The sequence below is a fragment of the Calonectris borealis genome, chromosome 4 (assembly GCF_964195595.1).
Source record: "Calonectris borealis chromosome 4, bCalBor7.hap1.2, whole genome shotgun sequence".
NCBI lineage: Eukaryota > Metazoa > Chordata > Aves > Procellariiformes > Procellariidae > Calonectris > Calonectris borealis.
This window is the reverse complement of record NC_134315.1, coordinates 24,115,873-24,404,230: the sequence shown is the minus strand read 5'-3', so window position 1 is coordinate 24,404,230 and position 288,358 is coordinate 24,115,873.

Below are 288,358 nucleotides of genomic sequence, written 5' to 3'. Positions count from 1 at the left end.
CAGGCAAAGTCTGACTGTACGTCATGAACAAATATTCTCCCAGTTCAGTAGATGAAGAGGAAATGTAAAAAACAAATTAAAAAAATTGAATTGTAAATTATACATGGGTTTTGTTTATTCAGATTTTCAGGTTACAGTCTAAATTGCAAAATGAAAATAAACAGAAAACAATAACTAATGTTTTAAATAACACTGCACCATTTATCTGCTGATTGAACACTTCATACTGCGAGGCAGTCTGGTTTTATATCCTGGAAGGGAAAATCATGAAACAAATATTAAACAAATATTCCAAATACTTTAAATTGGTAAATTAATCCATGAGAATGGAAACATTAGAATAGCTCTCTTATACCCACAATTGTGAAGCACTTGGAAGGAGATGAGATTTAGGACTGTCTTGGTAAAAATTAGGAAGACAATTGCGATTCTCAAAAATATTCTGCTGTCTGTGGTGTGCAATCCAAAGAACCACAAGAACTGCAATATGTTTCTAGTGCCTTTTTAAGAAACTCCTAAGACTAAAAAAGAAAAATCAGAAAGCTCCTCCAAAACCAGGAATTGAATTGCAAGTCCAGGGTAAAGACTGAAGGAGCACTGCCATTCCCCAAACAGATAGCATTCATTCTAGTCATAACAATGATTAGTTATAAAGGACAACATTGTGTCTCAGATGAGTTCTAGTCATGTTGAGAGGTTGTACCTTTTGAAACTAGACTTCTAGCTCCTGAGTTGACATTGACAACACATGTCTAACCTTATGTTCTTTTTAATATCTGCTTAAATTAGAAATAAACTATCAGGGTGCTATTGTTTTGTTTGTTTTCTTGTTTATTTGTTTGTTTGTTTACTTTTTTTTTGGTTTTTTTTGTCTTTCTGCAGCACTGGAAAAAACAGAAAGGACTAAGGAGGTAAAACTACCCCCAAAAAAGCAGTGAGAGAGTTGAATGGAAAATAGTGAAGGTGAGAGATTAAGCTGCTGCTGCTATTCAGCCAGTACAAAAAATAGAAGGCACTGTTGCTAGCTGGGTATAAGGTACTCCTGGAGCATTTTTTAAATCTTCCAAGTCTTTGGATAACTCTACAAATGCATTAGAGGACTCTTAAAGTAACGGTCTTATCTCTTCTCTCATATCCTGCATTGGCTGTGATTTATACATGTTGAGACTTAAGGTGAGGGTTTAATGTTAAAGTGTAGGATCACTTCATCAACTGGAATTAGGAGTTACACTGATCCATGCTGGTACAGTGTAACCAAGCTAGTACAAAAAGAAGAGGAAGTAAGCCTTAATACTTTATTGCTATGCCTTTTTTAAATAATTAGCTGGATATGTGTCCCTGTTTCAGCTGGGATGAAGTTAATTTTCTTCCTAGTAGCTAGTATAGTGCTGTGTTTTGGATTTAGTATGAGAAGAATGTTGATAACACACTGATGTTTTAGTTGTTGCTAAGTACTGCTTACAGCAGTCAAGGACTTTTCAGCTTCCCATGCTCTGCCACGTGCACAAGAAGCTGGGTGGGAGTATAGCCAAGACAGCTAACCCAACTGACCAACGGGGTATTCCATACCATATGATGTCATGCTCAGTATATAAACTAGGAGGTGTAGTCCGGGAAGTGGCAATTGCTGCTTGGGAACTGGTTGGGCATTGGACGGCAGGTGGTGAGCAATTGCATTGTGCATCACTTTTTGTATATTCTATCATCATTATTACTATTTTTATTTTCCCTTTCTTTTCTGTTCTATTAAACTGTCTTTATCTCCATCCACAAATTTTACTTTTTTTTTTTTCATTCTCTCCCCCACCCCACTGGGTGGGGAGGGAGGAGTGAGCAAGCGGCTGTGTGGCTGCCTGCCGGGTTAAACCACAACAATATGCGATCTTTGTTTTAAAAAGACTTGGCTACCTTTCCTATGAAAATTTTCTTAATTTTATTACATCAGGATGGACTATATTTGTCCATGCTATTTATCTCCCTAGTAAGAACTGACAAATCTGAGAAAATTCAGTATGTGAAAGTAAAAATAACAATGCCTCATCTCACTTATTTTTATTCTTTTCTGTTTTTTCTTTTGCAACCAATAATTTTATTTTGCCTTTTATAATCTTGATCAACAAGGCCAAATGTAAAAATCACACTTCTCTACCATCCCTTGTCACCAGATGCTCACTTCAGATAGCTGGACATTAACTTGCCTCAGCATATGTCACAGCCTTTTCTCTCTGGGAGTTGTGCAAATTACTCTGACAGCAGCAACCAGAGAGGGGAATGTATGTATTGGAATATATGGCTCCAACACTGCAATGAAACACTTGTAGTGGCTAACAGAATTACTGAATTAACATGTGTTTGGCATCAAAATAGGGTGTGGGATTGTGGGTTTTTTTGTTTGGTTGGTTTTTTTTTTAGTTTTTAGTTTGATAGTCATACTGCATATATATGGTACTTCATATAGGCAGTCACATTTGAGAAAACTTACTCACACTTTATCTGAAGCATCGCTTTTTAACTTTCGTGCCCTGTAGAGCTGTAATAAGAGTAGCAGATGAGTATGGCATTCCATATTAATTCCATAACAGTGAACTTTATAATATACAATGATTTATGGGGAACCCTAACTCTTGTCTGTGCTGAAGACACTTGCATTTGGACTTTGACCATGACTTTTTAACTGTCATCCAAAGGGAGAAAGTCTTTTACCAAGGCTAAAATACTGATTACCGTAATCTCTCTGTCACAGCAGTAAGCTTCCAATTAGTTCATCCATAAAACTAAGTATTTAATGGGAAATCATTTAAATTACTCACAGATGTTGGAGCTTCCAGAGAAATAACAGAGAATTCATAAGAAGGCTCAAATTAAAACAAAAGATACTTAACAACTTGCTGCATAGAAGGAGAATTCCTCTAGCTGGAAGTCTTAAGGTTTGGAATGGCACTAAGTGGCATAAGTACGACGAGCTCTAAACACTTCTAGACATCTGAAACCCCTTTCCCTAACTTATCAGTGGCTTCAAAATGTGAAGTGGGTTCTTTTTAAAATAGATGAAACAAAGAATATTGTACTGGCCAACATGGTCAGAGTTTCCAGAAACAAGAACTTTGAAATCTATTCTTGCTTCTACTAATACATTTCTAGTTCATGGCCCTCTTATGGGTCATGAACAAGTGATGTTACCTTTTGTGGGTTTGTTTTCCTAAATTTCCTATATGCACTAACCTCCATGTATCTTGCTATTATTTTAATATCAGTTGATCATTTGATTTCTTATGAAATATTACACATTTCAAAAAATGGGATTGAAGAACATATATAGCAGGAACCAGTAGAGTTCAATCTGCCTTATAAATATTAAAATCACAGACAGAAAGTAGGCATTAGGCACTAAGAGATCACACTTCCACAGTAAGATTTTATTTTCCTCTTTCTTCTATGTAGACTTGTCAAAATATTATGGTGCATATCACTTGCTCTTTCAGCTTGATGGTGCATTTATTTATGTATACAAGATAAATATGATTATTATCATTTAAGTAAAAAAAGAACCAGTTTAGGATTTTTAATTTTTTTTTTAAGGTAAAGTAGGATCCTTACCACACTGATGTGCAGTGTTGCCAAGAAGTTAAAGTTGCAGTTGACAAACTTTTCCATGTTTAAATTGCTAAGTAAGGACTGAAGAGAAATCTGTAGGTGGAAGATTTGTATATAATTCTGATATGTTCTTATGCTATTTTCAGTATAAAAAAGATTACCATGCCTAGGAACATCTGAAATAGATTTTTCTATGACAAGTGTAGTGCTGGAGGGGAGGTCGGGGGAGAAGATATTTTTTTAAGGGATTTTTTTTTGTATTTTGACAGCAAGTATTCCACTGGAACATCTAACTAGTCAGAAACAATTTGTTTTGACAAAAATGTTAATAGAAAGCGGTAATTCTGCTTCCTTATATTATAATGGGAATATTTGATAAATATGGTTAACTTCCACTTAATTGGACTATTTTTTAATTCATGGTATGAATGACCTACTTTTATTTATTTAAAATTTTCATGTTACATTCTACTTTTTTAATACTTTATTTGTATATTTTCATTCTCAGAAAAATAACAATTTAAATATTTTCTTCATAATAAATTTATGAAAATTTAGAATTCTCCTCAGGATCAATTCTGATCAATTCTGTCTATTCTATGTGCAGAGGTCTGAGTGACAACAACTGCAGAGGGGGTCATGAGTCATAACGGCCATTAGGCCTGGGTGCCAGCAAATGGAGAGACCAGAGTGTGTATATGTTTCCCTAGAAAACTTCAGTTTTCTTCAAATTTCAGTGCTTGTGTGTAGATGTGAGTCACTACTGAACTTTTCTACCGAACTTAGAACCCCAGGACGTCCAGGTACCAGCAACTGTGGAGAGCAAGGATCTGAGGTCAGCTGTTGGAGGGACAGATTGGCTGTCTAAGGTCAGCTATGGGAAGGATCCATACTGCATGTATAATTCTATATCCCAGTAGTGAATTTCAGTCCTGGTCAGCTAGAGGGAAGGAATAGAACCGAGTCATCTATGCTATTCGTGTTTGCAAGAGTTCTGTGTGCTTCTGCCCATGTTAGTCTTTGTGGTCAGCCAGGTGTCTGCTTGTTTGTTTATTTTCTTATTGTGTGCCTGCTTGTGTGTGCACCCATTGGGAAACACAAGTCCAGTCTTGCCACTAGGAAGACCTGGGGACACAGCGCTGCAGCAGCTTTGCCTCCATCAGACTAGATTTAGTAGCCTTTAACAATGTTGAAATTCCGACTGGTGTGACATAAGGTACAGCAGTGCTGACTGTGTTTATCATATAGGTGATGTATATCTTTACAGTAACGTTTCTGTTACATACCTTATTTAAAGGACACTATGAGCTTTTAATGGATTTGTAACTTTTCAGCCATCCAATTTATTGCCAGGCAATCTCAGATGCCTGGACAAAAACTTCCATTCTCTCATTCCTGTGCATGAGCAAGTAATCTTTTTTCAGGTATATGTAAATCTAAAGGAGAAAAAGAGCAGAGAAGAATAAAAGATAACCATGCTGAGAACATCAACAGTATGACATAAGTGTATGGAATAAGATGACAATCTCAAGGGACCATGACCTTTTGTCAAGCCTGCTGGAGAATGTCAGATTTTTTTCCCCTCAAGGCATCATTTCCTTTCCACAATATTTGATTATGTGAATGGCAGCAATGGAATGACTCCATAATCTTTTAAGTTAAAGTTTGGCATACACACACACACACACATATATACATATACATACATATATATGTATGTATATGCAGCAATCATAACTTTTTTCTCTATTAACTCTTTGCTTACAGTCATCTAATGAACTTTAGGTAATATGCTTTTTCTTTTCTCCCTTTCATATCTTCTAATTACAAGGAAATATTGCTGTAATATGCAACAGATGTCATAGCTCATCATAATTTGTAATCAAATAAACAAATAAAAATAAGAAATTCACAGAGCAAAAGTACAGCATATATTATGACATTGATATACTTATGAAGTTCTAGAAATTTTAATGTTGAATTCTAAAATAAGTTCTGTAGTTCTGAATAATAGATACATGGTGACTAATATTCACTGGAAAAGAAAACAAAAAAGATATTATACAGGTTGCTTGTGAGAACTCCATGATTTCATTTAGCTTCATGAGTCTGACTCTTAGTCACATGGTTCTAAATCAGTTTGTAGGCTTTAGTTTGTTATTACTTGCTCAGAAATTACATGCTTGCAGATGCTTAAGTGGCAGCTAATACATCACATAGCTTGACATATATATACTGCATTGAGCAGTGACAATTAAGGAGCTATGGCTCCTTTAATCTCTTTTGAATTCTCACCCTTTAATGTTTGGTTAAGAAAACATTTCTTTCTAATACATTTCACAAGTTAATAGCTGGAGACATGTAATGGGTTTGCTCAAAATACAGTTTCCTTCTGCGAAGTGACTGTCTAAAATAGTACCTTTTTACTGTGTAGTCCAGCTTTCTGTGCGTAAGATGTTCATGTACTTGCATTAATGCCTTTTATTTGATTTATTCGTAATGATTTTGTTTGTCTTTTTCAAACACCTGTGGGCTTCCAGTACTGATGTGTATTGTGGTAGGCAAGTGGTAAAGAAAATCTGTGCTCCAAAGATTTTACAAGCTAAAATTACTAATTAACATTGGTATAAATTATGTTGTTCATGGATTTAGAGGAAATAGATTGTGCATTATCAGTGAAGATATTTAACTAAGATGCAACTGCATTTGCCTTTTGTCAGTATACGAGGGAATCTGGTAGATTTAGAGCTCAACTCTGTCTTTTCTCCTGCAGTTCAGGAGGGTGCTTGTGCTGGTTTTGGCAGGGAGAGAGTTAAATTTCTTTATAGTAGCTAGTATGAGGCTATGTTTTGGATTTGTGCTGAAAACAGTGTTGATAACACAGGGATGTTTTCCTTATTGCTGAGCAGTGCTTACACAGAGTCAAGGCCTTTTCTGCTTCTCACACCACCCCACCAGCGAGTAGGCTGGGGGTGCACAAGAAGTTGGGAGGGGACACAGCTGGGACAGCTGACCCAACTGACCAAAGCCAAAACCAGCACAGTGGTGAAGTACATACCTTAAGTAGCTTTTAATCAAATCCACGTTTAGTTTAGAAGCTACTCAGTATGAGGGGGATAGGGTTTTTCTCACTTTCCTATTTCCAGATTCTGCCAGTTCTGGTACTACAATTTTTCTCTCTTGCTGTCTTTTGCTTCTCTGTGTCCAAGCAATGCTCTTCTTCTCAGTGCCATTTGCTCTGTACAAAGGACGTGGAGAAGCAGAATTCTACAGACATACCTCAAAATTATTAGAAAAGATAATGTAAGCAACCATCTCAGTTATGCCATCGTTAAGCAGAATTACACTACTGAGTTTTCAGTGCTGGAGCTGGTAAAAAAGCTGGTATTATCTTTTGACGAGCAAGAATCTAGGATCAAGTCCTTAGCACATATATTATAGTGCATGCAAATGATGATGCATTTATTCGGAATTCTTCCTAAGAAACCTCAAAGCTGATCTCCAATCAGGAATTAGGCTCTTAAAAGTTCATTAGCTGCATATTTGTAAATTGTCTTTTCATATCTCATAAAGAAATGGCTGGAGACAAAAAGGACAAAATCTCAATTGAGAACCATATTTTTAGGTACTTAGCGAAGATAAAAGGAAAGTGAATAGTGGAGCTGTGCCCCAAGGATTATTATTGGGATTTTCTTTGGCAGAGAGCCTTGATTTTGTATCTCTTTGTGTAGCTATAAAATTCTCTTTCTCCAGGAAAAATGGTACTTGTGATTTTTTTCATTATTCAATTAGTTAATGATTTTCAGCCATAGGTTTGCTCTTTGGGAAGAAGGGTGGTAGATTAACTGCTAAGACTGGCATCATAATTGCAAATTGTTGTCTGTTTTTGGTATTTGGATGTAAAATTCCCCTTGAAAAGAAAGTACTTTGTTTATAGCAGACATGTACATGCCTGTTCTAGAATTGTCTTTAAAGTCCCACCTACCCATAACAAAGAAAAAAGTAAAAACCTTTGTGCATTTCCTTGTTTTGTTTGAGAAAGAACAAAAAGCCCTTAATTGCAGATCCTCTTGGAAACATCAAGATTAAGATATTGTGTGGGTTTATAGTGCTTCTCACTTGAAAATAAATTAATTCTCAGAGTGAAAAAAAAAGGAGAAGAAAAATATCAGAATTTAAAAGTGAATCTTGAACAGTAGATGGAAAAAAAAAGAAGTAACTGAAAATAGCTGACAGTACAAATACACGTATGTTTAAATTTATTAAAAAGAATACAAAAGTAATAAAAAAGAATATTTTCTTTACTAGCATTCACTCCAGAGATTTGTAAACTCATACATATTATATGATAATGCCGGTTTTATGCAAATGTTTTCTCTGCAATCTGAACAATAACGATAAATATTTTCTGGGTCAATGTGAAATACCTGATATTTGTGTAAGAACTTGCTCTATTCTGTTTTGTTTCTGACATATAAGATTTGATCTGGGTTCTATTATTGCTTAATTTACATAATACACATCAAATTCCTGATCACAAATGTTTCTGCAAACTACACAGTATGCATTGTGTGATATGAGTTTGTAATGAATCAAAATTAAGTCAATGTTTTCTTCCATGGTAAGATCACAACTAAAAGGACTTAATTTCCCAAAGGAACAAGTCATCAGGGAAATATTTGTGGTTTACAGTTTACCTAAACTACTTTATACCCCAGAGAATCCAGAGCAGTCTCCCTCCCTGCAAGTCTTCAAAATTTCAACATATAACACCTTGTAATTTCAGAAAGAACAGATCATTGGCAGTCATTAGTCATGAGTTTATGCATCATTCAGCATCATAGCTCATCCAAATTTATTTCCCAATTTTACATGGAGTTGAAACTAATTTGCAGTGTCTTATACTTTCATTCTTAAAAATTGTTCTTATCCCTTGTTTTTCATTAATATTATGAAGTGAGAAAATATGAACATCATTTTACACTATAAAATACTTAAGTAGACTAACTAGCTTTTTAAAATTTTTGCACACAAATAGCAATTTATTAGTCATATATTTAAGGGTTAAGAAGACTTGCATAAGAAGGAACAGGATTAGTTGTGGAAATGTGGTACGTAATTGTTTTCATTTTACTGAAAAATTAACTTTGAAAGGAAAGCAATACAACTGTGAAGTGAACAAAATTATAGTAAACCATAGTAGCATGTGCTTAATGTTTTAATTTATTTATTGTATTTATTAGGAATAGCTATGGACTTTTCATTTTTTCAGGTAATAACTTAGTTATATTTAGAACATAAAAGCTTCTTCCCAAAAGGCTTACTAAACCATACTAAACACAACACACTAAAAATAGGGAAAAAAAAAGGTAAATGTTAATGGATTACACAACTGATGTAACAGATATTTATTTTTCTATGAGTAACCCATTGATTTGAAACAGGTTAAAACTTCTGCTACAGCTTATTTAAAAAAAAAAAAAGTTTTTGAAACATACAAAATACCTCTCTTTTCTTGTTTTTAAGTTATTAGTAACTTCATTAATGCTCATTGTTTTACAGTCAACATTTTACAGTGACAAAAGAATAGTATCCAATCTACACTTTTTCTGTTGAAGAACTTGCTATACATGTAGTAATGTTTCTCTTTATCCTGTATTTAAATTCTCTCTGTTTAGCCTTATAATCTGAGGCAGAAGAAATAATTTCAATGGCAATTTCAGAAATATTTCAATAAAAGGTTTTGTTTTCATTTGCTTATAATTGTAACAATTTAAGCTCTATGTCACTGAGCATAAACTAATTTTTTCCAGACAAGTAAAACTACTGTTCCTCAGAAAAATTCATTGCTTTGACAGTATTAAAAATAACTAAACAAACTAATCTAATTGCAGATGTCTATATAGAAGTTCTATTAGCACCATTTATGGGAGCAGAGAAGTGAACTGTATTTGGCATTTGTACCCCTGAGTCTGATTGATGTTCACAAACACCCAAGTATTTGGTAACTCACTAAGTATGCAGCAGCCATTAAAAGGTCATTAAACACAGTCCAGCCCAGGTGGTAACTAATTTTTTCACAGTATCATTCCTCCTAGGAAGACAGCGTGTGTTCCTGGGCAGAAGACAGAGTCTTCTGTGGTTTGGATGTTGATGAAACAGCCTCTGAAATAGTTTCTGAAATGGAAGCAGTTTTAATATAAAGGTGAAGAAAAGACAGGTGGTAGAAGACTCATACAAGAAATAAAGCTAAGCTATTTAAGGAATAAGTTTAAGTGACAAGGAAAAAATAAAGATAAGACAAAAATAATCCAACGCCACAACAAAGATAAATAGATTTTGCCAGCAAGTGTTCTGTGCAGCATTTCAAAAGCTCTGGTGTCCTGATGGTCTAAATAAGAAACTTATCCAAAGCATGATGTGGTTTCTTTGGGGTTTCCTTCCTACAGAAACAAGGATGCAGGAAGAATGGTTTATGTCTATGAACTATCTTGACACAAAGCCAAGATAAAACTGGGGCGCACTTCGAAAGCCCACAGTGTAGTAGCGACAGATAAGCTAATATTTTCAGTCTGTTCAACATGAAAAGATCAGTAGTGACTGAAAAGAAAACAATTTTATAGAAAATATTCATCTAGGCCCACTCAGAATCTGTTCTTTTGCTGTCAACATATACTCATGAAGCCCTTTCAGAAGACATTAATGTAATCTCTCATCCATATTTTAGCCTAGTTTTTCTGAGTTATTTTTGTTATGTAAATAAATTACATAGTGTTTAAAACCTGTCAACACAATGAGCCCATTGTTTTCACTAGATTTTAATTTGCACATGTTGTCTAACAGAGCTGACTTATGCTTTCTTGGGATCTGAAAGAATCACTTTGTGGCTGATCTAACATGGAACAATTATTCTCGATTCTATCAGGTACAACGATAAATAAAGTACAAAAATAAACCTACACCAAAATAACTGTCATGTTTATTACTCAAATTATTTAAGTCAACTGACAATGGCTGAAGCCATCATTTACATCAATAACTACGAAATGCTACTGTAGCAAGTAGTTAGAAACCAGTGGTACTGTTAAACAGTACTAAGAATACATTAGCCAGCTATTATTAACATGTTAAAATAATTAACCAAAATGAACATTAATAATCTGTGGCTATCTAACCAACTATTTTAAGGGTTTTACAAAACTAATATGGGTATCTTAGTCACAGCATGTTATATAACTGTACATTGGATTTGGATTTAAATCCTAATTCATACCTTCACAATTTCTTTTGCTCACTGGCAAGTTTTTGGAGTGTTAGTAGGTTGCTTACCCACTTATTTTGACCAGGAAGAAACCAAGAAAGATGAAGTTTCAGCTTGTTTGCTCTGTGGCAGCAGCTCTTAAAATGTTTTGCTCTGTATCTGTAGCATAAGGAAAACAGGGCAACAACCTAATAGAAAGAATAGGAAGAGTTTAGAAATGAGGGATTTTGATAATGAAACTGCATTAAGGGTTTTTATTTGCTAAATCTTTCAGTGGAACTAATTTTTCGTAAAGAGAAAATGTCATTGATCTGTTCGATTAAGGCCTCAGATCACCATAACAATGTAATTTCAATCTGTGGCCTTCAGCTTGCCAAGAAAGGTCGTGATGCTGAGATCAAGCAGCAGAAAGAAAATAAAAGTATGGTAAATATCCTGTAAAATACAAAATAAGTCTGTAAGATATTGGATGAAAGGAAAATAAGTAAAGTAAGTGAAAGTGGTCATGTTCATATTTTAATAAAGTGAAAAATATTGAAATATAAACATTATTTCCTCTTTGAAATAATTTATTGTTAATGATTGCACTTGAGTGAATTTTATGTGTAAATTATCAATATCATATTTTTTAGAGTTTATTTTGTTATTCATTCCACATTATTGTTTTATTTTAAGCTAGCATGGTAAAACTTTAAGTTGAAAAGGACAGATATAAAGAACACTTTTATTGGATGCAGTGTTAAAGAGCGTATGCTTTCTCTTTTAATTTTTTTTATATATTAATTTTATAGATCATCCAGGATACTTTCCAAAGTAATCACATTATTCTTTATCTAATCCTTAGAGTTTGGCTTGGTTCCTGAGTGACCAAACATGTTTTTGTCATGATTAGGTCTATTTTATAAAGTAGTGGAAAAGGTCATAATAGAACTGCTTGCAGAAAGATAGGTCTACAGATATGTAATGCATATTTGCTATGCTAACACAACACCATGATTTAGGACTCTAAAAACAATTATCTAATTTGCTATTTTTTAAAAAAAAATCAGTAGAATTCTTTAAAGCAGCTCTGTAACTGACTTGAAAAGTATAAGAAATTACTGGAAGAAGTATTTTATTTCAGTTTGTAATCATAGAATCCCAAGGTTGAATTCAGTTTTGGAATTTATTATTCAGGTCCTTTCTGAGCTCTCAGAAGAATCTTGTCATGTTAGATTTACTCTAAAAGACATACTACAGCTAGAAGTACTTTTGGTCCTATAATGCTTGTGGAAACATTACCTTATACTAATATGGTTTCTTAGCAGTCAGGGTATAGATATATCCATTTTAAATTAGTTTTTCCTTTTTTCTATTTTTTTTTTTGAGGCCATAATTTTTGCTTTATAAATTGAACAAGAGAAACAGAGGCTGAAGTTCCTGCCTGTAAAAGACGATTCTATCAGAAGTTTAACAGATCTGACAATTCTTAATACTCCTCAAAGACACTGAATTAGAAGGAAAAAAAAATGACCAAAAGATAGATAAGAAGCCAAGCAGTCCAGGGAAGGTATGGAATAGGATTAAAAATAGGGATGGAGGGGATAACGTGATGTGGCTTTGAAAAATTTTTATTTAAATGAAAATAATATAATGATATACTGTTTATTATCAAAGAATATGCTTGCATTGACTGAAATACAGTTCTAAACTTAGTAAACTGAGTGTTTTATGGATTAGTGAACTGTCATAGAAGCACATTTCAACGATATATTTAAATACTACAGATGTCAGGTATTCCTATTAGCTGGGATTGCCTCCTAGCAGGCACGTGTCCTCTCCAGTAAACAATCCTTTAGAATTGATTCTTTGTGGCTCTTATCAAAGAAACCTGACAAAACTCTTCCTCCTTTATTTTCTTTAAACCGAAATAATGGAATATAAACTATCCTGTGTCAATCTCCAGTTTCACTTCATTCTCTGTGATGACAGAGGTTGTTTTAAGTGGATATTTCTTTCCAGTAGAAAGCAAACCAAAATACTACAAACAAAGAATGGCCATTTTCAAATTCAGAGTAACTCAAATGCATTTGCCTGCTGAATAGCTCCTTGTTTTGAAACTTGAACTGCCTTTTGAACAGAAATACTTTTTAGTATGACCCATTTTGTCACTGAAATGTCACTTAGCCTCTTTGAAATGACAGTTTTTATATGCCCTTTATACTACAGTGATTGCAAAGCCCTTTTATTTTATTCATAGGCTCCATCATTGTTTTGATTCATTTTTATCACTGCTGGCTATCCCTGTCAAAGCTTCCTAGGCCTAAAAGTAATCTTAAGAGGGCTGGCAGAAGTAAGATTAGAGTGTCATACAATTTTGTCCTTCACTTTAAAATATTTGGTGATTCACTTGATATGCACTATTACCTAAAATTCTTCATGTAAATATAGACTGAATTCATAGAGTAGTTGGCATTTTCAAATTCATTAGAGAGCCACTGACTCAGGGAACATACAGAAATGGTGGAAAAAGGGGAAAAATGAGTATTTTGTAGAATTTTAATTATGTAGAATTTTAATTGTGTTATTGAAGATATTTCTACTGTCGTGTAAGGAATGTAACATTCAATAAAGTATCAAATATATTGTATATGAGCGTGTATGCAAATATTTTCCTTTTACATACTTGAATATTTTTAACTCTCTGCCTTTGAATGTTATTGTACATAGTAGTGTATCAGGAATATCTTCATATTTTAAAACTTCCTAGCCTGAAGCAAAAATTTCAGAGAGCATCTGAATCCTGTATTCATCCAAGAAGCTCAAGTACATTTCCATGATGTGAGAAGCTATGATAGCAATCCTTAGGAGGAATAAAACAGGTGAAAATGCAGGATGTTCACAGTTTATGAGTAGATTTATGATGAAGTCATATGCTAGCAACACAAGTAAAAAAAAAAAAAACAGAAAAATGGACTCGAAAAATCATAGGTTTTAATCTTGCTAGTGATGCTGCTGCCACTCTCTTTATTCCTCACAGATACACACACATAAGAAACAAAGCACAACAAATGTCCCACTCAGAAAGTCATTAAGAACTTGATTAATTTCAAGTATATGTGTAATTCCCAGTTTGAATGCTTGCTCAAAGGTGTGAACAAACATAACCTGTTCATTAAAAGGAAATGCTTTTTAAATGTAAAGAAGTCAGGTCAATGAAACATGTCAGAGAATTTTAGTGCATCTAAGTACTTATTCTTAGCATTGCATTTACCAAGAAATAGCACAAAAAGTGGTTAATATTTTGTTAAAAAACATCACAAGTTTCCAGTAAAATTTTATGAAGTAGTTAGATACTGTGTATAACTTTTAATGAGACAACAGGTCTTTCATTATACTGCCAGTAAAAGATATAAAGTTGTAAGTAGCATTTTTCATTTTTAACTTTTTTTTCCTAACAATTACTTTTAGATTTCTTACCTTTTGTTCTCATCCTTTCAGAACACTGATGTAAAAAAAAAAAAATATATATATATTGAATGTGACATCTCTTCATCTGTTTGGAACTAATAATGCCTTCACAACAAACAGTTGTTTTGGTACATGCTGGATACTGATGTAAAATAACAGTGGATGAAAACATATGGAATAGTTACCTAAGGTATGTGTTTATTTCCTGACATAATTGGGTTATTCTTCCAAGGTTTCCAGAATAAATTAATTGAGGGAAGCTCTAAAATTCATTTTAAATAAGAATAGTTGCTCTATAAACCTGGAAATAAGTATAGAATATTTAGTTGCTTTGAATAAAATGGTCACAGTCCACACCTGTTGAACTATACATTGGTCTCTTTATTACTATCAAAAAACCCAAATAACCCTATCCAGCTCCTGAGTATGAAATGATGTTATAGACTAGGGCTGTAAGTCTTCACCTAGGTGGGAAGAGCCCACGCATCACCTCCATTGCTATGCTGTCTCACATAGTTTTTGTGGCCTCTCCACACAAACTGCCCCTGTAATGCCTAAAGTCTGCTTGCTGTGCTCCTGCTCACCAGCTCTACAGAGGCGTCCTCAGCAGATGTGTAAGGGCCCAATGTTCCCTAATCAGCAGTCCAAGAATGAAACTACTTGCCTGTTGAAGAGGGACTGATGGCTCTTCCTTCTTAAGGCACACCTTATAAAGACCTCTATCTGTAAGGTGGGCACAAATGCACAAACATTGCCATGCTGATGACACTATTCAGCACATGTGAGCATGTGAATCCAGACAAGGCTTATGCACAAGTTCAGAGTTTCTTAATACTGTCAGGATTCAGGCAACTGTATATAACAGTAAGGTCTCTTACTTTAAGAGACCGTAGTAACTTAGTTTTGCATTAAGAAGTATAATACTCTGCTCTGAAGCCAAGGAGTGTAACAGTAACCTTATTTTAGAATCATAGAATCATAGAATAGTTTGGGTTGGAAGGGATCTTTAAAGGTCATCTAGTCCAACCCCCCTGCTGTGGGCAGGGACATCTTCAACTAGATCAGGTTGCTCAGAGCCCTGTTCAACCTGACCTTGAACGTTTCCAGGGATGGGGCATCTATCACCTCTCTGGGCAACCTGTTCCAGTGTTTCACCACCCTCACTGTAAAAAATTTCTTCCTTATATCTAGTCTAAATCTACCCTCTTTTCATTTAAAACCATTCCCCCTTGTCCTGTCGCAACAGGCCCTGCTAAAAAGTCTGTCCCCATCTTTCTTATAAGCCCCCTTTAAGTACTGAAAGGCTGCAATAAGGTCTCCCCGAAACCCTGTCTTCTCCAGGTTGAATAACCCCAGCTCTCTCAGCCTTTCTTCATAGGAGAGGTGTTCCATCCCCGTGATCATTTTTGTGGCCCTCCTCTGGACCCACTCCAACAGGGAGGTCACAAATTCTTCAAGGAACATAGGCATATATTAAGTATATTCTTAAGGGTGAAAAAAATATTTTAGCAAATGAAAAATTAATCCAGAATCCAGGTTTATGTAGATTAAGACATTTGTAAAATGTAAAGACAAATACCATAGGTTTCTTAATTGCTAATCTTATGAAGTTAATTTACAGCTCTAACAAAAAAAAAAACGTAAAAAGCTGAATCTTTTCTGTGCTAAATTTTTTTTTAATTTTATTTGTCAAATTGCATAAAGGGTGCAATAAATATATTATAAATAGGGTAAGGGTATTATTATTAACTACCACAGAGCCAAAAGAAGTAGAGTGGTCTAAAAAGTCAAGCTCTATATCTAAAGGAAAAAAAATAAAATAACATTGATAACCTTGAAATTTCAATATGAAGTTAAAGGAATTTTGATTACTATCTTTTTTATTTATGACCAAATAATTGTGTTAGGAAATGCATAAAGACACATTATTCTCTGATGTTATCAGTGTTTTAAGCCTTCCACATTTTTTTCTGAAGTGAGCAAGTAATTTATCTGTTCCTAGTTTGGGATTTCATAACCATGTTGTTATAAAACAATAGCAGATAATGATCATTATCTGCAAAGAAAAAGAATTGTCATTCTACTCTTTGCAAATGAATATGTGTATGTATATGTGTATATAAATATGCATATATCAGGGAATTCTAAACCTGTAATGGGAGTGTTTAGAAGGCTGATAAATAAGGCCAGTTTTGAACTTGAAAAATTAACTTCAGTAAATTCATTCATTATTAATACTTTTCATGCTAATGGTTAATTTTTACACATTTTTAATTATTGTCACTCTGTAGTCAAAACTATTAATCCTTAACAATCATATCTTAAATCAGCTAAATTAACACTGTTATTATAATGGATATCTCAGCCCACTATACTCTGGGGAAACTGAAACAAACCCTTGGGTCACAGGTAACTCATCCAGACTAATAGTAATTTTGTAAAAAAGTGCTGCTTTCAAATGTTTGAATCAATTTTCCTCTGTATTTAGAAATAATTCCCTGAAATGTTTGAGAACCTTGAGATGCTTTGCTTTAATTTCTGATGTATAGAACATTGTCCTGGTTTCGGCTGGGACAGGGTTAAATTTCTTCCTAGTGCTGTGTTTTGGATTTAGTATGAGGAGAATGTTGATAACACACTGATGTTTTCAGTTGTTGCTAAGTGCCCTCCTAGTCCAAGGACAGCTCCCGTGCCTACTGACTGAGCTAGGTACACAAGATGGGAGGGAACATAATCAGGACAGCCAGCCCAGCTGGCTAATGGGGTATTCCATACCATGTGACGTCATGCTGAGTATATGAATGGTAGACGTGATCCAGGAAGTACCGATCACTACTTGGTTATCAGTCAGCGCGGGTGGTGAGCAATTGCATTGTGCATCACTCATTTTGTATATTCTATCATTATTATTATTATTTTCCCTTTTCTGTTCTATTAAACTATCTTTATCTCAACCCACGAGTTTTTTCTCACTCTTACCCTTCCGATTCTCTCCCCGTCCCACTGGGAGGGCGGGGGGGAGTGAGTGAGCGGCTGCGTGGTATTTGGCTGCCTGCCAGGTTAAACCAGAACAAACATACAGACAAAACACAAGTTCCATGAGTTACACTTGCATGTGCTGTGAACTTCTGTAAATCAGGCTACAAGATTACAGATACTTGAAACTTTTCAAAGGCAGAGACCTATAGAAAAAATACAATGACTTGGATTCAAAAAAAGGTTTGACATCTTAAAGTATATTTGAGCATGCATTCAAAACTATAATCCTACAAATAAAATTTTGCAGAGGACTTGAGATGCTTAATTACATAAATGTTACTTTTTATGTCTTATTTTTAAATTTCTAAGACTTCTAAATGTTATCTAAATTTTTCCAGAAACAGTATTCCAGAATGTCCAGTTAAGAATCAATTCGTGCTTAAGTCCAGTCAGTGTTTAATAGTAGGTATGCTGCCTTCTGTGTTTTTGAGTTTCACCTACTTGAATATTTTTTCTTGTAGTGGTGTTGTAGTGGTGTTCCTCAGTGCTGTTGACAACAATGACAGTCTTTTACATGATATGGTAGAAAATTGAAATTTGTGTTGGTAAGAAATGCAGTATTTAGCTTCTAGCTCAAGAATATCATAATTGCTTGGTTGTATATCGGTGTTTGTCATTAATTATCATAGTAGCAGGTATGATTCATGTCCAATCATGTAGTAAGACATACTGTCTGTTCAAATGAATGCGAAAGTTACAGAATAGTAAGAACAACTTCTATCCTATGAATATATCAAAGAACACATCATTCAATATAGAATGATAAAAGTATTTAACTTCATTGCTCTATCTCAAAGATGATCAGGATAGAAGGATAACAGAAAGTTCATACCTGCCTATTTTTAATACAGTATGCACAGACTAAAGCTGGTGATACTATGTTTGATTACTTCAGAATTTAATGGAAGTGTGCTTCTCTGGGTTCAAAGCATTTCACAGTTCACTGATGTTTTCATCTATAGATTTTTTGAAGGTCTAGTGCTTTCTGGTCACTTCTGATGTGTGTGGGTGTATGAAGAAAGAAATAGATATATATGAAGAGCTGTCTTACCATGACTACACTTCATCTAAATACTTAGAAGTTTTATTTCTACTTTGCTGAATAAAAATAATTATAAAACTTCCAAAGTTGTCATGAATTGAAATTATACTCTAAAATTACATATACAGCTTCCTTGTGACTCAAGAGGAGAGGTACAGAAGTGAAACAGAAAGGACATTGGACATTTTGTAAGTATATTCAAGGAATTAGTGTCTCTAGGGTTGGAAGATACTGGTAGGCTGTAGAAGTGAAGTATTTCAGCGGTTATTTAAACCTTTTATTGCATGTATGAAAGAAAGAGTGTTATGATATATTAAAAGTGCTGAATTTAGAAGGAAAGTTAAAAGTAGGCCTAGGGTATGCCTAGAGCCTGTAATACCACAGACACACCTGTGGAGCAACCACAACGTTTCTAGACCTCAGAATTCTGAAGAAAGTTTTCCAAATGTTGAATGACTGCAAAGCAACGTTGTATTGGGTCAGCTGCAGACTGAGAGCCTGAGGCTTGGTTTATATTATAAAGTTTTGCTGCCACAGCTATATCAGTCTGTCCTACAACAACGACAAAAGAAGCAGCAGAAACCATCTGCGACACCTGTATACCGGTAAGCCCCTCCACAAAGACTTAACTATGACCACAGAGAGCATTTACTGCTGTCCATACTAATGCTTACTAATGAGGCGTGTAAGAAGGTAGATGTGATGTAGTTTAGTGATAGGAATGTACCAATGGTTGTTTCAATGTAAACATATAGAAAAAGTCTAGGTAAAAGAACTAGAATCCAGCCCCTCTTACCATTAGACTATGGACTCACACTTCTGCACGTGTTCCTTTTCTAGTCCTTGTTTACTCCATTTCATACAATAACAAAAACATCAGAGGAAGGCATCCTTCCACATGGATTGAAGAAACTTTGTCAGAATAATAAAGTTGACAAGGCAAATGTGGGTACTGAATATCGTCTGTTGCTTACCAAGTAAACACTTTAAATTATATGTTCTTAAATATTAAATAATATATATATTTAAATTAACAGGGAAAGTATATAGTAGCACCACAGTTAAGTCCAGCTTTACATTTCTGTTTTAAGCAAAGAATAATCACTGATTAGATTTTGGAAGACAGACACATACATCTGTATATATGGGAATAATGGACCTGAATCCAGACCTGTATACTGGACCTGGATAACGGACCTGAATCAAGGAAGTGCTCAGTGTTTTCCATTGACTGTTTCAAGAAAACTTTCTGATTTGCCTGTCAGTGAATTAATTACTCTGCATCCTTTCTGAAGCATCTATCTCATTTCATTTACTGTATACAGAACCTAGTCTTCTATTTCATGGCTCTGAAATTCATTGCAATGCTAATTTCTGGAAATACTGAGGTTGCCATGGATTTTACTGAATCTTCACCCTACAATTTTTAGAATCCTTTTTCCTTTCCTCTGAAATCTTGTTTGCCCCTTCAGTAACTGTCCTGGTTTCGGCTAGGATAGAGTTAAATTTCTTCCTAGTGCTGTGTTTTGGATTTAGTATGAGAAGAACGTTGATAACGCACTGATGTTTTCAGTTCTTGCTAAGTGCCCTGTCAAGGACAGCTTCCATGTTCTACCAAATGCAGAGGCTGGGAGGAGGGAGCACAGCCAGGACAGCTGGCCCAGCTGGCCAACGGGGTATTCCATACCATGTGACCTCATGCTCAGTATATGAATGGTACACGTGATCCAGGAAGCACCAATCGCTATTTGGTTATAGGTCTGCACGGGTGGCGAGCAATTGCATTGTGCATCACTCATTTTGTATCTTTATTATTATTATTATTATTATTATTATTATTATTATTATTATTATTATTATTATTATTATTATTATTATTTTCCCTCTTCTGTCCTATTAAACTGTCTTTATCTCAACCCATGAGTTTTTCTCACTCTTACCCTTCCAATTCTCTCCCTGTCCCACCGGGGAGTGGGGAGTGAGTAAGCAGCTGCGTGGGGTTTGGCTGCGTGCCAGGTTAAACCACAACAGTAACACATCTAATGTTTCTAAAACAAATTGTGCCAAGCCCATCTCACAGTTACTGATTCGAGCTATTATCCAAATGAAAACTCTGGAACTTGTATTTCAGAATCTTTGACAGATCTGGAGATGATTATAGGCAAAAACCATGGGTTTATTTTTTATGAATTTTTCAATACACCCTTAGCTTAATTACACACATCATTTTAGCTGTTTTAGAGTAATTGTGCTACAAGCTAAGTAAAGAGTCCCTGATACTGTGATTACTTCCATGTAGCAAATATTAAAATACATCTATGACAACTTAAAGTTTAACAATATTAGAAGTAAACACCAGAAAAGAAAAAAAAAAGATAAAAATCTTCAATTACCTTTATATCTTTCTTTGATTGCTAAGAAGTCAAACTGACATTTGCTATTATCATGTGAACCACATACGAAATTAAGTCCATAGGTATAAAGAAAGAAATTAAGAAATGAATGTGACTAATACATCATACAGAACTAAAGACAGTATAGAAGAGAGACACTTTTTGAAAAACCATTGTATTTTCAAGGGCTGGGGATTTTGGGGGGGAAATTCTGTGGAGAAATCATAAGTTTCATTAGATCTTTTCAAATGTTTCTTTCCCTATACAGTTGTAATGATCCTAATCAGAAGAAAATTGTACATGAGTTGTTAGCGATCCACATAGCGGTGAACATGAATAGGCACAGGCCTGTGCTGTGCATATGTAGAACTGGGCCATCAGACCTGTAGCTCTTGGTTGCAAGGCAAGCTCAGCCAGCAAATCCTGATGGAGGACTCTGTAGCTGTTCCCACTGCCAGCTGTTCCCAATCCCACTAGTGATTATGCCACCTGTATATCTATCTTTATCTCAAAGCAAAGCAGCATTTACTTATGTGAACATTCTTTTGCTTGACAGTAGAAATGATTAACAGAATTGTTTTCTACTAAGAAAATCCTATAAAAGCTCTAAGGACTAAAATGCTGGCGAACCTCTCCATGAGAGGATCTGGGCAGCATGCTTTGCCCTGATCAGAGATGTCTTGCCACCTGATGCTGCCCAGCTCAGCGTTCCCAGCATTTGAAGCAACATAGGATTATCTATGCTATTTCTCTTTTTCCTTCTAGTGTTAACTCCAATAAATAGCATCTTAATACCTTTCAGCATCTGGATGTCATTTTTACCGGGATCATAATAAACACTACCCACAGTGCATTACAATAATCATAGAGAATTAATTCATAGATAACATATTTCTGTGCAGCCAAAAGAAATGAGAAAATGTGGTTAGTACCTTTTACTGCACAAATAAGCATATAGTATAAAAATTATAGCCTTAACATTGCAGTTTAAACTTTTAAGTTTTGATTCATGTATCTTATGATATGTGATTTAAAGTACATTGATAGTGAACAGTTCATCATCATTCTTACTTTCCCAATAACTGGAGTATGGGGGGAGATATAACATAATTCTTGGTTTAGCAGCTATGGGAAAATATCCTACTCCTCAAAGATACGTTTTCTGGTCATATTCACTTTCCTAAGAACTCAATTTCAGTATCACTTCAAGGCATTTAAAATGTTATTTTTCATACTGTCTTCTAGTCTCCAGGCAGAAGATATTTTTCAGCCATATTTTTCATGATATAATAAACATGAAAAGTTGTCTCAAACACAGCTTAGTTTTCAAGCGGCTATTCATGTGAGCTTTCTGGTGAGGTGAGCATTTTATTTTAGCTTTCATCTTCACATAGCAACATTAATAACATCAATTTAAACCTATAGTCGGGCAACCCCCCACCCAAAAAACCCTAACTCAAATACAAATTAACAAAAATTTCTCAGTGGGACAGACGATTATTAATTACCATCAGTTGCACTTTGAAAGTTGTGCCTTGCATAAAAACAAGTATAAGTTCAATATCCTGAGATATCTAGAGAAGCCTAAAATGCAAATGAAGCATGACACCTTTCTTCCCCGTTAGTCAGCACGGATATTTTCTACTCTATTTATATTTAGTAAATTGGCAAAAATATAAACTGTAATAAACTTTATGATGCTTGCCTAGGAAGCTCAAAATAAACACACTGTACTAATGCATTTCGGTTGTCAAATCATCACTACTTTTATTTGGAAAATGAATGAGAAACTCAGCAAATCTCATGCCCTGTTTGAGGAGAAGCGTTATTTCATTTTAGCTTCCTTATCTGCAACAGTATAAAGAGAGCTATCTCAAGCCCTGAGTATCTGTGATGCAACAATAAGACCCCTCCAAATCTGAACAAAATAAAAGACAGAAGTCAATCTAAGATCTCATGAAAAATCTAGAAGAGAATATACCCAGAATATTTCACAATTTGCTAATATTACTTCCTAATAATTTTCCTAAATATCACTAATGTACAGTACACAAACGACAATGGAAGAGTTGTGCTTCTATTTTGCATTTCCAAGTTGGCCAGATTGTTTGGTCCAGGAGCCTCATAGATTATTGGCATAGTACTCTCCTGATGCTACTTTTTATCTTGACTCTTTGTTCATTGAGGTATAATAGAGAAAAATCAATATAAAAACCTGTCTGTCTGCAAAACTAACAAGAATCTTCTGCCTGGAAGACATGCCAAAATATATTCTGGATCAGGTTGAGTGAACATGTCTGCCTTCTGCCTGCACATCATGTAATTATATTAGTAATTGTCACAGATGACAGTATAAATGTTAATACTATAATATGAATTTCTCACCAAAGAATATAAGAAAGGAAGAGAAATTAAAAAAAAAATTAAAGATCTTTGATATGTAAAACCACACAAGGATTAAGTGAAAAAATAGGATGTAACTCTTAAAGTTTTGTAATGTCCTATCAAGGTAACGAAATGTCTACTAAGACTTAGCCTATCTGCTTTCTGTATGTTTGAAAATGAGATATGAGATATAAGACAACAACATGGAGAACAGCTCTGATTTACAGAGATGTCAGACAAAAACTTTCTGACAGAGAGGATTAAAATGAAGTTGATGCCCACAGGGGAAACTAGATAGGGGGAAAAATAATACTACTAATAATTTCAAAAAATTTAAAAGTAAAATTGAAATTTCTGTCTGGATTAAAATAAAGAATGAAGATTTCAGAACTAGGTTCAGAAGTTACAGCTCAGAGTACAACAGTAAAGCATTAAAAATTCTGAACCTATTGTTTGAGTTCTTTGAGAAAATATTGCCTGAATCTACGTTTGGTAGGAGTCATAGATATGATGACTGTTCAGAGAATGAAGGAGATCTAGAAAACAGGACCTGCTTGGTACTGAATTTTGTTGAATTATCCACCAACTTAAGAATGTGAGAGATGCAGATTGTCCGGTAAATTGTCAAGCACATTTATATGAATATATATATATGAATATATACTTCTGCTTACTCATATCCATTATATATTTTCTCAATAAATTAGGTGGCCAGCTTCAGTCTACATGTCTAACACCAGTCTAATGTCAAAGCTTATGGATAAAGGAACAATGATCTTGAGGAAATGTATAATAACTTTTCTAACTACTTTAATAATTACTTTGTGAGCATGCTCTCTTTTTTTTTCTTTTCTGTTTCTTTTTTCCTAATGACTACTCTAATATATTGAGAGTAATCACTGGAAAACATCATGTACATATCAGAACAGATCATACAACTTATTTTACAGCTGGCAAGAACAGCATCCCTGAGAAAAGTTGACATTTATTAAGATATTCTGTAAAATTTATTTAAGTAGAGAAATAAGGATAGAGACACATCTATCTAAACTGTTCTGTTTGTGAAAACAGCTTTCCTGTGCATCTAGATCCAGATTTTGATGCATTTCTTTTTAATGAAATTCTGTGTAAAGATATCAGGGATATGCTATGAAATTATTTACATTTTAAAATAAATATTTAATATCCATAAATTTTAACATAAAATTAACAGAAACAAACCAAGTTGAGCCAAATTCTTTCTGATACAATGAAAGACATACTAGGTAAGGAGGAAACAATAAATATGTGGGTTTTTTTACTTTAAGAAGGCTTTTAACATTATCTCCAAATGTGGCCCAGATGAAATTACTCCAAAATTTTGATCATTTTCAATTAAAATTAAAAAGCAGAACAAGACATATGAAATATAGGGGATCATAAACTGAGATGTTTTTGTAGAAAGGCAAATCACACTTTATGATGTGTCAATAAAAACATCAGATATGAGATATAGGAGGTAAATACACTCTTATGTTCTGTACTGTTGAGGTTGTTCTCCAATATAAAACTTTTTCAAAACATGAAGAAATTAGAGAGTAAAATGACTGGGAAAAAAGTTAGAAAATGTGATGCATGATGAAAAGGTAAAGAAGGAGAGGTTGACGGGGAAAGAAAGAGCAGGGTGACAGATTTTGAAAATGTAAACCGTTATTACTGGAAGACAAGGACGACGAGCAGGATAAACCCCCCATAATTCAAGAGGATGAAGTTAATGACCTGCTATACCACCTGGACGCTCACAAGTCTATGGGGCCGGATGGGATCCACCCGAGGGTACTGAGGGAGCTGGCGGAGGAGCTTGCCGAGCCGCTCTCCATCATTTACCAGCAGTCCTGGTTAACTGGAGAAGTCCCGGACGACTGGAGGCTCGCCAATGTGACGCCAATCTATAAGAAGGGCCGGAAGGAGGATCTGGGGAACTACAGGCTGGTCAGCCTGACCTTGGTGCCAGGGAAGATCATGGAGCGGTTCGTTTTGAGGGTGCTCACGAGCCATGTGCGGGACAACCAGGGGATCGGGCCCAGCCAGCACGGGTTCATGGAAGGCAGGTCCTGCTTGACCAACCTGATCTCCTTCTACGACCAGGTGACCCACCTAGTGGATGAGGGAAAGGCTGTGGATGTGGTCTACCTGGACTTCAGTAAAGCCTTTGACACTGTCTCCCACAGCATTCTCCTAGAGAAGCTGGCGGCTCATGGCCTAGACAGGTACACTCTTCGGTGGACGGCCGAGCCCAGAGAGTTGTGGTCAATGGAGTTAAATCGAGTTGGCGGCCGGTCACGAGCGGTGTTCCCCAGGGCTCAGTACTGAGGCCGGTCTTGTTCAATATCTTTATCAACGATCTGGACGAGGGCATCGAGTGCTCCCTCAGTAAGTTTGCAGACGACACCAAGCTGGGTGGGAGTGTTGATCTGCTCAAGGGTAGGAAGGCTCTGCAGAGGGACCTGGACAGGCTGGATCGATGGGCTGAGGCAACTGTATGAGGTTCAACAAGGCCAAGTGCCGGGTCCTGCACTTCGGCCACAACAACCCCAGGCAACGCTCCAGGCTTGGGGAAGAGTGGCTGGAAAGCTGCCCAGAGGAAAAGGACCTGGGGGTGCTGGTTGACAGCCGGCTGAACATGAGCCGGCAGTGTGCTCAGGTGGCCAAGAAGGCCAATGGCATCCTGGCCTGTTTCAGAAATAGTGTGGCCAGCAGGAGTTGGAAGGTGATCGTGCCCCTGTACTCGGCACTGGTGAGGCTGCACCTCGACTATTGTGTTCAGTTTTGGGCCCCTCACTACAAGAAGGACATGGAGGTGCTGGAGCGTGTCCAGAGGAGGGCAACGAAGCTGGTGAAGGGCCTGGAGCACAAGTCTTATGAGGAGCGGCTGAGGGAACTGAGGTTGTTTAGCCTGAAGAAGAGGAGGCTGAGGGGAGACCTCATCGCGCTCTACAACTACCTGAAAGGAGGTTGTAGAGAGGTGGATGTTGGTCTCTTCTCCCAAGTAACTAGCGATAGGACGAGAGGAAATGGCCTCAAGTTGCGCCAAGGCAGGTTTAGGCTGGACGTTAGGAGAAATTTCTTTACTGAAAGAGTGATCAGGCCTTGGAACAGGCTGCCCAGGGAAGAGGTGGAGTCCCCAACCCTGGAAGTATTTAAAAGACGTGTAGATGAGGCCCTTAAGGACATGGTTTAGTGGGCATGGTGTGTTGGGTTGACGGTTGGACACGATGATCTTAGAGGTCTTTTCCAACCTGTATGATTCTATGATTCTGTGGTTCTATGATTATAAAGGAGATGGTAATCAATCGTTCTTCATGTCCACTGTGCAGGTAGCACATAAGGAAATTGTTTAATTTGCAGAAAAAAAGAAAGTTCATGTTAGCAATTCCAGTTATAAGGAATGTTTAGCTATCTAGGCAGGCTGGGGAATTCCTCTACTGAGATATTTTTTAAAAATGCCGCACAAACATCTGCCATTGATTTTTAATGTAAAGTACTGAAATAGTCCCCACAGAGACTAGGACACTTCTCCTCAGAAAAGATATAACCACTAAGGTCACGCTCTTTACTTTCTTGTAGTTTTACTTTGTTCCACATCAAGGAAGATAGGTATTCATCACTTCCCTGTAAGCTATAGTTTGGCAGTGAGAGGGACTTCTTGGAAATGTGTTATGAAAATGTATTGGCTTCATGCTGATCTCTTGATTCCAGTGAAAGTGGCCTACCCAATTCATTATTGCATAAAGTATGTTCCTCCCCAATGAGTGTGCTTGAAAAGAACATGATCACACACTGATAAAGCACAGAAAAGAAATTCCGGGAAGCTAAAAAAAAACAAACCCAAAAGTTAAAAAAGGCAAAGCATGTGACGTTTGGGCATCTCCAAGCTGAAATTTCAAATGAGTTAAAAATAGATCATGAATTTGTGTTTGATACCTAGAATTGTAAATCTCTTACACTACACATCTTTTATAAAATCAAGACCTCACTTTTTTTGTTGTTGAGAACATAACAGATTATATTTTTCTTGAAAATTTAATGGTAGCAGTCAACTAAGTCAAAATTTAAAAAAAAAAATTTGAACTAGGCAGCTGCTTAACTTCTTACTAAATTGCATTTCTAGGTGTTTTTTCTGGTTGAGAGACTCCCTTTTCTGCATGCTTGTGTGTGTATAGCTGTCTGAGTGCCAGCAGCTGGATTGGGACTGTGGGGTGTAGGACCCATGTGCCTGCATGCCAGCAGCTCGGGGGACTGGAGTAAGTGAAATTCAAGTGCCAGCAACTGTGACCTCAGATCATAGGAGTCCACGTATCTGTGGTGCCAGCAACTGGAGCGAGTATGGGTGTACAAGTGAATGTGTGTTTGCTAGTGAAGGTCAAGCATGATTAGGTGCTTAGTAGACAAAGTGTCCTGGGAGCTGGGTGGGGTGGTGGTGTCTCTAAGCGACAAGCTGGCTATGGAGGGACCAATGGAGTCCCAGCAAACTGGTGGAGAGACCATTGGGTCTGGGGTCTCTAGGCACGAGACACTTGTGTATCCAGAAGCCGGCTGGCTACTGGGGATCAGGGGAGACCTGGCCAACTGTCAGTCACCTCTGTGTGTAGGTGTGTGTGTGGGGGGGTGAGTGAGTAAGGGAGTCTCGATACCAGCAACCGGCGTGGGGCTGCAGCCTTGGGAGCTTGTATATACAGGTGCCACCTCCTGGGCAGCCTGGGATCCAAGGGCAGCTACTGCGCAGATTGGGTGTCTGGGCCCAGCTACTGGAGGTATCCACATTGTACATATATACGTATATTTCCACTAACAGACCTCCATCCTGCTCAGCCAGAGCGGTGAACAGGATGAGACTGTTGCTGCTGTTTGTGTTCATGTGAGTGCTTTGTGTAGCCGCTGGCTATATCTGTATATAAGTGTTGTATAAATGTATGTGTGTGCCTGTAGGGACTACATATAGTCAGACTTGCTATTGATTGAACCTAGGGTCATAGACCTGCAGCAGCCTTGTGTCTGTCAGGCTGCTGGATTTGTCATCCCCTAGCAGTATAAATAAAATCTTAAGAGTCTAATCAAAGAATTAGTAATAATTCCATATTTAATTATTGCAGGAAAATAAAGAAAAAGAAAATATGAAGAAATATTTTTTTTCCATAATATTAATAATGGTTTAGCTTGGCTACTGTGCCCTGTTTTGGGCACTATGGTCCAAGAAAGATGGGACACTAAGAGTTCAGATTGGAGGCCTAGAAGTTGTCATGTTTTCTAGGAGAAAAGTTTGAATGACCTACAGTGGTTTAATTCAAAACCCAGAAAATTTTAGAAAGATAGTAAAAGAAAATTTTATCCATTAAAGACATGAGAAGACATGAAAATTATAAACTTCAGCCAAGGCAATAGCAGAAACATTGCTGAAGGTCGAAACAGTCCAATGGTGAAACAAATTGTCTATAAAAAGGTTTTTGTATGCATTATTAAAATATCTGCTAAGAATAATATAGACATAACTAATTTTATCTGGGGTGCAAAGATAAGACATAATTTTGCACTCTTTCTTATGATTTTTCAATGATTGCATAGGAAATCAATTTCAGGCTTAGGATCAGAATGGTGCAGAAATTGCCCAACAGGCATCCTGCAGGACTCTTATAGAAACTGGAGTCCAAAATTAATTCAAGAAATGTTTTTCTGCACTTTGGACAGTTTCTGGCTGGAGTAGTAGAATCCTCACAAGGGTCTGAAGTTGCACTGACCATTCCACGTTTGCTTTGCATTTCACTTTTCTGCATAGTTAGTCACTTAGTAAAGTGTAGAAAAAGGGGACTGTCAGTTGTGAAAGGAAAATGGTTATAGAAATAATAGAACTGAACCTTTTTCAGGGGGATGGGGCTGAGCAGATACTGAGTAGCTGCCAAAAATTATAGCCTTAAGATATCGTGATAATTCTAAAGAGCACAAGGCATCTAGGGGAAAAACCAAACCAACAACCCTCCGCCAAATCCCAGCAGCAACAACAACAACAAAAAAAACCAACCAAACCCCTGTACTGGTTTTGACTGGGATGGAGTTAATTTTCTTCATAGCAGCTTCTATGGTGCTATGTTTGGGTTTGTGATGAAAACAGTGTTGATAACACACCAATGGTTTAGCTATTTCTGAACAGTGCTTACACAGTGTCAAGGGATTCTCAGTTTCTCACACTGCCCTTGCCAGTGAGTAGGCTTGGGGTGCACAAGAAGTTGGGAGGGGACACAGCTGGGACAGCTGACCCCAACTGACCAAAGGAATATTCCACAGCATATGACGTCATGCTCAGCATATAGAGCTGGGGGAAAGAAGAAGGAAGAGTGGAGGGATGTTCAGAGTGATAGCGTTTGTCTTCCCAAGTAACCGTTAAGTGTGATGGAGCCCTGCTTTCCTGGAGATGGCTGAATACCTGCCTGCCGATGGGAAGTGGTGAATGAATTCCTTGTTTTGCTTTGATTGTGTGCACAGCTTCTGCTTTACCTATTAAACTGTCTTTATCTCAACTTGTGAGTTTTCTCACTTTTACCCTTTTGATTCTCTTCCCCATCCCACTGGGGTGTGTGTCAGAGAGCAGCTGTGTGGGGTTAACCCACAATACCTCCAAACCAAAACCCACTGCTACTTACACAGTCTTGTGTCGCTGAAAAGAATCTTCCTTTCCCTTTCTTTCCAGTGTTATATTGGCATTAAGAAGGATGCTGCATGATCAGTACTATAACTGGCAACAAATTTCATGGGCCCTGTAGACATGGAAGAAGGTTTAGTATTTTACATCAACAGTAGTTTGCCAGACTTTCTTTTTTTTTTTTTTAATCCAAAGTGCTCTCCAAAGGAAAAAAGGAAAATTTCTGTCCTCTCCAATCCAAGAAAGGTAACAGTTAGAGACTTGTTATGCCCCAGTAGCATCTCAAAGATTAAATGAAGCATTTAAGTTCTTACATTGTTTTAAAGTTCGTTCCTTTCCTTTTGACAAAGATGTACGAGAAACCTAAAAGCAGATTCCATATGAGTCATCTGTTTCAGCCTTATCTAAACAAGAGGAAACTGTCTTAAAACAGGAAAGTTACAGTTTCTTCCTGACTTTTAGGAACTCTTTTATTGCTTCTGGTTTTAATAAATTAGCTTTAGCTTTACTATCAGACACAGTAGTAGAGACCTCCAGGCTCATGTAATAATAAAAAGAGATTGATAAAAGCTTAATTTATGCAAGAGACCGCCTTAGCAGCATCCAATGCAGAATCACAGTCTACATGCCTGCAAATTTTAAAAGCCACAGAATAACAAAGAAGCATTTTCCCATCATCCTGCTGAATACAGCAATTCATCTTTTGAATTATTGCAACACTTTTTGTATTCTAATTATATGTAACATCATCTAAACATAAAGCAGAGATTCACAAACTCCTTAGACATGTTAGATAAAACAACAGAACTGAAAAACATTCTATACCATAAAATGATCTAAACTTGAAAATTCATAAAATCAAATTCTGTATATCATTGTAGAGAAAGAACTTCATTTCTCTACTAGTTAGTATGCCATATTTTTTTTTTAAATTGAAAGACTATGGTGTTTATCAACATGCAATAGTGTTTGTTCATTACGTTGATTTTTATTATGGTTTCCCACAATTTGAAATAATTACGAAAGAAACAACAGAAACAGATTTTTGATTGTTCATTGTTTGTGGCATCTGTAGGAAATATGTTGGCTTGACATCAACCATTAACAGGCTTTATTTAAAATTAACAGAAAAACAGTTGCGAATTATAAACATTGTCTATAATGGAGCTTTGTAGTTTACATAATTATATTTTGTGAAAGAAAGGAGGCAAGCTTGGTCTGACTTCATTTTTCCAATAGAAAAGATTTAACTGTCTTCATCCCATGGTACCAGCTGCACTGTGCTTTGTATGAGATCACTGTGCTTAATTTCAATAGCCTGCAGAGAGAGTTTATTTTTTAAGCGCTGTCTTTTGCAGATGTGCCAAGGGAAAGATAATTTTGGTCTCTCTAATCATATGCAGAAAGCTAGTCCTGTTCTGAAGCTTTATTTCACATGGTGCTTCCAGAATAGCCCTGTATAGAAATCATAGTTTCAAATTAAAGTACCTTTTAAGTCAGTCTGTTTCCCATAAGGATTCTCTCAAAAGTACTTAGTATTTATACTAAATAGGAATATTTTGTTACTCAAGGGTATACTAAATGCTATTTGAAAAGAACATGTGTATAAAGACTTTGCAAATATAAGACCAATATTTTAAAATATTAAAGGGTGACAACAGGAACATAAAATTTATCTCAGTAAAACTTTTAGATACAAACCCCCTTGTACCTTCATCAAGAACTTTGGGCACTAAGCCCAGCTCTTCAGTGAATAGGACAGAAAAAATTTTCCTTTTCCAAGGTAAGTTCTCATCCTGCTATTTTAATTTAGGCTAAGTGTTTACGGAATAGAGTCTATGAATTTGTAAACCTTAAACCCCCCCCCGCTTATCTGAAGGAATAGTGCATATATTTCCCTCATAACAGATGCTCAAGAATAAGCCCAAAGTTTTATTTCTTGTTTCTATTAGAACAAGGTATAGTCTTTGAAGTAATGTCTCTTGGAACTACCATTCTATCCCGTGAATTTTAGATGGAGGTTTTAAACTTCTGCCTTGGCAATAGAGATGCTCAATTAAATAATATTACTCCCAAACTTTACTCATTTTTAAACTTAAAATCTCCTTATTAAACTGAAAATCAATTTTAGATGATTTATTTCCTGAAGTTTTTGGGAAATAATTGGCAAAGCATTAATTAATTAATTAAATTGCCCAATTGGCAAAGCATTTAAGATATTCAAGATATAAAACTATCACATTTGATTTGAATAAAATAATTATTGCTAACAAAATGTTAAATGTACTAAGATTAAAATAATCTTTGTGTGAATTTTTTCTTATTTCAAATAAATATTTCTGATAGTGTCCTTTTTCTGAAGGCAAATTTGTTACTGTTTTTATTAATGACAATAAAATTTCTGTGGAGTGCATATGAATGTGTATGGAAAGGATTTGAAATGATCTGGTTAAAATAATGAAAACAGATTAGACTAAAGAAGGGGATGGCAGTGGAAGATTCAATCAATTTTATTGTATGGATCAGACAGCAAGACAGACCTACACCTAATGGCAAAAAACCAAACCCAGAAGAATTCACAATATAAGTACAAACAGCAGCAGTAAATATGACTATATATAAAATGCACTATAATCATAAAATTATTATGTGAAAAGGCTACATTAGATTGTGCAACATCAATGGCAGAAGACAAAGTAAACTTTCTAATCTTCAAATATTATTTGCGCCTTGAAATGAAGCAGAGAAATAACGAGACTATTTTTTATTGTTAATCCTTTCTTAGAGGATTAGAAAGTAAAACTAGCAGAGCAGATCCTGACTATTTCTTAGAGCAAGCCTTTAATCACATTATAATGCAGCTGAACGTAGCTTGGTCTGGTGCTTATTTAATTATAATTAAATGCTTGCAACACATGTGTCAGTGACAATATCTCTATTGCTAGGCATCAACACTAGGATATATGTCTAATGATGTTTCCAAACTGAAGCATTTGGGAAGTGTCCTGAACATAGTCTCTGATGGGTAATATTTGAGAAAACAGATTGCAGAGAAAAAAAAAAAAGCTAATATTATATTACCTATAATTGGGAAAAGTGATGGAATGACAGAGCTGAGACATCTATGGACTTTAATGATACATAAATTTATCATTGAGAAATTTTCTGTAAATTGAAGTGTCCTCTGCATCTTAGGTTATTAGTTTTCAAAAGGAAGTGATGTATGAAAATTACATATTTCAGTAACACTAAAATAGAGTTCATATGCAAAGTTTACCTCTCAAACAGTATAATGTGGTAAAAATATGTAACATTATTTATTAACTAGTGATTGTGAATCGTTTCTCCAAATTCTTGTTTTCCTTGTGAAATATGCATTCAGTGAAACGTACACCTTTTTAATTAAACCACAGCTGGGAAACAAAGTTTTTCAGTTTAGGAATCTCTTGTTATAATGTAGTAACCACATAACAATAGGTAAGTGATCAGGTCAGTCATGACAGTTGAGAAGATTTGAATTCAAAGCCGTGGTCTAGTTTAGGCAGAACAGGTATTTCAGTCTGAATCTTATAGGGATGCCACCATTACTGTCAGGTTATCCACCATCCTGTGGTATAACTCCCTTCATTATTATTCAGAAAAAAGGTTGAAATATCTTGGTTTTATCCAAGTGTTAAACATGAATATTCGAAGTCTGGCAACTAATTCTCTTCCAGCTTCAGTAATAACCTGGAGATGTTCTTAAAAAATTAATTCATTTCTCCCTGAGTACTAAACTGTTACTGTGTCACAAGAAGACCATTGCTTTCAATGGGTTTGATAGTGATATAAATAAAGGTTTACTGACACAGCTAAGAGATGCCACAGAACCTGGCAGATCAGACAATGTATGTGTAAGTAGACTGTATATATCACCTGTAGTCAATATACAAAGGTATTTGGATCAACTGTCTATACACCATTGTCACTTAATACAGCTAAGACATGCTCTATGCCAAATTGCCTAATACTGTAGATAGTTCTTTCAGAAGAGTCTATGCAGAACTTCATGCAGGCTAGAAGATGTGCTAAAGTCTTACTCTGAAGGGTGACATCTGGCACATACTGATCTAGAACAGTTAAACGCCTGCTGTTGAATGCTGGATGTCCACTAATAACCTCGTGACTGATACTGTAAATCCCATGTGTGCCTTCTTCAGATAAACAAGACATTCTGAGGGACATAGTGCCTCTTGATATTTCTGAGTCGCCTAATTGCAGCATCATTTGACCCTACTTGGAATAGTAGGAATGGGTGATAATCTGCAGGCTTTACCAGGCTCAGCAGCCTCTCTGTTTCATCACGTACACGAGGTCTCAGCAGGCAGCAAACTTCTCTAGAGATATTGTCTGGGCGACAAATGGGAGCTTCGGTGCCTCTCAGCAAGGAGTCTCCAATTACTAACACCCTATGTACTTTTCTGGTAGCACTGGTTCTAATGTGGGAGGGTGGTTGGACCAACTTTGCACGGTTGGCCTTTCCTGGGTCTTGCCTGTTACTCACTCTCTCTCCATTCTCCAGCCCTAGGGTATCGTACCTGTTACGTAGGGGCACTTCAAGGGGAAGGGGAAGATTCCTCCTCCCGTCCCAAGCAGAGACAAGAGTCCAGTCTCCTTTGTTTTGTGAGTTGGTTGAGTCTGTCACCTCAGGGTTGGAAGCAAGGTTACCTTCCCTTTGCAAAGTCTGAAGGCAGGGCTGTGCCTCAGCTTGTGATATTTGTGGATTTGATGGGTAGACCACTCTGTGGATAAGGAATTGGCTGGATGATCACACTCAAAGAGTTGTGGTCAACGGCCTGATGTCCGGGTGGAGACCAGTGACGAGTGGGGTCCCTCAGGGGTCCAGACTGGGACCAGTATTGTTTAACATCTTTGTTGGGGACATGGACAGTGGGATTGAGTGCACCTTCAGAAAGTTTGTGTATGACACCAAGCTGAGTGGTGTGGTTGATACTCTAGAGGGAAGGGGGGAAGGGATGCCATACAGAGATACCTTGACAGGCTAGAGAGGTGGGCCCATGAGAACATCATGAAGTTCAACAAGGCCCAATGTAAGGCCCTGCACCTGGGTTAGGGCAATCCCAAGCATGGATACAGGCTGGGCAATGAGTGGGTTGAGAGTGGCCCTGTGGAGAAGGACTTGCGGTATCAGTGGATGAAAAACTGAATATGAGCTGGCAATGTGCACTAGCAGCCCAGAAAGCCAATCGTATTCTGGGCTGCTTCAAAAGAAGCCTGGCCAGCAGGTAGAGGGAGTGATTCTGCTCCTCTATTCTACTCTCATGAGACTCCACCTGGAGTACTGCACCCAGCTCTGGGGTCCCTAGCATAAGAAAGACATGGACCTCTTGGAGCGGGTCCAGAGGAGAGCCATGAAGATGATCAGAGGGCTGGAACACCTCCTGTATGACAGGCTGAGAGAGTAGGGATTGTGCAGCCTGGAGAAGAGAAGGCTCCAGGGAGACCTTATAGCAGCCTTCCAGTACTTAAAGGAAGCCTACAGGAAAGATGGGAAGGGACCCTTTATCAGGTAGTGTAGTGATAGGACGAGGGGTGATAGTTTTAAACTGAAAGAGGGTGGATGTAGATTAGATATTAGGAAGAAATTCTTTACTGTTAGAGAGTGTGGTGAGACACCAGAATAGGTTGCTGTGCTGGTTTTGGCTGGGATAGAGTTAACTTTCCTCATAAAAGCTAGTATGGGGCTATATTTTGGATTTGTGCTGAAAACAGTGTTGATAATACAGGGATGTTTTAGTTATTGCTGAGCAGTGCTTACACAGAGTCAAGGTCTTTTCTGCTTCTCACACCACCCCACCAGCAAGTAGGCTCGGGATGCACAAGAAGTTGGGAGGGGACACAGCTGGGACAGCTAACCTCACTGACCAAAGAAATATTCCATACCATATGACATCATGCTCAGCATATAAAGCTGGGGGAAGAAGAAGGAAGAGGGGGATGTTTGGAGTGATGGTGTTTTGTCTTCCCAAGTAACCGTTATGCGTGATGGAGCCCTGCTTTCCTGGAGATGGTTGAACACCTGCCTGCCGATGGGAAGCAGTGAATGAATTCCTTGTTTTGCTTTGATTGTGTGCACAGGTTTTGCTTTACTTATTGAATGGTCTTTTCCTCAACCCACGAGTTTTCTCACTTTTACTCTTCCAATTCTCTCCCCCATCCCACCAGGAGGGAGCGAGTGAGCAGCTATGTGGTGCGTAGTTGCTGGCTGGAGTTAAACCACAACAGTTGCCCAGAGAAGTTGTGGATGTCCCCTCCCTGGAAGTGTTCAAGGCCAGGTTGGATGAGGCTTTGAGCAACGTGATCTAATGGAAGGTATGCCTGTCCCTGGCAGGGAGGTTGGAACTAGATGATCTTTAAGGTCCCTTCTAACACAAACCATCCTATTATTCTATGATTCATTCTACGATTCCTTGATAGATAAACAAAAACCATGTGAAAATGTGCAAAATGTTCATGTTCAACATGATGGAGTGCCTCTTGAAGTGTCCCATAGTGCCCCAGACTGCACGCAGTATGGGGAATGAACATGATGAGTTAGAGATATGTGTGCAGTTGCAGAGCTATGATCTTATTGGGGTCACGGAGACAAGGTGTGATGATTTCCATGATTGGGGTGTTGCATTGGAGGAATATAGGCTCTTGAGGAAGAACAGGATGGGAAGACAAGGAGGGGGAGTTGCCCTTTATGTGAGAAAGCAGCTGGAGTGTGTGGAGCTCTGCCTGGGGGTGGATAAGGAGTCAACTGAGAGTTTATGGGTTAGCATTAAAGAGGACAGTTAAAGGTGACATTATAGTGGTGTCTGCTACAGGCCACCTGACCAGGAAGAACAAGTGGATCAGACTCTCTACAGATATATAGGAGCAACCTCAAGTTTGCAGGCCCTCGTTCTCATAGGGGATTTCAACCACCCTGATATCTTCTGGAGGGACAACACAGAAGAACATGAGCAAGCCAGGAGGTTCTTGGAGTGTGCTGATGATAGATTCCTCCTCCAGCCACTCATCCCACTTTTGCATTCTTTGCAAACTTGCTGAGGGCGCCCTCTGTCACAATGTCCAGGTCACTAGTGAAGAGATGAATAGTATTGGACCCAGTATTGACCCTCGGGGTACACCACTAGTGACTTGCCTCCAGCTGGACTTTGTGCCACTGTTCACAACTCTCTAGGCCCCTCCAGTCAGTCAATTTTCAGTCCACCTCATTGTCCACTTATCTGAATTGTACTTTCTCAGCTTGCCTATTGATGACATTATGGGAGACACTTACTAAAGTCAAACAACACGCACTGCTATGCTTTCATCCACTTGTCACCTCATTGTAGAAGGCAATCAGATTGGTTAAACAGGATTGTCCCTTTGTAAATCCATGCTGACTACTCCCAATCACCTTCTTGTTCTTCATATATTTAGAAATGTTTTACAGGACTACTTACTCCATTACTTTTCCAGGGATTGAGGTGAGGCTGACTAGTCTGTAGTTCTCTGATTCTTCCTCCTTGCTGTTAGGAGTAACTTTTGGTCTCTTCCAGGCTCAAGAAACCTCTTCCAGTCACCATGACCTTTCAAAGATAAAGAAGAGAGACCTCACAATGGTCTTCACAATGGTTCCACCAAGGTCTTCCTTGCTCCAGATTTTCACTCTGGCCTCAGGGGCCTGGGATTCCTGAAGGCAGATCTTACCAAGGAAGACCAAGGCCAAGAAAGCATTGAGTACCTTGGCTTTTTCTGTGCTGTTTGTCAGCCATTTCCCTGCCCCGTTCATCAGCAGGCCCATGTTTTCCCTCATTTCCCTTTTACTTTTTATGTGTTTGTAAAATCTTTTCTTGTTGCCTTTCTCATTCCTCACCAAATTCAACTCCAGGTCAGCCTTGGCCTTCCTAACCCCATCCCTGCACAATTGGACAGCATCTCTGTACTCCTCCTGAGTCACCTGCCCCTGCGTCCACCTCTTGTACACTTACTTTGTATGTCTGAATTCAGTCAGGAACTCCTTGCTCATCCATGCACACCTCCTCCCATCTTTGCTTGATATCCTACTTTTTGGTAAGGACCTTTCTTAAGCTTGGAGGAGGTCATCCTTGAATGTCAACCAGTGAGTACTTTATAATTAGTTTCATTTCCACAAATGAAAATGAATATTTTAAATAGTTTTTCCATTTTGTTTAAGTATAGATAAATCTGACTTTATTAAGATCTATCAGATTTCTACCCTGATGACCTGTTGCCTTTAGCAGAGAAGAAGTTAAGTTGCATAAAAAAGAAAATTTACTGTTAAAAATTTAGGAGAAAGACACACTTAGATTTAGACAGCCTCTCATAGTAGGGTAAATGTAATGAAAAAACACACATAAACAACTGCGGTTCATTCAACACTTCTTCCTCAGTCTTTTTGTGGCTTTGAGTAAAAGCTTTGAAGATAGAATATGCTCTTATTTTATTGGATTACTACCAAAGCTCCTCAATGAGGCAAGAAACCTATTTTTACTATGATAATATGTATGTTTATGCATGAATAAAAAATCCCTCATATTCTGCAGTTTTGTCACTGAAATTGTCCTCTCACATGAATACTGTAGAGTTAAATTAATTTTAAACAAATAACATTTTCTTGTGGAAGAAGTCATAGTTTTAATAGTCACAGTTTAATTTGGAAGAAGTCATACAATTCTTCTAAGATACTAATTAGCTATTTTGCTGACACTAAAACTGTGTGGTGTAAATACTTTCAAGTATTTAACTAACAACTACAGTAGGGTTTCCCCAAAACATGATCCTTTGTAACTATTTGAATACCAGAATATTATATAACTTTCAAAGATCATGGAAAGAAGCCTTGCAATGATGTTAGCCCGCTCCATTGGCTTTCTTGGATAAATGCTGTCTAGTCATCCCTAACTTTGTCATGGGTAACACTTTTCTCCCCACACACTACTAGACACAGAGATATGGAAAGCTTGAGAGCAAACCTTGCCAGGAAAGACCACAGGAGAGAAAGGATTACATTAAAAAAAAAAAAGTATAATATACACATTATACATAATATTATATACATTTTATATACATAATTTTTGGCTGTATCTGACTGAATTTGAATGATCAAGACAAAAGGGAAAAATCATTGGTAACTTATATAAACTATGTTATTTGACTTGGAAATTCCTAAAGGAAGAGAGGGACTTAATTTTCTCTAAGGGAACAGAGATAAAATACAATATTGGGGTTAGATTGTGAAATTGTGTAATATCTTGTGATTTCAAGATAATTAAGAAATGGAATTGGGAAATACTCAGTTTTATATTGTATGCTTTTGTTTTTCATTTGGATGATTACCTTCATTCCTTTTCTTTTGAAGCAGAAGATTAGATTCCATATTTAAGAAGTTACAGAATTTAGATTACAATTACAGATTTTAGATTACATATTTAGGAGTGCCTTCTTTTCTTTTTTCTTGACTAAAGATTTCTCTGTTTTCTTTCAGTTAATTCTAGTTTTGGAATCAATCTAGAAAGAATTGCCAACAATTTGATTTGACAATCACTTACACAAAAAAAAAAGCGAAAAAGAAATAGGATCCAGTGTCTTCTACATAAGTCTAAAAATAATAATCTGAGATATTTCTTTTCTTTACTTTTAAGTATCAAAAGCTACAGCATAATCTTGGAGGCAACATGAATGATGCTTTAATCTTTGTATCCTACAGCATTCTCTTAGAGAAGCTGGCAGCTCATGGCCTAGACAGGTACACTGTTCGCTGGGTAAAAAACTGGCTGGACGGCCGAGCCCAGAGAGTTGTGGTGAACAGAGTTAAATCCAGTTGGCGGCCGGTCACAAGTGGTGTTCCCCAGGGCTCAGTACTGGGGCCGGTCTTGTTCAATATCTTTATCAACGATCTGGATGAGGGGATCAAGTGCCCCCTCAGTAAGTTTGCAGATGACACCAAGCTGGGCGGGAGTGTTGATCTGCTGGAGGGTAGGAAGGCTCTGCAGAGGGACCTGGACAGGCTGGATCAATGGGCTGAAGCCAACTGTATGAGATTCAACAAGGCCAAGTGCCGGGTCCTGCACTTCGGCCACAACAACCCCAGGCAACGCTCCAGGCTTGGGCAAGAGTAGCTGGAAAGCTGCCCGGAGGAAAAGGACCTGGGGGTGCTGGTTGACAGCCGGCTGAACATGAGCCGGCAGTGTGCCCAGGTGGCCAAGAAGGCCAACGGCATCCTGGCCTGTTTCAGAAGTAGTGTGGCCAGCAGGAGTAGGGAGGTGATTGTGCCCCTGTGCTCGGCACTGGTGAGGCCGCACCTCGAATCCTGTGTTCAGTTTTGGGCCCCTCACTACAAGAAGGACATGGAGCTGCTGGAGCGTGTCCAGAGGAGGGCAACGAAGCTGGTGAAGGACCTGGAGCACAAGTCTTATGAGGAGCGGCTGAGGGAACTGGGACTGTTTAGTATGGAGAAGAGGAGGCTGAGGGGAGACCTCATCGTGCTCTACAACTACCTGAAAGGAGGTTGTAGTGAGGTGAGTGTTGGTCTCTTCTCCCAAGTATCTAGCGATAGGACGAGAGGAAATGGCCTCAAGTTGCGCCAAGGCAGGTTTAGGCTGGCCATTAGGAGAAATTTCTTTACTGAAAGAGTGGTCAGGCCTTGGAACAGGCTGTCCAGGGAAGTGGTTGAGTCACCATCCCTGGAAGTATTTAAAAGACGTGTAGATGTGGCGCTTAGGGACATGGTGTAGTGGGCATGGTGGTGTTGGGTTGACGGTTGGACTCAATGGTCTTAGAGGTCTTTTCCAACCTTAATGATTTTGTGATTCTATGATTCTATAGAATTGCAATCTTTTGTCCCTTGGTTTTGTTGTTTATTTAAAGGGCAAAGCCAAGTAACCAAAGCTATAAAAGTATGGCACATTAATTTCATATTAAAAAAAGAAAAAACCTTCTAAAAATCTGTAACATTTCTGGGTGCATATTTACAAAAAAAATATACTTTTTTGTTTCTTCTTTGCTGCTCTTCATCTAGTTACACTTTCATACATTTCAGGACTTGTAACTTGTTTACATTTTCAATTTTTATTCAAATGAATGTTAGATAAATGACTGACCTCTCTGAAAAAAAGGTTTACTTGGGGTAAATTCTAGTGTAGACCATTTTCAAAACAGATCTATTATGACAGACTGATGTCAGTACCTCACGTTTGGCTCAGAGGTACATGTAAGCAAAAAAAGCAGACCAGTCTGGCTTAGACTGAGTGTTTTAATCACCACCTGGCTAAGACTGTTAAACTATACATTTCCCAAGGAAAGATTATAGAGTAAAAACCCTAATCCCCATACCACCTCCAGATTCTCATGAATTAACGCATTAGTTCATAAATAAATTAGATACTCAAACCTCTACCTAAACCAATGTTCAGTCATTTGCTTGCATCCCTACGGGTATCTGAGCGTTCACTCAAATTTCTTAAATTAGTAGTCATCAACATCAGAAGGAACATTGAACTCTCTTTCCTTTCCCCCCATATATACACAACAGACTGATACATTTTTAGTAAAATGAATGGATGGTTGGCAAAGAATAGACTACATTTTTGCTATTTGCTGAAATAACACTTATTAATTATTGAGAAGTAAATGTTAAAGGTTATATTCTAATGATAAGAAGATAACGATACTTAGGGTATTACAATTTTTAATGGTATTTTTCACGTTTTCTATAACTTTTTAGGAGTCAGTGGTATAATATTCTCTACTAGTTTTCACATTCCATGCTATCTGATAATTAAGGACAAATCTGTCAGTATTCAATTATTCAGTTCTCTGGAAGATGTAATACAGTAGGCAGCCTATGATACTGGGAGGCACTGTTTCATTGGATGTCTTTGGAAAGACTAACAAGACCAATTATTTGTACCCATTTGCATTGTCAAAGGCTGGAAAAGATTTGGTGATCTTATAATCAGCTTTATTGTCTCTCTCAAGCTGAGGAGGAAATTTCAAGTCCTGGGGAGAAGTAGAATTTCAGGTGTTTTCCTTTTTTTAACATCTACTGCATGACTTGGGCATTTCTACACAGTCAGTGCTATTTCCAGGCGTCAAATTCTTACACATTTACCAGGTAGGCTGAACAAGAAAACTAACTAAATAAAGGTTCTCTCCTCTTTCCATGATATATCAAGAAATGTTTTTGGTTTTGTTTTTATTTTTAAGTAGAATAAATTAGTATACACGTACTTCTAAGAACTTAATAAAATATCTGAGCTTGTTCAGCCAAATTAATTTCAAGCCACAGAGATTCTATCCGGTGAGGCTGAGGAAAGAAGTCAGTGGATACTTAAAGAGATGGGAGTGTTTTTCAGAAGGAAAAAGAAAACAGTTGACATTAACACCTACATTCAGGCTTCTAATCCACAAAACACTGGCCAACTAGGAAATGTGCTCTTCTGACATGACTGCTACTATAACCGTCACACTGAAACTGTTGCCTTCTGAAGATATCTCTCCAGAACACAGTGAATGCTGTTTAAAACATAAAGATGATTATTAATATATTAATACATTTACAATCTGCAATTAACAAGTTGTTTCTTCCAGTCCTATGTTACTCAGCATGACACTGCTTGTAAAACAGGAAAAAAAGTAAGGTCAGATGTTTGCTGAAAGACAGCAGATAATTTTGCATTTAGCAAATGTGCAATAAACATAAAATTCATACTTACGAAATCAGTTTTTTTTTCTTTATTTTCTTCTGTTGACATTACTATTGCACATTTTCATCTTCCTTAGATTGTTGCAGTAAACACCCATAGGTACCTCTTTGTTCTTACTTTGCCAGTAATGCTTTGCTTTAGGCAGTCCAATGTCTGCAAAAAAAGATGTATAAAAGTAATTTTTCTATTGTCTTCAAGCTCAGAGCTAATATTATGTTCAAGTGTAGGAAGGTGATTAGAATGAAATAAAGAGCTTGTTCATATCCTGTTTTGGAAGACAAAAGGTTTACATTTATAATACAATATGATTGCTGAACACTTAGCTGACAGTAACAGTAAAGAACCCTGGATATTGCCAATTTAAATATTAACTACATTTTGCTAAAAATTTCAAATCAGAAATTTGGTTTCAAAATACAAATCACTCACCTCATAAAATAAAGGAAGTTTTATGTGGAGATTTGATTAAAAAAAAAACATTTAAGGTTTTAGAGAAACAAAAATGTTGGAAATGATAAATGTTTATTTCGGCCAGTGACTTCCTGAAAAAATTACAATATTTTTATTTTTATGTATTTTTTGCTATCACTTAAGAGAAAAGGGAAAAAACTAAATTAAAAAAATGTGAACAAGTCCTCAGCTGTTATAAATCATTTCTCAGTTAATGATTGGATTTTACACCCAAAAATGAAAAGACTGAGCTGTACAAGGTGAACAATCCTGAGAAGCAGGAGGATACCTGAAGTTTTTCAGTCTTAATACAAAAAAGTATTTAGCATTAAGTCAGTGTATTTTGAAATTTAAACTGTTATTATTATAAGCCTAAAATCAGTAATGTGAGGTGCTGAAATCTTTCATACACTTAAACCTTGTTTTGATGTATAAATACAGGTTTTCCTGTTAGTGGTATTATATAAATCAGAAGTGACTACTGGTATCAGTGGAATTACTCTGGCATAAAGTTAGTAGAGATCAGAATGATCAATTTACAAGGAAAAAAATTACTATATAAAAATATATATATAAAAATATATACATGTCTCTGTGTGTGTGTACCATACAAATATAGATTGTATATAGGTACTGTCATGTATATAAAGTATGTATATAAAGTATCTATCAAGATTGTATAATTTTTTTGAAATTATGAGTAAAAAAGGAAAGAGTTGTGTGTGAGTAGGCTGGTAATATATAACATTTTCCTCTATTAAATCTGCATTCCTTGGGTCTCTTTACTGCTATACCCCCAGACTGGAGTCCCTCAATGACACTTGTCATAATCTATGTCTGCTAGTTTAGGCAAAAGAAAATTTCCCAGTATATTCCAGACAGCAGGGCATTAACAGCGTGGGTAGATCAGTAGACAGCACTTCAAAGATAGCTCATATGCTCCATGGATATTTCATTACCTCTTTTTGCTGAACTCAACTTAAAAATACTGTGAATTAACCATTTCAGGTATTTAGAAATGCTGTATATTAAATATATACTAGCCCATCTTTTTTTTTTCTTTTTTTTTTCCCCATCAGCCTCTTTCTCAACACACTAACCTAATCTCAGGATATTCACCTCTCCATCCCACAGGTTTAACCTTCTGTCTCAAAAAGGATAAAAAGGAGCTGTATATTACTTTTGAAATGGAGGTTTTAAAAGTTAATTGAATTTATTTTCTCAGATTTCACAGATCTACATTTATCTATCAGAATAGATATAATGCAGAGTCTGTAACAAACGTAGGGAATGCTTATAGGTAGAAACCTTAATATCTGTATCTAAGAAACAGGCATGACAGTAAATCAGAGGCACAGCAAAAGAATGCAATTGGTTTCGGCCATCTTTCAGAGGAGCTTAAACTTACCTATATGATTACTGTGTTGGAAGAAAATATCCTGGAGAGAGAAGAGTATATGATTTTCAAAGTCCTGGTAAATTCTTGTTCCATTTAGCAATCAACCTAGTTCTCAGAAATAAAACTAAAATCTGGATATTCATTACTATTGTTTATTAGTTTCTAGTAGTACTCAAAGTGAATAAACACCAAAAAAAAGATGTTACTTTCAGCAGGAATCTTACATTCTAAATCCTATGTAGCTAATGTAACATCTAAGAGCAATTAGCCTCAATCAACTGTTGTTTGTATTAAGCTCAATAGTGCAAACTCACCCAAGGTAAGTATTACTCTCACAGAACTGAGCAGCATACACACACTAGAATAGAATCATAGAATCATAGAATCATTAAGGTTGGAAAAGACCTCTAAAATCATCGAGTCCATCACTAGCTCAGTTATTTTTATATCAGTTATTTTTATATTTCTGTGAATTGAAAAAGAAAATGTGAAATCAGGCATATGTAGTTACATATTTGTAGCTCAGATAAGCACAATTTATAGAATCATATAATCATAGGATCATTAAGATTGGAAAAGACCTCTAAGACCATGGAGTCCAACCGTCAACCCAACACCACCATGCCCACTACACCATGTCCCTAAGCGCCTCATCTACACGTCTTTTAAATACTTCCAGGGATGGTGACTCAACCACTTCCCTGGACAGCCTGTTCCAAGGCCTGACCACTCTTTCAGTAAAGAAATTTCTCCTAATGTCCAGCCTAAACCTGCCTTGGCGCAACTTGAGGCCATTTCCTCTCGTCCTATCGCTAGATACTTGGGAGAAGAGACCAACACTCACCTCATTACAACCTCCTTTCAGGTAGTTGTAGAGCGCGATGAGGTCTCCCCTCAGCCTCCTCTTCTCCAGGCTAAACAGTCCCAGTTCCCTCAGCCGCTCCTCATAAGACTTGTGCTCCAGACCCTTCACCAGCTTTGTTGCCCTCCTCTGGACACACTCCAGCACCTCCATGTCCTTCTTGTAGTGAGGGGCCCAAAACTGAACACAGGATTCGAGGTGCGGCCTCACCAGTGCCGAGCACAGGGGCACAATCACCTCCCTACTCCTGCTGGCCACACTACTTCTGAAACAGGCCAGGATGCCGTTGGCCTTCTTGGCCACCTGGGCACACTGCCGGCTCATGTTCAGCCGGCTGTCAACCAGCACCCCCAGGTCCTTTTCCTCCAGGCAGCTTTCCAGCCACTCTTGCCCAAGCCTGGAGCGTTGCCTGGGGTTGTTGTGGCCGAAGTGCAGGACCCGGCACTTGGCCTTGTTGAACCTCATACAGTTGGCCTCGGCCCATCGATCCAGCCTGTCCAGGTCCCTCTGCAGAGCCTTCCTACCCTCCAGCAGATCAACACTCCCACCCAGCTTGGTGTCATCTGCAAACTTACTGAGGGAGCACTCGATCCCCTCATCCAGATCGTTGATAAAGATATTGAACAAGACCGGCCCCAGTACTGAGCCCTGGGGAACATCGCTCATGACCGGCCGACAACTGGATTTAACTCCGTTCACCACAACCCTCTGGGCTCGGCCATCCAGCCAGTTTTTTACCCAGCGAAGAGTGTACCTGTCTAAGCCGTGAGCCACCAGCTTCTCTAGGAGAATGCTGTGGGAGACAGTGTCAAAGGCTTTACTGAAGTCCAGGTAGACCACATCACAGCCCTTCCCTCATCCACTAGGCGGGTCACCTGCTCATAGAAGGAGATCAGGTTGGTCAAGCAGGACCTGCCTTCCATGAACCCGTGCTGGCTGGGCCTGATCCCCTGGTTGTCCCACACATGGCTTGTGAGTGCCCTCAAAATGAACCACTCCATAATCTTCCCCGGCACTGGGGGAAGGTAGCTTCACATTGAAAGAAAGCTTTTTCAGCAAAAGAACTAGAACTTCCAAGACCCGTTTAAAAGGAGGAAATACTCCTAACATTAACTAACAAACAATGCTTTGTAATTGCTTGGTCAAACCTTGTCACGTCAATTTGTGGCTCAGGGTACATGGCACATAAACATCCAGATAACTCACAATCATTAATATCTTTCAAATTATAAATTACATAAATAGTTAAAGAACAGCACCAAGCTATATATACTGTTATTAAAAAAAAAAAAAAGGAATTACTTTATTGCATTGCCGAGGTACAATGTTTTAGGAGTTTTGTTGAGTCAGACTACTGAATGAACATGCTTGCCTCTGATGGTCTACTGCTAGCAAAAGTACTTATCTTTCTTCTTACATAGATCTGATTCAAAGGTCTTTGGAGTCATTAACAGAGACTATCTGCTGTCAAATCAGATTTTGATTTTCTAGAAAAGGGATTATGATATAATGAGAAATATTGTCAGTGTTTATTTAAGCATTTAGAATGATTGTGCTTGAACTTCAGTAAGAAATTTTATGATAAACTTTCATTCATAAATATTTCTTAAAACTTTAGCTTTCATTTTCAGTCAGGATGAGGTAAAAACATTAATAGTCTCACTGTCTTTCCTAGTGCCAGAACCACTGTACTGTTACACAGCTAATTGAGACAAAACCACAGCCATTAAGATAACAAAATACATCATGAGAAGCTGCTGGGAATTGTCACGCTCAAGGAGTATATGTGAGCGTCATATATATTGGGGTATTTTAGAAGCAGAGAGGCATCTAAATAACGGAGCTTTCTAAAGCCATGTCTAGTGGGATTGCAAAAGTAGAAATATTCTAAACGCTGTATGCATAAAGTGAAATTCAGTGTATCTATTTTCTACTTTGGGATGCAAAGTAAAATTGAGTGAAATGGCAAAATACCTTGAAACTTTGTGTTTCTCCATCTCAAAAGGCCAGAAAATTGTTTTCCAGAAGGAATGAAACATACCTGAGAAACTACACTTCCGAGTTGTTTAGACACTGTAATACCATTGATATATTGATTAACTTCTTTTTTTCAAATGTAAACTCCTTGTTAGACTAGGGTGATTGTAAATATTCTCTCCTTTTAGATTAAGATTAGACAATCAGAGTCCTCTTGTATAAAACAAAATCAAGAAGCTCCAAGAAAATGAGGTAAATCTCATTATTAGACCATTTGCATCATTATTTTATAGAGAAGTTAAGGAAAGGATGATGCATTAGAAGAAAGATAAACCTCCAGCTAATATTCCTCAGGTCTCTGTTGTCAAGTTTGCTGGTCACTCTCCAGCCTGTTCCTTTTGTTGGGAAAAAAAAAAAACAACCATGAACCACCACCATCATCCTTAATTCTTAAGGCATATATCATGCTTTATTAGTTCCTGCATTAAATGTTTTACAATGTGGTAGTTTACAAAATATTTACAAAGGAGATATTATAAAACTGTCACAAAATTCTGATTAGAATAAAGCAGATATCAGAAAACACCTACTAAAAATACCAGCTTTTGAGATGATTAGAAAACCGAGATAGAGAAAAAATTATTAAATGCATTTTATGGTAAATTTATGCTGAAGAACATATTTATGTAATTTCTGCTTATAATGCTGGGAACATATAAAACAAATGGATTTATCATTTCAGTGTGACTGCAAAATACGATTCACTGATATGTCTGGGGGATCGAAGATGTTTTCTTTAAATACAAATATTCCCAGGAGGCCATCGAGACTTCTTTAAATATTAGTACAAACTCTCTCTACATATCTTCATCTACTTCATCCTAGTAATAGAAATTAAAATTCTATTCTGTTCACAGCTTTTGTATATACCACTATTTCCTCAACAGTTTTTAGTCTGTCTAGGACTCCTATATAGTGGACTTTCTACATGTGCATGTTTCTATATAGTTTCTACATGTGCATGATAGATGAACTTAAACAGCTCTGACATTCATTGTTGGAAACCATGTTAGTGGTGAAATACTAACTGCTATGTGTTTTCCAGAAATTTCTTTATTAAAATTCTACAGTGACTATATAATTAATGAAATCCAACTTTTAGCTATAAATTAATAAATTCAATCTGATATTGCGTTAAACAGAGATCCCCATTTGTTATACATGATCTCTGATAGAGATACTGCAGAACAAATTTAAGCCCTAAGCTTATCCACCTTTTCCAGTTAGGGATATAGTAGATCTAGCAACACTAGTAGAAACACAAAAAAACCTTGGGCTTTTTGAAAGACTGTTTTTTCCCCACATAACTTGTCAGGCATGACTCAATATATACACATACACACAATTCTATGCTATGTAGTCTCTCATCAGAGCGCAACTAATACTGCAATATAGATAACATCTGTGCACTTTCTTGTGACTGCCAGATATTAACTGATTAACTAAAAAGGCTGCAAAATTAATTCTAATTTTATGCATGAAAATATTTTTAAAACATGTGTTTTAATAAATGAACATTAAAAAGAACACTAAAAGACATATTTTTAGTTATTCACAGTTTTGAATATAGTAATTATGTGCTGTTTTTATAATAATAATAATTAAATATGTCTTGCTAGAATCACTGAAATTTAAACCTCACATAAGTATTTAAAATTAATGTCTATGATAATGGACACTGAAAAGTAACTTTATTGATTTTCACTTTGTTATTCCAGCTTTACTGTCATGTAAATGGGATTACAGCCTGACCCACAATTTATGATGGTTTAATATATATTTGTATCATGGGAATTCTTATATTTCAAACAGAATATTAGAGTATTTCAAATCCTTTACCCACGGGGACTGCAATTTTATTTCCTTTAATTTTCCAGTTTTCTCCAGTCTCAACTTCAATCCTTCACTCCCAACTCCTCTACCTCCCAGCCCAAATGGCACAGGAGGTTGGGGAGTGAGGGGTTGTGGTCAGCCCATAACAGTACCTCTCTGCCATTCTTTTCCCTCACAATTGCTCTAACATGGGTCCTTCTGGATAAACTTGCTCCAGCGTGGGCTCTCCACAGGCAGCAGTTCTTTCAAGAATATCCGCCTGCTCTGGTGTCAGGTCCTCCACAGACTGCAGCATGGATATTTGCTCCACCATGGTCCTCTCCACAGTCTGCAGAGGAATATCTGCTCCAGCACCTGGAGCACCTCTTCCTTCTCCTTCTTCTCTGACCTTGATGTCTGCTGGATTGTTTCTCATACTTTTTTCCTCTCTCCTCACTGCCTGTGCAGTGTTTTGCCCTTCGTTAAACATGTTTTCCCAGAGGCACCATGCACTTGACTGATGGGCTCAGCTGTGTCCTGTGGTGGGTCCATTGCAGAGATGGCTGGAGTGGGCTGTGTCCAGCGCAGGACAGCCCCTGGCCTCTTCTCACAGAGGCCACTACTGCAGCCCCCACCAGCTGCCAGCACCTTGACATTTACACCCAGTACATAGCCTGTGTTTTTATTCATAGTAAGAGTAGGCTCTTCTGTTATATTGCAACTAAACTGCTACAAGTAGTTCAAGATGGAAGTTTTTTGCGACAAATACCTACATAGTTTTGAACACCTAATCTAATGGGATCCTGGTTATTTCATTCTCCAGAGAACCATTAATTTAATAAGACCTGTAAGCAATTTTCATAATAGTAACTTTACATAGGAAATAAGAAAGAGCTAGAGAAAGTTTAGGGAGTACTTGCAAAAATACAAATATCAGTGAAGCAAACCTGAAAATGTTACTGGTTTTTGCGTGAATTAATCCATATTCAGCTTCTAAGACTATATCATTATTTGTCTCGTTTTTAATAATTTAAAACACACTCACAAATTCAGAAAAATCATAACCGAAGGGAACAAAGAGTGAGTTCTATTCAAATAATAAAATGAGATTGTAGTCTACATTATTTTAGTGCATCCACTTAATTATTTAAAACTTCTCTGATTTTACAGCATCACATGAAGTAATAGGAAACAATCTTTATCAGTACTTTAATAAAATTACACGGTTAAGGTGTAAGCCTTAACTTTTGCTATGTAGAAGGTAGAAGTCTAGTCTAAGCTTACTAAGCCAGGCTACCTTTGTAGTCAGTGGTGTCTCCAAGAGTAACTTGTGATATGCTAGTCTAGATATAAGGATCAGATGGGAACGGTTTATGACAAATTAGTTTCTTTTAGCACAATGCCATCTCTTCACTGACCACAGAGAATTATAGAACATTAGTGGAGACAAATATATACCTGACTTACACACGTGGGTTGTATGTAGCTAAATTTAGGTAAAGTTAATAAAGAATTACATTAGAATAAACAACAAGATGTTCACTGCATTTTGTGGATTTGGATCACGTACTAACATGGACTGCACATTGTAAGTTTTCTTTGAAACTATTTATTAAGTCTCCTTGACTGAATGATTATAAAGGAAAGCTCATTTTATACTTTAGCAAACATTTGAAGGCAAAGTTTTGTTTTTTAGAAACTGTTAATAGTGCCTTTCTGAGATGCTATAATAGACAAAACTCCAAATATAAGCAACACGTGTAGGAAGTACATTCTGCACTACCTCTGCATAGGTAAAAAAGAAAGACTTTTGAATCATCAGTTTTAAGAAATGGAGTCAGTTTTCCAGTGGGAAAAAATGTGTCACTTACTAAACAAGAAATATCTCATAATGACAAAAACATACCTGTCTATAATAACAGAACAGATGAAGAATTGCATACAAATACAAAATTTAAAATTAACAACTGCAGATTTTGTATATCTGGCTAACGAATTTTTATGGTCATAATAGGAGAAAAGGATTCACTGTTCCAGAATGGAAAAGAAATGAAACTTGGGGTAAAAAAAAAGAATGTCAAAATCTAAATATGGTAGAAAAAACCATGAAATATTTTTCTGAAATTTCACTTAAAATATTTTTTTCAGTTGTGCGTCCCATAACTGCATTCCAATGCAATTTCAAGGTTTATCTTTTAAAGAAATACCTTATTTTTTCTATTTTAAAACATAAATGAATAGATATACAATTATTGTCCATATAAACTACAATGCTTGCAAATTCTGCAATGATCCTATGACCTGTATCAAAGAATGTTTATATTGCAAGCACCAAGGAAATGGAAAGAAGAAAAAAATGTGTTTTTTTTTTCAGAACTGAGTATTAATGACTTTCTCTCTCTTGCTCTGATACTCTTTGAAAGAGTGTTAAATTTTCCTATTTGATTTTCACCATCATAAAACCAGCCCATTCACCTAATTCACTAACCCATTCATTCATTTTGAAGCTAATTCAATTACTTCTGTATTCAGAAAAGAAAATGTGATTCTCCCCAGAGAATTTTAAATGTAAAATGTTTCATGAAAAGATTTCTCAAAATTTAGGCAGATTTTGAAATAATGTAAAGTTCTGTCCTGTTTTGATTACTGTGGTGGTTTAACCCCAGCCAGCAAATAAACCCCATGCAGCCGCTCGCTCACCCCCTCCTCCGGTGGGATGGGGGAGAGAATCGGGAGGGCACAAGTAGGAAAACTCCCGGGTTGAGATAAAAACAGTTTAATAATTGAAATAAAATGAAGTAGAACAGTAATAATAACAATGAGAACAACATCAATAACAGAATATACAAAGCAGACAATGCACAATGCAACTGCTCACCGACTGCCGACCACGTGTCATGAATGGGGGAAGAGCCCCTCCCCCCTGCCCTGGGTTTTTATACTGAGCATGATGTCACATGGTATAGAATACCCCATTGGCCAGCTGGATCAACCACCCCGGCTGTGCTCTGTCCCCCTCCCCCGAGCTTCCCCTGCATGTGGCAGGGCATGGGAGGCCGAAAAGAGAAACCAAAAGTCTCCCCGGTACAAGCACCACCCAGCAACAACCAAAGCATCAATGGGCCATCAACGGCTCCTCTCATACCAAACCCAAACCACAGCACACCCCCCAAGCTACTGGGAAGAAAATTAACTCTGTCCCAGCTGGAACCAGGACAATTACATGCTTTAGATCAAATATCAATCATATGAATGCTATTCAGAATAATGAACTTGTCATATGCTTGCTGAGAAAGTAAAACATGTAACTTAGGAATTTTTGTGATTTAATCTTGAATACTTCAAAAATATTTTGTATGCTGCTTTTTCTCTGTAATTAACAAAACTTCTTCCTTTCCTTTGTAATTATTCTACTAGTGCTTTTTCTTCCCTCATTGCCACAGTCACAACATTTGCTAATAAGAATAATGTACTTATTTCCCCTATAGGAATTTGTGTAATATCTGTCATTAAGGAAATTTCTTAAATATGAGGGGAAAAGGAGCAAATTATTATTTAAACAAGGTTCTTGATATTAATTCTTGTTTAGAAACCAGTATTCCCAGAACATGACAAATATTGAGGGACATATCTACAGACAGGGAGAACTACTATGTTGCTAAAGCCACAGAATTTGCTATGGTTTGTTAAATCATTATTTCTATTTCAGGGGCTCCTGTATATCCCCACTGAGACTGGATACCCTCTCTTTGTTTAAGGATATCAAGAATATATGGGGGAGGGGGGGAAATACAGAAAACAAACAAACAAACAAACAAACAAACAAAAAACAGGTACAGAGTGGTGGGGTCCTTCCTTTAATTGCATTTAAATGATAAAGCAAAACGTACCTGAAATTATAGTCTTGTATAGTGACAGAGGACCTCTCTTACCTCATGGAGATTAATAAAATCTCTCACATAGCTAGAGAAACTTAATGTTAATATACAGCACACCATAAAGAAAGTTTTTCAGGGGTCTTTTTAAGAATTTAAAACTTTGCCTTAGAATTAAACAAGAGTGCTCAGGGTTCTGCCTTTCTTCCCCCTTCAAAGCAATGAATCATCTATTAACAATTAATTTCACCCCTACCAAATAAAATGCTAGACTACTAATGAATGCAGTCTGAAATAGAAACAGAGAAAATATATAGAAATATTTTGGTGACAAATATATGAAATTAGCTTTTTGCTAACATATCCATAATTTTGAAATTTAGCATACCCCAGATCTGAAATCTATACCAAGCATACCCTTTCTAGAGAACACTCCTGCCAAAATGGGAACAGAAAGGATCTTCTTGAAACAAGTATGTCTCAAGTATTTCCCTAATTACATTTGCAAATCAAAATATTGCATTACTAACTTACCAAGGTAGAGACCAAAAGAGTAAGATGGCTTTAATTTATGAGGATAGCTAGTGTATCCATTACCATCATTTCAAAGCAACATAGTCCTCATGAATCCAAAATCCTCCGTTACTCTCAGTTCACAGTCCTCATGAATCCAAGATCACATGAATCTCATGGAAAAACTTGCCAACTGACATCTTTGACCACTATAGTCTTTTTCTCTAATTTTAAAGAAAGCTTGACCAAGCTATAGGTCTTCAAATTCTGTCCCACAGAGAAATAGATCCTTTTGCAGTGCATTGTTGTATGTCCAAAATGAAATGGCTAAATTTACTTTTTTAAAAAAAAAAAGTGAAATACCTCATACCTCATAACACAGATGAACCGCTACCAAATGTTTCTATCTTTCTAGCTCAGTTTTAACCTCAGAAATGGAAATCTAGCCATTTTTCAGTCAACAGTTCCAGGATGCAAAGCTCTGGATTAAACATGTTCTTTTGAAGGTCTTTTAATACTTTTTTTTTTTTTTTTAATTTTATTATGACAGGATTGATTTCAAGCTTCATACCCTAAACTTTATATAGAAAAAAGGAAATATACGAATATGTGTAAGCTATACAGACTGAAAATCACTTTTGATGAACTGAAAAACTCTACTGTAGTTTTCCTACTAATAAGCAAACAGTAATTTATGTCATAAAAGATTTTATAATCTATATATTTATTCAGAGCGTGAAAAGAGTCTAGGGAAAAATAAATAAAGCCAAACAATGCAATTTCAAAAGAATTACAGTAAGCTTTAAAATGTTTATTGGTACAATTTTTCCTATCCTCCCATCTACAAATGAATCTGCCATATGAAATGAGTCCTTTAATGTCCTAAAGTCCTTAAAGTCCTAAAAATCCTTACAGAAAACCTCAAAGAAAGTGAAAAATAACTAAATCAATTAACTGAAGTGGCTTTCTTTCCAAGCAATATTTCACCAGGTCCTGTTGTCTGGAAACATGTCACTAACAACATTCTTCTTTTAAAACAAAATCAAAAAGGAAAATTTGTTTTTCTACAGGAGAAAAAATTGTGCAACCATAACCTGTACTAACATTAATTGTTATAACTCCAGATATGTAATGGATAAAGGGAAGAAGATGAAGTCTGGAAGTTAACTGCATGAAGTCAGAGGAAATAAATTGTTAAGAGGTTCAAATCATGTGATGTAATAGTCTGATATAAAGTCTGATAATCACTATGCCTATCTTCAACCTCAGACTGGGAAAGAACTTATCCATACTTGAGAAGCAACACAAGAGAGAAAAAAAAGTCTTATTTACATTAGTCATATTGGTACCTGAGCAATCAAAAATACACAAAGAAACTATCTACTTCAAAAAGAAGTGCATGTTTTATGGCAGGAATATTTACATAATCTTTGACAAAAAAAAAAAAAAAAAAGTAGTAAGGAAAGACTCTTTAGGTTACCAGTTTGATAAGAAATAATTTTATCTTCATGGATCTTCCTGTGTTATTTTTGAATTCTGCCTGACTGGAACCGAGGTACAGAGTCCATAAAGTCAGGAACAGGGGGACAACCTGACATTCTTTTTAACTTCAGAAAATTTCTGTTTCAGTTTCACTCATATAAAGTCTTTGGAATGTGATTTTGCAGAAACTCTGTTACTGTGCTTAGGACTAAGAATTTTGTATTCTCTGCTGAAAGTTTACATGAAGATCACTTGCATATAACAAGGATTCAATAAATTATTTACTATCTTTACATACATGATTATTGCTGTTGAAATCAAGAAATGCATCCCTTTAAAGTTAAGTATACATTTTATTATCTTTCTGAATGAGACAATTTGAAGAAAGAAAATGAAGAAAATGAAGAAGAAAAAGTCTATTAATTGTAAAATAAATAGTTATTATAAATGAGTGGGAACACTTTGTTATGAGTGATGTAAACAGGCACAGCAAACTTTGTTTTTTCAAAATGCACCATGATTTCAGTTTACATGAGATGTTTTAATTAAAATGTATTTTTGTTTCTTTTCATAATTATTTATAAAATACATTTTTACAAACACATTTTGGGCTATTGGTTATTCATGACTGTTTCTTTTAGTAATTAACTATTCCATTACATTTTTTACCTGTCTTGTAAAGTGCAATTTCTTTCCCTGTAAACAGAAAAGTAAAAACCCACATAAACTTCAAGATAGCTGACAAAGGTTTCCAAAACAAACTCATAAAGGCATTATTTCCATGACTACATGTAATGTAACACATTGTCTATGAAGTCTACAAGCAAAATTAAGAAAACAAGCAAATTTAATAACATGGAAAATAATTTCTTATTTCAGGCAAGTGTTTCAAATTGTATAAATAAATTGTATTTGCTATATACATAGTGATATGTGTACGTGTGTTTGCAAATAAGTAAAGTTCCCTACCTCTTCTTGATGTTGGGTTGAACATATGTAATTTGGATAAACGTGGAATACTGATTACACTGGAATCCTTCCCACCTGCATTAAGGCTGCTACACGTGTGCTCCTGTTCATTTGAAGATGCCATTCAAAATACTGCCTTTGGCTCTATAAAGCCCTATTTGGTTTTACGCCTATCTCCTTCAGTTCTACTAAGATCCTTTCTCTAAATCTTTATTCTCTAAGACTATAAAATAAAAGGTATAATCAAAAGCTTTTTAGACTACATTCCAACAAACATAATGATTTTACATATACATTAATGTTGAAAATGTTGCTTTTAGACTTTGCCAGCTTTGAAAATATGTTTAAAACACTTTTTAAAACACTTTTTAAAACAGGTATAATGTAACAGATTATTGTGTATATAGTGTTAATAGATTTCATATAAATAGCCAATACTTTTTAGCTTATTACTCATAGTCCTTTTGCAATCTGCTTTTAAGCCTGATATATTGTCAATAAGCAATATTATGGACCAAAGATAAGCAAAAACCAGGTAAAGTAAAATGAGTATACCTTAGACAACTTCCTCATCATTACTTGCTCAATAAATGCTATATTATAATATGTAGTTTCAACAACAGTTAAATCTGGTTTGAGTAGCTTTTTATTTGGCCCTGTTAAGTGATTAATAATGTCATTTATCATTATTGCACTTATAACCCATTATGATTATCTTTTACTACATGGTCTGTACAGAATTCGTAGGAGTGTATCATAAATCCATAGTGTGTCATAATTCCAATAGAGTATGTTTTCTATATTGAACATAATACAAAATAAGTAGATAACTATACAAATATCATTAAATAAAATGCTTGCAGCTGTTTTTATTTCTTAAAAGTATAATGAATTAATTACCAGATAAGAAATCAAAATTCTAAGCTGAGAAATATATGAATCAATAAATTATTAAGATAATATGTATGTTCTGAAATTTATTTTCTAATAAAAAACAATTTAGTATGGGGATTACTATGTATATTGATTAGGAAAAGACTCATCCTCTTCTATTATTAATATAAATAGAAAAAAAAATCTTGGTGGAGTCAATGGCATTAGTGTTTGGTTGAGAGAAATTATTAGAAATAATTATTGTAGTGCATTACACATATACTTAACCTTAAAGATAACTTTCCTGTGGCAAGAATCTCTCTCCATTCCCATATGTTGTGCCATTTAACCACTGAGAAAATCTTATTCTTATAGCTGAAAGCATTTTTAAATGGACAGAAAATGAGTTGGCCAGAACTCCTTGGAGGAAGAATACAGCAATATCTTGAGCTTACAGTTGTTTGTGGCAAAGTGCCTATAAGCTACTGTGATAACACTAACTCACTACTCTGCAAAAAGCTGGAGCCATTGGCTCCATTCTGTTTACCTAGTTAGACAAATTTTATAAGGCAAAAATGTAATTTGCAATTTATTTTCTCCGTAATAGAATATTCTTGACTTTTTTAGCGATTGACTGATGAGTTTTCATATAAACATCTCTGTTGAAAAAATTTATTAGTAATGGCACATCCCCTCAACCATAGGTTGATAACCTTAGGACAGGCAGATGTTTGGGTGTTTCTGACTGGGACTCATGCTCTCAGCAAACACATATGGTGTTCATTCATGGTCTTTTGGTTTCTACACTCTCAACCATCTGTTAAAATGGCATCTTGCCTCTTAACAAGCTAGTTATATTGTTCTAAAGAGATATGGAAATCAAGTAAATATAGGGTAAGAATACCTGAATAAACATCAAATATGGCTGTTTCCACGAAAAGTCTATTTAAACCATATTGTGTCATATTCATCTTTAATTCTCTAAAACCCTTAAAAAATAGTAATTGAATAAAACAACTAGCTTTGTAGTCTTTATTTTATTGAAAAAAACCCCAAATATTTGTTATTTTATTTATATGCAGCATTTTTGAACAACATTTATCATTTATAATCTCTTCAGCCAGTGTCAATAGTTTTCTGATATAAATCACTGTCTTCAATGGAACTTGTGCATTTCACACCAGCTAAGTACTATATTTAAAATATTGTTTGTATTTCAACTTATGGAATCTTACTAAGCTTTACATTTCAAAATTCAAATCACATTGTTCTCTAGCTTTTTCAATATTAAAGAAAGTAAAAAAAAAATCAATAATAGCCTAAGACATTACAGCTTTTTTCAACCAATTGCTGACAAGACAGCACTTCCTCTTGTGAGATTCAGGTTTAACCATGTTAAAATGCAATCATGATGTACAGGCTGGATTACTGATATTCTTCAAAGCTAAATATGGAAATACAAACCTAACAAAACCTGCAGCTAGTTTAGAACATAGCAGTTTATATATTTGGTTACCCTGATAGTGTTATCTTATTATCTGGAGATTTTCCAACTCAACTGGACAAGCCCTCTGTGATATGACTTTCCTTGGAAGTTACTCCTAGAAGACATCCAGAGGTCCCTTTTTGACTTGAATTATTCTATGAAGAACAGTTGTGAGAAGATAATCTTACAATAACCTTGATAACTTTAAGCTTGATTTTCTATTATTATTTCTGCTGTTTTTATTGTGTTTGAATGTTTAATATTATCTGGTAGATACATCCTTTTATAATTACTTCAGACTATATATTAAAACTCGGCAGTTTGCCTAGGAAACTTATTAGCTCAGGGTAACATAATTGACTAATAATTACACGATGAATATATGTGTACTTCAGACACCTATAGCCAATAGCTTTCAAACAGCTCTAAATATTAAAGTGCAAGAAAGCAATAAACTATACAGAATTTCACTTTTTGCAGTATACTTAAGATTCCATGGACAGAAAATATAATGAAATTAATTTTGTAGAAGCTTGTTATGAGAAGAAACTTAATGAACATGAACATGTGAGGAAAGATAAACTATTTGATATTTTAAAGGAAAGGGACTGGCTAGATAAAAATAATTCAAGATTGTGTGGAAACAATAAAAGGAAGAAAGACTGAAAAAAATTTATGTAAAGGAATAAATGGGTTGAAGATAAGGAAAAGGTACACACACAATTCTGGAATGAATAACTGTGCTACACATCAATAGCTGAGATCCACTTTCAGATTTACACTTCATTCATTTAAAAGAAAAGGAGTCATTTAATATATCTCCTTCATTCTTGAAATCTACTCATTTTTGGTCTCAAATATATTTCTTCAAAAATATATTATTATGGAGAGAACTCATTTATCATGGTACCAACCTGAAAATTATGTGAGGTGATAATGATCGTAAAATTCTCTCAGAATTAACATCTACATTAGAAAGATATGAAACCAGGAGTTTAGAGAAGATGTTAAAAGGTTAAAGGACCAGAAAATTCCTTATTTAGCTAAGCATTTTATTTAACAGTTTGTCTTAACTACCATGTGTTTGTTGTAAGAATATTAATAAGCATGCAGATGATGAAAGTACATATAGATTATTAAAATTATAATTATAATTCTATACGTGTAGATGAGGCGCTTAGGGACATGGTGTAGTGGGCATGGTGTGTTGGGTTGACGGTTGGACACGATGATCTTAGAGGTCTTTTCCAACCTTAATGATTCTATGATTCTAAAATTACCAAAATGGTTATATCCATTAACATATATGAGTACCCTGAATATATTATTTTTATAGTATTTGATACATTTTCCTAGCAATTTTTATTCTTCCCAGCGCAAGAAAAGTGTATTTTTTTAACACTTGCTAAAGAAAACAGAAAAAAAAATTGTGCAGGTGGTAACTTGTATTTCTCAGATGTAAAAATTTCAGGGATCTTTGATGTCTTTCAGATGAACAAACCAAAGTATTTTGCATACTGAATATAATCTAATATACTTTACTACAAAATCTGTTACTGTAGGACTTCAAACTCATTTCTCATTCTGCAAACCTTTTGTCTTGCATTATTTTGCCAACAGTCTGGACATAGTAAACAGTTTATGGGAAAGGAGTAGAGTTGCCACAATGATTTGTTCTGCATTTTATTATTTCTGAGTCAGTAATAAACCATTCAAAATGCCTTTGAATATATTTGTCACTTGTATTTCAACTTAAAGGATGTTTTTAAGATATTCATTTTGATTTGTATTCATTTTATATAGCATCAGATTGATTTTCCAAGTCACGTGATACTGTTTCTTCTCCTAGACTTCTTAAGAACTTTTGTATTAACTGATTGATTCTTACTGAAGGAAATATTTTCCATTCCAAAGACTGGAAATTCTTGCAAATTTTTAGCAATAATATTTAGATATAGCTTTCAAAGTTGCCAATAGAGAACACTAGCTTCAACAGTAAAACACATTTTTTAAATATAACTTTTAAAATAGAAACCATAAAGTTACCTTGCAGAATAGATAATTTGATTTCTTTTATTAAGTCCTCACTTCTTTGACATCACAGCATGATTTTCTCTCAGGATTGGATTTGAAATGTATTTATTCTGAGAGAATAAATATAGGATGATCCTATAGGATGTAGTTTTCTTATAATTCCTTCTTTATTTCATGTTAAATCTTTATGATAAATATAGGATTATATTAAAAATATTGGATTATATTGAAAAGTGTTATTTCTAGAATTATAAAATCAACAACACAACTGAAGACAAACATATATCATATTTGCATTGATATTCATTATTGTGTCTTTTTTCTCTTACCTACTTTCTTCTATACTACACTTATAGCTTTTTATAGCAGAGATCACTCTCCCTATTTCAGTTTTATATGCAAAATAATGGAGTCTTCATCTATAACTGGACTTCATAGGCAATAGTTCAATTAAGATTAATTGCAATGCTAATATCACCTCACGATTATTATTATTAATTATTATTATTATTATATGAAACTTTTGGTAAATGTTGAACACTAAAGAAAGTAAATTAAATAGAAGCACTAAAACGAATGGGCATTCTAATGAAGTGCCATCAACAGTCATGTCTTGTTATTACTGGTATTAACCTACTGACAAGTAGCATCAGCAAAACTAGTATGGAAATAGTAAATATACTACTTTTGACTTTCTTTGTGTGAAATATTTGGGTTTGGCCCAAGTGATTTCTTATTTTGTGTAGTCCGAAGTTCCCATCGTTCAGAAATAATGACCAGTGGACAGTATTTCTGCCATGATTGAAACCTGGAAAAAGACAGATATTTGGTTTTAGGCAGTTGGTTATTTGCATGTTTAAATAAACACACATTCTGCCTGTGAATCCATGAGGCTCAAGTGGAGCAGGAAGCAGAAAGTTTTTCCCTGTGCAGGGAAAAAAGTAATTTGTTCCATTTAAGATGCTTAAAATAAACAAAAGAGAATCAATACAACACTTTTTAAGCCATATGAAAAATGTGAGCTGTTTTCTTTTTCTCAATGAGACAAAACAACATACAGTATTACATATAAATCATTAGCAAACTGAGACCTTAATTCAAACTAAAATAAACTCAATCCAATTACAGTAAAATAAACACAAGGTATTTCCTTTAAATTATTTTCAGATTACAGTGTGGTGGAAAGTTTCTAAGGAAAGAACTCACCTGACAATTGTAGTTGAAAGGTGAAACTACATTATTACTGTTGTTACACTTCTTCATTTTCATCTAGGGAAAAGGAACCTGATTGTGTCTTCTAATGGCTTCATAATATAAATGAAGGCAGAAAATTGCCAACAGAAACAAAACCAAGTTCAGCAGTAGAAACATCCTTGAAAATATGCATACTTGAATGCCAGAGAAAAAGTCAACATATAAATTAAACATTTAGAGGGACCATTCAGGAAAACAAAGCAATTTTACCAAAGCTATGTGATAGACCTCTACAGCTAAACAGTTTAACTTATTCAGTATTTGAATGTCATGACTGAAAAGACCATTAATTTCACCATTTTTAATTTTTTTTTATATATATATATGCAGACAACCCAGCTGATACATTCATTTATCCATTCCTGACAGGATTCCGTTTGCTGATTTCATTCTGTAAAAAGTGGATTCCTGAGAGTGATAAGAGTTAGGTATGCCTTTTGTCCTCGAGATCCACATTATTGCTCTTCCTTACATTTTCTTTCCTGTCTTATGCCTCTCCCTATTGCTTGCCAGGGAATTTATCCTACTAGATGTGTCTGGCTAATGTCAGTGAGAGAGTCAAAGTCCATTACTTTGTATTAAATTGAGATAATTGCCCTGTTGTCCTGTACTAAACTGTAATGAGTGCCTTGTCTCCTCTAATACCAGGCACCACAGCTTTACACTGATAATCCAAGAGAAAGCACATTGTGCCTTAGCTTTCCACATAGTCTTTCTGCATCTGTCTGTTTCCTTGTCTTGTGAGGCTTGATAGAACCTGAGAGAGTAGCTATATGGCGTCAGACTTTTTGCAAGATGGAGTTATGGCAGACAAAATAAATGTTGGAGATGCTGAGGAGAATGAGGAGATAGAAAGAGCAGAAGGAAAGACTCATAGGAATGTAAGGCTGAACAGATCAGGCCAAAAGTGCAATGAAGACCTATATGCCCAAAATATGGTTTATCTGGTATAAAAGTGTTTTGGTTTAACCTGGCAGGCAGCCAAACACCACACAGCTGCTTGCTAATGCTCCTGGCCACAGCAGGAGGGGAGAGAATCGAAAAAAAAAAAAGTAAAATTCGTGGATTGAGATAAAGACAGTTTAATAGAACAGAAAAGAAAGGGAAAATAATAATAATTAAAAAATATACAAAATGAATGATGCACAATGCAATTGCTCACCACCCACCAACCGATACCCAAGCAGCAATTGCTACTTCCTGGACCGTGACTCCTAGTTTATATACTGACCATGATGTCATTTGGTATGGAATACCCCATTGGCAGTTGGGTTAGCTGTCCTGGCTGTGCTCCCTCCCAGCTTCTTGTGCACCTGGCAGACCTTGGGAAGCTGAAAAGTCCTTGACTAGCAAGGTACTTAGCAACAACTAAAAATATCAGTGTGTTATCAACATTCTTCTCATACTAAATCCAAAACACAGCACTATACCAGCCACTAGGAAGAAAAGCACTATACCAGCCAAAACCAGGACAGGGGCTGTGTTGGAACTTAGTAGGTTATGGCTCAGATACCTATGGTTTTTTGTCATGCTTCACAAAATTACTCTTTGTTCCGTGTCTATGTTTAACTGCATCTTTTATGATGTCCCTTTGTTAGCCCAAGACTGACAAACTGTTGCCTGCTTATGACTGATTTCTATCTTTAGGAAGCACAGTCATTTATGAGGGGTATCGTGGCTTTTACCCATCACAGTAATAGAAGAAAACAACAGGAGTTGAACAAATCCTGTACAGTAGTTACTTGAGTGATGATAACAGTATTAGTATTATCTTAAGCTTTTTTAAGGAGAGTGTAAATCTCAAAAAAAATAACAGAAAAGAAGGATGCATGAACAGCTGTTTAGATACAAGTTTTGTTAGATCCAGGGAATGCTGTTACAATCTTAGGAAAATAACAGTTTGTTCATCTTACCATAAAGATAAGCAGTAACCTTGAACAGAACTCTTGTCATTCTCCCACAAAATTAATAATTTTTTTTTTCTGACTTTCCCATGACTGATAAGGATATCCATAGGTAGTTCTTCTCTAGGCTAGTTCCTTTGAAGATAGGTAAGCCTGCTCTCTAGATAACAAACATTTCATATAGGCCAACTGCTCTATAGCTGTGATTAAACTTTCCCATGTTATTTAACCAGTTTCCTTTTTGTCCTAGTTTCGGTTGGGATAGAGTTCCTAAAAACTGGATCTCCTGTGGAGGTCCTTAATTTTCTTCCTAGTGGCAGGTATAGTGCTGCGTTTTGGATTTAGTATGAGAATGTTGATAACACACTGACGTTTTTAGTTGTTGCTAAGTAGTGCTTACATAATCAAGGACTTTTCAGCTTCCCATGCTCTGCCAGGTAGAAGCTGGGAGGGAGCATAGCCAGGACAGCTAACCCAACCGATCAACGGGGTATTCCATACCATATGACATCATGCTCAGTATATAAACTAGGAGGCATGGTCTGGGAAATAGCGAATGCTGCTCGGGGACTGGCTGGGCATCGGTCAGCATGTAGTGAGCAATTGCATTGTGCATCACTCATTTTGTATATTCTATCATCATCATTATTATTATTATTTTCCCTTCCTTTTCTGTTCTGTTAAACTATCTCAATCCACAAATTTTACTTTTTTTTTTTCCTATGTTTTCCCCCATCCCACTGCGGGGGTGGGGGGTGGGGGGGAGTGAGTGAGAGGCTGTGTGGCGTTTGGCTGCCTGCTGGGTTAAACCACAACAGCCGCCTACTATGAGTATTGAATTAGTCATCCAGTATACTGGAAAGAAACATTCTGTGTAGCACTTCAGTAGCTATTTAACATTAATTTTTTCCTTGATTAGGGATTGATTTAAATGAATGGTTAATGTTTTCTTGAATTGTGTCCCTAGACCTACCTACAAACAAAACTGTGCAGGATATGTTAGGAAATCAAGAATCTTAGAATATATTAAAATATTGCATAATATTTTCTGGCACCTTTTCAGAAGAATATCTTTTGAATAGGGCTCTTGATATAAATCAGTGTCTCTGTTAATAAGGCATAAATACTTACCTTGTATTTAAAAGAAAAGATGGAGTGAAGGACTGACCTGATGGAGAGAAGAATTATCATAGTTATGTTTGAGTATGTGCTACCGATAAGAAAACCTAGAAAAATTAACGTACATGTTATATGCTACCTTAAAATCAATGGTTGACAACCTTTTATGTTGTTTGCTTTTTCAAGTTTCTGACAAAGTCATTACATTATTTTTTATATAAGGTACACACTTCTCCCATGCTCAGTGAAAACTTACTATGCACATACAGTGAATACACTGTATAAACACGTTTGTAAACCTTCTATTTTGCTTGTGTTTTAACAATATAAATTAGAAACAAAAAATACAAATAACATATGTAAATATCACTTAACAAACTACTTATTTTCTCAGTTTTTGTGGCTTTTTCAATCCTTTTCATATATTAAGAGAGGATTTACTATTGTTTTTTTCTTTCTGATTTCTTTTTTTAAGCAATGCATAACAAAGGTAATGATGTGACTGACTAATCCACTAGAAGAACTTCTGAAATCCTTGCTCCAGTCTATTTCAGTGGTCATCCTGACTGCAAAGGGTAAGCAAGATATGCTCTATCATGCATTTTGCACTCCATAAACCTCCTCAAATCACAGAACAACTAATCAGTGAAGACCTTCTAGGGGCTTTATGAGTTCCACTCTTGAGAAATTTAGATGTTCACCCACTTTTCTTATTTAAAAAAATGGGGTTTTTTTGAGAGGAGGGGATCAACTGCATTTTGAAAGTTGTTTGCATCATACTAACAGTTTCTCAACATAATCTCATATTCTCTTATTGCTTTCTAATTACTACTTAGCAAGCAGATTAAGCTCCATTGTCTTCCAAAGTAGCTTTAACTTGCTGTACTGCTTATCAATATAACCAGCTGTTCAGTGGTAGATTCAGTGATGACGGCATTTTTAATTGCTTTTTTCGTTTGGCTAAGTAAGTTCAGATGGTCACTAATTAGTTCTGTCATGCTGAGGTAGTTTTGTTATGAACAATGCAATCAGTGTTTCGTTGAAAAGACAACTTTCCCAAGATCAACACTGCTTAATTTTCCCTAGGAATCCATCCTCAGTTTCTTTATTTGTTATCGCTGTTATGAGTAAGGTGACATGAGTTAAACTGAACTGCCACTTAAAAGAAAGCTTCTGCTAGTGCACATAATGATTTCTCATTTTCCTCTGCTCAAAAGCAATCAATTGAAACAGTCATAAAGACTTATTCTTTATTATGGTCTATGCCTTGCTTTAGGGCAGCCCAAGTTATTTCAAAATTATAAGGCATTGAAGCAGTTCATGATATTCACACTTGTGTCTGTGTTTCTCTTACATAAAACATGATGAGATGACTAGCTTTTTCTTAGGTATTTTCATCTCATTCTGTGGAAGAAAATAGTCTTCCTGAAATACCAGAAAGAAGGAATAATAACACTTTCCTTCAAGATGGATAAAAATAAATAAAAAATGAGCAAATGCTATCAAAAAATCGTGAATATTAGTTATTTTTTCAGTGTTTACTTTTATTAAAAATCCATTGGTTTTTTTTGTTTGCTTTTTGTTTTCGTTTTTTAATAATATAATAATGAGTTTGGATCCTATAGTTCAAAAAACTCATTCATAGTTGGGGACAAAAACATCAATGGAACTCCTTACAGAAGTCTTCCTTAGGGTTTTTTAAATAACTGGTTTTTTCCTCTCTTCATTAGAGATCATCTTTGTCAGATGTTTTATAATGCCTGTTGATTATAAAAGCAAATGCATACTGACTGAATCGTTACTAAAAAGTCACTAGTGAAATATCATTTCTGTGGTAAAGATATGTAAAACTTTCTGGAAAACACCTCTGGAATACTAAGAAACTATCTAAAACTGACACTATAAAACTCAGCATTTGTATAGTAAGGAATTTTTTAGTACATTCCTTCATTCCTTAGCATTTTGTGTAACTTTTAGTGTGGAACAGTGTCTCTTGACATTCTCACAAACCTGTATTTGTTTCAGTTCTATGTTTTTAGCATAAATATGTGGGAATACCCAATGGTATTTTGATGAGACAATTTATGCTCTTGAGGTACCAATGACTGTTTCAGCTGGCTGTGGGATCAAATCTCTAGAGGATTTTTGATGGAAGATGTGAAAAAAAATCAAGCTAAAAATTACATCTTGCAGGAAAATAGGTTGTAAGGAAGGCTGGGAAAAATATGCTATCACGATTTGCCTGGGGAATATTCAGCTGCAGATATTCATTTGGTGTTCATCAAGTCATGGAAACTCCTCAGCAGTAATTTCCATTTGAAGAGCCAGATGTGAAAGTAGAACAGAAAACACAGTAATGATTATACAGCAGTAAAGAGTGACTCCTCAGGTAGCCCACAAAACCAGGTTTATAGCAACTCAGTGGGAAGAAAATAGAAAAAAAAAAACAGTTGTATAGGTAGTGACTCCATCAGGTCCAAAGCATTATTAGAATGTCAGTCACTGAATCAGAACTTCTCACTTTCCATCAACTTCAATTTATAGCCAAAAACTATTGAAACCCATTTTATAATTAAATATATAATACATTTTTGCTTGTGAAAGAGATCAAAAGCTCTTAACATTTGTTCCATATAAATATTTGATCACTCAACATTTTTATAATTATACAATAATTGTTCCCTGTGGACAAAAAATGATGGAAGTATAAATCAGGAGTATCAGTAAAAATAGAGATAGCAGGACTAGAACCATGGTAAAGGTATCTGAACTCAGTTCTTGTCAAAATATTATTTTACATATATGAAAAGAAATGGAGAAAGTGAGTTTCACATAAAGTATTTATAAATTCAGACCAGGAAATAAGTGGACATTAAATTACCCAGACACTTCAGAATCACTAAGGATTTACTTTGACCTAGAAGACGACTAAAACTCAGAACACATTTTTGAACACTACAAGACTGATGCTCTGTCTTTGTGAGGATGTTCAAATGGCAAAATGCACAATAATCCTATTCTTCTGAATAAGATTAAATTTTCAGTCTACGTTAATCTTAACCAATATGCAGCTTCTTTGTGATCCTGAATTTGTTATCGGATGAGTGAACTGTGATTTTCTAAAATAATAACCCAGACATTATTTTTACTTTAAAAAAAGAAAAAAGATATATAACCTAACAATAGAAATCTTACGTTCCTAAAAAACAGTTTAAGATCACAATACCAGCCTTTTAGCCAAAACCAGTGGTATAGGAAAGTTACTTAGAGAATTGGTTGTCTCAGAATGTATTTAACTTAACTGACACTTCCTTTCAATGTTTTACCTTGTGTCAACTGGCATTTTCCCAGAAAATCCTGGGCACAGTTCAGGGCATATACATGGCATGTACCACTCTTATTAGGTACTTTAAGTGTGGCAGTGTCTCTTGCAGTAAAAGAAAGTTTAGTTATGTGACTATGAACCAGGTAGTTCTGCTTGGACTCAGAACCACTGAATATTTCCTGCCAGTAATACAGGCCTTGCCTGAATTCTATACCAATTCTGTACTAAGGACTGTAGAGAAGCACATCGGTCACTTAGAATTTAAAGCATGAAGGCAATCATTTACAACTTTTAGAACAAAACGGGTTTTAAAAAAGACTCTACTATCTTCATAAGAAAAAAATTAGGGAATCTGGTCAGAATCATAGCACCAAGGATTTAGTTTTCTTCTTTGCCTAAGAATATAAAACCCCACATCTTGCACAACATAAGTGTCTTATTTTGTGTTATTATATTACTATGGTTATGGGCAAAAAAGAAAGCACACCCTTGCAAAGCCAAGAGTTTATTTTTAATATGATGGAAATCTTAACACTCTAATAAAAAAGAATTATCAGTCAACATCTAATTATTGGGGGGGGGGGGGAGGGGGGAAGAGGAAAACAGGAAAAAAAAAAAGAGAAAAGAGAAAAAGGCTAATATTAAATAGAAAAAAATTCTCAAAACCAATAATATAGTTCAAATTTTTATATGCATGCTTCTCACTACCTAATCCTTTTTCCTGGAATTATGCTCACCTTTTCACAGCTGCTTGGAGTTCTAACGTGGATAACTTCAATACAGGGTGGGGTGTGCGCGTTTGGGGGGGAGGGTGTTGGGAGGATGGTGGTAGCATGAATCCTCAGTATCCCAAATACCTCACCAGAAGGAGTATGATGGTGATGGATTCTTCTTCCTCACACTGGGATCTGCTTGGAGTCTTTTTTATGTTTGCTAACATGCTTTTACACTTTGTTATTTCTCCATTGATCTGCAAGTCCACATTACATTTGATTTTACCATATATGGTGTGTTTTACATACATTTGATCATATTACTTTCCTCTCTGTGTTAACTGTAAAACTTTTTTGTCTAGCTCCACATATCCATTTCTTCAACTGATTACTGGGGAGTTATTTTTAGCCATGGGGTCTCTGGTGTCTCCTTGAGCCCCATTTCTCACCATCTCATGCCTGTAGTCCTGCACACTGCATCCTCTGTCCCCACTTCCCAAGGTCTCTACTGTCATACCAGGGCTGCATCATTGTACTTGCATCATTACCATAGAGTAATGTACTTGTACTGTGTCATTACTGTACAGTCAAAACCATCTTATTCTACACATAACAACTACTTGTTGCTACTAACTATATAAAAATAGATGGTTTTACCACACTAAAGTAAGCAAAAGTAAAACAAATCAGCCATAACCACCTGGTCATTAGGAAAAATGTTGTTACAGATAAACCAAGTGAAAACAAAGCTCTAGGCAGGTCAAGACAAGTTCAGATTGAGCAAACCTGACACGTCTCCATCCTAAGACCTTGCAAACTCAGCACAAAGCCTGCGGCTTCTTACTAGCTAGGGCAGAAATGTATTACTGGGTTACAGGGCTATATTTATGGGATGTAAAGGCATGGGGTCAATGGCAGTCCTCTATAATCAGATTAATTTTTATCATTGTAGGGAAAATAATGCAAGATGCATTGTGACAGTAGGAATAGGATTCTTAGCTGCTTATAACAAGAAAAATATCTGCAGGATCATTAAATCTAGGTTCCTGTCCCCAGAGTTATTTTTCTTGGCTTGCTTTCTTCTAGGATGAGTAGTTATAGTATCTTCTCAAGAGGTAGGAGATATGGGATTGAAATCCTTGCCTATATTCAGAACTACCTTGATGTCCCTAGGATTTCTGATGATAATACCTTAACGCCTCCAGAATTCAAGCTTTCAAATGAACAGTTAGGTGGGAATCTTCAGTATCACAACTTTAAAATCTGCATCAGCCCTACTTTGAGCAGCTTTCTTTTGAGAAAAACATGAAAATAAGACACCACTTTCTATACATTTCACTACATAAATCCAACATTCTAGGCCAATTCCAGATGCCTAGAAGCACATCAACCAAAGCATGAAGGCAATCATTTACACCTTTTAGAACACAGTAGGTTTTAAGAAAGACTGTAGTGTTTTGTTTTTAGAGAATAAACTGTACCTGCATAATGGTAATTTACCTTTGACAGTGATTTGGTCACATGACAGTGACAGGATTGGTCAAATTATCATTATATTTCCTGCTATGATCCAGGTTGCTAGTTATTTATGAAAAGATACATCAGTAAGAATCCTATGTTGTGTGTCTGTTCATTGTGTCTGGATGTCAACACTTAAGTGATTTGTAAAATGTATTGATTTTTTAAAATTTTGTTTTCATATTATATTAAACAATCGTGTAAAATAGTTTAAAATGTTAAATGCTTTTTGCATCAATCTTCATGATGGTCAGGCCTACAACTTTTTCTGAGTTGTAACTGAATGTATAGTACAGTACAGGAGCTCAAAAGTGACACCATCCACTTGGGAAACATGCACATACTACAAGTAAGTTAGAGATGGAAATCAAACTGGCTACTCAATATCAAAATTTTCCAAATATATTTAATCAGCTTATATCACCTTCCCTAGCAAAAAGACTTGACATTTCAATAAGATTGTGACAGTGTAAGAAAATGGCTTTAAAGTATTGCATTGATGAAACGTGTTTTGAACTGTGTAAGAAAATATGCTACAATGATGAACCCCCAAGCCGTAGATGGAAAGATAAGTTAATCATTCTCTGCACTACCCATTGCAAGCTTGACAGTACTACTTTTTAATGCGTATTATTTTCTGGATACTTCAGAGCAAAAGCACATGACAAACCATGATAAATGAATATCTTTTAAAGTGCTTTCTTGAACCCCAAGAACAGATTGTTCCTATAACTGGAACTGGATTATTGCTGTTGTAGGAACTGAATGGTAATATTCACCCTAGAGGCTTATTCCATGTTTACCTCCATGAACAGTGAATCAGCAAATTTTGACACCTTAAACACATTTTCCATTCATTTGTTACACTTTCAGTTTTTATAATGATTACTTTCTGAACACAGAGCAAGGTGCTCTGGACAGACACTGCATTGTTTTTCACACTAGTATTTATTTCAGGCAGGCTGGGGGGCAGCTGGAGGCAGTCCCAAGATCAGGCCTGGTGAGGGGAACCAGGATCAGACATAGCTCCAAGATGGCTGGGTGGGGCCTTAGGGATGGGCTGAGGCTGGGCCAAGACTAGGCCCGCAAGTGGGGCCTGGCTTGGCAGGGCCCATGACCAGTCTGGGCAGGGATGTGGGGAGCTGGAGACCAGCCCTGCTGTGCTGTCGCTAGGGCAGGGACTGATGGCTGTGGGCAGTGAGCGGGGAGCTGAATTGGGGTCCTGGGCGCCATCATCTAGGGTGATGGTCAGGGACGGTCAGGCCTGGTGGTGCCCTCAGGGCCCTCTCAACAGTTTTACCTCACCTGCCTCACCTGCTTCAGCCAAAACTGTGTAAATCCCTCCTGTGGTAAAGGTCTGACCAGAGGAGGAGGTCACTGTGCAACAGAAGTCCTTTCTGTCAGCTGAAACTGGAAGAGGATCTTGTGTAACTTCTGAACTTTAGCTGCAAACCAGTGAGAAGGAAGCATTTTATACATTAGGAAATGTATTTAAAAAACCCCAAGCAAACCTCAAAACTGAAGAGAATGACATGAGGGATGCTGGTGATTTATCAGAAAGCCCTTTCTCCCTCCTTCAATGAAGACTGAAGGACCCAGGGGGACTTTGGAAGGCGAAGAAAAATGCCAGAAGAAAGAGATCGATACTAAAAAGTTTTCTATACTAGTTTTAACGGTATTATAAAAGGGCTTTTCCTTATTGATTGGGTAGTTTGGACAATAGTGTTAGTACTGTAACTTGACTAATAAAAGGGGTTTTTTTCTATTTTGATTTGACTGATAAAATATTAGCTGATCTAAGAATAAATTCTTGGCTCCTTATAAAACGTGCATTCCCTTTTTCTCATATCAAGATTTTTGAGTGTAAGACTGCCCAAGAATTTTACAAGCTCAAGATATTTCTTTCCAGGTAACGTTATGTCCAGATAATTATGAAATACTAAAGAATATCTAAAAAGCTAACAAAATGTATAATTTTTGCTAATAAAAGATCAAATAGGATGACCTAGCTAGTTTTAAGGGCTTAGTATAATTAAAGACAATCAATGAAAAAAGCTGGCATAAGTGATTCAGAATTCAATTATTTAACTTAGAAGTTAGTATTAATTTCCACTGGCATGGCTTTATGAAGAAAGAAAGAAAAAAAACCCAGGTTTTGGCAAGCAATCATATTTATTTGATTGTTAAGATTATTCTCCTAGATTTTGCTAGGCATTTGGCTTTGTTCTACATTTTCCACTTAAAAGTGGCACTTAATATGAGAAAATATTTGGTAATATGGCAGGTCTTCTGAACAGCAGATTCTAGAAATTAGAGAAAGGAAGTTATTATTGAATAAATATGTATTTAATGTATGTCCAATGGGATTAATGTTAAATTAATTGAAATAAATCCATACTAGCTGCTGTTAAAATCTACTGATGATACAAAGATAAATTGAAACCCCGTAAATAAGGGCAAGAACAGAAACAACATATGAAGCAGTCTGTGTATGTAAACTGGATCTACACAGGCTGCATGGCACATGGTTTGCGTTAAACTTTTACTGAAGCTGATAGGAAAGGTGTATGCGTACAAACAAGGAACATAGACCATATTTATAAAAACACAATCTTTATCCAGAAGAGCAAGTTTGAGGATGGTCTAAGGATCACAGCTGTGAAATTGTTACTAGGGCTTCCCTCCCCTCCAGACCCATCTAATGATCCAATTCATGTAATTATCAGTCTGAACCAATTTCATTTTGCAAGAAGAAACTTAACATTCATTGGGAAGAAAAAGACTGTGAGGAAGACTCTATAGTCTAATTCTTAAGAAATTCATCTGTTCTGGAGACTATTAATTTATTTCACACTAAACAATTACACAAAACTGTGAATTGGATGATGATTTGGAATAATTTAATTGTCTTGCTTATAAATCGTTGCCATTTCTGTATCCCAGAGCAAGTACTGCACACTGCATAACATACTCCTAACCAAGAGTCTCATAAATCTCTTCAAATTTCTCTTGTTCACAGAAGCTTTCATTGTATTTCTATTAGAAATGAATATAAAAGCAATTATTATAACAGAATTTTCTGCCAATATTCTGCTCATAAATTCTACATATATGAACATGCACCCTTTATACTTGAAAATTTGAACATTTTAATGATCTGGGCTGAAACTCACATTGCACATGTTTCCATTTCATTTTCTAGTAAAAAATAATCTTATCTGTGACTCATTTTAACACATTTCTATTTTTTTGTTAGTTTCTCTTGTAAACAATGCAAGATAGTCCCTTCACTGTGTCTATATTAGGAAAACCACAAGTTGATGTTAACATTCAAATGAACGTAAAAAAAGACTTAAGGGACTTAGTGATAAGATATAAAATAACAAATTATATTTAAAACAGTTTTATAAATCACTTGTTCCTAGAGCTATCCATCAAAATGTATTTCTTAGAGAACTAGTTAAACCGATTGTGTAAAATCCTGTTCCCAAAGGGAAATCTGATTTCAAAGCTACAACCATTCTACATTGAAATGTTTGCTTTGTGTCTTAATATAATCTAGGTCATTTTTTTGAGCATTTCTACTTGGAGAAAGAAAATAGTAATAGTGATTAGAAAAACGCTAAAACCCCTTTCCAAAGGATGACCTCCAAAAAGAAAACCTTTCAAATGGAATCTGTGTTCAGTAAAGTATTTTTGAAGAATGATTCTCATGATAAAACCCAGCTAAGTAAAATGCCTCTTAGTAAAATGTTTGAGAGCGACTTTTCAGACTATCCCCTGATAGTTCTGTTTCTTTAAGACATCAGGCAGAATCTAAAGAGCTAATGTACTCCCACATATTGTATCATCCAAACGAGGTCAAAGACATTTCCATATTAAATTGCACATGGTTGCTCCCTCATTTCCTTCACCTTATGAGTGGTTATTCTTCTATACTACAATGGGTAATTTCCCAGTGTAGGCAAATGTACCACCACAGCAAAGCATTGTTCTGAGGCCAGGTTGAAAATTGATGGTTTGTGTTCAATTTACCTATAGTAAATTGCTTCATATTTTCTGTGAAGTACTCTTATGCAGTGACATTATTAATTGTATCACACACTAAGATCTGTTGTTGAAGCCATCAGTAATTTCATGGTGTTAAAATCAAGCCTTTTATTCGGTGGAAGGAGAATACAGGAAGATCAAAGTCCTAGTGCCTTTCTTTTTCACATAGAACTGAAAGCTGCCACAAACCCAATATTGTTTGCCTAGCAGAAGGTTCTCATGGTGGAGCCTTAGTTACATTGCTCATTATTTAGCTTTGCAGGTGTATGTAATACACACTGTTCTGCAGAAGGAAATAAGAGATTTTCCTTTCCACAATATTTTATTAACAAGATTATTAATGACACACATAGAATGAACTTTGGCTAACGAAAGAACAAATTTAACAGTACAGTTTAAGTAGGGTTTTTTTTTTTCTTATGGTTCACCTTACTGGAGGACCTTTACATGCATGAATTTTTTTTAGGCTATATGCTAAGGAAGTGTTTGAAGAACTGTAATTATCATTATCAGCTGTGTATGGACATACATAGGAGGCTAGTCTAGTATCACAACAAGCAGAATATGTTAAATTAGGAAAAGGCACACAAGATATTCCTCTTGAGATGCAAAATAGGGCTTCCTTCACCACTGGTTATGCATATGTCATTAAGATAGGAAGCACAAAAGTATTATTGGGAACAATGACAATACCTTCATTGATTCTGTTAGGGCTAGCCAATTTCCCTGTTTTCTGAATAGACCATCTGATCTTATTGTTACAGTGGCTACTATTGTTACAGTTGTTATAATAGTTTCTTAAAAATTTTCATGGACTTGTGTCTATCTATTCCCTCTTAATTTATTCCCTCTTGACTGGCAGTATATAGTTGGCAGCAAATATCCTGACTTGGCAACCAAAGTAAAAATGCAATTGATATGGATTGGAATTATAAGAAATGGTCACACAACATTAAAATCTCAGCATCTTTGCCTTGAACAATATTCTTATATTCCATAAGTCAACAAAACTATTCATTAATATTTATGGTGAGCGTGCATATATTTTAATTTAAATATCATTTATATAGATTTCTTGTCAGAATATTGTCAAGGCAGAGAACAAGCTAGACTGTGTTATTTCAGAAAGGCAGTCTTCTATGAACAATTTTTTTGCATGAAAGATAAACAATTTATCTATTTAAGATATGGTGGTTTAGGTTGTTAAAAGGACAAATTCAGTCTAAGATAGTTTTAATCATTGACATGATTTTCAGAATACTGACAATAAAAAAGACAAAATATGTAGTCTTAATTTCAGCCTTCTTTTCCAAAAGCCTAAGCTCCATACTTTGTATTCTAAACCATTTAAAGCGCTAAATCCCTTGAAGACTTTTAAATAAAAGATAATGCCGGTAGCTTAAGAAATCCCTGAACTGCTAACCACTGGAGAGTGAAAGAGTTTTCTGAGGAAATTCTACAGTATGCTTATTGTCTTTTTATATTTTTACATAAGCTTTCCTTGATTATTTGGGAAATAATTATCAAAACATTGTGGAGCTATAGATTGATGCATGGATTCATTTTATTAAAAGTATATTTTTAATTTGAAGGTCATATAAAAGGAGGAAAGAAAATCCACTATACAAAAGAGAAATACTATATTTCACTTGTGATGGTTTGAATGACATGATGTCACGTTTGTATTAGCTGATTACAGACAGTGACTATGTTCTGTTTCTCAAAGCAGATGACAGATAGAAGCTATACCAAGTCATTGAATAGTCATGGCACATGGCATCAGAGCCATCCAAGTATGGGAGCTTACAGTTTCAGATATCTGACAATAGTGAGCTAGCATAACATGTTCATATGATGAAATCAAACTGTTAGAAATTAAATTCATGATCAAATCATTATTCAGCTTAAGCAATGGATCTTTTATGTTTAAATACACAGAAGAGAGGTTAGTTATGATTAAAATAGGGACCAGAAGCTGAGCTCTTGCTTACAAAGAATGTAAACCTCATGCTCCAGCAAGAGAAACTCTTGCTCCAATTGCTCTAATAGAACGCATTTATTTCTCCATTATACATTTCCTGTTTTCACTAACTTATTTCATGACTTACCTACTATGACTTCTGTGCTGAAATGGAGGAGGAGACAGAGTTGTAGAAAAGCAGCTATAATAAAATTAAGGCTATTTCACAGACATTGTATTAAAGTAACTTCCTGGATTAATTTCAACTTCTTTTTTGTAGGCCTCTCAGTCCTGGAAATGGTTTGTTTTCCATGTGTTCTTTTGTTGTTTATTTTTTCTTCTTTGGCTGTTCACTGATTTCTCATTTGTTCTCCTAGTTGTGTTTCAGCATATATGCTCATTAGTGAAAGTAAAGTCATCACCTATTGTTTTCGTAGCCTCTATTGTTTCCTCTAGGCCTTTTTAGAGTATTGTCTCTGTTATAGAGCTTTTATTTTGATTACTTTATAGAAACTCTCAGGTAAAAAAGGAATGGAAAATCAAATGCAATCCACATATTCTATTTCCCCAAAATAAAATATACTTTAACATTATTTGTTTATAGAAATAAAGTTTTAAAAAACAAACAAACAAAACTAAAACAGAAAGTTGAGACTTGATTAGATCTTACCAAAGGAGTTAATAAATCAGTTTAGATACAGCAGCTAAATTAATTTAGTATCCAGACATTTAACTATTTGCAGTAAGAAACAGCTATCCCATATCAATCTTTTTTCTTTCAGACACCTTATATAACTTTGACATGTATCCTTTTCTGCATTTTTATTGTTTTCAAAATCTATATGCAGCAAAATATCCCCTTACTCCTGAGTTTCATGATACCATCAACCTCCTTATATAATCTCTAATGAATTTTGATCAGCAAAATAGTTTCCCCTGCAGTTAAATAAATTCTAGATTATTTGAATAATTTAACACATTTTTTATGATTTAGTTGAACTCTGCTTTGACATTGTTTCAGAATTCAAATGTCTCTGCTACACTTTAGGCTGCATCAAACCTCAAGCATTAATATTAGCTTGATCAGGTGAGCCAAAGGTAAAGGCTTATGATTTCTGGACTTACATAGACTTATATTAATGTGAAAGTCTAAGAAAGACAAGGTATAGATAGCTTTGCCAAGTTATGGCAAAGGATATTAAATATTACATTCTTATTTTTCTGGATATAACCTGATAGCAAAAGCTGGATAAACTATGAATTTCTTTTCTTCACGAGTATTTTACCACAAGATAGCAAACATGACTTAGATGTCTGGCTATACAGTGAAGTCACAGTCAAAACAGCCCAGTCTATTCACAAGCTTTCGAATGAGCTTTACACGTTGTAACAGCACTTTTTAAAATCATAGTATTATTGTGTGTCCATTCCTTTGGGCATGCTGTTGAGTGATGTGTTATGAGTATTATTGTAGTGAAGAGTAGCCACAGGAGACAGAAACATCTTAACTTTGATTAGACTTTTTGAGTAGCAAGAATACCATCAACATAACACATAAATTATAAGCTCATTTGAATGAGTGTGTGTTTGGTGACCTGAACCATCACCCACTGGAGGCAGTGGAAATCCGGAAGTTGTTGGAATAGACCAAATGTTCTAATACAGGGATATAGGTACTGTGATACTGCAACCCCATGATATATTCAAGACTCTAAGTAATTTTGCATTACTTGATCAAAAATGTGATTCCCATAAAAACTACTGTTCCTCCAGACTGGGACTTGCAGCTTCTTGTTTTTATAGGCAGTGCTAGTGTGCTCTTATGTTTCCCTGTTCTGTAACACTTGTCATCCCAATTGGTCTGGCGCCTGGGACCACTTTGAAGGAGTAGTGAGTATGTAACCTGTTTGCCCATGTCTAATGGCCATCTGCCCCATAAGATGGCACACCAACAGTTAGGAGTAAGGGGCATCGGTCTTATCCTCATAAGACTAAAAATGTCTCAGAACACACAAAAAAACAATTCTGAAGTGACAAAAGATATATAACCTGCCAGACTGCGGTGCCACAGAGACAACTCTAGGCTGGTTCTGAATTTGCTTCTCAGATACCACCATAGGCATTACAGTCTTAGAAATGTGTTATTTGGCGCAATCTAACACACATTTCTTACAGCAGGTGCTTGCAGAGGAACAAAGAACTGATGAATTTGTGTGCAGAACCCGTCAGGATTCTACAGGAATGATAAATAATTCCTGGTAAGCTGACTTTGAGTATAGACTTCTCTTGCTTAGTAGTGTATTTCTCTATATGTTTTTTTCTTAAATAAACTGTTTGCATTTTCAGAAATTGTCACTTTCTCCAAGGAAAAGAAAATCTTCAGCTGCTGAGGAACACAGTCACTCACAAGTCAACAGGTTGGAATGAATTATCAAGGGACTTTTAGATAAAACTAATTCTGGTGAGTTTCCAACCAAGGAAGTAATGTATGCAAGTCATTCAGAGATTCTGATGGGAAGGCTGCTCTCTCTGGCCTGGGCAGAAGTCATGATACTAGCGCATAACTTTTGTCACTGACAAACCAAGTTTTGACTGCTGCCATTTGCACTCCAGGTTTTCTTCCCTATTACTAATTTTCATGCTTCTTTTATTCTTTTTTTCAAGCTGACTTCTTTGTTTCAAAGTCTCTTTGTAATTCCCAGTTACTGTTTTTGATCGGTTTTAAGCAAATGCTCCCCAAGCGGTTTTTATAGTTGATATGCATTCTCATAATTTACACTCACATTTTTATCTTCACAGGTATTGTTATCCAGGTTGTTCATGAAAGGTAGGCTGTGCAGGCATCCCCACATAGGCCAAAAGGTCCCCATTTCCTTTTACTTTTTAGAAGTTCTCTCTCTGGGTGACAGGAGCTGTTAATGACAGGAAGCTGATCATGAGTCTAGTTTTAAGCCTCCAATTCAAGAAAAAATGGATAAACTGGAACAAGTTCTTGAGGGCCACAAAGCTGGCCAGGGGCTAGAGCACTTGTTCTGTGAGGAGAAGCTGAGGGAGCTGGACTTGTTCAGCCTAGGCAAGTGACAGCTTTGAGGGTCGTACCAGGAGCCCACCAGCACCTGAGATGTGAGGTGCCATTAGGAAGACAGAACCAGGATCTTCCCAGTGATGCATGGTGGGAGGATGAAAGACAATGGACATAAGCTGAAACAAGAGAGGATCCAAAGAAAAACTTTTTCCCTGTGAGGTCAGTCAGGTGGTGGAACAGGCTGCACAGAGAAGTTATGCAGTGTATATCCTTGGGGGTTTTCAAGACCTGACTGAATCAAGTCTTGAGCAAACTGGTCTGACCTCATAGCTGATCCTGTTTTGAGCAGTATGATGGATAAGAAACATGTAAATAGTATGCTTGCAAGCATATGAAATGAAATAACAAACCTTATAAGTGCACACAAACCAGGATATCCTAGATTATTTGCAAAATACAGGTTTCCCATTCTTTTGCTTAAGTGTAACTTGAAAAATACTGTATTTGCTTTCATGTTTATGATACCTAAAATAGATTCTTGTTCAGACTTCCTACTTTCTATAACATCAGTGTTCCAACATTCCTGCAAAGCTCCAAACCAATAGTCATTCAAAAGACTGTGAGCCACAAAATCTGTCCAAGCAATAAGGAATATCACTTTAAATGAATGCAGTTATAATTGTATGCATGTATGTATACAATTATTATTGTCATGTGCAGCAGGAAGCAACACAGAAATGCTTGCTTCTTAGGAAAAAAAGACAAATTACTCATAAACATATAGTTGCTTTTCCAAGATAAGAGCAGATAAAAACAACTATTAACTGCATTTGCATTATAGGTGGTTCCTCTTTCTTCTGTTTGCAAATCAAAAGAATTTTCAAGCAAATAATTCTGTTCTTAGTAGTAGTTGCCAGTACACTGTGAAATTGAGTTGGAACTGGTCATGAGGTTAAAACATAGAAATTTTGCACTTTTGGTCTCATAGGAGACATGACTGACTTACAAGGCTCAGTATTGGGGCCGGTCCTGTTCAATATCTTTATCAACGATCTGGACGAGGGGATCGAGTGCCCTCTCAGTAAGTTTGCAGACGACACCAAGTTGGGTGGGAGTGTTGATCTGCTGGAGGGTAGGAAGGCTCTGCAGAGGGACCTGGACAGGCTGGGTCGATGGGCTGAGGCCAACTGTATGAGGTTCAACAAGGCCAAGTGCCGGGTCCTGCACTTCGGCCACAACAACCCCAGGCAATGCTACAGGCTTGGGCAAGAGTGGCTGGAAAACTGCCTGGAGGAAAAGGACCTGGGGGTGCTGATTGACAGCCGGCTGAACATGAACCAGCAGTGTGCCCAGGTGGCCAAGAAGGCCAATGGCATCCTGGCCTTATCAGAAATAGTGTGGCCAGCAGGAGTAGGGAGGTGATCGTGCCCCTGTACTCGGCACTGGTGAGGCTGCACCTCGAATACTGTGTTCAGTTTTGGGCCCCTCACTACAAGAAGGACATGGAGATGCTGGAGTGTGTCTAGAGAAAGGCAATGAAGCTGGTGAAGGGCCTGGAGCACAAGTCTTATGAGGAGCGGCTGAGGGAACTGGGGTTGTTTAGCCTGGAGAAGAGGAGGCTGAGGGGAGACCTCATCGCGCTCTACAACTACCTGGAAGGAGGTTGTAGCGAGGTGGGTGTTGGTCTCTTCTGCCAAGTAACTAGCAATAGGATGAGAGGAAATGGCCTCAGGTTGCGCCAAGGGAGGTTTAGGCTGGACATTAGGAGAAATTTCCTCACTGAAAGAGTGGTCAGGCCTTGGAACAGGCTGTCCAGGGAAGTGGTTGAGTCACCATCCCTGGAAGTATTTAAAAGACATGTAGATGAGCCGCTTAGGGACATGGTGTAGTGGGCATGGTGGTGTTGGGTTGACGGTTGGACTCGATGATCTTAGAGGTCTTTTCCAACCTTAATGATTCTATGATTCTATGACATTTAGAAATAGTCTTTTTTTTTTTTTTCCTTTGCTAGTACCTATCCTGCATAACTTTGTTTATGAGCCTGCTGTTATGTAATGCTCTGAAAGAAGGACTATTTAAGATTTAGGCATGACAACAACATTCGGTGCAATCATTCACTAAGTTTGAGCAAGTCAATAAGTATACGTAATACAGAACTGAGCTAGACACATCTTTTAGCCTTGGTAATAACATAGAACAAATGAGAACTAAGCTAATTAGCTCAGCTATCACACAAGTCTGATGCAGCCAAACTTCTTCACTTATCAGAGCTTGCTTGTCCAGTAACACAGATAAAGGGAACTAAATTCAATACCAGTATATTATCTCTTCCAGAAACACTGGAGATATTAATATATAAATATTCACATATACCCGTCACAAATGATATCTATATATGTACATGTACTCATATGCATATGTATCCATATATACCATATACATACACTTACACACACTCTTATACATGTCATGGTTTAATCCCAGTAGGCAGCTAAGCACAACACTGCCCTTTGTTTACTCTGTGCCCCCAGGGGGATGGGGGAGAGAATTGGAAGGCAAAACTTGTGGATTGAGGTAAAGACAGTTTAATAAGTTTTAAAAATAAACAAACAAATAAAAACCTCAAAAAAAGACAAAACGAAGAAAACAAGTGATGCAAATAACACACAATTGTTCACCACCAGCCACCGATGCCCAGCCAGTCCCCAAGCAACAGCAACCCCAGCAAAATCTATTCCCCACCCCTTTTTTTTAGTGCTGAGGTGATGTCATAGGGTATAGAATATCCCTTTGGTCAGTTGAGGTCAGCTGTCCCGGCTGTGTCCCCTCCCAAATTCTTGCCCACCTCCAGCTTACTTGCTGCAGAGCAGTATGAGAAACAGAAACGACCTTGACACTGTGCAAGCACTATTCAGCAATAGCTAAACCATTGGTGTGTTATCAACACTGTTTTCATCACAAATCCAAAATATAGCATCATACAAGCTACTGTGAAGAAAATTATCTCTATCCTAGCCAAAACCAGTACAATATACTTTAAAAAATATCTTTATACACAATTATATCAGTATTTGTCTGTTGAGTTACCTGAAGAGTAGACTTTGATGACTTTGCTACTGAAACAGCTGGTGCTCTTTATTCATTTCAACCAGTGAGCCTTTCACAGATGAAATTAATAAAGCAAAGGGAGTAATACCGACAAACTGAGTTACCTAAGGAATTTGGGGAAAAAGTGTTAAGTGGATCAGGCATAATAATTGATGTGTATGCTTTTCAGTATCCAGGAACTAGCATTTGCAATGTGATGGGGAAGGGAACACAACGATACAGGCTTTATATATAAGATAGGTATTAAAAATAAGAAATAAAAAAGAGGCTGACAGTGATTAAAGAGGTCTTATCCTTACCTTAATAATGCTAAATAATACTAGGGAGGTCTAATGCTGATAGGGTAATGAAAAAAAAGGACCTATTGTTTAAGGGAATCAAACTGGTCTTGTAGATAACCTTGTTTATATTCTCAAGTTCAACATGGCTTCCAAGCCACACTACTCCTAAGCAGAGCAAGAATGCATTTGTCAAACCTTCGATCAAGATACTACATAAGGGATTTCTGTAATTATGCAAATATAAATACAAAAGATAACATTGTAGCAAAGAATAAATATATAATACAAAGCCTTGGAGTGAATTCTGGATTTTTTTAAAAAAGGTAGAGTACAAAACTATAGATTTGATTTGCTTCATGTTTAAATCCCACATGCGTTTATCTGGTGGTCAACATTCCAGTGCTGTGCTGGTTTCTGCCTGCTACATTTTTTGAAAAAAGGAAATTTGAATGACAGTTCTATTATTGAGTTCATGAGTAGAGACTATAGGGTTTCTTGGCTGATAGAGATGCAACGTACGTTGTTAAGGCTAGATTTCCTTCAGCCAGTCCAAATCTGTTAAAATCTGCAGTATTTTTGGTGATAATTTGGGACAGTATTTTAATAACACTAAATTGTGTTCAGCCAGTCCAAATCTGCTAAAATCTGCAGTATTTTTGGTGATAATTTGGGACAGTATTTTAATAACACCATTCACAGAAGTGACTACAGCACCACTGCAGATATTTCGTTTAGATAATAAAGATATATTGGACATATCTATACAGAACAATTTTAGATCTTCCAAACTCAGTAACATGTATAATATTGTAAAAAATGTTATTCAGAGGCACCAGCTTGGATCCTAAAAGCATAATAGCATAGTTCTGAGTTTGGGATAATTAGCACTGCCTCCTAGCTAGGCTAATTAACTCAGGTTGAGCACCATACTAAAACATCTGTACTAGTCATTCTGGCACTAACCTGTTTACAACTAGCCTGGGATCTCTGTATGGTATTGTACTTTGAGGAATAAATACATCCTTATATTTCTTTGCCATCTGAAGAAGTCCTAGGAATTGAGGTCATACTCTTCTTTCTGTTTATTTTACAGATAAACACTTTTAAAACTCAATTTGTAGGATTTTGCCTCTGAAATTTGAACACCCCCCCTTTCCCTCCCAAGTAAGCCAAACTCAGCAAAGCAACATCATTATGAAGCAAAAAATGCATTCTTGTAGTGTCTCTGTTTGTTTAGCATTAAAAAAAAAAAATCTATTATTTTTGCTTTTTTGGGCAATAACCAAGACCAGGACAGCATTGTGATAAACAACAGGAAAAAATAATTAAGTGCAGAACTTGACTACCCACAATCTAAAGAGAATTGTTTTTGGTTTGAGATGAATATACAGAAGCAGAAGACTGGAAGGACCTCAGGCTCCACAGATGACAACCTTATAATGCAGTGGTCACTCATAAGAAAAATTCCCAGCATTCTATGACAAATGTATAACATTTGGTATAAAAAGCCCAGAGCTAGTTGTTACTTTTAGACTACTTTCTTCAGATCCTAGAGGTGGTTGGAGAAAAGAGAGTAGATATAGCCTTCGCTATGATACTTCCCTTCTGCTATGGCAAATAGAGAACTACTGAATTTAGTGCAGGTTCAAAAGAGCTATTTTTTGTGTCCACAGCTGATGGTGCTTTTTATCACAAATAGCAACTTTATTTCTTGAAAAGGACATTAGAGTAATTCCTATATATTAATTAGAAATGATGGTAAATCACCAAGTTTCTCTCTATATAAATGAAACCTGGCAGCTCCCAGAGAAAAAGATTTTTAATAAAAACCACAAGCAATATGGATTGTACTGGGCCACATTTATAGGCCCCATCATCATCTTATGGTCTAAAGAAGAGAAATTACGTTCCTGGCAATTTGCAGGATAATTATCTGTAGAGAACTCAAACTGGAATGTACTCAGCATTCCATAATTTCATTAGATAAATATGTAGCTGCATTTCTTAGCCAGGTTCCATACACTCCACTCCTACTTTTGAAGGTATTTCATGTCATGGTCAAAAAACTGAAGTCGCTTCACAGCATTACAAACTGTTTTGGCTCTTGGTACTTTATCCTTAATAAAGCTGGTATATTTTGATGATTTATCAAACTTACTAATGTGATAACATGTCACTCTGGGGAAAAAAAAAAAAGGTGTGTCATAAAAGTTTATATAGAGATTTCCACATTATTGTATTGGGTTTTCTTTGGGTTTTTTTCAATATTTGAGACCTGATTGTGCAACAATTACCCATAAATATTTAGTAAGATTTTGGAAACTGCCTAAGCAGATCAAGTATTTGATATTCATGGTTATATCCATATTGTTAGAAAGTTAGTGTTACTAAGTGGCAATGGATTAACCACTAAAATTAGAATTGGAAAGTTTATTTTCCACATGAAAAGGGAAAAAATCAATAAGTACTCAGATTCTATTTGTGAAGCAAAGTGCTTTGCCTGATAAATAAATCTTGTTTCAAGTCATGTATCAATATATAATCAACCTCTCAAGACAGCCCTAGGACTGAACTACATACTAAGATGCCAACAAGCATTGGCAAAATCAATGAAAAACAGAAAATAACAGTTCTCCATATGAAAAAAGAACCGTTAGTATTAAAATCAAAGATGATTAACATACACTTTGCTCACTCTTAATACGAGTAGTGTAATAAAGTAACAATACTTTTAATTAAAAAATAATACTCAAAATTTTCAAGTAAGAGTAGATTTACATTAAAATTAAATGAGAACAAAACTGTCAATCTCTGTAATTTTTCCCTAGTGCTTAACTGCACATTAAATTTTATTATCTGCCTCTAATTAGTTTCTGTTTTCATAAATGGATAATATCTATTTGTTTTCTTCTTCTTCTTTATTGGACAAATTCTGAAAACTTAAAGGTAATTAAGATGACATGGATATTTATGGTTTTGTTGGAGTGTAAACATCTTTACCTACTACTCAAGTAAGCACCAAAAAGATATTATACAGCCCAAATTAAATCTCATTAAAACTTACAAAATTTTTATATTTGGAAAAAAAGATGGGTAAGAAAATTACGAGTAAAGTTTACAGTTTTATAGGAACAATAAAGTGTATATCTTGTAGTTAAGTTTTTAATCAAATCCTACCTAATCAGCTGGGACTTCAGAATTCTTTAAAGGGGTAGTTTGCCTGACTGGCAAAACTGTTTTTCTTCCTGTTCCCAATCTGGAAATCTGTGCATAATCAGATGTATTCCTGGAATTTTGCTGAAGTTAACATGCTTAGGCTCTTTTTGGTAGCAAAAGTTACAGTATTTGAGCTACGGTATTTGCATTATCACAACAGTACTGGCAGTTTCTTTATGTAATGAAAAAAATGCCATTCTTTCTAGTGAAGAACATTGTTTCCTCACATTTTCTTAACAGTTTTTTTTTCCCCTCTTGACTGTTTATAAGCATTTTCTACATTCTATTCATATCTGGGGTATTCTGCTCATATGTGGGGAATGGGATATGCCAGGTAATTATATGTTCATCAGACTGATATTACCTCAGGGAAAAAAAAAAAAAAGATGATTGACATAAGAGTCGATTACTTTACATGCATAAAGTGATATAAAAAATTCAAAAATTAGCCTAAACCCAATAACTAGATGTGTGTTTGATTTTCTTAATTATAATTTTTGTTTTACATCGATTTTGCAAGTTAGTGGTGTCAGCAATATTTTGATCAACCCTATGATGATACCAAGTAAAGGTGAGGCCAGAAAATTCTTAATACCTAAGGAAGGTGCTCTGAGGGAGGGCTTAAGCAAATAAATTCAAGAGGAAAATCCAGAAAAATATCTAGCTTTTTTTAATTTGAGATGTTATGGTACCCAGAATTCCTTGCAAAAATCTCTCCATGACATAAACAGCCATACTGCAATACACAAATAGAAAAAAAATTATCTTTCTTAAGTTGAACCTCGATGAAGACAAGAATTAAATAGTACATCTAAAAAGAGAAACAGAGGAGGAAGAAGCCTTGCTCTTTAGGGTGTACATCATCACTCTCAGCTTAAACAAGCAAATCTTTGGGGTTGCAGTGCAGATACTTCCTTTATTAGGTCTCGTTTATGATACATATCCAGTGCTTTAAAAAATAATGAACAGGCTTCAAAATATAATTCTGAATAGGTGTGCACTACTAATAGTGGTGTTTCCTAGAAATTAGTTCATTCTGAACAGCTGAATGTCTTTTACCAATTACTCAGAATCCATATATATCATTACTAATAAGATATAAAGATGACAAAAATTTTAGGGGGATAACATACTGAGAAGACAAGATACAGGTGCAGATTCATCTGGTTGTTGATACATGCATGCAAGTACTAATATGCCTTGCAATAAGAGTAAAATCAGGACTTGGACACATAAACACGTTATTGCAAGATGATACCTTGCCACATTGTCAGGTTCTCAGTGGCAGTTGTATGCATGTTTTTCCTGTGTGGTAATCTCTGTGTAATTAAAAAGTAATTTGAAATAATATATTCTTCTGTCTTTGAAAATAAACTAGTTTGCATTTATAACTAGGTATCAATACAGTTCCATGGAAAGTTATCACTCAACAGACGAACACATGGTAACTTCTAATACATGGCAAATTTCTATCTTACATTCTTTAGGTACTAGTGAGTAAGAATACAGGCCATACTTCGAAGATAAGTGTGTATTTTGACAAACCAGGAGATTTTCTCCTATACAGTGGATAAATTACTGAACATGAAACTATAGATGTATTACTGTGAGTGAAGAGAAACCAATACACAAAAGTTGCAATAGAGGAATTGCATTATTTACACTGGTCTGTAAGGTATCATGGCAATTCCTCCTGTTATTCAGTCAATAGTTGAAGAGCAGAGAGTTGAGAACTATAACAAACTGAAGGAATTGAGGTCTTAGCTTTCATTAAGAAACATAATGAGCTCCATCTGTATAGTTCATTTAAGAAATTGTTACACAAAACGTAACTATCCACCTACATATCGATGTGGACAAACAGGAATTCAACAGTGCACAAGACAGGATCTCGCAGGCAACAATATGGCTTGGTAGTGCTTGGTGTTGGAGAAATTCTGACTTTATACAAGATATTTGTCTTGTGATGAGTAGGGAGCTGGACTTGTTGATCCTTATGGGTCCCTTCCAACTTGAGATATTCTATGATTCTATGATATACTTTTTAAAGTTAGTTAATAAGTGAAAGAAATTATTCAAAATGAGTAATTTTAATATAAAATCTGGAAGGTATGAGGATTTTCTTTTCTTTACAAAATCTCCTTGATTTAAGAGGAATTAAGAATAATAAATTCATTAACTTCTAAGAAATTTATGATTTTTGCAGGAGGTCAAGCTAGATCATCACAGTGATGCTTTCTGGCCCTGTAATTTACAAATATATAAGGAATAAATATTAATATGTGTAATATTAAAATCATGCTTCATGAGTTTTAATGCTTTTAGAAATCATAAAACATTTATGTCTAGCTATGAAAGTAACTGTCAATTCCAGAAGCTTGAGTAAACCCTAGATTTGTGCTCCTTAAAGCATGAGAAATTCTTGGTATTAGATTTGTGTTCCCTGTCCCAGATGAATGAGGAACAGGATTGTTTCAGATGTCTGTCTTTCACACTTTCCAATATTTAGCTGCTTTGACATTGCATTAGAATGACACGAAAAGATCACAGCAGTACATAATACAGACTTTGTATGTGAAATTCATTATAGATTGATTCTGGAGAGAGATATGCAGACAGATATGTTGGGCAGAGAGGTAATTTACTATTGTCCTAAACTCTAAATTTAAGAATCCTGTATTTGAAAGCCTTGTTCAGATTAGTGACCAGCAATGATATGCTATTCTGTCCCACATTTAATCTTGGTATGACACCAAAGATCAATGATGCTACTTCTAAATGTTTGTTGGCAGTGTACCACAATACCTGAAAAAAAAAATTCCAGGCCCCTGCCACTTTTCCTGACATACATCTTGGCACGTTTCTGCTAATCGGGCTGCACTGGCATTTTAACACAATCACTTCAAACGAAATTAAGTTATGGATAAGCATTTGCTTATTTTGCAAGGAAAGTGAATCAAGAGAGCATGGGAGGTATATTTATTTATTTTGCATGCTTTAGTTCTCAAAATCATACTCTTTTGAAAATTTAAAACTTAAAAACTACTAACTGTAAATGTGCTATGAACTGTTATTGTATATACTTAGCAACAGAAATGGAACTTTAATGTCCAGAAAACATGTAGTCGTATCTAATGCACTATTTGTCAGCAATAATTAAGAATTATTGCACAAAGAACTGTGAAATACTTTGTATGAGAAATGGCTGAAATGTAGGAGGTTAACTTTGTGGCATAAAATATTTCACAGCATACATAGTTATTGTAAGTTAGTAGTGTAGGATACATATGTTTTACAATTGTATATTCATTCTTACCCTGACATAACACCTGATGTTGCTGATAGAGTCTATTCATGTTTTCTTTCATATATAAATTTTCCTTTTTGTATTTAAAATGAATAAAATAAATACATTAGTAATAGGACTGTAGTGGGTTGACCTTGGCTGGCATCCAGGTGCCCACTAAGCTGCTCTCCCACTCCCTCTCCTCAACAGGACAGGGGGAGAAAATAAGATGAAAAACTTGTGGGCTCAGATAAAGTCAGTTTAATAAAGAAAAGCAAAGGCCATGCATGGAAGCAAAGGAGAACAAAGAGATTTATTCTCTACTTCCCATCGGCAGATGATGTCCAGCCACTTCCTGGGAAGTAAGTCCTCAGTACGCATAGTGGTTACTTCAGGAAACAAATGCCTTAATAACAAATGCCCCCCTCCTCCTCCTTTCTCTTAGCTTTTATTACTGAGCACGATGTTATATGGTATTGAATACCCCTTTGGTCAGCTTGGGTCAACTTTCCTGGCTATATGTCCTCTCCTAACGTCTCGCCCACCCTCAAACTACTGGCCTTTGGAGGACGATGGCGGGGGGGCATTGGAGAGATAGCCTTGATGCTGTGCGGACACTGCTCAGCAGTAGTCAAAACACTGGAGTGTTATCAACGTTGTCCTACTTACAAAGCACAGCAGTACGAGGGCTGCTTATACATATAAATATGGGACATCCTTTAGAAAAGCAAAAGAAACATATTCTTAAATTTTCAAACTTTTTAATCAATTCAATACTATAATCACTAGGTATCTAATATTAACTATTATAGAAGATGACCTTACTTGGGAGAATGAATATTCAATTTTATTTTTAATTTTCATTATTATTTTGAAATTGAAACGCTGTATTTTGCATAATTGTAAAGTCATAACTGCAAAGAAATCAGATATTTTGTTGTCTTCAGTGGTGCCATTTCTGTGATTCACTATAATTGTCCTCCAACATTCTTTTAATTATCTATCTATCTGCATCATCATTTATTTTGAGCTGTTCTCTTGGCAGGTAAACTCAGTCTGAAAAGTCATTGCTTGTGGAAATAAATCAGCAATGATGGCAAGATATAGACACCTTATTACCATGAGGTATTGATTTCAAATGAGCGTTTGTCTTGTCAGTGTTCTTTTAATTGGAATTAACATCACTAAAATCCTAAGCAATTACTGTATTGTGATTTCAAATTCTGTTCTCTCTAATCTGCCCAATTACAGTAAAAGGTTGTTTTGTTTTGTTTTTCTAATCTTAGAAGCTAAGTTGGAACAGATGCTTAGTTTCTAGAAAATAAGCCATTAGACAGAGAGGGCCAAATTTTGAATATGTGTTATTTCAAGTATCAAAATCAGTTCTATTGTATTGCAATCACATTTTGTCATGGCTTGATATTTAGTAGGAATAATTGAAAATAATTTTTAAATATGTGCAATTCCAAGATTTCTATGTAATTTATTATTTGTATTTAGTTGTTTTGCATTCTTGATGGTCACTGCAAGCACTACACAGGATTTGGGAACACTAAAAAAGATAATCAAGAAACAGAACAGGAGGTGTCCTGTAGAATCTCAGTTGGTGCTTTTACTATTTGAGGAACATTCAATACATCTCAAGGAAGCTGTTGATCCTTTAGAGTCACACTGCATCCAGTTGTGAGTTTCAGGATATTTTCCATACAATGAGAAATGTATATTGTTAAAGACTATACATTTCAATTTATAGGGTTACAGTAGGGTCATAACATCCTGATATATTTTCAAAATTTACTTTTCCATTTTTATTCTCCTTCTTTTTTACTTGTTTCATAAGTACATACTAACTGTTGATGCACATATTTGATGCATTCATTCAGATTAGGATTTTTTCCCCAAAAGGAAAAAGTTTTTTTTTTTTGAGTGTCTGAAAACCGTATCTTCCTTTTTTTAAACTCAGAGTGCACCCATTACAAAAAGGGCAAAGTAAGATGGAAGTCTTAACGCCTTCCAAAGAAAGCTCATAGTAACTATGGTGAGAGTTCATCAACAACAGAAACAGAGTAACACTGACTTGCAGCTCAAGAAGAAGAAAAAGCAGCATCCAATTGAGGAAACAGAGCTGACATCTTTCTCAGGATACCTGAATAATTCACTATGATTTTAGTCAAGCAAAACCACTTTGCAGAATTTTTAGTTATCTTTTGAGATACATTTTCCTTTGTAAAGCAAATGCTGTATTTAGTAAACAGATCAAAGAGGTCTTTTTGTGTACTTTCACAACTGTTAATGATTCCAAAGTCAGAATGTTGTTTTCTATAAACATTCAGTACATATCAAGACAAGGAGTTTTAAATAACCGTATAGACCTACAACGGAAACTGCATCTATCCTAGTAAAAGTTTCAGTGTCTTAATAAAAAACCTACAGACATGGCATCTGGGTGTATTTCTAGGGGGATGGGAGGAAAGTTGGTTATACTCACCTCTAGAATCTCTTTCCTCTAAAGTTCTGGTTTAGCTTTATGTGTTGCAGGCCCGCAAAACGTTCCAAGCCATTGCTTGAATGGTCTGCTAATCTGCTAAGAATGTTGAAAACATGTTTAAAATGAAGAAAGGATGTATATGAAAATGCACTCTATCAAGGATTAAAACATTAAATAGTTAATAATGTTGAATCTAAATACTCTAAAAATACCTGCATTTCCTATCCTCCACCAAGCTTATCTTAATTCCAGTCTGTATGCTGTCTATAAATAATTGCTAATACTGGATGAGAAACTGGAGGTTACTGACCAAACAATTTTTTAAATATACTGTTGCATTTTGTTGTATATTCTTCTTAAGTCATTACTTATTTTACTTTGTCTTTTAGTATTGTAATGTCTTTGGATAACAAACTATGCTTCACCTTGCTTTTTTGAAAATCCTAACCCTAATGGCAGCCACTTTTTATTTGGTGTTCAGGCTTTATCTGGCATTAATAACATTTACATAATTTTATATATTAATATTTTGTTGTGCAAAATTTAGGTAAAGTTTGATGAAACTAAGAATAAAATATATCTGGAAAAATATTATTTTATGTACTAAATAAATCACTTTCCCCTCAAAGTGTACAAAATGTGAAAAAAATTTACATTACAAAATATATATATACAGTATAATATATCTATCAAAAGCACAGCTGTTTTTCAGCTGATAGGATTATATTTAACATTATGCAGTTGGAAATGTCAGTCAACCAGTGTTTTTGCAAATGTGAAAATATAATAGTTGTCTATTACATTCTAGAAGCTGGAGATATTTTTTTAAGACTTTCAAAGAGCATTAATGTTTTCATTAGTCATTAAAGATATTATTGTGTTCAAGAATCACCAGTGAGGATTATTTGCAAGAAATAGTAAGATAAGTTTTAATCATTGAATTCAGTAATCACTGGATTTCTTTTTAAAAAATCTGTTCCTTCAGGAGATTTTTTTTAAACAAATTTTAACATATTTAAAATATGCTGTTCCTTCCATGGATTAAAAATTAATATATATGTTATTAATACATATATATTAATAATGTATATATTATATAATTAAATAGATCTAATGTAATTAAATTTAATAAATATATTTAGATAGAAGTCTAAAAACACAGTAAGAACTTATATGTGTATGAATATAAACTTAATTTTATGAATTTAAGGAGCTAAAGTTTCATCCAAATGAATAAATTGTTACTATGGAGACAATTCTGCATACAAGTGTTTGTTTTGAAAGCTACAGTTTTCAATGAACAATTTTATATTTTATCTATTCCATCACAGCTCCATGGCTTGTTATACAGGATTTACCAGAGTGGCTATTTTTCCAAGAATACCATAATTATCCACTGCAACAAAAGCAATCAGATATTTTTGGTTTTTTAACATAGCATACAGTTTGACTGGTAGTTCATAGAACAGACACATAAGGATCAGGGTGACCTGCTTAACACAAAATATCTTTTCTTTCTTTTCTGACATATTTCACCATATTTTAAGTTTAGAAGTTGGAGGGAAGACAGTCAGTGAAGGAATAAAACTAAATATTTTGGAATTCGCAGAACCACATTTGAAGCTGTATTTTTAAATTTGTATTGTCTTCTGGAAGAGATTCTGTAACCTGTTTTCATTTCATTCTATCAGCTAGACATCAGACCATTTGAACTGATGCTACAAAACAAATTCTAATCTATTTTTCTTCCCGCTTCACTTCTCCTCACAATCTGTCATTTGCATTTTGAGTCTACTTCAGATATCCTAGTTTTGGCAAATATACCCTCAGAACTAATGAAACTGACATTCACTTTTGTGAAAGTAAAGGTATTTTTCAAATATGGATCTTGAAGTGAAAATTGGTGATTTCAGGCAACTTTTTTAACATAGCAAAAATAATACATTTGAATCACATTCAACTTCAAGAAGGAATTCTTTATTAATATTCTCCTTGAATTTCCCTTGACACAAAGATCTGAAATGTTGAAGGCTAAATAAGTCTCAGTGGAGTTTGGGGCTTATGCATATTATTATTTCTCTTTTTTTACTAATGATTCTGTTCAAGAAGAATAAGAGCAGTGTGATAACACAAAAGAAAAAAAAAAATAGCTCAAACAACTTTAAGTTTTGCCAAAAAAAGACAGGTTGCCCAATATGGAAACTCATGTCTTTTGTATGTTGATTAGGTTGTATGTTGCGAAAATATGCAGGAAGCATATATACACCATTATGAAACAAATTCAAACAAGATATTTTCTTTTGACAATTACGCAGATCACAGAAAATAGATAAAATTATATATAACAGAGCACGTTTATCTTTCCTTTTTATTTCTCTATGTGTGTGTGTATGCAGATATCAAAAATGAGTGGTACCATTTGCCTTGGTGAAGCTGGGTTATTCATGTTTGCAACTCATATACATGGAAATATGTACTGTGTCTAAATGTGTCTTGGTATTATTTGCACAGTAATTCTAAGAGGCTCAAGAATCAAGTTTTGAACCTTAAGGTATCCTGTATTTGGCATTGCACGGACTTTGGACTGATCTGGAAAGGTTTTAACCCTTTACTTAAGTCTGGTTCAATATTATTTTTAGCATATAGCTACATCCTCTATAGCCAAGGAATGGCCACAAAGATTTAGGAGGGTTGGTTTGGGGGTACTAAAGTATTAACTGTACCAAATAAGCCATACAGTCTTCTCAAGAGGAAATAAATCACCCATTATGGAGGAGATGGGAGGAAACACTTATATTTGTTTCTTAGTTTGTTTCATTTCATCACTTAAAAATACACAGAACTTTAAAAAGCAACCAAAGCCATTCCCAGTTGAACTAGACACTTAATCAAACACTCAGATGTCCTGATAAGAAGTGAAGTGCTTTTCTGACGAGAAGTGTTAACAAGCTCTACTCCCAGTGCAGGGAAGAAGCACTCACAACTTTAATCCATTTCCACTAAGAAGCAAAAATCTTCTATGGTTTGCACCTGTGCTTTTTATATTGTTTCCATACAAGGCCAGTGGAATAACTTTTAGTCTCATATCTTGTTAAGATCTCCTTACTTCTTTCCCTATCTCCCTAATACACACAGTAAAATGTCATCACACTTTTCTTTATCATCCCTTGATTATTGCCAGAACAAATTTAATATCCTAGGGGAAAAAACCACAAAACTCTCAGATTTGCTTAGTCAATATACATAATTATTCTGGTTGTGGCTAAATGGCAGGGGACATTTGCGTTCTAGTAAACTCAATGATGGAAGAACACAGCCTGAGTGAGTATCGGTACTGGTGAATTTTTAAATTAACTCACAAAATGCTTTTTGCCTATGCCCTGTATTGAATGTTGAATACGTACTGTTCATCAGGTCTTAGGCGTAACTGGGCATGGCGAGAGGGAAGAGAGACAAGGCACAGTCCAGGGATTATTTCCAGTAAGCTGTATGGGCAAGGTCAAGCCATTTTGACATTTTGCTTCTGTCATCGTCCACTAGTACTATCTTTGAATACTCATGATCTGGCCTGGTAGTGCCTTGCGTCATACTATAAAAATTCTGTTCTAGAGGATGGATGGGGAAGGATTACTACAAGGTAATCATCTTATTACTACCCAGGAGCCACAATCTGATGGGTTGGGTTAACAGTGAGGAGTTAACTGAGTCACCTAGGAAGTTATATCACTCATTAAAGGCTGCGATGAGCTGTAGAAGCAAAAGGGTATTTTCTCCAGTCACATCTCTATTGTTACTATGGTCTCTTCTGGTCTCAGAGACCAGCTCTGGTGTAATTTAACTCCAAAGGGGCCCTCCACAAAGCACTTTATGGTCCTTTAGCTGGAACTAGGGATTTGCAGCCTACATGTTTGGGACCTTCATCCTTCAACCAACAAACTTATTTTTTGTCAAAAAAGAGCTAGGAATCTTCTTATGACTTTCCAAGAGATCTTTTTTCCTCTTAAAAAAAATAAAAAGAAAAGAAGAACCTTAAAATACGTTACTTCTTTCAAAGTTTAGGAACTGACTTTAATTTAGATTTTTGAAATTAAAAAAAAAAATTCTTTGGTTTATTTTTTTTTATATGAAAATTTCCTTTCTGCAATCATTTGATCTGTCCATCAAATAGTTGTGAAAACATGACTCAAAATTTCCAAAGATCGTTTGAAACTATGGAAATTAACTTAACATGGATTATATAATAATAGAAATTAACCTCAGAATGAGTTTCCACATTTTCCACAAAACTTTTCCAGTTTAAAGAGCTAGCGAAACTTTCATGACCTTTCTTTTTTCTTACTCTCTCTCATTCACTCAGACACTCGTCTGATAATAAGCACAGATGGTACACTTCCTCAGCCCTTGAGATTTCAGTAAATTTCTTCCTTGTGACAACACTTGTAAAAATAGACTAGAATCCCGTTTCAAGAAACTTAGAGAATACTCAGTTTAAGACTTTTTTTATTTAGCAAGCAAAAATTATTAAACCAGCATATGATGCTGCTATGCTATAAAAACATTTATAGGTATCTTTCTCAATGCTAATTTTGGGGACCCTCATAGTTATAATTGTGTACATTTCCCCTGTCACAATAAAACTAGCCTTTTTCCTTTTTCTGTTGAAATTGAACATGTAAATAATGGAGTGTGACAGGCATATAAGTAATTCATTCTGAGTCACGTTTGAAAGGTATTTGTTGAAGCACTGTACTGGTTATTCATTTAGACTTACTAGGCAGTAATATCACACTGACTGAGTTATTGTGACTGGTGAGAGAACAGGATGTCATGGGAAGATCTGAAGGTGAGTTTTAGTACTGCACTCATACAATTTTTTAAGGTACATTTTTAAATCCCTTCTAAAATTCTGTGGATTGCAGCAAATACTGTATTAGATTTTATATTTGTTAGTTTATTTGTTCTTTCTATATACTGTCTAAAGATACCACAAGTAGTTATGTTTGAGTAGATACTTATTTTGTCAGATTCTTCATCACCATGAGATTCTCTTTGGAATCTTTACATCATGTTTTTTCCTAATTTACAGAAATGTTCAAAGCTTGACTTCAGCTCTCAACCTTCCCATAAGCTTTACATTATTCTTCAGATTTATTTTTTTTAAAAATATTTTGCAGAAATGAAGGAATCAAGCTACCCCAGAGCCTTGAAAATGTTTAGATTTAAGTCAGATGTGCATGTCCATGAGACCCATCACTGGCACGGTGCTGATTGTCAGTGAAGCACTCAAGCCTGGTAAGATTTTAAACTTTAGACATTTTGTAAAATTTCTGGCCAAATGAGGTTCTGATTCTAATCAAGGCATCTCATTATTAACTTAGTAGAAATAATAAAGAACACTACTAGTCTTTAGAAAAAATGTATGAAATCTATCTCGGCCTTCGTCAATGCTTTAACTCTCATGCATATCTCAGAACTTCAAAAACAGCATATGGAGTTGTTCTCCCATTCAGAACAGTAGCAAGATGTCCATAGTTGGCACAGGCCTAGAGAAAACCAAGTTCTAGGAATCTGCTGTAGAGTCATGAACTATGCATTGCAATGATATCATCAGTACAAGTGCACAAAAATGGATGCTCAAGATCTTTATTTCTCTAGACAAAATTGGGGTCTTCTCATGCTTTGCTTGTTCCTTGACTCACAGCTAACATATCCTCAGTGTAAGTGGTGTGTCAGAAAACGTATGCAAAGTTTCTGAGTAATATAAGTTTTACTATCCATTCCTCACAATGTCAATTCATAAATGCTCCATATTTCAGTTATCAAGAAGGAATGATTGAAAAGTAATCAATGTGAAGATTTTTATAGGAAGCATTATAATGTATTAATTAAATTTATCCATTGAATTAACTCCATTTTAATATAAAAATAACTTGGAAAAATTAAATCAAAATCCTGAAAATTATTTGAATAAGTGAACGGATATTAGAGAATTAAATGTAGTAATCTTGTTTGCTTTTAAACATACTCACTTAAATATCAGATTTATTTTGGCTCTGTTGCTGATATATTAAATCGTTCTCCTATATTTTGCTGCTGTCAGCTTCATGCTTGTCTTACAGAAAAAAATAAGAATGTTTTAGTAACATATACACAAAATAGTTAAGAGGAAGAACTCTTGAAGAATGATACTTCAGATGAGTCTGCATCAGACCATTGACAAGATAGAGGTAGAAACCATAACATGCATACACAGTAGAATAGTTTTTAAGTGATAGAATACTGTCTTTAAATTATATGTGTTGAATATTATGAAAACGTAACATTCAACACATTATGAACACATAATATTCAGATTATTTAAGGAAAAAATAAGATTTTGGATATTCTAGGACATGCCTTAGATGATCTTTTACTTGTACTTGGAAAATAGCGCTGTCTACTGGTCATGAAAGGTCATAATGATTAGATTAGATGACTAATGGTGAACCACAGATACCACCTGGAGTAGGTGTACAGATAATTAATGTTGGCAATAGCTGACACAGTAAACATGAATATGCCTTGCACAGTGTAGAAAGGAAATGAATCACCCCTATCTAACCTCAGACATTTAACAAAGCTATCTAATTTAGGAGAACGGTTATCAAGACTTTACAGACAAGGGAAAAACCTAGGTGTCTCCAAGTGGTGAATCAGCTCACTTAAGGTCAGAATAGAGTTGATTATATGATTGCAGAAAGTAGGGATTCTGTAAGAAAGCAGCACTTTGTTGTATTATAGACAGGAGGAAATGATGATCGATGAAACACATCCGAAAATATTTTAATAATAGTTGACAAATATAAACAACACATCGGGTATGTTTTAATAAGCATCCCTTCTTATAGCAGAGCCTTGTTACAATTTGGTATTTCCCACAGTAAGTATTACTTAAAGCTAAGCAGTAAACATATGACTGCTCTGAACCTAAGGCAGAATATAAGCTTATTGCTTCTTGGAAAGTAGAGATTTCTTTAACTCTTTTGTCTGCAGCTCTTAACTTCAGGACCTACTATAAGTAATGGTGCATTCATGTTGATATTTGAGGTTGCATATGTTTTGGAAATGTGAAAAGCTCAAGGATATCTCAAGGCTAAGTGGGGAAAAAAAACCTCTCATCGTCAGACTGTGGAAATAACATAAAAATCCAAGTAAGAAGAAGGAGGAGTTTGGTTAGAATTGTCATAGAAAACCCTCATATGGAATTCTTTCTCTGTCAGATACAATATGTTTGCTCTTTGTTAAAGGATTTTCTTTATAGTTCTTGACTAATATAAAGATCTGAATTCTGATTCTGCTGTGTCTGTCCTGAATAAAACAAACAACTGCAATTACTGTGTTATGTATTGTGAAAGAAAAGCACTTGTACTGTATTTCTAATCCAGAAGCAATTAAAAAGATAGATAGGGAGAATTATCTTATTGCCTGACATGCTGGGGGAAAAAATAGTAACAATTCAGCATCACTGTTATGGATGAAGGACACAGAAAAATGTAATGTAAAAAGAAAATGTAAAAAGAAAATATAAAAAGAAAATGGCTATTACTATGAAAGAACTCATTAAGCAGATTTCATTAGTTTGCGTGAAAAAATCACAAGACAGTAACTCAGTCTCCCCATATAATTTTTCTCACAGAAGATAGCAATCATAATACAGTCAGATATTTGTGTTAAAAATATGAACTGGGCAACAAAGCTTCCTTCAAGCAGAGCTGAGGGATAAGATTACTGAAGCCAGTGACAACACAACAGTTGTATTTTTATTTAGTAGAAATAAAAATAGCACGTTATTTTTACACCTCTAATATTTTCAACCTAATACTAATGAACTGTTTTTGGCAACAAAGATTTTTCCCAAGAGCATGAGACCGTGTAAGTACAAAATGTTTTTATTATTTCTGCATAACAAGTATGCTCATTTTTCTGATTCAAACTCAAACCCAATATCCTACATACTGTTTAAAAAGTATCCTTTTTTTTTTAATTACATATTGGTTGGCATTAGTATTTATTCAAAATCAATTTAGGAATAAGCATAGTTTTGTGACTAAAAATACTTGGAGCAGAACATATTTAGTGCTTCACTAACAGTGTATGTAAGGATTTTTTTCTTTTCTGTTATAGTGCATTTAAAAGTTGCTAGACTATTTGAAAAGTATCCATGACTACAAGTGTTTAGTATCCCAACTACTGCAGAAATGTCTTTATAAAAGGCATTTAATCCACTTTTGTTATTTTCAAATATTACTTTTATTTCTAAGGAGATTACTATAAGCATAAAAATCAGGGCTTAAAAAACATCTATTGTATCCTCTTATCTGGCAGACATCAGGCTTAAGGATATATTTATTTATATAAATTTATTTATTTGTTTTACGAAAACAGAATTTTAGGATAGATCACGGTCATATATTATTTTAGTGCTGTAGCACTTTAAAAAAAATCTTTTATGAGAGAGTCAGATATCAGAAATTGTAAATAACCATGTACATTTCCTTGATTATGTTCTATGAGATTTAAACTATATCCAGTAAGGGGAATAACCCGTATATGTTCTTGTATCATACGGTATCTGAGAGATTACTTTGGAAGAAAAACATCCCAAAGCATTAGATTGATTTGAAAGTGTTGGAATGTTGTTAGATCTGGAAAAAAATGCATTTTGTGGTATTCTTAATGTATTGCAATGATGCATGATATTTGAAAGAGGACCAAAAATCTGAGTAGTGATCATTCTTTTATTCCTATTCATGGGACAGCAGCATTTGCTCTTGCCAACACCGCCAATAAATCATGAGCTACCTTTTCCTGAACATATTTTAAATAATACTTTAAAAAATGTTTTCCATTCTATTGTAGCATAACACTAATTTAAATACCACACATTAGTAAACATCATAAGTAGGAAACAAGATAATAAAAAATTTACAAATCTGCATTAGATTCTTAATGCTGCTTCAGTTCATATTTATAATTCCAAAGTTCTAATAAAATATGTTTTGTAAAATTATTGAAAAGCTAGTTACAAAAGGCTTCAAAAATATACCAGCTCTTAAGACTTCACTGAGTGGAGTACTTTGTGGATACAGTTTAATAGCATTCTGGTGTATGGTGCCATATTCAATCAAGTCAGAGGGAAATAAATTTAGTAGAAAAATGGGATTAGATACATAAACATTTGCTAATCTTACTTAAATCAATGAAGAGTTGTATGTCGGTGTCAATGACTATTGGATCACACCATTGACTCATGAAGGTGTTTTTCTTGTCACTCAATGTCTGCTAAAATAATTGTAAGTGTTTAAAATTAACGAGCTTCATAGGATTTTGAGTCAGCATATAATTTTCAGTAGTAATAATAAGATCTGGGTGTCTGGTGTTGATTTAAGCAAAACCAACACTACCAATATTTTTTGTAGGCACAATTTCTAATTATTAACTTAGATTATTTTATGTAACAACTTGTTCCAAATTGTCTTTTATGTTTCTAACAGTCTTGTTTTAAATTTAAAGAGAGAATATTGGAAAGGCAAAAGCCCAGCTAGAACGCAATCTGGCCACTGCCATAAGAGATAACAAAAAATGCTTTTACAAATATATTAACAACAAAAAGAGAGCCAAAGAGAATCTCCATCCTTTATTGGTTGTGGGGAGGGAACATTGCAACCAAGGATGAGGAAAAGGCTAAGGTACTTAATGCCTTCTTTGCCTCAGTCTTTAACAGTTAGACCAGTTATCCTCAGGGTATTCAGCCCCCTGAGCTGGAAGACAGGGACAGAGAGCTGGATAAACCCCCCATAATCCAAGAGGAAGCAGTTAACGACCTGCTACGCCACCTGAACGCTCACAAGTCTATGGGGCCAGATGCGATCCACCTGAGGGTACTGAGGGAGCTGGTGGAGGAGCTTGCCAAGGCACTCTCCATCATTTACCAGTTAACAGGGGAGATCCTAGATGACTGGAGACTTGCCAATGTGATGCCCATCTATGAGAAGGGCTGGAAGGATGATCGGGGGAACTACAGGCTGGTCAGCCTGACCTCGGTGCCGGGGAAGATTATGGAGCGGTTCGTTTTGAGGGCGCTCACAAGCCATGTCCGGGATAATCAGGGGATCACAGGTTCATGGAAGGCAGGTCCTGCTTGACCAACCTGATCTCCTTCTATGACCAGGTGACCCGCCTAGTGGATGAGGGAAAGGCTGTGGATGTGGTCTACCTGGACTTCAGTAAAGCCTTTGACACTGTCTCCCACAGCATTCTCCTAGAGAAGCTGGCGGCTCACGGCTTAGACAGGTACACTCATCGCTGGGTAAAAAACTGGCTGGACGGCCAAGCCCAGAGAATTGTGGTGAACGGAGTTAAATCCAGTTGGTGGCCGGTCACGAGCGGTGTTCCCCGGGGCTCAGTTTTGGGGCCGGTCTTGTTCAATATCTTTATCAATGATCTGGATGAGGGGATCGAGTGCTCCCTCAGTAAGTTTGCAGACGACACCAAGTTGGGCGGGAGTGTTGATCTTCTGGAGGGTAGGAAGGCTCTGCAGAGGGACCTGGACAGGCTGGATCGATGGGCCGAGGCCAATTGTATGAGGTTCAACAAGGCCAAGTGCCAGGTCCTGCACTTCGGCCACAACAACCCCAGGCAATGCTACAGGCTTGGGGAAGAGTGGCTGGAAAGCTGCCCAGAGGAAAAGGACCTGGGGGTGCTGATTGACAGCCGGCTGAACATGAACCAGCAGTGTGCCCAGGTGGCCAAGAAGGCCAACGGCATCCTGGCCTGTATCAGAAATAGTGTGGCCAGCAGGAGTAGGGAAGTGATTGTGCCCCTGTGCTTGGCACTGGTGAGGCCGCACCTCAAATACTGTGTTCAGTTTTGGGCCCCTCACTACAAGAAGGACATGGAGGTGCTGGAGTGTGTCCAAAGAAGGGCAACAAAGCTGGTGAAGGGTCTGGAGCACAAGTCTTATGAGGAGCGGCTGAGGGAACTGGGGTTGTTTAGCCTGAAGAAGAGGAGGCTGAGGGGAGACCTCATCGTGTTACCTGAAAGGAGGTTGTAATGAGGTGGGTGTTGGTCTCTTCTCCCAAGTATCTAGCGATAGGACGAGAGGAAATGGCCTCAAGTTGCGCCAAGGGAGGTTTACATTGGACATTAGGAAAATTTTCTTTACTGAAAGAGTGGTCAGGCCTTGGAACAGGCTGCCCAGGGAAGTGGTTGAGTCACCATCCCTGGAAGTATTTAAAAGACGTGTAGATGAGGCGCTTAGGGACATGGTGTAGTGGGCATGCTAGTGTTGGGTTGACGGTTGGACTCAATGGTCTTAGAGGTCTTTTCCAATCTTAATGATCCTATGATTATATGATTCTATAAATTGTGCTTATCTGAGCTACAAATATGTAACTACATATGCCTGATTTCACATTTTCTTTTTCAATTCACAGAAATATAAAAATAACTGATATAAAAATAACTGAGCTAGTGCACTCAATCTTTGCTGTTGTTTTTTTCATAAAATACAGTTTTTTGAAAACTTGATAGAAAAAGATGAAGAAGGGAAAAGATATAAAACCCATTTATGATTTTTCAGTGTTTCCTCAGAGGAGTAAAGTTTTCTACTTTTGCTTGTCTAGTTTGTGATCTACTGACATTAAGTTTTATTACTTTTTTTTCTTTTCATAATTTGACATATTTCTGTGATTTTAGAGAAGGTTATAATGGTGAAGGTTAAGAAACTGGCATCATGTTTTCTGTTTAACATTTTTTCCCTGACATAATAACATGTTTCTCCACTTCTGCTACAGTCAGCACTGACCGGGATCTAATAAAGCAAGGTCTTTTAACAGCTTAAAATCGCCCCTGACATTATCTTGTCAGTTGTATCAGACCTTGAATGATACAGACTATGAAAATCTTTCAAGAACATTTTGATAGAGTGACAAAGTATTTATAAAACCAGCAAAAATATTAAATAATTTTCAGACATAAAGTAGCATAAGAAGTACTTGCCCAGAGCCAAACTGTTGGATCATATGTTCCACAATTTTTTTTTCCAAGGTTAAGGCTTGATGATTTTGCAGCATAATGTGCATTAACAGTATAGGTTCATTACCATACATTCAAAAGCTTAAATAATATCTCATAGCTTGGTTTAGATCAGCAGCTTTTTGTATGCTTTTTGTATGCTTTTTGAGTAATAAAGCATACGGGATATATTCTTATGCTCATGAGCATAGAATTTGTCAGCTAAGTTCTGTAAAACCTAAGGATGCGTACAAGTTTAAGAGCACTGAGACGAGAGGAGCTTTTTGAAAGTGCCACAGAAAGAGTATATAAAATATAGTTCTAGTCAGTGTTGGGGGGAGGAATTGTTTTTTCAAGAATACAATTAAAACTAAATATGCACAAAAATTTCAACAGAAAGTCCTATGCTGAAGACCACAGCAGAAAAGGCAGAATTTCTGGACATATTGTTCAAAGTAGTATCACTATATTACTCATGTTCCAAAGACATAATATCAGTTTGTGTAAATTAAACACTGAAATTAATAACATTATATCAATTTACATCAGTGGATATTTATGATTTTACTTTCTTACTTTATATAAATGTTGATTTGGACGTTTGTCAGAGAGAGAAATCCACTCTCAGATCTTATTCTGTAATCCTAATTTCTTTTTCTATTGGAAACAGAGCCTACAACAAAGGACAGAAGAGAAAATCCGTTGCACACAAAAAGATCTGCATATATAAATGTTTGCTAACTTAAATCTTCATTTTTACAAAAAAGAAAGCTGAAAAATATGTATCTCATCTTGTTTTGCATTTTTTGCAAGAATATTATCATACATGAAGAAGGGAAGAGATGGAGTTATCAATAATAAAACTGAAGGAATTTGTTTGCAGAAAACCAAGAGTGACAGTAGCCAATAATAATAATCATCACAATGAAAGCAGGGAAAGAAAAGATTCCTGATCCTTCATTCTAGAAGGTTGCTTAGATTTTTATGTAGGCAAATTATACCCTAAGTTAATTAAAATCATAGTTTCAAAGGAGCACATATTATTAGAAGTTTAAAGAAAGCAATACAATGTTTAGAATGTACCCAATGTATTCAGGTGCAGGTCTAAAGAAAATATTGGCACAGGCAATATTATGTTCAATTTAACAGGCTGCCCAGGGAAGTGGTCGAGTCACCATCCTTGGAATTATTTAAAAGACATGTAGATGAGGCGCTTAGGGACATGATGTAGTGGGCATGATGGTGTTGAGTTGATGGTTGGACTCGATGATCTTAGAGGTCTTTTCCAACCTTAATGGTTCTATGATTCTATGATTCTATGTCATTTCATTTCCAATAATATGATACTTTTAATAGAAGGAAAATAAGAGGAAAAAAATGTCTTATTTTATTATAATTGACCCCATTCCTTGTCACTAACTTCCAATTATACTTGAAAATATAATGGAACCCAGCATCACAACCAGACTCCTGTAGAACTATATGCTGGGGATTTTTACATTTTTTTGCAAGATTTATTTGTATTTGGAACATAAAAGAGCAGAATTTCTTATCCATTCACTAAAGGCCACCATTATTTCCATCAGTTCCATTTAAAATAGGAGTTCACTTGATGTAACAAAATTTATTTTGTTAAATTTTATTAAAAGTATCCCTTAAGTATCCCATTCCATTGCCTACAAATTAACTTTTCACTTATATAAAAGTGAATTAACTGTTTTGTTTTTTTTTTTTAAAGAAAGATTAAAATATTTCTTAAAAAATAAATAAAATAAAATACTTTTCTTCATCAGACAGGAGACATTTTATTCATTTTAGGAATTTTACCTAGCCAAAAGCGGGATTAAGAATGGTACATTCCCATAGCTGTATTCCTATAACCTCAGGATAGGCAACCATCTGCTACTTCCTGGCTAAACTTGTGCCCTTCACAAACACATTTTGTGATTATAGATGGTCTCTTAGATATTTGTACTCATGTCCATCTGTTCATATGGCATTATGCCTACATGCAAGTCAGGTCTTTTCACTAATTCACTGGTGCTGGACATCAGTGAAGTCAGCTTGGCCGTCTGGATAAAATTGCAGTTGCCATATTTTTTAGCTGCACATACAATTCTGCCTCAGTGACATCAGTTTTGTGCTGGACTGACATGCCACTTCACATATAATTGCAGAGTGATGAAATTACACCTTCAAATCAGTAGATGAATACTCATGAAATTCTTATAACAGACAATAACATCTCTCTAAAGTGGAGTAATCTGGTGACAAAAAAAAAAAATCACTTCCTCCTATAACCCACTCAACACCATCACATGTTATTTTTAGCTGTAATCAGACCTAGGCCCAATGAGAAATATTTTGAAAGAATGCTTCTACTGGGTCTGGGTGGGATGAAGTTATGAAGTTAAGTTTCTTCACAGCAGTCGGTATATTGCTGCACTTTGCATTTGATGCTAAAACAGTGTTGGTAACACACTGGTGTTTTGGCTACTGCTGAACAGTGCTTGCAGAGCATCAAGGCTTTCTGTCTCTTTCTCCCCGCCCTCCCTCAAAGTGTATATGCTGGGCCAGAAGTTGGAACGGGACACAGCTGGGACAGCTGTAGGAGACCAACTGGAAGCTTATACCAAGGCTAACTTGCAACCCCCTGGAATAAAGAATTGTTTTCTCAGAAGAGGATGGACAATGACAGGAGACGAAACTCGATAAGGGAGCAGGGGGTGGAGATCCCCTGAGCCTGTCCAAGGAATGTCTCAAACACTCACAAGACTGGGGGATGGTGAATCCCAGGAAGGCTCTGGTGAGATAAAGGAATGCAACAAAAGACATTATTCAACCTCTGTAGAGAGTTAACTGGGCATGGCCTTGGGGGAAGAAACATGCTAAGTAAGATAAGAACCAAGAGAACAGAGACTGACAGAAACTACTTGAACTACAGGTGAACTATCCTAATTAACATAGTAAAAAACCCACCCACCAGCAGGAAAAGCCCCCTACCCAACAAAGCCCCTTCCCCACAGAATATGCACAGTAAAAATAAAGGACAATGTGACTTTAAATGAAGATGAGGTATACGAGAACCAATAGAAGCAAAACTCTCTGACCTACGAAACTGCCACGGTAGCAGAGGAGCAGTTTGTAGTGAATGGCGGACATAAAACAGGAAGGCAAGTGCCATGGGGCAAGTGCCAAAGTATGAAAACTGCTAATGTAGAATTGTTGTATTTTTTAACTATCTGACTGAAGACTAAAGATATTTATGTCTTGATGTACAGGTGGCTGATATATAATCTTGGAGGTGTGATTGAATAGATATGCATCTAAATTTACTGTTTCTCCTATTATTCAGTGTATTTTTTTCTATTATCTTGTGATATGTTGTGAGATGAAGTATGTGCATTATCTAAAAGTGACTTCTTGAATGAGACAAATAAGTCAATAATTGCCAATAAAGACTCATAAAAATAGGAAAAATGAAACTTAGGAGTGAACTGGATAGTCAATGAGTGCTGGCACTTAAAAGAACAAAAAAAAAAAAAAAGAAAAAAGAAAAAAAAAGAAAAGAAAAAGAAAAAAAAAATCAAAGGAATGCTCCCTGTGATTGCAATGAAATCTCTGTAATCTAAATTATAATTTAATAAAATTAGACATCAGATCTACAAACAAGGCCCTTCTTTTCTCATGGATATCTCCGTTAATAAGAATAATTAATTCATCCTGTGTTCCTTAAGGTTTTGTATAAAGATTCAAGAAGACTGGATCAATACTTTTTTCTCTATATGTGATAATGATAATCAGTCAGATTTTGTCAGTGATGTTCTGGAAGAAGCACAGACTCCTAGATAAAACAGATTTGACTCTGTTAATTCTGCAAAAATAATATCTATTAAAGAATTGAAAGCAACAAATTAATGTTTTTCTTACATTTTTATAAGGATAATAAATGGATAAAAATTACATATGAGGTAGAAATTTACAGGCTGTAGTTTAGTTATAAATATATATGTGCTTTGATTTTGTTCAAATGCCAGATAAACAAGATGTAGGAAGGTAATCTAAATGGCATTTAATAAAATGAATTTGACATGTCTTATCTTGTATGGAAGAAGATCAGAAAATTATGAGCTATAAATTTTCTCTTTAAGGTTAGATCTAGGGATTTCTGCTGGACTTTTGCAGCTGAAGATTTTAGGTTAGTACTTCTAGTAATAGTATAAGTGAAACAATGGTGTGATCATCTCAAAATTTTAAGTTATCTCTCTAGGCTAAAACAGGATAATATTAAGAATCAAAAAACCATAAAAGTGTACAGCTAAGTCTCAAGCTTATTTATGCACAGTGAAATAACATAGCAACACATACATGAAAAAGACTGGAAAATAACCTTGCAGTATAAATGTCTTCAGAAATCTACATCCACCTATCAGTCATATATATATATATATAAAATATGTGGCCTCAATGCCCATTGGTGTTATTTTCTTGACTCCATTATGCTAACGCAGTCAGATCACCCTTCATAAATGGATGAACTTTCTTACGTCATCCTGCAGTATTACTCCATGTTTTCAACATCTACTACACAATTTATTTCCTCTTGCTCTTTTTAGAATCTTTAGTTTTAGGAACTATTTAAACATGTGTCATGAATGCTATACTAGTACCAATTTCTTTCACCCATTTGTAGTAAGTGAGAAACTTAATTTTTTTCATGCTGTTCTTGCCTCAAACACAAAAGTAGTGCTGGCATAATTAGTTGCAACTTTGCATATAATAGAAAATTCTGGATCTGAGAAAAAAAACCACAAAGCAAAAAAACAAAAAAAACATGTATATAATCACAAAATCTACAGATATATATTGAAATTCATTAACCACTGTGAAAAAGTCTTTATACTCTTTTTATGTGACTATTCAGTGGGATTAAGTTCAAGTTTTAGATAAATCCAGGCAATATAAATATATGCATGTGTAAGAATCACAAAGATTTGTCGAGAAGAGGTAACAAAATACATGCAAAAATACCTATGGATATAATAGTTATAGTCTGCAGCTGGACTTTAGACCTACATAGAACTGCTGAGAAATGCTGTATAGAATAACTTCTCAACTGGCAAAGAAAGAGCTGGAAATATTCATATGGCTAAATGTGTTATGGAAACATGGTAAATAAGTTATGTCAGTGATGGAATTGACATATGCAACTATAACTTTGTCGTTTGTGACTAAAGTGATACTGAGTTTTATAATGAGTCAGGGAAAAAAGAAAAAAGAAATAAAATCAATAGTTAAAAAAGTAGGCTGTCTAATATATTATCTAACAAAAGATCTTCATTATATACAATGTATGCAATATTAAAAGTAAAACAATGTATTGTTAACACTTCCATCTTAAAGATTTCTACGGATGACAGGAGAAGTAAAAAGAAAGAGCAAAAGTGTTTGACTTTGTAGTCAATGAACTGCAATTAATAATTCAGAAAAATGGAGCATTTCAGATACTAATTGAAACCATTTCAATATAGAAGAGTGTAATTTTGAAGGCTTTTTTTCATATTTATCATATTATGCAATGAATATGCACACTTTTTTTCTTTTTAGCATCCCAGGCAGCAAGAAATTAATTGCTGGTAGACTGTTTAATTATTGGAAGCACAGGCTGGGATCAAAATCAAGACAAAATAGCCATTTATTTTTGTGTGTATTATATCATGCTCTTTGCAGGAGAAATGCCATTTACATCCTCTTAAGATGCTTTTCTAATGCAGATCAGATGTCCCATACATAATGACTCAAGGAAATTTAACAACACCATTTTTAAGCTATTAAATAGCAATCTGAATTACTATGTAAAAGTCTCACTTTTAAAGGACTTATAAGGGAAACTTATTCTGAGAAAAGACTTTTTAGCTGTACATCACTGGACAGTTAGAGTATTCCAAGTCTTTACATTCTTTCTTAGTAGCATATATTTCAGTAATGAAACATCGCTTACCTTAGCAACAACATACAAAGTTGGCTAAAGCCAGCTTTAAGTCACTTCTGGGTTGTCTAGGACTGAAACCATTGAATAAACAAAGTATCCTTATCCCTTAACACCACTTCTAAGAAAAAGAAAGACTTACAATAACCCTATTTCGTGAATAGAAATAGAGTACTTGCAAAGCAGCTAATGGGACTGAGTGTAACTCTTCTAAAGGCAAGAATTCTAAGAATATAGTGTTAAAAATACCCATGAGAGACACTGAGTATAGTTCCTTAAACCTCAGTCCCTTATGTAGTAAGCAATGAGTTCATAGAAGAGTCCATAAAACATTTACTACATTTTGTCACTGCTCCACTAGAAGACACAACACAGAGATCATCTCCCAAGTCCTGTAATAAATGTATAGGTGTCTGTTCAAAAGCATGTTATTGGATATAACAATCAACCAAAAAGGAGAAAAATTTCTATAGTAATATGGTTCCCTCAGTGTGGAAAATACTTTTGTATCTGTGAAGACTCTGCCCCGCTGAATTTTGAAATAGGATTTCTTGGTTGCAAACCAGTATAAACAGAGTTAAAATATCTAACATTTTGCAGCAGCAGCACTACTCAGAAACCTATTATAATCCATTGCTTTCTGAACAAAACAGTATCAATTGACTAGGAATCCAGCAAGCCCCTTTCAACACTGCTTTGAACCAAGTTAGGCAGCAGCACTTCTGCAGTTCCATCAACTGGTGATGCAGCACTTCAGTAGCAGTTTGCTCACTTGATCACATTCCAGAAACATTCTTGGAAATCCTAGGAGTGCTTCAGAAGCACATCCTCACTGCCAATAAAAAATAAGTTAATAAGTTTCCAAACTTCAAGTAGTCTAGCTATAACATGGATACATTTGCAACTTTAGTAGGTTTTGGGTGTACCTCATCTGGAAACTGTTTAAGAAACATTCAGGAAAAGCAGTGAGGCAATAAAATACAAAACTGCAGTCAATTTTGAATCTCCTAAACCATGTAATATTTTCAATGGAGTTGGCTTTGTAATTTATTTATTCTTAGTGTACAAGGAAGAGATATTTGTTATGAACAGAACAAAACACACTTAAACACAAAAAAACCCAAACAGACAAACAAACAAAAAATGCTCCATAAAGTTGCTGGCCATTATTCATCTCTCCTTATATCCAACATAGAGCATGAACTGTGTAATATGAAAATTTCTGGATTTCTAGATTCTCTGATTCCTGACTCAGATCCTCATGAACACTCCTAGTTACACAGGTAGGAGTAGTCAAAACATATATAAAATTAGAAGAATTAAGAGTGGATTACATACATCCTGTTACCAAGCAATTAAAAATAAGATGTTGATTCAATAACTATCCTATGCAACCTGCGTAAGCAAAATTATCCAAGTAAGTTTTCAGGTTCAAGCTTTGACATGACTCAGAGGTTTGATTAATTCATTCAGTTTAACTTAATACAAATCAGCTTAAGTTTGGGCTGTAAAACTGGACCTAATAGGAACAAGTGTTCCCTATTAGTCTGACACAATGGCTCATCTTGCTGTACACCAGTCCTCTGAATGAGACTCGGAAGCTGAAAGTAATTGAAATGCAAAATGTCAATATATAAAACCACAGGTATATTTCAGAGAATACAGAGAAAAATTGAGTCCTTCTTTTTTATGCATGACAGGGAATTCTGATACTAAATACAAATATTTTAGTTAGCATCGTTTTTTTGCTTCAGTTCTGGAGATAATTTCAATAGAGTTGAAAAAGAAGTATAAACTTGAATCATTTATAGTCTCAGTAGTATTTTAGTGAATGAATTCCATGAGCTTTGCTGAATTCATTGAGCTTCCATGGAATTAACTCCTTGCAATTCTATTCTTTTAAACTCTATTACAAGGATAGAAGATTGTTCTTGTTTGAAAGTGTGAAAAATTCACCTAGAAAATAAATGAGTTGTAAGTAAGAGGGATTCTGAGGTGAATGATGGCAGATCTTTATTAAAAATAAATATTCAGTGCAAAAAATGTATTTGGAAAATGGATTGTTAGATTAAAGGTTAGTGGATATTAGCTTGCATTATAATGGCATAAGACAGAAAACATAAAATTTTTGTAATGTTCTGAATAAAGAGGTATATCCAGAAGGTTGAAGCATGGTTAATATTGTGAAGAGTAGAGTATGTTACAACAGTAATAAACCTCGACTAAGAACATGCATCATGCTGCAAAAAATATCTGTGTTTTCAAATATTCAGAGGATTCCATTAACCTTCAAAGTTGCAGATGCCTTCAGGTGTCTTTAAATTAATTTATTTTTCTGGCACAGATGAAAAATGCAAACATATTCAAGGTTTCCCTGTATGGAAATTGTGTAGTGTTGTCAAGTTATTACTTCAGCGATAGGTGATTTTTTTGGCAGAAAATACTGTTTCTACCCCAAGAATTCTGCAAGCATATAAATGATTTTCAAAAGTTGCTTGATGTCCAGGATGATGGGTCAGCAAATAGACTTTCTAGCTGCAGACTGGATTTCACATAGATTCATTAAGGAATGGGAGTGGAAGGCCAGAAGTAAGTGAAGAAACGGTGCCAAAGGAGAAAATACACGTAAGTGAAGGTTGCAAAGGCATTTGGACATGCCTACTTAGAAGGGTAGGCGTTTAAGGACTTACCTTGATTGTCCGTATACTAATGCACAGAACTTGGATGACAGACAAAAACTGAAAGTGCAGGGCTATGACATTGTCAGAAAAACAAAGACTTGGTGAGATAATGCACATGACTGAAGCATTGTCATAGGTGAATAAATGTCCTGTATCCTCTTGTCCTGTATGCTAAGGAGGTCTTTGGCTGCATGGGTTTTCAGCATGAAACCAGAACATGCCTGTCAAAATATGTGGGTCAAGACCAAAGGGAACATAACTTTGAGGATGCTGTCATGGGAGTCTTACCACATTACAGACTGCTTCACCAAGGAGATGGAAGTGCCTAAAGCTTTATAGCAAAAATCTGCATGTTACAGGCCCTGTTCTTCATAAGGGATTTCAACCATCCAAACACCTGCTGGGAGGGCAGCATAGCATTATACAAGTTTCTTGACTACATTTGGTAATTACCTAACTCAAAAGGTAGACTGGCAAATAAAGACAGTGCTCTACTTGACCTCTAGCTCATTAACAGACAAGAACTGGTGGCAAAAGTCCTCACTGATGGCAGCTTGGGCTGGAGGGATAACCACGAGATAACTGAGTCCAACATTTAGAGGAAGCCTGGGAAGGTGACCAGAAGAGAACTCTGGACTTCAGAACAGAGTAGATTAATAAGTGTGACGCAGAAGTGATGGAAAATGTCTGAATTATAAATAAGGACTATAAGTGCTTTCTGGTTAACAAAAGGGAGAAAATATCTGATCTGTAAGTCTCTCTGTCCCAGTAGGATGACCACTATTGAGGAACTGAAGATTATGGAGCAACAGCCTGTTGTTTGGGTGCACCATGGGGTTCAGTGATGTGCCTTGCCCAGGAGATGGAGGTGATCAAGTGTGGGAAAGTACAAAGAGCTGCTGTACCAGCACCCATTCTCATCTCCCAAGTGAAAAACAGCTTACAAAGCCTCTTCCACTCTCCCAGACACTCAGTGAGCGCCTGTGGCAGCCTCCTAGATTCTCTATCCTGATGTCATGAGACCCCACCTGGAGTACTGCACCCAGCTCTGGAACTCTCAGCACAAGAAAGACAGACCTATTAGAGCAGGTTCAGAGGAGGGCTATGAAAATGATCAGAGGGCTGGAACACCTCTCCTGTGAAGAAAGGCTGAGAGAGTTGGGGTTATTCAGCCTGCAGAAGAGAAGGCTCCAGCGAAACATTATTGTGGCCTTTCAATAATTAAAGGGGGGCTTATAAGAAAGATGGAGAAAGGCTTTTTACCAAGGCCTGTAGTGACAGGACAAGGGACAATGGTTTTAAACTGAAAGAGGATTGGTTTAGACTGGATATAATGAAGAAATTTTTTATGATGAGATGGTGAGACACTGGACCAGGTTACCCAGAGAAGTTGTGGATGTCCCATCATTGGAAGTGTTCAAGGTCACACTGGACAGGGCTTTGATCAACCTGATCTATTAGAAGATGGAGTTGGAACTAGATGATCTTTGAAGGTCCCTTCCAATCCAAACCATTCTATGATTCTATGATTTTTTTTGCTTCCCCCTTTTTTTTCAATTCCTTCAGTGCTCTGCTGAACAGGTGCAGTTTTGCTTTTGCTCTTGGAGGAGATTGAAGGCATTGCTGGACAGGCTTCTGTGGTAGATTTAGAGTGTTTCTGGCGCTTCACTGTCTTGCCTCTGCTTTTCAAAATACCTCTGTGAAAAGTGGAGAATACAATTCAAAAGAAGAATTAGATTAACATTTTCTATGTTACTGGTTCATACTATGCATTCAGAAGTGCTATCAGGGTTTCTGTGACTATTACATGTTGCCTGAATCAGTACAGTACTATCCACATTGTTTACAGCAATATGAAGAAATATGTCTTTATGCTAAATGTGAAGGTACCCGTGGATGGCTGTGAATGCCCCGTTTAAACAGAAGTCCAGCACCTTGGGAAGTATTGATGGACATCAATTCAATGTCTCTTCCACATCTCTCTGTCCCACAACCATATCTCTCTGTTCCCTTCTCTTGATCCTGAGACTCTCTTACTGAGGAACAGAATGATACCCACCTCACCCCCAAATACTAAATGAATATCCATGATCCTCAGCGTGTAAAATATACACAAGACTTCCTCAAACTGAGATTGGCTGGCTGTGAATGAGTGGCTCTTGGGGGACAGCCAGAATTAAGACAAAACTATCTCCATGGAAAGAGAACAAAATGCTAGCTGTTTTGGAGGTTGTTCTGGCATTAGCTCAAAAGTGTGTTTCAGAGCCATGTAGGCGGGGTGAGAGGTTTCTGGAATATCTGTTTCACCTGACAATTGCTTGTTGCTTCCAAAAGTAATCAAACTTTATTGTGCAGTGCTATGACGCACAGTAGTAGATTGGTGAAAGTGATACTCTATTCTCTGATGTTGGCAAGATGTCATCATCTTGTTCATATGCAATGACCATCTGTGGTTGCTTGCCAGGTCCAGTGTGTTCAGGAGCTGGGCCTCTATACTGTGCTGGCTGCAACAGTGTCACAAGGGATGGAACTAGGCCTTGCTGTTTATCTGCTGCACAGATGTATTCTTCATCTGTTGCCATTGCTTTGCCTACTGTAGTTGCCATTGACCATCACAGTTTAAAGGGAGAAGTTTTATTTGTGTTTGCACCAGTTAATATTGTCCTCAACGCCAGAATTTACTTGTGATAACCCTACAGAATTCTAAATACTATGAGTCTACTTTGATGACTATGACAATTCTGATAGTTGTTCTAACTAAACATTGAAAGTATGTTGATAAGATAGAACTGAACAGGGCGTTACTTCTGTAAAAAGACACAGGTAAATATGAATGAACCTGAACAAATTGAAATATCTGAAATTAAACATACCTTTGTGAGTAAATCTCTCTTACATTTTCAGTTGCAATATATTTACTGTAAAAAATTATTTCAGATTTTTCTGTTCATAGTGAAAATGATCTATGTTTTTGCAAGATGTAATTTAGTATTATGACTATATTTACATGTTTATATTCAAGAGAGATTTTCCCAAATAAAGATTATTCGAGGCATTTTATTTTCAGTGTTATAATCAAAAGCCTGTAATTCATAAGGAAGCATTTTCAGAAGCAATTCAAAACATTACTATATTGTAAAGGCTGGGCAGGAGAAACTGTAAATTATTTTTATCAGATCTCAGTAAAATGATGTAACGAATAATAAAAAAAATTCACAAAAAATGCAAGCATCACTATTTTGAGGAAAATATAGCTCCTATGAAGCTAAGAAATGTGAGATAAGACATATAGTTATTTTCCCATTCTTGATTAGAATTTCCAGGATTTTTTTTTTATATATTTAAAAGTGATATAAAATTATAGGTGAAATAATTTAATGACAAACTAAACAATGATACTTCCTCAGTTGAAGCACAGCTGAGTCCAATTATGTTTCATGATGTGTGAAATATATAGTCAAAATTAAAAATTCTAGGGCGATGTAAGATTTACGTAGGATGAAAGAGATTTACGAACAAAGATTAATCATGCCTGAAAAGGAAAGAGCTGAAGAAAACTGAATGAGATGTTTGAGACTATATATAATGAAAAATATCAACATCTTTCTTTTCTGCCTTATCCAGTTAAAAGGCTGGGGTATGGTAAATGTTTGTAACACAATGTCAGTAAAGCTAAAATTCAGATAATCAAAGGGTCTATAGAATATAAACTGATCTTTTGTGGGGGGTTTTGTAGGATGGGTTTGTTGTGTAGAGCATTCTTCATGGGATCAGAAGAAAGCTTATGGATACGTACTGATGAGCTGTATGAGGTTATCAGGTAGGTCCCAGACGCTTTTTGTAAATTTAGCTATTATGAGTAAACCAGATAATTTCAAACATAACAGCAAGTATTTTAACCTGAATATAAATTTAAAACACAAAATATACAATGTATATTGGAGGAGCTATTTGTTCATTGTTTTGAATTTTAGCAGAAGTTTTAAATAGTTAAGATATAAAGTGACTTTGATCATATTGCTCCTTGAATTATTTCAGAAATTTGCCTTTGCACATGTCACAAGCTTATGTCTGGCCTGAATTAAGAACACGACTTTTAAGAACAAAATTATTCCATTGACTCATTTCTAGGTGACAAAACTTTGCACAGTCTTTAAGAATAGGTTTTGACACTGAGAATAAGGAAAACCAGGATAATTCTAATGTATACTCTTTTCTATAGATGACAAAATAGGCTGGGGTTCTTGTCTGCACAGTCCTAGAATGTAGTGGAGGCCACTGTCGTTTATAATTGGTAATTGTCCCATTGAATGCTCACAGCAGATTTGAGAAGTATGGGTGGCACAGTGATGTGTTTAGTTTGTAGAAATCTGCTACATAAAACATTACTTTGAATCATTTCAGGCACTTTTTCATGCATCCACTTCTTAGACACGTCTCTCTTAGTACTGAGCTGCTAGAAAATGATGGTCTAAATTGTGCATATTGATATATAAAGACTCACAAACATTGCTCTAAGAGAGGACTGATGGAAAAATGTAAATATGATTACTAATAAAAAGCTGTGTTTCTTGAATGTTACTGATACCAATCATTTTACCTGAAAAGTTTTATTATTTACAAGCATAAAACAAATAGATATTAGCTTGCATTTTTACATTTCTATGAAAATATGCACCCTTTGCAAAATGATAGAAGTCCAGAAGATTGATGTCCCAGAAAGGAGGAAAAGTGTTGAATCCATAGAAGTAACACATAAGCAAATATATAGATATAAAAATACATTTTTCTTTATACCAAAGCAAGTCTATTGATTTCAACATATTTTATATCTGCATAACATAACAGAGAGAAGTTTTCCTACATTTTTCTTGAATTAATAAAAGGTAATTTAAGGATGATAATGAAAATTCTTCTTTTTCTTCTCTTCCTTTCCAAACTTCTGTTTGAAGTATAAACTCATCCATCATTTTGCAGAAAGTTAGCTTTTATTGATAAAAATCAATACTCTAAACAGAACTCCTATTAAAATAGTCATTTCCATAAGCATTCTCCCGTGGGGTTCTTCTATACATCTACTTTGCTGTAGCAGACAGCAAAAATAAAGTTGGAAATACTATACTTAGCTTAAACTAGAGAGACTTTTCTTATACATCTCTTTTGTGTGTATCAAATTTTCTCAGACTTGGTGGTATTAATACAGGTGTTGTCAGATCATGGTTTTTGCTTTCCTGTAACCCTCCTCTTTTCTCCTTTTCTCAACATATTTGAATGGTAACATCAAACTTGTGTGTATAGAGAAAACTCTTCCTAAGTACTATGAAGGTGCTATGCAGTTACTCCAAGTCAAGGATGAAATTTATATTTCCTAACTTAGTCATAGCCATTTCTAGAAAGCAATTTATTCAGGCTAATATTCTTTCTAATCATCAGTGGAATTTCAAGCTAAATCAGTTTAGTTTAGAATTCTAGATTAGCTGTCAAATACTCATACAGCTAAAACTGAGGGACATGAATCAAAGTCCAAGGAGCTGCAAAAGGCAGAAACAATACTTTTCTGCCCAGATACAGGCAAAAGGCCCAGATATCTACAAAGCAGATACTTACAAAAAGTTAGGGAGACTGCACAGTTAAATATTGTTCACTCTCTTCATCATTCTTTCAATCCATACTTCACCCAAGTGTTGCTTTTCCCAGGATAAAATCTTCCACACTGAAGTAAGTAGAAACTCTCTTGGTAGGGCAGAAATTAATTTATGATGTTTGATTTCCTTCAAGTATTTAAAACAGATTCATTGTTTGCCTGAAATGATTTCCTACTGAATGAAAAAATCCAAATCTGATATTTTCTTTTCCACAGTACTGCAGCAAAGTCAGTGGACAGCTTTCCACTGATGTCAATAGGTTTTGGAGGTAATACCAAGGACCTGATCGTCCAGACCGTTTCACACATGAATGCATATTGGTTTCAAGGAGAGTTCTGCACACAGAAATATTTGAGGATTGTGGTGAATGAGTGGTTTTCAGGCTGCTTAAAGAATCACCGGCAAAGGTATCAGCAAAAGTGATTTTAATAGAAATTTATAAAAGCACGACTTAACAGAATTCAATGGCAAGGTTCACTCTATTACTTATTACATGGATTAAGCATACACAGGGAAGATCGTGTCAGAATTGATTTAGAATGATTTATAGAAAGACCGAGGACAAAAAGGGTAAGGAAGACCCTCGCATTGAGTCACAAGTTTCAGAGAAGACCCGGTTGGATCCAATCTTAGTCTCAGGCTTGGACAATGGTTTGTGTCTAATACAAAAGGGATAAGGAGACCCTCCCGTTGAGTCATGAGGTTCAGAGAATACCTCCTTGCTTTCTAAACTCCTTCTCAGAGAGGAGTCTAGGTGCGGTTGGATCTACCCCTGGTCTTAGATCTGGTCAATGGTTTGTGCCTAAGGGATTATATATGTTTAGCAGCAATTTAAAGTTCATTCAGCACTTAATCATTGACTAATTTAGCAGTTACAAAGAAAGCTAATCAAGTTTACTATAATTACTAAAGCAACTTGATTACAAATTATGCTTACTACTGGTTATCTAAATCAATACACAGACACACACACACACACGAGAGATCTAGATCAATTTGCACATAAGGGCCCGAAGCTAGAGAAATTTATAAAGGTATACGTGTTAAAAATTCCCCTCGAGTCTCGTGAAATACTCACGTTAAATGTCTTGGCATTTCTCAACAGGCGAAAAGTTGAGCCCTGAGGAGTGTCTCAGCTGAGGAGTGTTTCAGCCCAGGTCCCGATGGTCCTCCAAATATCACAAACTTGAGAGTTTGCAAACTCTGAGAGGCATCCCACTCAGAGGGAGACTCAGTGCAGCCCGCTGCAGCCCAGGAGAGTTCAAAGGGTCTCATTTAGGATCACTGTTTATAGGTTTGTAAGATGATTGGCTTTAGTCATCTGCAAACTTCTATACTGGCCACAGTCCAAGGTGGTAGTTTCAGCAACAATGGTGCCATTCTACTTGGGTTACGACTCAGATAGGGGTGTCAGGGGATGACTAATTATCCCCAGTTTCGTCCCCCACCTGGGTTAGGTAACAGGAGTTCTGGTACGGTCAGTGCCATTCCCCCACTTCAGCCATGCAAGAGTTCTGGGTACAGTTAAGGGACGCTTCACCGCCCAGCTCACTACACAGAGGCTAAAAGTTTGTCGGGAGTTTCTGAGATCATAGAGTGGCCCAGGAGAAAGTGGAGGGGGGGAAAGCACCACCAAGACTTCCATATTCATATCAATTTTACTAAGATTTATGCATTTATTGAGAAGCAGTTACTTCAGTGAAACAAATAAGCTCAGTAAAAAGGTATAGCACAGATTAAAATAATTACTCTGACCAAAAATTGGCAATTTCTTTTTCAAAAAAAAGTATCAAAACAATATGTGATAAAACACTATTTGCTTTGTTCATGTAGTCTTCCATAAAAACTGAGAAGTAAGTGTATAAGAAAAGATTAACTGCAATTTGATTGTTTAAACTGTCATCAATTCTCTTATATTCTGAGTGGAAGGAGGAATTTGAGCAAAGAATTTACTTTTAGTCCAAAGAATATTTTAGCGGCCTAATAGTCCAAACTATTAATACAGAAAATTAATGCCATCACAGATTGGCAAATTGATACCAGATACAGAAAAGCATCATTAATAGTGCAGTTAAAATGGTTCTGTAAAATCTTCCTAGTATCCTTGTTTTATAGTCTTTCAGTGTTCCTCTAGGCAGATACCTGAGCATTCCTCAAGAAGAGTAGGGTGGGGGCAAGTTTCCAATTAACCATCATTGTTCTGGGATCTTTGATAGAAGAAGGATGATGCTCATGGTTGTGGTGGTGGTGGAAGGGTCCTTCCTGCACAGTCGTGGGTACACTTGGGAACAATTTTATGTCTTCTCATTCTGCTTCCTTCTCACTGTTTTCAACTTAAGTTAGAAAGTTACACAAGAACCAACTCCAACCTCAGTTGACATAAAGGACTGTTTGTTACTACCTCAGTTTTCCACAGGTGGCATTCGCAGAGCTTTGGCTAAAACAGGTGAAGCAGTGGTCACCCTTGTGGTGCAATTTATCTTCTGCTAATTAATTAGGGATAGGTCATGCTTAGGAGGGAAGAAGATGTGTGTATCACTTTTAATCAAACATTGTGAAGAATTGTAGTTTTTGAAATTACTGTAATATTGTGTCTACAAAAGACAAAGTTAAAGATGGGAGAATTTGGAATATTACATGCAAAGTATTCTGTGTTCTGTTTCTTATTTCAGCATAGAAATATCACAGAAAAAAGATGATCGCATCTCAACCAATACTACTATCCCAGCATTATCAACAAAACAAAAAAAAAAAGTAAGTGACTCTATTGACTTTGCTAAATAAGACTAACTGTCAGCAGGTCAGCTGACCTACACTGCTTGGACTGTGAATTTAGACATGATCTGTTCAAAAGGTAACTTGTTGTATTTGTATGTGATGCTTTTTCAGCCTATTACTTTAACTCAAAATTTTTGTAATCATATGTTCTTTACAGATATCTTGGAAGAATTTAATGGTCAAACACTTTCATCTTCTTGGTTTGGAATAATAAAAGACTTGGAGACAATATTCATACTTAAAGGTCTTTGTAGAAGAAATGCTTAACTGTTTAAAAGAGGCATTAGCTGTGTTTTAGAAGTAACAAAAATATGTTTTCTTGGGAGTGAGAAGGGGTAATATGTAAGCTGCCAACCCTAAAACGTTTCAGCCAAAATGGAAAATGTTTCATTTTCAGGGGAAGTAAAGCAGCAGTGTACTGATCACTGCATTTAGAAATTTCAACCTTCTTGTTATCTGCCCAGCAAACTTTTTTTTTTTAATTCTTCTTTGTTTTATTCATTCTTTACGTGTAACACCTTTTTCTATCATACCGTCTCAGCAGAATAAATATTTAAAGATATAATATTCAAAATTCTTTATTACTTTTTCACTTCATTTTTACATAAGATGACACCTCAGATACTGCAGATGATTTGCAAGACTTTCCATGTTAGGTCCTGCATAAAGTCATTGTAGGAGTTGCTTGCCCTTACAATATAAACAAAGAGAGAAAATAAAAACAGGAGCATGAGAAATCAAGTTTGATGTCCAAGGTCACTGAAGCACATACCAGGGTCAATAAAAGAAGCTAAGTTTCCTGTGGCTCAACTTAATGCTCTATCATTGAATCATGATGTTTTTATTTATTACAGTTTTGTTTTTAATAAATGCTTGCAATATGGTATAAATAATTTTGTTTACAAGAGCAGAATTCTCACCCTGTCACAACAACAACATGAAGACTCTTCAGACCCTCTGCACCCTGACATTTCTATGAAAAAAATAAGGGAAAATACATAAATCATTGGAAATAATTCCCTACTGCAGTTACGTAGCTGTCAAACCTTCCCCTTTTCCTAGAGAAAGAGCTCATGTCTTCAAACCTTGGATGTCTTCAGAGCACTTGAGAATGATGTCAGTGTCCCAGCAGAGTATATGACATCTTTTTCCAATGACTTAAAGCCAACTAGTCACTGAATCAAACATTCCGAGACACCTCATGGATGATGTCTTTGTAGGGCTCAGTCTTGCAAATCTGAGTAGACTGGACCCAGTACACCAAAACACTTATTCATTTAAGTGGCCCTATTGTCTTCTTAATTTTTTTTTTTTTGGAGCTTGAAGGCCGTTGCAAGCACAGCTGGCAGCATCCTAAAAACATTTTTTTTTTAAATGTTTTGTTCACATCATCACCCTGCTTTGCTATGCAAACCAAAGTGTCTAGGGGGCAGTCTGAACCTTTAAAGTGGATATCTTTGGAAAGCTCTTCAGGTTCCTCAGTTTTTATTTTTAATTTTCCTTCTGTTTTTTAGACCTATGTTCAGAAATTCATCCCCTATTAATAACTCAATTATCCTTTTTAATGGCATTAGAGAAATTATTATAGATTACAATTGTGTATTATTGACCTTTCTTCAGGCTTCAATTTTCAATGTGAATTATTAGAAAAGCAGTAAGTACTTTTGTGAGTGTGGACTGAAAAAACACTTTCAGTGTTTTCACTGTTTTCAGACTGGAAAACAGTGCCTGGACCCTGATTCTGTAGAAAAGAAAAAAGAAGAAGAAGAAGAAAAAGAAGAAGAAGAAGAAGAAGAAGAAGAAGAAGAAGAAGAAGAAGAAAAAACACCACCACCACCGCCCCCCAGTCATTTCAATGGTTTAAAAGCTGGAGTGATCATCAGAGTAACTGAGGCAGGAGCTCTAACATCTACTAAATGTGTTTGAATTTGATTTTGATTTTAGGTATTCATGAGCATATCCAGTTATTGATCCAGAGACACCAAAACAAACTACAAGAAAAAAAAGTTGTTTTTTATAAATACTAATGGCTAGATATTACTTTTAATGACAGGAAATGGTTTGCAGGTCTGAGTTATGAAGGTCTCTACTATTTTATTTATTCATAGATGCATGCTTGGGAAGAGTGGAAACTCATGAAATAATGTTAATGAAAATCAATAAAGAAAGAATAACAAACTGGAAAAGATGGCAAACAAGAAAATTTAGAAACATTGATGAAGTGTCAACACCAATCAACATCAACATCAAGTCTTCACAAAGTTACAGTGTCCTTATTGTAGTTGATTTAGGTTAAATCCATTTGGGATTAACCCAAAGACATTTTGACTCAATTGACTTAAATTGACTCTAAGGTGAACATTGAATGAAGTTTTAATCTGATATCTTTATCTCCATAAAGAGCTGCAGTATCGTTTGAGTAAAAAAGAAAGTTTTCAGAATCATCATGCATTCTTTTCAAAAGGATTTTAGAAATATGACTCTAATTCCTACTAGTTTTCAATAGTAGTAGTAAAGAACCTTCTCAAGTTCTTTAAACAATGTCTTTATTACCCTTCAATTAGCTTGCTTTTTAAAAAAAAATTATTTCAAATGTGTGTTTAGAATTCCCTCCAGTTTTTCACTGAGTTAAGTAAGTTTCACTAACCCTTTGGTAATAGATATATCCCTCATCAAATTTTTGGTCATTCTTTCCCGAATGAAAATAATTGCCTGCTAGAATACTAAATCATTTTCCCGGAAGACATCCCAATTAACCACTTGTCCCATTCCTATGTCAGCTATGTATAGCCAGTAATATTTCAAAATTGTTTGATCATTTTCTTTGTTCTATACATATGGCATCAATGCAGATACATATGGCAAAATGCACCACAACATGCAAGAATAATCTTGACTTTGCAGACCTTTTCAGAAAAAGAGTGTGTACATCAAGCTGCATGAAATTCAGTTAACTTACCTTGAAGATACAAAGATGAAGGATTCAGCTAAACCTGTCTAGATTTGATCCTGTGGGCTCATGGGAGACTAAAGATTTCAAGCTACTTGCTCACACTGCTAAGCTACCACCCTCCAGAAAAGGCTAAATACTCCACTGTTGTTGTATATGTCTATTCACTCAGTTCTTTTTAAATTCACTTTTATCCCTGAAGAAAAAGCATTCTGATAATCTTTACAAGTATCCCAGACTTTTAAAATCCTCCTCAGTTTGAGTAATTGAGAATCTCCCCTTACTTTACATTCTCTGTCAGAGACTAAAATGAGAAGGAAGAGAAAGGCATGTAACCCCTACCTCTGTTCTTCAAGATACTAAGTTTATGACATGAATTATGATTACATAGTACTATATATTTACAGACAATTATATACTTAACTGTATCTATTGATTAAAAGCTATGATAAACAGAAAGTTTTAAATCTGACGGAAAAGAAAATAAGATTGTGTACTGATTTCCTCAAAAAATATGTATGGTGAACTTATACAGTCAAGTAGCCTGAAAACTTTCTATGCTCATTTGCCAACGGTGACTATTCCAGAAGAAATATATTTGTATATATGTTAATTGCAGACTTTCTGACTGGAGTAATTTGAAGTCCTGTTGGCTAAAAGACAAATGTCCTTCTTTTCCCCTATATATATGTTGAATCCCACCCAGAAAAATAAATAAAATGTAAGAGTAACTGTTAATATTAATAAGGCCTTGTCATGTTCAGAAGGTATTTCCTTTATTATTTTAAAGAAAAAATGGGGTTAAAATTAAAGGGTAAAATAAAATTCCCAAGTAAATGTTTCCAAGATTAAACAACATTAATTAACATTAAATTATAAAAATTTCTGTGATTTATAAGAAAATAGATTAGATAGGTGACCATACAGCTAAAGTTAATTGATGACTGTATAATTGTAATAGTGAAATTATGATAGAGACTGAATTTTGTGGAAAGAATTCACCATACAATAGAACATGTAAAGTAAAAATTCTCAAAGAAGTAAGTGCTACCTGGTCTATTCTACTTATTCATGATGGTTTTTGCTGAATATATAATATATGAGTATTTTGGAATAAATGTAGGGAATAATGCAAAAGGAGGCACAAAAACATCAAGAACCCTGTAATGTCTGCAGCATTATGATCCTTGATACCATAAGCTTATTGTCTTAAATATACTGTGATTTTAAGCGATATTGCTACTGATTTTAAGCCACAGTTTGCTTATTTTGTCCCTCGAAATAAGTTAATAAAATAGTTCAAAGTGATAAGGACAGAAGAGAGAAAAAAATCCAACATTATTTTAATTTAATGAAATTTAACAGACTTAAGATTTTCAAAGGGATCATAAGAATTTTTTTTCCTAGCCACCGGGATATAGAATCACATACATACTCTATCTCTGTCTCAGTATCTAAATAAATATAAACCAGAAGATGACAGCAGGAAGGATTAAGAGAACATCAGCTCAGAAAAACTATAACCTGAAGGTTAGAAAACGGCTTTAAAAAATAGGAAGCCGAAGCTCAAATTTCTGTCCAAAAACAAGAAAGGTTTTTTGTGTCCTCCACATTCAGGCCAAAATTTCAGCCAAAAGGGTTAGAAGTGGGCTTACTTCTTTGTACTAAAACAGTTTGAAAAGAAAACAGAAAAGCAGAAATATTAATACAATAGTAGAAAAAGATGTTTAATATGCAGACCTACTCCAGAAGAGTACAATCTATGACGAATAAATAGTCTTAGCTCCTTTTGATCATACAATCTCACACGATATATGCAATACTTAATTTTGGGTAATTGCCTACCTACATAATGGTTTCCTATTAGTTTAAGAGGCACAAAGATATTTGCTTCCTTTCAGTAAGTGTTGAGTGTTGCTGGTTACTGTTAAACTAGTTAAGCTGTATTTGAGCAGCTTAAACTGTTGAGCAGTTCATCCAGGCTAATATCTGGATTAAAGAACAGTCAAAACTGCAAAATGAAAGTGTTTTCTACTAATTTTTCTCTATAGGTTGATGGAAACTGATGACTAATAAGGAATGAGGGTCTCCACATGACTTAATTTAAAAAAAAAAAATCTTTAGACATAAAGGTTCTGTCTTCTGAATTGTCATGCTTCAATGTATTTCAGGGAGACGAGGTGAAAAGTAAAGTCAGGACCCCGAATTTTAGGAGAGTCAACTCTCAGTTTAAGGAATTTGTGGATGGGACCCCCTGGAAAACTACTCTCGGGGTAAAGGAGTAGAAGAGAACTGACAGCTCTTTAAGGACATTTTTCTTAGAGTGCAAGAGCTCTTGATTCCCATGTGTAAGAAATCAAAATGAAGGCCGGCAGCCAGCATGTCAGAGTAACAACCACCTGGTCAAACTAAAGTGTAAGAAGGAAATGCACAGGCAGTGGAACCAGGGACAGATATCCTAGGAAGAATATAGGGATGCTGCCCGGATGTCTAGGGATGGAATCAGAAAACCTAAGGCACAGTTGGAGCTGAATTTGGCAAGGAATGTGAAGAGTAATAGGAAGGGATTCTACAGGTACTTTGCTCAGAAAAGGGAGATTAAAGAAAATAGAGCCCCCAATAAATAAGACAGGAGAAAAGGTGACAACAAACATGGAGAAAACTGAGGTACTCAACAGCTTTTTTTGCCTCAGTTTTCGTTGGTAATGACTCTTCCCACATCTCTCAAGTCCCTGAACTTCAATGAAGTCCCTCCCACTGTAAAAGAAGTTTAGGTTTGAGACCACCTCAGGAACCTGAACATGCACAAGTCCATGGGACCTGATGAGATGCATCCCAGGGTCCTGAGGGAATTGACAGATGTAGTTGCTAAGCCACTCTCCATCACATTTGAAAGATGGCAGTCAGGTGAAGTCCCCAGTGACTGGAGAAAAGGCAGCATTACACCCCTATATATGTACCTTAAATCCCACCCAGAAAAATAAATAAAATGTAACAGGAGGACCCTGGGAACTACCAACCAGTCAGCCTCACCTCTGTGCCTGGTAAGATCATGGAACAGAACTTCCTGGAAGACATGTCGAAACATATGGAGGACAGGGAGGTGGTTGGAGGCAGCCAGCATTGCTTCACCAGAGGCAAATTGTGCCTGACTAATCTGGTGGCCTTCTGTGACTGAGTCTGCCTCAGCAGACAAGGGAAGAGCTACAGATGTCATCTACTTGAACTTCTGTAAGGCCTTTGATATGGTCCCCTGCAACATTCTTGCTGCTAAATTGGAGAGATACGGTTTTGATGGATGGACTACTAGATGGATAAGGAATTGGCTGAATGGTCGCATCCAAAGAGTTACAGTCAATGGCTCAATGTCCAGGTGGAAACCAGTAACAACTGGTGTCCCTCAAGGATCCGTACTTGGACAATAGTGTTTAATATCTTCATCAATGGCAAAGACAGTGGGAATGAGTGCACCCTCAGCAAGCTTGCGGATGACACCAAGCTGAATGGTGCAGTTGATACTCTAGAGGGAAGGGATGCCATCCAGAGGGACCTTGACAGGCTGGAGAAGTGGGCCCATATGAACCTCACGAAGTTCAACAAGGCCAAGTGCAAGGTCCTGCACACGGATTGGTTCAAATCCCAGGATAGGTACAGACTGAGTGATTACTGGATTGAGAGCAGCCCTGTGGAGAAGGACTTGGGGGTACTGGTGGATAAAAAGCTGGACATGAGCCAACAATGAGCGCTTGCAGCCCAGAAAGCCAATTGTATCCTGGGCTGCATCAAAAGAGGCATTGCCAGCAGGTCAAGGGAGGTGATTCTGTCCCTCTACTCTGCTCCCATGAGACTCCACCTGGAGTACTGCATCCAGCTCTGGGGTCCCCAGAACAAGAAAGACATGGACCTGTTGGAGCGGGTCCAGAGGAGGGTCACAAAAATGATCAGGGGGGTGGAATGCCTCTCCTATGAAGAAAGGCTGAGAGAGTTGGGGTTATTCAGCCTGCAGAAGAGAAGGCTCCAGCGAAACGTTATTGTGGCCTTTCAATAATTAAAGGGGGCTTATAAGAAAGATGGAGAAAGGCTTTTTACCAAGGCCTGTAGTGACAGGACAAGGGACAATGGTTTTAAACTGAAAGAGGATTGGTTTAGACTGGATATAATGAAGAAATTTTTTTATGATGAGATGGTGAGACACTGGACCAGGTTGCCCAGAGAAGTTGTGGATGTCCCATCATTGGAAGTGTTCAAGGTCACACTGGACAGGGTTTTGAGCAACCTGATTTATTGGAAGATGGAACTAGATGATCTTTGAAGGTCCCTTCCAATCCAAACCATTCTATGGTTCTATGATTCTGTATTTACACGTTTTTAACAACGGGTATACTATTCCTTACACATCTGTCCTGGTTTTGTCTGGGATGGAGTTGATTTTCTTCCTATTAACTGGTATAGTGCTGTGTTTTGGATGTAGTGTGAGAATAATGTTGATGACACATTGATGTTTTGGTTGTTGCTAGGTATTGTTTACGCTAGTCAAGGACTTTTCATCTTCCCATGCCCTTCCAGATGTGCAGGGGGCTGGGAGGGAGCGTGGCCGGGACGGCTGGCCCAGCTGGCCAATAGGCTATTCCATACCATATGACGTCATGCTCAGCATATAAGGCTGGGTGAAGAAGAAGGAGGGGGGGCGTTCGGAGTGATGGCGTTTGTCTTCCCAAGTAACCGTTACACGTGACGGAGCCCTGCTTTCCTGGCGATGGCTGAACACCTGCCTGTCGATGGGAAGCAGTGAATGAATTCCTTGTTTTGCTTTGCTTGCGTGCGCGGCTTTTGCTTTCCCTATTAAACTGTCTTTATCTCAATCCACGATTTTTCTCACTTTTACCCTTCTGATTCTCTCCCCCATCCCACCCGGCGGGGGGGTGAGCCAGTGGCTGCGTGGTGCTCAGTGGCCGGCTGGGGTTAAACCACGACAACATCCTACAAAAAATGATTTGCAAGTAAATAACATTTCCAGTCAGTCTAATCACTGACCTTCCTGCTGTTGGACCCTTAGCTTCCTTGCACTATATTTATTTCTTTATATGGGCTATTGAAGCCAATCTACAGCTGTCTGAAGTCCTAAAAGTCTAGTGTTATTTAAAGTGACACAGAAAATAAGAACAATTTGCAGTCCTGGCCTTTAATCCCTAGAGGAACAGAGAGGATTTTTCCTCTTTCTTCTTGATCTGGTAATAGTTTTGCTAGTAAATAAGAACTGTTTATTTTTTTGGAAGCATATGGGATAATTGTTCCATGCAGTTAATTTATTGCAGCTGTTCTTTTCTTGGGGCTTCTTAAAGCAGATTTGTTTGAATCCTAACTTGTTCTTATTTTTTTTGTCTTGAAAGATTTCTTATCTATTTCTTGAAATCATGATGCTTGGATTTAAAAAAAAAGAAAAAAAAAGAGTAAGGGATAGGCATTACAAAATGACTGAGATTAACAGAGCCAACTTTCCTATTTATAAACTGAGTAATCAGCTTTGTACTTTATAATCATACTTCACAGGTAGATCAATTACTCCATTACTACTTCTAGAGACAAGAAAGTAAGCGTTTTAAAAAAAACATAAAACACCACAATAAATATCCCTTATAAATAACCTCATTTCTATTTGCTAAAATAGCATTAAAATGAACATGAAAAACAAACTAGATGAACTTCAAACAAACAAATTAAGGAAAATAATTTTTTGTATTCTTTTGAATAAGTTTATGTATCTAATTACTGCCAACCAAACTCACTCAATTCTTACAGAAGACAAAAACCATACACCTCAATCATAGAATCACTGAATCATAGAATAGTTTGGGTTGGAAGGGACCTTTAAAGGTCATCTAGTCCAACCTCCCTGCAGTAAGCAGGGACGTCTTCAACTAGATCAGGTTGCTCAGAGCCCTGTCCAACCTGATGTTGAATGTTGCCAGGGATGGGGCATCTACCACCTCTCCGGGCAACCAGTTCTAGTGTTTCATCGTGCTCATTGTAAAAAATTTCTTCCTCATATCTAGTCTAAATCTACCCTCTTTTAGTTTAAAACCATTCCCCCTTGTCCTGTCGCAACAGGCCCTGCTAAAATGTTTGTCCCCATCTTTCATATAAGGCACTTTTAAGTACTGATAGGCTGCAGTAAGGTCTCCCCAAAGCCTTCTCTTCTCCAGGCTGAATAACCCCAACTTTCTCAGCCTTTCTTCATAGGAGAGGCGTTCCACCCCCCTGATCATTTTTGTGGCCCTCCTCCGGACCCGCTCCAACAGGTCTATGTTTTTCTTGTGCTGAAGGCTCCAGAGCTGGACACAGTGCTGCAGGTGGGATCTCAGCAGAGCAGAGTAGAGGGGCAGAATCACCTCCCTTGACCTGCTGGTCATGCTTCTTTTGATGCAGCCCAGGATACGGTTGGCCTTCTGGGCTGTGAGCGCACATTGTCGGCTCATGCCCAGCTTTTCATCCACCAGTATCCCCAAGTCCTTCTCAGCAGGGCTGCTCTCAATCCCTTCATCCCCCAGCCGCTATTGATACTGGGGGTTGCCCTGACCCAGGTGCAGGACCTTGCACTTGGTCTTGTTGAACTTCGTGAGGTTCACATGGGCCCACTTCCAGAGCTTGTCCAAGACCCTCTGGATGGCATCCCATCCCTCAAGCATGTCAACCGCACCACTCAGCTTGGTGTCATCTGCAAACTTGATGAGTGTGCACTCAATCCCATTATGTCATTGATGAAGATATCAACCAGCACCGGTCCCAATATGGACCCCGGCGGGACATCACTTGTCACCGATCTCCATCTGGACATTGAGCTGTTGACCACTACCCTCTGGATGCATCCAACCAATTCCTCACCCACCGGACAGTCCACCTATCAAATCCATATCTCTCCAGTTTAGAGAGAATAACTGGGGGCCTGTGTCAAAGGCCTTACAGAGGTCCAGATAGATGACATCTGTAGCTCTTCCCATGTCCACTGATGCAGTCACTCCATCATAGAAGGCCACTAGGTTGGTCAGGCAGGACTTGCTCGTGGTGAAGCCATGCTGGCTGTCTCGAATCATCTTCCTGTCCTCCATGTGCCTTAGCATAGCTGCCAGGCACAGAGGTGAGGCTGACCGGCCTGTAGTTCCCTGGGTCTTCCTTTTTTCCCTTTTTAAAAATGGGGGTTATGTTTCCTTTTTCCAGTCAGTGGGAACTTCAGCGGACTGCCACAACTTCTCAAATATGATGGATAGTGGCTTAGCAAGATCATCTGCCAGTTCCCTCAGGACCCGTGGATGCATCTCATCACGTCCCAGGGACTTGTGCACCTTCAGGTTCCTTAGATGGTCTTGAACCTGATCTTCTCCTACAGTGGGTGGCTCTTCATTCTCTCAGTCCCTGCCTTGCTTTCTGTGGCTTGGGCAGTGAAGCTTGAGCACTTGCCAGTGAAGACCAAGGCAAAAAAGTCATTGAGTACCTCCGCCTTCTCCATATCCTGGGTAACCAGGTCTCCTGTTTCATTCCGGAGAGGGTGCACGTTTTCCCTACTCTTCCTTTTATCCCCAACGTACCTATAGAAGCTTTTCTTGTTGCCCTTGACGTCCCCGGCCAGATTTAATTCTATCAGGGCTTTAGCTTTCCTAACCTAATCCCCGGCTGCCTGGACAATTTCTCTGTATTCCTCCTCTATCTTCTTCTATTTCTGTTTAATGCTGCAGTTCTAGAGGAACCTAAAGCCCTGAAATGCAGACTATTACCAATGTTACTATTTAGCATGTCCAATTTTTATTAGGAATCTAAAAGCTCTTTACTCACTTGCAGTCAGGGGAAAAAATGGATAAAGAGTGGCATTCACACAAGTATAAATAGAATTCAGGCATCATGCATTAGCACATTTTCCCTTGTTAAAGCATAATTTTCTCCCAGTTTGACCAGACTGCCATTCTCAGCCTGCCATCTTAAGGGCAGCTGCTTTAATAATTACTCTTTGAATGTAAGTTAGTTCAGAATTGAAAACAAAGTACATGAACTAGATGCATAGGCCATGTTTAACATCTTTGAAAACAGTTTACACAGATATTTTTTCCTTCTCTGTTTATTTGAGACTCTGAAGTGCTGGTCTCTTGTTAAGGGTTAATTGAATAGACCATATGGGAAATGACTGAATTAGAGATCCATTAAAATTGTTAATTGTGCAGAAGTTAATTGTTCAAAGCTATGACTTTGTTTTGACATTAAGTTTTCAACATTTTACACTAGGTGAAATTACTATTACTTGTCTCATGGGACTTGCTATTTATGGTATTCTCCTGTGGTTGAAAAGAAACCTGGTGGCAGAAAGAAAACAACTTTGCATTTAGACTATGAGTTCAGATTCTTTTTTTGATGTGAATCAAGGATAAATTTTACACAACCTGGGAAAATACTCAGAGAACTTAAAAATATGTTGGTGGGATTTTTCCTGTCCTTGGGATATAGAAGGATAGGAGGGTATGACGAAATCCAGAAGATAACAAATGGCTGACAAAACAAAGCTACCCATTTTTTTCCCCCAAATATTTACCCTTAAGACATTAATTTTATCAGGTACTGAACTCCAAATGAGTAGCCAGGAGCAATACAGCAATATCCACAGGGATGAATCGAGTAGGGGGAAAAAAAAAAAAGAAAAAAAAAACCTTTAGGCTTTCAACAATTAAAAAAAAAAATAAGCTCTAAAGTGAGGAATGGCAGGAGTATCTCACAGAATTTTCAGATCTTATATAAATATGTAGCATGTAAATGACAACATAGCCATGGGGGAAGAATTGATAGAATTTTAAGGGAAAGAACTGAAATTGATCAACACAAATCAGGAAGATATTTCAAACAGTAAATTGGCAAGGTGAGATTAGAAACAACTACAATGTGTATATACTATTTTGTGAAGCCTTGGAAATAAAATGGAGAATTAACAATTGTGATTCAAGACATAAATTCAGACTTTATAGAAAATACTAATAACGGCAGTTCCACTTGGACCAGAGTTACTGAAGGCTCAACTGTTTAGGAAGAAGAGAAAAAGAGGAAAAAGTAGTTGAATAATACCATACATGAAAGAAGTGTCTCAGCGTTAAAGGAAAAAAAAAGTAACAAGAATAGAATAGAAACTGTGTGAAGTAACTACTATGTGATAGTAAAAATGTATCATTTCCAAGACAGGAAATCTGCTCTAGATTTCCAGTATTGGCTACAAATAATAGTATCTATGGGAGAAAGAAGCAAAAATAGAAAATATGTGACAGTAGGAAACTTTAATTTCCTAGTTATAAACTAAAAAAGCACCATCTAATTTATAGATAGTTCTGGGAAAAAACTATTAACAGCTTTTTCTGCAAAATAATGAACAGATTAAATGCAAGGTTTACTATTTTAATCTTAGCAGTGAGTATCCTATCAAAGCACTAGTCACACATACCAAAGTTGAAAAAAGTAGTGGTTGTGATCATATTGAACTTCTCATTTTAGTCCAAAATAAATCTGTAATTTATTGCTTCTATTAGTAATGTTGTAGAAAGGAAAACTTAGATTACTTGAGGAAACATGTAGTGAGGTTGATAGAAATGGAGACTGATTAATATGATCCCTTTTGGAAAGGGTAGAGCAGGGCAAATTAAGCTTCAAAAATTGTTGCTCCTTCTCAATTTAAAGGAGATCTGGTCCTTGAGTTTTCAGTACATTATACATTAATCATACTTTTTTTTTCTGTCAAATTCTTTCAATTCTTTTTTCTGTCTTAATCCTTTCAAAATGCATACCTACTTCCTCTGACATGTGTTGTGGTTTAACACCAGCCAGCAACTAAGCACCATACCGCAGCTTGCTCGCTCCCCCAGGTGGGATGGGGGAGAGAATCAGAAGAGTAAAAGTGAGGAAACTCGTGGGTTGAGACAAAGACAGTTTAATAGGGAAAGCAAAAACTACGCATGCAGCCAAAGCAAAACAAGGAATTCATTCACTACTTCCCATCAGCAGGCAGCTGTTCAGCCATCTCCAGGAAAGCAGGGTCCATCATGCATAATGGTTATTTGGGAAGACAAACGCCATCACTCTGAACATTGTCCCCTTTCCTTCTTCTTCCCCAGCTCTATATGCCGAGCATGATGTCATATGGTATGGCATATCCCTTTGGTCAGTTGGGGTCAGCTGTCCCAGCTGTGTCCCTCCCAACTTCTTGCACACCCCCAGCCTACTCGCTGGTGGGGTGGTGTGAGAAGCTGAAAAGGCCTTGACTTTGTATAAGCACTGCTCAGCAATAACTAAAACTTCCCTGTATTATCAATGCTGTTTCCAGCACAAATCCAAAACATAGCCCCGTACTAGCTACTACGAAGAAAATTAAGTCTATCCCAGCCAAACCCAGCACATGTATGATAGTATTTCAGCATAAAGGAAGAAGGACAAATTGTTTCTTTGTATCACTAAAAATGTTGTTCAGGAGTTTGGTGATAAATCTTCCTTTAGTTTTTATCAGTTCCAAACATCAGAAGGAACTATAACATTAGTCCTACCTTAGATTAGTTAAAATTTCTATAGATTAAAAATAAAAATAAAAGAGAAGTGTGAATTGAAAAAGGGTAAGCAAAGCAAATTTCCTACTTTCTATCATCCTCCAGATATAATTTTAGGAAATTTCCTATAAATTTAGAATATTATGACAGTAAGGAAAACATCACTAGTTTGTTTGGTTTTTTTTTAATCTTTTGTCTTTAAAGAGTCTCCTTGTGGCTTATAGTTCTGGACAGTCTGTGGTCTCTTACATTATGCAGGTTAAAAACTATTAGTTATTTGCTTGTGATTCCACAAAACTTGGTTTCATAACCCAGATGTCCTCTGTTAATCTCATGTTGTAAATTCAAAAAAATGTAATCTGTTGAAAAAACACAAAAACCACAGTTCTAAAAATAGTACCCTTTTTATGAAACAAAAGTTGCACTTAATTTTGGACAGTAATTTATTATTTACATTAAAAATTCCTGAGTTTAAGTCAGGGTTAGGCTTAGGGTTAGGGTTAGGGTTAGGGTTAGGGTTAGGGGTTAGGGTTAGGGTTAGTATTTGGGTTAGGGTTTGGGTTAGGGTTAGTAGATATCAGTAGATATAAAAGAAATTAATCTAAGAAAGAAGAGCTGATGTTTTAATTCAGGTGTGACTTTATGTTATTTTGAGATGTTATTATAAATTTATTTGACAGAAAGTCCAGGAAAGCTTCCTGTCTCATATGAAGCAGGAAGACCAAATGCTGCAAAGTAATTGTTCACCAATACCATCAAAATGTAGCTAACATTGAAAGGTGAATCTTATGAAAATGCAGATCAATTTTATTTTAGAATTTAAAAAGAGTGCCAGGCATGCATAAACCATGATTCTTATAAAGTATTTAAATATTTAAAAGTCAAAATCCTTCATTTGACAGTGTCTGACCTTTAAGCTTATCTGCTCCTAAAATACATCTTACCTATCAACCAAAACTTTAATCACTTTCTCATTTCATATATTGAAAGAAAGATTCCATTTAAATCAAGCAAAGGTCATCTTTCTTTGAAATATAGATTACTCACCTGCACTTTTTAAAGAAGTGAAGACTAGAGAACAAATTCAGGAGAAGCAGCTCTCTCTCCACATTGACAAAGTACTGAGTCAGCAGTGGAATGGATTAAACGTAATTATGCAAACTCCCAGAGACTGTAAGGTCCAGCTGAGAAATGAAATGCAATTCAGTTTCAAAATGTATGAACTTCATATAGTGAAAAAGAAAGGAAATGAAATGTTATATTCTTCAGTCTTTTTGAACTACTTCTTAAACTTCAGTTAGGTTAAAATGGCACCAGAAGCATCAAGATATAACAACAAATGGGTAATTCATCTGAGACCACTTGAGATTAAGATGAAGTTTTCCAACCTCTGTTTGATTACTTATATGCTAAGTAAATACTCAGCTTCGCTTAACTTTTATATACACATTTGTTTTACTAAAATATTGTATTACATTTTAACACTTGGCCTCAAATATCAGCAGATTTCCAACATTTAAGATATACTCACAATGAGTCTCTGAATGACTGAACATTTCCTAGAGAAAAACAGCTTCCACTATCTAGTATTCTAAAATAAAATGCAGCAGAAGAGCTACCTCTAGTATTTACCCACATCTGAGAATCTGAGTTTTTAGTTTATCTGAACTCATATATGTGAACATGAGGTTATTTTGAATAACACACAAAACTCTAATATTAACCTATTTAGAATTATAACATATTTGAAATAGTAATTTGCTTTTGCTTTAATTTTGCATTGTAAAAGCTATGGAACTTTGAGAAGGTGCTGTGGAGGTAACTGACTCCTCCAGCTTGAAAGAAGGCTCTCCATACTGCCTACGTTGCCTACAATGAACATTCTACAGTGATGGGTAGCAGTCAGTCATTCCCCACAGGTGCTTGACTAGCGCAATATGATTGGAACACCAATTTGAGAGTATATTAGACTTTTTAAAGTTGGGTACTGATGCACAAGACAGTGTGTTAGTCCAAAATTAGGAACACTAAATAAAATTGTTTTACACAACTCTCACAAAAGTGGTTTTTTTTTCGCACTGTACTGCCCCTGTCCTCACTCAGCACTGTCATAAAGACTTGGAATATCACCTCTTTCTACATGATTCTTACTTATTATTTGTTTCCAGCTTTCTAGAATGCACAATATGGAGTCACAGAAGCCCTTGCTTCTAACAACACAACGAAATGATAAGATATAGCAATGCAAGATCTGAGAAGTTTGCAAAATTTACTACTTAACTCATTTGGAATAACTATATCATCTTACTTCAATATTTGCAAAAATATATCCAACAAGGAGTTAGTAATTTCAAACACTTCATAAACTACTAGCTCAATGAGGAGAAACATGAATTAGACAGGATTTAAAAAATATTTTTATCTGTACAACAAATTCCAGTCTCTTAAATATGAATGCTAGGAAGTGTTTGTGGAAGTACATCTAATAAGAAATAACATTTTGTAGTTTTAAAGTATAATAATTTTTCTTAGAAAAAGACATGTTTTCTGACAGAGTTTACAACTCTGATAACATTCACTATTTTTTAGATAGAATAGATTAGATTCTTATAATGCTGGGGCACATAAAGAAACCACTGTATCTTCATATGTGTATGCTTTGGTATTACAGATGAAATATTATCTCTCTTCTGATCTCCAGGAGAAGACATGTATGTTGTTACTTTGCATGTTGAACAAAAGTTCTAGCTTTAAAGACTGTTGGTGGTAGCGTGATTACAACTTCTATAAATGATCATATACAAAGTAGAAATCAAAATAATAAAAAATGTTAAAAAAATGATTGAAAGACAGAAATCTTAGATGACTTTTTGGTATTTTTATGGTGTTTTTTCCTGTTCAGGGTGATAAAACCTCTGATGCTGTTGTCCTCATCTCTATCATTGTTACAGAAAGTATAAATTACATTTGAGGTTTTGAGTCAGGATAGGTAATTCATTAAAATCCATTAAATAAAATATACCTGTGTACTATTAAACTCTCCAGGTACCACAGGTAAGAAAAAATCAGTGCAGAAATCTCTTTAAAAGGAATAAAGCCATCAGCAATAGACTGATACAATACAAGAAAAGACATTTTTAACAACTATTTTTGCATTGGTATTAAAGTTCCCCAAACCTTGAGCAATACAAAACAATATTACCTTGGTCTAACTTTCATAGACTAGCTCAGTACCCTAAAAACTTTCTCAGTTTTCAAGACACAGTTTAACTGAAAAAATTCACCAAAATCTGTATTTCCAGAGAAAAGTTTTTCTTTTCTATTGTGATTAATAGTTAGTTGCTGCTACCATTGTCCTTCAGTAAGGTTGACTTGAAATTTATGCTACATATGAGTTAGAGTTAATCCTTTTCTATGTAAGCATATTGGCATTATTTTTCTATTGTTATCTAACATTTATCAGATCAAACATGAATTTAGACTCCACGACCATAAACTAATCTTATCACACTTCAGCACTGGGGATGATCGAAGTACTGAATATACATATCCCTAGTAAACCTGAACACTTTAAGGTTTTCCAGCCTCAGTCCAAATTATTTGATCACCATGTTAATACTGTAATTTGATCGAGTACGAGTCTGCTCTCAGGGATCTGATGCCGTGCATACGTGCACAGAGTTTTGGAAATAAGGATTGAATATTATATTCCATTATTTGAGTACCAATAGCTTGCCATTTAATTATGGACTAGTCATGAAGACAATGACTTAAAGTTTGTATATGCAACGTTAATTTTGCCATTTTATGTCTTCTGAATGTCAAGCTATACAAGCTTATACCTTTTTTAGCATATTGTTTTAATAACATATGTAAATAAGGAAAAATGTAAATGTTGGTTGCATGCATTATTTTCAGCTTGCAAATTGTCCCAATTTTTCATCATCCAAAATGCATAAGAAATATGCAAATATTTAGTAAACAGAACTATTAAATTAAAGGAAAACAAATCTTTATCACACCATGGAGCTCATGAAGTTCACAGTATGTAGAATTCCTCTGTTAATACTGATACATTTTGGAATATTAATACATCTGGCACAGGGGGATTTTAGTCAATCACAGCAGGTGAACCAAAAAGTATTTTGCAACTATATTGGTGAAGTTTCTTTCTTATGGTTTCACCAGTTTATTATCCTTTTCTTTCACTTTAAAGAATAGAATTATTTAAAAATAAGAAATGCTTTTGCCTCTCTCAGCAAAACATGAACTTCTAAAGAGTTTCCTGCAGTTAGAACTCATAAAGTATTCTGATTTTTAAAAAGTATATGAGCTACTCTAAGTAGCTACTCTAAGAAGTGTAACTCTATAATTATCCAGGTAAAGATAAAGTCTGGTCTAGATCTAGATGTCACTCATATAAAATGCTAAAGTAAAAGCACAGATACATAAAAATGAAAGTAGCCCACGCAGGGAAAATATAAACTGTGTGTCGCTGATGTAAGCGTAAGTGTGACAGCCTCTCCTTCAATGACTACACAGCTGTTGTTATGGTTAGCTAAAGGGTTGAAAATAAGCAGTGTGTATAAACTGCCTGTGGTGGGTTGACTCTAACCAACAGCCAAACACCCAGCCAGCTTCTCATTCTCTCCCCTGTCCTGCAGGCCGAGGAGAAAATATAAGGAAGGCAAGAAGACTCATGGATGGGGATAAAGTTTAACAACAAAAGCAAAAGCTGTGTACACAAGCAAAGCAAAAAGAGGAATTCCTTCACTACTTCCCATCAGCAGGCAGATGTGCCACTTCCTGGAAAGCAGTGCCACAGAATGCATAACAGTTGCTTGGGAAGACAAACACCACAACCATGAATGTCCTCCCTTCCTCCTTCTTTTCCGGAGCTTTTATTGCTAAGCATGGTGTCATGTAGTATGGAATATCCCTTTGGTCAGTTTGGGTCAGTTGTCCTGGCTATGCTCCCTCCCAACTTCTTGCTTGCCCCTAGCCTACTCGCTGAAAAGAGTGGTGGTGGTGGAAAGCCGACACTGTGCAAGCACTCTTCAGCAACAGTCAAATCACTATTGTCGTGGTTTAACCCCAGCCGGCCAGTGAGCACCACACAGCCACTCGTTCACCCCCCCCGCCGGGTGGGTTGGGGGAGAGAATCAAAAGGGTAAAAGTGAGAAAACTCATGGGTTGAGATAAAGACAGTTTAATAGGGAAAGCAAAAGCCGTGCACGCAAGCAAAGCAAAACAAGGAATTCATTCACTGCTTCCCATCGGCAGGCAGCTGTTCAGCCATCGCCAGGAAAGCAGGGTCCATCATGCATAACGGCTACTTGGGAAGACAAATGCCATCACTCCGAACGCCCCCCCTCCTTCTTCTTCCCCCAGCCTTATATGCTGAGCATGACATCATATGGTATGGAATACCCCATTGGCCAGCTGGGCCAGCCGTCCCGGCCACACTCCCTCCCAGCCCCCTGCACATCTGGCAGGGCATGGGAAGATGAAAAGTCCTTGACTAGTGTAAACAATACCTAGCAACAAACAAAATATCAGTGTGTCATCAACATTATTCTCACACTACATCCAAAACACAGCACTATACCAGTTAATAGGAAGAAAATCAACTCCATCCCAGCCGAAACCAGGACAATTATCAACACTATTTTAGCCACAGATCCAAACCACAACAGCATAAGGGCTGCTACAGACCCAGTAGACTAGTGAGTGAGGTAGGAATGGGCAAGAACATTTTTCCCTGTATGCTTCAAGTTAATGCTCTGTGTCAAGTTTCAAGGGATTTTAACTAAGAAGGATGGACATTCAGAACCATCTTTTTCTTTGCTTAATCTCAGCCTAAGCCCCAGCTAATAAACAAATTACTTACACAGGACTCTGGCTACTTCAATCTGTCAGTCAGCATCGGTTATCAAATGAGTAATACTGAGTATACCATGCTCCAGTCATGGCCTACCACCCCAAATGTAAAGAATGATGAAGTAGCCGGCTTCATAAGCTCTTTAGCAAGCAGAGGTACAGAATGTCAGCAAAATGTTTTATATAGGCATCTCAAATAGACTGATGAAAAGTAAACAATCTATTCACATGACAAATTAGAAACTGTTAGCAATATGTTTAAGAGTCAGGAACCTGAGATCTGATTATACTGATGTTAACTTTCTAAGATTAATTTTCTATATCATTGGCCAAGGCATTCAATTCTATCAGAATCTAAATTCCTGGAATACCTCATAAAATGTTTAATCTCATAGTAAGAAAATTGTAACTTACGGAATTCAAAATTACAATTATCCAAGGTAGCCATTTTTTATATTATACCAACATTTTTGGTATAATATTAAAATTTGGCTACGTTGGATAATTATTTTATATATTATACATATATATTATATGTAATTTATTATATAATACAATATAATATAATTTACTTATGTATATATAAATTACTTATAGTGCAATTCATTTGACTATCATGGATTTTATATATATATAAATCAAATATATATATGATCTGTGCTTGATAAGATTATCAGTGAATTCAGTCAGAGTTTTACGTTCTAAGGACTGTTATACTTAACCTAAGGTATCCTGTGAAGAAAATAAATAAACATCTCTGAATAGTTCTGAAATACACACCTACATTTCTCTTTTTCCATTTGCACATAGGAGCACATAAGCTTTGTTTTATCACAATTTTATATTTGTAATTCCTTTTATATTTTATTTGGTTGTATTCTGTTTTTTTCTTCCATATTGTTTTTTATACTAGTATTTAAATGTAAAATGAATATATTAATGTAATAAAATATAGAATCATAGAATCATAGAATCATTAAGGTTGGAAAAGACCTCTAAGATCATCGGGTCCAACTGTCAACCCAACACCACCATACCCACTACACCATGTCCCTACGCACCTCATCTACACGTCTTTTAAATACTTCCAGGGATGGTGACTCAACCACTTCCCTGGGCAGCCTGTTCCAAGGCCTGATCACTCTTTCAGTAAAGAAATTTCTCCTAATGTCCAATCTAAACCTGCCTTGGCGCAACTTGAGGCCATTTCCTCTCGTCCTATCACTAGTTACTTGGGAGAAGAGACCAACACCCACCTCACTACAACCTCCTCTCAGGTACTTGTAGAGCGCGATGAGGTCTCCCCTCAGCCTCCTCTTCTCCAGGCTAAACAGTCCCAGTTCCCTCAGCCGCTCCTTGTAAGACTTCTGCTCCAGGCCTTTCACCAGCTTCGTTGTCCTCCTCTGGACACGCTCCAGCACCTCAAAGTCCTTCTTGTAGTGAGGGGCCCAAAACTGAACACAGTGTTCGAGGTGCGGCCTCACCAGTGCCAAGTACAGGGGCACGATCACCTCCCTACTCCTGCTGGCCACACTACTTCTGAAACAGGCCAGGATGCCATTGGCCTTCTTGGCCTGCTGGGCACACTGCTGGTTCATGTTCAGCCGGCTGTCAATCAGCACCCCCAGGTCCTTTTCCTCTGGGCAGCTTTCCAGCCACTCTTCCCCAAGCTTGTTGTGTTGCCTGGGGTTGTTGTGGCCGAAGTGCAGGACCCAGCACTTGGCCTTGTTGAACCTCATACAGTTGGCCTCAGCCCATCGACCCAGCCTGTCCAAGTCCCTCTGCAGAGCCTTCCTACCCTCCAGAAGATCAACACTCCCGGCCAACTTGGTGTCGTCTGCAAACTTACTGAGGGAGCACTCAATCCCCTCATTCAGATCATTGATAAAGACATTGAACAGGACCGGCCCCAGTGCTGAGCCCTGGGGAACACTGCTCGTGACCGGCCGCCAACTCGATTTAACTCCGTTGACCACAACTCTCTGGGCCTGGCCGTCCAGCCAGTTTTTTACCCAGCGAAGAGTGCACCTGTCTAGCCCGTGAGCCGCCAGCTTCTCTAGGAGAATGCTGTGGGAGACAGTGTCAAAGGCTTTCCTGAAGTCCAGGTAGACCACATCCACAGCCTTTCCCTCATCCACTAGGCGGGTCACCTGGTCATAGAAGGAGATCAGGTTGGTCAAGCAGGACCTGCCTTCCATGAACCCGTGCTGGCTGGGCCTGATCCCCTGGTTGTCCCGGACATGGCTCGTGAGCGCCCTCAAAACGAACCACTCCATAATCTTCCCTGGCACCGAGGTCAGGGTGACAGGCCTGTAGTTCCCTGGATCCTCCTTCCAGTCCTTCTTATAGATGGGTGTCACATTGGCAAGCCTCCAGTCGTCCGGGACCTCCCCAGTTAACCAGGACTGCTGGTAAATGATGGAGAGTGGCTTAGCAAGCCCCTCCGCCAGCTCCCTCAGTACCCTCAGGTGGATCCCATCCGGTCCGATAGACTTGTGAACGTCCAGGTGACACCCAATTTAAAATGAGCCAGCAATGTACCCTTGCAGAAAAGAAGACTGACCAGATCCTGGGGTTTATTAGGAAAAGCACTACCAACAACTCAAGGGACGTGCTCCTTCCCCTTTATTCAGCACTGGTGAGGCCACATCTAGAGTACTGTGTCCAGCTCTGGGCTCCTCAGTACAGGAAAAATATAGACTTCCTGGAACAAGTCCAACACAAGGCCACAAAGATGATGAAGGGACTGGAGCACCTCACATATGAGGAAAGGCTGAGAGAGCTGGGATTGTTTAGCCTGGAGAAGAGAAGGCTCAGGGAGGATCTCATCAATGTATGCAAATATCTGAAGGGAGGATGCAAAGAAGATGGAACCAGGCTCTTTTCAGTGGTGCCCAATGACAGGGCAAGAGGCAATGGACACCAACTGAAAGACAGGGTGCTCCATCTGAACATCAGGAAATGCTTTTTTACTGCAAGAGTGACTGAGCACCGGCACAGGTTTCTGAGGGAGGTTGTGGAGTCTGCACCGTTGGAAGTATTGGAGCCATCTGGACATGGTCCTGGATAACCTACTATAGCTGACCTTGCTTGAGCAGGGACGTTGGACCAGATGACCTCCAAAGGTCACAGTGATTCTGTGAAATAATTCCGTTTAACATTGTTTGTAAGGCTATATGAACAATTTCAATAAAATGAAATTTTCACTACACAAAATACTCCTGTTCTCATTTTCTTTATTTCTTATTGAAATAACTATGCTAACAAAAGTTTGTTAATGGGAAGTAATTTAAAATGGAGTTTCAGTTAACAAAAAGGGTAAAAATATCTTATTCTTTTTATTCTATTTAAAGTCTGAGTCATTAAGAAAATTCATTAAAATATGCATTAAATCAGTTTAGACAAAAATGTATTTGCAATTGTGTAGTAAAATGTAACCTTTCCAAACCTACAATTTATAAATAAGACTATCTTCTTCAGGAATTATGCCTCATTCTAAGGGAATGTTTGTAAATTCAAAACCAGATGATCTTACTGTCCTGCTTTTCTGATTAATTTTTCTGAGATACAGAGCTTGTGAACTGGTAGTATATTTTTACAGCAAGTGACCTTGAGCCATGAGAAAAATGGGATATATTAAGTGACTGCTCATTACATTACCTTTATAAGAAGCTTGTAACAGAGCTTTTGAAGGAATTAATTACACCAATCCCAATAAAAACAACAGGAAAAAAGAATAATAGTATCACATATCAGTAGGCTAGCATTATTTTCAAAAGATACAGTATGTGAAGAATGCAAAAAGTGATAAAAATTATTTTCTTCAGGCAGCAGGTATCTCAGTTGTATTATTCCTTCTTGTTTGTACAAAATAGTCTATATTTTGCTGTAACATTTATGATTATAATGTAATTTCATAGTAGTTGGTTAGGACACACATGATTTTCCATATTATCAAGCAATAGTGTGAAACTAGCCTTGTAAAAATGCAAAAACATAAATGGGCACCAATGTCAGAGCTCTATTGAATTGAATGTGGAACTATGGCAATTTACATAAAGCAAAGAACTCTCCTAAGAGGCAAAGGTCCCTAATTCAGCAAAATCATTAAAAACAGCCAGGTGTGAAGTGAATGAAAAGTTCTATTAAATGTAAGAATTTACACTACATTACTGAATGCGTGTCTGAGAAAAGTATGAGCATTTACAAAATACTGTAAGAAAAAGCAGATAATTGTAACAGAACTATTACTGAATAAGATGGAAATGTTCACCAAATAGACGTATTCTCCAACAGATATTTCCATCAGAGTTGTTTTTTTTTTCTTCTTATCTTACAGATAACTGTAATCTAAAAATGCAGTATTCATAAATAGATCTTGAAGAATACTTCAAGATATAGAAAAAATGTACAGAAAATGACAAATAGAAAATTTAATATCACAACTGGGATAATTACTATGTACTGGGCTTAGGAGGAGTTCCTGTTTGTACAAAAAAAAAAAATAGTTGTTATATAATATATTCTATCTTATATTTTTAACAGTATTAAAATTATATATTGTAATATACAATCATATAGTTCTCAACATATTTAAAAAAAATCAAGAAATGGCATGCAATAGATAATTCTGTATTCAATCTTCCCAACAGTGTTCTAGTGATTTTATTAAGTACCAGCTATATTTTTCTTATTGTGAACCTTCCCATCAGATAAATAAGGTTGTATTTAAATTATAAAATGGATTTTATGTGTCAAAATATACACTGAAGGCTAATTCAAAATCACGATAGACTTTTCTTTCATGGCCAAATCCTTCAGGTATTTGAGCTAATATACTAAGGGTTTGTCCTTTGTCTTAGGTCATGTTTAGGGTTTTGTCTACTATCCAACCGAATGGAACCCATTTTAATGATAGAGCAAAATTATTCTAGCTCCCCAGTTCTCAACAATTGGAAGATGAAATTTCAATTTCTCATTTAGAAAATTCCATATTCTCATTTAGAATTGTATGTTTTATTTAAAGACATTTTTGCTGTCTACAATACTATTTTTAAGCCTTCTTATGGCACCTGCAATCTCTTTATAGGTGGTCTTTAGCTCCCTATCACAATAGCTTCTTAATAAGATCCTTAAAAAGATCAGAAACTAAGCAATTAGTTCTAACCTCATGTTTTCATTTGTCAGCAAGTATTGAAATATTATCTTTGCTGAACTTTTCAATGCTTTGTATAAGATATTTTTCCTTATTGGATCTTTGATAAAGGGTATAAAATAATCACTGTTTTCCTCCTACTCTGTCTGCCAAATAGCATGTTTACTTCAGCCGATACCTGAATATTAAAATCTATAGTCATGGAGATGAAAGTCTCATGTTAATAACCCAATCTCAGATATTCCAGATTTGAATATTTCCACAGCAGAAAATAATTTTAAAAGATCAACACATAACTAATACATTTTTTGTACACATAAAAATACATGCTAAGATCGACCTTCTTGGGGAATCCCATAGAGGTAGTAGGAAAAGAGCAATATATTTTCCATCAGATCCTCTTTTTCTTGCTCTTTCTCTTACAGATTCATGCAGCTAAACCTATAGTTTAGCTCATTTCTCTCTATCTAGCACACACATCAACTGATTCCCCCTCCCTTCTTCCACCCTGAGAAATAGTATACATAGTACAGTATATAGTATGTAGTATATATATCATATATACTGTATAGTATATAATACATACAATATATATAGTAGTATATACTACCCTCTTGAGAGTAGTGTGCTGACTGGTTGTTTTCTATATGAAATATGAGGTGAATTACTTTCCTTGCATGTTCTAAAGGTGGCAGTGTTGCTCCCATGTTGAGATGTAACACACACAAATGATATATATAGTGTATCTGCATGAGAAAGAAACACCCTGAAGGCAAACAGAGACTGTATTTGGTATCTGACTCACTTGGTGGCTTTAACAATGACAGATATTAAAATGTGCTGAAATCTTCAGCTGTGGAATGAAAAGATTCCCAACAGTATCATTACAGTGAGCTGTCTTGAATCTTTGTTATTAGTTTTATCTTATAAGTGAGAAAATTTAGTCAATGTATGTTATTCTAAAACTAGAAACTACAATATTTATTATTTGTTCTGAGTTTAGGTGACTATTGAGGTTGTAGTGAGGTAGGTGTTGGTCTCTTCTGCCAAGTAACTAGCGATAGGACGAGAGGAAATGGCCTCAAGTTGCGCCAAGGCAGGTTTAGATTGGACATTAGGAGAAATTTCTTTACTGAAAGAGTGGTCAGGCCTTGGAACAGGCTGCCCAGGGAAGTGGTTGAGTCACCATCCCTGGAAGTATTTAAAAGACGTGTAGATGAGGTGCGTAGGGACATGGTGTAGTGGGCATGGTGGTGTTGAGTTGACGGTTGGACTTGATGATCTTAGAGGTCTTTTCCAACCTTAATGATTCTATGATTCTATGATTCTATTTTAGATGTGACTATATATAGTCCTTTGTCCACCTTTGTAGATGGATATTGCCCTGTAGTCTTAAAGTAGCATGAAGTATGAACTGATTGGAATGGAGTCCTTCTATCCCCCACTTCCATCTGGGTTATTTATCTTTTTTCTTTTTTCTTTTTTTTTTTTTTTTTTAAGATTACTTTATGTTAGAATCATGGAATCATAGAATGGTTTGGGTTGGAAGGGCCCTTAAATATCATCTAGTTCCAACCCAAGTATTGAATAAAAACCTGAAAATAATAATAGCAGTGCAGTTAATATGAACATAAAAAGGAATCACCCATTGCTTTTTAATCCATTATTTCAAAAAGCAGTCCATCCAATATTATATTTGTCACAGCCATTGCAGAAGTCTGCTTTTTTTCCTGTCTTAGCAAGTGATGACTGCACAGATAGTCAACGAAAGTTTCAAAATACAAACTGAAGAATGGTCCTGCTACAAGTGAAATAAATTTACTCTGCTAGCAAATACAGAGGTCTTTATCAATGAGCATGTGCATATTGAAAATGTTTACCCTTCTAAACCAAATTTGTTGTCTAACATATGAAAAAATCCACAAACTAATTACAAGTTTAGTTACATAATCCTATTTTTCTTAGTTTAGAATCAAGATAAATAACAAATGAATGTAATTGGCAGCATTGCAGGGGAGGGCTCTTTCCTTTTATATTTGTTAATATTCCATCTAAACTCCTTTTGCTTTGAGTAACACATAACCTTGTTGCTGGACCTTTTCTGTTGCCTGTATCTTTACTCCTGTTTCCAAAATAGAAAGTTTCTCAATTTCTGTATTCAAAGTACTAGGGATACAAATCTCTCTGTTTCAAAAATCACGTACTTTAATATTTATTACAAAACCAGCTAAGGGACTCAGAAAAAAATAATTGGAAGCAAATTAACTTCTGCAGCCAAGTTTCTAGAGGACTACAAATTGAAGGGCAGACCAGTCAAAACGTTTTAGGACAAGGCTGCCATCCAGAGGGACCTAGGCAGGCTGGAGGAATGAGCCACGAGGACTGCAAGCAGATTACAAGCTGGGCATGAGCCAGCAGTGTGCCCTGGCAGTAAGGATGGCCAAGAGCAACCCGGGCTGCAGTAATAGGAATATAGGCAGTAGATTGAGAGAAGTGGTCATTCCTCTCTCCTCAGCACTTGTGAGACTACATTTAGATTCCTGCATCCAGTTTTGGGGGTCCCTGATAGAGAAAAGATCCTGATGAACATGGGTGAATTCAGTGGAGGGCCACCAAGCTGTTCAGGGACTGGAGTACTTGCCCTGTGAGGAGAGGTTAATGGAGCTGGGCTTGTTCAGCTTGGAGAAGAGAGTTTTCGGTGGATATTACAGCAGCCCTCCAGCTGGGGAGGACCTTATAAGGAAGACCTTATAAAGAAGACAGAGAGAGGCTCTCTACATTGGTGCATGGTGACAAGATGAGAAATAACAGTCATAAATTGAAACGAGAGAGATTGAGATGGGTACAAAGAGAAACTTTTTCTCTATGAGGACAGTCAGGCACTAGAACAGGCTTCCAAAACATTTGTGTATCTCCATCCTTGAAGGTTTTTGAGACCCAGCCAGATCAAATCCTGATCTGACCTCACAGATGACTGTGTTTTGGGATTCCTGAGGTCCCTTCCAACCTGAATTTTCCTATGAGCCTATGGTTTTTCCAGTATTTTGCCTCAGAATGCATTGAAAGAACAGAGCCCTCTAGTACTATTTTAGCAGGAAAAGGAAGTAGGATTGAGACTGGTTGTGTGCTTCCTCTGAGTGAGATGAACTGCAATATCATTGGAGAATAAACTGCAGCAGTTCATCATGTTCCTGAGGTCCTAGATTGTATGAGAGACCTCTCTTCTTTCTGACTCGTTGAACTAATCTAGAGATGACTCTGAACCAAAGAGCCTGAATAAAATTCCAGCACACTGAAAGGTAATGGTACCCCCACACACTGACTTCAATGGAATAATTTTTTACTTTCCACAGCTAAATTATCATAATTCAGGTAGAGTCCAACTGAGAAACCTAGATATGAAAACAATTCTAACCTGTATTTCACCACAGTTTATGTATGCATAATGTTAAAGTTCATTACAAATGACCTTATAAAAGGTTAAGAACATTGTATTCTTAATAGAAGAAGAACTGTAGAACAGCAAGTATTTAAATACAGGTTTGTTGAGTGTGTAAGCAGGTCACTTCCTTCACTCTTGTCTTCCCATAAAATTACAGAACTGTTCTCTCTTCTATTTTTATAAAAATACCACAATTAACACACACAGAGAAAATCTTCTAAGTCTCATTCTTGAAATCAAGTGGTTTGAGAAAGTCTGAGTAAGATTTTAGGCATTATATTTGTTGAAGGTAACTTAAAATTGTGGGTTTGTGAATTCCAAATCTCCCAATATTTCCAATGTATTTTAAAAGAAAATATTTAAGTACTTTTATGACTTTGAAGCTTATGCAATGATTTTAGGATATAAATCACATTTTGGATGACTGTCATGAGAAAGCTATCTATATCACAGTCAATGCTTACTTTCATCCTCTAAACATGGTTTGTAAGAGTCATATGGAACAAACAGCAAGCATAATTTACTTTCTTCTCAAAGCATCACTGTGATTATTCAATCACTGCAAAAAATATGTAATGTTTCCATTTACTTTTCATTTATATTGTTATGCAAATTTGAAAGTTTCCATATTAACATTCTTCTTATTATTAATAGTTGTATTATGCCTAATTACTCAATCCATTCATAACAGAATTAGCATGAACTAAAATAGTTTTTGACAAAGTGTTTATTTTCAGAAGCTTATCAGTGAGAACATGGATTGTCTGAACTGTCGAGCAAGAGTTCCAGATTTCCATTCACACCTTCAAGCTCTGACCTTTCTTTAAAAGAGATAGGATGATTTAAATTGCAGTTGTGTTTTTGACAAGGGCAGCACTGAATATTTAATAAAATATTTAAAAACCTATATGTCTGAATAAATTTAAAAGCTGATTTTTTTTCGTGTTTCTGCTTTGTTTTGATTGAGAATGATGATAGTAAGCATTTTCCAAAAAATACCTAAATGCCATAAAAAAATTAATTAGAAATAATAAACAAATAACTAGGTCACCAGTATCTCGAAAGATGAAACCAGTTAACAAGATTAAAAGGTGGTAGATTGCCAAGAACATTATCATCATTGCTGTTTAAAGATAAAAGTATGGTGCCATGGGATAGAATGAGTATTTCAGATGACTCTGGATATCAAGGAAGGTTGTTCCTCAAAGCTAAAAGGACATATTTTATCAAATATACATGAATATATAAATACTTTTAATGTAAAAAGACTCAGGGAATAAATTAGTTCTGTAAGTTACAACACGTAATTTCAAAGAATTTCAGAGAACATGCTATAATACTGTTCAAGACAAAAACACTGAAGTTTTCTCTGGACTTTTTCACCCCTTCCCCATTCACCCAGCTGTCTCTAATACCTTGCTGTCCATACTCATTCACTCATTCACAGAAGAAATCAAGGAAGGATTTACAGAAAAAGTAGGCAGAACAGATGGAAAGAGCAAGATTATGTGACAATTAACTTAAATGCTGAATCAAAGTCCAAGCCCCCCAAATCAGTTGGGGATGATGCAGTCTCCTGAAGAGACTGAACATGCCAAGTGTTGCTAGGTATAAGAAAATGAGGGTCCTCCTCTCACACTAGAGTTTTCTCAGATGACAATGAGATTTTAGACCAAAGCATACCTACAAATGTTAGTTCAACAGCATACTCTGGATTTTTGTTATTTTATACACTTTTTTTTTTTTTCTGAAGAAGGACTTCATACCAAAGATGGTTCCAGTACCCTCTATTATTTCTCAAGTGTATATCATATTAATAATCTGATTTTTGTCCAGCAAAACATTGTTACATAACTGAATATCCTGCTTTGAGCAGCAGATTAGACTACAATACCTCCCTGAAGTCTCTTCCAAACTGAATTATTTCTAAGAACTGATCAATTTTTAGTATTTTAAGGAGATATGGAGCCAGTGTTCCAGTGTGATAATAGGGCCAAATTTCCTGCACTGTATAACTAAGTTATGTTTCTCTAAGACTTTCTCATATATGTATACACACACACACACACACACACACACACAGAGTTATAAACAAGCATTGCTATGCATACATATGTGTATGTACAAATCTAAAACATATGAACAAGGGTAAATATTATATAAAATTATATCTCATAATACTCATCTCATAAAAATTAGTATTATATTGTAAAATTATTATTAATGTGGACTTGTTAAGAAAAATGCCTATCATGCTTTTAAGCTTTAGTTATGACAAAGTATATTTTTTTCATTTTTTAAAATTATATTTCCTCAGATTGTATACAACATAACCTGAAAATTCTGAATAAAGTCACAGTAAGACAATCCCCAAATTCTTTGTTAAATGGTTTTGGAAGAAAAAAAAAATTCCAACCTATCTCTCCCTTTATACTCTCTTTGCACATGTTTACATTTTTACTTGCTGTCTGATATCATTGTTGGGACCCAATGAGCTGATTCCTGATACCAGCAAAAAAAGATATAAAAAAGTGTAAGTCTCCTTTTGTGCCCATCAGTGCAGTGAATATTCTTACATTCAGGCTTTGCAGAGGGTCCTGGACAGGCAGGATAGATGGGCTGAGGCCAACTGTATGAGGTTCAACAAGGCCAAGTGCCGGGTCCTGCACTTCGGCCACAACAACCCCAGGCAACGCTACAGGCTTGGGGAAGAGTGGCTGGAAAGCTGCCCAGAGGAAAAGGACCTGGGGGTGCTGATTGACAGCCGGCTGAACATGAGCCGGCAGTGTGCTCAGATGGCCAAGAAGGCCAATGGCATCCTGGCCTGTATCAGAAATAGTGTGGCCAGCAGGAGTAGGGAGGTGATTGTGCCCCTGTACTCGGCACTGGTGAGGCCGCACCTCAAATACTGTGTTCAGTTTTGGGCCCCTCACTACAAGAAAAACATGGAGGTGCTGGAGTGTGTCCAGAGAAGGGCAATGAAGCTGGTGAAGGGTCTGGAGCACAAGTCTTATGAGAAGTGGCTGAGGGAACTGGGGTTGTTTAGTCTGGAGAAGAGGAGGCTGAGGGGAGACCTCATCGCGCTCTACAACTACCTGAAAGGAGGTTGTAGTGAGGTGGGTGTTGGTCTCTTCTGCCAAGTATCTAGCGATAGGACGAGAGGAAATGGCCTCAAGTTGCGCCAAGGCAGGTTTAGATTGGACATTAGGAGAAATTTCTTTACTGAAAGAGTGGTCAGGCCTTGGAACAGGCTGCCCAGGGAAGTGGTTGAGTCACCATCCCTGGAAGTATTTAAAAGACGTGTAGATGAGGCGCTTAGGGACATGGTTTAGTGGACATGGTGGTGTTGGGTTGATGGTTGGACTCGATGATCTTAGAGGTCTTTTCCAACCTTAATGATTCTATGATTCTATGATTCTATATTAAATGATGCATTTTCTAGGTATGTGACACCTTCATTCAGATCAAAGTTGCATCTATCCCTAGATGTAGTAGATGGAATTATTTTGGGTTTACATCATTTTGTGGCATAATAAAAATCTTTATTTTTGATAGCAGTTCTTCCAAACATTGTGATACACAAATACCCTGTAATCCAAATACACATCGTGACAATTCATTAAAATCACATCAAAGCTTTCTGTGAATTTAGAGTAGAAAGATACCATAAAAGAAAAAAAGATAAATAACCCCCCCACACCACCACCCCCTTCCTGGAAACACAAAGAAAAAAAGCACGTTGGTTGACTTTGGTAGTTCTTACCCTGAAAATCTGCAGGATAGTCTTCATCTCTTTCCTTTTTATGAATCTTTTGCCCAGCACCCTACCAGGTAATTATGAGCTCCAGAGGACTGATGTTATTTTAGGACTCAGTTCTTAAGAGAGTATTCTAAGGATTTATGGATCTTTAAACAGCTGTAGGGTACAGATAAGATATCTGATTCATAAAGAAGAAAAGCACAAACTTAACCAAATGTTTTCAATCTCCTGAAGGACCTTCAGAAATCAAATCTGAGAATAAGAAAACAAAACAATAAAAATATTTTTTATTAGTAGAACAGTTTTAGACCATTGTTATTAACTATTACATATATTTATGTTCATGTAAAGAATTAATTATAGAAAACATGCACAAATTTTATGCTTTTTAAAAAAATTCTGTACTGTTTACAAGCCCATAAGCCTTAAATTAATAGCGAAAAATGTGTGAACAAAAATAAAGAAAAGCATACACCAAGGTATGATCTACCTTACACCAAGGTATGATCCACTCTAGCAGTCTAACAGTTAGACATCCAGTTTAGCCAAGGCTGTGGGTGATCAGCTGTGACCATCCTGTGGTCTGGCTTTTGTCTGTATTTGGTGAAAAAAGGAGTGAGGAGGGAAGAATACGCTCTCAGAGAGCCATCTCAGCTTCCTGGGATGTATATCTTAGGATATGATAAATGATGTAAAAATTGTATTTTTTATCCTGATGCAATGCATATCCAACATACATATATATATACACTTAGAGTTCAGTGTTCCATTTCTAATTCTAGGAAAACTTCTATTTCATAGCTGGAGATTGACAGCATATGCAGAAATCATATTCTTTCAATTTCTCTTATATGTGTGGCATGCATACGCTTTTAGCTGTAAAAAGATATTTTCCATAGATGTCCCCTATGTTATCATCTCCAAATGCATCAGGTACAAAGACACACAGATCTCTCCATTGACACCCAGACCAATGGTCTGACTTGCACCTCCTGGCCACTCCAGCAGCCAACTCCCAGACTCTGTTCTCTCCTGTATCCAGCCAACTTCAATACAATGGCTCCTAATCCTCTTATGCTACTTGCCAGCTACCCCAGCTTGATTTTTGCTAGTGATTACACACTAACATCTACCTATACAGTATGTACGTACTCTGGTCTCTGGCATCACAGACACACAGGCCCTCTGACTTGTGGTCTGATTCCTGTCACTGGCACTCAGACATCCATACATGCATGGGCATACACAAAAGAGATCCCATCATCCAGGAAAACTGTTAATAATGGAGGACAGACTATGATGAAATGTTCAGGCACAGCCTGACAAGCATTCCGATCAGCTACATTTACATGGAACCCAGCCCCTTTTGTCTCTTTATCTATCCATTTGTTGTGGTTTAACCTGGCAGGCAGCCAAATACCAGGCAGCCGCTCACTCACTCCCCCCGCCCCCCCAGTGGGACGGGGAGAGAATCAGAAGAGTAAGAGTGAGAAAAACTCGTGGGTTGAGATAAAGACAGTTTAATAGAACAGAAAAGGGAAAATAATAATAATAGAATATACAAAATGAGTGATGCACAATGCAATTGCTCACCACCCGCGCTGACCGATAACCAAGTAGTGATCGCTACTTCCTGGAACATGCCTACCGTTCATATACTGAGCATGATGTCACATGGTATGGAATACCCTGTTGGCCAGCTGGGCTGGCTGTCCTGGCTGTGTTCCCTCCTCCCAGTCTAGCTTGGTAGGAGAGGATAGTTGTCCTTGACAAGGTACTTAGCAACAACTGAAAACATCAGTGTGTTATCAACATTCTTCTCATACTGAATCCAAAACACAGCACTAGGAAGAAATTTAACTCTATCCCAGCTGAAAGCAGGACACCGTTTCACCATGCATATTCCTCCCCAAACCACTTTGATCCCTTCTTTTCCCCACCTTTGGTTCATCCTCTAAACATCCCATAATAAGTCTTGTGCAATCCCAAGAGGTTCTTCCCTTGCATCTCATAAAAAGTCCCAGGGAGTGACCCCCCTCAGTTTGAAAGGAGATCCTGAGCGCTTCTCCGCTTGATCCATGCTGTGGTTCTCACTTCCAGCTCATGGGGCTCATGGCTCCAATGTGACATCCCAATTGCTCTGATTAGTTTTTTGGCTTTCTCCCACCTGCTATTGTTCTTTTGCATATTTGGGGTTTTTTTGTGGGTTGGAGTTTTGGGTTTTTTTGTTCATGTATATAAGTTGTTAATCACATAACCAAACAGAAACATTTTATTTTATAAACTTTTTTTTTAATAAGCATATTGAGGTAGTTTCCTTTGTAAGCTATTAAGTTTTGATCACAAGTATCATACATATATGATTTTCAATGTAAATAAGAGAATTTGAGTTAAAGACAAACACCTGTTTGGAGGTGTATTATGGTTTCTTTGCTCTTACTTTTTATTGTTAAAAGAAAAAAAAAAAAAAACAAACAACCAAACATTTTAGATGCTGAGCCATAGAATAATACTGTTACACACACAATTGCAACATGAAAATGCTAACAGTATACAATGGATTTAGGCATGTAAATAGCACATAGATTTCAGCAGTACTTACTAATGCATTTAAATTAAGTGCATGTATCTTCTAGTGCATTTTTCTAATGCATTACCAAATATTTCTCCAATGTGTCACATCACATGTAATTTCTTTACTGGTCATATAGATTCATAAATCTCTGAAATGTTAAACAGCAAGATTGACTCCCATATATTTTAGATCATTAATACACAAAAAATTGTACATTTCATATACTATATCTACAGAACATAATGTCCTTTAAAATCATATCTGTTGCCCACACAGAATCTGCAGAAAAACTTAATTATGAACAAAGAAGGCCACTGATGTCAAAGACCATTCAAAAGATATTTCTTTTTTTTTTTTTTTTTTTAAAGGCATGTATCTGACTTCTCCTTCCATCAACACAAGTCTCTTGAAAATTAAAGTTTCACAGATATGCTTTCCTCCTTTTTTTTCCTAGTCATCTTCAAGGAAACAAACAACAGCTCTAATAATGCAGAAAACAGAACAATATTGACAACACACAGGAACAACAGAGGTCACTGTACAAAATACAATATTAGCTAAACAAAATAGAAACTGAAAACTGACAGATCAATTTTAAGACAGTAAGGAGTAAACTGGTACATTTCATATTGATGATTTACCTTTTTATTCCATATTGAGTCATACTTATTTGAAACCCCTTTTCATTTGCACACTTTAGATCATGCTCTTTTTTTTGGTTCCTACCTGATCCTTTCCCCTAGAGTTAATGTGAAGCTACTGCTCTCTTCGGTGTAAGGCTGGTTCTGGTGTAGCCCAGGGAACATGATTTTTGCCACTACTAGTAAAAGCCACAGGCTTTGCAGTGACCTGACAGTGCCTGTAGAAAGACTGAAGGACCCAGAGAGACATTTGCAAGGAAGATTCCAACACAGATAGTAAGAAGCTTTAGTATAACCATTTTGATGGCAGTATTAATGGTGGTTTTCTGTGTTAATGAGATAGTCTACTACACTGTTAGGACATTATCTAGACTACCAGTATGTTCTTTGCTCTATTTACGTGGTGTGTTCTCTTTTGCTTGTAGAATGGTTTTGGATGTAACACCAGTTACAATGCAGTGAGCCTAAACAACATGAGAATTCTCAAGCCTAGGAGAAAAGAAAAGGTTGATGCAAGAAAGATGCTGTAAAAAAAGACCCCAATATTTTTTATGTGTACAGCAAGAAATTACAGGACAGTAAGTTTCAAGCAAAGCTGTGTGACTGCTGACAGCACTGAGAAGAATCCTTAGCCTAGCCAGCCACCTTTCAACAAATTTTACTCTTATCTGTGCTTTTTTACATTCTCATGTATGACAACACTAGATAATGGTACTTTCCATTAATTTAAATAAATTTAAATAATTTCAATGTAGGGGCACCTATATCTTTCAACAGCAGGTCTGGAATCCTGACAGCATTCAAGAGAAACTTCCATGAATGGACTATGAGAAAATACAGAGAAGGTTCCATGGCCATGGTCCAGTGTGCACTGTAAATACAAAGTAGCACTGAGTCAACAGTAAAGGAGAAAGCAGCTCAGCACCAAGATTTTCTGTTCATTTGTTTTGCATTAAGCGTTAGTGAATGAATCAATGTGTTCTACAGAAACACACTTAGAGAGAATAAGGCAAGCGCAAGACCAGTTTATAAATTTGAGCTCAATCTAGACGGTCGACTGCAAGACAAAACCACAATGCATCATTGGAACACAGGCATATCTGTCTAAGGCTTTGAGTGTAAAGCCACACAGTCTAAGAAACTATTCTATGACTGAAGATAGTCAGCCAATTTGGAGATCTAAGTGCTCAGGAGAAAGAAATAACTTTAAATATTTTTCCATTAGAAATTTTGGGTGCCATACAGAGAAATTATGAAACTCCAGAGCATCTACCAAGTAGATGTATCAAAAATCAAGTTGCAGAAGAAACTTCCCTCCTTACTGCTTTTACCTAGCAGCTCACTTTCCTTATGTTTCTTGTGGGCATGGCTGAGTATCGGTATCCATCTCAATCACCTTTTGTTTTCTCCTTTGGAATTACCACTGCTTCTTTCCCATTCTTTTAGTCACACAACTATAATCAAAACATTCCTCCACATAGCACCTGCACATTAGGGGAGGTTTTCAATCTGAAGACTCATATATGAGTTCATATTTGGGCCGTACTTTTCCATTTTATAGCTATCTAAAAAAAAAAACCAAAAAACCAAACCAACAAACCAACACCTTTTAAAAAATTTCTGTTCATTCATGTAATCTTGATGAAAAGCATAAACTATAGGCAGTACCTTTCTGTGAGATGATTCTGTTGTTCAACTTTCAGCACAGCAATAAAGTCTTTAATTGACAGGAGGAAAGTATATCAGCATAATTACTAGTGCTACTTAAAAATGTCAAGCTAGTCTGAGAAATGAACACAGCTCTAGAAAACAGTTTTTATATAGTTAAAAAAATGCAATTATTACAGTTATTTGTTTTTACCAGAAGATTGCTTTTCACTTAGAGCTCCAACACAATTATAGGATAGCATGTAAAGAGCAAAATAGTAAGATAACTTTGAAAGGCTGCATAAAGAAAAAAAGATATATGTTTAGTAAAATCTTTCTATTCCTTCCCAACTTGTTGTATTTGTTATTTATAACTTCAGGTAAAATTCATGATTTTTAAAACGGTGTTTTCTTGTTTGCTAGTTGCTGAGTTACAAATTTTCTACTAGCTTTTATCGGTTTTACTATCTTTTTGCAGCAAGGTACTATGTATTTTTTCCTTCAGCAGACCTACCAACAATGTTTGTGGCAGAGAATTACAAAAATTTACTTATGATCTCACTTTGTAGAAAAAGGCAGTAAGCAGTCAAATGACAGTTGTTGAGGAGGGAACAGCTTAGAAGGTACATTGAGACAGAATTTTCCTACAGCAGCATGTACTTCAAAATCTCTTTTATAGAAAACTACACAGAGCAGAAAATGATTTTCTTTGTCATTGTTCAGAATGCTACATGCAGCATTTCAAATGCAGTGGACCTCAATAGTTCAGGAAACTTCAAGCTGGTATTAAGTGGTTGGATCCAGTCCAAGCACTATTGACCTCGGTCATTGAACTATGCAAAACAGAAATATTTCAGCTATCCAGTGGGAACATGTGTGAGTGCTTTTCTATCCCGAAGGAACAAATGTAAAATGTAATTGACTCCAAAAGCAAATTGCAAAATAACTCGGCAAACAGTTTTAGAACATAAATGTGATATACAGTTCAAAGGGTGGCTTTATTTTTTTTCCTGTTGCGCTTTTGTTTTGTGGCTAGTAGAAAAATACAGATTTTCTTGGTTGCTTTTTTGTAAAACAATAAATGTAGCACAGTACTAATAGGTCCTAAAAACTGAAATGTGAGATAAAATGTATCATTAGCAAATGTTACTCACAGTCTTTATAAAAAACCAACAGCATATACTAGTTTATACCTTAAAAACTATTTGCATAGCAAGGCTCTCTGCCAGTAGCTATTATTTTATGTTCTGAATGATTGAGGTCTATAATAATAAAAGATGACATGTTAGTTTTGTCAGTACAGCTGTTATTTTGTTTCCATTTGCATAACTACTAGGTTTGTAAGGAAAGAAAAAACCTAACAGAGAAACAGCTAATTGTTTCTAACAGAAAGTTGCTTGTAGACATAGATAATATCAGAAACTGAAGCAGTCCTTGACCAGTGTCATGTAATGTTTTCGTACAAAAGGTGAGGTATACAGTGAAGACAGATGTGTTATGAAGGGAAAAGCAAAACAAAAACAAGCAAACAAACAAATCCCAAACAAACAAACAAACAAAGTAAAGGAAAAATAAAGATTTGAGTTCTACTCTGAGATGTAAACTGGTACACCAGGATCTGGAATTGCACATTATACTCTGCTAATCTTGGAGTACTGTGTTTATCATATCTATATACTATACTGAAAGGATAATTACCATTATCCTGTGTATTAATTGTCTATAAAAATACAGGAGAACATGACTACTGAAAATGCTTAATGATTACTAATCACTTTGATGTAGTTTTTACATATCTCAATACAGGTGGCTTGGAAGGACCTGCTTATCAGAAGAAATGTTTTTTGATGTTAAACTGATTAGCCAAAAACCAAGCCACTTTACAATATTGATCATTAGTAATACTTTAGAAGATATAATATCAGTTAGTTTTGGAAAAAAAAAAAAGAATTAGATTTTTATTTTTTATGTCCTAAATGTAATATAGACATAGCTACATTGTTCCAATCCCTAACTCTTTCCAGTATTTTTATATAGCCTCTCTTTAATTCTTGCTTGTGTCTTGTCCTAAATTAGAGGCCTTTTTTTCTCTTATTTTTAAGCACTCTGTTATGCTTATGATTTCTCTCCCAGTGTCCATCTTTCATTCAAAAGAAAATTTCTACACGTTAATGTTTTGTTTGTTTGTGGGTTTTTTAATTTGTGGGGTAAGTGGGTTACACAAAGATAAATTGTCAGATAGGTTTTCCAGTATCTGGATGGAAAATCTTTCAGATTGTTTTTATTATTACTCATTTGACTCGTGAATACCATCTGTCCCTTTTCAAAACTTTCTGCAGTTTGTCAGACCTATTGACCACGTGACTGGACACGAGACCCCTGCAAAACAGAAAACAAATTTGATTCCTGACTTTCAGAGATTTTCATTGCTTTCTTATTTATATATTCCATAGCTCCTTACTTGGAGAAAAGAAAAAAAAAATCTGAAAATAGCTAAGATGTTAGTGAAATTCACAAGAGCTTATTGTTTTCAGAGAGATGCATCAGAATAATTTAAGATGGATTTTAAGTTTAAGCCACTGATTTGAGGGATAATGTGGACCCCATATTTCAGTATAGGTTAAGTGATTATAAGTCTGAAACAATAAGAAAAAAAAAAACCTACTCAAATGAAAACTATCTACCTAGGGAGCTGAACTCGATGAACCAAACTGGTTTTAAGCAGATACAAATTAACATTATGCAATTTCTCAATACAAACAACATTGAAAGGAGAACTGGCATAACAGCATTAAGAAGTACTTAAGCTGAAAATGCACATTCAGAACTCCTACGACAAGCTGCAACTCAGGTAATTTAATTATATTGTTTTAATACATCCTCTCCAATTTTTACAGCTCCTGTGCATATTTCACATTATTTCATCATTTGCAGTCTTAATGGATAAATATTTAAACTGTTGTAACCCATGACTGGGCTTCTATGTTATAGAAAGTACTATACCAGGATTCACTCAAACCAAAGGAGGATAAGCCTTGCAAGACATCAGGCAAGTGCAGTGATGACCCAACCTGAGCTGTCTTTGGCATCCAACAGCTCAGCACAGTATGAGGCTTCTCCTGTCCTGAGTGACCACCACAACAGATGGAGCCCAAGTCATGGACTAAATGAACTCAATAGACTTTTATGAACATTCAACGGACATTCATTTGGTGGGGACAGCCCAGAGACAAAGGGAATGATACCTGTCGTGGTTTAACGTGGTTTAACCACATGTCAGGCAGCCAAATACCACACAGCTGCTCGCTCACTCCCCCCCACCTCGGCGGAGCGGGGAGAGAATTGGAAGGGTGAGAGTGAGAAAAAACTCGTGGGTTGAGATAGAGACAGTTTAATAGAACAGAAAAGAGAAAATAATAATGATAATAATAGAATATTCAAAATGAGTGTCCTGGTTCCGGCTGGGACAGGGTTAACTTTCTTCCCAGTAGCTTGGAGGTGTGCTGTGTTTTGGGTTTAGTGTGAAAGGAGCGTTGATGGCCCATTCATGCTTTGGCTGTTGCTGGGTGATGCTTGCACCGGGAGGGGGGAGCACAGCCGGGGTGGTGGACCCAGCTGGCCAATGAGGTATTCTATACCATGTGACATCATGCTCAGTATAAAAACCAGGTGTGTGGGGGGGCTCGCCCCCCGTTTGTGACATGCGGTTGGCGGTTGGTGAGCAGTTGCATTGCGCATTACCTGCTTTGTGTATTCTGTTATTGTTGTTGTTCTCGTTGTTATTATTACTGTTCTACTTAGTTTTATTTCAATTATTAAACTGTTTTTATCTCAACCCGGGAGCTTTCCTACCTGTGCCCTCTCGATTCTCTCCCCCATCCCACCAGAGGGGGGGGTGATCGAGCGGCTGCATGGGGTCTATTTTTGCTGGCTGGGGTTAAACCATGAAAATGAGAGATGCCCAATGCAATTGCTCACCACCCGCGCTGACCAATAACCAAGTAGCAATCAGTACTTCCTGGATCACGCCTACCATTCATATACTGAGCATGACGTCACATGGTATGGAATACTTCATTAGCCAGCTGGGCTGGCTGTCCTGATTATGTTCCCTCCCATCTTGTGTACCTAGCCCAATCAGTAGGGCATGGGAGCTGTCCTTTGATTAGGAGGGCACTTAGCAACAACTGAAAACATCAGTGTGTTATCAACATTCTCCTCATACTAAATCCAAAACACAGCACTAGGAAGAAATTTAACCCTATCCCAGCCGAAACCAGGACAGTATCCATCCCTTACTCTATACCATTTACATCGTGCTTAGGTCTCACATTTTTCGATACATTTCAATTGATCACCACTATCTTTCTCTTTATATATATACGCACACACAGATATCCTTCCCTTAGTCTCTGGACTATCCCTCCGAAAAGGCCATTGAGTTCATTTAGTCCACGACTTTGGGCTCCATCTGCCATACCAGTCTTTCAGGGCAGGAGAGATGGTGTATGGTGTTGGGCTGTTGCACCCTGAAGCCAGTTCTCATTTCAGTATTGCTGCGCTTGTCTGGTTCTATCATCGTTGCACTTGGCTCGGTTTCATGGGAGTTAGTTCATTCTTCATTAATCTGGGTGATTTTTACTGCTATACCATTGATAGCAACCATAGAAATAATGATATACAATGTCATATAACAATTGACATCATCATACAATTCAGTTCATTGGCTATTTTCACCCAAAATCAAATCCCCTTGAGGTACACACCGGACTTCCCCATCCTTTTGCATCACCCACCAAGTGCACCCAGGAGCGTGAGCAAAAGCAATCCCACGGATGGGTTTTCCCTTGCCAGAGGCAGAAGTAACCCAGACTGTCTTCCCCAGCATATTTCTTATGTGTACGACAGGGAATTTATCTCCATCTACAGTACGCAGAAGTTTTGGTTGGGCAGGGCCAGCTTGATTGAAAGATCCCCTAGTGTTGACTAACCAGGTGCCTTTTGCTAAATGTGTAGAGGGGGCCCTCCCTTTGAACATCCAGCCCAGCACCGGCAGTCGGGGTGCCAGGAGGAGCTGTGCTTCAGTACCAACCACTTCCGAAGCAGCTCGAATCCCTTCATATGCTGCCAATATCTCCTTCTCAGTTGGAGTGTAGTGGGCCTCGGATCCTCTGTATCCCAGACTCCAGAACCCTAACGGTCGACCTCGAGTCTCCCCTGGTGCTTTCTGCCAGAGGCTTCGGGTAGGGCCGTTCTCCCCGGCTGCAGTGGAGAGCACATTCTTTACATCTTGTCCTGCCCAGACTGGCCCAAGGGCTACTGCATGAACTATCTCCTGTTTAATTTGTTCAAAGGCTTGTTGTTGCTCAGGGCTCCATTTGAAATCGTTCTTCTTCTAGGTCACGTGATAGTGAGGGCTTACGATTTGACTGTAATTTGGAATATGCTTCTCCAAAAACCCACAACGCCTAAGAAAGCTTTTGTTTCCTTTTTGCTAGTTGGTGGGACATGGCTGTTATTTTGTTGATCACATCTGTTGGGATCTGACGATGTCCATCTTGCCATTTTATTCCTAAAAATTGGATCTCCTGTGCAGGTCCCTTGACCTTACTTCGTTTTATGGCAAAACCGGCCTTCAGAAGGATTTGAATTATTTTCTTCCCTTTCTCAAAAACTTCTTCTGCTGTGTTGCCCCATACAATGATGTCATCAATTGTCGTGGTTTAACCACAGCCAGCAAAAATAAACTCCACGCAGCCGCTCGATCACCCCCTCCCGGTGGGATGGGGGAGAGAATCGGGAGGGCACAAGTAGGAAAGCTCTCGGGTTGAGATAAAAACAGTTTAATAATTGAAATAAAACTAAGTAGAACAGTAATAATAACAACGAGAACAACAACAATAACAGAATACACAAAGCAGGCGATGCACAACGCAACCGCTCACCGACCGCCGACCGCGTGTCACGAACGGGGGGCCAGCCCCCCCACACACCTGGTTTTTATACTGAGCATGATGTCACATGGTATAGAATACCCCATTGGCCAGCTGGGTCCACCACCCCGGCTGTGCTCCCCCTCCTGGTGCAAGCATCACCCAGCAACAGCCAAAGCATGAATGGGCCATCAACGCTCCTTTCACACCGAACCCAAAACACAGCACACCTCCAAGCTACTGGGAAGAAAGTTAACCCTGTACCAGCTGGAACCAGGACATCAATGTATTGCAGGTGTTCTGGAGCCTCACCCTGTTCCAGTGCGGTGTGGATCAGTCCATGGCAAATGGCAGGGCTGTGTTTCCACCCCTGGGGCAGTCGGTTCCAGGTGTACTGGACGCCCCTCCAAATGAAAGCAAACTGTGGCCTGCACTCTGCTGCTAAAGAGATTGAGAAGAACGCATTAGCGATATCAATTGTGGCGTACCATTTGGCTGCCTTTGACTCCAGTTCATATTGAAGTTCTAGCATGTCCGGCATGGCAGCACTCAGTGGCGCCGTGACTTCGTTCAGGCCACGGTAGTCTACTGTTAGTCTCCACTCTCCATTGGACTTTGGCACTGGCCATATGGGACTGTTAAAGGATGAGCGAGTCTTGCTGATTACTCCTTGGCTCTTCAGTCGACAAATCAGCTTATGGATGGGAATCAGAGAGTCTCGGTTGGTGCGATATTGCCGCCAGTGCACTGTTGTGGTAGCGGTCGATACCTGTTGTTCTTCAACCCTCAGCAACCCCAAAACAGAAGGGTCCTCTGAGAGATGAGGCAAGGTGGACAGCTGTTTAATTTCCTCTGTCTCCAGGGCAGCTATACCAAAAGCCCACCGGTACCCTTTTAGGTCCTTGAAATACCCTCTCCTGAGGCAGTCTGTGCCAAGGATGCTCGGAGCCTCTGGGCCAGTCACAATGGGGTGCTTCTGCAACTCATTCCCTGTTAGGCTCACTTCAGCCTCCAATACAGTTAACTCTTGGGCTCCCCCCACTCACTCCAGAAATACAGATGGGTTCTGCCCCTTTATAGCTTGATGGCATCAGGGTACACTGTGCACCAGTGTCTACGAGAGCCTTATATTCCTGTGGGTCTGGTGTGCCAGGCCATCGAATCCACACAGTCCAGTAAACCCGGTTGTCCCTTTCCTCCACCTGGCTGGAGGCAGGGGCCCTCTAGTTCTGGTCATAATATCCATTTCTCACTTCTTGCAAACGCTAGTCAAGAATTCCTTCATTGCAATCCAAAGTAAGATCAGCCTTTCTACTCTGTCTGGGGAACTGTTCACTGGAAACTGGACCGTCGTGAGACAGGTTTTTCCTGACAACTGGAGCAGCATTTTTCCTGGGAGAACCCCCTTGTGTGATTGTTTTTCCTTGCAACTCACGTACTTGTGCCTCTAGGGTCAAGGTGGGTTTTCCATCCCACTGCCTCATATCCTCTTCGTGGTCACGCAGGTCAAACCACAGGGTGCCCTGTGGTGTGTACTTTCTATATCCTCTCTCTTGAGCAGAAGAATGCTGACTCCTAATGGCTGAGATACTGGTCCGTACAGGTGGAGAATAGGACATTTCCTCTTTGAGTTGCTGGACCTTCTGGGACAGTTTCACCACAGCCGAGACAGGGGAGGAAGAGACAGTTTCTTTGTATTCCCGGAGTCTGCCAACCACGTCATCCACCGTTGGTGCTTCTTCCTCTTTCCAGCACAATACTGCCAATGAACAGGCAGGCGACACTGGTGCGCTCCGACCAAATTTCCACATGGGTCTCGTGCACTGGACTTCATCTGGATCTTTGGGTGTTTGGTCATTGTCCAGGTCACTATAAGCCACCTCCAGCATGGCTAATTCTCTCAGGTACTGGATACCTCTCTCCATAGCGGTCCATTTGCCTGGGCGATATATAACATCTTCCTTGAAGATCACCTTTCCTTCACGCCTGACAGCAGTCGCCTCCAGAGGCTGAGCACCTGTGTCCTTTTTCCAATTGCTTTGTCAATGCCCCCTTCCCTAGCAAGGGATCCCAGCTGTTTGGCTTCCTTCCCCTCTAATTCCAGGCTACTGGCCCCATTATCCCAGCATCGGAGCAGCCAGGTAACAATATGCTCGCCTGGACGATGGCTGAAATCTTTCCACATATCTCACAACTCACCCAGGGATAGGGATCGGGTGGTTTCCATCTCGTTTATGAGTTCTTCCTCTTCCTCCTCCCCTCCTCGTGATGGCCGTGCTTTTCCATCATCCCTTTCTAAACGACCTGACTTCCACTCCCAAGATTTCCTCTTCTGTACAGGGGCAACGGATACCAGCAAGGGTTGGTCCTCTGGTTCAGCTGTAGTACCTGATGCTGGGGTTTGGGTAGCTGCAGTGCCTGTGGTGGGGGTTGGAGTAGCCACAGGGGTTGTCATGGAGGTTGAAGTAGCTGCAGTGCCTGTTGTGGGGGTTTGAGTAGCCACTGTGTCTGTTGCAGGAGTTGATCTCTGGACAGTAGTCCTAAATAGTTGCTTAACCCTAAACAAGACCTGAACCACATTCAGGAGACATAGCAATATGATCATGCTTATTTGAACATCCCAAGGATATTCAAAATTCTCAGGGAATATTGTGCATGTATTCATGAAGAGAATAGATGAAAAAGGACTTTCTAAAGATATGGAAGGGAAGATGAACAAGTGGGAGAAAGTGTCCCATTCTGTCTCCCCCTTAAATTCATTCTCCGAAGAGAAAAAAGTGTAATTACTAATAGTTTCTAAGACGTGGTTCCCGAGGTACAGAGGTGACGGCAGTGCTGAGTACAGATACCAGATTAGACTTACAATCAACGATTTTATCACCTCATAAAACAGCAGCAAAATGATAAACTTGGCCCAGTTCTGAATAGCGATAAACAGCACAAAAGGGAACATATACTGCAAGCAAGGTATTACATACTGCAAAACTGAGAGCCAGCCCCACAACTTTGAAAGCCAATAAATTAACATTGTGACCAATCAATATAATGAATGCTTACGAAAGTTTTGCCTTAACACGCTTTGGTCAGATCTATCGTTATCTCAACCCTTCGTGTCCCACGTTGGGCGCCAAAAAAGGACTGTCGTGGTTTAACCTGGCAGGCAGCCAAATACTATGCAGCCGCTCGCTCACTCCCCCCACCTCGGTGGAGCGGGGAGAGAATCGAAAGGGTGTGAGAAATAACTCATGGGTTGAGATAAAGACAGTTTAACAGAACAGAAAAGGGAAAATAATAATAATAGAATATACAAAATGAGGGATGCAAAATGCAATTGCTCACCACCCATGCTAACTGATAACCAAGTAGCGATCGCTACTTCCTGGATCACACCTACCATTCATATACTGAGCATGACGTCACATGGTATGGAATACCCCATTGGCCAGCTGGGCTCGTGTCCTGATTATGTTCCCTCCCATCTGCTCAGTCAGTAGGCACGGGAGCTGTCCTTGGACTAGGAGGGCACTTAGCAACAACTGAAAATTTCAGTGTGTTATCAACATTCTCCTCATACTAAATCCAAAACACAGCACTAGGAAGAAATTTAACCCTATCCCAGCCGAAACCAGGACAATACCACATCAAAGGACAGGGAAGGAGGTGGTGGTCCATGTACTGGGTAGTGCAGGACATGAGAAAGATACAAATGGTATGGAATAAAGGGTGGAGATTGTACTGGTACTGACTGGGATGGAGTTAGATTTCTTCTTAGCAGCCTGTATGGCTCTGTGTTTTGGATTTGTTAGTAAAAGTGTTGATAAGAAATCAATGTTTTGGTGATTGTTGAGCAGTGCTTTCACAATGTCAATGCTTTTTCTTTTTCCCACTTTGCTCCCTCAAGCCCCTCCTCCCCTTCAGTAAGTAGGCTGGAGGTGAGCAAGAACTGGGAGGACAAACAACCAGGGCTGCTGATCTGAACTGACCAAAGGGATATTTCATATCGTATTATATGTTATGCTCAGCAGTAAAAGCTTGATGAAGCAACGAGTAAGTGGGGACATTCACAGTTACCACGTTTGTCTTCCCAGGTAACTGTTACATGTACTGAGGCCATGCTTTCCAGGACGTGGCTAAGATCTGTCTGCTGATGGGAAGTGGTGAATAAATTCTTTCTTTGGTTTGCTTGCACATGCAGCTTTTGCTTCACCTTTTAAACTGCCTTTCTGTCTATCCATGAGTCTTCTTGCCTTCTTTCTATTTTGTTTTTAACCCATAGGAGAGGGGAGCGAGAGAGTCATTCTGTGGATGCTTGGCTGCTGGGTGAAGACAATCCACCACAGCAGTTTAGTAATAAAAGTAACAATTACTTTAAATATAGGAATATGGGATTTTATAAATTGCATTTTCTAGTATAGAGAGACCCGAACATGAGAATGTATAGGAGAAATGAGCCCTTTTTTGCATTTATTCATGCAAAAGTCCCATTTAAATATTACTGAACATTAGTCTTTGCAAGAAGTGAATGAACGCAGTTGACTCCTCTGAGCACCTTCACAGCAATTATGATGTCAAATCATTAAAATAGAGCTCTTCACTACAGTATCTGATATAGTTCCAGGACAAGGCAGGATAGCAAGTTACTGCAGGCAAATTTTTTAACAAGTCAGATTCTATAATTGTCTTCTGTCCTCAAGAAAACAGGACACTTTTTACATTATTACATTCTTTTTAAGATTGATTAGGTTTTCTATTAGAAAATGACAGTTAAAGACATTTTTTTTCCAGGTTTCTAATAGCCTGGATAAGACTGTACTGTACTATCCTAGTGAAGGAGTAACCTTGTAAAAGATCTACTATGGCCATACTGAAAAACTGTGTGACCCAGAAAACAGAAGAGACATCTTCCCTTCCTATCCTCAGAATTTTTTTCATGTATTAATCTATTTAAGCAATGTGTCATTGTTCTACCAGTAATATTATATGATCCGATCATGTTTTGGTCTTGAAGTACAAAGCTGAAAGAGATGTTGATGCACTTAGCAGAAAGCTAGTCTTCAATGAAACTTTGGTTATTATTATGTTTTGAGATTTGTGAATCCTTCTTATCTGACTGCAGCTGGTTTTGGAGCAGGCCTTGAAAGGTTTCTTTATGATCACTTTTCTTCCATATAATAAAGTCAGAGAAAATATAATCAAGTTTAAAATACTGAAATAATACCTAGATACTCAATGGTTTTTTTTATAGTGAACACTTAAAGCAACTAGACTAACATAAATCCGTGTTATTTTCTTCTATGAAAGCAGTGGGAGCAAATTGTAAAGGTCTGGATATTCAAATTCAAAATGCAGATAAAACATACAACTATCTAGATGCTCTTTTTTAGTTTACTGCTCATGGGTGTAGAGGAAAACTGAACAGTTTCTTAATGAAAAAAAAAAAGGAGGAAGGATATATGTTCTGTTTAGCAGCTCAACTAAATGAAAAAATATTAGCAAAACTCAGGTATACAAATTAAAAAAAAATCACATAAACCGAAGGTAACTAATTTGGTAGATTTTACATACAGTCTCTGTACTACAATATAAATTTATATGAAATTAATAGATAACATAAACACTGTTGCATAAAATTATTTCCTTTAAAATAATATTTCTTATAATTGTGAAGTTCCTTTAGAACACATTTTGAAATTACATAAATTGCTGTTGGTTGCTCATTGAAGTAATGCTCATTAATGCTCAGGCATTAGTGACCACTTTCCACAGTGGCAGAAAATTTTTAAGCTTGATCTGTCTAAGGTGAAGATGCCCACAAAGTGTTAGAATATCAAGAAATGAAAGGAATTATTTATAAGGACACAGAACACAAATTTTCTTCATGAGGTATGCTCAGATGAAGAAACAGAATGAGAAATAAATATTCCATGTCACTCCTGAGTAGGCAATGAGGTGTTAAAAGTACCCATGTAAAAACAAGAAATTCCTTATTTCCATTTTGCATTAGTTTAACAAGGTAAATTGCAAAGTTCTGTACCTGGAGCGAAATAACCACATGCATCAGTACAACTTGGGACAAACTGGTTGAATAATAGCCCTGATGAAATGGACTGAAGGGACCATGAGTCAGCGCTGCATTCTCACTGCAAATAAATCAAAATGCCCCAACTGCCCCAAACTGGATTACATTAGAAGATGTGTAGCCAGCAAATGAGAGAAGTGATTATCCCCTTCTGCACTGTAAGGTGAGGCCACACACCTGGAAAAGTTTTGAACCTCTACTTTAAGAGGAATTTCAAGACACTTGAGAGTGTCCAGTGGAGGGCTACCAAGGTGGTCAGGGGCCTTGATTCATTCATTCTAATTCAAAGTGTTAGAGTTCAAGAGCTGCTCTGAAACAGTGACCATAATGTATCTGGGATAAACATTTGTCAGGGTCAAAAAAGGCAAAAAAAAGAACAAAAAAAAGGTAAAGGTCATATCTGAATGATTAGGGACTTTCAGCACACCACTTAGAAGTAGAGATTGAGAGTGCTGGCCTTGCTTAATCAGGAGGAGATGAGATTAAGGGGTACACTGTTAGCAACCTACAGCTACGTGAGGAGGAATTACAAACACAGCACAGTTTTAGCAAGGGGCAATGGCCACAGGTTGCAGTTTGGGAGGCTCAGGTTACCTCTTAGGAAAAGATGTTTTTTTACTGGGATGGTAGTCCAGCCCCGGAACGGGTTGACGCAGGGGAGTGTAGAATCTGCATCCTTTGGGGTTTTTAAGACTCAGCTAGCCAAAGCCACAGTGACCAGATCTCATGTTGGCAACAATCTTATTTCAGGCTGGATGTTGGATCAGATGTGTGGAGAAGAATTGTGGAGTTGGGAGTTTCAGCCAAGATAAGACAGGAATTCGGCCTGTGCGCTGAGAACTAGCAGACGCGCACATAAGCCTGAGATAAGACCTGAACACCTGGCTTAGTTGTCTCCTCTGTAAGGAAACTGAAAAACATCAAGAGAATTATGTAACTGGTTAACCGTGAGAATAAGCGGATCTGAGAGCAGTCGTGTGGATCTTTGCCAAAAGGAAGAGAGACTGTTTTTCTTAGTTAATAAGGGATATGAATTGGGTGATGACTGGGGGAGACAGCGGGACCTCCCCGTTATGGTAAAGGATATATTCTCCTGTATTGTAACAATAAATGATTCTGTGCATGCTTATGAGAGAGTCTGTGCAACCATACACCACAAATGGCGCCCAACGTGGGGCACGATTGAGAAAAAAAAAAAAAAAGACGATGACCTGAAGAAAGAAGGTCTTTAAGAAAGGAAATAGAAATATCCGGTGGTGTACCCCTGTTGAGCTGGACGGAGGATAAACGGAGGATCAACATATCGAGCTCGATTCATCACCGGTCGCAGGACGATTCAGGTGAGCAGCCGCGGGGAAGTTATACGAACTTTATACATTGGTCATGGGGCAGTCGGCATCTCAGTCACAAAAGCTTCAACTTGAAATATTTCAACGTATTTTAAAGGAACAAGGTTTTAAGGTCGCTCCAATACAATTGGTGAGACTCCTTGCGTGGGTCCGGGATCACTGCCCTTGGTTCCCTTCTGTAGGAATGGCTGGGTGTTATGATTTAAAGCAATGGCAAAAAGTGGGTGAGGAATTACAGACTAAACAGATTTTGCAACTAGAAGTTCCAGAGCGAATATTGATTACCTGGCGAGTTGTGTATATGGCTCTGCAAAAGTTATGCCCTGCCGAACAGGTGTTGCAAAATGTGACTGATCCAGCAATACCGGGGGGAGAATCAAAAGATGGGGGAGATTCGTTTGAACTGTTGGCTCCTGATGAAACTGTAATGCCTCACGCGGAGCCCCCGCCTCTGAAGGATGATTCGGAGCCAGACGATCCCTTTGACACGGGCTCGATAGACCCCGAACGAGAGCCTGATTTATACCCTCCACTTTCGCCAGTTAAAGCAATGGCTGCATCTGCGCCAACGGCGGATGAAATCTTACATCGACAGAGACAAAAGACACTTTCTCGGTTGTCCGTCATGAAACCACCACCATTTGCCCCCTCCCCCCCACCTGAGGAGATCCGCTGCAGGGATCCGCGCACCACATATCAGCCTTTAGGTACGGTAGCGCCAAGGCTGTCCTTTGATGAGTGTCGTATGGAGGCATTAAAAAAGGGGGATGTAACGCTTCTCCAGGCAATGCCTGTAATTTATCAACCTGGCAGAGCGCCAGAGTATGCTCATTTACCATATGAGGTGATTAAGGAGGTGCGCAAATCGATAAAGGAGTACGGGTTACAGGCTTCATTTACTATAAACTTACTGCAAGCAATAGGGGAATCTTATACGATGACTCCTTTAGATTGGAAGTCTGTATTACGCCTTGTTTTGTCAGCGGTGCAGTATTCTGTGTGGTTTTTTGAGTATCGTGAACTTGTTATTGCAAAGGTAGTAGACAATTTGGACAATTTGCAACTACCCTATGGGCGAGATCAAATGTTAGGAGAAGGGAATTGGGCGTCACCTGCTGCACAAGCCACCTTACCCCGTGAACTGCTTACACAGGCGGCTGATTTGGCTATGAAAGCATTAAGGCGAGTGCCGGATTCTGGCAAGCCGGAATCATCATTTGCTATGATCCGGCAAGGGGCGCAAGAACCCTATGTGCAATTTTTAGATCGATTACAAACTGCTATACAACGTCAGATAGAGTCTCCTGAAGCCGCCGAGTTGTTGCTTTTTCAGCTTGCAATTGAGAATGCTAATTCTGATTGTTGAAAAGCTATAGATCCCATTCGGAATCGGGCAAAGACTTTAACTGATTTGATCAGAGCTTGTCAAAATGTGGGGTCAGAACAGTTTAAAGCAGAGATATTAGCAGCGGCGTTGACTCAACAACTAACGGTGGCTCGAGCGGCGACTAAGTGTTTTGTATGTGGCCAGGAAGGTCATATTAAAAAAGATTGCCCCAGAGCAAGACGAGGAACAAAGGGCCAAATTAAAGGTCCCGCTCAGCTGTGTCCTCGTTGTCAGAAGGGATATCACTGGGGTAACCAATGTCAATCCAAATTTGATAAGAATGGTAACCTGCTCCCAGGACTGATGCAGGGAAACGGGAGGAGAGGCGCGAGGTCCGGCGCCCCGAGAACCTTCAACAGGACCCCGATTTCAGGGCCGGTGGCTCAAGCCTCAACCTGGGCGGTGAATTCGCACGAAGCAAATGTCAACAATTGCCAACCGTCCATGCCCTTAAGCCAGCTACATTCGGAAGCGCCAGGTTGGATCTGGCCACCAGCCAATCAACAGTAATACAAGATCAATCTGTTAACATACTCCCCACTGGAGTGTACGGCCCTTTACCAGCAGGGTTTTGTGCCTTATTGATAGGACGTTCCTCAACCTCCAAGGCAGGACTTTTTGTCCTTCCTGGGGTGATTGATACTGATTATACTGGGGAAATTAAAATTATGGCTTGGACTCCTACTCCTCCGTGTACTATTCCCGCAGGGGAGCGCATTGCTCAGCTAATTTTGTTACCTAATGTTCAAAGGGAGACAGGAGATCCTATATCAGGCCAGCAGAGGGGGTCAGCAGGATTTGGAAGCACAGGTTTGCCTCGAATATTCTGGACTCAAAAGATAACTACGGGTCAGCCTATGTTGATGTGTAAAGTAAATGGCCGTGCTTTTACTGGACTGGTGGATACAGGGGCGGATGTCTCAATAATTCAGAGATCTGAATGGCCCTCTGGTTGGCCATTAGTACAAGTTTTTGCTGCCGTTACCGGAGTTGGTGGTACCCAAATACCATGGCAGAGCTCGCATTCTTTACTGGTGGAAGGTCTGGAAAACAAACAAGCCATGCTGAAACCCTATGTTTTAAATGTCCCATGTACCCTATGGGGACGTGATCTGTTGCAACAATGGAATGTAGCACTTACGACACATTTTTAATGAAGGCCACTGAAGTACAGCCGCGCCTGAAACTGACTTGGCTTACAGACAAGCCAGTGTGGGTTGATCAGTGGCCTTTGAAAGGTGAGCGGCTAGAAAAAGCTTGGGAATTAGTACAGGAGCAATTACAATTAGGACACATAGTGCCATCCACCAGTCCTTGGAACACGCTTATTTTTGTCATACCTAAAAAATCAGGAAAATGGAGATTGTTACAGGATTTGTGAGCTATTAATGCCGTTATGGTATCCATGGGGGCCTTGCAGCCTGGGACTCCAAATCCTACCATGATCCCTGATGAATGGCATTTAAAAGTTATTGATCTCAAAGATTGTTTTTTTACAATTTATCTACACCCAGAGGATTGTATTCGGTTTGCTTTTTCTGTTCCTACAATTAACAATGATCGACCTATGCAAGGGTTCCATTGGGTTGTTTTACCTCAAGGCATGAAGAATAGTCCTACCATTTGTCAAATAGTGGTGGGAGAGGCACTTTTGTCAATTCGTCAACGGTATAAAAATATTGTATTGTATCATTATATGGATGATATCTTGTTGGCAGCTGAGACAGAATCAGCTCTCTCTCAAATTTTTGAGTGTTTGTCCACAGAATTACATCGATATGGATTTCAGATAGCAGCAGAGAAGGTACAGTCAGTTTCTCCTTGGAAATACCTAGGCTGGAAACTCTTCGAGTCGCATGTGTGTCCACAAGCCTTGCGGCTTGCCACTACTGTAAGTACTCTGAACGATCTACAGAAGTTGTTGGGCACAATCAATTGGGTGCGACCTCTATTGGGAATTACCACTCATGAACTGTCACCCTTGTTCTCGTTGCTGAAAGGGGATCCTGATTTGGCATCCCCCAGATCTCTTTCGGAACCAGGCCAAGAAGCATTGCAACAGGTAATGGATAAAATTAATGATACCTTCGCACATCGAATCCGGCTATCGTTGCCAGTTCGATTGTTCCTTATTTACCACTCTTTTCAGCCGTTTGCCTTACTGGGACAATGGGATGCTAGGGTACAAACTGAAAAGGATGCCTTACGCATTCTGGAATGGCTGTTTTTACCTCACTCATTTAGTAAGACGTTGACCACTGCAATTGAAATGATCTCTCGTTGGATATCACAAGGCCGACTACGATGTCAACAATTGACAGGTCGAGATCCAGATGTTATGCATTTGCCTTTCACAGGAGATGAATTTTGGACATTATTACAAAACAGCCTGAGTTTTCAGATTGCAATGGCGGATTACGTTAACTCCATAGAACACAACTGACCACGCCATTGACTTTTGAATTCCTTACAGTCTCTACCACTACAGCCACGCATACTATTAAGTTCTGTGCCTATTCCACAGGCACAAACTGTTTTCATTGATGGATCTGGAAAAACAGGTAAAGCTGTAGTGGCGTGGAAGACGCCGGGAGGACGGAAAACGTCTGAACACCAAGTGGAGGAAGCAGATCAGGCCTCCTGGTCTTCGGATGTTACTTCTCTACCTGGATCTACGCAGGTAGTTGAATTAGCAGCTGCTGTTCGCGCTTTTGAATTGTTTTCTCAAATACCACTTAATATAGTGGCAGACTCAGCTTATGTCACAGGCATAGTACAGCACATAGAGACTGCATTTATTCGAGAAGTAGATAATAAGCAACTATTTTCTTTACTAATACAGTTAGCACAGCTGCTGCGTGTTAGACGATTTCCGTATTTTATTATGCATATCCGATCTCATACTAATTTACCAGGACCGCTCATTTCCGGTAATGCTGCTGCAGATGCACTCACTCTGATGGCAGTCCTACCTCGCCGTTTGGAACAAGCAAAATTATCCCATGAATTTTTTCATCAGAATGCTCGCTCCTTACGGAAGCAGTTTTCTCTTACAGCTGAACAGGCCCAGGACATCGTCCGTGCTTGCCCGGATTGTCAGCGGCTCACGCCAATGCCAGTAGTATCTGCTGTGAATCCCAGGGGACTGACTTCCAATGAACTATGGCAGATGGATGTTACTCATGTTTCCTCCTTTGGTCGTTTGCGCTTTGTTCATGTGTCTGTTGATACCTTTTCTGGGTTTTTGGTTGCAACGGCTCATACGGGTGAACATGTTCGTGATGTTATCAAACATCTTCTTCGATGCTTTGCAGTATTGGGGGTCCCCCGTAAACTCAAAACAGATAATGGACCTGCCTATGTCTCTAAACGGTTGTTATTATTCCTACAGGCATGGGGCGTGTATCATGTTACAGGTATTCCGCATTCCCCCACAGGTCAAGCAATTGTGGAACGTGCTCACTCTTCCTTAAAGCTGATTCTTGAAAAACAAAAAAGGGGGAATCCGCTGGGAACTACCCCTCAAGAGATGTTAGATAAAGCCACATATGTATTAAATTTTTTAAATTTGTCAGGGACAAAGCAGCAATATCATTCAGCTGCTGACCGGCATTTTCGAACAGGAGAGGTTACTGAAGTGTATCCGAAGGTATTTTATAAACACTTAGAATCTGGTCTATGGAAAGGTCTGGTTCCCTTGCTTACCTGGGGACTGGGATAGGCTTGTGTTTCTCTTCCTACAGGCCCATATTGGGTCCCTGCGAAGAATGTCAAGCCAGCGCAAGTGTTGGCAGATGGCCCAGAAAAAGGACCCGAGGAAAAACAATGAGAGGATGCTGCTCCTACGACGGTTCGGTAATGCAATCAGGTCAACATCAGTAATATGGTCTATAGTGCTGTTTTCTGTTCAGTCTTATCCCACGATAATGCTATGGGGAATTGGCACTACCATGATGTTTCAACCTGTGGAAGCTCACGTTTATTGGGCACATGTGGTGGACCCTCCTTTTTTCCGACCTTTGACATGGTGGGACGCGTCATTACCGATTAGCAATAGTGATACTTTATGGTCAGGTGGCATTTGGGTTCCCCCATCTCTAGATGGGAAAGATGATACATATTATGCTAATGACACAATGTTTGTTTCTGATTTTCCTCCATTATGTCCTACCGTAGATAATAAGTCAGAGTATTGTGTGATCGTTGAAACACAGCAACACTTAGTAGCAGTGTCACATGGAAAACGGGTGAACCTTACTATGGTCACCATTCCTGGGTTGGCATCAAAAAATACTATTAATAATGATATGTTAATTGGTGACTTTGTTCCTGATTTTCCGCAATGCATTTTGCACAAACTCTCATCGATCACACAATTTGGTTGGAAGCCATGCTTGGGAGAACGGCCTCGAGAGCAAAATTTAACCGTTGGTCATATTATAGATTGGGGCCCTTATGGGTCATTTTGGGATCCATCTTTGAATCAATCTGTTTTGCCTTTTCAGAAAGCCAATCATTCAATAGTCTGGCACAATGGTGGGTCCGCAGGACCCATCCTGCAGATGGAGTATAATGGTTCATTTTCTCCTCCACAACCGAATGTGTGGCGTTTAGCTTTGCCTTTTTTTACGAGGCAACTATCTCAAGTATGGATTGTCAACAAAACACAAGCTAATCTGAGTATAATACATGAAATTAATGTGACGGTATGTACTACTCATTCTTATCTTTTTGCTATGACTTCGCGTGTAAACATTACTCGATGTAATCACTCCTTTTGTATTCAGCTTTATTCTCCTTCTTTTAGAAGTTGTATATCTAAACATGATTTTAATGAAACTGCTTATATTTTTCCCCTTCAACGTCGGACAGAACTATGGATACCAGTTAATTTAACCAGACAGTGGGAAGGGGAGGATGGTTTGGGTAGATTTGTTAGAATTCTAGTAGAAGATATAGATAAGTCTAAGAAAAGAGCAAAACGATTCTTAGGTTGGTTAATTTTTGCAATTATTTCTGCTGTTATTATTTTAGCAAGTGCCACTGCAGCTATCGCTTCCTTGACACAATCTGTAAAAACTGCACATGAGGTAAGTGAGGCATTGACCAATGTTACTAAAGAATTCCAAATTCAAGAGAAAGTTGATGAGGAGGTATTATCTCGGCTACAAGCCCTAGAGGCTACTGTGATGTGGTTGGGGGATCGGCAGGAAGCGTTAAAAACGAGAATTAGTCTGCCGTGTGATTGGGAACACGTACACAAATCTTTATATGTAACCCCCTTACCATGGAATTCATCACAACATGATTGGACTTTTATTAAGCGACATTTGATGGGAGCATTCGATTTGTCATTGCAGCGAAATATTCAATCTTTACATGATCAGCTGCAGGATCAGATTCACAGATTACAGGAATTGACTAGCCAAAGTGTGTTTGACAGGTTACATCAAGACTTGTCTTGGATAAATCCAAAAAATTGGTTTAATGGCCTCAATCTACGCATGTGGGTGTTTATTGGCATAGGGGCAGGAATGTTTATTTTGTTCCTAGTGTTCCTGCAGGTCCTTTGGTCTGCGATCCACAACGTGCACAAAATAGAAGCTCACGTCATGGTGACCCTACTTACCAATGGGGTGGTGATAAACAAAAAAGGGGGAGATGTGGAGAAGAATTGTGGAGTTGGGAGTTTCGGCCAAGATAAGACAGGAATTCGGCCTGTGCGCTGAGAACTAGCAGACGCGCACATAAGCCTGAGATAAGACCTGAACACCTGGCTTAGTTGTCTCCTCTGTAAGGAAACTGAAAAACATCAAGAGAATTATGTAACTGGTTAACCGTGAGAATAAGCGGATCTGAGAGCAGTCGTGTGGATCTTTGTCAAAAGGAAGAGAGACTGTTTTTCTTAGTTAATAAGGGATATGAATTGGGTGATGATTGGGGGAGACAGCGGGACCTCCCCGTTATGGTAAAGGATATATTCTCCTGTATTGTAACAATAAATGATTCTGTGCATGCTTATGTGAGAGTCCGTGCAACCATACACCACACAGATGACTTCTGAGATTTCTTCCAAACAACATTGCTGTGAGTCTATGAAGTGAAGGAAACCAAAATCAAAACAAAACAAAGCTATGGATGGACAACTTAGATGTAAATCAAAACAAAGGAGGCCTCCCTCTTTGTACTGACCTGACAGTGCAAGGTCTCAGAGCTGGTCTGGGCTTGCCTTGGTCTGAGCTGTTTTTACATTGTTTAAACAGTTGGCTGGTGGCCAAGTGACCAGTGAGGCCTTACCTGTTTCAGCTTAAGCTCTATGAATGCCATCCATGGTAAAGAGTTGACCAACCTTTATGTCAGTCTAGCTGAGAGATGGTGAGAAAGAAGCAGATTGATGAGAAAACATCAGCTTCAGGTGGACCCCAGGAGTAAGGATGAAGAAACTTGTTCCATAAACACCATCCTCCTCTTCCAGTGAAGAATGCAGGAATGATGATGACAATTTGTTGTAACTGGAAGCAAGCAGCAAGGCCTGGCTGCTCCACATGGGAAGGTGAGCTGAGTGCCACAGCAAAACAGAACAGAGAAGTGGCCTCACCTGCAGTTATCCAGGATGAGGAGCCAGAAAATCAGAGTCAGGATCAGGTCCGGCAACAGTATTCATAAATTTCTGATTCTGCCCAAAGACAATGAAGTCTGCCATTATCTATATTTTCTTATAATTGTTTTTTTTTATTGTTTATTTTTTAAGTTTTTTTTAATTTAATTTTATTTTAATGTCATGATAATAATTACAATTACTAATTATAAGTCTATATTCTTATAAATTCTTAAAATTATAATTCAGACACAGAAGAAGTATTCCAGTCTCAAATTTTTATGACGGATTGACCCTGGCAGGACCCCAGGTGCCCACCAAAGCTGCTGTATCACTCCCTCTCCTCAGCTGGACAGGGGAGAGAAAATACAACGAAAGGCTCGTGGGTCGAGGTAAGGACAGGAAGATCGCGCAGCAATTACCATCACGAGCAAAACAGACTCGACTTGGGGAAAATTATTTTACTACCAATCAAATCAGAGTACGATAATGAGAAATAAAAACAAATCTTAAAACAACTTCTCTTCATCCCTCCCTTCTTTCCAGCCTCAACTTCATTCTTGATTTCTCTAGCTCCTCCCCCTTCAGTGGCACAGGGGGATGGGAAATGGGGGTTGCAGTTAGTTCATCACACGTTGTTTCTACTGATCCTTCCTCCTCACACTCTTCCCCTGCTCCAGCGTGGGGTCCCTCCCACGGGAGACAGTCCTCCATGAATTTCTCCATGAGTCCTTCCCACGGGCTACAGTTATTCACGAACTGCTCCAGTGCGGGTCTCTTCCACGGGGTGCAGTCCTTCAGGAACAGATTGCTCCAGCGTGGGTCCCCCATGAGGTCACAAGTCATGCCAGAAAACCTGCCCCAGCGTGGGCTCCTCTCCATAAGGTCACAAGTCCTGCCAGGAGCCTGCTCCAGCGTGGGCTTCCCACGGGGTCACAGCCTCCTTCAGGCACATCCACCTGCTCTGGCGTGGTGGTTCTCCATGGGCTGCAGGTGGATATCTGCTCCACCGTTAACCTACGTGGGCTGCAGGAGGACAGCCTGCCTCACCATGGTCTTCACTATGGGCTGCAGAGGAATCGCTGCCTGGAGCACCTCCTCCCCCTCCTTCTTCACTGACCTTGGTGTCCCCAGAGTTGTTTCTCTCACATATTCTCACTCCTCTGTCTGGCTGCAGTTGCTGTTGTGCAGGTTTTTTTCCCCCTTCTTAAATATGTTATCCCAGAGGCACTACCACCATCGCTGATTGGCTTGGCCTTAGCCAGTGGCGGGTCTGTGTTGGGGCTGGCTGGCATTGGCTCTATCGGACATAGGCGAAGCTTCTAGCAGTTTCTCACAGAAGCCACCCGTGTAACCCCTCCCACTACCAAAACCTTGCCACTCAAACCCAATACTATATTAAAAGATATTTAATATCTTTTAAATATTAAAAGATATTCTCTCTTCTGATCAATAAGTCATGCCAAATGATGGACAACCTAATTCAAAATTTCCCAGGTACAAATATCAAAGACCAAATTGTTTTGACTTCAAAAAGTACACTGCGTAATGGTTACCATGTTATCTAAAACTAAGAACACCTCATAGTCACAGAGTACTGCAATTCAAAACAATATCTAAATGATGTTTTCTTTTTATTTTTGAGGGATTTTAGCAAATATTTATTAATCATTAATCTAGTAGTATGCTGTGTGGCACTTTTGAGATGTCATGTTATTAAACTTTTGTGAACTGTTGCAGAGAGCAGTACAAAATCCTGAAGAGCTAAGTCTACAGACTAGTCTAGAGCTATCACATTTTCATTTGACATACGTATATCATATTGCAATGCAACAAGGGAATGAAATTAAATTTGCTGCAGAATGTTAGCTCTCATGATCAGCTATTCTCATAAGAATACCGGTTGATAAAAAATTAGGGACCTCATGACTGGGAATAGGAAAATTCTACAAAATGAAGCCAATATGTAAAGTTTTCTGGAACAGTGGGACTTCTTTACAATGTATCATATCTAGGAGATCCCTACTACTATTTATTGGTTGTCTGTAACTTTTAATATAGTTCTTGTGTGATTTGATATAGCTCCTAATTCTTTAAATGTAACTGTTTTTATGACTCTTTCTCCATCTTCTTTCATGATACTCATTTTGGTATGTTAGAGCTGCCATTAAAAAAAAATAATCTGCTATCACCTGTCTGTAAAGTCTTCTATATATATATGCTGGACAGTTTTACCAAAGGAGCAAAATCCTGCTGACATGACAGCTTTGCTCCTTTCTATTCTTAAAGAAGGAGCCTTTAGTTTTGTTTTTGTTTGTTTGTTTTTTGTTTTTAATCAAATAAAGGCAGAGAGAGAAGATTCTAGATCTATATTCTTGTGATACAGAACCTAACTGCAACCATTTGGATGGGTCACTTATAGTTCACTTACCTGTAGTACCAGTAGGTAAGGCAAAATTTCAAACACTAAAAAACAAGGGAAATGAAAACTTAACTAAACACCAACATCTGGACAACTATCAAAATGGTGTTTATTAGTAGTGTTTTGCATGTTTTGCACTGGAATTGTAAATCAGAAGAGAATAGCTACAGGAAGTCAGAGACCATTTCAATACCATGTATCCATAATTGTTCTGGACTATGTCCAAACTTTGGTAGTAAAACTGAATTTAGATGTTTTGGGGTAATGATGTTACAATAAAGATTCAACATTATATCTATAAAAGAGATGCTATCTAGTTATTTTTTATTGGATTGTAAAATATGATGATATTTCCTAACAATGCATAAAATTATTGCATAAATTTTAAGCTATTGGATATCATGACTTTATAATGATATCTTGCAGAAAAAAGTACATTTATTGTAAGCATTATGAGCTCATACAGGCAGAGGATAAAAATTATAAATAAGCTTTGTTGCTACAGCTGAAAAACACCTGCTAATTTCTTCAAGGAGAAAAGAAACATTCAATGGTTAAAGGTGTGTCCTGGTTTCGGCTGGAATAGAGTTAATTCTGGTATAGTGCTTTGGTTTGGAATAGTGTTGATGACACAGTAATGTTTTAGTTGTTGCTAAGTAGTGTTCACATAGCCAAGGACTTTTCAGCTTCCCATGCTCTGCCAGGTACACAAGAAGCTGGGAGGGAGCATAGACAGGACAGCTAACCCAACTGGCCAAGGGGGTATTCCATACCATGTGACATCATGCTCAGTGTATGAACAGGGGGAGGGTGCTGGGGAGGAGCGATTGCTGCTCAGGGACAGGCTGGGCATCGGTTGGCGGGTGGTGAGCAATTGCATTGTGCATGTCTTGCTTTGTATATTCTATTATTATTATTATTACTACTACTACTACTATTTTACTTTATTTTATTTCAATTATTAAACTGTGTTCCTCTCAACCCACAAGTTTTCTCACTTTTACCCTCCAGATTCTCTCCCCCATCCCATCGGAGCCGGGGGGGATTGAGTGAGTGGCTGTGTGGTGTTTAGTTGCTGGATAGGGTTAAACCACAACAAGGTGAGATATATCTGTGTTAGTTAATGAAAAATATAAATGTTTACACACCATTTTTCTACCATGCTGGTGATATCTAATTTAAACATACTTTAATATTAATAGAAATTATAAATATTTCTTCTAATACAAAGCCTTAGTTTCTAGATGAAATTTTCACTGTTTCTGCTGATTACAGGATTTGATCTCACTACCCTCTTAAGTCATGGGAAGAATCTCAACAAGATCAAAAAGATTTGAGATTAGTGTTCATTTCCAGAAACAGAGATATCCCACTCAGATATGAAGTTTTTTGACAACTGATGCACACAGATAGAATTTATGCTAATGAACTTGCTGAAAAAAAACTTTGAAAAAGTGGAATTTTTCTGGGTAAGAAAATCAACAGCAACAGAACAATGCAAAATATTCAGCTAAAAATGAAAACTGTATATCCAAAAATTTTTTTTCTCACAATTTAGCTTGATTTTATTTTACCTGGACCTATGAAAATAACAAAACAATATTTTGTTATAATTTGAATTTTATAATTAATATCTAGATTACTGTGTGGTGGAAATTAAACGGCTACAGAGAAATGGGTTCTTTAATGTGTAATCTCACCCCAAGTGCCTGTAAGCATCAGAATAGAAGCTTACAAATGCATTTACTTTATGAATTGTATTCAGTCCATGAACTTACTTAGAATCCTTTTGTCATTATACTGACTATTTACATAGTCCATTCATTATATTCAGCTCAGTGGTGGCCAAATTAGAACCTTCATGCTCTGTAAGCAAATAAGCGTGAGAGTTTTAAAGGCTATTTTTTGTCTGTAATCTAGTAATCTTTTCCTACATGTGTATTTTCATGACTGACATACCTGTAGGAGTTTAATTATAAAATATTAATTACAAGATTTTTTTCATTGTTATTGATTCGTTTACTGGGCTTCCTTTTCCATGCAAACTGAATTTTTATATGTGCAAAACCATTACTGAACACACTGAAAATGTATTTTACTTAACTATAAATTTTGAAGTGTGAGCAGCGGTAATGACGAAGTGATGTCTGCTGCTGAATATAGTATCTGAAGTCTTGACTGCCAGTGAACCACTTTAATGAATAAAAAACAGGAAGAAAACTTTGGTTTATTTCCACTAAAGGTAACCTTTATCACTGTAAACTATATCTGGTGAAGCATGAAAACTCCAGGCATCCATTCATTGTCTCATTTATTCTTCTAATTCAAGATTACTAAAATGACCTTTTGCCTTCATTAAAAATGGACTTTTGAAATAAGCTTTAGAATAGAATTTTAACCATTGAATATCAATTATTTCTAGATTAGGAATGAATTTATTTAGACCACCAGGGAAATTGATCCTGTATATCTGATGCAAACCAGTAAAATTTCAACATTTATCTCATTTAAAGTAGGTGCGGATTTAACTAGACAGGTTGCCTTTATTACTTTATCTCCAGAATGGCTAATTATGTATTATATATTCTATGTGGTGTTTGTTCTAATATATTCTTCATTGTGATTATTCCCCGCAGGCACCTAAAAAAAGATATCTTCATCATTCTTATTTCTTTCGAACTTTACACAGCATATTTCATTTATTTCTTTTTCACTTCTGCCACAAAATGTTTTGATCAGTTGAATGATAAGCAATTTCATGAATGCCAATCTCTTAGTCAGGAAAAGAACAGTACTTTCTAAAGTATTTGTATCATGTTAACACAGTTTTAGGACTCAGTAAATAATTTAGCCTTTAGGACTTTTTTACTACATCAAAAGATGATGACAGATTAATAAGAAATCTGCACCTGAAGAAATTCCTCAAGGTTATTTTATTTTGAAAGAAATTTGCGTTCCAGAGAGCTTTTACTTCAGTCTAGCTCCCTTATGACAACCCAAACCAAAATGGATAAAACAAGGGATGTGGAGTCGGAGCACTTATAGCAACTATAATTCAGACATTGATGAGGATCTATAAGGATCATGATATCACCGAAAATATAACACTTATATCCTTTGAGAATATCATTGATTGCAAGTCATTACAATATGTTCTAATTCAGCTCCTTTCATTTGAGACTTCACGACTTAAAAATCTCTTTTAGAAACTATTGGACTGGAGAAATTCAATAGAAGGATCTTGGGAAGAATAATTGCATGCATGGAGACTGCTGGGTGCTGACTGGCTGGAAAGCAACTTTGCTCAGAAGGACTTGTGGGTCCTGGTGGACACTAAGTTGAACAGGATCCAGCAACGTGTCTTCATGGCAAAGGTGGCCAACAGACTCCCAGATTGCATTAGGAGGAGTGTTGCCAGCAGGTGGAGGCGGGTGATCCTTCCCCTCTACTCAGCATTGGTGAGGCAACACCTGGAGTTGTATGTCCAGTTCTGGGCTCCCCAGTACAAGAGAGACATGGCCATACTGGAGACAGTCCAGCACAGGGCCAGTAAGATGGTGAAGGGACTGGAACGTCTCTCCTATGAGGAAAGGCTGAGAGAGCTGGGACTGTTTAGCCTAGAGGAGAGAAGGCTCAGGGGGGTCGTATAAATGTGTACAAATACCTGATGGGAGGAAGTAAGGAAGATGGAGCCAGACCTTTCTCACTGGTGTTCAGTGGCAGGTCAAGAGGCAACAGGCACAAACGGAAACAAATAAACTCCCTTTAAACATAAAAAAAACCCCAACTTTTCCACTTTAAGGGTGGTCAAACACTGGCACAGGTTTCCCAGAGAGAATGTGGAGTATCCGTCTGTGGAGATGTTAAAAACCTAACTGGACTCGGTCCTCACCAGCCTGTGCTAGCTGACCCTCCTTTGAGCTGGGAGTTTGTATTATATGATCTCCGGAGGTGCCTTCCTACCTCAACCATTCTCTGATATTGTAATTCTATGATCCAATAAAATGATCTAACATGATCATAATTAATTTTTTGATAGTTCCAAGTAATTTTCTACTAAATTTAATTTACCAAAAATAATTAAAAAATCTCATTTTTATTCTTGATGCCTATGATACTCATTTGAAGTTATAAAACTTTTGGGGGGAATTTTCAAGGATTTAAAAATATTTACTTCATAAGTTCTGTTAAACTTATGAAGTAAAAAAGCTTCTGTTAAGCCTTCTTTCTTGGGAAAACAAAATACAAAAATATTTTTTAAAATTCATTATGGTTTTAAACAATAATATGTTCTGATGGCATGTATTCTAGAACTGATGTACATTGAAATTGAGAAATCTTGGATCAAGCCTTTAAGTTTAATTTCCTGAACAGGCATCCCTCTTTTTTTTTCCCCCTGATCAACTTTGAACTTAAAGTAGGGCTCATATATCATCTTAGGAGCCCACAGGATACCTTTGTAACTCAGTGAAATGCCACTAACAACCCTTCTTTCTAGCTCTAAAATCTTTCTAATGTCATTGTCACATATAATTTCCTCCAAGACCATTTCATCCATCTAAGTGAATACCAAAGAAACCCATATTTGGGGAATTTGGACCCACCTCCATAGAGGACATAAGAGGAAATTTCCTATACACTGTATACACGTAGGAAGCTAAACTGATTCTCATGCTATCACAGTAGCTGATCTGTATAGTTCCTATATCTATATAGTACAATATAGTCACTTTGCTGTCTGTTGTTTACTAATGGTGTACGTCTTAAAGTGTAGGTAAGATTCAAGACCTGAATCCAAGTAAGCAAAGGATGCAAAACCCTAGTATTTTCTGCTACTTTGAACAACTGCAAACAAATGTCCTTAATTATCTCCTCCAAGTCATGAAAAGATACTATTCTGCTAGGAAAATATTCTTTAATATATCACTTCCACAGTCTTGTAAGATATCATTTAAAAGCATAGCAGGAAGAACATTCAGGAACATATCTACCTAATTTATACTTCTAATTGTGGCCAAACTTCTATTAGAAGTTCTTTTAAAAATTTTAATTCCTGACTACATAGATAAAAATCTGTTAAAATGAAGTTATTTTTGGCTTTGGAGATGAGTTGTTTTCAATACATTTTTACTTATATTTTTTACTCAACAATCTAGCATACTTATGCAAATAAATCTACTTCTTTTTGCAGCACTTGTATATATTAATTTCTCATTTACTTCAGGATTCTTCACAGTGCTAATAAATAGTACGTTATAACTTCCATGTTCAATAACACTGTCAATTGAGCTGTTAAGCTGATTCATACTTATCCTAGCAAAAGGAGTCAGTAAGCGGTTTTGAATCTTTGGTAATGCTGCAGGAAGATTTCTAGCCCAGCATTTGCCCCCTACCTCTTTCTCATCCCCTGTTATTTTGTGTCATAATGCATCATTACAGACTAATGTTTGCTTCTGTACAAGTCAGCAAAAAAGAAATTACATAGCCCACATTGGTCTCCTTTCTTTACATTAGCTCTGTCAGTTTTGATTTGTTATTTTTCAGAATGTTTCAAGCATTGCCAGCTTGAGGGATTTTATCTTTATAGAAAAAATATTTTCTTGGGGGGGGGGGGGTGGTGTATTAAATTTTTATTATTACTTCCACACAAGTGAAAAAACAGATTAATATTGCAATATTGATCTTTATCAAGAATGTTTTATGCAAGATACTGTGAGTTGACATGTCCTGTGTTTGGAATAAAGGTTTTTCATGAGTCTATATTCAGCTTTTCTTATTATTAACAGAATAGCTTAAGACCAGTGCTTCTCAGTTTGTTTTCAAATAAATATTGGAATTTACTTACATGGAATGTTAGCTGACTGAAATATATTTAGTAAAAAACCCTGAGATATATAGTACACACATATGAAATATTTGATTTCAGTCATATTAATAAATCGGTCCGTGATAGAGTTAAATTTCTTCATAGTATCTTGTATGGGGCTATTTTTTTGATTTGTGCTGAAAATAATGTTGAGAACACAATGATGTTTTAGTTATTGCTGAGCAGTGCTTACACACTGTTGAGGCCTTTTCTGCTTGTCACACTGCCCCGCCAGTGAGTAGTCTGAGCGTGCACAAGAAGTTGGGAGGGGACACAGCTGGGACAGCTGACTCCAACTGACTAAAGGGATATCCCATACCATGTGACACCATGGTCAGCAGTAAAAGCTGGGGGAAGAAGGAGAAAGGGGGTGGTGTTCAGTTGTAGAATCAGACTCATTTAGGCTGGAAAAGACCCTTAAGATCATCGAGTCCAGCCATTAACCTAACACTGCCAAGTCCACCACTAAACCATGTCCCTAAGCATCTTAAGGCATTTGTCTTCCCAAGTAACTGTACCTGTGATGAAGCCCTGCTTTCCTGGAGGCGGTTGAACATCTGCCTGGCAATGGGAAGTATTGAATTAATTCCTTATTTTGCTTTGCTTTTGCTTTACCTATTAAACTGTCTTTATCTTAACCCATGAATTTTCTCACTTTTACCTTTCCAACTTTCTCCCCCAACCCACTTAGAGGGAGTGAGCAAGCAGCTGTGTGGTGCTTGGTTGCCCATGGGGTTAAACCATGACCTCTGTTCATTATGGTGCCTAGGTATAAATATCTAACTAAGTAAGGTAGGATTGGTAGAGAAAATAACGGATTTTTTTTTCTTGGAAAAAACGATACTTCATAATTTTTTTCCTTTCTGATAATTTGTCATTTTTGGCTCTGTGTGTGTGGAATAGAGAATGAATTTTTATTACAATAATAAAATTAGATTTTTTTTATTTGACAGAGTATCTCAAGACACATATATAAAAAAGCTGAAGATTGTCAAAATACACCTTTCTCAATAAATTTAACAAAAAGTGGTTTTAGAGTCAGCTCCTCTTAGGCTACAAGGGACCCTTGGTGAGAATCAAAGGAAAGGCTTCTTAGGTGGGGAGAACAGGGGAAAAAATCCCTCTTATTCTGAATCTACCATGCTGAATCTACCATGATGGAGAATGGTTATTAGCGTTGCAGTGAATCCTGACGTGCCCCACACACTGAAACAGAATCAGTTGGACTTCTGATTGACACACATGAAACATTTGACATTCATACTCCAGAAAAACTGAAGCTTCCTAGAGACACTGAACTTTTAAAGACTAGCCAAACAAACCAACAAATTAATCACATGGACCACCAGACTGAGGAAATGGTGATGCGCCTAAAGGCAAAGATTGGGGACTGTGGAAGAACACCAAGTGTGGGTACTCCATGGCAGTCATGGGTGTTAGGTTTTTCACAACAGCCTGACCAAGTAAGATGACTATAGAAACAGGTGTCTTATAAGTTTTGATAAAATTCATGATGCTTTAAAGACATTGTCAATTGAGTACTCCCTAGAAGAACTATTTTCAATGTATTTAAATTTGCCAACCCCTGTTTTATTGTGGTACGGAGTCAATTTTTAATCTGACACTTAGAGATGGCTGTGAATTCTAACCGATAAGAAAAAGATTTTTTAATGTTTTGTTTATTTACAATTTTGTCATTTGCTTCTAATTGGATGGGCTACACTAGGGTTTTTTGAAGACTTTTCCTTCAGCACTGAGTTTCTACTTACATAATTATATTAATGACATTAATACTAAAGATTTCCTTGAAGAGCAATATTCATATAAGTTCACAGTTAGCTTACAGTTACTCAGACTGTGGAGGTCTTTTCTTTTCCAGTTCATGCTATGCTTTCTTTCCTTTTAATAGGATCAGACAAGATCCTGTCTAGAATTCATATTTCAGACAATCATTGCTGAATAATTTAGAAAACTTCTCTGCTTTCTTCATTGTTAGAATCAAAGTTATCATCTTCTGGCAATGAGATTTGAACATAGTGCTTCAAGGGCAACGAAGCTGGTGAAGGGCCTGGAGCACAAGTCTTATGAGGAGCGGCTGAGGGAACTGGGACTGTTTAGCCTGGAGAAGAGGAGGCTGAGGGGAGACCTCATCGTGCTCTACAACTACCTGAAAGGAGGTTGTAGCGAGGTGGGTGTTGGTCTCTTCTCCCAAGTATCTAGCGATAGGACGAGAGGAAATGGCCTCAAGTTGCGCCAAGGGAGGTTTAGATTGGACATTAGGAGAAATTTCTTTACTGAAAGAGTGGTCAGGCCTTGGAACAGGCTGCCCAGGGAAGTGGTTGAGTCACCATCCCTGGAGGTATTTAAAAGACGTGTAGATGAGGCGCTTAGGGACATGGTTTAGTGGGCATGGTGTGTTGGGTTGATGGTTGGACTCGATGATCTTAGAGGTCTTTTCCAACCTTAATGATCCTATGATTCTAATACTCACCTTTTCATAATGAGTAAGGAGAGAACTAAAAAGCACCTGTTTTCTTTTTTATGTCTCTGTTACATGTCAATCCAATTTTAGTCAAAATTATTTTCTCTTATAAAAGAGATTTGGAGTTAAAGCTTCTCAACAGAGGCTTTCTCCCCAGTCCTTTTTGTCCCCCCCTCGAAGTATATTGACCATTGTCCCCTATTTCTTTAAAGTTTTAAATTGTGGTTGTGATATCATGATAAATTATTTAAGTAAGAATGCAACAAAGACAGGTTGCAATTTAAGTGACACGCTTTCAAAGAGATACGAAAGATGCGGGGGGCAGGAATCCAACCTTATTGAACTAACCAGACAAGTCATTAATAGTACTTTGAAAGAGGGAATGAGTTCACAGAGAGAAGTGTCCAACATCTCAAGTTCATTGGCACTTTCTTAGCTGTCAGTACTTCCTAATGACTATTGCTTGAGATGTATGTTAATGGTTATTTTATGAGCATGTATAAAGCTTCTTGTCACTAAACATGTACTAGCTGAATGTACCTCAATACACTTTCTCAAGTTTTTATCCTTTCCCTGTTGAAAATCATCAAATATGCAGAGCATCTTTTCTATGTATTTTGGAGTTGCTAAATGGTGAGAAAAATTTTGGTGAGAGAAGCATCTTCCAACAGCAGATAAAAGTGATAGAAGCTCCTGATTAGATCTGTAAATTCATTTAGGAGTCTAGTCATTCTTTGATTTTGGTGCACCATGGCAGTATTTGAGTAAGGTGTTCAATAAACTTGCTCAGCTGCATTTTATTCAGCACTGCTGACAATCCTGTCTTTTGCTATAGATAGAAGTGATACCTCTATGACTGTGTGAAGCTTTTCAGTCTTGCAATTTGGTGGCTCACATCAAAAGATATTAAATCACTTTATTATTCACAGTGGGAGTTAAATGAAAAATTTTATTTCTCGATGTCAGTTCCCTCATTTCATGCTTGAAGTACTCTATACTTTTATCTTTGAAATGATGGTGCTATTCTTGGAGGAAAGAACATCGGCTAAGTGGTTTTAAACTCACTAGTTAAGACTTTTGTTTATGTATATATTTAAAATTGTTAGTTATTACCTAATGCGCTACAAGGGAAGTCCATCTGGATCTAAATCAGGTATAAATGCTGTTTCAAGGTTCACTTTTTGTTTCCAGCCAGATGGACAGGCTACATAGTCACTTTTTACTAACTGCTTGTGCTGAGCTCATTTTGAGATCCTGTCTGTTCATTCAAATGAACAATTTTGTCACATAATAAGTTTGAACTGAGACTTCGTGTTTCCTGTCTAAAGCCATTGACCCATGGGTGAAGAGAGAGCAAACAAGATCCTCAGTAAGTAGGAAAGGGAGTAGCAGATGTAATTATAACAATGCTTTTCTTACCTTTGTGAAGATTAACCTAATAAGCAACAATCAGTGCCGAAGGGACACAATGACTGGTGTCAAATTGCCAGGAAAAAGTGAAATTCATTAAAAACAAAAGATAATCCTGGTGGATTTTACAGAAGTTAATCATTTTAACAATAGTGCTACTCTGGTGTGCATTCTGTAACTGCCAGTATAGAAGAGACAGCCAGGGTCTGAAAATCAATGCCTATAACCCAGCACGGATACAGAATAGATACTGCTGTTTCTTGCTTTTCTCCATCACCTTTTTGGGATTTGAAAGAAACAGTCCAAGGACCTTAGAGGTTTATAGATTCAATGTTGAAAATGCTGGCCTCACTGGTCACTTGGCCACCAGCCAGCTGTTCAAACAATGTAAAAACAGCTCAGAACAAGGCAAGCCCAGACCAGCCCTGAGATCCTGCACTGTCAGGTCAGTACAAGGCCTGTAGGTTTTTACTAGTAATGGCAAAAATCATATTTACAGGGCTCCATTCTTATCACTGTTACTGACTTCTAGAATTTGTTCCTGAAATTCCTTTTGGGCCAGGAGCTGGGGGTTGGAAGAGGGCAATACAGGGAGTGTGGCGGTGCATTTTCTGCCCCCCTCTCCTGGGCTGCTTGTTGATCTCAGAAATTCCCATGAAACCTTGGCCTTGGTGTACTGGGTCAGGCAGCTGAGCACTCCTCGACTGTATCAGAAACTCTGCATAGCTGAGGCTGGGAATGTACTCCTACTGCCTATCCCAGGTGTCAAGCAGAACAACACTGAAACCTTGAGAATATTGTTTAGTAATTATCACCTGGGACTGTGCCCAGGATGGAAATTTATGGATTACTAAAGCCAATCATCTCGCGAACCTATAAAGGGTGGTCCTAAGTGAGACCCTTTGAGCTTTCCAGGACCGCAGCGGGTGGCACCCAGCATCTCCCTCTGAGTGGGACGTGTCTCATAACTTACAACGTCTTGAGCTAACAATATTCAGAGGACCTCCTAATGTCCAGTCTAAAACTCCCTTGGCACAACTTGAGGCCATTTCCTCTCCTCCTATCGCTAGTTACTTGGGAGAAGAGACCAACACCCACCTCGCTACAACCTCCTCTCAGGTACTTGTAGAGCGCGATGAGGTCTCCCCTCAGCCTCCTCTTCTCCAGACTAAACAGTCCCAGTTCCCTCAGCCGCTCCTCATAAGACTTCTGCTCCAGGTCCTTCACCAGCTTCGTTGCCCTTCTCTGGACACGCTCCAGCACCTCCATGTTTTTCTTGTAGTGAGGGGCCCAAATCTGAACACAGTATTCGAGGTGTGGCCTCACCAGTGCCGAGTACAGGGGCACGATCACCTCCCTACTCCTGCTGGCCACACTATTTCTGATACAGGCCAGGATGCCATTGGCCTTCTTGGCCATCTGAGCACACTGCCGGCTCATGTTCAGCCGGCTGTCAATCAGCACCCCCAGGTCCTTTTCCTCTGGGCAGCTTTCCAGCCACTCTTCCCCAAGCCTGTAGCATTGCCTGGGGTTGTTGTGGCCGAAGTGCAGGACCCGGCACTTGGCCTTGTTGAACCTCATACAGTTGGCCTTGGCCCATTGATCCAGCCTGTCCAGGTCCCTCTGCAGAGCTTTCCTACCCTCGAGCAGATCAACAGTCCCACCCAACTTGGTGTCATCTGCAAACTTACTGAGGGGGCACTCGATCCCCTCATCCAGATCGTTGATAAAGATATTGAACAAGACCAGCCCCAAAACTGAACCCTGGGGAACACCTCTCGTGACCGGCCGCCAACTCGATTTAACTCCGTTCACCACAACTCTCTGGGCCTGGCCGTCCAGCAAGTTTTTTACCCAGCGAAGAGTGTACCTGCCTAGGCCATGAGCCGCTAGCTTCTCTAGGAGAATGCTGTGGGAGACAGTGTCAAAGGCTTTCCTGAAGTCCAGGTAGACCACATCCACAGCCTTTCCCTCATCCACTAGGCGGGTCACCTGGTCATAGAAGGAGATCAGGTTGGTCAAGCAGGACCTGCCTTCCATGAACCCGTGCTGGCTGGGCCTGATCCCCTGGTTGTCCCGGACATGGCTCGTGTGGCATTTCCAGCAGATGTCCAGAAAGTTGAAGTCCCCCACGAGAACAAGGGCTAGTGACTGGGAGACTTCTGCCAGCCTCTGGTAGAATATTTTGTCTGCCTCCTCGTCCTGGCTAGGTGGTCTATAACAGACTCCCAGCAGGATATCTGCCTTGTTGGCCTTCCCCCTCATCCTTACCCACAAGCACTCGACCTCGTCATCACTACCATTGAGCTCTAGACAGTCAAAGCACTCCCTGACATACAGGGCTACCCCACTGCCCCTCCTTCCTCGCCTGTCCCTTCTGAAGAGCTTATAGCCATCCATTGCAGCACTCCAGTCATGAGACTCATCCCATCATGTTTCCGTGATGGTGACTAAGTCATAGCTACCCCGCTGCACAATGGCTTCCAGCTCCTCCTGTTTGCCGCCCATGCTGCGTGCATTGGTATAGATGCACTTGAGCTGGGCTGCCGATTTCTCCCCCGACAATGGCGTGCCGCCCCTAGGCTCTTCTCTAGTGAGCCTGGTTTTATCCCCTTCTCCCTTCGAACCTAGTTTAAAGCCCTCTCGATGAGCCCTGCCAACTCATACGCGAGAATCCTTTTCTGCCTGTGAGACAGCTGAACTCCGTCCGTCGCCAGCAGGCCCGGTGCCGTGTAAACCTCCCCGTGGTCAAAGAAGCCAAAATTCTGCCGATGGCACCAGCCCCTAAACCACGTGTTGATCCAATGAGTTTTCCTGTTCCCTTCAGTGTTCCTCCCTGCCACTAAAGGGATTGAGGTAAACACTACCTGTGCTCCCGATCCTTCCACCAGTCGCCCCAGTGCCCTGAAGTCCCTTTTGATCCCTTCGGGACTTCTCTCTGCAACCTCCTCACTGCCAGCCTGTATAACCAGTAACGGGTAGTAATCGGAGGCCTGCATGAGACTAGGGAGCTTCCTAGTAATGTCCTTCACCCGAGCCCCAGGAAGGCAGCAGACTTCCCTGTGGGATGGGTCTGGCCGGCAAATTGGGCCCTCTGTCCCCCTCAGTAGGGAATCACCAATGACAATTACCCTCCTTTTTTTCTTAGCAGAGGCAGTCGTAATGCATGGGGCTGACTGCCTCACCTCAGGCAACCCCCTGGATGGGCCTTCATCTGTGTCCTTGTTCATCTGGCCCTCAAGTTCCAGGGCCTCATATCTGTTCTGTAAGGGCAACTGGGAAGGTTGAGGTGAGGGAGGCTGGCCGGGGGTTCGCCTGGTGCCACGAGCAGCGACCTGTGTCCATTGCCCCCCGTCGCCTGGGTCCCCTCCTTCTGCCTGGTGGCAAGAGGGCAGGGGTTCCTCCGCTTCTTGTGGAGCCTCCATGTGCTGCCCTTGCCTCAGGGACGGTAGGGTGTGGCTCCACCAACCTATCTCCCTCTCACACTCCCTGATACTCCTGAACCTCTCCACTTCCTCCTTCAGCTCTGCCACGAGGCTGAGCAGATCATCCACCTGGTCACAGCGCACACAGGCGTCGTCTCTGCTGCCCTCCTCTACAGGGGACAGCCTCAGGCACTCCCTGCAGTCGGAGACCTGGACAGATGTATGTTTGCGTAGGGGCTCCGTCTTGGTCGCCACGTTTCTCCTGGTGATGGCTTTCGGCCGAGTGGATGCCATGGCCAGGTCCTCTTCTGGGAGGGCGACGACCACGAGTTGAGCCAGCCTCTGGAGCCTGGAGGGGGGCTGCGTCCTGCCCGCACGCCCTGCCGGCGCCAACTGCCGCGCCGCGCCGCGCCCTGTTTGCCCGCCCTGTTCGCCGCGCACCGGGTCGCTCGCGCTCCCTGGGGGCTGCTCTTGTATCTGAGGCGGGTTTGGCCGCCGTCCCTCCTGTCCCGCCCACGCTGAGTCAGAGCTGCCGCTCGTCAGGAGCTCGCTCCTCCGGCTCGGGGGAGGGGCGCTGGGGCACCCTCTCGCTCCCTGCGCTTTTGCCTTCGCGGTTTTTGCCGCGGTTTTGCCGCTTCAGGAAGGGTCCCCCGGCGCAATCCTCCGCTCCGGAGCCCTTCGCCTCGGTGGCTTCCCCCTCATAAAATGATCCAACGTCCAGCCTGAAATAGGGTTGTTGCCAACATGAGATCTGGTCACTGTGGCTTTGGCTAGCTGAGTCTTAAAAACCTCAAAGGATGCAGATTCTACACTCCCCTGCGTCAACCCGTTCCGGGGCTGGACTACCATCCCAGTAAAAAAACATCTTTTCCTAAGAGGTAACCTGAGCCTCCCAAACTGCAACCTGTGGTCATTGCCCCTTGCTAAAACTGTGCTGTGTTTGTAATTCCTCCTCACGTAGCTGTAGGTTGCTAACAGTGTACCCCTTAATCTCATCTCCTCCTGATTAAGCAAGGCCAGCACTCTCAATCTCTACTTCTAAGTGGTGTGCTGAAAGTCCCTAATCATTCAGATATGATCTTTACCTTTTTTTGTTCTTTTTTTTGCCTTTTTTGACCCTGACAAATGTTTATCCCAGATACATTATGGTCACCGTTTCAGAGCTCTTTAACACTTTGAACTAGGCCTGAGTGCTAGTGAAAAGTTGTTTCTTCCCTCGGGGGCTCTCCAATATCTCTCACTTGAAGTTACGATACCTAGAATTGTAGTCTCTGCATTTTTCTCCAGTATGATAGCTGCCCAGTCTGTCAAACTACCAGTCTATCAGTTTAGAGATTTTAAACAAAGCAACTAAAAAAAAAATATTTCAAAACCCCTTAATAATTAAAAAGACTCAAAATAGATCTCAGACTATAGATAGTCCTATTCCTGAATTCCCAAAAGGATTTTAGCACTAGAGCTTTGAATACTGGCACTTAATTCCAAATTTCAGTGTCGTGAATGGAGTGTAACCTCAGAACGGTTGTTCAGTTCATTAAAAATGGAATTATATGAGCTGTAGGAGATTTTACATTTTAAAAATTAAAGCCAGCTTGCTTCACAAACACCAATTTTGTGCCTCCTTTCAATAACCATTTCATATGTTTATTTCCTTTGAATATGCTACTTGCACTGCACATCAGTTTTGACCAAATTTAAGCAATTTTACAATTTGAAAAACATATAATTTAACTTTATCCCTCTTAAGCTTTTAAGACTGAAAAATTTTAACTGGATATTTAAAAATAATGTGAATTGAAAGATAATCCAGTGGAATTGAAAAATTTTAGAAAAATATATGCTCAAGTGTTATACTAATTGTTTTGATATATGATAGAACAAAATATTTTCAGATTTTTCCTTTTTGTTGTAATACAAATGGAAAAATAATAATTTGTGTGTAACTCCTGTTAAAATAGTTTTTCTTACCTTGCTGCTATAACAATAGAGTTGTCAAAATAAATTACATATCAGTCTTTCACTTCTCAGCATAGCTTTTTTTTTTTTTTCTCTGTACACAAAAACTAAAATGGAATAACGTACTTTAATGAACTCTATCTTAAATGACTGCCCTAGGCAAAATGCAATTTAAGTACAAAGAATAAAATGAAACCTTAATATGTGTCACTAATCAAGAATGTACAAATGAATCCTGATTTTTGACAAGAGCTTGTACAAACAGCCTGTTGCCTCAGGAAGATAGCACTCTAACCTAAATTATTATAGATAGTTCTAGTGTCATCAGCCTGACTATTTTATATCATACACATTTTCCTTCTGAACTCTAGAGGCTCAGTTCAGCAAAGGGTATTGCTGTCGCATTTTCTATGTTCCCCCCCTCCAGATTACCGGAGAAAAAAAGAAGTATGCTTGCACACATGGTTATTACCACTTTCGCCCTCTCAGTGTATTGCAGTTTATTGTCTCCTCTTTTACACAAGAACATTTCGGTTTGGTAGAAGAAAAGAAGAAAACCTGGGGAAGGAAAAAGGAGAAAGCCGCTCACTCCTCCTAATCCAATGATAAAGATAAAACCAGACTAGCCTTGCTTTTCTAATACAGCATTACCAAATTACCCACTCTCTGGGAAACCTGTTCCAGTGTTTGACCACCCCTACAGTGAAAAAGTTCTTTTATGTTTAAGTGGAATTTTCTGTGTTTCAGTTTGTGCCCATTGCCTCTTTTCCTGCCACTGAACACCATTGAGAAGAGTCTGGCTCCATCTTCCTTACTCCCTCCCATCAGGGAGTCGATAGTCTGAAATATTCTCATGTTGCTTAGCAGTATAACAGAAATAATATAAAATGCAAGTAGCAGAATCTAACCTTGAGAAAGCTATGTACTTATTTTATGCTTATTTTTGCTAATTTTTTATTCCTTCAGAAGTTAAATGCCTGTTCATACAGAATATTATAACATATTTTATGTAGTTTTCTTCTTTTCACTTTATTTTCTCAGTATTCTGTGTAGATAGAATAGCTCTTGACATTTCTTATTGTTGTTGAGGACTGCTGCACATTACTGGAGAGTATTACAGATCTAAATAGCTTAAGGTTGCTCAATCACAAACAGGCAACAGACTACTTCCATTTTGGATTATGTGGAGGTATGTTTGTATTTCAGTTACTAACTTTTATCTACTTTATATACATTATAGACCTGAAAACATTTTTTAAGACATTCTCTTATTCATAATTCTGTAACTTACTAATAATTCTGTAAGAGTACTTACATAGGTCAGCTGCTGGTAAGTCAATGGATGCTCTCATCTGACCTAAATGGCCAGGCCTAGTTATCATCACTTTTTGCAAAACTTGAACAAAGTTTCTTATATGCACTATAGCTGGTATTACAAGAGGAACTAACTTCACCATAAAGTTCAGATTGTTAATTTATCCTAAAAAAGACTGCTGTCTGTTTCCAATCCATGCATACAGCTGTGTTTGATGTCAATGGAAGTTCTACTACAGGCTGGAGATTGATAATATTGTATTTGGAATCATAATTGGAATATATGCTAAATGAGCTGTCAGTTTTCTTGAAAAGAATCAACAGAATTAAAACAAAAATATGCAGAAGCCAGTGTCCCTGATATAGTATTTATCTAAGATTTATCCAGACATCTGAGCATAAGTTTTTAAATAGACTGATTTAAAAACAGATTAAGACTAGAGGGAGATACCACAGGGCAGGATCAAAAAGCTTGGTGAGGGGAAAAAGATCACTGGATTTTGTGAAAAATTATTATGTTCCCTGAAAAAGAAATAGAAGTGAGGCTAGAGAGGCCTGAGAAGGTACTGGATTCTTGTTCAAGAGGCCTGTCTTTGCAGAAAAGACTTTAAAGAGCTGAAATCTTAACTAACACAAGGAAGCAAAAGCCCAGAACCCAGTAGGGTTTTTTTTCTGGATTTGGTCTAAAGAAATGCTATTTGAAGACACTGATGGATGGCATTTGAGAGCTAATCAGGACTTTGTTTTTGAGAAGCAAAGGAAATACTGTTAATCTCAAAAATTCAACGTTGCTAAAACAGTATTATGCAGCTGATAAAAGAATTTCGATATAATATCAAGAAAAACAGAGGAGGTTGAAAGAAAAAGAAAGGAAAAAAAAAAAGAAAGAAAGAAAAAAGAATATCCAGGAATAATTCTATCCCTATGAGCATAGCAGAAAGGAAGATGCATTAATGTAGTCAGACACTTTGAATGAAGAGAAATTACCACTATATTATATTAGCAAAAACAATACTGTTTTGTTATGTTTATAATCTTCATGATGCTCTTTAAATGGCTTCTTGACACTACAGAATAACTTTCATCTTGGATAAACACCCAAAAGGTCACACATAATATGAACATCTTATGCTTAATTAAAATATCCAAAGCCCAAGAAAATTGTGTTGACACAGATCAAATACATCATGTAATGTGTCAACAAGGTGTACCATTAATTTATTCTAAAAATATCTTTCTGCCAGTTCATCTAATGATCATTACTCTCGTCCTAGTTCACAGAGAAAAATCATTTGAAAGTAAGAATGGACATTATTCCATTTCTACAAGTAATATTTCTCAATCAGCATTTTTGGTTAATAAGATCATTATGGACAAATTGTTGTCATATACTTGACTTTGAAACAGGAATATCTTTCAGGAATACCACAACAAATTATTATTTGCAATGTTCTATGTTTAAAAGACTTGCTTCCACATTTCAGCTTCATTGTTTTAAAGAAACTTAAGATAAAATGTTAGGGGAAAAAAAAAACAAACAACACAAAATGTAGTTCAGAATTCAATTTCTAGGTAGAATATAGCATTCTATGTAAATAATATATAGAAGACATTTCCTGAGGCATATTCTGATAATGAATATACAGAATTCAACAGAGGTACATGTAAAGTGCCTTAATCTGAGACGGACAAACCCTTTGAAACAGTATAGCCTGGAGATGAATAACTAGAAAGCAGCTTTGCAGAAAAAGGTCTGAAGATTGTTGTGACCGTGTTGAATAACGAATCAGCAGCATGCCTCTGCAGCAATCACATAATGGTCTATTTTAGAAAGAGTGTATTCATCTCTGTTCATCACTTGTGAAACTGTATGCAGAGTGCTGTGTCCAGTTTTGGCCTCCCTAGTACAGGAAAGACACTAACATACTGGAGCAAGTTCAGTGGAGGACCATGAAGGTGGTGAGAGGGCTGCAGCACAGGACAAACAAGCCTAGAGACTAGGCTTGGAACATGAAAAAATCTGCATTGATAAAAGGAAAAAAAGATCTACTGTGATAGTGGCCACACATGGAAACAGGTTTCCTGGAGTGGCTGTGAATCTCTATCCTTGGAGATTTTCAGAACTGGACTGGACATTGCTCTTAGCAACCTGTTCTAACTGGATGCGCTTTGTGCTGGAGGTAAAACTAGATGACTGTTGGGTTTCCTTTCTGAATAGCATGATTCTGTGATTCAATATGGTAGGAATTAAACCTGGAAGGTCAGATTTATCCCTGGTGTCACTGCATTGACAAAATAATTGAAATGAATTTGAGAAGAGGTATTTAGATACTTTGCAGGCTTACACCAATTAAAAGTGCTAGCTAGATGCAAACTCCAAATGTGCTCTATCAGGTAAGGCCTCCCCGTGAGGACTTTAACGTCTGCTGTAATATAGTTTATTGGTTCTGTTGCTTTCTTTAAAAGTGACACAACGAGGGAAATGTGTTTCATAGGTATGGCTTTTACTAGTTTGCCTCCCTTTAAAGAAACCCTGTAGAAACTGGAAGAATTTAAAGGTTAATTTACACAATTTGGGGTAGAAGAAATGGATGAAAAAATCCTTATGCTAAAATGAACTAGTTCTCAGTATGCTGCAGATGACTTCCAAAAAAAAAAAAAATCTCTCAGCAGAATGATGTTTTCTTAGATCTAAAAGGAATAACATTCAAAGTTTCTATTGGCCTTAGGCACTGCAGAACTTAATCGACAATAAGATTTCAAATCCATTTTCCTTACTACTTCATGCAATGATTAATATCACTTTTTTTCCCATCTTTTCAGAAATATCGGCCTGGCTGCAGGTTAGATCTTGCAATGGCCCTATCAGAGGAGTGAAGAAATATTTTAAGTTCAGTCAGTGAGGTTATGCTGTGGACCAGTGCTCAAGTACAACAAACTTCGTTAAATAATTTGCACAAGCCCCCAGACATTAGGTCCTACTCCCCAGCAGCCAAAATGCATCTCATTCTAAGGTTTGTTCTGGGGCTTTCCCAGTTGCCATCAACCAGTATCCTCAACACTGACATTTGTAATGTTCCAGAGAAGGTAATTTACCTTGCGAAATAATGCATTTGTGATCTCCCTAGAATTACACACACACACACACAAAAAAAAAGGGAATTCACCTAAAATTTCAGTTTGCCTCAATTTATCAAATCTACTCAGAAGTAAAAGACACTGTGGGTGATACTGGCCAGAGAGTCTTGAAGTTATTGCCTTAAACCTACAAGGCTGCTGACCCAAGTGAATAGACTCAATGCATCTATTTAGGTGAAAACCAATTAAAAGCTTCTAATTAGAACCAGAGGGCTCTTATTTTCCTTGAGTACCAACCAGAAGAAAAATGAATGAGTCACTTTGCAGGGGCATCCAGTACATTTTTGTTTGGGTTTTTTTTTTCTTTCCTTTTGGAACTTAGACATTTCTTCATACTGGAATGCAAAGTAACTCTAAGTGTTATGATTACTACAATGCCTGTAGGTTTGAAAATAATTAAAATTCTTACATTTAAATATTATTTTCAGTCAATTGAAATTAAGCACAGGAAGAGAAAGTCCTATGTCACTTTATTTCAGGAAGATTGTAATTAGTTATTTATTAGAATAATATAGATAAAAGATACAGTTCTGACAACTTATATTGTAAAAAGGGATTTTACTACAATGTACCTAGTTTATCATTCTGAAAATAGTTTCACTGTCTAAATAATGTCTCTGATAGAACAGCTGAAAGTACCACAACTTACTTAAGCTCCAGTTATGGTTCTGGAAGTGAAAGAAGGATAGAGCAGATACATGTCGGGAAATACATGAGAAAAACAGGATGAAGAATAGAAGGAATGTAGGAGTGCTACGTAAAAATAGAAAAAGGTAAAATGTCACTAGTTTACTAATTTAAAGTAATACCACATATTTTCATTCTGAAAAAGCTATTAAGAGATACTAGGAAAATATATACATGTACATTGTAATAAAATCTCAAAAGGGTAAAGACAGGAGGAAAAGAAAAAAGGTTTTTCTCTTGCCACCTATGTGGGTCATTTCTTTCTAGGGAAACAGACTCACCTACTTCCTTCCATGAATAATAGGCATACAGAAATAGTTGTATTCTCATAGTATTTAAGGATATTATTCTGACCTAAATTTTATGAAAATATTAGTAGTTTACAGTGCCTTATATTTGGAGCTGTATTATGGAAGTACTCTAATTTGGTCCTAGACAGAGGTTAGCCAAAATCACCAATCACCTTCTGTACTCAATATGGAAAAGGTATAAGTCAGTGACAAATCTCAGCTTAAGACTCTAGTTTCTCAGCACAAGCAGCATTAATGTATTGTAATTCTGGAGACTGTCACATCTAGTTTTAGAGATGTTAGCCACCACTAGCGTAACTGAAACCATTAATATATATTATATGTAATTCCTCTGAATATTAATAGGCAATAAATTAAGTATTTTTCTCCAATGCAAGTTCGTTTTGCCCACCACAGTAACTGGTAAGCAATCTCCCCATCTTTATCTTGACCCACAAACTATCTCATCCCTGTTCTTCCTACTCTCTCTCCTTTCCAGCTGAGGTGAGGGGAATGAGCGAGCAGTGGGGTGAGTGCTTGGCTGAAAGACAGGATCAATCCACTATAGTACTGTTCTGCAAGTTCAGCTCCCTTCGAAGAGGGGATACTGTGGAAAGCTATGAAATTCACAATGACACTAGTAAGTAAAAAATGCTTACAGGAAAATTCACTAGATAATGAGAAGTGGTAGTCCATAAATGGAGAAATGCCAATCATAACTACTCCAGCAGCTGTTCATCTATGATTTCAATACTATGCATCTAGGAAGGTTTATCAGAAACCTCTGAAGGACAACAACTTAGGACTGTACTTATCCAACATGACTAGTAAAAACAAATTTAAAAAACAAAAATTATGTTTCATGGAGCTAATAGGTTTTTAGTACCACAGAAAGTAGTCAGTACTTAGGGCGGTACTTTTGAATTAATTTTGATGCCCAAGGACACAATTTAGCCATTAATTTGTTTTCATATAGGGCAAACTCACTGACTTCAATGAAATTACTCCCAGTTTACTCTCATGTGAAAATCAGACCCTTAATACTTTTTTTTTTAATTCACTTCCATCAGTAATATATAGAAGCGTATTTAGCACATCGACATTATTGATGTAAGTATAGTCAATGAAAATGGCAGAATGTGGGCTTGGCTGAACATGAGCCAGCAGTGTGCTCAGATGGCCAAGAAGGCCAATGGCATCCTGGCCTGTATCAGAAATAGTGTGGCCAGCAGGAGTAGGGAGGTGATTGTGCCCCTGTACTCGTCACCGGTGAGGCTGCACCTTGAATACTGTGTTCAGTTTTGGGCCCCTCACTACAAGAAGGACATGGAGGTACTGGAGCGTGTCCAAAGAAGGACAAAGAAGCTGGTGAAAGGTCTAGGGAACAAATCTTATGAGGAACAGCTGAGGGAACTGGGACTGTTTAGTCTGGATAAGAGGAGGCTGAGGGGAGACCTCATCGCGCTCTACAACTACATGAAAGGAGGTTGTAGCAATGTGGGTGTCAGCCTCCTCTCCCAAGTAACAAGCAATAGGACAAGAGGAAATGGCCTCAGGTTGCACCAGGGGAGGTTTAGATTGGATGCTAGGAAAAAATTCTTCACGGAAAGAGTTATCAAGCCGTGGAACAGGCTGCCTAGGGAAGTGGTTGAGTCACCATCCCTGGAGGTATTTAAAAAATGTGTAGATGTGGTGCTTAAGGACATGGCTTAGTGGTGGACTTGGCAGTGTTAGATTTACGGTTGGACTTGATGATCTTAAAGGTCTTTTCCAACCTAAAGGATTCTATGATTCTATGATTTATCCCTAGTAAGTGACTTTTTGAGACTGTAACTGTAAGTGTGGGGAAGAAAACTACATTTGATACAATTAATATCTGTTGATCTCTCTGCACTTTTATGATACATTTCTCTAGATGGTCAGAGAGTGAATTCATAGGCACATTCCTTTATTAGGAGGCAAGTTGTTAAAACTAGACAACATGTTTGGGTAGAAATATAGTGCATTCTTTGCTGTTGTTAAAAAGACAATATATTTATTGCAAAGAGAAATCCATCTTTTTCAATAGGCAATGCATCTAATCTCAGAGACAACATATATAGAATAGCCAATATGTCTATATCAAAAAAGTGAAGTACCTGTTTCAAAAAGCGACATTTCTAATTTGATAAGAAATTACTTTGGTTTGCTAGTTGATACACAGTATCTGTCTCAATATGAAATCTTTCTTATTTGCACGTTTGAGGAGATGATGCATGTAGTATATGTTCTGAAAGTCAGCACGTGTGTTTCAATAAGAAATATAACTGATTCAAGTACAACGTATCTGATTCAAGAGGAAGACCATCTCATATGATGGATAATTTATTAATGTCTTTCAAAAGATATAACTATCACCTACATCAAATTTACTGAACATTGCATTTTTTCAGTGTGTGGTGTGCAAGATTTTCTTGATCTCAGTAATTCATGTTTTATATTCCTTCTAGTATTCTAACATATCCATATCACTTGTACTTTTGCAAGTGAACAAAAAATAGATGTTATAAGAAACAAAACAACACATTACATCTGCAATAAATTTAATTTCAACTCCATTTCCAAATCAGCTGTGATATTCCAATCTCTCAGTTAACACCACAGCATTTTACTACCTGAGTAAAAGCAGTATTAGTATTTTTTCACCTTAAACACTTTGCAAACTTTTTACTAGATTTTTAAGGTAAAGTTTACATTAACAAATAATTTAGAAAAATAAGGGAAATAGTGTTTCTAAAAATATACATGCTCACATTAAATCTACCTAATCCAACATACTTTTGTTCAAATTTTCAAAGCAGCCTTAGGCAGTTAAAGGTCTTTCTTCTACATTAAATTTGAACTTTTACAAGGTTATAAACTATTTGATCATTTTTTTGAAGTTGCAAAATTCAAATTAATTAAGTTTGATCTTATTCCCGCTGTTGTACCTATCTACATATGCATTTTTTCTCCTCTTTTTTTCTGACATTTCCTGCATGTTTCTCAGGAAAGCTTATCTGAGTTTGCGGTACTTCATAACAGTAAATAAATCCTCGTTTTTATTTCAGTATTAACTGATGTATTTTAGCAAATTAAACAGTACTTTTTTGTAGAAAATTCAATTTTCTTTTTCTATGTGTAACAGTGATAGAAACACATTAATAAATCCCTTAAATTCTACTTCTGTAATATTCTAATTTTAATTTAAAAAGAAATACATAAAGTAACATTATGTAAAAGTGACAGATTTCCAACTGTAATTCAAGTAAGTATATGTGTTATTTCCTATTCATATTATGAGGAACATTTCACCTATTGCAGCGGAGTTAAATATTTTAAAGTATGGTTTCATGTTTATATAAGAAATCGCTTGTTGTTTAATGAGCCCTGAAACAATTTGGCCAATTTAGTCAACAGGCCAGCTCATTGATTGCGGTAGAGTCTGCATGATTATCATTTTTAGTCATGTGGAATGGGAAGAACCATGCAAAAAACTGGAAAAGATGCCATATTGTGTCAAATATATTGTATTTCTTGCCTGTTATTCTGCCTGCGATGGTGGCAGACGCTCCTCAGGAAGAACAATCCTGCCCACTCACTGAGCTCTGCTCCCCTCGTTACTTCTCCCTCTCCACTCCCTCCCCAGACAGTGCACAATAGCTGAATTAGGGCAAATTCCCTTTCTTATCTTCTTCTAGACCTTTTTCTCTGAGTTTGTTTAATTCCTTTTTGCACCTGCAGATGCTATCTGCTTCCATGGTCTCCTGCAGCAATGGATTCCAAAAATTCACTAACTGCTGTGTAAAAAAGTGCTATCTTAACTGTTTTAAATTGATCTTGTACTACTTTAATGACTGTCTCCTAGCTCCAGTATTGTGGGATTGTGTTCTAAGCTCAGCTTGTCTATCACTTGTTTGATTTTGTTAACCTCAATCATATACTCACCCTATCTTTCTCCTCCTTGCATTGATTAGTCACAAGCCTGTTAGAATCTCCTTATAAAGCAGCTGCTGCATTCACTTTTTCAATTGCCTTTCTCTGTACAATCTTGAATTCTACTACTTCTTTCTTCAGATGCAGAGACCAGCACTTTTTATAGTAATAGAGGATGTGAGTGTGCCAAGGTTTTCTACAGAAAAATGTGCTTTTCCTTGTTCTCAATTCCCTTCCCAATGATGCTCAATATTTTACTGGCTTTTTTTTTTTTTTTTGGTTCTTGCCAGGTACAGAACTGACATTTTTTGATACATGTCAACAATGACACAAAGATTTATTTCCTGATCTGTTCCCACAAGTTCCCTGTTCAGCATCGAACATAAGTGGTTTCTATTATTTTTTCTGGATGCATTAATTTACATTTATCTACTTTGACGCTCACTTGCCACCATTTTGCCCACTGATTCAACACTGTCAGGTCTTGTGAGAATTCCTTATCATTGGCATCATATTTGACCATCCAAAAAAACTTAGTTTCATCATAAACTTAGAAATTTCAGTGTACACTCCTTTCCCCAGGTAATAAAAAATAAAGTGTTCTCCAACCTCTGTACAAACATGTTTGTTTATCCAGAAAGATACGTAGGCCTGGTTTAACACCTTAGAGATTCAGGTAAAATGTTACATTGCAATTTAAAAGAGGGTTTCAGAGGAAACCAGATACTAGCCTGTTATCAAACTATTTGGAACCCTAACATCAAGTGAATTGTGAAATTAACTGAAGAAACCCCATTCCAAATTTGAAAATCCTTAAAAATCAGTTTCAGTCTTTTCAAAACTGTAATTAAAAAAAAAAAAAAAAAAAAATCATACCTACTCACTTTGAGGAGCAACGCAACTTGAATTATCTTGTATCTGAACAATATCTTAAAAGTGGTTCAGCACATTAGAGGAAATTTAAGATTAAACTTGTAGGAAAGACTTTTTTTTTTCCTTTTCCAGGGTGCCAGGAACCAGATAACTCAGAACAGGATGTGATCGCTACAATGTAACACAGCATACCATGAGATTTTTTGCAGCCTGCAATGGACCTTTCAAAGTTTAAGAGTACTTATCCCTCAGAGCCAAATCTGAAATTTAGGAGAAGCTAATGTTTCTGTGTATACCATCTAAAGCATATTTCTTTTAAGTTTTTCAGATAGTTTATTATATACATATACCTTGAAGAAAGCCATGGATCATTTCTATAAGCATACATTTTTTGTAGATATTCAGTAAAAAAAAAAAAAAATATATATGGTATATAATACTGATACTTCATGGTTCATGAAGATTATTCATTTCAGTTATACTGTTATTTTTTAAAAAAATTGTCAACAATATAAAAAAGAGTATAGACAGTAAAACTTTAAACTCTTAAAGATCATTCTATCTCTTTCAAGGAGCACCAATAATTTCTGATTTACTACTATTTAAGAGGCTTGAAATAAAATGCAGAACATTATCATTTTGAGTTGAAACTCAGCATTATCTTTCTAGAGAGAGATGAACCACGTTCTATTATCATTTCTTTTGCATAAATGCACACAGACTGAAAACAAGAGAGGATGGCAAATGGATCCCTACTCAAGCAAGTGAGCTATAGTGCCAGATTAAATTTCAATTCACAGCAAAGCTTTTTTAATAATTCAGGGAACAGCTTTTATGATCCCGCATATTAGAATAATGATATTAATCAGTAATTTTAAAATTTGTCTTGGAGAATATTAAGTAGGCATTTATAGGAATATTTTAATTCTAGTATTAAAGAAGATGAACTCCAGACCTTGGTGAGTGATTTTGACCTCACTTACATTGATCTGAAGTAACAGTTTTGCTCCCACTGAAGTTGAATGCAATGAGAGGAAGTTCTGGTTCTGAGTTTAAATGACAAATAATTTCTGGTGATGTTTGAAAAGATCCTCAGCATGTAGATTCAGTCTGTGCAAACACTGTGTTGTCAGATATTGTCAGGGCACTATTTACAGTCTTAGAGCAAAAGGCAGACACGGATTTTCACAGTCACAGTTTGCATAAAACAGCTCCAATTTTAAGGAAAACTGAGCAATCACAGAAGGGTACAGATACCATACGACATAAAAGGAAGTCAAAGGTGGAATCTTTTAAAGTAACACCTGAGTCTTCTTCGTCTTTTTATTTATTTTATTTGTTTTACTTGTTTCTCTTAGGAAGCAGAAATATCCAAATTTCAAAAGAAAGACTGAACTCACATGATATTAGTTATGGTCACTTGGCAGGCTGTTCTTTCTGAGTCTGTGTTCCAGATGCCTGACATATTTCAAGTGAGAAGTCTGGTCACTAATTCTGTTCATGATGGGACCTTATTGTTCAACCAACTATTCTAAACTGGGCATCTGGATTACCTGTGCAGTTTCTAGCAGTCTCAACAGGTTAAACAGATCTTGGAGTTTCCTTGAAGCATCTAAAGAAACAGGACACATGTGGCGGCATTAAGAAACAATGGATAAGCAGGTGAAAAGCAGGAAAAAAATCCAAGCCATTTGTTCTGAATAATAATAATCCTTTTAAATGGTAAGGAAAGAAAAAAGCTATCTGGACTTCAAGGAAAACAAATCTTAACCATTTGAGTTTGGAAGGAGTAATCATTCTTAGAGGTTTGCTGATGAAAAAGCCAAGAAGAGAGATAAATGTTTTAGAAAAAGACAGAAACCTGATTTTCTTGGAAATGCTGGCTTGCTCGAGAAATAAGATAAGTTATTGGGAAATATAAAACTAAAAAGTATTGATGATTATAGTAGAAATGTTACTGTAAAAGCATAGTTTTTCTTATCGGTTTCTTCTCTTTCCTACTTCCTACTATGATGATTATATTCCAGCTCCCCAGACAAGAGGCTGGTTTCAGGAATGGCAGAACTTCCTCTTGTTTAACACTAAGACCTATGAAATCTTCCATGAATTAACACTTATGTTGTTAATCTACTGCTGTTCCATCTTAGGCAGTGATTTGCCTTACTTCTGAATATCAAACATGGTTACTGCTCAATTTCTGGAAACCCTGGCTGACTAGATTCTGAAGTAAAGACTCCCTGTTGACAGGTTTCTGTTTATCAGTACATGCATAAAAGCTGAAGAAAGGAATACAAGTAACAAGCTGCCTATATATCTTATGTTTTATCTATACTTGAAATCCATTTTTTAGTGGTGGCACTTCTGGTTATTATACAGAGGGCTAACATGGGGCTAGTGAGGTTTTCTAAAGTGTCTAGAAAAGTTAAAACTGAACAGCACTAAAAGGTTATCTTTTTCACATTTTTAATTAATGGACTTACTTTCAAACATTAGCTGGCTTTACTAAGACGGGGGAATGCTTGGGAATAATTGTCCTTCAAAGGGTAGTTTAGTGTAAGAATGCTTATTATTAGGTATTTTTAATAGTACTTGAAAAGAAAGGTTGAAGAAAACATTCAAGCAGGCTCCATTTCTAAAGGTTTGTCATCCATTTCAGTCCCTAAAAGACATCAGTAAGACATAATATGACACATGATCTTAGCAAAGTACAATGAGAAAATGACAATGAATTTAAAAATATTTTAAAATCTAAAATTTAAAATAAAATATGCTGGTTTTGGCTGGGTGTCATGGTTTAACCCCAGTCAGCAACCAAGCACCACACAACCACTCACTCACCCTCCCCCATCCCAGTGGGGTGGGGGAGAGAATTGGAAGACGAAAAGTAAGAAAACTCATGGGTTGAGATAAGAACAGTTAAATGATTGAAAAATTTTATATTCTATAATAATTTATAATAATACTAATTTATTTTATAATAATAATAAAATTTATTTTTATAATAATAATTATAATTATTATTATTATAAATTGTAATGAAAATGAAAACAACGAGAGAGAGAGAGGAACAAAACCCAGGGAAAACAAGTGATGCAACCATTCACCACCTGACAACCAATGCCCAGCCAGTCCTTGAGCAGTGATCAGCTGCCCCCCAGCCAACTCCCCCCAGTTTATATACTGAGCATAATGTCATATGGCCAGTTTGGATCAGTTGTCTTGGCTGTGCCCTCTCCCAGCTACCTGTGCACCTGGCAGAGCATGGGAAGCTGAAAAGTCCTTGACTTAATGTAAGCACTACAACTACTTAGCAACAACTAAAACATCAATGTGTTATCAACATTATTCTCATACTAAATCTGAAACACAGCACTATACCAGCTGCCAGGAAGAAAATTAACTCTATTGCAGCCGAAACTAAGACACTGGGATAGAGTTAATTTTCTTCATAGTAGCTAGTATAGCGCTATGTTTTGGATTTGTGCTGAATACAGTGTTGATAATACAGGAATGTTTTCCTTATTGCTGAGCAGTGCTTACACAGAGTCAAGGCCTTTTCTGCTTCTCACACCACCCCACCAGCGAGTAGGCTGGGGGTGTGTAAGAAGTTGGGAGGGGACACAGCTGGGACAGCTGACCCCAACTGGCCAATGGGGCATTACATACCATATGACATCATGCTCAGCATGTAAAGCTGGGGGAAGAAGAAGGAAGGGATGACAATGTTCGGAGTGATGGCGTTTGTCTTCCCAAATAACCATTACGCATGATGGAGCCCTGCTTTCCTGGAGGTGGTTGAACACCTGCCAGCCGATGGGAAGTAGTGAATGAATTCCTTGTTTTGCTTTGCTTGCGTGCGTAGCTTTTGCTTTACCTATTAAATTGTCTTTGTCTCAACCCACAAGTTTTCTCACTTTTACTCTTCTGATTATCTCCCCCATCTCACCAGGGGGAGTGAGCGAGCGCGTGGTGCTTAGTTTCCGGCTGGGGTTAAACCACAACATAAATAGAAGATAATGAAGATAATTAGTTCTAAACCAGAATACACATGTTTAAGAATGTGTGTTAATCTGTCTCACTTAATGCAGGAGTCTCTCTGCCATTACAGTTTAACTATATGAATTTTATAATATTTAGCTCATGAAGGTTTCCTTAAAGGACTGTGTTCTACTTTTGTTTTCTGGATAATAGCCTGGATGATGAAAGATGAAAAGACTCCAAAAAGGAAAAGAAAAGTTGACTACCAGCAACTTTAAATAATCTCATATGCAGGAATAAAAATATAAAACAGTGCAATTCCTTATTAGCCCCAAAACTATAGTAAACTTTGTAGAAGGACAATTACCTAATGAAAAAAAAAAAAAAGTAATTCAGACTGTGAACCAAAGCCAGTATTAAACCAAGAATAAGTTATAACAACATCTTAAAGTATTTTAAATACGTTTTTTGTTTGCTTGCTTGTTAATTTCTGAAAAAAAAAAACCCAAGTAATAAGCAAATAATTCACCTCGTTTTTGACTCCTGTGTATAATTCAGACTTGAAATCCATTGTCTCAATATATAAAAAACCAAACAAAACCTGAAGTACAGAAGAAATCTCTTCAGTTTCTGTTAAATATGAGCTGAGTGACAAAATGTCAGGGGCCTGAATCATAGAATCATAGAATCATTAAGGTTGGAAAAGACCTCTAAGATCATCGTGTCCAACCGTCAACCCAACACCACCATGCCCACTACACCATGTCCCTAAGCGCCTCATCTACACGTCTTTTAAATACTTCCAGGGATGGTGACTCAACCACTTCCCTGGGCAGCCTGTTCCAAGGCCTGACCACTCTTTCAGTAACGAAAATTCTCCTAACGTCCAATCTAAACCTCCCTTGGCACAACTTGAGGCCATTTCCTCTCGTCCTATCGCTAGTTACTTGGCAGAAGAGACCAACACCCACCTCGCTACAACCTCCTCTCAGGTAGTTGTAGAGTGCGATGAGGTCTCCCCTCAGCCTCCTCTTCTGCAGACTAAACAGTCCCAGTTCCCTCAGCCGCTCCTCATAAGACTTCTGCTCCAGGTCCTTCACCAGCTTCGTTGCCCTTCTCTGGACACGCTCCAGCACCTCCATGTCCTTCTTGTAGTGAGGGGCCCGAAACTGAACACAGTATTCGAGGTGCGGCCTCACCGGTGACGAGTACAAGGGCACAATCACCTCCCTACTCCTGCTGGCCACACTGTTCCTAATACAGGCCAGGATGCCGTTGGCCTTCTTGGCCACCTGGGCACACTGCTGGCTCATGTTCAGCCAGCTGTCAATCAGCACCCCCAGGTCCTTTTCCTCTGGGCAGCTTTCCAGCCACTCTTTCCCAAGCCTGTAGCGTTGCCTGGGGTTGTTGTGGCTGAAGTGCAGGACCCGGCACTTGGCCTTGTTGAACCTCCTACAGTTGGCCTCGGCCCATCGATCCAGCCTGTCCAGGTCCCTCTGCAGAGCCTTCCTACCCTTGAGAAGATCAACACTCCCGCCCAGCTTGGTGTCATCTGCAAACTTACTGAGGGGGCACTCAATCCCCTCATCCAGATCGTTGATAAAGATATTGAACAGGACCAGCCCCAAAACTGAGCCCTGGGGAACACCTCTCGTGACCGGCCGTCAACTGGATTTAACTCTGTTCACCACAACTCTCTGGGCTCGGCCGTCCAGCCAGTTTTTACCCAGCGAAGAGTGCACCTGTCTAGGCCGTGAGCCGCCAGCTTCTCTAGGAGAATGCTGTGGGAGACAGTGTCAAAGGCTTTCCTGAAGTCCAGGTAGACCACATCCACAGCCTTTCCCTCATCCACTAGGCGGGTCACCTGCTCATAGAAGGAGATCAGGTTGGTCATGCAGGACCTGCCTTCCATGAACCCGTGCTGGCTGGGCCTGATCCCCTGATTGTCCCGGACATGGCTCATGAGCACCCTCAAAACGAACCACTCCATGATCTTCCCCAGCACCGAGGTCAGGGTGACCGGCCTGTAGTTCCCTGGATCCTCCTTCCGGCCCTTCTTATAGATGGGCGTCACATTGGCGAGCCTCCAGTCGTCCGAGACCTCCCCAGTTAACCAGGACTGCTGGTAAATGATGGAGAGTGGCTCGGCAAGCTCCTCCTGCAGCTCCCTCAGTACCCTCGGGTGGATCCCATCCGGCCCCATAGACTTGTGAACGTCTGAAGGCACTGCTAGCCCTGACTGTCCCTGCCCATCCCTCAGGGGCTCCCCACACCCTGCCCATGGCCCAGGACCCCATTTCATCCCCCCCCGGACTATCACTCCCTGCCCCAGTGATGCCACAGCAGGCTGGTCTCCAGGTCCCCACAGCCCTGACCTGCCCGTCCATGGGCCCCACTGAGCTGGGCCCACCCGCAAGCTGACATCCCAACCCATAGTGACCCCCACCTGCGGTCTGATGTCCCATCTGGCCTTGGCCCAGCCCCATTATGATCTTTGAGGATGCCACAATAAGGATTCTTCTATCTCAATACTTTCCCATTCAGTAGTAGCTTATTGTGAGGTCTGTCTGACCAGGTCCTTAAAGTTCCCCTGCTTGTCTCATCTTTATCATCACCTTTGGGTTTCCCCTGCATTTTATCAAGTGTTTATGAAGATTCTGAAACATAATTGACTATTTTCTAGAAAATCATTCACCACTTTTCTTGGGTATGGTCAAGCCTTGGCAAATGCCTACTATATTTTATCACTTTTTGTCCTTTTACTTATACAGATTGCACTGGGCAACCCATATTCTGTTATCTTGTAGCCCTTATATTGCCATTGCTAGTAACACTCCATAAGCTTTACACTGAGTTCACAAGACCTCAGGACTGAGGCTTGTTGAGCTTGCTCTGTCTGAGCTTTTCTTGACCTGCCTGCAGCTTGATTTTACTTGATGTAACTGTAGCAGCATTTTTTTTTTAATTGATCAAGTTTCTATGACTAATTTCACTACTTCAGGACTTGCTTAATTATGTCCTACTATGGGTCATAGAATCTTTTGGGATAAGCACTCAATATTCTTTTAAAGAAAAAAAAAAAAGAAAAAAAGTGTATATTTCATGTGGAAGGAATTCACATTATTTATCTCACTGGGGATTTAGTAATTAAAAGTCTTAAAAGACAATAATTTTAAAGGAATAAGGTATTTTTCTTCAAATTTCACAAAATCAATCTGTTTGCAAATTAAGTTTGAAACATAATGAAAATACCTTATCTGCTATTATTTTACAAGAAATTTATTAAGTGTTTTGAAGTTAAATGAAAAATCTCTTCTACCTTTCTTTCATCTTTAAGCTCTTCAAAGCCTTCCCTTTTTCATTTCCCTTTCCTCCCTCTGAAGATACACTGCCCATGTTCACCATAATTTTTTTAAGCTCTTTTTACATATCCACAAGGCTTCCATACAATCATCTTTTTTTTTTTTCTTCCTTAAAAATTGTTATGGGTGTGATGCCTTTTATGTTATGGGTGTGATGCAAATTTGGCAACACTTAGGCTGCTGGTACTCTGATACCTCATGGTGAGGTAGGTTGTTTTATTGTTGCACTGTACTTTTCTCTCTCTCTCTCTGAATCCATACTTCTCAGATTGCAAGCTTGTTGAAGAAGCTACTCTCTTTAGTAAGATACCCACTCCAGCAAATCCTGGACCATGTCATGAACTACAGCATTTTACTATTAATATTAAAAGTTTGAGCCAATTGAACAAAGCAAGATCCCAAAATTTGCTTCCTAAGATATATATGGGTACCATCACATTTTGTAAAGCAGAAGATGAAAAACTAATCTGGTTATATTCTAGGAAAAACAGAATTTATTTCTAAATTCTGCAGAAATATCTTCATCCATTATTATTATTGGAATAATATTGGAAGTGTGAGTCTCATATGCACAACTTTGGAAAGAGCTATAAAGACTATTTTTTAAATTGCTGTTTTGATTTAGTCAAGAACAAAATTGCAAAAAAAAGTTTCATACAATAATGAAGGCTGTATCTTTCATTAAACAGGAAATTAAGTCACTGTGTTTCAAATATGACAATTAGAAATCTATGACACCTGACTTTCATTTTGAAATGTGCTTGCTGTGCATTTTTTTGACTCCCTCATTTTCCTAAGCATAACATTATAAATAATTTCACTGAACTACAAATGATAGAATTACATATTCTAATCTAAACTCTCTTTGTATTTTTTGAAGCTTCTTTTAATATCAAACACAGATTTGTTGAAAATCCAACTCCCGTTTCAATCTTCATCAGCAGTTTAGAAGTCACAAGTCTACTCAAAGTTATGTGTGTATATAGTACTCTTAAATCTCACCTTTCATTTCTTCATTATTATTCATTTTGCAAGTCAATGTGCAAATGGCACAAAACTGCTGTGTTGCTATGTTTTAACTATTGTCGTGGTTTAACCCCAGCCAGCAACTAAGCACCACACAGCTGCTCAATCACTGCCCCCAGGAGGGATGGGGGACAGAACCAAAAGAGTAAAAGTGGGTTGAGATAAAGACAGTTTAATACGTAAAGCAAAAGCCATGCACATAAGCAAAGCAAAACAAGGAATTCATTCGCCACTTCCCATCGGCAGGCAGGTGTTCAGCCATCACCAGGAAAGCAGGGCTCCATCACGCGTAACGGTTACTTGGGAAGACAAACGCCATCACTCCGAACATTGTCACCCCTTCATCCTTCTTCCCCCAGCTTTATATGCTGAGCATGACATAATACGGTACAGAATACCCCGTTGGCCAGTTGGGTTAGCTGTCCTGTCTATGCTCCCTCCCAGCTTCTTGTGCACCTGGTAGAACATGGGAAGCTGAAAAGCCCTTGATTAGTGTAAACACTACTTAGCAGCAACTAAAACATCAGTGTGTTATTAACATTATTCTTATGCTAAATCCAAAACACAGCACTATACCAGCTACTAGGAAGAAAATTAACTCTATCGCAGCCGAAACCAGGACAACTATATAAGTAAGAGTTGAAGCCAAATTTATATCCATTTTGTGATGACTGAGTGTTGAAAAATGAATTGTTTAAAATGTAGTTTTTGATGGTTAATGAAATAAGTATTTAAAGAAAATTGTTTTGTAACTATAGCTAAAAGGAAATAATTTCTGACCAAGGTACAAATACAAAATTGCAAGAGCATATGAGTAAAAAGTACTTATTCAGAATGCACTTAAGCAAGCAATGAACAGTGTTTTCCTGGAAATGTAGGGAGAAAAAAAAAAAAAAACAACCTGCAAAACAAACCAACAATAAAAAATAGATTGCAATATGAGATGGGTGTTCTTATAATCTATTGTACAAGTTCTTATGTGTAAATGAATATCAAATCATTAGCAAGGAGGAAATAAATTACCTCCTCCCCAACCCTTCTTCAACAATAGCTGTTAACACCCTCTCTCAGCTATTTCAAAACAGTGCTAGAAATAGCATAATTGTAACATAAGATGTCAGTTACAACTGCTGGTATATACATAAAGCAATGTCACTACATCTGAATGTAATATATAATCAGTCTCATTGAGATATGATTTTTGATCAATTATAATCAAGAATGATCAGGTAATTTCTGTAGAGGTAAAAGCATTAACTGAGGTGACAGAAACTAGGTGAAAACTACTGAAAGAAGAAAGAAGACAATAATTTATTAGCTGAGGGTTCACTCCCTCTTCTACACATACATATACACATACACATACACATACACAACACACACAAACACACACACTTCTGCAGCAAGCAGATCTTGCTGGACATCATGGTAAATAAATGAAGAATCATCTCCAAATCACCAAATACTTGGTGTTCTTGGAAGTAATCTCTTTTCCTTTTGAAAATTATCAACTTTGTATGGAATCTTTAAATATTACTCGTCCACATCAAGAAACAGGATGAAGGAGAGAAAGAAAGAACATACACCTCTTCCTCTTAGTGGCTAAAGTATTTGTCAGAAGAGGACTTTGTGACTCTTTGTTCTTACTCCACTTTTTAGAAGAGCTTACTGAATTGTGCAGCACATCATGCTAGCATGGTTATAAAAAACATCGGTGATGTCTTCCTACTGCTAAACTCATATCTCTTTATGTTCATTTGTGTGGCAGTGTCCATTTTAATATTTTATTGCAAAAAAATTTACATGAAGGTGATACACGGAGAACTTTCTGTGGTATAATAAGGGGAGAAACATAAGAGGAGCTAAATTAGGTCAGACCATCTGCTTAGCTGAGTATGCTCATCCATTGTCTGGCAGTGGCCTTGGAAAAATGCCAAGGAAACTATAGAATAACGAAAAACCATGCTGGATTCTTTCCCAGAATGCTTTCACAGTCCCTAATAGGTTGCCTTTCAAATATTTTCCAAGTCAGAGGTTGTATGCTTGCATTTAATAGTCCCTAAGAGAGTTTTCTTCTGTTAATTTATCCAGTAGGTTTCTGAATATATGCAAACTTTTACGTTCACAGTATCCTATGGTATATTACAGGATCATAAGCCTATGGTAATACCTCAAGCTGTTTCACAGCCTCACACTTTATGTGATGGATCACCTTTCTTTGTTTTTTTCTGAACCTGCCTCCTTATAATTTCATTTTATGCTTCAAAATTCTGTATTAGAAGAGACAGTGAACAAAGACTTCTTCCTGTAAAAAAGGTTTCATTCTTGCAGTTATTCCTTCTAGCACCTCTGTAATGAGAAAGAGTAGTTTTATGTTGTTCCCCTTTTTGAGATTAAACATCACAATAGTGAAGAGAAACATATCTTTCCTAGTTTAGGTAAATAAGAACATCAAAAGAGTAATGATGGATCTCAACGGGTATGTCCACTTTGCAGCGTATACCGCACCAGGTGCCCTGAGGGTTGCCTCCTGTGTTTGCAATTTACAATTTTTATCTGCACATCTGGAAGGAGTTATAGATACACATCCTCTACTTCATGTAGTTGCATTTACTTTGGAAAGACATCCTAGATGTGCAGGCAGATAGGGAGTCAAATATTTCCAACAGGACAACTAGGGGATTGGGACAGTGTACACATTACAGATGGTACCTGCTCTGCAGTATATAAAAGTACTGGTGGTGGGTTGAACTTGTCCTGCTTCTAGATGCCCACCCATCTGCTCACTCACTCCTCCACCTCAACAGTACAGAGAAATAAAATATGACGGAAAAGCAAATGGGTCAGGGTAAAGACAGTGAGAAAACTTACCAACTACCATCATGGGCAAAACAGACTTAACATGGGGAAAATAAGTTTAATTTATTGCCAATTAAAAACAGACTAGAATGTGAGAAACAAAGGCAAAAACTCCAACACTTTCCCCCACACACCCTTCATCCCAGGCTCAACTTCACTTCCTCATTCCCAACTCTTCTGCTTCCTCTCCCTGCCCCAAGCAATGCAGAGGAAAGGAGAATGATGGGTTGCAGTCAATCCATACCAGTAGAAGCCAAATATTTCTCTCATGGTCTACTAATGCTGGAAAATGGGTGAGGCTGATAACAATGTGCCGTAGCTCTCTGAAGGTACACTGACATCTGACTCCTTTGTCATGGACTACAATAGCTACATATTGCCCTACATGACACTCTGTGCCCGAGATTGCTTGTAGATCATGAAACTCTAGATGCTTTGTAAGCAGCTACAGCGATGTAACCTGTGGCATATCAACAAAAAAAACCCCATACAGTATCTAGTATCAGGAAGTGTGTGTGTGGGAAGAAGCAGTCACAATTATAAAACAAAACAAAGAGGACACAAATGCTTCAGAACTGTCCATTTCTCTCTCTGGCTTTTCTGAATGTATGTTAAAGTGGGGAACACTATAAATAACAGTCTGGCCTAGCTTGAGGGGTGTTTTTGTTTATCTGAATTTACAAAATTCCCACATGGGCATTTACCAAGTAAAGGATGGCTATCTTGGAGGTAAACTGAAGATTAGATACAGACTCTGCCACAAAATACAAAAGGTAATTTTGATATAGGAAAAAAAAAAAAAAGAAGAGGAATCAAGTATTTTGTGTAAAATAGCCACTAGCTAAATAAAAATGCTGCTATTGCTATACCGACTGCATAAGAAATCCTCCTTATGGACAACCTGAGATGTTGAATCAGATTTCATAGTTATTCTTGTGTCGGCAAAGGCTTACCAGCCAAGGAGAAAAAAGGATGAATTCAAGATATGAGGACTCTCCTACAATGTCACCTTCATAAAACAAAACAGAAAAACAGATGAACATGCAGCCTTTGTTCATCTAAGCTACTTTTTCCTTTGTGATTGTTTTGTTTTGTTTTATTTTGTTTGAACAGGACTGTTGATTCTGAGATTTTGCCCATCTGTAGCTTAACTTGTTCCATGAACAAGTTTTGGGTTTTTAAGTCAAGTAGTTTTTCTCGTGTCCCCCAAATCACTTTTTATACAACCTCTCTACATTAACTGCACTTACATAAAATGTTTCTGCCAGCACTGCTACGTCAATGAAAGATGTAGGTATTTAAAATCATGATCACCAGAGCTATGCTGCAGGGTAGAGCTGGGTATATGTTCACTGTGTCACCTCTGAGGAATGAGAATAAATTGATAGATTGAATTAACTACTTGTTTATGCATACACACAAAAACCTGTCTTGCACTTTTTCTCATAAATTAAGCAGGATTATCATCTTGACTTTCCCTGTCTGACACACCCAACCTTTAATCTTTCTCCAATGTGTGGCATTGACTCACATTTCATAGATCTGAAATAAAAAGCTAACTCTATTTTGTGAAGAGGGCTGGTGGGGAATGTGAAGCTCAAGGGCAGCCTTGGCTGCAGTGACCGTGAAATGGTGGAGTTCAAGAGCCTTAGGGCACCGAGAAGGGCACACAGCAAGCTCACTACCCTGGACTTCAGGAAAGCAGACTTTGGCCTCTTCAGGGATCTGCTTGGTAGAGTACCATGGGACAAAGCCCTGGAGGGAAGAGGGTCCCAAGAAAGCTGATTAATATTCAAGGATCACCTCCTCCAAGCTCAGGAGAGATGCATCCCAACAAAGAGGAAATGGGGCAAAAACGCCAGGAGGCCTGCATGGATGAACAAGGATCTCCTGGACACACTCAAACACAAAAAGGAAGCCTGCAGAGGGTGGGAGAAAGGACAGGTAGCCTGGAAGGAATACGAAGATATTGTCTGAGCGGCCAGGGATCAGGTTAGGAAAGCTAAAGCCCCGATAGAATTAAATCTGGCCAGGAATGTCAAGGGCAACAAGAAAAGCTTCCATAAGTACGTCGGGGATAAAATGAAGACTAGGGAAAATGTGAACCTGTGGAGGGATTTTTATTAAATAATGGTCATCCTATGAACATTCCAAGCACTGAGGATTTGTTAGTAATATGTCGTGGTTTAACCTGGCAGGCAGCCAAATACCACGCAGCCGCTCACTCACTCCCCCCGCCCCCCCCAGTGGAACAGGGAGAGAATCGGAAGGGTAAGAGTGAGAAAAACTCGTGGGTTGAGATAAAGACAGTTTAATAGAACAGAAAAGGGAGAATAATGATAATAAATAATGATAGAATATACAAAATGAGTGATGCACAATGCAATTGCTCACCACCCGCGCTGATCGATAACCAAGTAGCGATCGGCACTTCCTGGATCACGCCTACCGTTCATATACTGAGCATGACGTCACATGGTATGGAATACCCCATTGGCCAGCTGGGCTGGCTGTCCTGATTATGTTCCCTCCCATCTTGTGTACCTAGCTCAGTCAGTAGGCACGGGAGCTGTCCTTGGACTAGGAGGGCACTTAGCAACAACTGAAAACATCAGTGTGTTATCAGCATTCTCCTCATACGAAATCCAAAACACAGCACTAGGAAGAAATTTAACCCTATCCCAGCCGAAACTAGGACATAATAGTATAAGGCTGCTAAAGAGCAATTGTAGTTTTAGAGTCTCTGAAGTGATAGTAGAGTAGGAAAAACAGGCTGAGGAATGTAAACATCAGTAGATTATGTAACGGAATGCAGGCGCAGGAAGCGTTCGCGTGGACACCTGCTTTTGACCAATCTGTGTATGTTAAGATTCGTGTGCTTGCTGACTGTAAACCAATAGAGGATTCGGAGGTGCGCGTGTTAGTGTGGCTAGCTTATAAAAGCAGCACAATATCTTGAAATAAAGGAGAATGACCATACCCACATTGGGACTCCTCATTACTCCGGGAACGCGCTCCTATTCCGACCCATGGTCACTCCAACATCTGGTAGCAGAGGATGCGGAAACATGCTGGGCTCATAACCCAGAGGTCTGGTAGCAGAGACTACAATTCTTCGAGACTGCGGTAAGCGCAGCGAGAGAAGGGGAGTGGGAAACCAGCGACTGGGAGTTGTACTATTCTATTGCTCAAACAGATAGAACAGATATCGGTGCAGAGTGGCCAACTGCCTCCCAGAGGGTGCGCTGCTATTATGGAGAATGAGGCAGCAGCTGCGTTGCTCGTAGGACTACTCTCTAAGAGAGGGATCGAGACAACAGTGAAACAGCTTATCAAGCTAATTAAGTTAGGACAACGTTTGGGACATTTTAAAGACACTCACACGTTGTTTTCTGTGCTTGAATGGCGGGAGCTGGGAGAACTAATGTGGCAGAAGCTTACTGGAGGTGATAAAAAATTTGAGAAGGACATTAAGTCTGTGTCAGACTTGTGGGGAGACGTACTAGACACTTTAAAAGCTATGAAAGCTGAACGGGAGGTGGCGTGTGCGGCTGTTCAGATGCTGGCTCCGGACCCCATGCCGGAACAGTCTAAGAGCATGGAATCCAAGGCGGGACCTTTCGCGCGATTTTTTGGGCTGCCTGCTGTGAAGGGTATGACGGGGTCCACCTGTAAGACTGTTGCCGAATTGCGCGATAGAGTTGAGCAGGACTTAAAAACGCCCGACAGTCTATGTTCGCCATCTTGCCCGACAATATCATCTGCGCCACAGCAGCCGGAAGTTGCCGGAGCTAAAGCGGAGCAGCAATGTGAGGCGAAAGCGGAAGAGCAACCGCTGGGCATGAAGGGGGAGGAGTGGCCAGCTCCACCCACCCCCCCGATTCAAGGCGGGGAAACGTGCCGCCCTCCTCCCACCGCCCCTCCTCTCTGCCCCCCCTTGCCACTCTCTAATGATTCCTCCGGCGCTGCCACACCGCCATCTAGCGGAAAAGAGAAAAATTCAACAGACAGTATTAATCAGCTGTTAAAAGAGGTTGTGCAACAACTAAAGGACTTGACTACACAGACTCAGCAAAAAGGAGAACCTTGGTCAACCGCCGGTTCGAGAGACAACTTGCCACCCTGTTTCTCCGGACCTACCGCGGCTACCCATCCTGGCCGATGGAGTGGAGTTGTTCGGGATGCTATTTTGGATGGACAGTGGGGAGTTGCATCCAACATTGGCCCCATGGCTTTTCCGGTGGTACAGCAAAACGGTCAAGGAAAATGGGAACCGCATGATTGGAAGATTCTACAACAAGCCAAAAATACTATATCGCAGTGTGGTGTTAAATCGGAAGCCTCGCGACAAATTGTTATTTGGATTTTTTCTGCTGATTTGATGTGTCCTCATGATTGTCAAAGTCTGATGAGACTTCTGTTGACACCTACGCAGTTTTTGTTATGGAGATCGTCATGGTCTCAGAGGGCAGTGAATGCTGCTGCCCAACATCAACAGCCAGGGGATCCATTATATGGGATCACAGCAGAAATGCTCATTGGTGGGGGACGTTATGCTGATATAAATGTCCAACTAACTTTTCCTGTAAATATGTTACAGTTATCTTCTAAGCTTGCTTTAGATGCGTTTCTTTCCTTACCAGGATCGGAAGGCCCTTCTTTCAGCTCGGTGACGCAAGGTGCAACTGAGAAGTATAGCAACTTTATTGATAGGCTTTGGGATGCAGTAATGAACCAGCCAGATTTGGGAGAGAACAATAAACAACAAATGTTTAGAATTTTGGCCTTTGATAACGCCAATAATACCACCAGGGCCATTCTAGCCAGTCTGCCCAAAGGGGCAGGAGTGGAAGAAATGCTTTCTCGGGTGGAAAGAGCAGGAGTTCAACAACAAAATGAGTTGATGGCAGCTGTGCTGCAAAGTGCTGTCAAAGAAGTAGTGCAACCATTGGCAGCTGTTGTTAGGCAAAAACACTCTCCAGGAATAGTTCAGCCCTTTAAAGGCATCTGCTATCGTTGCGGGGAACAGAGGCATAGCAGGCGAAATTGTCGTGCTCCCGTATTGTGTGATAGGTGTCAAAAAAATACCCATGCTACTAAGGCCTGTTCGGGAAACTTCAAATTGAGCGCGAGGAGAGGCCGCGTGCAGAAACAAATGCCCCCTCAGAACAACAGCAGCAATCAGGGTTTTTACAAAAACACTCGGCTGCCACCAAAGGAAGTTTGGGAGTCGACCTGGAAACAACAATAGATTTCACTTTAACCAATACAGAAGTGTGCAAAATCCCTAGCAATGCAGTAGGGCCTTTAGTAGCTGATAGTAATAGGATAGGTGGAATCCTTTTAGGTCGATCTTCTGCAGGAATAAAAGGATTGATCGTAATTCCTGGAGTCATTGATGCAGACTATACTGGTCAAATTCATATTATGGCCTATACAATTAGTCCTCCTCTCTTCATCCCAAAGGGCAGTCGGATAGCCCAGATATTAGCTTTTAAAAATCCTTTAAATCGATCAAACCAAGATTGGGAAGAACGTGGGTGTAAAGGATTTGGTTCTACTGGACCTGCTGTATGTTTCACTACAAAATTAGACCATCGCCCACTCGAAACTGTGACTTTGACTCAGGATAACCTTTCAATAAGAATCAATGCAATGTTAGACACTGGGGCCGACATAACTATTATAAATCGAGCAAATTGGCCGTTGCAGTGGGAAATAGAAACCCCAAAGGCATTAATTGCAGGAGTGGGAGGGAACTCAGCCCCATATATAAGTAGTAAACCGGTTCAAGTGAGTTTCCCAGAAGGCCAGAGGGCAACACTGAAGGTCCATGTTTTGTCACTCCCTGGAAATTTGGAAGCATTAATTGGACGTGATGTTCTCAGTCAGATCGGGGCAATGCTGACTACAAAGCATTTTTAGTCATGGGCACTGGGGAGCAATCGCCCAACCCACCGTTAACATGGATTTCCAATGACCCTGTTTGGGTTGACCAGTGGCCCATGACTAAAGAGCGATTGCAAATAGCTAAATAACTGGTATCCGAACAACTTATAGAGGGACATATCAAACCATCTGTCAGTCCATGGAATACTCCTATTTTTGTCATCCCTAAGAAAAGTGGGAAGTGGCGTTTACTACATGATTTGAGGAAAGTAAATGACCAAATGTTGCCTATGGGAGCCTTACAACCTGGAATGCCATCACCTAATATGTTACCTGAAAATTGGCACATACTTATAGTTGATTTAAAGGACTGCTTTTTCACAATCCCACTACACCCTCAGGACACTCAGAGATTTGCCTTTTCCATACCCTCGATAAATAAAGCAGCACCAGCAGAGCGGTATGAGTGGGTGGTACTTCCACAAGGGATGAAAAACTCTCCTACATTGTGTCAATTATATGTCGCCTGGGCACTGCAACCGATAAGAGAAAAATGGCCTGAAACTATCATCTATCATTATATGGATGATATTTTGTGTTGTCAACAAGTTCCTTTTGAAGTGCATCATATACAACAATTAACAACCATGGTAGCAGACAAGGGACTTGTAATTGCACCAGAAAAGATCCAAAAGTCTCCACCTTGGAAATACCTAGGGTGGATCATTGAACAGGCAAAAATTCGTCCTCAAAAAATAGCACTAAAAACTCCTCTTAAAACATTGGCTGATGTGCAAACGGTCTTAGGCGACATCCAATGGGTTCGCAATTGCGCTGGCATTACCAATGCAGACATTAAACCACTAACTGAATTACTGCGTGGCACTCAGCCTGCAGCTGAAATTCATATGACGGACAAACATCATGTAGCCTTACAGCACATTATAAACAAACTTACTATAGCCTGGACTGCAAGAAGAATCCTTGAACTGCCACTTTCTTTGCTTATCTGTAACACCGAAGAATCACCTTTTGCTGTTATATGTCAATGGCAAAACAAGAAGGGGGAGATGAAGGGACAACAGGGAATGAACTCCGTGATTGCCATTGACAACAAGAGTAATGATAACTTGCCAAATTCCTCCCTTTTTCAAATTTTGGAATGGGTTTTCTTACGGGTACAACCACGTTTCAGTATACAAACTCGTCCTGAAGCCGTAAGGGAATTAATCCGAAAAGGGAGAACACGAATTATAGAGCTGACAGGACAGGAACCAGCAGACATCAGTATTCCTGTTAACGCTGTAGATTTAGAATGGTGGATACGTCACATGCTGGCCATTCAAGAATCTCTGTTAGGATTTAGCGGAAAGGTGCATTCTCAGATTCTAAAACGAAATCAGAGGCTAGAAAAACCTAAAGTGATTGTTAGCCCGATACTCGACGGGTTGACGCTATATACAGATGCGGGAAAAAGTTCTAGACAAGCTGCATGCGTATGATGGGAGACAGAGAAGAGCCATCGATTATAATCCATCACCAAAACCTTAAGTTTAACTCTCATACAACGCTTCCGAAACTAAAAGTAATGTATCGAGACCCAATCACTGGCATGTGGCTGGGCCCAGTTTCGGTAATATTTAATGGGAGGGGATACATGTGTGTTTCCACAGATAAGGGACCAATATGGGTGCCTAGCCGAGCGGTGAAGCCTGCACTCTCACAAGAAGAGGTTACCTAGGCAAACAAAACAGATCGATCTGTGTTTTGTTTTGTCTCTTGCTACGGCAACTGAGCCTTTCAGAACCTGTTTGGTGTGCCTGGTTTCTGGGTAGAAGAGTTTATGTGTTGCATGAACCTATCCGATCATGGTGAGTCTACACATAAACAATTACAATGGTTAAAAAACCATGTAAGCATGATACCACAAAATCATGGCATTTTAGATGAATGGCTCATGAATATTTTTAGAGAGTTGCTGCAATGGCTGATAGCTCTGATAAAAGAAGATTTGCGTATATTGATTATCATCTTAATATTGTGTGTATGCTTTTGTATTGCTTTTAGTTGTATAAAAAAGGCTGTATCGAAAGTAGTAAATCAGGCTTGGATTGTTCAAAAACGAAAAGGGGGAATTTGTGGAGGGATTTTTATTAAATAACGGTCATCCTATGAACATTCCAAGCACTGAGGATTTGTTAGTAATAGTATAAGAGCGCTAAAGAGCGATTGTAGTTTTAGAGTCTCTGAAGTGATAGTAGAGTAGGAAAAACAGGCTGAGGAATGTAAACATCAGTAGATTATGTAACGGAATGCAGGCGCAGGAAGCGTTCGCATGGACACCTGCTTTTGACCAATCTGTGTATGTTAAGATTCGTGTGCTTGCTGACTGTAAACCAATAGAGGATTCGGAGGTGCGCGTGTTAGTGTGGCTAGCTTATAAAAGCAGCACAATATCTTGAAATAAAGGAGAATGACCATACCCACATTGGGACTCCTCATTACTCTGGGAACGCGCTCCTATTCCGACCCATGGTCACTCCAACATGAACCCTCTCTGGAATGAAACGGGACACCTCGTTACCCAGGATATGGAGAAGGCTGAGGTGGTAGATGCCCAATCCCTGGCAACATTCAAGGTCAGGTGGGACGGGGCTCTGAGGAACCTGATCTAGTTGAAGATGTCCCTGCCCACAGCAGGGGGGTTGGACTAGATGACCTTTAAAGGTCCCTTCCAACCCAAACTATTCTATGATAATTAGGATTCCAATTTCTTGTATTAGTCAACAGTTTATCACTGCTCAAAAAAAAACCCTTAAATGGAAGTAGAATGCATGACAGGAGGCAGCAGAATCTGTACTTGGCTGAAAACACTGTAAATTACTTGAAATCCTCAATTTTGGACTGTAAAGTCCTAAAAAGAATTTCCAAAATGTTTTGAAGTGACACAACAGGAATCTCCTAAATTCTTGATCGTATAGGATGTGCTATTGTAGAAAAAGTAATGGGGTTGCAATCTTTTTTCAGTTTCAGTAAAAGAGAGTTTAAATGCCTTTTAGTTCTGGTAAAAATAGAAAAAAATTAAGCTAAAGAGTTAGGTTACTTAAATAATTTTTTCAAAATTAATTATGCAGTCTATAATCTCCATAAGCACCAAATTGCATGAAAGAAACAAAGGCAGTTATTTGGTCCATAGCTATATGAGAAATTTGGACAAAGAAAAAAACTATAAATTTTTGCAAAAAAAATTGTTTGTAAATGGACACACATCACTAATGATGTTTCATTAGCCTGAAAATATGCTGCAAGGGAAGAATAGGAATATATTTTTCTTTGAAGGTTTTTAGGGTGGGCAATCCAAATTAAAGACAGATAAGTTCAACATATCTGGCTGTCTTTTATACTTCCCTTGGAAGGAAATACTTTGCAATTTTAGTAGTGCAGCATGCAATTTAAATGTACCTTTTTAACAGGCAACAATGCAATTTGGGATTAAATCTGTTTTAGTGGTAATACCTTTCCTAAAGTAATATTATAAATCTTCGGTAAAGTTATTTGAGAGGAGGGAGAGGTGGAAAAGTATTATATGAAATAGTTTATAGATTAAGATAAGACAGTTTAATCAGTGAAGGAAAGAGAAAAAAAACAAGTGATGCAAAGGTAGTTGGTGACCACTTCCCACAAGACTGATGCCCAGCCAATCTTCAAACAATGGCTACTTTGGAAAAACTACTCCCAGTTCTATTGCTGAGCATGACGTTATATGGTGCAGAATACTCTTTGGTCAATTTTGGTCTGCTGTCCCAGCTACATCCACTCCCAACCTCTTGCCACTCCCAGCCTCCTCACTGGGGAGGCAGAGTGAGAAAAAGAGAATACCTTGATGCTGTGCAGGCACTGCTCAGGAATAGCCAAAAAATTGCTGTGTTATCAACGCTATTTTGTTTATAAATCCAAAACATAGTACCATACAGGCTACTATGAAGAAAATTCACTCAATCCCAGGCAGACCCTGTACACTTATATTATATATAAAAATCATATATATAATTATATATATTATATAATATAATAATATATATAATTATAGTAGACACACTATGATGTGGGAAGCACAGTTCAGTGAACATGCCTCACAATACAGACTTTTTTAGGATACCTTTGTTGGTATTGGACTAATATTGACCAGTACAAGAAAAGCTTCTATAGGTACATTGCGGATAAAAGGAAGAGTAGGGAAAATGTGGATCCTCTCTGGAATGAAACAGGACACCTGGCTACCCAGGATATGGAGAAGGTGGAGGTACTCAATGACTTTTTTGCCTCAGTCTTCACCAGCAGGTGCTCGAGCCTCACTGCCCAAGCTGCAGAAGGCAAAGGCAGGGACTGGGAGAATGAAGAGCCACCCACTGTAAGAGAAGATCAGGTTCAAGACTATCTAAGGAACCCGAAGGTGCACAAGATGGACCTGATGAGATCCATCTGCGCGGGTCCTGAGGGAACTGGTGGATGAAGTTGCTAAGCCACTATCCATCATATTTGAGAAGCTGTGGCAGTCCGGTGAAATTGCTGGTGACTGAAAAGGGGAAACATAACCCCCATTTTTAAAAAGGGAAAAAAGGAAGACCCAGGGAGCTACTGACGTGTCAGTCTCACCTCTGAGCCTGGCAAGATCATGGAGCAGATTGTCCTGGAAGCTATGCTAAGGCATATGGAGGACAGGGAGGGAAGTGGTCAACAGCTTAATGTCCAGTGGAGGTCAGTGACAAGTGGTGTCCCACAGGGGACTGGTACTGGTTAATATATTCATCAATGACATAGACAGTGGGATTGAGTGCACCCTCAGCAAGTCTGCAGACGACGCCAAGCTGAGTGGTGCAGTTGACACACCTGAAGGATGGGATGCCATCCAGAGAGATCTGGACAAGCTCGAGAAGTGGGCCCAAGTGAACCTCATGAAGTTCAACAAGGCCAAGTGCAGGGTCCTGCACCTGGGCTGGGGCAACCCCCGATATCAATACAGGCTGGGCGATTAAGGGATTGAGAGCAGCCCCGCAGAGAAGGGCTTGGGGATATTGGTGGACTAAAAGCTCGACATGAGCCAGCATAAGCAGCTCATGTGATGGAGGAGGTACCATTTCTAATGTGTACACTGTCCCTATCCCCATCTTACAAGAAAGATGAGGACAAACTTTTTAGTCCTTGTTGCGACAGGACAAGGGGGAGTGGTTTTAAACTAAAAGAGGGTAGATTTAGACTAGATATAAGGAAGAAAGTTTTTACAATGAGGATGGTGAAACACTGGAACAGGTTGCCCAGAGAGTTGGTAGATGCCCCATCCCTGGTAACATTCAAGGTCAGGTTGGGTGGGGCTCTGAGCAACCTGATCTAGTTGTAGATGTCCCTGCTTACTGCAGGGGAGTTGGATTAGATGACCTTTAAAGATCCCTTCCAATCCAAACTATTCTATGATTCTATGATTCTATATTCCTTAGAGCTCTTTGGATAATTTGCTGCCAAAATCTTCCTTGTTCCTGCTTCTGATGAAATGAGCTATTTTAAAGTTTCGGAGTAGAGAACTATATAGAGGTAGATTTTTGGCATTCTGACTCTAAATGCCACCCAGGAAACTGAATTTTCAAACAAGCTGAACAGAGTCTGTCCTTTAAATGGTGAGAAAAAGTCAGTGAGAAAACTCGTAGAAAATATGATGTAACATATATTTTGAGCTTGGATATAGTGAAACTCTCCTACTGGTTCAGAATTGTATATTGTGGAAACTGTTTTCCACGATATTATGTTCCCATGCTTAGAACAACGCTTTTGCAAAAAACAGAATTTAGTTCTTTTTTAAGATTTTTACTCAACCAAAACTTTACTTGCTTAACAACAATGATACTTTTTTTGGTCATGAACAGGTCCAAATTTGGTCTCAGTTCATTTTTCCTTATATTCAAATTATTTTAAGGACAGAATGTTCCAAGTTGTAAGCAGAGACCATCAAATACCTGCATTGCATTTTTTGCTCTCTCAGCATGGAAGAACTGATTAAAGGAATTTATTGCCTGCTTTCAGAGAATTGTGATACAGAGACAGTGAATGACACAATTATCTCTAACAATTTATAAAAAACAAGGTGGAGAGCTGTAATAATTTATTGTGAAGCTTTGCACCACAGCAATCCAGTGGCCATTTTGTAGCTGCAGGATATAAATGGTTTTTAATTAAGAATTCAGATATTGTGAGCTAAAACAAACCCCAGACAAATGAAGTATCTAATGATAGACTATAGGTACAGAGTTTGGACAGATGTTCTTAAGAAGTCAAATCAATTTATAAAAGAAGATTAGTAAATATAACAGGTTTCCATATGAACCACTAAGTATTTCTCCAAAGTTCAAATTCCTACTGAGGCCCGGTCAACCTCTTCCACTTTACACAGCTCACTTAGAAATGATTTCAATTATAAATTGTGGACATAGAAATCTTCTCTTTTAGCTTAGTTATGTGTATTCACATGTTAAATTCTGGATTCTGGATAAGTTTCATACATAAATGTGTGAGGGAAAAGTTTCAGACAGTTTAGGGACACAGTGCATCCCTAAATCTGCTGGCTTTTGTTGTTGTTGTTGTTTGTTTTGTTTTTTCCTTAAAAGAAATTAAAACAAACAAAAAAACCCCAAAGACAACAAAAAATCCCATGAAAAGACCTTTCAATATCTTTTTCTGGCAACTTTCTTACGTTTACTACTCAGAAGAAGATAGTGAACATTTTTCTGTTTCTAGTCAGGATTATAATTAAGAAAGCACACAGAGTTAATGGGCTTTCATATTGCAAGCCACATACATTCTAATGCAGATCAATAGGGAAAGAAGAAAACAAACAAAAAACAACCAAACAAACTGCACTTTCAGGGTTTTTTTTTGGGGGGGAGGGTGGGGGAGTGTTGATTATTAGAGGTTTTTTTTTCTTAGAAAGTTTACTCTACTAACATGTCGTTAAAAACAGTACATATAAGAAAGTGGTATCTTTTAAAAATGGAAGATTTGCTAGCATTGATTTAAAGAAATGCTTAGAAGTTACAGCTCTAAGCAATGGGTTTCAGACATGAGCGAATTTTCACTCGCAGTTCATGCAGAATTTGTGAAGAAACTTAGAGCTTGTTTTCTCATCACTTCAATAAATCAAATTCTAAATTAAAACCTAAAAATAGAGAAGAAAATGAAGATTACACAATTAAAAATGCCTTGAGTGACTTGACTAACATCAGTGAGGTTTTGTAACAAACAAAAATTGGATAAAATCCAATCCTTCAGGTACAAGAAGAATGAAATACTCCAATAAAGATAATTAGAACAAGGCTGAAAACTACTTTCACTTGACAATACTAGCTTTTTTTCATGACATTGTGATCCCAGTTATGATACATTTGTGATGAATTTGAGACTATTTCACAGAAAATTAGGCTATAACACTTAACTTAGTCTTGTTTCACTTTCTACACAGCTAATTCCATGGATTTAATTAACAATAAACTTAGATCAAAATTAAAAAGGTTTCTTTTCCAGTGAATAAATCCACAATCAAACATTTGTCATTCAAGTGAATCAGAGCTAATGTTACATTGCTGAGGATCAAATATTTGACCATCGTGGTTTTCACAACAAATTAAAGTTTGAAAGTCACATTGTCCAGACAACATACAATCTATGTCCTATGATACCTTATTATATATTGTTCGAAAATATTTTAAACTCATAAAGCAGTACAGTTTGGTTACAGTACATTTGGTTACAGTACATTTCTAGAACTATTCACTGTATAGAAGTAAATCCTTTTTCCCTAATATGCAATACCCTAAGGTTTTGTGCTTTGGTGGTTTTTTTTCTCAAAAGAAAATACTAAGTATGTTACAAACACAAAAGAGGTATCAATGACAGAAATTTTCACCAGTACCGATATCAGAAGACTAAAAGAATCCAAGCCTTTCATTTTATTTTCAAGTAGAGTCAGTAAAATTATCTGTGTGATTATGTCAGGGTTCTCACATAGAGCAACAAATAAGATCACAATGTTAGATATTAATAATCCTATCTTTCCCATTCTTCTTATTTTACACTGCTTTTAGTGCTTGAACTTTAGGTATTGTAGCGTAGAATGCCATCCAGAGCTGTTACAGATATATTGTGTAAACTGCCCACAGCCATTGAAAACAGTTCTGCCTCTGTATTCACTGAACCTCTCACAGAAAAAAAAAAAATGCTTATGGGAAATACTTCAAGTGAAGTTTTGCTCTATCTATCTATTTTGACAATTTTACTAGTGTCAGTGAAGTTTCACATAGCTATGTGTCTGAAAACTTTAAGCTGTTCATCTTTGTGCAGTTTCCATTTTCTCGAAAAACAGCAAATAAAAAATGAATAGGGCATCTTCATGTTTGACTGTTTTGTTTGGCTTTTCTTTGCATCATATATTTTGTGCATCTGTAGTACAGATGTCTATTGACTGCAACAGTTTTCTGATATTACACTAAAGTTATTGGGAAGTAAGTTAAATTAGCAGAATATATGGGTTTATACATCCCTTTCTTATTATCAGTTGCTAACATTCTTCTAACTTTTCCTTGCAGTAGAATTTCCTGTGCATTTTAACTTTTGCAACAATGAAGAAAAACAAAAGAAAACCAACATAGTTTGCTTTTATGAGACTAGCAGCATACACTGAATCTTTTTTCTGGCTTTCATATGAATGTTGTCCTGAATAAATAAGAAATCCTACCAGAAGCTTGGAATACTCAGAATGCTGCAAAAGTCCTATGTTTAGCTCCAACAACAGTAAATGCAGCTTATGTTCTTGAATGTCCCCTTCCAGATAGCCTACAAGAAGAGATGGCAAGCATCATTACAGGAAAATAACTGATACTTTATTAAGGGATCCTTTTGAAAAGGATCCTAATAATGCTTAAATGGAAGGGATTTTTTAATAAATCTCAAGCTGAACTCATGTCAGGCTAATTTACACTTCTTCCAAGTCAATGAGAGTATTACACTTGCATTAAATGTATAATATTTCCAATGGTCAGGGAATAGACATGCTTTAGGTGTTTTTAGTTTGTGGTGGATTTTTTTTTTTTTTCAGAAGTAGAACACACATTAAGTAGTATTTCACAGGTGATTACATTTTTTGAAAACCTATTACAGGTTTTTTTAAGTGAGAATGGAAAGCTGAAATTAGAGGGCAACTCCACATAAGGGTGATGGGAGTCAATGCACACCAATGCTAAACAGCTGCTTTTCTCTTAAATAGACAGACACTGTGAATTAACTAAAAAATCTTTCTCAGCTGAGGCTAGACAAGTTTTTTTTTTTTGTGGGTGGGGCAGAGGAGGTGTGAATTTTTGTTTGTTTTAAAACAGTTTTGTTTTTTTAAGGCCTGTCCAATCTCTTATAATTAATCTTCAGTCATTTTCATTAGTACATCTTTTATTCTATTTGCACTGGTTGATTTTCTACAAAAAAAAAGCTACGATCACAACTAGCCAATCTGTTCTTTTATTTGTAAACCTGCTAGCTAATCTGAAAATTTCATTTGTTTAATTTCAGGCAGCTTTTTTTTTTTCCTCAGCTATAGGTAATCTAGATGTTTTCAGAGACTTTTTTACCTTTCATGTTTTCTCATTTCCTTCTGCTTGAAGTCCAAGGAGCTTCCAAAGTGCTTAGTTAGTAGCATCCTTCAGATCACCAGACCAGGTCTGGTATCCCATGGCCATTGTCGAATCAAAGCTCCATTTGCCAGTTTTCCTGTTAGTTGATTATAGGTGCCATCATCAGCCAACAGAACTATTGAGTAGTTAAAGAACAACTCATTACTGATTATTATTTTGGGACTACATTTTCTTTTTTGATTGTAATATTTTAACTGTGTCTGCTTTGAAATTTGGTTTTAAAAATTTTCAGAGGTGTATTCTGTTGGTTGGCTTCAGGTCAGCATACCTGAAGAAGAAATTTGTATGCATTTAAGCCAGGTATATTATTATTAACTGTAGGAAAGACCATGCTTATTTAAAGTCTGTCCCTTCAAGTTATCCCAGAGCTGACCATTTTGACTATGAAATGCTAATTTGCTAGGGCTTTCACAGGGTGATCTAGCATAGTGTAGGTCAGTGATGCCTTGGCTTTCAGCCTATGTATTTTATAAGGCTCTAAATCTGCCTGTCAAGAGAAAGAACAGAAAGGTAACAACTGCTAGTTAAATCAAATCACTTTGACTAAATTGGACAAATTTCGTTAGCCTCTGATGCACCCTGGCCCAGGTCCATGTCAGCAAGAATGATTGTGTTCAATCAAGGCTAAGCTCATGGGTGAACAAAACACAGTCCAAAAATACCACAGAACATGCTGTCTGCAAGCACATCTTTATATGGACAAAAGGATGTTACTCAGACTTGATGTACAGATATGGCTGGAAACAAGCACTAGGATTTTTTCATCATAATAAATCTTAGAGTTTAAACCTAATAAATTAAAAGAAATTTCTGGTTATTTTAGGCATGAATTTCAGATTTTCAATATATTTAGCTTGAATTTATATCTCCAAGATTTTTTAATTTTCTTTGAAAGAAAGGTGTAGTATTAGCAGGAATATCCAGTGCAGCAGGATCTAGGAATCACAGATCTGTTGTTTTTAATGTAGACTTTCAGTAAATAACATTGCATTTATCAGTACTTCTAATATTACGAGTTTTTATCAGTATTATATTTCCTGTAAATAGCTGGTATGTTACCCACACTGAAAGCAGGATTTCCTACTCTAAGACATGATATGTTTAACAGAGCAGTTACACTTCACAAGATTTTACTATAGGCACAGGAATTAAATAAATGTACTAAATTTAACTGATAGTATGAGGGAAAAGGAGAAATTTAAGTTGACCTGGTTTAATAATTTCAATACAAATTTAATTCAGACACAGGATTTTTTTTTAAACTAAGGTTTTAATATTTTTTAAAGTTTCTATACAATTTGTATTATAGTACTTTTTTTTTTTTTTTAAACAGAAATCTGACAATTTAAAACAATCACCCATGATTAATAATCTCATTTTTCTTATCCTTTTTCTTTCAGGATAGGCCTTAACCTAGTTCTGTTTAGTCTTGCCTTGCTGTTTTGAGTGTACACAATCTTATGACAAGACTAATTTGTTATGTTTGGTGAGCCACAAGTCTTCCTTCTTCATCTGATAAATAAGAATGTTAGAAGTCGGAAACACAGTTTTAATGTTAAAAAGGTAACATTTTCAGCTCTGCAATGATATGATTAGCATGGCATGCATTACAGCCTAGCATCAACTAATACAGAAATATGTTGCCTGCTGAATGTTAGAAGACGAAGCCTATCACACATTCAAGCTTTCCATCTTCTTCATCATGTCAAATATGACATGAACTAAAAATCTTACAAAATGTCACAGAAAACTGCAGTAGCAATTATAGAAAAACAGCCTAGTTTTAATATAGACAGATATTATGTAAACAGCACATGCAAGACAGTATGAAGTGGTGAATTGGGTGTCCATGGCAGCTGAGGGCTGCAGGGGTGACCTCTGTGAGGAGAGGTCAGGGGCTGCCCTGTGCTGGACACAGTCAGTTCCAGCCAATTCCTGCCGGCTCCAATGGACCCACCACAGGACACAGCTGAGGCCCTCAGCTAAGCTGGTGGTGCCTCTGTGAAAACATATTACTAATAAATCAAACATTTACTAATAAATCAAAAAGCCATTAAAAAGGAGGTTTTAAGAATTGCCTGATTTAGCTATTCTTGAGCACTTGATCAAGAATAAGTGTGTTTTGCTTTTAATTTGTTGTCCTGTTTTGGAACTTTCAACATATGTCCAGCAGAGATATTCCTCAGTGTAGTGGTGCATTCCTTCCCCTCCCTTCTCCTGAGCCACTTGTTGATCTCAGAAATTCCCATGAAACCTTGGCCTTGGTGCACTGAGTCTGGCGGTTGAGCGCTCCTTGACTGTATCAGAAACTCTGCACAGTTGAGGCTGGGAACGTACTCCTAATCTTCCTGGCCCAGGTGTCATCCCCTGATACCTTTATCTGAGTCATATCTCAAGTGGAACAATACCAAAACCTTGAGAATTTTTAGTAAACTACCACCTGGGACTGTGGCCAGAATGGAAATTTATAGATGACTAAAGCCAATCATCTTGCCAACCTATAAACGGTCGTCCTAAGTGAGACCCCATGAGCTCTCCTGGACCGCAGCGGGCTGCACCCAGCATCTCCAAGTGGGATACCTCTCAGAGTTCAGAAACTCTGAAGTCTGTGATATTCGGAGGACCGTTGCCAACTGCCACGGGACCTGGGTTGAAACACTCGTCGGCCAAAACACTCCTCGAGGCTCAACTCTTAGCCCATTGAGAAATGCCAGGACATTTGACAGGAATATTTCACTGAACTTGAGGGGAATTTTTAACAGGTATACATTTTGTACATTTATATATATTCTGCATGTGTGTGTGCAAACTAATAGTAAGCATAATCTGTAATTAAGTCACTGTCATGACTGTAATAGACTCTACTAACTTACTCTGTAAATATTAAATTAGTAAATGATTAAGTGCTGCTAAAATCTTGTGATCCACTTTAAAACTGTGAATGAACCTTAGACTGCTGCTAAACACATATAATCCCTTAGACATAAACTCTTGACCAAATCTGAAACTAAGAGTGGATCTAGCCACACCTAAGCTCCATCAGGAGTTTAGAGAGCAAGGGGGTGTTCTCTGAACCTCATGACTCAACGGGAGGGTCTCCTTTACCCTTTTCGTCCTCAGTCTCTGTGTAAATCATTTGAGCTTAAATTTGACTCAATTTTCCTTTATAGGAATATAAGTAAATTAGAATGTTTCCTATATTTAAAAAAAATACTTCCTGAATTGACAGTGGACCAGCTAGTACATATATCACTGTATTAATTATATTTTACCATTTCCTAAACATTGAAAAAGTTGTGCATCTAGTAGATCTTATTGCAATTTATGTTTCTATATGCAGATTCAGCTGTTCAAAATAAAAGAATGTCATAAAGATTGGTATCTGTGCACCAATTTTAATCTTTGAGAGCCTGTCTTTTTCTTTTTTTTTTTCCTTTACTATAAACTATGAATGAAATTAATAACACAGAAGATAAAATACTTCTCTGTAAAACCAATACATCTTGGTGCACCCAAAGGATTTAGAATTGAAATAATCTGAAACTTAATACTTGCTTCCTGTATAATTTTCTCCAGGAGAATGTCTTGTCAAATATCACCCAAAAGACTGACATGAGCTAAAAAGCAATGTCACCAAAAAAGAAAAAAGGTAAACTACTATTTCCATGTGACATTTTAAAAAAAAATTATTTCTCAGATAAAATCTCTATGTCTTTTAAAGGCTATCCTTTTAGTTTTAAAAGTTACATAACTATTCTGATGATGAGTTAATCTGCTGGTGTTTTAGAAAACATATTATTAAAGAGAGCTATAAGCAATACCTGTATTTCTTCTTACTATGAACTCCAACAAAATTCATAAATTGTTTTGCATCTTATGAGACGAAACAAGGAGAGAGGATAATTCCTTGCTCATGTCATGTTATGAACAGAGCACAAACGTAAAAACATTTAGAAGTACAGTTGAAAGAAAGAAAAAGACAAAGACATTCTATTATGCTTTACACATCAAATAAAACCTGTTTTTTATGTCAATGTACAAAGGGTAAGAATACAGCTTTCCATCTCTACATAAAGTATTACAATTACCAATCAGCCTTGAATAAACATATAAACCAAACAGGTCCATAAAATCCCCACAAAATTTATGTCAAGAGTATCCCAGAGATAACACGTACCATCCAGTACAGAAGCTAAATGAGCCAGTATTTAAGGATGTTTTGCAAAGATATCCACTTTATCTTCCAAAAATTGTAATTTGGGGATTGTTGAAAAATGTGCTGACAAAACATGTATAAGGTTTTTTCTTTCATTGAAAATCTTCCTCATTTTGTTTGCTTTGCTCCAGAATTGAGATCTTATGTTTTCCAGGTATACTAACATTTGCCTTGAACAATACTAGCTAAATCAAGCACTTCAAATTAATATGAAAAATGAATTATCAAGATCTATTTCAGTTTACCAAAGCAAATCTAACAGGAGCTGTTCCCTTTCTACAGCTCCTGTTTTCATTTCATTGGTTTTACTTAAGTTTCTGTTATTTTTTTACTCATTGAAATAGCTCTGACTGCCATATCTAAAACTATTTCTCTTCTCTATCTGTTTAGCAATAAAATAGTATTATAAAAACCAGGGTATTTTTCACATAAGGACACTTTCCCATCTGGCAAAAAAAACTAGTCAGCCTTCTCCTTTTTAACAATATCTGAAGCCAAATTGATCAAAACAACCTGATATATGCTAACAATTACTTTGGAGACATCCTCAGGAGACCATTCTATGCTATGAATTCTAAATGGACAGGAGTTTGCTACCTTGGAGCTTCAGGGTACATCCGCACAAGGTAACTGCGGTCGGTGCAACTCTAAGCTTACACTAACAAGCCCAATGAGAGACAGAATATAATTGCACAGACTTACTACCAACTTTACATGCAGACACAGTTTGCTTTGTAAGTCTAGACCCAGCTTCCTTCTGCCAGCAAAAGAACACGTAGATCTACCTTAAATAGAAGATCCCCAGTCTGCAGGAGATGGCTTTACTTCACTCTTCTTATTGTGTCATCAGAGTCAACCCACTACCACGTGTGCTGGATGCTGTGTGTTTCCATCATGAGTTGCTTAACTCTCCCCAAATCTAGTCCAAACAATCCAGATACTTTTCTCACTCTTTTAGATTCCAGTCCAGGTATATTAAACTTAAATACCATACTCCTTCATGGAATAGTATACCACTTCAAAATGGGGGGGTACCGGGGAGAGGGGGTGCTGAGGGGAGCCTCCTCCATATGACTGTGGGTAAAACCAAAAGGAACGCAAAAGAAATCAAGTATGCTATGGAAATAAATAAGTGCTGTAGTTTTAAAACACCACGAAGTAGATCTGCCTTTAAAACTTGTCATTAAAAATTTGTCTTATTTATTTTACTTTCTTCCTACTATTCCACCTTACTGCAGAGATTTTTAATAGCAAAAATTACCCACCACACCCTGTGTGGCAATGATTACTTACTCTCTACCTGCATGAATATATTAAAGACAGCATAGCTGTCTGGTGCCTATTGTTAGTCAATGACAAGGAAGATGTTAAAGCATTCAAAAGCTTGTGAACTCCATAGAAAGAAATTGAAAGCAAGGTATTATAATTTTTGTTTAAGTAAGCATCTAATTAATAATCTATTACTATACTATACAATAAAGTAATATAATATAATACCTCCAAACCTAGTGTAACATGAAAATGCATTAGTACATTATTTTGCCTTTTCCCAGTATTAGTTCAGTGTACTGCATTGTAATGCCATATACAGATAAATATTATTTTAAAAATATTTTTTGTTTAATGTTTTATCTGTAAATATAATTCTTTATGATGAGATACTGTTAATGTTACCAGATTGCTCGCCTGAAATATTTAGCTAATTTACTAGTAGCTTCTCAGCACAGTATTGATTGCAGCAAGAAGACAGAAATTTGTATAAATTTAAATGTCTGTTTCTTGTACAAGGAAGTATAGAAGCTCTCTTAGATTTTGTGTTGTTAGAACTCACTGTCTTTTTTCCATATTTTTTTTCTCTCCCCCACAGCCATCTCTGCATCGTCACTTTATGAATACTGAAACACAACACTGAAGGAAGCAAACACAGTTTAGCAAATGTTCCCTAACCACTGAGCCTGTCAAACATTTCTCATCACAGTTCTTGCTGGCAGTCAGCCTTCAGCTGTTTAAAAGTGTGACACACAATTTTCCACTTTTCTCTGTAAAATCACATCACTCTTTAAGGTTAAGTTTGTAACAGCATTATAAAAGTGATTTGAAGATGATCCTGCCAGTTTTTTTCATGTGACTAGCCCCCCCACTGACTTGCAAGACCAAAGCCTAAGAACAGTGTTCTTGCAAGATGAAATAACTGTTATACATGTTCCCAAGGAAATTTCAGAAGATGCTGTCTCTTTTTAAGTAGATGTGGTCACAGTTCTTTCTGAAGAATAAATTAGTCAGATTCTTTTCGTCAGTATAAGGTTTAAATTACAGAGTTTTTCTTTGGTAAAGAAATAAGAGTCTTTCAGATCACATTTTATAATATTATTCTACATCTTTATTTAATTGCATCTCAAAAGTAGGTAAAATTTAAGTATGTTAAGACACACCACTTAGCTTTTTCAGCTGTTATTTTAAAGTTTGCTTAGGTTAATAAATATAACAACCTCCTGAAAATTTATTAGTATTGGAGGAATATTTCCAAAAATGTAAATTCATTACAAAAACCACGCCTCTTAATTTTTAATCATTTAAAAAATTCTGTTTCTTGCCCTTTTATGTGTCCTCTGTGAATTTTCTATCATTAGATTTTATTTAAATGACCTTAAATATTTTTCTTATTTCCAGTTTGTCTAGGCTGAGGAAAATGTATTTAATATTTTCAGTCTTGTAACTATTTTTTTTTAAATAATGACATTATTGTTGAAAAATGAAAATGTAGTGACCATGAGAAATTAAATTAGTTTTTTGTTCGTTTGTTGTTTGTTTGTTTTTTCCAAAAAATGGCATTGCTTAAAACAAGGGACATCTAATTACAGTCAAGTTTGAATTAACATTTCTTATTGTAATGTTTTATTTGTTCCTGAATACCTTTAATATTGAAATTGTTTACTCTGTTTTTAAAACTTACCGAAAATTATAAAACAGAAAATACATGTTGGTAGCATTAATATCTACTCATTTGATAACATTGTTTCCCCCTAGTAATGTACAGGTATATTAAAAAATTGCCAAAAAGTTTGCATCTATAGGAAGAAGGAAATGCAAAAATTTCTGCAGTATATATATGTTTTATTCTTTATGTACAACTATGATTTTGTCCTTTTTGTCCATTGTGCCTTAGCCAAAGACCTGTTGTGAGGTTTGTTTTTTTTCCTAGCCATATTAGCAGATATGGGTATTAAAGAGGGACTTTAAGGGCAAGAAAACAAATTTGATAAGCTAGTAAGTTTTCATGTAGGAGCTGAGAGAGAATGTTTAATGTCTAAGGCCAGAGTGAAACTAGGTATTTAGAGTTACGGAAAAACTGATGGTGGCAGGGAAGATTTCCAATGAACATGAATGCCATATTTATTACTTGCAAAAATGCATAAATGCAAAGAATATATACTTTACCTCAGAAATTTCCTAAAATACAGTTTAAAATCTCACAAGTAACTACTGTTAATTTAAAACTGGAAAAACTTGATTTTTCTTTAAACAGTCCATATATAAATGTATAAATTTTCAGTAAGAGGAATTACCCATTGTTGTGGTTTAACCTGGGAAGACAAACGCCATCACTCCGAATGTCTCCCCCCTCATTCTTCTTCCCCCAGCCTTATATGCTGAGCATGACGTCATATGGTATAGAATACCCCATTGGTCAATTGGGTTAGCTGTCCTGTCTATGCTCCCTCCCAGCTTCTTGTGCACCTGGCAGAACATGGGAAGCTGAAAAGTCCTTGACTATGCAAGCACTACTTAGCAGCAACTAAAACATCAGTGTGTTATCAACATTCTTCTCATACTAAATCCAAAACACAGCACTAAACCAACTACTAGGAAGAAAATTAATTCTATCCCAGCCAAAACCAGGACACCCATGTATCTACACAATTCACAGTATATGCAGTTGACACATGCAGGTTCAGGGGAGAAAGGAAGTGAAATACTAAGGTTATTTTTCTGTCCCAATAGAAAATAAATTTTACACATTTATTCTGAAAAATTTGTAAACAGCCTAAAGTGTTGTTCACTGAAGATATATGGCTGTCTTAATCATAAATATTTTGAATCCTTACAGATAATTTATGCACTGTTAGAAGCACAGTAAGTCAAATTAAGTATGAATAATAAACAAAAAACCTGACATCGGTATTGGTGAAGAATAAGAAAATAAATAGAGATGTTAACCAAAACATAGGCAGTATTCACCCCATTGTGAATTGTAACTCTTCTAAGATTCTTCCTCCCCAGTTGTCACAAAAAAAAAAAAAAAAAAGTCAGCAAAACCATCTGCAGACAGTGAGGTAGACCAGGCCAGGCCCAGAGGCTGGTAATCAGTGATACGAAGTGTAGTTGGAGGCCAGTAACTAGTGGTGTACCCCAGAGGCCAATACTGGGTCCAATCCCATTCAACAGCTTCATTAATGATCTGGATAATAAACAAGTAGAGGAGGTGGAACCTTGACTGCAATTGCTATGAGATGGGATGGTTTGAGATCCTGCAATGTTTAAGATCTTGAAGTGAAGAGAACAAATAATCTAAAGCCCTAAACAAAGACCCCTGGCTTTATGAGGATTTCCACATGTTCAGGGAAGTGGCAAACAAGATCCCATGCATGACAGCTCCAAAGAACAAAGGAGCCCGGGAGAATTGGTTATTCTTTGTAGACAAATTCCTTAAAGCACAAGAACAATTCACCCTTGTCTATGAAGCATAGTAGAAAGCCAGCTTGGCTAAACAGGGAAGTCCTCCCCGTACTCAAACACAAAAATGATGGGTATGAGAGGTACTAGCAGGGACAGACTATCAAGGATGAGCATAGATGCAATCTCAAGCATGTAAAATGAAATTACAGCCAAAGCTCTGCTAAAGCTGAAACCAGAGAGGTATGTTAGGTGTAAAAACAAAGGGTTTTACAGGTATGTCAGCAGCAGAAGGAAGACCAAGGAAAATGTTACTCCATTGCTGGATAGAGCAAGGAATCTAAAGACAAGAAGTGGAAAAGTTGGAGGTTCTCAGTGCCTGCTTGGCCTTGGTCTTTACTGGCAAAGTCTACTTTCAGACCTCCCAAGTCTCTCTACCTAGTCACAAAGTTTGAGGGACGGGAGTACTATTCATGAAAGAAGAGGATTGAATTAGGGATGACTTACATAAATTGAGCATACAGCAGTCCACAGGGTGAAAGGGATGCATCCAAAAGTGCTGAAGGAGATGGTCAATGTCATTGCAAGGCTGCTGTATATCATCTCTGAAAGATTATGTGATTGGCAGAGGTCTCCAAAGTCCAGAAAAAGGCAAATATATCAACCATCTTCAGGAAAGACAAGAAGGGGGATCCAGAGAACTGCAGGCAGGTCAGTCTCATCTCAGAACCTGGGAAGATTATGGAGAAAGTCCTCATATAACCGATTTCCAGGCTCATGAAGGACAGGGAGGTGATTATTTTACGATCCATGGTGTGTTTGGAACCTTTCAAAAGACACTGTGTATGAGGAGTTAATGACTTTGGGCAAGTCACGTCTGCCCTATTGGGCCCTATACGTAAGGCTTGAGAAGCCCATATGTTAGCATGAGTAACGGCTGTTTAACTCCACACTGTAAGGGAACATGCTGGAATGTCCCATACTGGTCTGTGCAGTGCTCTAGTGGATAGCATGAAAATGATAGCGTTCCTACCTGTCAGGAGAAGATGCATGGTTTGGTTTGTTACATAAGATAAAAAGCACCATGGCACAGGAGAGAGAGAGAGAACCTCTCCACAGATGGGATTTGCGCAGTGTGCTGTGGGAATTCATTCGGATTCTGTCTGATGCTGCGCAACAGTGGGGCTCCCAGCAACAGATGGCACATGATTTACTCACTATCTGTATTTTTCTTCTTATTTCCATCTTACTATTAAAGCAATTCTGATTCGCTGTGTGCTGTCAGGCTTTTCTTACTGAGGTCTGGAAAGAACCCTGCACCCCTCTCACACCCCTGGTGCAGAATACACGGTCACAAATTAGATATCGTTTCACCCATTTATTAAATAAGTCGTTAAAATTAGAACTGCCTTCCTTCCAACTACATTGAGTTTTTAAACCTTTAAGGTGCCCAAGACTATCAGAAATAGATAGTGAAGCAATAGGGTAGTACACTGTTGCTAAAATTGTTAATTGCTAAAACAGCAGCTTAACAATTGAAGTAGAAGAAGAATAAGAAAATTGGAATTCTAATTTTAGTTTTGAGTAGGAATTTCAAATTTTTTTTTTTTTTAATCTGGGTCATTCAGAGGAAAATGTAATGTTGTTAAAATATGCCCTAAACTCTGGCAATATAGACTGGTATAAAAATTAGATTAAATACATTTTTCAATGAATCCTGTTATACATGTATTCTCTGCATCAAATGTATAATGTTAGCTACCTCTTACTATTGCTAGAAATGGATATTTGAATAAAAGCATGTGTGGAATATCTAATATTTATACAAATAACCTTTTCTTCTTCAAAATAAAAATAGCTCAGCATGGGTATATTTATCTGTATTCTTATTTTAAAATGTTAAATGAATCTTGTTGATGAAAAAGTGGTTGATGATATATTTAATAAGTTTAGTCTCTGAATAATTTCTCAATCTAGGATACTGTTATCTTACATTAGTATCAAATGCTTAATATCACAGCAAGGTTCCTGCAGGCTCAGCTCTGTTTCTCTGGACATCTGGCACATATGATGAACAACATGAATGCCTTAAGCCATTTTTTTGTGCCCATTAAAAGCACAGTGAATGGCTGACAGGTAGGCCATTGAAGTCTTGTAAGGACATGCTCAAGGCAAATCCTCAACTGTGTGGTACCAGCTCCACAAAGTGGGAAACTACAGCTAAAGACCATCTGTTATAGCAAAGATTGTGCATCATTGCCTTGAGAGCCTTTGAACAAACCTGGAAGGACAGAATGACTCTGTGCTGTACTACTGGTCTACAGAAATGCAGGCATAGTGTGTTTAAGAAAAAACATCTGTGGCGTTTGCGACTGCTAACATGCTGTGACAATCTGACTGATTTTTCATCAACCAAGCTACAAAACAGGGAATCCTCAGTTATTAAAAGAAAAATATACTTATTATACATTTTTGACAAAGATTAGCCCATTCTAAGCAGATTAAATTACCATCTGCTATGTTTAAATGGAGCCCTATGTAGCAATCCTTTGCAAGCCTAACTCTCAGGATTTCAACTGAGTTCTACTCATCAAGCACCCTGAACACAAACTGAAAGAGCTGCACTTTCAAAACAGTTGGAAACACAAGTATTAGGCTGAAGATCTTCAGCTGGTCAGGATGTGCACTGCTTTATGTTTACACTGCATTCTATGCCATAAGAGTTTGTATTTTAAAGTGTATTTTCAGATGGCATTATTATTTTTACTGTTAATTTCAATTTTATAAGTTGTCTTTCAAACAACTGAATATCCGTTGACATAATTTAAAAAAAAAAAAAAATTGAACATTTTAAACCTAGATTTTATCTATGATTTGTGTATCTCTTTTCTATATTGAATATTTTTCAGCAAAATCCAGAAGGGTGAGTAAGAACAATATTTTCTCTACATTCAGGTTTAAATTTTCAGTCTCTTAGATCCCAGTGAGTAAAGTAGATGAAATTTCCCTTGTCTGGAACAAATCATTAATAATATGAATATAGTAGAGTGAAGGTGATCATTGCTAGCAATTGGAAGGGGAGGTAAGTATATGGTGGAAAACAAATCCTTGAGCATTGACTTTAATGTGATGCTATTTGAGAAAAGACTGCATATGTTAGTGTATCATTCCAGTAACCCTAATTTATGCTGGAGTATTGTGCAGTCAGAAAGGCTCCAAAAATATCTATCACTTTTCTTTCATGTCTCATACTTACAAATGGTCAAGATTCTCATTTAAGATTGACATTTGGCAGGGAAGTCTGTAGGCTGGGTTCCTGGATTGGATTTTATTAGATTACTAAAACTGATGCTCAGGCATTGAATGCTTGGTTTTGTTTGAAATGTTTTACTGCAATCAGCTAGCTATTACCAGTTAGAAAAGTACAATACTTACAAACAACAATTTCCTGGGGAATCTTGGCAGTTGAGGGAATATATATTATTTTTGAAAGAAGCACAGGTAGAATTAAATGACTTGTTCAACTAATTAAAATGTAGTACTTAGATTTAGGAAAGGATTTTCCTGTGAAAAGTGATGTGTTTCAGCATATGAGTTTGAAAGGCATGGGTGTTTTCCAATTTGAAAAAAAAAAAAAGAATAAAACACTTCAACTTTTCTTCCTGATCCAAAATGGATTTTTTTTTTTAAAGAATTAATTTTATTGGAAATTTAAATATTGAATAAAATACCTGTATGAGTCAAGGAATAGTTATAAATTATACTATTCTGTTTGTATACATTCAGAGGCATAAAAGAGAAGAGATTGAATGTATTATATGTATATGCTTGTCCAAACTCTTTAAGTAATTTATTATTACTATCTCCTTACCCCCCCAAAAAAGAATTAAGCTTTATCTCACTAATTTGTAATGAGCTTGTAGTAGCTGAGGACATAAGAGGCAAGAATTAAGAGTTTACATGAAAATATTTACTGAGTGCATATCACATCTGCGATATGTCATGGAAGAGTTCACCAAGGAGCATAATTTTGAGTTGCTTTTTTTTTTTACTTCCCCGGTGATTGTTATAGCTTAAAAAAGGAAGCTTACCACTGTTTACAAAACCACAGCTACTCTGGGTATGCCTATTTATTCCAAGTCAGTGCTAGACCACATAATTTCCACAGAGCCTGATTTATTTCAGCTTGTTTGTCACTATTCTCAAATTAGATTGATTCTCCTTTTAGAAAGCAAAGCTTTTTAACCTTGCAGATCTCATCCCCCGAGTTAAAGCTCAACTGTTTTCTACAAAAGTAAAAGGATTTGGTAGGCTTCTTCCCCACAGAGAATCAGTCTGCTCCAAGAGCAGCACTCTAGACAAGTAATTTACTTTTATAAACAGTATAAATAAAGCAGAAATAGAAGAAAATATCTCAAAAAAACTACAGCATGTCTGTCTTTACAGCACTCTGGCTGGTTTATTTTATTTCTTGCAGAAGGTCTGCAAGCTGTTGTAGTTGGCTATATGTGGGAAGTGCTCAAGCTGTTCACGAAGAATTTAGGTAAGTAAAATTACAAGATTTTTTTTCCCTTCTCACTGATAGAGGCACAAGTTAAGATGCTACCACAGAGAGTTACTTAACCACCTGCATATTTTTTAAATATATGTTGGTGATTTTACAACTATATAAAGGTGGTCTTCCCCATAAGAATGCAAAAAAAAAAATTTGTAATCTGAATTCGCCTATCTATGCATTAAATCACATTCATGCATAAATGTGTTTCCAGTAAAAATAACATAATAGTATTTATCAAGAATAAACAAAATGCCCTTAGCTGTGTAGTTAGTGACAACAGAATCCTTTCATACTGCTGCTATATGGTTGGTGTCAAATATACATCCTGATCCCATATAAAAGAAGAGGATGCATTTTTGTTTTTTTCCAATTTAAGTTCATGAAAGAAAAGACAAAAGGGGAAAAAAAAAACCATAAATTATTACGATTATTTGGGTAACAAGAGGTGTGAAGAAAATAAATCTGATCAAAGCTTACATTCATTATATAGGCTAGATTAGTAATGGTAAGTATAGATACACTAAAAAGTGCACATGAAATAATCCTTGACAGAATCATTAAAATGTATGCTATCTGATGTTGTTAAAAAACATATTAAACAGATTAATAGCAGGTTGACAGACTTACCTTTAAGATAGTGATTGACAAGGAACCACATCAAAATAGGATGCTTTAAGTAGTGTTTTGAGGGAATCAGCAGTTAGGAAGTAGCTAGGAAGGAAGTTTTTTATCTTATCTTAATTTATACTATTTTGAAAGTCTCCGAAAAGACCCACAAAAACTGACTCATTAGCTGAAAAAAAAGTGTAAGAGACTTAAAAAGACAAAAAAAATTAGCTTATCAAAAGTTTGATAAGAAATCTATTTATACAATAAAAGAAACACATTGGATATGGACAGGGTCTTTAAATACCTTTTGCTCCAGAAAAAAACCCCGAAACATATCAACCATTGTATGGAGGGAGAACTCAAACTAATTTTCATATAAAATGTGTCACACATTTTAAGTACTGAAGAATGAAAATAAAGTGAAAGCAAATATTCAAAGAAAAAGTGAGCATTTTTCTGGAAGCTGCACTGTAGCAAAATGTACCTTATTGAGCTCAGTACCAGTGACAGCTGGAGAAAGGCAATAACTTGTGATATGAAGCTTTTCATATTGTGCGATATTGTAGCTTTAAATTCTTTGTGAAAATAATGGCTTGGATTTAGAAAAACAGAGTGTGATGCATGATATTAAAAAAAAAAAACCCAAAACAACAAAAAAACCCAAACACAACAGAAAACAAAAAAAAATCCTAAGAAAGAAGAATAGTAGACTTTGACCATTAAGTATGGTATTCACCATGCATGTAGTAACACTATTTCTCAGTTGTTGCTTTTCTTGACTCTTAGATATTCAGATTTATCCAAGGTAGGTAAATACCTTTAATTAATATACTTTTCTCTGAGTAAAAAGAATAGAAATTTGTATCTCCAGAAGTATACAAAATAATGAAATATAAAATCTTTTTCTTCAAAGTAAGATAGTAAAATCCTTTAACTTTCAGGAAAATGAGCAAATTCATCAGTTCAATTTGCACATGACCCTTAAACCTTAGCAATGTGCAAATAATCCTAGTGGACAAAGAATCTAATACATAAAAAAATCTACCTCTAAAAAATTGGTAAACAAAAAAATGTTTATCAATGTGCTAATTAACAGTTTATGTTGCTAACAGATTCAGTACTGAAAGTTCTGCTATAGAATTTCTCTTTTTTAATTTGCAAGAATTTCTTCATTATAGAAAAGCTGTAAAGCATTTCTGAAATTTTAAATGACTGAAGATTTATTGCTGACATATTAGGCAAGTGTTATTTTTTTAATTAAAATAATAATACAAAAGTTATTTTTTTTAGTCTTCAGTGGCTTATTCTAGCAGTTTTGTATATCAGCATTATTGACTATAAAAATTTAGCCATATTTTGGGCCATATGCTCTGTAACACTAGTTCCCTTGAGGCTACTTTCAAGTTAGAGGCTGTTGATTGAAATCTTGATTATATAACTCCAGTCATGCATTCATGAAGTCCATGTAAAGAGATCATAAGGGCAGAGTTACACCTGCAGCATCCTGACATTTTTGAGACTGAGGCAAAAAAAAGCTTGTATACAACTTTTTTATAGAGGTATGGAAAAATAATTATTTACTTTCAGCTAACTAAATTTTCTAGAAATTTTTGATCAATTGAAATTTGAGAGAGAATTTATTGCTGATTTGCACTTTGGCTGTCTTGTTCTGTTCAGTATTTCAACTGCAACAATCTTTACTTGTTTAGGAACTAGGCCAAAGTGATCATCAGACTATAGAAATCGACTTTGGGGTTTTTTTTTCATTTTATGGATAGGGATGCCCAAAGATTATCCGGGGCAGGATAATCACTTGCCAGAGATGATCACAGTTATGTTAACTGCATGTGGTGTGTTGACCCTGGCTGGATTCCAGGTGCTCACCAAAGCCGCTCTATCACTCGCCTCCTCAGCTGGACAGGGGAGAGAAAATATAAAGAAAGGCTCATGGGTCAAGATAAGGACAGGGAGAGATCACTCACCAATTACTGTCACAGGCAAAACAGACTTGACTCGGGGAAATTAATTTAATTTATTGTCAATCAAAATCAGAGTAGGATAATGAGAAATAAAACCAAATCTTAAAACACCTTCCCACCACCACTCCCTTCTTCTCAGGCTTCACTTTACTTTTGATTTTCTCTACCTCCTCCCCCAGAGCAGTGCAGGGGGACGGGGAATGGGCTTGCAGGGGCTTTTCTCTGCCACTCCTTCCTCCTCACACTCTTCCCCTGCTCCAGAGTGGGGTCCCTCCCACGGGAGACAGTCCTCCATGAACTTCTCCAACATGAGTCCTGCCCACCAGCTGCAGTTCTTCATGAACTGCTCCAGCATGGGTCCTTTCCACAGGCTGCAGGTGGATATCTGCTCCACCGTGGATGTCCATGGGCTGCAGGGGGACAGCCTGCCTCACCATGGTCTTCACCACAGGCTGCAGGGGAATCTCTGCTCCAGCATCTGGAGCACCTCTTCCTCCTCCTTCTTCACTGACCTTGGTGTCTGCAGAGTTGTTTCTCTCACATATTCTCAGTCCTGTCCTCCAGATGCTATTGTGCAGCAATTTTTTTTTCCCCTTCTTAAATATGTTATCCCAGAGGCACTATCACCATCGCTGATTGGCTTGGCCTTAGCCAGCGGCGGGTCCATGTTGGGGCCGGCTGGCATTGGCTCTATCGGACATAGGCGAAGCTTCTAGCAGCTTCTCACAGAAGCCACCCGTGTAACCCCCCCCACTACCAAAACCTTGCCACTCAAACCCAATACTATATTAAAAGATATTTAATATATCTTTTAAATATCTTTTAAATATTAAAAGATATTCTCTCTCCTGATCAATAAGTCATGCCAAATGATGAACAACCTAATTCAAAATTCCCCGGGTACAAATATCAAAGATCAAATTGTTTTGACTTCAAAAAGTACACTGTGTAATGGTTACCATGTTATCTAAAGCTAAGAACACCTCATAGTCACAGAGGTTTTAGACTGGTTTCAGCAAGGGACCTACATTATCAGGTCAATGGCTATCATTCACACAGTAATTTGTTTTCACTCTCTACTTCCCCTTCTCCCAAGTTCCCTTTGACTTTTATTTCTACTTATTTCCCCAGACAACCTTCTGTTGCTGATACAGCAATACATATGCAACCAAGGGACTAAAAAATAGATCAATTTCTTAAGAAAGTGAATCCCTCATATTATCCATTATGTCAAGAAGGAGAAAAACAGTACAGAATACAAGCGCTTGAACTGAATAGGCTTATGTTAGAAAGCACCAATCTTCAGCAAAATGCAGCAGGTAGTAGTAGGATTAACTGGGCTAGACCTTCCTTGACATATTTCTGAGATAACCTTGCAATAACAGCTTGCTATATGACTCCCTACTATTTGTAAAATTAAACAAACAGAAGAGTAAAAATGAACAGTAGGCAAAAGATTATACAAAACCATGCTGAAATAATTCAACTTTAACCCAAAATGTGACAATTTCTCTACGAAAATCGCTTGTAATCTCTATTATGAACTCTAAAAAATATACAGTTCAGAGACAATCATGCCTTTCTGCCCAAAATTTATCAGGTTTATAAACAAGTATTTCAAGCCACAAAGGTTTAGAAATATTAGAAACTTAGAAATGTTTTTGGAAAGTTCATTCTCAGTATTTGAGGGGAGGATTGTTTTGGGTTTTTTGCATGTACTGTGATAGTTATCACAGACTTCATTCAAGCTAAGATCTCCAAAGATACATTTATAGGCTGATAAGCCTAGGAATTCCATAAGTGTCCCATGAATAAGAATTCCCTTGGATTTTTATTTTCATGTGGGATTAATACCTATCTGTAGAAAAAAGAAAAAAAGTTATCTGTACATGACCATACTCTTTACTAGGTTACCTTAACATTTTTGGGGGGCAAGAGAGATCAAGAAGAACCAGGCTATACATTTCTGAGTCAGGATTATTTTAAGATGATTTCTTTACTAGTCTGGCTTGAAGAGAACTCATTTTGAAAATTAAAAAAGCACCCTTAAATGAAGCAACAACGATTTACATGAAGATTTATTTCCACATCGGCAAAGAAGATAATATTTAAAAAATAACTTCCTTTCTAACTTTACAGCTCATCTATGAAAAAAATCTATTTTTGGAAGAAAAGATAAAACTGATACTTGCCTCTTCATGTCCTGCTTAACTAGAATCTATGACTACACTGAGAGTAATAAATTGAAATATACAGAAGGTGGAAGCAGGGACAAGTAACCCGGGAGAAATATAGAGACACTACCCAAGCATGCACAGATGCAGTTAAAAAAGACAAAGCCTACCTGAAATTTAATCTGGTGAGGGATATCAAAGGCAATAATAAGAGCTTCTAGAAGAACATAGGTGGCAAAAGGAAGACTAGGGAAAATGTGGGCCTGCTGCTGAATGGGGCAGGGAAAGAGCTGACAAATGACACAGAAAAAGGCCAAGCTACTCAATGACTTTTTTCCTTCAGTCTTCACTAATAAGACTGGCCTTCAGAAATTTAAGGACCCAGAGACCAGGGGGATATTCTGGAGCAAGAAAGACTTAGCCTTGGTGGAAGAGGATCAAATTAGAGAATACTTAAGCAAAATGAATCTACACAAGTCCGTGGGCCCTGATGGGATGCACCCACGAGCGCTGAGGGAGCTGGCTGATGTCATTGCGAGGCCACTCTCAATAATCTTTGAATGATCATGGCAGTTAGGAGATGTGCCTGAGGACTGGAGGAAAGCAAAAGTCACTTCTATCTTCAAGTAGGGCAAGAAGGAGGACCCAGAGAACTACAGGCCAGTCAGCCTCATCTCAATCCCTGTGAAGGTGATGGAGTTTCTAATCCTGGAAACAAATTCCAGGCATGTGAAGGATAAAAAGGTGATAGTGAGTAGTAAGCATGAATTAAAAAAAAAAAAAGTCATGCTTGACTAACCTGATAACCTTCTACAATGAAATCATTAGCTTGGTGGATGAGGGGAGAGCAAGGGGTATTGTCTACCTTGATTTCAGTAAAGGTTTCAGCACTGCATGCCATACCATTGTCATAGAGAAGATGATGAACTATGGGCTGGATGAGCAGACAAATGAGGTGGATTGAAAATTGGCTGAATGGCCAGGTCCAGAGTGTGGAGATCAATGATATGAAGTCTATTGGAGGCCAGTAACTAGCAGTGTACCTCAGAGGTAAATACTGGGTCCAATCCCATTCAACAGTTTCATTAACGATCTGGACAATGGGACAGGGTGTCCTCTGATCACGTTTGCTGATGACAAAAAGCTAGGATGAGTGCAACTGGGATGATACACCAGAGGGTCGTGCGGCCATCCAGCGGGATCTCGACAGGTTGCAGAAATGTTCTGACAGGAGCCTCATAAAGTTCAGCTAGGGGAAATGCGAAGTCCTGCACCTGAGGAGGAATAACTCCATGCACCAGTATACGCTGGGGGTTAACCAGCTAGAAAGCAGTTTTGCAGAAAATGACCTGGGGATTCTAATGAACACCAAGTTGAACCAAGGGCCAGCAATGTGCCCTTGCTGCAAAGGTGGCTAATGGTATCCTGGGCTGCACTAGGAGGATTGTTGCCAGCAGGTCAAGGGGGGTGATCCTTCCCCTCTGTTAGTAAGGCCACATCTGGAGCGTTGTGTCCAGTTCTGGGCTCCCCAGAACAAGAGAGTCATGGACATACTGGAGAGAGTCCAGCACATGGCCACTAAGATGATGAAGGGCTTGAAGCATCTATTATTTGAAGAGAGACTGAGAGAGCTGGGACTGTTTAGCCTAGAGAAGAGAGGGCTCAGGAGAGATCTCATCGATGTATAAAAATACCTGGGGGGAAGGTATAAAGAAGATGGAGCCAGGCTTTTTTCAGTGGTGCCCAGTGACAGGGCAAGAGGCAATGGGCTCAAACTGAAACACAGGAGATTCCACCTGAACATCAGGAGACACACTCTTTTACTGTGAGGGTTACCGAGCACTGGCACAGGTTGCCCATAGAGGTTGTGGAGTCTTCCATGGCCAGTAAAAAAGTGCAAGGACTTCATTACATTCAGCAGAGTTACTCATTTCTATTTCTTTGCATTAGCTCACAGATTTGAAGGGAGGTATTTAAGAACAAAATACAAATATATCTACAACACTTTACAGTAATTATAGATGGCTTTTAGGCTTTTTTGCCTAAAATATATTGGATAATTTCTCTACCTGAAAAATAGGTAATTTACTTTCATTTTTTTCAGCTTATTATTTACTTTTTGTTCTATCTTTCTAGAAGGTACTTTTAGTTCTTATCTTGCTGATTTGTTAAAAGTTTGTTTTAAAGGCTTGCAGGAAACCTTGACAGAACATTCAGTTTAAGCTCTCTTGAACCCTGTCACACTTTCATGGCTTTTGATATTTCCATCATTGCCAATGAATATGTGATTTATTTCAGAAAAGTTACTCCAGTGCATCACAATTTTTAAAAGCTTTTTTGTGAGGAAATATTTTCTTTAGCTACCTGGAAATTAAATTGTTAGCTCAATAAAACATAGTAGAAACGGGTAGAAAATGACTTTTCTATGATTTTTAAATAAAAAAAAAAAACAACAAAAAACCCCCGAACTATTTTAAAAGAAAAACAAAACAAAACAAAACTAAATAAGAACCTTGTCCTGGTTTTGGCTGGGATAGAGTTGATTTTCTTCCTATTAACTGGTATAGTGCTGTGTTTTGGATGTAGTGTGAGAATAATGTTGATGACACGCTGATGTTTTGGTTGTTGCTAGGTATTGTTTACGCTAGTCAAGGACTTTTCATCTTCCCATGCCCTGCCAGATGTGCAGGGGGCTGGGAGGGAGCGTGGCCAGGGCGGCTGGCCCAGCTGGCCAATGGGCTATTCCATACCATATGACGTCATGCTCAGCATATAAGGCTGGGTGAAGAAGAAGGAGGGGGGCGTTCGGAGTGATGGCGTTTGTCTTCCCAAGTAACCGTTACACGTGATGGAGCCCTGCTTTCCTGGCGATGGCTGAACACCTGCCTGTCGATGGGAAGCAGTGAATGAATTCCTTGTTTTGCTTTGCTTGCGTGCGCGGCTTTTGCTTTCCCTATTAAACTGTCTTTATCTCAACCCACGAGTTCTTCTCACTTTTACCCTTCTGATTCTCTCCCCCATCCCACCCGGTGGGGGAGGTGAGCGAGCAGCTGCATGGTATTTGGCTGCTGCCAGGTTAAACCACGACAAACCTGTTAAAACAGCCAAACTTAACAGGTAAAATAACTTTTTAAAATATTTACTGATTCACATTTTTGTAATCCAGCTACTCACTGAATAACACATTTTGTGGCCATTCACCATATTCATTCTCAATGTCAGGCAAGAGTTAGCAAGAGGGAATATCATTATGCAGCCTAGTCGTTAGGGTGTTTTGGTGGATTGCAAAGTCCTGGATTTCCTCTCATCCTAACCTTGCATTCTCCTAGGCATGTCCCTTGATTATACTTTACACAGCGAGTAAATTCATTCTACAGTTATTGGTCATTGCTAAAGGTGATATATTGTAATAAGTTTCCAACTAGCCTTCTAAAATAATTTATATCTTTGCTTTGTTTTCTTTTCTTAATTGTCCTGGTAATTCCTTACTATGAAGTCTCAATATTTAATTTTAAATATTTTGGAAGATTTCCACCTAATGGCAAAAAGAAGAACATTTTCTTATGTTCCTCACTGGAAATCTTAAAAAGCTTTTTGACCTTTACTCTTCTGGTTTGTCTGCTAAGGATAAAGACTACTGCCTCATATAATATCTCAACACTTCAAGGTGTTGTTATGGACTATTTCGTCAATGATTCACAAATTAAGGACTCCCTAAGAAATCTTTGACATGATAAAATATAACAGGTACAAGAGAGATATTATGGGCAATCATGTCAGCTAACAGTGGTGCTCCACTGAGATTCCACTGGAAAAAAACAGGAGTGAATCAAATGAAATCATATATCTGAATAAAAGCAAACAAAATAACTAGATCTCATTTCTACTTTCACAGAGAGGATATGCTTGTCCTGATATCCTACAACTAAACAGAAAATATCTGAACTCTCATCATATGACTTTGTAATTTCTGGTAGACATGTGGATGGGTTTTCGGACGGGCTACTCAAACTCTCGCTGAGAAAAATAATTGCAGCTAGTACTGAATCCTCTGGAAAATCTGGCTCCCAAATTCTTTATTTATGAACCTGAACTTTTGCCCTTTGTTTGTGTGTTTCGACAGATAATCAGTTCACCCCAAACTGAATTCTTTCCTCCGTGAAGAAGAAAGCAGGCAGACAAAACTAAACCAGAACTTTCTTCACTTATATAACCTAAATGCACAGCTCTTTTATACGTGGATGAGCAGCTTTCATTGAAAGATGTAAGCCTTGGCTCTTTAGAAGGACTTAGACCATACTACTGTCCCCTGCAACCTAAGCTAGGGAATACAAGTCAGTATGTAAGCAGCACCTTTCTTTTGTCACATGCCTCTTAGTAATCAACACATTCTAACAAAGTGGACACATGTGCAGCCTATCTTCCAAGTACTAAATATTTGATTAATCTTTTAAGGGATTTTTATTTGACACACACACACAAATATCTCTTTTTATATATGTATACAGAGGTTTGTGTTTATATATACACACTCATCACAAAACACTCCATAATGCTTGCCTCAGATGTGTGGGAATTTTGACAACATTGTGGTTTTTTAACTTTGTGGCAGGGAGGAGGAAAAAAGGTTGAGGAGAAAGGGAGAAAAGGTACTGGAATAAACAGTTTTTCAACATATGTTAGTCCCAACAACAGCCAGGAATTTTACCATCTGCTGACAGTATTTGTAAGCAGGTGTGAAGAGTGAGGACATTAAGAGGGATGGTTTCTAAAAAAAAAAGGCTTGTGAATTCTATGATTTTCCCAAACCTTTCTGCTGTTTCATGGGATAAGTGCAATTTACAATCCAACCCCCTTTTATTCTACATTGAGAACTGACTGTTCACAGAAAAGAAGAATTCAGAATATTTCTCCTAATGCTGATCTATGGATTTATTTTAAAATAATTCCATGGGGAAGTAGAAGATAGCAGTCATTCTCTTCAGAAGGATTCATTACATGAATCATTTAGTCTGTAGTATTGCAGATTTGCAATTGTTAGATGCTACGGGATATTAAATATGAGATGTATATTAAAGTTTCTGTAAAACATGACCTGTCGTGTGTAAATAGTTGAAATATGAAAAACATCTGTAGGTATGTTGAAACGTATCTTAAGTTATTATCATATATAAAATATGTAAAGATTTTTAGTTATCTTCTTTTCAAAATCTATAAATTTGCTAGTTAGACGCTATAATCAATTATATATATATATAATGGATTATATATTTTATATATATAATCCTTACAGTTAACTACTGTAATTACTGTCAGCTATAATTTTTTTTTTTAAATCTTTTTCAAGGAAATGGAAGCTCTTGTTTGTCTTTGGAGCAAACTGTGGTACTTAGCATTGTACTGTTTTAGGTGTTCCAAAAAAAGCATCCCTTCAGAGATGAAAAATTTTATTTTTACTATGAAAATATCTAATCCAAATATGAAGCGTTTATCACAAAAACAAGTATATTTCTGTGATTTATTGGTTTCAAATTTTTCAATATTTGTTTGGTTAAAATGTTATAGAAACTAAAAAGTTCCCATTAATTACCTTAATTTCTTGTCCCTCAACCAAGATAAACAATTCTTCTCATTTTTTTTAAATAACTATGAAATAAAAAGCAGTATATCCCATGCCATTGTTAGCTATTTGATATTTTTTTCAAATTGCACCCATTGCTTAGGTAAATACCTGAAGTGCTTTTTTTCAAAACTACAACAATTTTTGGTTCTATCAAGTTGATGAGACACCTGATAGTCCCTTAGGTTTCTTTACTATCTCCCTTCTCTGTTGAGGTAAAGGGATTCCAGGGCTTTTGGAAAAGCATTCTAATAAAATACCTATAGATGAAAAATGAAATCTGATTAATATTTTATTATTTGTATACTGAAAGAAGGCATCCTGCAACTCTTAATATTTTCTCTGAATATATTGGAAAAAAATAAAAATGCTGTTAATTATATTAATTAAACAAAGAAATAATTTATTTACACAAATTAAATGTAATTATATACCTTAAGGAAATAATGTAAACAAAAATAACTTAGGGGAACATTTAAGCTGCTAAAAAGGGGAGATAGTGCAGGACTGGGAACTGTGACTACAATGTTTTTCTTCAGGGACGTAAGTATGGAATCCCAGAATGATACCTCCAAGGATTAAATATTTGAGTTCTGTTTTGCTATATAAAATTTCCTACTGGGGAGTCACAGAAGTGATGTCATGAAGGAGAACTTGTTTTTCACTAATACTGCGTATTCTGAGGATCTGTACTTTAACAGGTGAGATAATATCAAAGGCTGACTCTGGATGAATTCAAGTTTCATGCTGCCTGACTTCCCTGATAATTTGGCAGAATAGATGATGATTTTTTTTTTTTTTTAATACTCTTACCATTAATATTAATCAAACTTCCTAGGGTAAACGAAAAATGAATAACAAATTTCCCCAGTCTACTCAAAGGAATAATTACTGAAATGTACCAGCCCCATTTCTTCAATCTTCTTTAATTCCAGAATTCACTTAGATGAAAACAAATCAACTTCCAGTGGTTTACAGCTTCAATGTACAATATGTTGAATCCTGGATGTAAAGTGTATATGCATATCTTTGCACAAATTTATGTGCAGGATCTATTTACCTGTTTAAAAAATCTGTATTATATCCTTCCACACCTATGAAGAACTCATGAAATAGCTGAATTGGCTTCTGAAGTAAATGAAGGTTCAATTTATACCCTAAATCTATGGTCTCATATGCCCAGACATGTTAAGAAGCAAAAATTGTTGTATATTTCTCAGCATTCAAAAGTGATGGCAATGAGTCCTTCTGCTTTACTCATTTTTTGTCTAATGTGCACCCTAGCATCACAAAGTAAGAAGGTTCTTTGGGATTAAATCTTTCAAATAATACACACAGATGTTCAAATTGCCTCCTACAATAACATCAGGTTACATATGCTACAAAATACTAATTGCAGCCCAGAGGAATAATTCCTTAAAAATTGACCTCATAAATTTTGCTTAAGGGTTCAAAACTAAGAATCCTTTGTAGTTTATGATTAACCGTATGCATAAATGAATAATAATAAAATGATTACATATTTTCTGAGGCTTACTAACATTACTATACATGAAGAATAACACATTATTCATCACTTGTATTCTGCTAAATAGGGTAACTCAGGATACAAAATTTTATTGCAGTACCTATGTTTTGTATTGTTTAGAGTTCAATTCTTCTACAATGTACATCCAAAACTTTTGGGATTTTTTATTCCTTTTTGGATAAATATATATTAGGAGGAAGAAGAACAAGAAGATTATGTGACCATTACATATAAATTTTAAATACTTTTTTGTTATAAATTCCTGCTTTTTGAAGAAATGCAGATTCATAACAATAAAGTTTGTTATAGCATTTATAGTCCAAAAAAATAAACATGAAGCAAAAAACTTTTTAGTGTCAAACATTTTTTTACTGACACATATCATTTCTGGAGCCAAGAGGAAACCCTTCTTAGAAAATTGTGTACTTTCTGTAAACCTTAGAAGAAGCAATGATGTTATACAGAAAACAGAAAGACAATTGATTTACCTTAATCTACAAAGAGCAAAACTGAATCCACATGAAGTCTGTGTTTGAATCATAGCTGGCCAGTTCTGATTTTTTTTTTTTTTTTAATGGTACTCTATGAATCAACAAAAGCAATAAGAAAAGTTAAATTTTATTACATTTAGATAATATCATAAAATTGCATTTTATAATTTTCACCATATATTATTATTAATAATAATTATTTTTATTTATTTATATATTTTTATTTTTTAAAATTTACTATATTGATTAGGGGATATTTAAAGAAGGTAGAAGAACTTTAGGATGGGCAGGCAAAGTTGCAAAGTAATATTTAATATTGTCTCCAATAGCTATATAACAATCTAAAGAGTCTATTTGCAGCAGTAAAAACATTGACAGAAAAATCTATTTAAAATATGAAAAACATTTTACATTTCATTATAAAATAAAATTCTGATACCATAAGCATCCAAGCAGACCCTGCGTAGTTGGATTTTATATGCTTTGTACGAACAAGCAAATATTCCCCAGTATGCAAGTGCTTATGAAAATGAAATCAGGTAATATTGGCAGAGTGAATGCTTTATTACATTTGTTAAACTTGAATATGTCAAATTCAAAAGAGTAAGAGAATGGTTATAGAAGTGCTGTATCTCTTTATTTAGAGATCTCAATTCTAGACACTAATAAATGTTAGGCATTTTAATTCTTCTTTTGGTTATGCCAAATATCATCGAAAAAATCACTTTGTCAGTTCTATTTTGTTCACTTTTTGTCTGACTTCCAAGTCCCTGAAACTCATACCTGTGCATTCAGACCAAGTTTGGTGTCACAATTTTAGAACAAGAGATGACACAATAAACTAAAGGAATGCAAAAATAATTTATAACAACTTGTGGATAAAATAGAAAAGAATCTAAATATAGATTCTATAGTTTCAAAGATCCTGAAAAGAAACGAGATCATTAAATCAAGGTCCTAAAAATTTGGTCCTAAATATCCCAGACCATAACATCATTGTTATATCATAGCTGTGGGGTTTCATCCACGTGCTGAAACTCATTTTCCCTGCTGTCCAGCCTCTGATAATTTGAAATGGGCATAATACTCTTTCTAACTTTAACTATTTGATAATAATTTTCTGTTTCCTTGCCTTCCACTAACTGGAAGCTGCTGTCAGTCATGTGTACAGCTAACGGTGTTTTGCCCTCCAGACAATGTGAATTCCACATTCTCCATGGAAAGCCGTTTTGCTGTGAAAATTTTAGGGACCAGAAATTAACTGATATCAAAGCTGAAATATTTAATGTCATTTTCCAGTCTTTGGATTTTTTTATGCTTTTGTCATAAATGCTTGGATGCGTCTGCTCTAATATAAAATATTTTTCAATATAAAAATCATAATTATCAGTTCACCCCCTACATTTCTTTCAATGAACTTCATTTAACACTGTCTTCTCATTATTATTTTTTTTTACTATCCCTATTTTTTTCTCTTCATTTGAATTTACTCACTTAACTTGAACACAGGCACACACAAAAGTAGAGAGAGTACTCTATTATCAATCCACAATGATAACTTAGAACGCAAATACATTTCCAACCTCTAGTAGCCTTTTCTCGGTCTATTCTTGATTAGATAATTCTTTCAGTGCTCATGTTGATGTGATTATCTACTACAAACTCCTATAAATCAGTTAAAAGAAAGAAAAGAGAGAGAAGAGGAAGAGGTCATTATTTTAGTTCCCAAATTTAATAAGTTTCCTATGGTGTTATTAAAGACATACCTTTGGATTATGACCATTTTAATGGGCAATTTAGAATACTCTTTAATGGTAACATTTCTTCATTCTAAGATCCATCATGCTATGTGTAAATCTCTTAAGGTAACATTATTAGCCCAGTAATGGATAAAAGGGAAAAAAAAAAAAAAAAAATTACAAATATCCTTGCAGCAAACTGTTTTTAGTGTATGTTGTTAGAATAGCTAAATTGAGACCATTAAATAAGACTATTTTTATCATTGTTTGTATATTTCAAAAAATATCCATAAAATAACAAATAAAGAAGTAATTTTCCTTCCTTCAATGTCTGTTTTGGATGGGTGAGTTACATAAATAGTACTAACTGGATTTTACTGACACTGTATCATTGAGATCATCTTAAAAACATTCTCCTTTGCAGGAGTGTCCCAGAGGGACACAGTCTGTTATCACTGAATGTCACTAGTCTCATTCTGCTCTGAAAATATATTAAAAAAAGAAAAAAAAAAGAAAAAAAAAAAGCTTTTAAAGCATGTCATAATTCTAAAATATATCAGAACAGTCACTATAGTATAAACTTAATAGCCATGGCTATAATAGCTGCATTATAACCCAGATTAGAAATAGCATGTTTATAAGCAGAGAAGTTGTTTTTTCCCCCTTTCCTAATGTTGTTGTTTGTTTGTTTGTTTTCTTTTGTGAAACAATTTAGTGAAAAATAGTTCTGGCTAAATAGGTGAACATTATTATTATTTGAGAGATCTGCTGTGTTGTATTAACAATTTTTCATTATTCACTAATTATTTGGAATTTTATCAATAGAATCTTGAAACAGTAAAAAATAAGATTATTCTATGCTTATGGTATGGGAAAAAATGAATAAAACAATAATAATTACTTTTATTTGTCAATAATGTTTGAAATTAAGATAAAAGTAATATTCATAGAAATACAGTTAAGGAAAAAGGTAGAAAGGACATGAACAATTAAGACTGATAACTTCAACGATATAATTTGGGGTAGGAAGCTAGTTTATTTAGAGTACTTAGATATACAATAGTGAGGGAGAAGGAGAGAGAGATGTAGAGGCTATTAAGAATGCTTATGTTTAGGTCCTGCTCTGTTCAACTGATTAAAAAAGGCTTGTTTGGGAGCTTTTCTCCTAACTCAGGCACATAACTTAGATGTCTGGAATTATGTGGTATAAATATTCATGAACACATTCATCCTGTAAATATGTCATCCTGCATCTTTGTATTTTTAGAACACATGATTTATAAACATTAAAGAAAACAAAACGGGTAATGTATTAAAGTAATAGAAGTCTCAAAAAAACCTGTATTCTAACTTAGAGATATTACATACCCACTTGCCCATTTGAAAATGCTAACAGAGATTAGTGGCTTAATATGACATCTAAGGATAAAAATACGGCAAAAAGCTATTTCTTCAAGAAGAAATAAAAACCAGAGTAAAGAAAGAAATTAAAGAAGATGGCAAGCTACAAAACAGTGGTGCAGAATGGTGGTAGAAAATGAATGCTCTTTCTTCTTCCTCATTTGGAACTTATGATAGCAAAAATACCCTTTCTTTTAGTGCTTGCTGGCAGAGGAAAGAGCTTTATTTTGGCACGTATTTTAAAGGAAGGGAGAATGAACTGTTTGTGTCACTATTTGTGTATTCAACTGTTCTTCTGTTTCACTAAAATTGTGTGGTTCAACCAGTTTTGACTAGCGTTGTCACTGCCAATGCATATGTGAAAAGTCTCCTGTGATAAAACTTGAGAGAACAGTCCTTTTTCTTGTACTGGTCCTTCTTGTCCTCCTCACACATGTTGTCAATGAAACTTTCTTTACTATCTCTTTTTTATATCATAAATGCATTTTTAATATATGCAAGAAAACTTTTTACAGCGAATGAAGTGCTTAGTGTTTCAGATTAAAACATCAAAAAAGATATGCTGATAAACATATTTCTTTCCTTCAGGAAATTAGCTTTTATACTTGACCTAGCAACAGGACACCAAATTAATTGTTTTCCCTAAAGGTTATTAATCACAATTCTGACAATTTCCCATAATACACTACTACAGTAATTGAATATTGCCATTCACTCTGAATACAATTTAAATCACAGACCAAAGTTAAATGCTCCAGATAGAAAAGAGTAAGTTTTTGAAGATGATCCATGCACTAATTGCTAAGCCGTGATGGCATTTTCATTTATTATAAGCTGCTCAACCATTAATTGTATGGTGATACAGTTCAGTGGAGTTTCTCATTGAACAAGTTACAAAGGTTAACTGCATTTGAGGTGAAAAAAAAATCAAGTGAAAAATAAATAAATTGCACAATAATATGATTTTAACTCATTGACAAACTGTACATGTAATAAAAATACAGAGATTATTCAATACTCCGTGAAATTGGCTCAGTTTTTTAAAATAAAGGTTTAATATATCAGCCCACAAACATCAAATAAATAAAGCTGATCCTTCATGTCAGATATACTTAAGCCTTTTGAAGAGAAATAGGATTTCTTTCACAAGTTAGTGCTCAGAACTAAGTCACAGCTAGCCTGAGTATAAGTCTTAAGATTTCTTTCAGTGACCTACTGAACTCAAATGTACTACCTTGCTACATGCTAGATAATTTCCTGGTTAATATCTGTTATTAAACATAATAACATATTAAAACCACTCTAGCTCTAGCTCCTGAACAGAAGATACTTGAGGTACCCCAAGACCATTCGTACACTCTGAAATATTGGGCATTCTGTGAGAGGTTCAACGTTTTAGTTTTAAGAATTATTACAGATAACTGTTTTTCAGATCATTTAATCTGTTTAATGTGAGACAAGTTTTAATGTCAGCATAATGTTTGAAATTCATCATATAGTCTATATGTAATAGTGGAACAAAATTTTAAAAGCATAACCGTTGCTTTTATTTATGAAAAGCTGAATTAAGACAACTTTGAGAAAATCAAATTACATATCTGACCAGAAGTACTGGAATATTAATGTTTTACTTAATGCAGTGATATATAGACTTTTTAAAAAACTTCTGAATTTTACAGGCTTCTTAAAACAAGATCTAGGATTTTGAATCTATGTTATTCTGAAAGAAAATATCTTCATTTTTTTAAACTTTAAGTTGGTCATATATCTTCAAACCTATCAATTTAAAAAAATGCACAGAGCTAGAGTATTCATCAATACACATAAGTAAAACTGAAAATAAATTATATGCTGATGTGAAGGTCTGTGACTGCAATTTAGATCAGAAGTAACAATGTCAAGGCAATCATGACTAAAGCATTAGAAATAATTTGAGATGTATTTCAGCTTCAGTCCCAGCTTTGCAAATATTTGTTTAATCTATTGACTTCACAAGTTTTATACTTCCTTCTCTCATTTATATAGCTTGAATCATGCAGTCAGGATGGTTTTGATTTTTTTTTTAAAATCTTTTAATAGTAAACAACATTTTTTTATTTTAATGTGTGATATGTGCCTACATCCTTTATATTGTCTAGTTGTTCCTGTTTACCACAGTGGTCTACTTTATTGAACCTGTCTCATGAAACCACTGATCTGACCCATCACGTCTCTTCTGTCTTGTCATTGAAACTGATATCCTGCTCTCTGCTTGTCTTCATTCCAGTCCTAAGGGTTGTTTTCTTAAAGCTCCTTGTAAAGCCTGCAGTGTACAACTGTATAGTAGCTCATTCCACCAATTGAAGCAAAAATCACAGAATGCCAGAAGTCATGGGTATGAAAAGAAAATCTCAGGAAAATCACAAAGCTCAGGACTCTGGTGACAGCTGCTGTGACAAGTATTCATCCTTCTTGATGAGGAAGCACTTTCTTACCTTTTTTTTTTAAATGTCATTTACACATAAATAGCATTGAGTCTGTTATATACAGTATCTGTCATGAGCTTTTGTGTGATGGGAATAAAATTAATTCTTGTCACACTTTATGTAGTACTGTGCTTGATATTAAAATCTAATGTGTCCTTCACCAGTTGATTATGGATAATTTATAATATCTATTAGTCACTTGTAGAAGATGCCTGGTAGATACTTTAGTCCTGCGTGTCCTAGCAATCTTAAATCTTTGATTACCTGCTTGCTGAGTAAAACATTTCACAGATGTTTACATTACAATAAGGCTTTCAGAATGAGGCCTTAACTGCAGTACAAAATTTATCATCACAATAATGTCAGGTGCTAGGTATGTGAAGAAGGGGGTATACATCTGGAAAATCTGTATTCAAAAAAGGAATAATACCTGTTTTCTAATTCAACTTTGTTTTAATTATCTATAATCATCAGTTACTGTAAATATCACCTGTGATATGTAGGAGGTCAGATTAGTAAATCATAACAAGTCTTCTGGTTTTATCTAATAAGCTATAACACATGTATATTCTAGACACACCATTGTGAGGAATCTGTTTTCATTGGGGAAAAATCGAATAACAGCTGAAGGTAAGAACAAATTGACTATAACCTGTGGGCACATAACATTTATTATCAGTTTGCTCCCACCCCCACATAAGTAATTTTACTTCATAACCTTAAAAGTATGCTTTGTAGGTTGTCATAGAATGAAGACCCTTTACAGTTACAATAAAGCAAGACGCTGTAGACACCTTTGTATCTCCGATAAACCAATGCATCTATTGTTTGAAAAAGCTATTCACTTGTGTGTCTAATCTTAATAAAATTTGCCTTTTCTATATGCAATGATTTTTTTTTTTTTTTCATTTTTCATACATTGTTCTATAGGGTCTACTTTTGTTAGATCAAGTATTTATGTAGAAATGCATGGGAGTGGGGGGAGGGTCAATAGTTGCTTTTACAAAAATGTTGTGTATTGCAACAAAATAAAACCATTCCAGCATTTAGTCCCAGTGAAATCAAAGGAAGACCTCCAATTAACTTCAGCATGAATAATATTTCATTACAAAATCCTTAGCAATGGTGGAATCATAGGGTACTAAGATCATAGAATAATTCAGGTTGGAAGGGAGCTGAGGTTGGAAAAGAGCTCAGGACGTCTTTTGTCCAGTCTCCAGCATTAAAGCAGGACCAACTCTGAGATCACACAAGGTTGCTCAAGGCTTGGTCCAGTTCGATCTCAAAAACCCCCAAGAATGGAAACTGGACAACCTCTTTGAGCAGCCTGTTCAACTGCTTGCCTGTTCTCTTGAGGAAAATGTTTTTCCTTGTATCCAGTTGGACCGTCTCCTTGTTTCAATTTATGCCAATGCCTCACATCCTTCTGCCATCACTGTGAAGGAGCCTGATTCTGTCTTTTTGATGGCCTCTCCATAGGTGCTGTGTGTCTGCTGTTAGGTCCCCTCAAAGCTGTCTCTTCTCCAGGCTAAACAAGCCCACCTCTCAGCCTCTCCTGATAACCCTCTGCTACATTCACCCAGTCTACCAATGTCATTCTTGACTGGGGTGCCCCAAAACTAGGCACAGGACTCTAGATGCAGCCTAAGGGGAACAATGAGGAAAGAGGGGTAATCACTCCTCTTGACCTCCTGACTGTGCTCCTGTTAGTACAGCCCAGGAGCCTCTTGGCCTTTGCTGCCAGAGCACACTGCTGGCTCATGCCCAGCATGACAAGGTCTTTCTCAACAGAGCTGCTCCCCAGCCAGTCAGGCCCCAGCTTGTGACATTGCAGGGGAATTTCTGCCCACCCAGGAGCAGGATTTAGTATCAGTCTGTGCTGAATTTCATGAGGTTCCTGGCAGCCCATTCCTTCAGCCTGTCTAGGTCCCCCCACATGGCAGCCCTGCCATAGAAAGTATTGACTGTTTCACCTCTTTCTCCTTCCCCTTTCCTCTGCAAGTTTGGTGTCATCTGCAAATGATGAGAGTGCACACTGTTACTTCTTCCAGGTCATTGATAAAGACAGACTCCTCTAATTTTTGATGACCTCTAGGTAGAATAAGACTCATTAACCATTATCCTCTGAGCCAGGTCCTCTAAACTATTTTTTACCCATTTAGCAGTCCACCCATCCAGACCATAACATTCTAACTTGGATAGAAAATTATCTGGGATATAAGAACTATAACTTCTTTAATCCAAGTACATATCAGCTGAAGCTATCTGGAACTGCAGAGAAGATTAGCACAATATAATAATGACAGGGAAAGACTGCTAGGAAAAAAAAAAAAATTGTAATTTTCATCTTCTACCTGAAAATCTGGAATTGTTTAATCATAATGACTACTTAAAATTAAAAACCAAAGGCTCTGAAGTATTGCAGGTTATTAGTACAATTATACTACATAATTACTTATACATATATATTTTATAGAGAAATTTCTTGATAATAAACCATGGATTATAATATATTTATTAAAACTTAACATTTATCAGACCAAGGAAAATGTTCATTGATGGGGTGTAGAATAAATAAGATGGTCACTGCCCTAGAACAGACACAAAACAAAAAAATCCCAGTGTCTATCTAAACCATGTTTGGCTTCAGAGTTCAGCAGAAAAATTATTTAGGAACCTGAACTACCTTTTCCCATGTTATTTGGCCAGAACAGAATATTTCAAAGCAGTCACTGATTTAAGATGACTTAAATCATCCCTTGGCATTGCGTGTAGAAATGATACTTTATTCATCATATGTTGATTTTTTCTTTGTAGATATTTGGTTTAAAAAACCTCCTTGCTGAATGTTTATCACATACTTCCTGAATCTGTGTTATTCTTAAAGGGTTATTTTTGAAGGGTGGACCTTTAAGGTCCAAACATTTGGAAACAGAATCTTTTGTTTGCAATATGAAATATAATTTGGGTTTATTTACTTAGGGATTTATTAAGCTTCACTGATATTTCATGTGTAGTTACTTCCAGTTTTGAGATAAAGTGAGATGATGTGTGGTTGTAGGAGAACATCATGCAAACTTCACGGTTTTGCCATGCAAGCAGACAAAACTCAGTGATTTTGACTGATTTTCATTTTGCATTTTTACTTTTCTCTGAACCAGAAACTCAAAGTGAACCTTGAAGAAAGGGTGGGATAGAAGGTGCCAACTCACATGGATCAAACCCTAAGAAAATATTCACACCAACATCTGTGAAACAAAACTGTGAAGTTTCACACACAGCTGTCTGCAGAATACATTTTGTCAAAACTTTTTTTTTTCCTTGGATTTCATTTACTATCTCTGTGTTGTCTTTGTACACTTCCTGTTATCCACTAGGGAAAGTTAGACAGACTCAAAGGAAACCTGATGTAGTTTTGAGAACACTCTTTTATGAAAAGCAAAATAATTAAATATGGTTAAGTTCACTCTGAATCTTTTGAAGAAGACTTGGGCAAAAGTTTGCTAAAAGCTAATAATTTGAGAAAGATTTTTGAAATTCAGATGCCATAATTGTATTTTTTCTTCACTGAATCCTTTTCCTAATATAGAAAAGATTAAAAACTCTTAATTAATTAATCTATAGCATTGTCATATTCTCAAATAAACATAGACACACTCACTTTTCCAAAGATTGTTGGACTCTTGTAATCAAGTGTATCGTATATATCATATATTGCTTAAACAAGGGCATTGTCATATTCAAGCAAGTAGGTTTATTTATAGGTACTGTAGATAAAGCCAATCACTGGGGCAGGGGGTAGGGAAAGGCAGAAAAAAACATTTAGAGATTGAGTTCAGGTATAAGAAAGAAAGGATGTGATCTAGAAACCACACAGCTTTGGTCATCGAGTGGCAATAGGAATCTTAAATGCAAAAAATCTTATCATCCTAAAAATAGCTTTGGGTTAAAAAAATAAAAAAGGAAAAATCAAATAAAACTAGTTTTGTGGAACAATAACTGAGATAATAGGAAAAAATGCCTACTTTTTGGTAATTACAATCTTTAATTGATTACCGAACAAAGGCTCCAGAGGGTTGTTTCTTACTTTTTGACACTTACTATTTGATTTGAACTATGTAATACAATTTTAATTAGAGAATCTGTGATTAAACAAAAAGCAAGATTTAAGAGGTGAGTAGTCTTTAGTGTTCTGTAAATGACTAAAACATACAAAGTTTTCTCTTTAGCAGTAAATTAACTGGGATTGTTTTTATTCCTTGTCCTTACTTATATATAATCTCTGGGTTTTCTGTTTCATTATATTGTTGCTATTTTATTTATCAAAATACCAGAACATAGATCCACTTAGAACCATGAAAAATGAGTAAAAAATAAAGCTTTAATTGTCTCTATGTTATTGTACTTCAAATACGACAAAAATATGGTGATTTTCATCACAGCTGTTGCACCTCATTGCAGATATTCAGAATAAATATTCTTACAGTCTGTGTTTGGTTCTATTTCCTATATTAGCAACTCATTACATATATTAACTTAACAGAAAACTTATGTAAATTCACAATATACTCTCTTGGGTTTCTGAGTCATTTGCTACTTACACACTTAGATGTCTGTAACTCTAGAACACTTCTGTATGGGATCCAGACTTCTTATTATAGTTCAATTTGCCTCTGGTTAGATTTTTTTCTAATTGCTCCAACCCAGTCCAAAAGGGGATTTTTGTGCCATAATCCTGAGCCCTGAAATGTTTTTCTTTTAGCAGAGTTCTGAGTAAAGCCTTTATCAAAGCCTAGTACCGAAGTTTGGAATTGACAAAAACCAAAATAAAACCAAACAAACAAACACCAAGAAGAGAGTCTTACAAGCCGTCTTGTAAACAGTGAGTTGTTTAAGTCTTGACTATTAAGGAAATGTGGAGTGAAGTACTGTGTTTTAGATCCTTCTTCTACCCTTGTTTTAACCTGACAGGAAAAGGCATTACCTTTTACTCATTATCATCAGAAGTTAAAGAGAGACTACAAGAAGACTAGAGACATATGTACTGTTTCTTTCTGAAAGGATTATATCCACCACTTGACACCTGTTAACATTTGTCATAAAAAGAATTCATGGTTAATCTGTTGAGACAAGCAAGCTTTGTGATCAAAAATCAACTTCAGGTTTAGTCACTGGATCTTTAGTCTGCGGCATGAGGACAATAGTATTCTAATTCAAAGACTATTTCTGCATTTTACTTTAAAGCAGGAATAAATTAACTGAATACAGGTCCTCAGAACTGGAAATGTCATTATTATCTTCTCTCCCAGAGTAATTTTAAAAGAACTTCACAGCTGCCATTGTATTTTTCATGGGGTTCTACCCATTAAGCTTGCTTGAAAACTCATTACATAAAATGTTTTAGAAAATACAGATTGAGGAATACTTATTTCAAGAATCCAATGAATATTTGGCATGGGTAAAGCATTATGTTGCTGAGGTGCGTTAATACTTCTGTTCACAAACAGAATCTTCCCTGACTAATATTTTTAAATGTAAACATCCCTGTGTAATACCGAAGCTCCCATGGGAAATGTAAATGATCTCCAAAGTAAATTGGAAATTTGGGGGATCATAATTTAGGTATCCATGTCTCTTTTTGTAATACTTTCTGTCCTGCTCCTCTAAAATCAAACCTGTTTAACACAGAACAGATTTATTTTAAAAGCTTTTCCACTTTTACCTCCTCCCAAATTTAGTCATTTTTTTCAAAAACAGAGGCTCAGTGCAATGTAGTTAGCCTACCCATTAGCTAACTTGGATTTTTCAACACCACCATCTTTTTAAACATTTATCCTATGCTTACACTTGTATTGTAAGAGAAGCACAAAAGAGCCCCAAGGCTCTATGTCTATTGCTGTGAATAAGGCAATCACCATTTATAAGTGGTAGTTCCTGCCTAGAGTCTACCAAGGACTGAAATGAAAGAAAATCATTCAAGTCTGAAATCTACAAAGGTCACTAAATAAATTAAATTTAGTTCTTTCTGTTTGAGTAAACTAAGAGAGCAGCATTCAGATCACAGCTCCTTCCTAAAGCTAATGCTAATTTAGGTGAATTATTCCTGAGAGATTCAGAGGAAACTGATTTCACAACTTTAGAACTAATGGGATGCATTCTAAATGCTGATATAAATACACCATTTTCCTAGTTCAGCTTTGTCCTTTTGCAATATAAAGGTCCTTTTATCACCTTTTAGTCTCATAATCCCAAATCATGCTGAACACTTAAACCATTCCATTAAGTCTTGCTGTCCTTTAAAAAATCTGAAATTGCTGATTGCTTGTGTCCTTCAAATTCTATATTAAAAAAAGCAAAAGGGAAGTAGGGTGATTTGCCATTTTAAGTGATTTTTTTTTGTCAGTTGGCTCTTTTGCTTACTTTATTTGTCTGGCTGACAAAGCAGTTGACCTCCCCTCATCTTGTCAATTAAAAAGCTAAATTCTCCAAAATATTGTTGAATATACAACCAATAAAAAGTATCAATTAAATATGTAAAATATTTTCACTGCAAAACATGAATTAATAAAAACTAGAACATACTGAACTTATACCAGTTGCTTGGTGAAAAAAAAATTTACTTGTTGAAACAAAAAGGATTTGCCTGCTGGATTAGAAAGAAATGGAAATTTTTCATTATTATCCCTAAAAAGGAATTATGTTTTTTTTTTGTTGTTGTTTCTTAATTATTTCTTTTGAATTATTGAAATTTTAACAAACTCAGTGAATACATATTCATACTCAGACTGAAACATTCTGTACTAAATTTCAGCAAGATTGAAGTTTTATGGAAGTATTAAAATCCTCTTGTAATAGAGTTTTATAATGGAAGTACTGTCAGATCCTGAATTATTGTTGTGTTGTTCGGCACATAATAAATGTATTCTGGAAACTAATTAGTGACAAATATACTAGGTAATATATATTACATTATTAATATATATTGCGTATTAATTATATATTATAAATACTATACTTCTGCATAACATCACACTTACATAATCTAAGAAATTTTATTCAGAAGTATAGTGCTTGTAGGGTAGTTTTGTGATAACACAGTTTGTCTAAAATACTTAAGTTCCAACATGGGAAAAACAGAGTGGAGTTTCAAATAAATTTAAACAACCAACCACAGAACTGAACACCTGAAATATGACATGTTTAGGCAAAACATTTAAGATGTGCTTCAATGTGAGCCAAAAATTTTACTACTTCAATCACATAGATTTTCATTAACTGAACTTGCCTTCTCAAGGATTAAATACATTCTGTTAATGTTTGAGTTCAGTGAGGTTATATTTTCACAGAATCACAGAATGGTTGAGGTTGGAAGGGACCTCTGGAGGTCACCTTGTGCAACCTCCCTGCTCATGCAAAGCCACACAGAGGTGGTCGCGCAGGACCATATGCAGGTGACTTTTGAATATCTCCAAAGTGGGAGACTCCACAACCTCTCCAACAATAGGGACAACCTATTCTGAATCAGCACATAATAACAACAACTATTGTTTATTGACTTAACAATTTCAACAACGTCTACATGATAATGTGTTTTCAACATCCTAATTGGAATTCTGTGCTAATATTTAGCTTTACCTGAGTACAACCTCCTTTTATTTTCTGCTGGATATTCTATGATTTCAAAACAAGAAATTAAAAAATAAAAAAAAAGTTGCTGTTTTCTTTCTAAATCTGGAAGATAAAGAGTTATTTCTTGTGCATAGAAGTATAAGCTGCTTATGTAATAGACAGAAAGTTCAGAATAACCTTAACTTTCAAAAAGTAATTTTGCAATTGGGAGAAAGATGGATTTTAACCACAGTTAACTTCATTTACAATCCTATTTGATACCACTTTTAAATTTATGTCTTTCAAATGACATTAAAATCTACATTTATGTATTAACTTCTTTTTTTAGTTTCTTATTACATATGCCTTTTATTTCATTAAAACAGAAAGAACTACATCAACTTACTTTCAGAAATGTTTCTATTGAAATTGTTTTAAATATCCAATTATCCTCATAAACATTGCAAACACTTTATAAAAATGAATTAAGGGTCAAAATTGTTTGTCTTCAAAGACCTTTTCTGTTTACATTATTCCTACTTTGTCTAAATTCCTGTACTATTTTTATGTGTGTTTATTGCAATGCCAACTACTTGACCACCAAATAACTTTTTTGTGGATGTAGAAAAAATGTCTTCACATACTCTTACATGCCTATGTTCAAAATTGTTATGGCTAGATTGAAAAAAATGTGTTTAAGAGTCACAGTCTTCACAATCTGTACCTTTTAGGCAGCTGACTACCTAAAAGGATCTCGCCCCTTAATATGTGTGTGCAGAACAGCAAAACACCTGCATGAGTATAGGAGTGTTGCTTCAACTATTGAATAGAAAATCATAAATAGAAAGCTACATGCTAAATCCAGTCTCTTTTTGAGACTTAGTGGCCTTTCTCTAGGCTTTGGGTAAATACCAAACTTTATCAGGGCTCTGAGTTCTTATAAAGTTAACCACATTTAGCTTTTTCTCACAAATGAAAGCCTGACAAGATTTTGTCTACTTTCTAACTAATATGCCATAGGCTATTATTTTCCCATGAGGAAGTAACTCCACGTTGCATTCCTTCTTCTGTGTGAAGGATTTGAGCATACCCTGGTTATCTGTCAGCGAATTCTGAAGGATGATCTATATCGTGGGCATATTTGTGTATACCTGTATACACCTTCAGTTCTCCTGTATGAGTTATTTCCTTTCTCATTGAGTATCTGCATATTAACTGAGCTGAAAAGTATTGATTGCTAGTCAAATTATTAAGGTACCTGACTTTGTTTAAGTAATATTTTAAATTATTAACAACAGTTCAGCATGGGCGCTAGAATCAGGGAAACACTGTACACTTTCACACCAAGGTTGCAGACTCAAACTCACTCTCCTCAGTTTAATGTTAATACAGATAATCTACAGATAATACTCAAAAGACCATTTAACTCAGTGTCTCTTGACAGTGGCCAGTAACAAAAGCTTAGAGGAAGAGAATAAAAAAAAAGAGTATGAATGGGATTATACTTTTCCCAGAGATAACATCCCAGACCACAGCAGCCAGTGGCCTAAGGATTTCTGAGCTGAAGGTTTCATCAGACTATTGTGTTTCACAGTTGCTAAATGAGATATTCTCAAAGATTTTTTAAAATTATCTATGGCAAACCATTCCTAGTTCAGAATATTTATTTTCTTTTTTTTTTTTTTTAATTTTATTTCTAACCTAATATCTAATAATTTCACCAAACAGAAATGTTCTTTAACTAGCTCTTGAAAACCAGTTTTTATTTACCTCCTTTTCTGTTCAGAGTTTTATACATTTCTGGTATATCTGGTCCTTATTTATCCTTTTCACAAGGTGAAGAGTTCTAATCTACTTAGTTTCTCTTCATCCAGAAGCCATTCCTCTGGAAATAATAGAAACACATATTTTTAGTTGCATTGTTATTTATTATTATTCTTTCAGAGTTTGCTGACTAAATGACACATAAAAAGAAAAGCTATCATGGATTCATAATTTTTTCCTTCACTTTTTCATTAATAATATTATTTGTTTTTCAGATAATTATTTAAAATTATTCATTTTTTGATCCATTTTTCCTCTTTGCCCTTTAGAGAAATGATTTATACCTTTTTTTTTTAATTTTTCTGTAAGTTGTTAATTGATATAACAAACACTATTCGTAAGTATGCAAGAGTTCTTGCTTTTTTGCAGATTGACTTATTTAGAGAAAACGGTTTATTTTTTGCATATCTCTTACAATGTTAGTGAGGATACAATGTGTCCCACTTCCACAACCCATTCCCTCACACATTTCAGAATCGAAATTCAAAAGGCCAGGAAAGTATCTAATTTTTTGAGTACAGTAAATTGGAACTGAAATTTCATTTGTAATTAAACTCTTCCTGAGATGACCAGAAATATAAAAATGGTAGTTTTGTTGTATTAAAAGCATCACTACATTAAATGAATGAAAACAATGCTGGAAAGATCATGCAAGCTGTTCAAACACAACCAAAAAAAGAAAAAAATAGAGACAGAAAAGCTAAATGTATCATACTTCTTTCTTTATTCTCCTTTTGCATGGGTAGTTTTCAATGATGTAGTCATAATGCAAAAAGTATAATTATTTTATTTAAGTTTAAATGTACCAACTGAAAACAAGTTTTTTTTAAATAGTAAACTTAAATTCAAACGGAACAGATGCCAGAATGTTGCGGTTAAATGAATAACTTTAAATTATGTTCATTAATCCACAGCCTTGATTTAGACTGGGATAATCCCAGGTTTTGGACTTAAACCCAAAGAGGCTTTGGAGATTCATATTAACCTTCTGAAGGGCATTTCTCAAGGTCAGAGCCGTGTCATAAAATGAATATTAATGTAAGTGAAAGCTGTGGAATGAAGCATTGCTGCCACCGATTTCTTGAGAACATCACTTAAAGGAGGACTTATGGTAAAAGATATAGCAAATAGTTGTCAGCCCGCAGTGGTAGCTAGGGGTTTCCTATGGGCCAGGATGCTGGGAGCCATGGGGGATGCTCCCGGGGAGTGGTAGGGCAGGGCCTCACCAACCAGGGCCATTCCCATGGGCAGGGGGTCGGCCCTGGCCACAGCCTAACCCTCAGGGAACCTGGGAGGCTATCCCCTCAGCAATCAGCAGGACAAGGCTTCCCATGGCTGTGCTGGTGCTGAGCTGGCCCCCAGCCCTGTCACACAAACCCCCAGCAAGAGGGCTCTCACGACCCTTACAATAAGAAATGCAAAAATTTACATAGACAAACTGCCTCATGCTACATCATCTAGCTGATACATAGGAAAATTCATGATAGGGACTGAACAAGAGCTCGCTGTCCTCTCTACAGCTTCATGGACATTAGCAGTCCATGTTATTCTTTCATAGAATAACAACATACACATCAGAAGTAGGAAAACAACAAAAATTGAAATCTCTGGCATATGTGAAAGATAAATATGTAATTATTATCCTGGCACTATTATAGTATATGCAATATTCCGTTAGAAAATGTTGTTATTATTCTAGCACTGGAAGTTTCCAATTATCAAGAACTTGTTAAAAAATGGAAGTTATGTGGGTATTTAAGTGAATACTAAAATATTCACAAAAACTGATTATAATCTTGGGTTGTGAGTATTCAAAACCTCATATTTAAAGATCTACAGAAAACCTTTTTACAGTCTTTGGGTCAACAAGTCCCTTAGTTATCAGCCATGCATTTGATGAAATACTTTCAAATATCTAGAAACTTGTTGAAAACAATTGTGGAAATTCACAAATATTGACAGTAGTCTTTAAAGTTGAGAGCAGATGTGAAGTTAACACATTCAAAAGTGGAATCCTGAGAATGCACGTGTTTTAAGACATGTTGCTGGGCTAGATTTCTTACAGAAAAAATATATTTAGCATAAGTAATACAATAGCTATATGGGCTATATGAATCTAAGTGCATTTTCTTTTATGAGTTTGTTAAACGTTGATAATTTCAAATGGGCTGGGCACCTCAGTAATTTTCAAGATTTTGCCCTTAGCTTCTTTTCCAGTTTCTACTATTAAATTTGATTCTGCTGAAAATAAAAGGGAGTGCCAGGGAGCATGAACTGGCTCTATCAGTCCTTTGTTTTAATTTTGCACTGCAGTGAAAAATCAATTACATAAACTGTTATACTGTACTCTCAATTCCATCCATTTCCTTTCACCTATGAGAGGGTGACAGTGTTATTTTTGCCATATCCTTCCTATTCATTTGTGTCTCAAAGAAAAAATGTTCAGCTTAGGTAGTTTAAATCAAATCAAAATCAAACCATTTTATATATTTATTAACAATCCATAATTAATCAGTGTCGCGAATGAGTGGTTTAGAGGCCGCTTAAAGAATCACCGTCAAAGAAACTAGCAGAAAGTGATTTTAATAGAGATTTATAAAGGTGCGACCTAATAGAATGCAATGGCAAGGTTCACTCTATTACTTATTACATGGGTGAAACATACAAGGGAAAATCATCTAAGGGTTTATATTTCAGGGACAGTCTAGGTTTCATTCACAATTTAGCAACACTTAATTATCAACTAATCATTAACAAACTTTAGTAACGCCTAATCATTAACTATTCAATATTTGCAAAATAGGTTAGTAAGTCTACTACAATCACAACTTAATTACAGATTATGCTTACTATTAGTTCACACACACAGAGAAACATATATATATATAAAAATATACAGAAGGTATACCTGTTAAAAATTCCCCTCGATTTCAGTGAAGAAATATTCACGTCGAATGTCTAGGCATTCCCTCTCGACGGGTGAAGGGTTGAGCTTCGAAAGGGACTCACCCAGGACCCAGTGGTCCTCCGAATATCATAGGCCTGAAAGATGGCAAGCTCTGAGAGGCTCCCACTCAGAAGGAGATCCTGGGTGCAGCCGCTGCGGTCCAGGAGAGCTCAAAGGGCCTCACTCAGGACCACCGTTTATAGGTTCGCAAGATGGTTGGCTTTAGTCATCCGTAAATTTCCATCCTGGCCACAGTCCCAGGTGGTAATTACTAAAGAATTCTCAAGGTTTCGGTGTTGTTCTGCTGGACATCCGAGCCAGACAGTAGGAGTATGTTCCCAGCCTCAGCTATACAGAGTTTCTGATACAGTCAAGGAGCGCTCAACTGCCAGACTCAATACACCAAGGCCGAGGTTTCATGGAAATTTCTGAGATCAACAGGCGGCCCAGATCAACAAGTGGCCCAGGGAAGAAGAGGGGTATGAATGCACCACCACAACCAGCAATCAGTGAACCACATGAGAAGGATCAGTATCAACAATGAAACAGATATACCACAATACACCTACAAAATGTTAATAACCTACAAATTTCTAAACCGCCTTCTATAAACAATCCCAGTGAATTCTAATTCTATACAAATATTCATTCACAGTTATGTGGCCACACATACGCTCTCACAGGACATGTGGGCTACAAGCTGATACCCCTACTAGCACACACCTGTGTTGGAGATGTGCATGCTCCAGCTGTATATGTACCCGTGCCGCTCCCTATAACTCGGTAATGTGCATGCCAGTGACAAAGGCCCCACAAGGTCACATACACCCTCCCAGGCTGGGAGTCCCTACGTGCTGCACCTGGTACTCTCACTCCAGGAACAGGTGCAAGCTGCTGTGTCTACCAACATATGTAACAGTTGAACTGTCTTACTTCTTATGTGAATATGATTAGATTAGTAATTTTAGTCTTCCACGGATGTATGTGGTGTTGCTCTCTAATCCGTAATAGCTGTTGACATTAATACTGGTGACTCCAGTGCTGGCTGCCCCTTAGTATAAAGTGCTCTGCTTAGAAACATGTCTTTCATGTACAAGCCAATATTGGTGCTTCAAGAAAATACTGAATCTAGATCCATTAAAAATCTCATGAATCTACCAAATAAATATGCTAAAGAAAGTTATTGTTTCACAGTATTAATAACACAGAAATGTTTTGTAAATCCATTTTGAGGCAACCTGCATGTGTTCAAGCATGCATAGGCTCTGTCCCTTAAAAAAATTAAACACCAATTTTGCACAGCAACATCAAAAATAACAAAAGCATTTTGCTGCATCATTTGCTTGGAAGACATGTTAAGAGTGATGACAAAGATGCACAATTAAGCACTCCTAGCTACAAAAAAAACATGGTTACCATGTCACATAAAGGTCAAACTTCTTTACCAGGTTATTGGTATGATATATTAACCCCAAGAAAAGCATTTGCATTTCCTTACTTTTCTCTGCCAGCAGAGAACTGAACTGCTACCAGTTACCCATTGAGGAAAAAGTTCTTCTTACAGAACTTGTTTATTAAAAGTCATCTATACTACGTTCATAAATGTAAGGCATGATGCAAAGAACACTGAAAAAACAATAACAATATGACAAAATGGTTTCAGTTTTCCACTTCTCAGCTATATTTATTAATTATTTTGAATATTCTTGCAAATGCTAGGGGAAAATACATGTTACTATAATAATTGATAATAATAAATCAATGTTTCTATATTTTATTAAACCTGGTTTGGAAATGGAGACCTAAATTTATAATTACTATGTTCAAGATTGTGACATAGTTGGGAAAAACTTTAGTTCGAGCAATTTATCGCACTTTTGCCAATGAATTTTTGCATTATTGTTTATTCTGTATTCTGTATTATGTACTCCAAAATGGTTAGGGGATTTCTAGGTTATCACTGTATTTCTAGGGCCTGGACTCTTAAAAATGCCCAAATATGATAGCTTTATGTATTTAATAACAAGGTATTTTTACTGGTTGCTATCTACTACTTTATTAGACAGTTTCTTCCCCCAGGGCAAACAAATTGTGTGTTTCAGTGAGGGATGAAATACTCAGTTTAAAAACTAGGCATATAGGTTGTTTGCCTTAAATTTGTGTATAATATTTTTTTCTTTTTGTTACTTATTGTTTTATTCTTTCTTATTCTTTTATTCTATTTTTGTTCTTTCCCTTTTCAGTAGTTCAGGAGATTGAAGTCAAAGGCATTATTGTCTGTTTTTCCTTTTCATAAGTAAATGGCCTTGGTTTATGGCTTATTTTCTTCCCCCATCGAGTCCTCAGCTAAGTCTGTGAGCCAGATGAAAAGGGGCACTTCAGAGTTTTCAGTGTGGTTGGAATTTAAGTCCCATATAAAAATCAGCAATAATGCTGTAGAACTGCCTGCATACCAGAGAGTCTGTAAGCATAAGAGTTTTGGCTGTAAAGTTACTTAAGCATTGAAAGTGCTGTCATTTTTTAAAGTCATTTTGTCAGAGTTGGGCAGCTCTAGATCTATATTTCACCTAGTGCCAACTAAGATTCATTGGTTTAAATAAAAACATGGTCATGCCATGCCAAATGTCTCCTGAAAAATACATACCTCTGCTTCCAAGACATCAATGAAAAAAGATAGGAACTATCTTACTATGCTAAATCAATAAGTATTTACTCAGCAGTATGAACTTTGTGTTTCTTTTTGGTCTGAAATTATATCAGTGCACATCTCCTAAAAAAGCAGTTAATCACAAATAGGCAAGGCTTAAGAAGAATGTGTCCTTCATCATTCTTGTTGAAGTTGCTCCACTGTGCAGCAAAAAAAAAGTAAGATTTCTGTGACAGCTGGAAACCTAAGTGTCCATAACTGGCTTGAGAATTCACAGAGCCAGGCAGAGAATTAATCATTATGAGAGTGATCATCTTCATGCTTGAGAGTCTTTGTGAACCTCATCTAGTAGCTTTTCCCAAAATCACTTACCTATCTTTATGTATTCGATCCTGTCTTTTTGAAGAAAAAAAGTAAAGATTGGGCACTATATAAATGAAAGTTTGAATGAAAAAACACAAAACTATCTAGGTGAGCATTCTGTCCTGAGGCTGCTTCAAATATTATCTTTAAAATGTCAGATAATTACTTGATTCAACCCAAATGTTAGAATGGACTTATTCTCTGTTTTGGGAAGCTTGATTTTTCAATGTTTTAATTTCCAACCTGTGTGGGCATTGATTAAAATAACGTTTTGTTGAGCTTTGTCTTTCAGCACTTTGCCTTTGTTGATTCCTTCCTCAAATAATGTTACGTCTGAACTTTTGTCTTCTGGTAGAGACTACAGACATCTTAAGGAAACCTATTCCAAAAGTCCTTGGTAAGGCACACATTGTACCTAGCTTCTTCAGCTCTGTGTTGTGACAGTCACAGTGTTTTATACGAGGAAGTTCACCAGTCATTTCAGATATGTCTATACAGCCCTTTGTAGAACAGTCCTCCGAAACTATCCTTGGGGAGAAAGAAAATGTATTTCCACAGTGTCATTATCTTTACAGTTTGATTATAATGACTACAGCTATAGTTCTATTACTACTGACGCTACTATTACAAGTATAATATACCACAGCAGAGTGTGACATTTCCTAGGCTATTGTAAAGCCTCTAGAAGCCATCAAGGATTTGCTTAGTGTACTACAGAACATGTTTGAGCAATTAATTTTATGAGACAAGGCACCACTGCGAATAAAACCACCTCCAGGTTTCAAAGTGAATGCTTTGTACCCAGTGTGATAAAGCAAGAATTTAGTTTAAGCCAAAACTATATCTGGAACACTTTCTTTTCCCACATACCATATTTTATTACAATAGACAAGAACCAACCACATAAACTGAGAATAAAAATTACCGCTGTGTATTATGGGTATGCCAAACTTTTGTGTCTGGAGAGTAGATTTGAGGTAGGAAAAGAAACTCTGTTGTGTGATCCAGTTTTGTACATGAATCTACTGAAACTGTGTTGGATTGAAACTTGGACTTATAGTTTGTGAGTACTTGGTTCACATTTCTTTTAAAATGGACTGAGAAAATATTAGATTTAAACTGGTCAAAAAATAGAGAAACAGAAAGGAAAAGAAAGAAAAACGTTCATAACAAACAAATTTAGGAAAGAACGGAAAAACAGTGAGGTAATCAACCTCATTCAAATCTAGGCATACCTGCAGCTCTCTACATAGTTTCTAGGTACCTTCTTTATACTTGCATGTTTAAATTAAGATTGCAATAGTACATAAACATTAGAAAATTCTAGCCTTATGCTTTTTTTTTTAATTTCTTTTTTTTCTTTTTCCCTGAGTTTATGGATTTTAAAACATAAAAAGTTTGCTAGGACATTTTCATCTGATTTCCTGTATTATGTGGGCTAAGGAATCTCATCTAAAAACATACTCCACACTGATTAAAGAAATATGACTTTATTTCAGTATGGATTAATATTTAGAATTAAGGAAGGAAGTTCTAAAAAAAAAAATTCCAATAAACTTTTTATTTTCCTTTTCTCCGCTTTAAACTTTGGAAGAAATGTGATGTCTGAAAGCCTGTTTCTATCCCATGCAAGATAAACCAGAGCATGGTTACTTACATAGTTAGAATTATGTTCTAATTTTCTTGAGGAAAAATACTTTCCTTAATGGAAAGTACTATAAATTCCTTCAGATACAAAGATTCTGAAGAGTGAAAATAATGTCTCTTATCACCCATGGAAAGGAGATTCACAATGAAAGAGTACCTTTTTTTCCCTTGAAAGTCCTCTGAATACATCATAGTTAATTCAAAAAAACCTTGGGATTGTTAAAAACAAATATGATCAGTCTTTCCATATAGCATGCTCACACCAAAATGTGGTGCAGTTCTATAGTTTTGCAAGGAAGTTACTGTAGGTAGAAAAAAAACCCAAACAAATGTCTTCTTTTTCTTTTTTTTTTTTTTTTGTGTTGTGTGGTCCAGTATCTGTGCAAAGGGACAGTCAGTCTGGACTACTCACAGACTGTGTTTTCTTTCAGGGCCCTTCAAATGGAAGCAGTGGGCTTGAAGAGGTAGCCTGAAAGAAAATTTTCATGTAACAATAAAAATTTAAGGTTTAAGTATCTTCAACCTCTTAAACTGCCATTCCTGTAAAGTGTTAAGAGTCAAACATAAAATGTATCCAATAATATATATCCAAAAATTTTGTGTTTGGATAGAGAGCATTTCCCTTTACTGCAGTAAGAGGTATCCTTAAGTAAGATATATTGTCAAGATACATCTTTAAAAAGAAACATTCAACATGTGAATATGGAACTGTACTCATGTACAAATTCCTTACAAATTTCTTGCTGTAAACTTTGAATGGACAATCTTTGCATATTATGTATTTTCCCAAAGTGATTTCTTTTTTTCATTGCTATCAATAAATGCATGGTAAGCAAAATATCTTAGAAGTGTTTGAGGTAAAATTAGTGTTTACTATTCTTAGCTACTCTTGGGAATAAAGTTGGTTTTCCACATTTTTAATCCTAAACTGTCTGATATTCTGAATCCATTGCCCCCAGAGCCAGTTTACCCAGGAATGTGTCTAATATGCAGGAAAGGGCACCAGATATATGACTGGAAATTCAGATCAACAATGTCCTCTAACTAGTGTACCAAGCCCTCTTTGTTATGAAACAAGGCCTAAGGAATAGATGACTTCCCTGTCTGTACCGGGTGGCAGCTCAATTTCCCTTCTTCTTAGAAGTTAGAAAAGAGATCTTTACTTCCATTTATGTTTCTTATGCACCAAAAAACCATAAGATACTTCATAATATGTAGGCATTCCTTCTTCAAATAAGCCTAATTATTTCCTAACACTATTGGTATTACTGTGGATGATACTCTCAAATAGACCTGAAAACAATGTCTGCATTAAACAATGCAAAAGTTTCCTTTTGATCTTTGCAACCTGCACTTAAAGAAGTGGTTTCATAACCCCTGTGTGGTGAAGTCAAAAGCTCTGGAGCGCAGCATTGGGAAGTCTGGCATAACACACTGCTTTTGTGCTGTGTGCAATTTATTTCTTAGAAGTATCTTTAGAAAAATGAATGCAGTTATAACACATTCCAAAGAATATGAGAGAAGTGGCTAAATAAATATGTATCACTATTTTATTTATTAATGAATCACAATTATCTGAAGCAAGTAATTAAAATACATTAACATTTGATTTTCCTAACTGTCTTGCCCTTAAGGGAGAAATAACAATATTCTGCACAAACACACAACAACCATTAACAGCAGCAAATGCATTAATCTAGTCCTCATTAATATTCATTTCTATTTCTGTGATTTATATCTAAGCTATGAAAATCTCCGACTGTTTTTGCCCATATTCTCCTAACAGACCAATCCTCTAAAAACTTGTCCTGGTTTCGGCTGGGATAGGGTTAAATTTCTTCCTAGTGCTGTGTTTTGGATTTCGTATGAGGAGAATGTTGATAACACACTGATGTTTTCAGTTGTTGCTAAGTGCCCTCCTAGTCCAAGGACAGCTTCCGTGCTTACTAACTGAGCTAGGTACACCAGATGGGAGGGAACATAATCAGGACAGCCAGCCCAGCTGGCTAATGGGGTATTCCATACCATGTGACGTCATGCTCAGTATATGAATGGTAGGCGTGATCCAGGAAGTACCGATCGCTACTTGGTTATCGGTCAGCGCGGGTGGTGAGCGATTGCACTCATTTTGTACATTCTATCATTATCATTTTTTTTTTCCCTTTTCTGTTCTATTAAACTGTCTTTATCTCAGCCCATGAGTTTTTCTCACTCTCACCCTTCCGATTCTCTCCCTGTCCCACTGGGGGGGCGGGGGGAGTGAGTGAGCGGCTGCGTGGTATTTGGAGCCCAGCGTGGGGCACAAAGGGTTGAGATAACGACACATCTGCAATAACTACAAGAACTTTGATCAGACTGTATTTCTATTCCAGAAGTACTTGGTAGCTGCCCTACATTATTATAACTATAGGCATTTACAGATATGCAGTTATTTACTAACATTAGTGCATAGATAAAATATTTTAATTGCATAAATCACAAATAGTCATTTACAATCATTGTAGAAATTGCTAGTTAAAACTTATAGTCTATAACATGCAGAAATTTGGGATATAGCAGTACATGAATCTGTGCTTCTCTGTTAACTCTCAGATTAATTATTCTGAAATAATCTTTGACATCATAAGGTTAGAAAATGCCAGCGGGAACATATTGCTGGTCATCATGCTGATCCAAGAAATAGAAAGATACTTTGGTGTAACTGTCACAATTAGATTTGGCATTACTATCATACCTTAAAGAAAGGAAAATGGATCAGATTTCACTATGATGTCAAAGAATAAAAACAAGGTCAAAAGAATCATGTTAAAATTTTATGGCTGGAAACACAGCTGGAAAACAAAAAATAGACTAATTGGTAAGAAATAATAACAGGAGAGACCAACAGAACCCTAAGGCTTACAAATCAATCTGATTTTGAGGGTAATACTTAAGGAAAAAGAAACTAGTAATATAAATATATATTGATTACACAGTAATGGACGTGAAACTAAGTGGGTAAGTGAATGCCATTGGACTGCAAAGAGTAAAATAAATATTTGTGCATAAAAGAAAGACTACAACTTGAAGTATCCGGAAAGTTTTCTGTAACTGTAAGTTCATAATACTTTCAGGCTAATTGTCTACACACTAAAATTACATAACAAGCAACTTGACTGAGCAACTCATCCCACAAATTAATGAGGGTATCATCAGTTGTTACTTGGTGGCCACACAAAGATACAAAAACCTTTACAATTCTCAAGCTTAACCAACTTTATGAGCTTCTCAAGTAGTTAAATCTCCAGCTGCAGGGTCAGCAGCTACCTTCATTTTGTTTCTTGTACGATATCAGTCAGTTGACAGAGTCAGTGCTTAAAGAATCAATACTGGTATCTGTTAATAGTAATCATTGCCAAATTCTATAAAACAAAAACCTCTTACAAAGTTCTATGATGTTCAGGAAGAAAACCACTGAAACATTATCTATTATACTCAATTTTTCTAAATCTAAATCTAAATCCTCAATTTTTAAACTTTGAAATAGAGAAGTCATCAAAAATTCTGACCAACAATGTAAGAGATCTATGTACCATTTTGTCTTTTTCAGACTTTTACTCCTCCTCACCACAAGGGAATTATGTTTTGATCAGACAACAGCCACTACCAATAGTAAAGTTAAGAAATAAAAGACTAAAAAATAGTTCATCTCCTTTTTAAAAAATTCAGTGATCCAGAATATTGTTTTGTGATACCCTGTTTATAAAGAAAAAGGACTTATCTGAAAGGAGAAAAAGTAATGTAAAATAAGAAAGCAAAATAAAATAAGTAAAATAAAAGAAGAAGTCTTTCTCTGAATTATTGGAAAAAAACATTCTATATCATTCTTTTGGTGGGTGAAAATAAGTATTTCTCAAATGAAATATGTAATATATAAAACTGCTCTTTTGGTGCAGTTCCAATTCTGACTTTCTAATTTTGTATTTAGATAGCTTTATACATAATGACCATTACGATATCAGGTCTCAGAGTAGAAAAATCATGCTGCTTTTTTAGATGTCTTTTCTTCAATATAAACCCTAATGTAATTAAAGTATGGTGTTCCAGAAGAACTTGCTAATAATCTTATTGCTGGTTACAGTTTAAAATATTTCTGTCTGATTTATAGTTCTGTCACAGTTGACTCTCCTACCACAAATGGATGCAAGGATTATGAAAGAAAATGAAATAAACTCAAATAGCTGTAATCAGAAGAAATGTTTGCTTCTGTGTTCCCTGTGAGATCCTTTGTCAGGGTCAAAGATTGCGATTACACTGCAAATAAATACGTCTGTGAAGAACACTGATTTTTATACTAAGACTTTGTGATACATTACAACAATGAGGAAACTACACCTAACTGGAAAAGCAATTACTTCACGTAGTTTCTAGAAACAACATATGTATTATACCAGCAATTAGTCTGGAAAAGGCAAGACATCCAGCTGTATTTGGGTTTGTTATATTTTTCTCTTTGAAATTATTACAGGTTTTCACCATGAGTAGATAACAATAAAGCCCTATTAATATCTTGCAAAAGACTCTCAACTTTTTCCTATTCTGCTTTGCTACAAGTAGGAAAAAACAAAAACGAACTAACAAAACCCAACCTTTTCAGAGCTCAGACATATAAGTAAATGAGATATCGCACTTGCATTGAAATGTTAAATGTGATCCAGTGGAAAATGAAATGTTTTCATCAGAGTGCAATCTTTTGTAGCATTTAATGATAGTGTTTCAGATGGAAGTGTAACTTAGTGCATCTGAATGTGCTTCAAACAATTAAGTAAGAGGTCCAGATAATGCACTGAGGAACACAGACAGAAATTTCGCTTTCAAATGCATGAATTTTTATATTTGCAGACGCTGCAAAAGAAATATCCTGTTCGTCTTTTTTTTTGCGGGGGGGAGGATCGTTCTTTACAGTAGTTAAGAATATGACTAAAACTCTTAATTAGTAAGTTTTTTTTTTTAAAAGTTCTGCGAAAAATGTATTATAAACTTAAAGTCAATAAAACTGATTTGAAGGAATGCAGAGTATAATAAGAACAACAGTGTGTTACAGAGCATTAATAATATTAGAACATTTCCCTTATGTTACAACACAAGGGAAACTGCAATAACATTTTAATTTTAAAAGAACCAGAGGAGCTGACTCTCAACTGGTTCATTACAAATAAGGGGTTTTGTGGCGCTTTTTTGTTGTTTTTTGTTGTTTTTTTTTTTCAAAATACACAACAAAGATACACAAAAAACCAAGTATTTCTTACTAATGCAGCAGAAAATTCTTTAATCCCTTACTTCAGCAATATAAAACATATGAAAAGCTTTTAGAAAGAATGCCCTGCTATAGGGAAATACTTGCTGGCACAACTCTTATAGAGGAAATTTTGTATCTCCTATCACTGCAGCCACTGCAGTAAGATGGGGAGGAGGAGATGAGAGGATATTATTAAAGTGTAGTATAGCATTTTTATGAGATCTTTAGCTAGTAAAGAAGCTGAATAAAATCTCTGAACTTAAAGTGATGTTTCCCATTTCTTTAAAATACTGATTTTCATACAATATATAGCATGTTTAGATCTATTTTAGATACTGAATAGTAAATAGCACTCTTCCTAAACTACATATCGACCTGCATAAATAACATTTTCAGTACCAATTTCAGTCTTGATTCAGAGCATATTATCATCCTGCAAGTGGTCCTTATTTATTCATATTGTTGCTACATGAAAATTACTCAGAGACAGAGCATATGACTGATCATACTCCTTTATACCAGGAGCAAATGCCTAGAGGGAGTGGTAGAGGAGTTGCAAATGAAGGAGTGAAGTTGAGCCTGGGTAAAGGGGGGGTCAGGGAAAGGTGTTGTTTTAAATTTGTTTTTGTGTCTTACTATCCAAATCTATCTTAATTTGCCATAAATTCCACAAGTTTTCTGTTTTGTCTGTGACAGTAAATGGTAAGCCATCTCCTTGTCTTTATTTTGAGCCATGAGCTTTTGCATCCTTGTCCTGCTGAAAAGGGGGAGTGAGAGAGTGGCTGACGGGTGTCTGGCAGCTGGCCAAGGTCAACCCACCACAAGAAGTGATGCACATTTATCAATGGCAGAGGGAAGAAAATGAAGATATTAAAAATTGGAAGTGTCAGGAAGATACAATATTTGGGGGGTGGGAGTGGATAGAGGTAATGGTAAATAAAAGGCTGAGAGAGTTGGCATCTTCAGCCTGGAGAAGAAAAGTCTCTGTGGAGACTTTGCTGCAGCCTTTCAATATATGAAGGGGGCTTATAAGAAAGATGGAGACAGATTTTTTACTAGGATCTATAGTGACATGACAAGGGGCAACTGGTTTAAACTGAAAGAGGGTAGGTTTTGATTAGACACAGGAAGAAATTTTTTACAGTGAGGGTGGTGAAACACTGGAACAGGTTGCCCAGAGGGGTGGTAGATGCCC